We start from the raw sequence: 259175 nt of genomic DNA on the forward strand, positions 1-259175 counted from the left end.
TTTGGATGACACAGAAACAAGCCTCCTAAAAAAAAGATGTTACGGGATAAGTTTCATGTGTAAATATTACTTAACAATCGTGGTAATGTGTGTAAGTTGCTTTTATATATCTAATGAAAACATTATTTTTACAGATGGTCAAAAAGAAAGGATTTCAAAGCAGCTTACATGCGATGTAAAGCTGACAGAGCAAAGCTAAACGGCCAGGATTGCTGGGATGCAGAGAAGTAATGCATATTAACAGTATAGTTTATCTGAGATATATTAATTAAATAAAAAAATATAATAAATTAATATAAATAAATAAAAAAAAGAAATATTAATATTAATATTAATATAAGTATTTTCTCATAAAAAAGTAATTCATGATATTTGATTTTTAGTATTACAAGAGTTTGTCATTGTCAAAAGAAGAATTACAAAACGGAAGAATCAATGCTCGCGACATCGACACAAATATGAGCGACCAAATACACCCGAAGGTATAGTATTTTATTTCATTATCACTTTTTTATGTTTTATGTTTATGTATAATACATTTTTTTAAAGGTTTTTGGGATCCGGATGTTCCCGAGACATCAGGCACTTATTGACAAATACTTGTTGTACCGTATATTTTGCCATTATTTTGCCATTATTTTTATTTTGCCACCTTTTGTAAGTAAAACTTTTGTATAATTTTACCTCATACAATTAAAATAATATATATAAAGTACCTACGTATTAAAATATCTTTTTACTGTTTTATTGATTACTTCATCTACACTTTATGTTATTTTTTTACTAATTAAAGTATAGCGGATTATGTTTTTATATCAATTTTGCATGGTTTTTTATGATATTATTTCATCATCGTATATAACTGGAGATATAACTATATGTGTACGTGTTTATATATTTGTGTATAATATATATTTAAAATTATAATTACTATTGCCCTTTATTGTATTTATTTTTAAAAATTTTGTATTTCACAAATTCATAAATATTACATATTCAGATTAATGTGTTAACATTATGTTAAAATATTATAAGATAACGTATGTTACACTTGTGTTTTAGATTTACCACGCACTACAAACGCATTACAGTGCACTACTACGAATGCTGATGAATGGCAGGATTGGCAGGATAATGAAAATGTCCCCCCAAACAGATTGGTAAGGGCAAAGATTACAAATTATGAAGGAGGTAATGAAATGTCCCCCCCAACATTTGGCAAGGCAGGCAAGGTTCACAAATATAAAGGAGGTTAGTATGCAAGAGTTGATAATGTACAGTTATCTGTTATACATATATTATCTACACATGTAATAAATACATTCATATATTTTAATGTGTTATAGGATCTGATTTTGAACGCTATGTTGTTCAACATCCAGCATATAGAAATAAAATTAAGTACCTCAAAAAAGGACAGAAACATATTTTAGACAGGTGTCTAATACGGTACAGCCAGAAGAAGAACAGGAAAAGATTGACATTTTCAAGATGTACCTTTGAAAACGAAAATGATTTACAAGCCATGGAAAGAAAACTTGTGGTAATAATGCATCTTATCGGAATGATGGTAAATATATAACTACTTTAATATTAAAAGTTTATGTTTAAAAGAAGACAATAGTTTACGATTGCAGTTTAGAATTGCAGATTTTAAATTGATATTGTTTAATTAGAAAGCCTACAAAAATATATAAAAAATATATACACATATGTAAAAATAAATATATATATACATATGTTAATACATTTGTGTAAAATATTGAAAAAATTATAATAGAAATATTGCCCTCTATTTTGTTTCCGTAATACCTCGAAAAAAAACAGTTATTTAAACAGCTACACTTTTCATTACTCATGTTTGGAACATATAGGTATATAATAATAATAATTTGAAATTATTCTAGATCAAGCAATTAGCACGATTAACAGGTCAGATGTTAAACATTCGTGTTTATGTTTAATGAGACAATAGTCTCAAATGAAGTTGCGGTGCTGTTCAGTTGGCACGGTGCCAAAAAAAAGATTTTTCAAAACTGAACTTGTGCCAAGTATTCTAAGTAAGTAAAATATTAAAAAAATTGTTCCGTTCTTATTATGCTAAAATTTTGTGTAATATAGATATATTAATAGTTCTTAACTATTGGTCACATTTATATACGTGCATTAGAGAAATAAAATTAACTTTTATACTTACTAATTTCAATCGCATAATATTACAAACTTGTGATAAATATTTCTTTTATTAACTAATAAATAATGAATTAATATAAAATTTGTTGTTTTTACAGGTGTGATAAGAAACGCACATGCATCTGTGAAGGATGAACAAATTTCTAATCCTATAAAATATGGTTAGCACATGCCAAAGAACGCATGGATCGAGAGAAAGAAAAGAAAGAGGAGAAACCAAAGAGATCAGGTACACAATAACGAACCTGACGAACCTGACGAACCTGACGAACCTGATCGAAGAGCATGAAAATCTATTTTTAGTATTTTTTTCATATGCGTTTTTTCAATGCTTTTCATGTACAAGTAAATATTTCCGTTTTTTTAATACTCTGCAAAAATGTAAAAGGAAATCCCATTTAAACAATTGATTGACGGTATGCAACTTAACATCCTGCTGATTGCAAATGTAAATTTCTATGATTATATTTCGCTTTGTTCTTTAAAAGAGTTGGTTACTCTGAATGGCTTAATGTGAAGTAATGAATATAAAAATGTATGATTGCGTTGTACAAAGGAAAATATATTATTTATTTCCTCATTTATTTGAAGCGCTAATATTTTATAATAATAAATGATTGCTTCTTTTGCGCGAGAATAAATTTATTTTTATTTGCAATTTATAAATTCCAACAATTAATAGAGAGAATGTTTGTAGTTCAATAAATACACGCGTATATTATACATGTGAAGAAATCTTCATGATGACGTAATATTTACATTAAGCCATCTCGATATTTTATCTTAGAAGACTTCGTCTCGATTTCCCACAACGTAGCGGTTGTGAAAAGTTACCGCGTGCAATCTAATGCGAAATTGTACCGCGATTTTTAGTATTAAGTATCCTAGTTCAGCCGATGAATAGACGCTGCAAAAATAATTCAGTTATATCGACGCAATGAGATGTATTTTGACTTATTGAACTTTTTTATATAACGATTGAAATTAGACAACGTATATTTTAAGATATTGAAGTTTATTGAATATAGTTAAAGTAACTTGTGTCTGATTATAGCTTACATGATATACAATAGAGTTTTTACGAATGCATTGTGAATCTCATATATGCTGAAATCTGGAAAGAGTAAACGTAAACTTTGTAAATTGTGTCCTATACAGTTCAATCGTACAACTGCATGTAATTATTGACTTATAGCTGAATTATATATTGTATTGCACTGATATATATATATATATATATATATATATATATATTATATATATATTATATTATACGAGTCTTCTTCCGCGAGGCATAAGCAAAATTTTATCACGTATAAAGATGATCATTCGAGATATCATTCAATATTGTTATACGCTTACTATTTGTCCCATGTTACATTTTCTTTTTTTTTTACCGATAATATCGTACTCACATTTTTTTAACTGCTGTGTACTCGGACTTGCCGCTATCATCGGTTACGCTTCTTTATAAGATTTGTGTTTCATTATTATTTCGCTGAACTCGACCTGATGTACAATAAGGTTTTAGCTGATGTATCCCTGGGAGTGCTACGATTTATCACATTAGAAAAACCGTTCTCTTACGATGTACTGCTATGATGATGTAAGTCAATTTTGACCACTTTTCTTTTTAAATATATCTGCGCATGTGTAAACTGCATCTATGAACTCAATCAACTCAATAGGGGTATTCAAATAAGTTAGAGTTTAACGGTTTGACAGGTTATGTCGGGTTAAGTCGGTAAAAGTTAATTTTTAAACTTTTAACCCAAAGATTAATGTGATAGGTTAATGAGTCACTTATGTATTTGGCATAACCTTAAAGAGTAGCGCGCCCAAAGTTAATTAATTAACTTTTACTCGACTTTAACCCGACCTAAACCTGTCAAACCGTTAAACTTTAACTTATTTGAATACCCCTCATAGGTTAAGAAAAATGACTTACATAGTGTAAGTAGGCTGTAACCCCTCCATATATACTACACATATTAATTATATTACACATTAATTATATATTACACTATTAATTTATGTATTACACATATTATTAATTATTTACCACATATTATTAATGAAAACATTAATTTATATTATAATAAATACAGTAGGTAAACTATGTTAGTTCTAAATTACTCTGTGTGCGTGCATGCGCGCGTGTGTGTGGTGTGTGTGTGATAATCGACAGGATCTCGTTATCGTGAACCGTTTTCGGGGCGCCGCGGGGGTATCGGGTTACACACGGTATCGGATTTCGCGGGGGTACCGCGTTTTTGCCGCGCCGCGGGAGAGGGGGTCCGCGTTTTCGCCGCGCCGCGAGGTCCGCGTGCAACGACCGCGTTGGTCCGCGCGACGTCTTCTCGTTCGCGTTATCTCCCCTCGTAGATGTTCTTTCGCGCCCCCGTCCCCCATTCTCGCGCGTCTTCACGGTCGCGGTCTCTCTCTCTCCATCGCTCGCGGTCTCTCTCTCGTTCCCGTTCGCGCACGTCTTCTCGTTCGCGCGGTCTCTCTCTCTCCCTCGCTCGCGGTCTCTCTCTCGTTCCCGTTCGCGCGCGTCTTCTCGCTCGCGGCTCCCGTTCGCGTTCTCGCTCACGCTATTTAATCGTTTGGATCTTCGCGATATTTATTTTTAATATTACATTTAAGTAAGCGATAAACGAAGACAGCTTAATTCTAATGACAGGGAATGGGATGAATGGTAAATGAAAAAGAAAAATCGTTTAAACTTTTTACCATATTATAAACTTATTTATTTGTCATGTGGCATGAATTTTGTGTCGACAAGAATTCATACAAATAGGTTAGATTACTATGCACTTTATTCCTCTGATGGGGTTGAAAGACATTTTAGGGAAGCCAACCCTTTACAAAATCATCTTACAATTAAATTATTTCCGCGTATAAGAAGACATACGAGTGTCTTCCTCGTTTAAATTATAGACGGATTCGTCAAGAAGTCTCGCGATGATTTCATCGAACACGTGTAAAACTGCAAATTTTGCAGTTTTTTTTTCGAAAGGCGCATCCGTACGGATGCTGAGATGAAATTAGATATGATAAAAAAGCAAACGTTGCATTATTAGTAGGATATAATTGACGAATCTGGGGGATACGCTCAGTGGCCGAGGACTGGAAGTCGCGAGTGCAACAAATTGTGGTAGAAAGAGGAACATGGAGCAAGAGTGTTTGGAGCAAACCACCCTTTTAAATTCGAGGGAAGACTTTGCCGCGTGGGAGCAACGATGCGACGAGTTTATCGAATCGTTGGAAGAACAAAGTCGAATTAAACGGCCGCGATTATCGATCGGTCTTAAACAGTCGTTGGTCGCTTGTATCGCACGACTCGAAGGTCTGAAAGATTCGGTACGTCAACGTTTCGTGCATGTGGGTGCAGGATACAGTGCGAGTGAGACAGGACTTAGATGGCGTGAGATAGATACGGCTTTTGAAAGTCGTATACTGACCGGTGTGGTAATAAATTCCAAACACATCGACCCTCATCAATTTCTCAAAGATGCGAGAGACATTGTACTCATTCATGTGCGAATCGTCATGCACGACATGAAAATGTAAAAATAAACACAATGTTTAATGGTGAATTTGTTGCGGGCGACAAACGCGCGAATAAAAGTATCGCTACGAGAAACTATGAACTCTTCCGTGAGTCCGATTTGTGTGAGTGGTACAAGCGACACGTCATCGAGCCTACCCAAGCAAAGCTGGAGGAATTCCAGGAACGCGATAGCGGATGGGCGTTGTCGCGTATACTTACTTTGACTGTAAATGTGAACAAATATAATCCATTGCACGCGGGGTGTCTTGTGGAAATACCGCGAGAAATTAAATTGAAGAGAGCGGTGATAAACGTGCGATCAATGGACAATGCATGTTTCGCATGGTCAGTGATGGCGGCTCTGCATCCAGCCCAAATAAATGCAGATCTGCAATCGTCGTATCCTCATTACACGTCGGTACTAAATCTTACAAACATTAAATTTCCAATGACGTTGGATCAAATTAAACGGTTTGAAGATCACAACGAAATCTCCATCAATGTGTACGGTATCGAGAAAAAAAAACAAGGAACTTGCGATCTTGCCAATACGGGTTACTGGTCGAAAGATGGACAGGCATGTAAATATGCTGTACGTGCACGACGACAACGTGGGACATTTTGCGTGGATCAAGAACCTATCCCGCCCTCGTGAGCTCGCAATTGAGCAAGAATAGGAACAAAAAATACTTTTGCGATCGGTGAGTATACATTCTAATAAATAATAAAAATAATTTTACGTGAAAGATATATAAAAAAAATTTCATTATTTACAGATGTCTGCACTATTTCTACACGAGCGAGAAATTGGAAGCCCACACCGTCGACTGTCGGGAGATGACGACTGCGCGATCAAGTTACCGAGCGATAACGACAAGTGGTTGGCTTTCAAGAATCACGGCAGGAAGGAACGAGTTCCGTTTATAGTATACGCCGACCTTGAATGTACCCTGGAGAAGATGGAAGCGGATCCGGAAACGTCCAGGTACACGTATCAACATCATCGCGTATTTAGCATAGGATACTACGTGCGCTGCTCGTACGACGACTCGCTATCAATGTATCGGTTTCGTCGCGATAAGGAGTGCGTCGCGTGGTTCGCCGAGGAGCTAAGACGTTTAGCTCACGACGTAAAGACAATCTTGTCCACTAATGTACCCATGGCGGATTTCACGCGAGACGAGTGGGAAAAGTTTAACAGCGCAACGCACTGTCACGTGTGCGAAAAACCGTTCGAGCCAGACGACGTGCGAGTACGCGATCATTGTCATCTGACCGGTCAGTACAGAGGTCCCGCGCACTCAAACTGTAATCTAAACTATAAAGATTCGCATTGCATTCCCATAGTTTTTCATAATTTATCGGGCTATGACGCGCATTTTATTATAACGGAAATAGCAACAGCGTACGAAGGACATGTAGACTTGCTCCCAATTACAAAAGAGAAATATATTTCGTTACGAAAAACGTTAAAAGCACCGAAGATAAAGATAAGAAAACTTGCGTCAAATTGCGATTTATCGATTCGTACAAGTTTCTCACCGCTAGTCTCGACAAATTGGCATCATATCTCAGCAAGGATAAACTGCGAATATTGCAACGCGAATTTTGTAAAATATCCGCAGAAAATTTTGATTTGCTGACACGAAAAGGCGTATTTCCGTACGAGTACATTGACTGCGTCGAAAAGTTGGAGGACTCGTGTTTACCACCGCGCGACTCGTTTTATAGTTCATTGACAGGTGACACCGTATCCGAGAGCGATTACGCACACGCCGTCAACGTCTGGCAGCGGTTCACCATTCGAACGCTCGGTGACTACAGCGATTTATATCTCAAAACCGATGTCTTGCTGTTGGCCGATATCTTTGAAAATTTTCGCGATAGCTGCGTCGCGAGTTATGGACTCGATCCCGCGTATTATTATACTCTACCAGGTTTTACGTGGGATGCTATGTTGAAGCATACGCGTATCAATTTCGAATTGCTCACCGACATTGACATGGTCATGTTTATCGAACGCGGTATACGCGGCGGTTTGAGTCAATGTTCAAACAGATACGCGCTGGCCAACAACAAGTACATGCAGTCGTACGATCCATCGAAACCGTCGTCATATCTGATGTATTTCGACGTAAACAACTTATACGGCTGGGCAATGTGTCAACCATTGCCATACGCAGATTTCAATGGGTTGACGACGTGACCGATTTTAATGTTATGGATGTCGCGTTGGATTCCACGATAGGCTACATTCTCGAAGTCGACTTGGAATATCCGCAACATCTTCACGACGCGCACACTGACCTACCGTTCTGTCCGACGCGCGATAAACCACCCGGTAAGCGGCAGGACAAGCTCCTCGCAACATTATACGATAAGAAACGTTACGTCATACATTATCGCAACCTGCAGCAGTGCACTCGTCATGGTCTCCGTATATCAAAGATTCACCGCATATTGAAATTCGCGCAATCTCCATGGCTTCGCGATTATATAGAACTTAATACGAAATTTAGAACATTGGCCAAGAATGATTTCGAGAAAAATTTATACAAATTGATGAACAATGCTGTGTTTGGCAAAACCATGGAGAATGTGCGCAATCACGTTGACGTGCGACTCGTGACTCATTGGGAGGGTAGATACGGCGCGGAGGCAATGATCGCGAAACCAAATTTTCATAGCCGAAGCGTCTTTCGGAGAATTTAGTAGCAATAGAAATGCGAAAACTCGAGGTGAAGTTCGACAAACCAATCTACGTGGGTATGTGCATCCTCGATATATCCAAGACATGTTTGTACGAATTTCACCACGAGTACATGTTACCATTGTATCACGACAAGTGTAAAGTCACGTACACCGATACGGACAGTCTCATTTATCACATCGAGTGCGACGATGTGTATGACACCATGAAGCGCCACATTATTAGATTTGACACTAGCGATTACGCGATCGATAATGCGTACGGTATCCCACTCGCCAATAAAAAAGTACCGGGCTTAATGAAAGACGAAAATACGGTGCGATAATGACCGAATTCGTCGGGCTTAGAGCAAAGATGTACGCCTTGCGAGTCGACGGTAAGAAAGATACGAAAAAGGCTAAAGGTGTTAAGAGTAACGTCGTAGCCAGGTCGATAACGTTCGACGATTACACGCGATGTCTGCACGACGAAATTGAAATGACGCGACAGCAAGCCTGCATAAGATCCAAACAGCACGAGGTATACACCGTGTCCGAAACGAAAATAGCTCTAAGTCCGTACGATGATAAGCGATACATTATACCCGGTTCTACCGAGACGCTGCCATGGGGGCATTATAAAATACCTTTGTAAAATACAATTGTAAATACATTTAGATATGTATGAAAATAATGACTCATTTGTATGTATAATATGTTTTTATATTGTAATAAATTTTTACAATACATTATTCTTGTGTATCCATGAATTGTGTGAATTATCAAATCCTAACCACTTTACATAAACCTCATCCCCCCTTTTGCGCAAAACTTTTTCAACGAGATACACGTCGGGATTGGCAACGCAATGTAACTCGTATTCGTAGAAGCCGCCGGCGACGGGTTTTCCGCAGGAATCTTCCAATAGATACGTCACGGGATTAGTTTTCTGCACTTTGACGATTCTAAACACCTCCGTGGTCCAATTTGGCGTGTATCCTTTCTCGAAGATTGTCTTGAATTTACTCACGCGTACCGAGTCGCCCACTCTGAATCGCGCGGGACCAGCGATCTTTACGTGGCTGTACACCGTTGTTAGGAGCTTGTCGGTGATCGCGGGGGTAACATCGATGGGTCGCATGCCGATAGTTCGATGCTTTCGCGCGTTGTAATCCGATACGAGACCCGACAGCGAATCGATCCATTTGTAATTTCCGTTGAGCGTAAACATTTTCCACATATCGTTCTTGAGCGTGCGATTGAATCGTTCGACGACCGATGCCTTCATTACGGAATAGGTCGAATAGTGATTGATATTATGTTTCTTCAAGAGTTTCTGCACGTTTGCGTTGTAAAATTCTTTGCCCTTGTCAGTCTGCAGATTTTTCGGACATCTTCCGCCGTCTCGAATTATTTTCGCTATCGCCGTAGTAACCTCGGTTCCGCTCTTGGCCTTGAGCGGTACGGCCCATGCGTGCTTGCTCAGCACGTCGATAACGGTGAGTATGTAGTAGTAGCCTCTGTTGAATCGCGTGTATGGACGCATCTCGACCACATCCGCCTGCCACAGGTCATCGTATCCGCGCACTATGACGCGTCTTCGCGAAAAATTTCTTCTCGCAGGAGCGTGTAGTTCTTCCACCAGCCTCCGTTTCTCAGTTGATTGCTTCTTACTAGCCATGACGCTGACGCGCAACTGACGCAGAGATCAGATGTACGTTCTTATCTATTCGCGATGATTCGCAATTACATCTTGAATCATCTTTTGAAGTTCGTTTAGGGTAATTTGCGCGTTATTCTGGAATGTGGCCATCTTTCTCTCAATTTCATCCTGCTGATCCTTCAAAATTTGCACGCTCTGCTGCACGTAACGTTTATTGGCTGCATCGCCATCATCTACAGGCGGCGCTATCCGTCGAATCTTGCGCGATTTCGCGTCAAAGTCGGTGGCGACCATGCAAAGAGCGTTATCGCGCACGTAATTTCTGATTAATCCGCTCCATTGATAGTACGGTTCCGCACCGCCTCTTCCGAGCGATATACCAAACTTGTTGATCGGCATTTCGATGTTGATTGAACGACTCGCCGACGCGCGGTTTAATTTATAATAAGTCCAGCCTCGCGAAGTTCCTCGATAATCGACAGGATCTCGTTATCGTGACCGGTGTGACCCGCTAGGCGCGAAGCTTCGAGCAATCGGAGACGATCTACAAGCTCGTTGGGATCGTCCCAATGAACATAGTCGATCTTGTTGTCGTTTAATGTCATGGCACGCGGTATACCTTTTCCAGCTTTTTTACCCGAAATTGACGATGCAATTATATGGTCGATCTTGTTGCCGTTTAATGTCGTGGCACGCGGTATACCTTTTCCAGCTTTTTACCCGAAATCAACGGTGCGATTATTTGTGTGTACTTGTATCCCCTGTTGCCATTTATTCGAGCGTGAGCATCATAATTGCGCTTATGAGCACTCGTCGTCAACAGAATGCTCTTGTATGTTTGCATATCGTCCACCGTGTAGATATCGTCATTGGGAAATTTCTTAAAGATCAACTCGTAAAGACCGCGTGTGCCAGCGTATCGTATGCCGTCGATAATTATGTTGTCCGCGTTGTTCACGTCAAAACGTTTATTACCGAGCATCATTCCATCGTTGCTGAAATAAACGCCGTATACGGTGTCTATACCGCTTTCTTGATCGCCGCTCAGAACTGCTCCGACGTACTTTTGGCCCAATAGACCAAAGTGATCTCGCAACGTTTCTCGACCCTCAGATGTTTGCAACTGCTGTCGAACGGACGTCACGAGTGAGTCATCCGTGGTTTCGAAAACATCTTCGTTTGCGAGTGATTCGAGTATTGTGGGTTGCACGGAAGGCGCAGAGGTTATCGGTGGTTCATTCAATGGACCTGTCGATCGTTTCGATTTATGCGGTTGTAAAATTTTGGTTATTTCGCTCAAATTAGATGGCACATTTATCGATCGTTTCAACGTAACCGGAGTTGAAGCCATTACAGAGTCGTTAAACGAGGCGTTTGGTCGTTTTCGTTTGAACTTTGGCTCTTCGTCTTCCCACACCGTTTCATTCTCAATCTTTGACACGTCAGATTCTTTGCCAACGGTGTTTTCGGCAATCTGCCTTAGAGGCTCGATGATGGGCTTAAAGTGTCTCTCCAACGCGATATCTTCCTCCATTTTGCCAGTTTTTAAGGCGTGATACTTTTTGCGAATCGAATCGCTTGTTTTCGCAATTTGATTTGCTATTCTCTCGCGCTCTCTAATCTCCTCGCCGCAGTCCATGTTGCGATAACGTTGTTCAATCGGCGCGTCGACAACAACTAACCGCGTTTCGGTATCGCAAAGTCGTTAAATCCTTTTCTGTATCGACCATTCGAAATCGCGCTGTCCTTGTCTATCACCACGAATCCATACTTTTGTTGCCAACATGTATCACACAATTTGCTGAAATCATCGTATGACATATCTGTGTTTACGTGATCGTTGAATATGTGTTTCAGATTGGTACCATCCTGTTTAAACAGAATCAATAAATTCGCGTTGTCGCGTATAAGATGCTTCGGTATCTTTGCATACGTCTGACAAAGATAGAAGGAGTCAACGTCGGCGTGCCGGCCCATTGCAAAGTATTCTCTTATCGTATCCTGCTTGTCGCATGCCACGTCATCAAAGATAAAAATAGAATTCGGGAGCGCCTCGCTCGGTGGAATGACGTCACTGTTATTCGAGAACGTAAAGTAGCCAATTTCTTCTATCGGTGTTAGTATATTCTCCAAATATCGGTATTTCGACTGTTGCAGCGATTTCGAGTACACATACACGTTCTCGAAACGTACACCGTGCGGACTTTCCAGCAAGCTTATCAAGACGTTTGTCTTGCCGCAATTCGACGGACCGCAGATGATACCACGTATAGAAATCGGTAGCATGTCTCCATGTTTGCGTACCTCTTTCGTTAACTATCGTCAAAGTTTGTCACTTTGATCGTCCGCGATTGTCGTACAAACCGCATTTTACCTCCCCTCCACAACGAATGAAAAACAGTATCGAGAAAGCTGGCCTATTTATAGAGGCGCGTAGAGCTGAGATGCTCAGTCTTTAAAATGTTTTTGCTCGTGTCGGATAACAGCGATATTTACGATTTAACCGCCGAGCAGTTAAAGTATATACCAAAGGTCATTCTACTACGGCAGTTTTATAATCATATAGATTATTTGTGGGATAAGCTTCCCGAACATATCAAGGCAGATTCGGAGGTTCAGCAATACCGTCGCTGTTTAATACATTATAATTTGTCGTGTCAGCAAACGCACATCGACGGTCCGCCGCCGTTGATAAAAACTGTGGCGAATGCCGCCGAAGATAGGTCGAGGTCTGTTGAATCGCGCGATAAACGCGCTTCCGATCGAATTACACATTCCCGGCTATCAATTTTGCGGTCCGGGAACTCATTTAGAAACACGATTGGCAAGAGGTGATCAGGGTATTAATCCATTGGACGCAGCGTGTCGCGAGCACGACATAGCCTACTCGCGTAGCAGCGATCTCGCAGAACGACACGTGGCAGACAATATACTTGCCGCGAAAGCGCGAAAACGTGTCACCGCGAACGATTCGACTCTCGGAGAGAGAGCTGCAGCTACAGCCGTCTGGGCGGCCATGAAGGCTAAAACGAAACTCGGTATGGGTTTGAAAACGAAGAAAAAGAAGAAGAACAAGCGAATACTTCCGATAGCGAAACGCGGTGGTATTCTACCAATCCTGCCGTTATTAGGGGTTCTCGGTTCGTTGGTCGGCGGAGCGGCGGGAGTCGCAAAGGCCGTGAACGATAACAAAGCCGCGCGACGTCAGCTGGAAGAGATGCAACGTCACAATCGCGCCATGGAAGGTCACGGACTTTATCTCGCTCCGTACAAACGCGGACGGGGAGTCTCGAGAAAAAAAAAAACGTCGAAGAGACGCTAAAAATCCCCAAGGGTGTAACTACCAACGTACAACTGCAACAATTGGCAAAGCGTATGCGCATTCCATATTTTCGAGGTATTTTCATGCGCGACTCGTTACCGATCGGCGGTGTACGTCGAAACGAAAGCGGTATCGTGAATTTGGATAATACTGAGGGACCGGGTACTCACTGGGTGGCGTACGCGAAGAGGGGAGATCGTGCCATATATTTCGACAGTTTTGGCAATCTTCGACCACCGAGAGAATTGGCGCAGTATCTAAAGAACAATGTAATAGAGTACAATCGCACGCCATATCAGCGATACGATCAGAGCAATTGTGGACAACTGTGTCTGCGTTTTCTACAGTCGGCTGACAATCAATTTAAAGACCGGCGTTACGCTGTTTAATCTCAGTATTCATTCAAACATGTCACTGACATTTACGCTCACCGGCAAGAGCAGCATCCTCGCGGTAAGCTACTTTCCCGCCGTGGATTTGAGCGATGGCGATTACGAGCTCGGTCTGACAGATTTTGAAACCTATCACACGATACCGAATGTAAATTCGTCGAACAATAAATTCTACTATGACGACGACAAGGAGATTACCATTCCCGAAGGATCGTACGAACTGCGTGATATAGACATGTATCTGAAACGCGCTCTTTTATGGGATCAATCCAATGTCTCGATAAATGAAGATGAATCGCACCCATTGATTATTCGGGCTAATAACAATACGATGAAGAGCGAGATCAAGTGCGCTTATCGGATAAATTTCACCAAACCGAACAACATTGGATCGCTGCTGGGATTTTCAGCGAATCGCGTGCTGGAGTCGCGACAATGGCACGAATCGGATGTTCCGATAAATATCATCAACGTAAACATCATTCGCATAGAGTGTAACGTGACCGCGGGTGCGTACAGCAACGACAAGTACGTGCACACGATACACGAGTTTTCACCGAGTGTGCCTCCAGGATATAAGATATCGGAAACGCCGGCACAGATCATTTACCTTCCGATCATCGTACGGAGCATTTCGGATTTGACGCTTCGCGTCGTGGATCAGGACGGCCGATTGATTGATTTTCGTGGAGAGGAGATCACCGTTAGACTGCATGTACGAAGACGACAGCGATAACGTGAGATGCTCGTACTGAACGAAGCTGAGCAGGTGCAACAGACGAGAAACAAAATTAGAGAGACAATCCGATCGCCAAAGAAGAAACTCACTGCGTCGAACGTTGAATTTCTGAAATCATTGGGTTTCGTCGTACGAAATGGCTAATATCTTAAACATTGGAGGTGAACCGATCTTTGACGACAGCGTCGTCAAGATTGAGACACACACGTACAATCCGTATGCCAACACAACGTTTGGACATAACGATGAGATAAGAATACCCATACAACAACAGGATTTATACACGTTGCCGTGCGAGAGCTTTCTCTACGTTGAAGGAAGATTGACGATAAAGAAAAGGGATGACGAGTCTCAGGCAACGCTTGCGAATAATTGTGCAGCGTTCATGTTCGATGAGATTCGATACGAGCTCAACGGTGTGGAGATTGATCGCAACAGAAACGTTGGAATAACCAGTACCATCAAGAACTATGTATCGCTATCGTATAATGATTCTCAACTCATGCGGAATGCTGGATGGGACGTTTCATCGAGCATACCGGAAGGATACTTCAACTTTTGCGTACCGCTCAAGAGGTTGCTGGGCTTTTGCGAGGATTACAAACGCGTGGTTGTTAACGCTCGTCACGAATTAATTTTGATACGAGCGCGCAGCGATAACAATTGCATTGTGGGAAATCCGGCGACGGAGCCGGAAATTGAATTGTTTAAAGTACAGTGGCGAATGCCTCACGTCACATTAAACGAGATCAATAAGCTATCCATGCTACGGGCCTTGGAAAGCGGGCGATATCTTAGTGTTAGTTTCCGTTCGTGGGATCTGTACGAGTACCCCATGTTGCAGAGCACGACCAAGCATTCGTGGGCCGTCAAAACGGCGACTCAGCTGGAGAAGCCGCGATACGTTATCTTTGCGCTGCAGACCGGGCGCAAGAATATCATGTCTCAAAATGTTAGCGTATTCGATGACTGTAACTTGACCAACGTGAAACTTTATCTAAACTCTGAATTTTATCCGTACGACGACTTGAATCTGGATTTTGGCAAAAATCGATACGCCGTCCTTTTCGATATGTATGCGCGTTTTCGTAAAGCTTATTACGGATACGATTCCAGTGATACGCTTTGCAGCTTGTATACATTCCTGATGGAAGGACCTTTTGTGGTCATCGATTGCTCGCGACAAAACGAATCTGTCAAGAGCGCCACCGTGGATGTGCGAATAGAATTTGACTGCAAAGAGAATGTACCGGCAAATACTACCGCCTATTGCCTCATCTTGCATGATCGTGTAATCGAATACTGTCCATTGTCGAACGTAGTGCGCAAAATCATGTAAATTGCAATATCAGCGGGTATTGCGATATAAGAAGCACTGATGTACCGCGATAAGATACAGATTGCTCCGTCGTTTCGTCATGATCGTACCAACGTTTGTCGATCTGCAAGGCTTCACCGTCGGGATGAAATTTGTCGTAAAGGAGGTGGCGGTTCTGAGAAACGGGACCGTTTTGGCACATTACATTTTTACATGTCCCATGCCATGGAGTCTCCTCACGAAATCCGACAAATCATGCGCTTCTTGGTTGATTGCAAATCACCATGGACTACGATGGGAGGATGGAAACGTGCCATACAGCATGGCGAAACATTTAATTACATCGGCCGTGCTTGGAGAGGGTAACGAGACGTCGACTCTTGTGTACGTCAAGGGATGCCAGAAACGAGAATGGCTGGTGGATTTACTTGAGAATAAAGCTAGAAAAAATCTAAACATTGAGACTTTGGATGCCGATTACGAAGATATCGAATCTTTAAATAATCTAGATGTTACTAATACTATAAGATGTGAAAAACATGTTAAGAATTGCGCATTACAAAATGTATTAAAAATATGTAACTGGTGGTCGCGACACCAGAAAAAATTATGATTTTTTTTTAAAATAAACTATATATGTATATATAAAATGTTTTATTTCCTTTTCCCACATAGTTTGTAATATAATATAGATGTTTTAGTTGTTTAAAAGCTATTCAAAAGCTGTTTTAGCTGTTCAAAAGCTGTTTTTAGTTGTTTGATAGTTGTTTTTAGTTGTTTTTAAAGATGTTTTTTGTTGTTTTTAGTTGTTTTTAGTTGTTTCTAAAGATGTTTTTTGTTGTTTTTAGTTGTTTTTAGTTGTTTTTAAAGATGTTTTTTGTTGTTTTTAGTTGTTTTTAGTTGTTTTAGTTGTTTCTAAAGATGTTTTTAGTTGTTTTTAGTTGTTTTTAGCTGTTTTTAGTTGTTTGATAGTTGTTTTTAGTTGTTTTAAAGATGTTTTTTGTTGTTTTTAGTTGTTTTTAGTTGTTTCTAAAGATGTTTTTAGTTGTTTGATAGCTGTTTGATAGATGTTTTTAAAGCTGTTTTAGTTGTTTTTAGTTGTTTAATAGTTGTTTTTAGTTGTTTTTAAAGATGTTTTTTGTTGTTTTTAGTTGTTTCTAAAGATGTTTTTAGTTGTTTTTAGTTGTTTTTTAGCTGTTTTTAAAGTTGTTTGATAGCTGTTTTTAAAGTTGTTTTTAAAGATGTTTTAAAGAAGTTTGATAGCGGTTCAATAGCAGTTATACAGATTAAACCATTGAAAGTTAATGTTGCGATATCGTTTTCATGAACATACGTGTCTCGCGGTGACTTCATTGCACACGTGCAAAACTGTACATCGTAGATTTTTCGCAAGGCGCATCCGTACGGATGCTGAGATCATTGTGAAATTAGATATGTTAAACAAACGATGTGACAATAGTGAGATATAGAAGGATGAATTTGAGGGTACGCTCAGTAGTCGTGGACCGAAAGTCGCGAGTACAACACATAACATGAGCGACGAGTACATAAAATTGTGCAAACCGGTGCTCAATAGTAAATTCAAAATAGTGAAAATCAGCGAACCGCGGATGAGAAATTGTAGCAGATTGTACTTGTCGGACGTCGACGTAGCGCGATATTTGATCCGTCGCCAATTGGGAATCGCCGATCTCCGATCGAACCGGGAGTTTCTCAACACCGAATTTAATTGGAAAAGAACCTTCGGATATTTTCCAAAGTTTATATTTTAGCGCGTGAGTGGAACAGAGTGTATATAAAATGGATTTCGAAGAATTGCAGTTTGAAGGAGAAGAAAGAATGGAAGTTGAAGTGAATGAACAAGAAAAAGAAGAAATGGACGTTGAAGTGAATGAAGAGGAAGAAATGGATGATGATGATGCAATATTGTCAGACGATTCATGTTATGACAGCGAAAGGTCTGATACGGAAGAAATTTTCAGAGTTTTAAACCAAGCTGAAGTGAATACGTTGAATCCTTTGAAAAAGATGTGTTGCACATACTTTTATTTCACTTCCGGGCACGCAAAGTTTTGTGTATCATGTATGGTGAGAATAAGCGGACTGTTCTCAATGTTGTACGCTGAGCGAAAACATGACACCCGTCTTTATGTACTCATGGACGGTCTCTTCTGTTCATCATGTGGAGATCCATTATATCTAATTATGCCATGTAATCTGTGTCCTGTGTGCACATGTCATTTGTGAAAGACATAGCCTGCAGTATTTTTAACTATTTTAGTGAAGCTTGTTTTATTAACCTTGATAGCTGTCTTTTTTCTCGCGAGGATTATTTTTGCATAACATAATACGCCGCAGATAAATCACGCGCATCCTCGCTTCTCATCTTATTCGATAGCGGTTCAGAGTATCCACCTGCGACTGCATGATGCAAAGGTAAGTAGAAGATTATTTTTCATGATAGCTAGTTTTGATAATATAATATGTCACAGATAAATCACGTACAACCCTCTCTCTTCATTTTTCAATGCCCTATAAATTGAGCTCGGGCTAGAGCGCGGTCAGTATAACGAACATCTTTAGCGACGATCGACAGCTATCAGATTCCGCGTGAATTTTTGATTGAGTGCGTGTGTGACAATGGAGTACATTGAAATATTTTTTCCAAGGAACATCTTGGTACGAAGTGCGACAAAAGTGTAGTGACATACATTATAGAGTTTTTAATGTTTTTTCTTTTTTGTTTAGTGGATGTGGCCGCGATGGGTGCGGCGCATTTTAAGGATCGAGGTGCAGATGGAGGACTTGTGGGTGCGGATCCGCATCCCCCGAGATTGCGTGGGTATAATTTTTTCCTTTGTGCGTGCGTGCGCATGTTTTAAGAAAAAGTAATATTTTTAATGTTTATCTTAAAGCTGCGTATGGACTATCATATCCCAGGATTTATTAATATTGATTACTGGCGGTGGATGCGAGAGGAGAGACGTATAAACAGAGAACTGCAGGACTATCAATTCGATTCGTACTCGTTGCGAAGACTCTTCGGGGAGGATATAGAGGAGGAGGAGGAGGAATACTGGTAAGACAATCGCTTTTTTAATAAAAAATATTGAATCCTTATCTTAATCGTGTTATTGCATTTATGTGTTTCAGGTGAAGAAAATTTGCCGCAAAATATCTTCAGAAATTTGCATGATAAATGTACTTTATATGTAATCATGATAGTTGTAAAGTCATAATAGTAACGTTGACTTATTATTTGTTACAGCTAATGATTTTGCGTTCGATAAAACTATAATTTTTGCAAGTTTCTTTGATAGTTACTATAATGAAGAAAGACGTACATAAATGTTATAAAATTTTATTTTAGTGCTATTATTGTATGCTTTGATAGGAATACTTTGAGAAATAAATGTATATTAAAATGCATATCACTGTATCTAAAATTATCTTTCCTTCTGTCTACCGTTCCCTTGTCCACCGTCAGCGGTTTAGAATTACAGAGCGGTAACTCTCGATAAGAATGTGCGTGCCGCACTCGTCGCGCGATCATTAAACGTTTTCTCATCTGTCTCGTATAAATTATTAAATATTCTTCCTCTTATTTCCAATAAATAAATCACTTAAAATAATATAAAAATGATCTAACTATAATGGGTGACGGGAGCGAGAAGACGCGCGCGAACGGGAACGAGAGAGAGACCGCGAGCGATGGAGAGAGAGAGACCGCGACCGTGAAGACGCGCGAGAATGGGGGACGGGGGCGCGAAAGAACATCTACGAGGGGGAGATAACGCGAACGAGAAGACGTCGCGCGGACCAACGCGGTCGTTGCACGCGGACCTCGCGGCGCGGCGAAAACGCGGACCCCCTCTCCCGCGGCGCGGCAAAAACGCGGTACCCCCGCGAAATCCGATACCCGTGTGTAACCCGATACCCCCGCGGCGCCCCGAAAACGGTTCACGATAACGAGATCCTGTCGATTATCACACACACACACACACACACGCGCGCATGCACGCACACAGAGTAATTTAGAACTAACATAGTTTACCTACTAAATACTAATAAATAAAAACATCAATTTAATAAAGTAAAATTACAAAATTATTAACCTAAACCTAATCTATATGCGAGCGCGTGCGCCTGGCTGCGCATGTACTGAAACCTTCCCGTTTTCATCATTTCATGAAACTGTAGACATTCGCTGCGAAATTCTATGGGAACATTCGCTGCGAAATTCTATGGGAGAAGCTACCCCGGACATTCGAACGTTCGTAGAAAGTACTTCGTATATCGCAGTACGTATGCGATTGTTCTGAGATTATCGCAATATACTTTTGCGATAATCTCAGATCGTTCTCAGATTCTCCCTGTGCTGTGTGGGTTTAGATTACGGTCCGGTAGAAGATTTAATCGATCAACCCGATTCGAATGTAGCAGAGAAGGAACCTAATAATTCGGAACATCCGGAAGAACCATCTCAGGAGACTCTACAACACCCTCCGGATCGGCCACAGCCACAGCAAACAGAGATAGCTCCACAGGAGTCGGCTATTCAACAAAAGAATATAGGCCGAAAAGAAACTGTTCGGAAACCGCGAAAGCCAGTAACGAGTCCCGTGCGCAAATCAAACAGGATTGCAGCAAAGGCAAAACCATTATAAGCGAATCGACTCGTTTAAAGAAGGAAGGTGTTAGGGCCGCGTATATGTTGGTAACGCGCGGGCCTTGATTTTAGGGTATGTCTGCCGCGGCGCTGCTACCGAGCGCGTTCGATACCCGCGTAGGGAGAATGCTTCCTTCGCTCTCTCTTACGCCGACCACCGCCGTGTGGAGCTGAAAGCAGAGCCCACTTCCTACAAACCTAATAGCGTTTTTCATTGGGCAGAACTGAGTGCGCACTGCGAACTCATAGAGAGCGGGACGGTACTGCTCGAGTGTACCGCTAGTGCAAGTTTCTTGCATGCCCACGGAAACACTCGCGGCTTGGTGAGTGCGTAACATGAGTGCGCATTTTTTCGGCTCCTTAACCTGCTTAACCTGCCTCGACAAAACATAAAAGTTTACTTTCAAAATGAATACTTCAAGAGCTTTATATTCAATAAAATTAAAAATAAACACGAATAATTTAGAATTAACACTTGAAGATGGTGAAGAAGAATTATATGAAAAATTACAGAGTAAGTATACATTCTACCGATTCTGCCAATCTCATAACCTAACTATGGAAAAAATTTGTTATAAAGACTGCTTTTCTTTTATAAAGCACATACAACATACGTAAAACATATTTATATGTCTGTTCAAACACATCAGACATCAAAATAATACACTGTGTTCAAGTGTGTCAATTCGTATCAGTTTTTGCTTCGTAAAAGGAAAGCAGCTAAAAATAGTTCTTTATATTGTTATACCGTATGATAATTAATACATTATTGAACGATGTCTCTATTAACTTATTTCAGATGATGATTCATATACTATCCAGTACGTGAAACTGTTAATCCAAAATGGATTGTATACAATAACCGATGGCGGCGAAGAGAACTTACTAAGGGAAATATATCGGCTGCAAGGAGATAGGTAATGTTATTGAAAATAGATTTTCGCTCGTACTTGTTTATTTTATGCCAAGAATAACTTTAATTGAATGACTATAAAATGTCCATACTTTTTGTATATACCTTTACAATGATATGCATTTTTTTATTTAGAGAAATATTAATATACAACGTGAACATTAATGAGAGTCAGAATCGTCGAGATAAACAGTGCACCGACAAAGAAAATGAGTTTGACTTCAGTTCAGTACTATCCGAAGACAGTAATAGTCAGAAGTCAATAGGTAAATATATATTTCAATACACATATATATGTAGTATACATGGTGGTGTGTACTATAGTCATCACTTTCCTGGGTTAATACGAGAAAGAAATGAAAATCACAAATGTAGTATCCATCCGGTTACACTCAACACACAATTTTACAGATTTGCTTTTTCCGATTTTTTGCGACACTTGTTCCCATACGTCAATACAAACATAGGCTTTTTTACACTTTACATCATCTTATTCCTTTGACATTCATGTTTTGTATTTCTCAAATAATATGTGCAACTATTTTCAGATTCATGGACTGATTCAGCAACTGTATTTATCCTAGATAAATATAAAATATACCTTTCTCAAATAGGCCCAATGAAAAAATTTAAAACGAAGAAGACAATGTGGGCAGAGATTTCAAAAGAATTGCATGAAAATTTGAATATCTCGAAAACACCACTACAAGTCGAAAATCGTTATAAAACGGTTCTGAAACGAAAAAAAAAAGCGGTAGAAAATAACCGTAAATCAGGCAGTTCACGAGAAGAAGTACCGTTTGAAGAAGAGTTAAGAGAAATTAGTCAGGCTGATGATAGCATCGAGCCAGAAGTACTTCGAAGTGCAAAGTCTGTGAAATACCCAAAAAGGCCTCTACTCGAAATCATCTCAGACTCAAATCAGGACTCAAATATTATTGACGACAAGGAAAATGTCAAAGATTCTCCTCCACAAAGAAAGCATAAATTGAGCAATGAAGAAAGAAAATTGGAATTATTTAAACAAAAGGAAGAGGCAAAGGAAAGGAGACACCAGGAGAAACTACAACTTTTGAGGGAATTGTTCAACAAGAAAGAAAGCGATTAGTATATAGAATAACATTTAAAAGTTAAAGGCTTCTGTGGTTTTCTTATTTACTCTTTTCCAGGTTTCCAGGTTATCATCGTGCATAAAGTTGCTTAATCGTCGACGTTTCGCAAACATTGTACTTTGCTTTATCAGGGCAGGCTCTCTGATGCTAGTATAACAAAAACTATATAGTTTTTCAGTATTAGAGAGCCAACCCTGATAAAGCAAACAATGAGCAATGTTTGCAAGACGGCAATCAAGCAACTCTACGCGGCGAAAACTCGGAAACCTGGAAAAGTATTTAACATAGTAGTTGACTGTAAACAAATTTTTTCATTTATTAGTTATTATTTTATAACACAAAACGTGTTAAATTATAGAAAAAGTTAATTTTTAGTTTTCAGATTGTATTATTAATAGCCGCATTAAGGCACATTTTTTTCGAAAGATTATTTTTTAAGTATTTGTATTAAATAAAAGGCCTGTTTGTTTTCGCTGCACTTCTGAACTAATGCAATAAGTTAGAATAAAACAAATATATTTTCTTTTATTCTAATTTATTGCACTGGTTCAAAAGTGTAGCGAAAATGAACAGGCCTAAAGACAAAGTGGAAGCGCAATCCCAACCAACAGATAATATTTTTTAAGCAAATATTCAAATAAATATTCATTCAAAAAACGTTAAACTTTTACAAATCATTGTCTGTTGGTTGGGATAAGGAAGTTGGTGCGAAGGCTTGTTGCAATTTAGTCTGCGCTAGATAGTTTTATACTTTACCTACATTTGTAAGAAGTTCTGGTCAGTTTTTTTTCTATCGTAATGCAGTACTGCAAAAAATGTGTTCTTTATTTTTTTATAATTTTTATTTTATAAAGCTTTATTATTTTATTATATATGTATTCATTGTGATAAAAAGAGTCTGATTTGTTAAGATTATGAAAACGTGAGGCGTTTATGAAAATATATATTGTGTTTAAATATAATATTTTATTATAAAATACAACTATAGATATGTTTGTTTATTTCAAGGAAATAATCTCTCCAGAAGTTGGTTTCGCTTGATTTCTCCCAATCTACGTAGAAGAGCTTACTGCTCCCGTCTTTCTTCGTTATAAGGCTCATCCACATTATGTTCTAATTCGATTGGAAAATTAAAATCGTCGTTGTTGTCAATACATAAATTATGCAACACACAACAAGAAATGATAAATTTTGAAATTTTATCGACATTATGCATATCTACTTCAATGAGCTGTCGAAAACGGCCTTTTAGCAGACCGAATGCATTTTCAATTAATACCCGTGTAGCACAAAATTTTTTGTTGAACAACTTCTGCCTTTCGGAAAGATTTCCATAATCTTTATATGGAACGATTAGCCATTCTCGTATAGGATAGGCTCCATCTCCTAGTATATGATATTTATTGCCTTCGCATAGTCCTGGCAACGCCTCATGTACATCTGATAATTTCAAAACACGTGCGTCGTGAATCTTTGAGGGGATTCCTGTAAATGCATCGACAAATCTCTTCCGGGCATCGCATATACCCTGTAATGTGATTGAAGGGATGTCATGCCTGTTCACGTACGTTGATTTGATTTTATGTGCTGGTGTTCGCACTTTAATAAATGTGCCATCGATGCAGCCAAGCACTTTAGGAAAACCTGCAATCTTAGATGTTATACATACATTAATAAATAACTTACTATGTAATTCTTTTACATAATGTATAAACAATAATATATATTAAGCGCAATAAGATGTACAATCAGATGTACATACTTCAAAGAATTCATTTGCAGCATTTTCTTTGTCCGAAAATTTGATTATGTTCCCAGCTATATCGCATAAGAAATTCATGACTCTGTTATTTTGTCGGTAAGTTGTAGTAGGACACACTCCAAATCTCTGTGCGACGTCTCTCAGGCACACTTTATTTCCAGCAAACCTATACATATTTTCAAATCGTTTTTAACATTTGTTATGAGTTATTGAATAACATTGAACAACTGTATATACAAACATATACACATATAACTTACCACAAAAATGACAAAATGTGTACTTCAGCGGACGTAGGTTTAATTCCTCCGTGACTTTGCTCATTAGGACAGAATGCCGAATTTTCAAATATATCTATAATTCTGTACGCTGTTCTCCGACAAACTCGAAAATTGCATTTAAACTGGAACACCAATATAAACATTTGTTTCTAGTTACCGGTTTACAAGCAATGTATAATTTACAATAAAAACTTACCTCGTTCTCAGAAAAATTATGTACTACCCCTAAAAAGTTTTGTATTTTTGGGATAATACGTTTTTCGTGAAGTAAATAGTCGTCATCATCACTACTAGATGATGACGAGAGAAAATCGAGTAGTATTTGCATACTTTGCTCGTTCAAATCACCTACACCAATTCGCGCCGCCATATTTTGCACGCAACCGACACCGTCTCTCCGAGCTCGTGCCAGATTTCTGCATGAAAGTGCGGAAATTCGGCACTAGATTTACCAATGAAACAGAGCGCACGATCCTCGTGCGCACTAAAATCCCCAATGGAACACACAGTCCGCGGTTAGTGCGCACTCAGTGCGCACCAGTTCTGCCAATGAAAAACGCTATAACAGTATGTTACACGGCGCTATATCCGTACTACCTTGCGTTTCCCGCGCTTTCTTATCTCGTCGCCTGTCAATACGCCCGGGCCCGCCGCGCTACATGCGGACTCGGCCTTACTCGCTGCCGCTCACTTGTCGCCCTACTCTATGCCGTGCTCTATACTCTATGCCGTATGCCGTAGGTAAATCGCACGAAATCCCCAATTTATCCCTAGCCTTTCCCCTCGTCCCTCTATCCTAACCTCTCACCTAGTCGTATCTTTGATTAATTCTTCTACGTACCCTTTTGATTAATTCTCACCCTTCGTGTCTCCCTATTTCCCTCCACTTCTATCGCTTCCTCCGCCGTTCGCCTCCCCTCTCCCTCTATCCTACACTCAAAATCTATCAGTGGACGCAGTCGCTAGCAATATCCTACGTAACGCTCGCTCTCCGCACCCACTCACACATACATCCACTAACCAAGTCCCGGCGAAAAATGTAGTAATTATATATATAACAAAATATAATAAATTCTGCACACTACATCTTTTTGGGGGCTCAGCCGAGATCAAATAGAACAGATTTGGGAGACGTGTGTTGCGAGATATCGGAGAGAATGATGTTGCGAGGTTTTGAGACTGTCCTACGGGTGACGATTGCGACGACGACGGCGGCGATAGTGACGAGAGTGAACGACAAGGATTAATAAATATTTTGGCTTCTTTCACATTATGTAATAGTGATATATTAGAAACGCATATCTATCTCTAAAATGTACATTATACAGTTTTAGTCGGACGAAGATAAAAGCTGAGACGATAAGAGACAACTAAACCAAATAAATATACTTTAATTATCTAAAATATGGAGCGCCGTGAACATCTTAATGTTTATTTTATTTATATTTTTTGAACTGCAGACTCTCTAATATAAAGTATTAGTATAAGTTATTTAGATCCCGTTAATACACACTTGATAAAAAAAATGCAACTGCGATAGTTGGCGCACTTTGTACTGTTGTACGCTATACAGGGTGTTCTAAAAAAGGGGGGCCAAAATTTAGGGAGATATTCCTCACACCTAAAGGATGAAAAAATGTTATAAGAACATGGGTGCGGAAACGCTTTATTCAGGAGTTGTGTTGACAGGCAAATGGTGGACATTTTCAACATTTGTTGTAACCGTACTCAAGGTTACTTTAAAAACAAATGTAAATAAACCTACTGATTAAACGATTGTCGTCCACAATGATTAATCTTAAATTGTTTCTTGTGTAAGTAATTGTGTAAGTCAACAGTATTTTTAACACAACTCCTGAATAAAGCGTTTCCGCACCTATGTTCATATAACATTTTTTTATCCTTTAGGTGTGAGGAATATCTCCCTAAATTTTGGCCTCCTTTTTTTAGAACACCCTGTATATGCATTGGAACGATTATTTTCGAAATTCTTTTCTGATCTAAATATCAAGAGTGATAATCGTTGCATATTATCAGACAGACGACATAAATAATACGAAATTATAATTTCAATGCACTTATAAGTTTAATAAATTCTTTGACGTCAATAATTTCAATTGTTAAATAAAACATTTTTTTCTACATAAATTAGAAAACTTATAGTTACAATATACATATGAGTCTATGAAAAATGTTCCAGCAATATGCACATATCATTTTCATTCATTGCATAAAACATTATGCATATTTCTTTTATTATCTACAAAAATTGAATATGTCATAATCAAGCGACGCCAAGTACATAAAGAAAGAGCTAGCAGACGACGCTACCAAGTAGCTTATCCGGAGTTTTCGGGCCGATCGATTTTCCGAATCAAATATCTCAAGAAAGAAAACTGCGATCATCTGACGACAGTTTTCTAATATAACATTGATACGAGCTTTCGATTGCGACCAATCTGATTAAGATTGGTGCAGTCAATACTGAGATCTCGAAATCTCACATGTCAAAAATGTGAATTTTTTGGCGAGATCTCAGCAAGAAGTTCAGATTTCAGTCACACGGACACGCGTGACTTTATAATTTCGTGTGTATGTGTATGTGTACTTCATTAGTAAACATTTGATTTAATACGATTATAGTTTATCCTTTTATAATTATTTCAATTTACTTTATTTTATTATTTTTCTAGTACCTGCACCTATTTATTTAATTGATTCCGGAAAATTACTTGTTGTAGAATTCCATTCCAAGATTCTAAACAAAAATATGGCGATGGTACCAAAAAACTATGATAATTTTGAAAAAAATATTTTGATTTTTAAAGTGCCTTCTACTCATTTTATTGGTTTGAAAAAATTACTTGTTGTAGAATACCGTCTCATAAGTTCACAAAAAAATATGGGAATGGTACAAAGAGCATATCATAATTTAAAAAAATAAAAAACAATATTTTATTTTTTTAAACTTTTGCCTACCTATTTTATTGGTTCGAAAAAATTACTTGTTGTAGAATACTATCCCAAAAATACTAAATACATAAAATATATAGCGATCGTACCAAAAGCATATCATATTTTTAAAAAATGAAAAAGAATACTTTATTTTTTAAAAGTACCACCTACCCATTTTATTGCTTCCAAAAAATCATGTCCGATAGGAAACTACTCCAAGATTCTAGAAAAATTTTTTCGTAATTGTACAAGAAAGATATCGGGACTAAACAAAATCAAGAACACTTATTTATTTTTTTTATCAATGTTCCTGTCATCAGTAACCTTTCCCAAATTTTCCACAAATGTGTCTTAATAATATCTACAACATATTAAAATTTCATCAATATCGGTTAAGCCGATCAAAAGATATGAATTATTTTCGAAATGTTTATTTTTATTTTTTACAGCAAAACGGTTCAATATTAAGGGCTAATATTTGACTAAATTGTAAGGGACACTGATAGCAATCAAATCAAAGCAAAAAAAATGAGCATGATCCGTGTGGGGGGACATTGACCCTTCTTATCCGGCTACGGCCTTTGTTTCGCGTTTGACAGTGCGAGGTTACAGGAAGAGTTTCAAGAGAGAATTTTTCAACAGAGAGAGAGAGAGAGAGAGAGAGAGAGAGAGAGAGAGAGAGAGAGAGAGAGAGAGAGAGAGAGAGAGAGAGAGAGAGAGAAGGGACAAAGAAAGAGAGGTACCTATAGATGTATTTCAAAAATGTTTTAATATATTTTAGTATCATATGTAATACGCGGACCACTGTTCGTGGGCAGGTAGAGCGGGTAAAACTGGATCGAAAAGTCCTTTATCATATTGTAAGTTTCTTAATAATTAATAAGAAATTACTCAACACAGATACGCGAATCAGGATGCGTCTGTGCGATTCGACGAGAAGGAGCAGTCCAACTACGTTTTGTTAGATGCGTGGCGAGGCATTGGAAGGAGTGAGAATAACAACGGCTGTACATACATGAGCGACATTCGTGCGTAGCCGTTGCTATTTATAAAGCGCTCTTCCTAATATTTCTCCACACGACTAACAACGTGAACGTTGGGCTGCTCCTATTCGTCAAATCGCACGGACGCATCCTGATTTGCGTATCTGTACTAATTAATTTCTTATTAATTATTACTAATAACAATTTAAATTTACAATAATTGATTCTTATTATTCTACGTATAAGGGGCTGCGCACAATAAAAGGAATAAGGAACAGTGTATATATATATATATATATATATATATATATATATATATATATATATGTATATATATATATATATATATATATATATATATATATATATATACACAGGGTGTCTGAGACCACCCGTCCACCCCTTTTCTTTCAAAAACTAAGCATTTTAGAGAAAAACATAAGATGGTGTCATTAATTTGACCTTGGGTGGCATCGTTAAGGTCAGGTCAAGGACACCTTCAGTTTCTTAAATGGAACCCTCTTTTTTTTATTGCATATTCTTATATCTTATGTCGAGAGCTTTCCAAAACACTATAATTAAGTACCCATACAGCACAAAATATTTTTTAAATATTTTTTAGGAAGATTAAAATAATTCACAAAAATATTTTTAGAATGTTTCTATGTCCGCCAGATCATATCAGAAAAATATTTTTAAAAATATTTTTATAAGATTGCAAATAAATATATTCAATAATATTTGTCAAATCTTTTAGAAATATTACTTCAAAAAATAAAATATGTTTAACCGAATCAGCAATAATTGTGTGTTTCATGTTTGAAAGATTTTTGTAATATCTGTAAAATATAGGTACATCTTGATATTTGAAAAATATACATATCTTACGAATGTCATCATTTTGCTTTGCCAGAGACCTGCTTATATTAGTCCTCAACTGAAATTTACTTACGAGTTAGTCTTACCATTATGCGCCGTCTAGCGGCGTCGTTCCAAACTAGCACGGAAAGATGCGCTACCATGCATCTTTTAATTAAGAATATTTCATAATATTTCAAAAATATTTGAAAAAAGATTATAGAACCAATAATAAATTTATAATATTTTTAAATATTTTGGAACAAGATTATAAAACAATAAATATGTAGATTTAAATTAATATTTCAAAAATATATTTCAAATATTTAAGAAAATATTGTCTGGGTGATAAAGAAGAACGTTTTTATAAATATTTTTAAAAGATTCTTAAAATATTCTTAAAAATGTTATCACAAAAGGTTTTTTAACTTTTTTAAAATATTCCTAAAACCATTTTAAAATATTTCTTGCAATATTTTTATAGAAATATTCAGAAATATTTTTTGAAAACATTTTGTGCTGTATGGGTATTTTTTCATTAAGTACTTTTCGAGTTATAAGGCTTGAAAGTTACAGTATTGTGACATAATATTTTGTTAAGTATTTATAATTCAAATTCCTTACTTTTTATTTTTGCAAACAATACGAATCAATTAATGTAAAGAAAACACAATTTTCTTAAAGAAAAACAAAAGGTGATTGGGAGGGTGAATATACATTTATAGGTGCAAGGGGTAGCTCCGTAATAGATTATATGATTGTGTGCGAAGAAATATATGATAGAATTAGGGAATTTAAGGTGGATGCGAGAGTGGACTCGGATCACATGCCTTTAGTCGCGATGTTAGACGAAAGAGATAGAGCGCTAGGTACGAACCAAGAAGTGCATGAAGAAGAAGAGGAAGATAGGAATAAAGAATCAAGATGGAAAATATGCTGGGATAGGAAGGCTATTGAAAGATATAAAGAGAAAACTGAAGAGGCTATTTGGGAGGATGTTTATCAGGAGTTGTCAATTGAAAAGAAGTGGAACAAACTTAAGAAGATAATTCAAGAGGCTATGTTAAGGAAGGAAATAACAATTAAAAAGAGGAAGATTGGTTTTAAGGACTGGTGGGACAGAAACTGCACTAGGAAGAAAAGAGAAGTGAAGAGAATATACATGAAATGGAGAAAAGGAAAGGTAGGAAGAAGAAGGTATATGGAAGAAAGGAGTAACATGAAAGCGGTATTTGAACAGAAGAGGAAGAAGAAGAGAATCAAAGAAGAGGAGAAATTGAAGAACCTAAGGCACGGGACAGATGTCTGGAAATTCATTAATAGGAAGAGGAAGAAAAAGGTTTGGAAGAAAAATAAAATTGGCGGTGTAGAATGGATGAAGTATTTTAAAGAGCTTCTTGGAGTTACAGAAGATATGGCGGAAAGCAAGGAAGGAGAAAACAGTATAGGAACTGAAAAAGAAAGGCCTGTTCTAATGAGCTCACAGTTGGAGGAGGAAGAAATAGCTGAGGTGGTAAGAAGATTGAAGAAAAACAAGGCTGTAGGTGTGGATGGAATTCCGTTTGAAGCTTGGTTGTATGGAGGCAGTGCAGTTAGGAAAGGTCTAGTGGAGGTTTTAAATCAGGTTTGGAAGGAAGGAATTTTACCAAAGGACTGGAGAACCTCTATTATAGTCCCGCTACATAAAAGAGGTGATGAAAACATTGTTGGAAATTATAGAGGTATTTCTCTTCTGTGCTCAGCTTATAAAATATATGCTGAAATTATCAGAGGAAGGTTGGAGAAATCTGTTGAGCAGAAAGGATTGTTACCAGAGAGTCAAGCCGGTTTTAGACGAGGGAGGTTAACAATGGATAATATCTTTGTGTTGGAACATTTAACCCAGAAAGAAGAAAAGAAGAGAAAGAAAGGTGTATACGCTTTTTGTGGACCTAAAGGCAGCCTTTGACAACGTGGAGAGAGGGCAACTAGGGTGAATGCACCGATTGTGGCCACTTTAACCATTTTTGCAACTTTTAAAATCCTTTTCTTTTTTATAATATATTACAAGAAGAAACTATTCACTTAAATACATTATTTAATATCTTAATTTATAATTTTACAAATTAATTTTAGAAAAAAAGCGAATAAATAATGGAAAAGTTAAATAATTGCAAAAATTCCATTTTACACTATTTTTGGCTACCTGTATACCTGTTGTGGCCATGTAGGTTGCCTATTTTGGCCACCTGTGTACCTGTTGTGGCCATGTAGGATGCCAATTTTGGCCATCTGAAAAATGTAGCATGACAACAAGCTTTTGTTCAAAATAAAAGGGACAGTAAATAACAAAAATGTAAAATATCATATATTTTAATGTTTATTAAACAAAAAAGTTGCACTTTAATGTATTATTTTACATATATTTATATATTTCTTTAATCTTTGCAAATCACATTTGTGGATACTAATCACAAAATAACAAAATATTTAATAAGTCTTATTATTAGATAAACTAAACACATTAATTTTTTATGTTTTATCAATAAGTACATTAATAAATAAACTTTTATTTTAATAATTTGTACTTTTTAGTATTAAATATTAAATTAAGTTTAGCTTACTTTGGCTCAGTTCTCATCAGACTTTTTTATAATTAAACGTTGAAAATATATTAGTAATTAAAGAAAATAATTAGTAATATTGGTAATGAAAGAAAATAATTAGTAATATTAGTAAATCAGTTTTAACATGTCAACACTCTAATATAAATCATTTTCATTGCAGTAAACTTAATAAAGCTTTGAACAAACAATTCTTAGAATAATATTTTCTCTTTAGTTATTACACTTTGCTTTCTTTTTTTATTTTGCTTTATCTCTTTTTTCTAATTTTATTCTTTTTGCTGCTAATTTAATTTGTTTTGCTTTTTCTCTTTTCTGCAATCTTCTTTTCTTCTTCTTTCTTTTCTAATTGCCTTTGTTTCTCTTCTTCTTTAGCTTTCATGACTTCTAACCATTTTTCAGAGGTAAGCACAGAAGGTAAACGTTCTGTTTGTACTCGTTTCTTATTAGTATTTTTTTGTTGAGGCCATACGAGAATGTCTTTTAAAGCATTTTCCGGAGATTTATTAAGTACTATTCCACAGTCAGGATCTGTGTAGTTTACATCACTGCTACCATTACGTGGCTGACTACTAATTACTTGATGGTTACCAATATTGTCTGCTACACTTGTGTCATATGTAGTTATTGAAGAATTAGTTTCTTCATTAATTTCTACTTGATGGTTACTAGTATTGTCTGCTACACTTGTGTTATATGTAGTTATTGAAGAATTAGTTTCTTCACTGATTTCCAAAGCGACTGATACAAATTCTGTAACATACTTATTTTTATCTTGTTCGAGACTAGACTTACTAATTAAAAATAGTTACTTATCAATTAAAATATATAATAGTTGTTTTATACCACATTAGAATGTCATTTTTATATAGTCTGTATAAATTCGTTTAATAGTAGAGGAAAGTCCCCTATTATGAGATAGGATCCTAATATGAGATGGCGGAGTTTTTTCATGGTGGGATCAACAGATGGGGCCTATATAGGGCCTTTTAGCTTAACATATCTCATATTAGGATCCTGTCTCATAATAGGGGACTTTCCTCTACTATTAAAATCTATAAAGCCTCAATAAATATAATGAATAAAATAATAATAGACAATTGTGTGAATACTTGTATTTTCTGTCATAGATAATCTAGTTGTAGTTTCTGGTAAATCAGAATTCGTATTGATAATTTCAATAACAACTGGCTCAAGTTCTGTGACACATTGTTCTTGACCAAAAGTATATAGTTGTATCTAATAATATTATTTATTTATAATCATGCATAAGATATATATATATATATATAGTTATTTTTAAGTAAATTTAATAAATTCTTTAATATACTTACGATTCGAAATCTCTTCCGATTCTTCAATGTATATCTCCAAACTACTTACATCAATAGTTTGATTCAAAGTAATATTTTTATCGTAAACATCATCGTAAATTTTGCTCCAAGTATCGAATAAAGCTGAATATTCAGTTTCTCCATTCCAATTAAATTTGTTACTCTTCAATTCCTTGAAACGTTGCAAAATATTTACATTGATGTTTTTTTCCAGTTCTTGTAATAGTTCTGTGTTTGTTGAAGTTAAAACAGAATGTTGATTCGCACTCTCAACTACATCAGATGCAATTTGTGTTTGCGTTACACATTTATCGTACTTGACAGCGTTTGGATCAAAGGGATAAAGTCCGCAGCACTTGAAACCAGCTTGAATAGTTTTTGAAAAGTCTTTTTCTTTAATAATTTCTGATAATGCTGGGAATATCAAATTTTTGTACATCCATCCCATCATGATTTGAACGCCAAGTTTTCACAAACTTTTGCCAGTGCTTTTTTAATGGAGCGAACACGGCTACATCAAGAGGTTGCAAAATATGTGTGGCATTTGGATTGAGACAGCATAATATAATTTGTTGCTCTTTACAAAAAGCACTTAAGCAGTATGACATATGTAATATGTGTCCATCTAGGAAAACAATAACTGGTTTTTTTATGTTCTCATCTTGTAGATATATTTATTAAAAACATTTGCAAAATACTCGTAAAAGGCTGAAGAAAACATTGTTTTATTGGCGAGGAGTGTTAATTGTCAGAATTTTACAACACATTACATCATCAGATTATCAAAATAAACTTTAATATTAGTGTTTTTTAACACTTAGCTATAATTTGTTTAAAATAATTTTTATATAAACACTCGTTTAAACATTTTATGATTAACACTTAAAATAGTAGTATATTTTTCAATCGAAAAATGACTCGTATCATATCAAGTACCAATTCAACTAGTAATAGTATATGTCAACTGGCGAACTAGTGAAGAAAATCATATCTCATGTAAATTACATAATGAGATTAGAAGGCTTAACATAATAGTGATTCGTAATAGTAGTAGATTCCGTAATAGTTCCATGATTTATTTGCGATGGTTAATCGTGGAAAGAATGCACTCTTCGGAGGGTCGAGAGACACTCAAACAATTATTCTTGCATCTCTCTTTCATTGATTTTCACGTGCAAGCTCCTCTTTGTACCACATATGCGCATTACGAGCTGCATGTATCAAATCTTTCGTTATGACGAAATTTTCAAGTCCTCCCTTGGCATTGACTGTATCATAGATGGTTCTTTGAGCGATCAACGACTTTTCTTTTTGATTTTCGATGAAACATTGCTTATTTACGGAAAAACCTCGTTCTACGGCAGCGTTTCCGTGAGAAAGAATCATGACGCTTTTCATGAAACTTGACAAATTTTCGTAATCTTTCTTACTGCAACTCGTGATAAGATCGACCCAGAAATGATCCAAACGAATCTCGGATCGCTTGAAAGTTTTAAACTTCTCTTGAACGACGGGGATATTATACTAATGAGATGTCCGTACTCGCGGTCAATTTTATCAACCGTTATTTCCGATATCAAATTATTTTCCACATAAATCCGTAATGCGAAAGACAACCGCTTATAAGCGATTTCTCCTCGACTCGTTATGGCCGGATCCATGCAAGAAACGGCTTTTGTTAGAGGAAATTTGAGAGGAGAGCGAACCATAATCTTCTCTACAAATATTTGAAGACATTGGCGTACTTGGTTTTTAAATTGTAGTATTTCGAGATCCGAAATGCCTTTTTCGTGTTTGAGTGCAACTTCAGTCGCATATCCAACTTTTATGTATTTCGTTGTACCAAATTATCCTTCTTAGTAACGTCGATTTTGGAAAGATCCGTTTCCTTCAAGTTCAGGACATCATCCTTTACGAATCTCCTCATGATAGATCTCACAAGTGCATAAATTTCACCGTAAAGAAATAAAGTCAACGGATGATCGGATTGAAATTCGGACATGAATGGCTGTACATCGCTCGCGAGGGATTGAAAAAAGGTCAATTTAGGAACGAGTAATTTGTCATCTAACGCGGTCGAAACCGTTTCAAAGTAGCGCATTTCGGAATCTTTTTTTCTTTGATAACTTTTGCCACATATTTACATACATTCGGTAGAATGCCACGAGCTCGTTCAGCAACAGCGATATTTTCCAACCACCGAATTCCACATTTGCAAAATACTCGTAAAAGGCTGTATATGTCATCCATCCATTTTCACTTTTACCGATGCCCCAACCAGGTGGAACTTTGGCTAAACAAGCTTGAGGCAAGCGTTCGTACTTAAAAACGGTTAGAGGTGGCGTTATTTCTTCTGCAGCATTCACAGTAAAGAGCGTAGTAATATTTTCTTTATCACTGCTAGTAAAAACATCATACGTTGGTTTTCCCTTCTCTGCAATAAATAATCCTCCTTTAAGAGCTAAATACACTGCTGTCTCATCTATGTTGAATACTCTTTGCGGGTCTTCAAGAACTTCTAAATTATCCTTTAGTAAAATCTGTACTTCAGAAAACCAATTACGAATATATTGTTCAGTAACAGCTGCTCTTGTCTTACTTAAGTATTCAGCTTTCTTCATAGATAAAACAGGGTGTCGTTTCATAAAGTTCTCAAACCATTTACGTCCTGGCGTGTTATTTGTAAATGGAGTTTCTAAATGTTCGGTTTTAACAAATTTTTTGACTAAATTCAACAAAACATTTTTTGTGATAGGGATCCCATTCGACATGTTTCCAACAGCCAATCCACCAAAATAGCTTCTACACGAGAACCTAATACTGATTCACGACCTACATGTCCAGTGGTCACTGGTGCTTCACCTCGAATTTTATGTCGCAAAGTTGTTCTTGGTACTTGATAAATTTTACTTGCTGTCGAGACTGGTGTACCACTCTGAATAGCAACTAAAGCTTCTCGTACCTTTGTTGGTGAATACAAAAATAATTTTCTCTTTTGCTGTTGATTTTCCTTGGTTGTGGAAAACTTCTGTTTTTTCTTAACAGATTTATCACACTTTCTTTTTGGCATTTTAATCTAAAAATATAATAATAAAATAATAGTATTCAAAAAAACTTCATAAGGCTTAGTATCTCAAAGATTAGTCAGTATTTTTAAAGTTATCTTTCTTTTTATATTAAGTGGTCAAAATTAGTGCAGACGTTATCCTAGTTCTGGCCACCCTATGGCCACAAGTGGAAAATGCGAAAAAACATGCTCGATTTTTGGCCAGGTTGTTTATTTATAAAAAGCAAATTAATTTTACAAGATCGCATTAGCAGATTATATTTTAAAAGAAACTTAACCTATATGCGTCTCATTTCTAGTGTACACAAGTATATACTGTCACGTTTTCATTAAAAAAATACACTAAATTCTAATTACCGAGTTTCGGGGATTCTTATCGTTTGTTATAAGAAGATTGTGTCTTTGGTATACACTGTAACAAATAATTTTTTTGCAATGTAAAAGAGAAACGTGATGTTGATTGTCGCACTCACATGGCCGAGAAAAATAGTTGCAAAGTTGAATATGTCGCGATTGCTGCGCACTGCAGCCAACCTTAAACTAGAAAATCTTAATAAATGACGAAAGTGGCCAAAACGGGCGCAGTGGCCACAAACGGTGCATTCACCCTATGGAAGATCCTTAGGAAGATGGGAATAGAGGAAAATCTTATAGGAAAGATAGAAAGAGCTTACGAGATTACGAAGGTAGCTATTAGAACAAAGGAAGGCTTAACGAAAGAATTTTACATAACAAAAGGAGTTAGGCAGGGCTGTGTTCTGAGTCCGCTTTTACTTAACCTGTATATTGCGGAGATTAGGAAAGTATTAGAGGAAAGGAACATAGACGATGTACAATTAAGGGATGTAAGAATGTGGTTGGAGTATGCCGATGATATGGTATTTTTAGCAAAGAATAGGGATGCGATGTTAGATATGATGGATACAATTAGGAGATTTTTTAGGAAAAGAAAAATGACTCTATGTACTGATAAAACTAAGATGGTGGTGTTCAATAAGAGAGGAAGGGAAAAGGTAGAAAAATGGAAATAAGAGAATAAAGAAATCAAAAAGGTCAAGACGTTTAAATACTTAGGGTTTGTATTTAATAGGAGTGGTAAATAGACAGAACATATTAAAGAATTATGTAGAAAAGGAAGGATTGCGGCTAACAGGACTTGGGGACTAGGGAAAAGGATTTGTAGGAATGATTTTATTGGAAGAGGGATGCTATTTAGATATTTAGTTAGGAGCGTGATGTCATACGGTGTGGAATTATGGGGTTGAGAAGAAAGAAAAAATTTAGAAAAGATAATGTTGGATTACCCTAGATGGGTTTTTAAATTAAAGTTTTGCACTCCAAGATATATGATGTCTAGAGAACTAGGATTGAGCAAACTAAGGATAGAATGAGGAATTAGGGCTATGAAGTTTGAGGATAAGGTCAGGGAAGCAAGTGAGGAGAGGTGGATTAAAAAGTGTTGGTTAGATAAAGAAAGCAATAAATGGAACGATAGATATGAAAAAGAAAGGGAGAAATATTTAAAGGCTCCTGGATGGTCACCGCGGCCATATTGGATTCTTACTATCGAGGCGAGGAAAACACCCAATTTTGTTGTGCATGCCATTTTCAAATAAAAAGACATTTCAATAAAACATCACTATAGATCGTTTCAGAACACTTCCGAAATTGGCCGAAAACTACCCTTTTCCCTCGACAATAAACAAACAGCCATAAAACGAAGCCTAAACATACGGGAAAAACAGCCGTTTAACGACTATCGAAAGGAGGTGAAAACGTTCCTTTCGCATGCAAATCTTACTTTTCGGTCAATTTTACGACTTTCACGAATACGTTAAACGTTAGAGCACAAGCACAGAGCGAATAATAAAGAAATAGCATGCACAACAAAATAGGTTGTCAACATGTCACAAAGGACAGAATTCTCCATTGGAGAGGGTTCTGATTTCTGCCGCGACGGTACGTCGCCACCGTCAACGCAGAGTTCTCGGCTGACCATCCAGGAGCCTTAATAGAAATGGTTGGAGTGTTGTGGCAGTGGAAGCCTTGAGAAGGGAGGCGAGAAATTTAGGCAAAGAAATGAGGAAGAGGGATGAGGATGTACAGAGGCAGTTAGAGGAAAATAGGATTTTAGAATCAAGGTATAATAGGAAATATAAAGAGCTGAGTAAGGATTTGGAAGGTCCCAGCTATCTAAGCTTTTCGAAGAAAATATCAAAAAAAATTTTAATGGACAATATGACTGTTTTTTTTTTAGGATTTAAGTAAAAAATGTTTTTTTTCTCAATGCGACCGTTTTGATTTTTTTCAAAAAAATTTCACAAATTCTAGACTTAGTTTCGAAATTTTTAAGCCATTGATAAAGATGGGATTTCAATAACTTCGAATTTCTAAGGGACTTTTTCTTCATTCTTTTTCGAAAACAATTTTTTGCTTCCTCATAGAGGAAGCTTCGTTTTCATAAACTTCGTACATGGACCTTTGATCGCATATAAAACTAGATCTAATCAACCAAATGTTAATGAATTATACATGAAATATAGGTAAAAAAGACCGAAAAAAAATTGTTTTTTTAGTTTTTGATGCCAATGTGTTCCTTATGTTCTAAAACGTCGAAATATCGCATTAAAAAAAAATGTCCGTATGTATGTATGTATGTGTGTGTGTATGTGCCAAATTTACCGAAATTTCTATAACTCCAGAACTAATCAACCAAATCTTAACGAATTATATATGAAATAGGGGTAGAAAAAACTGAAGAATATAATACAATAGAATTAATAAAAATTGCTAATAATAAAGGGGTTACAGATTTCTGTTTTAAAAAACAGCCAAACTTACCAAAATTTATATAACTCAAGAACTGATTAACCAAATTTTAAAAAATTATATATGAAATAGGGGTAAAAAACTGAAGAATATAATAGAATTAATAAAAATTGCTAATAATAAAGGGGTTACCGATTTCTATCTAAAAGAATCTACATGATTGCCCTAATTTCCGCAAATTATGAGATATCGAGCTTAATTTTTTTTATGGATAGAGCATTATTAAAGGTAGGTTGGTGTTGAATTTGGCAATAATCGGTGAAGGGGTTACCGATTTTTGCCTAAAAAGTGTACAAGTTATACATGTAATCTTATATAGAACGTATCATTAAAGGAAGGTTGTTTTGAATTTCGCGAAGATTGGTGAAAGGGTTACCGATTTCTGCCTAAAAAATATATAGGGTAGACCGAGGCGAATCGGATTACTAATTAGCACGATAAAATAGCTCGTTTGAAAAAAAAAACACTAACAAAAACTGTCTTAAAACTTATATTGATCCGATTCGCCTCGGTCTACCCTAAGTTATTTAATGGATAGAGTATTATTAAAGGAAGATTGTTAGTGAATTTTTGGCGAGGATCGGTGAAGGGATTACCGATTTCTGCTTAAAAAAGTGTATAAAATGTACATGTAATTTTATATAGAGTATTATTAAAAAAAGGTTGTTTTGAATTTTGCGAGAATCGGTGAGAGGGTTACCGATTTCTGCTTAAAAAATGTGTAACGATTTCTGCTTTTTAATGATACTCTATATAAAATTACATGTATAACTAATACATATAACTTTTAAGCAAAAATCGGTAACTCCTTCACCGAACCTCGCCAAATTCAATACCTTTCTTAAATGATACTTTATCCATCAAATAACTTACACATTTTTTAAGCAGAAATCGGTAACCTTTTCACCTTGCAAAATTCAAAACAACCTTCTTTTAATAATACTCTATATAAAATTACATGTACATCTTATACACTTTTTAACCAGAAATCGGTAATCCCTTCACCGATCCTCGCCAAATTAAATAACAATCTTCCTTTAATGATACTCTATCCATCAAATAACTTAGGGTAGATTGAGGCAAATCGGATTAATATTTTAAGACAATTTTCGTTAGTGTTTTATTTTAAACGAGCTATTTTATCGTGCTAATTAGTAATCCGATTTGCCTCGGTCTACCCTATACATTTTTTAGGCAGAAATCGGTAACCCTTTCACTAATCTTCGCAAAATTCAAAACAACCTCCCTTTAATGATACCTTATATATAAGATTACATGTATGACTTGTACACTTTTTAGGCAAAAATTGGTAACCCCTTCACCGATCATTGCCAAATACAACACCAATCTATCTTTAATGATACTCTATCCATAAAAAAAAGTGTGCAAGTAGAAACTTGCACATTGCTTCCTCATAGTTTTTAAGTGTGCAAGTAGAAACTTGCACATTGCTTCCTCATACACAGTAAACAATTTGTCAGCAAATTGTAACCAATTTGACACCAAATACGCGCAAAACTTGTCGACAAATTCGGTGCGATCTGTGTCTGCAATACGCTTGTGTTTTGCTAGCAAAGCTTGTGTACATGACTTGACACCAAATTGACGCCAAATATCGAGCAAAACAGGACAGCAAAAGTTCAACGGCAAATTTGCGCCATATTGTGAACAAGGCTTGCCAACAAAAGCTCGACAGCAAATTTGTGCCAAATTGCGAGCAAACCTTGACAAAAGAACTTGACGCCAAATTGACACCAAATACCGAGCAAAGCTTGCCAGCAATCTAACAGCAAATTGTTGACAAATTGCTATCAAAGTTTGTTGACAAAACCCAACGCCAAATTGATATCAAATATCAAACAAGATTTGAGAACAATACTTAACAGCAAATTGGCACCAAATACAGAGCAAATTTTGATGACACAGCTTGACGCCAAATTGCAGCAAGCCTTGTTACGTAGCCATTAATAAATACTAAAATATATTTTTTTAGGGAAAATTAAAAGCATTAAATTATAAAAAGCATATAATTTTTTATTGATTTACAATAAATTATTTTATACATATGTTAAAAGAAATCTTTATATTTATAAAACATTATAAGACATTTATAAAATCTAACGGTGGCAATAAAATAATTAATTATATATTAATTACAGTAAATGTTATACAATGTGAATTTACTGACATATGCAAACATTTAACTTTGTCAACAGCACATACAATATTTGTAAACACTCGAGAATCTTATATAATGCCTGGAACACATACTCCGTGCGCAGATAATGCATTGGCCGGTATAAGAAGGATTTATAGAATCTTACTGAAAACACGAGTATAATTTCTATGAAAATGCATCTAAAACAATATTCTTATAAGCCTAATACTACTAACTTTCCTTTCTTTAATCATACAATAATAACTACCGTGCATATTTAAACAACTAGTTCAAACTTGAAACACGATTTATTATTTGCAAGAATGCAAAATTGAAATAAACAAATGTTCACAATGTGCATAGTTCGTCGATTACGATGGAATAATGCAGTACTGTTGTCAGAAAGAAATAACAAAAGAATAATATACATCATTTAGGTGCAAGCAACCGAAGTGAATTTTGTAGTGTTTGATGTAATAGAAATTAATATACAGCAGAAAAAAACTGTTTAAACAAAACTTTTAAACCGTTCAAACAAAACTTTTAAACTATTCAAACAAAACTTTAAACTTTTACAGATAAAAAAATACACGATATTTCATCAACAGTTCCAAGATTATTTTGAGAAATATTTTAATCAAAGAAAGAATATGTAAAATTTTTAATATTGCAAGAATATGATAGTTATAAAACTAAAGCATTTCCCTTGTATTTTAAATTGTTTTAAATTGTTTCTATTTCAAACTAATATTACAATTTTGCCTTAATCAGATTCAAACGGCAAGTAGAATGAAACATTTTATTACATAATATTACATATTTTTATACTCTTATAACGCTTCTTTAAGACTATAAGAGTATAACTCTTTATACTCTTATAACTCTTCTTTATAACTCTTGTTTTCACGAAACATTTCGAATATTTTTTATTCTCATCACTATTCTCGCAGTTTTTAGAATTATCATCGTTGTCATCTGAATGAGCCTCGTTATTGTTGCCGGTGTGTCTGTTAATGTTAAATATATCTCTATAATTATCGTTATTTTCGAAATCAAAGTGTTCAGAGTACTCAAAATGATCAGAATTATTAGAAAATTCAGAATGGTGAGGAAGTTCAGAATGATGAAAAAGTTAAGAATAATGAGAAAGTTCAGATTCTTTTTGATTATAAAGAAAATCTGGTATTACGGAACTTTGGCTTTTAACGGAAGCATGTGCTTGCTGAATATGCGACTGATCGAATTCAATTAAAGAATCTGTTGAATTGAGTTCTTCTACAACTTCAACATTCACTTTCTGCCTTTTAACTTTCTTAGAAAGCTTATGAAACGGTGTTTTTTGGCATGTTCTAAAATAAACTGCAAATAAATTTAAATGTTATGTTTACATAAAATACATAGATTTCAAAATATATACTATCTTTACTTTTTAAAAACATTTATTTTTTCAGATTTTCTACTGCACAATCACTATAACAAATAGAATGTTAATGGAAAAAAATATAACTAAATTAATTAAACTAACAGTACAAAATAAACTTATAGGATGGAAGGCTGGCTGATTTTCTCGAGTTATAAAAAGGTCATCAATTTAAATTTAAAAACAAAATCTCGTTTAATTAAACAAATTTTAAATACAATTAACGTTTTACGTTTCGACTTTATATACTTAGTCTTCTTCAGAAACCTGATACATAAGAGATAATACATAAAAAATAATTAAAAAATAAAAAGAAATAAAATTGCTACAGATAAAAAGGATAGAGAACAAAGCCGCATACTTTGGACTGACTTGCCAGAAATGTAGCTAAGATCTACACTATGACATAGTATAGACCTTAGCCACAATTAATGTATATACGAGTTGTCAAAAATAGAATGAAATAAGTCAAGTAATAAAATTGTTACTATTATCTATACTGTTGTTATTATTATCAAACGATATTATTTATTATTTGACAGTGTAAAATTGTAATGCATATATTAAAATTACATTAGGGCTAGAATATAAACCAGACCCACAAGAATGAGAGCAATTCCAAGATCTCAAGACGAGAATTAACAAGATCTTACAGGGCGGAATTAAGGAGTCTGGATTACTGATTGAAATCAAAGTAAGAAAAAAAAGAAAAAAAAGAAAAGAAAAGAGAGGGGGGCCTCTGCTTTTGTCTACGAGATCAATTCTAGGGCTAGAATATAAACCAGAGCCACAAGAATAAGAGCAATTCCAGATCTTAAGACGAGAATTAACCTTGCAGAGCCCCTTGTACTACCACGATCAATGTCGATCTTCCAATATGGCGTCCCAAATGAGAATATCGGAAGGGCCCTGCTCGCTGGACCGGACTCCTCGCCTCAATCCTCCATCAAGCTCTCCTTTTCCTGGCGGTGAGCTCTCCTTGGGAAGTCGAATCTCGCTCGGTTGGTCTCCAGAATACGTGCCGCTTAGCTCAATCAGTTACGAAAGAAGGAAAACGTACTCGTCTCGTCCGAAGAAACGCAGCAAGAGCGGCCATGACACTGAACAAGAGCGAGGAAGGAGGTGGGGGCGCGTTGAAAGTGGCGACTCACGTGTCGCGCCATCTGAATGAAACGCCCTAAACATCGCTTGGTATTTGGCGTCAATTTGTTCTTAAGTTTTGTTACCAAAATTTGCTCAATATTTGGCATCAATTTGGCGTTAGGTTTAGTCAACAAACTTTAACAGCAATTTGGTGCCAATTTGTTATCAGGTAGTTGCTAAGCTTTGCTCGGTATTTGGCGTCAATTTGTTCTCAAGCTTTGTCACCAAAATTTGCTCAATATTTGGCATTAATTTGGTGTTAGGTTTTGTCAACTCATTTTAGCGGCAATTTGATGCCAATTTGTTATCAGGTACTACTAAGCTTTGCTCGATATTTGGTATCAATTTGGCGTCAATTGTGTACGCATGTTTTGATACGTATTTGCTAGCAGTTTGTCGACAACATTTGATAAAACAAATTTTGATGCAAATTTGTACCATTTCTGAAACCAAAATTTGTAGCAAGTATTTGGCATTATTTGTTTGAACAGATTTGGCTATCTGGGGAGTTTTTAAATGTTTAAGTAGAAACTTGTACATTGCTTCCTCATAGTTTTTAAGTGTGCAAGTGGAAACTTGTACATTGCTTTCTCATAGTTTTTAAGTGTGCAAGTAGAAACTTGTTTAAGTGAGCAAGTAGAAACTTGCACATTGCTTCCTTATAGTTTTTAAGTGTGCAAGTAGAAACCTGTACATTGCTTCCTCTATGAGGAAGCCTGTTTTTTTATGCATAATTATTAGTAGATATTTATTAATTTGGCTTCCTAAGTCGTCTACAGACGATTCCGAGTCTCGACATCGAACTCGCGAAACTCATGTTCGACCGTTAGACGCCCGCGCCGTGCCGTCGTAAGCGGTGAGATCCCGACGACGGGCAGAGGCGCCGTACGGCAAACCGAGCTCGTGCGACGACCGGCCCGTGAGGACCGGCCGCCTAGTAGTGTGTCACATTGTTTTGAGCCTTTCGACTCACGAGACTTCTAGAGATATCATTGCCACCTTTGACTAGAGAGGATACGGCCTTAGAGGCGTTCAGGCATAATCCCACGGATGATAGCTTCGCACCACCGGCCGCTCGACCGAGTGCGTGAACCAAATCTCCGAACCTGCGGTTCCTCTCGTACTGAGCAGGATTACTATCGCAATGACTGGTCATCAGTAGGGTAAAACTAACATGTCTCACGACGGTCTACCCTATATATTTTTTAGGCAGAAATCGGTAACCCTTTCACCAATCTTCGCGAAATTCAAAACAACCTTCCTTTAATGATACGTTCTATATATAAGATTACATGTATAACTTGTACACTTTTTAGGCAAAAATCGGTAACCCCTTCACCGATCATTGCCAAATTCAACACCAACTTACCTTTAATGATGCTCTATCTATAAAAAAAAAATTAAGCTCGATATCTCCTAATTTGCGGAAATTAGGGCAATCATGTAGATTCTTTTAAATAGAAATCGGTAACCCCTTCATTATTAGGAATTTTTATTAATTCCATTATATTCTTCAGTTTTTTTTACCCCTATTTCATATATAATTCTTTAAAATTTGATTAATCAGTTCTTGAGTTATAGAAATTTTGGTAAATTTGGCTGTTTTTTAAAACAGAAATCGGTAACCCCTTTATTATTAGCAATTTTTATTAATTCTATTATATTCTACAGTTTTTTCTACCCCTATTTCATATATAATTCGTTAAGATTTGGTTGATTAGTTCTGGAGTTATAGAAATTTCGGTAAATTTGGCACATACACACACACATACATACATACATACATACGGACATTTTTTTTAATGCGATATTTCGACGTTTTAGAACATAAGGAACACATTGGCATCAAAAACTAAAAAAACAATTTTTTCTTCGGTCTTTTCTACCCCTATTTCATATATAATTTATTAACATTTGGTTGATTAGATCTAGTTTTATATGCGATCAAAGGTCCATATACGAAGTTTATGAAAACAAAGCTTCCTATATGAGGAAGCAATATAGTCTGGGAGCCAGCGACCGTTTAGAGTTAGTCATTTCACAAAAGCTGAATTTTTTCCTAACCTCTATTTGGTATCACTAGTAAGTGAATGGACCTCCAGTTTGCGCAGTTCCGGGGGGTGTAGCTGCGGCAGCCTCCCACACACGTAAAATAATAATAAAAAAAAACTAATACCGCAAAAGCTGAAACTTTGTTAACATGTTGATTATGTTATAAAGAAATGAAAAAACGTATCCAGCTGAATGTAGAGTGAGGGATTATGCCCCAGCTTTTCACGTAAAGAAGTGAAAAATATGCGCTGAGTAAACTGATACTGCAAAAGCTGAAATTTTGTAAACTAATAGTTAAGTTAATAACTTAAACGAAAAAAACATCCAGCTTTATATTTAGTGGGGGAAAAGTGCCCAGCTGATGCAGTGAATGACGCGGTGCATCGGTATGCGCTCGGGCGCGTTGTATCTTTGACTGCATCAGCTGGACACTTTTCCCTCACTAAATATAAAGCTGGATATTTTTTTTGTTTAACTTATTTAGTTAACTATTGTATTACCAAATTTCAGCTCTTGCGGTATCAGATATTTATACTTTTCTCATTAAACACAGCGCGTCCATGCAGTTATTGGATGATATATACGTATAACTTTTCTGCTCTAAAGAAAGATAATAAAAAATGTTTACTATTAATTATTAAAATTTTTTTTTAGTATTTATTTAAAAAAATATACTAAAAATAAAAATAAGCATACATAGTGTTAATACGCGTAAAGTAATATAATAATGTATCAACAAATTTTTTAGATTTCGCCTTCTTTGGATTCATCGCCATCGAACTCATTATCGCTTTCGTTATCGCTGCAATTGATGTCGATCTGTGAAATATCTTCATCATCTGTAAACATATATAATAGTAATATATTAAAAGACATAGATGATAATTATATAAAAACACGCGAGAGCAAAATTTTAACGCAAATCAGATTATTAACTATAAAAAAAGTTTACATGCTATACGAAATTGTTATAAATATTATTCAGTTTTATTTTAAAATTAAAATTATATAGATAAAATTAAAAAGAAAATAATCAAAAATTTACATTAAAATAATTAAAAAAAATAATGAAATGAGAGAAATATATCAGTATTATTCTAACCTGCACTACTGTTTTGGTCATCATCGATAGTTATATCTCCAAGGGAAGAGGGTAGCTGCTCACCCTCGAACCATTTGAAAAGATATTTTCCCTCCTTCTCTTCCCAGCCAAAATCAGTCGGATGTAATGCCGTTGGAACCTGAAGATGAGCGTGTGCCCAAATATTTGCTATATATGTTGTCCGCAGCAAATGTTGGTGCAGCTCAATTTTGCAGGGAGGCAGAGCTGATCCGTCGATATTATTCTTCGGTAAACGGAATATGTCATCGTTTCGTACAATATTGTATGTCTTCAAAAATGTTGTAACTCGTGCTTCGTTGACTTTGTTGATTTTTTTGAATCCATACATACGACAAACATATTCTTCTGTAATATCAAACGTACTCTGCAACTCGTCGTCAGGTGTGTTGCTTAGTTTGATAAAACTATCGATATATATTTTTGAGTTGTGTAAAATTTTATACGGACGACTTTTTCCTTTCTTGAAAAATGACGGGTTATAATCGCAACCCGTCAGGGCATGAAAAGCCGGCAGCGCTGCGCTCAATTTAGGGCCTAACGTTTCATACAGTTTGCTAATGTTAATAAAGCGCTGATTATTACCGACTCCGGCTTCCATTGAAACTTTAACATTAGCGTTACTTAAGGCACTCATGTTAGAAAGCATTATTACGGCCACGTCAGTATCGGAGCATCTTATCGTGACATGTGCGTCGTAATCTATTTGGCAGACGTGGAAAACGATATTCGTATCCGCTTCTTCATGCGCTGGACAGCTTAATAAAACATCGTGCGTCCTTTCTACGTGGCCATTATTGACTTCATATTTATAGCACTGATCATAATTTATAAAAACAGTTTTATTACCAATCAAAGGTGCTACGTGATCAAGTGTCCAGTGCTGTATAATAAAATTCACTAACGCCTCTTTAAAATTGGCGTTTTTCAAGTCGTTACTGAAATCAGAAGAACGTATTTGATCTGTTCCCTCGATGTGGAATTGTGTGACTTGCATTCCTCTCAAAGAATGTTCATTATCTTTGATGGAAGGAAAAATGTACCTATCAAAGGCGATTACTATAACTTCCGCATCATTCGAGCAAAACATAGTTAAAATTTTAATAGATATGTTTCCGTAAGTAGCTGGAACTTCCCTCATCAAATGAAGCATAAAAAATCCATCGAACACCTTGACGTTAGTATGCTCCGGAGTATGCGGCTCAATTTGCTGCTCGAGTACTTTTAATAGAGCTGCCTTATTAGTTTTACAAATAGATCCATCTATGTGACACATTGATAATGGCACCGGCGTTAGAGGATATGTTAAAACTTTATCTATATCTAAAGATTTTTTCAACAATATACATAACAATTGGCCAAACAAATCATGTTGCATACGCAGTTCAACAACTTTTCCTGACACTGACATTTTCCTTTTTTGCATATTATCTGTAAAATTAAGCAATTTATTTTTTTTTATGGGTTTCTCAAATCTTTTTTCATCTTCGGCACATTCTTTAATAAAATTTTCTCGTTGTTCATTACGACAACGCCTTTGTAAGGTTTCACAAGTTTTTTATTATTGTGCGACACGATGGTTATTTTTTTTTGAAAATGTAGCTAGAAGACGATTTTCTAGATGATACGGCTTCGTCGTATATGCATCTGTGTTTGCCTTGTGTCCTTCCAAATAATCTATAAATATTGTGTTCAGATACGACAGGAAAAACGACTGATTTTTGGCGATGATATTTTCTGACACAAATTTACATACTTCTTCATATGCTTGAGAATGAACATCACGAGCTGTATGCCACTCTGTCCTTGGCTTCTCTTTACTTTTCTTCGATACCGCTGTATTTTCGTATTTTTTTCGGCATATCGTATGATAAAATATTAATTTGTCTTCTAACGCCAAGTTATGCAATTTTTGAACGAACTGTATATCGTTCAAGTCCATTGCAATTTGCTGCATAGTTGATAATGCTTTTTCCTTCTTTAATAGATGTAATTGTTGCTCCCGGCCTTGATGTTTTTTCCTATTTTTATCACAAAATAAACAAATAGGATTATGTGATACCTCTTGAACAATGCCAGATACGTCAACATTGTCAACTACAGCCACATCGTCTGGATCAGTGGCATCCTCGCCCCCAGCGACATCGTCGCCTGCGTCGACATTTTCGCGTTTAGCTTTCTCGTTTTCAGCATCAACCTCGCCTTCTCCTTCAACTGCAGCCTCGCCTCTACCGCCATCCACGCCTTCAATAACACCCTCGTTTCCAGCGGCATGCTCGCCTTCCACAGCACTGTCGTAAATAAAAAATAATTTTATAATGAATCATGCATGCATGATATAGAAAAGAGTAATGTACTAGAGATAATGTACTAATGTATTAATGTAAACAAAAATTTTTACAGAATGTAAGATCAAAATTAATTTTATAATCTTTAAGGAAAAATATTTTAATTACACTTATTTATCTTGTAATAGAAGCACTTACTCTGTACTTGAAGATGAGGATGCCTGCTTTTTCGGATCATATCCTCCCTGTTTGGGCGGTAATGCTGTAAAACGGTTGTGGCACTGACTGTGATAAACTTGAAAACTGATCGGCTTTTCCGGCAACACAACGTTCGAGAAAGCCAAACCAGCGTCTTTCCGAATTTTTAATATGGCTATACACTTCTTTAACTTGTCCGCATGAAAAAGATTTAATTTTCCGCTTTTTTTGGAGCAAAATACGCAAAACGGATGTACGTTAGACATTGTCGCAGCTCCGATTGGTACAAGTTCAACGGTCGCACTAGATAGCTTGGCGTCACTCTGGCAAATTCGGAGCATAGAGACGCCAAATTTGAGTAGGAGAGGGGACAGAGCCGGTTCGCAGCTGTTTATCTGCACGTATTCGATGCCGTGTCTGAGGACGTTATTGTGGTAGGAGAAAAGGAGCCTTTCATACCGACCGCTGTGCGGCCCGTCTCTAGAAATTTCGATATAGGTACCGAAATAAAAATTCTAGAGACGAGCCGTGTGCCGGTCGGTTGGGCTATTCGGTATATCATAAAACTTCAGTATTAAATCTTGGCTCAGTATTATACAAAGTCGCTATCTAAATATTTACTATTTGCACTTATATGTGTAAATATTTACTTTTCGCATTTTAATGTCCACATTTACTGTTTATGTTAAGTATAAATATTTAAATGTGTAAATATTTACTAAAACTCTTTAAATTCAAAAACTTGTGAGATAGTATAATAACGTCTGCAGTATAATGGACGCTCTGTGTTTAATGAGAAAAGTATAAATATCTGATACCGCAAGAGCTGAAATTTGGTAATACAATAGTTAACTGAATAAGTTAAACGAAAAAAATATCCAGCTTTAGTGAGGGAAAAGTGTCCAGCTGATGCAGTCAAAGATACAACGCGCCCGAGCGCATACCGATGCACAGCGTCATTCACTGCATCAGCTGGGCACTTTTCCCCCACTAAATATAAAGCTGGATGTTTTTTTCGTTTAAGTTATTAACTTAACTATTAGTTTACAAAATTTCAGCTTTTGCGGTATCAGTTTACTCAGCGCATATTTTTCACTTCTTTACGTGAAAAGCGGGGCATAATCCCCCACTCTAAATTCGGCTGGATACGTTTTTTCATTTAATTGTAACATAATTAACATGTTAACAAAGTTTCAGCTTTTGCGGTATTAGTTTTTTTTTTATTATTATTTTACGTGTGTGGGAGGCTGCCGCAGCTACACCCCCCGGAAGTGCGCCAGCTGGAGGTCCATTCACTTACTAGTGATACCAAATAAAGCTTAGGAAAAATTTTCAGCTTTTGTGGTTTTGGTCATTAAAAAAGGTCGCTGGCTCCTGGACTAATATATATGGCTGATTTACATTACAATAGTCATTCGACAATTGGTTTATAAAGTGATCAGAATCATTTCTCCGCAGAACTAAAACAATATCATAGTGATACTACAAACATCAAGACCAGGTACAGTTGACAGTATAATAATTAAGTAAGAAAAAGAAGTATATATAAAATACACATATAGCACTTTTCTAGATTATCCGAGAAAATAATAGAAATCATGGATGACACAGAAGCATATAGATTGTGGAATATTCAGCCCGGCGAGGAGATCGTTATTTCTGGTATTGCTGGTAGATTTCCAGATTCAGACAATATGAATCAGTTGCGAGAAAATCTTTTCAATAAAAAAGACCTTGTTAGAGCAGATCATGGGCGATGGAAGACAGGTGATTATTTCATATGCACGATAGTTCTGCATTCATGCCTGATTGGTAGATAAATGATATGCTATCTCTTCTGCAATAATTATATTTGTGTACAATAAATAAGTGAAAATACGACCGTACATGATACACAATCTAAAATGATATAGTGAGAACTGCGTGTAACACTACATTTTCGAGTTGCGTGTTGTGAGTTGAATCGATTTCTCAATGTAATAAGTACCCTTATGAAAAAGTACACTCAACTTTGATGGTTAACACCCAAATTTGAGTGTTAACACTAAACTTACGCCCAAATTTGAGAGTTAACACTCAAATTTGGGCGTAAGTTTAGTGTTTGTCATCAAAGTTAAGTGTCAACACTTAAGTTTAGGTGTAGATTGAGTGTTGACCATTAAGGTTTAGGTAAGTTGTGGGTTTAATCCTCAATGATGAGTGTATATTGGGAGTTTATTCTCAATGATAAGTGTAGGTTGGGGATTAAGCCTCAATGTTTAGTGTAGGTTGGAGATTGATCCTCATCGTTGGATGTTGGGTTGGTGTTAACAGGGTGTTAAACTTTAATGTTCTATGTCGATTTAATCAGTGCCATGATCCCTTTATCGTTGGGTGTCGTTTAAATGTTATTGTGTTAATCTTTGTTAAGTGTCAATTGACGGCTTGGTTTATTGGAAAAGTGTTTCAGATAAAAGTTGAAAGGTTTGAAGGGGGCCAATAGACGATCTTATTGGATTTTGGATCCAGGGCCTGTATTGAGCCCAATAGGGCCTAAGTCAAATTTTTTAAATGAAAACTTCTATTTTTTATTGTACCATCTTTCTCTATTAATTAATTTAAACAACTTTTGTTTGAAAAATTCTTTTATTTGCTTAATACTTTTTGAGATATTCAAGGAAAACTTGGTAACTTTTTCAATATTTAGCTTGTGATATCTTGATGATTGTTTGCCAGAGAAAAAAGTGGTACAGAGGATTTTTTAACTTAATTTTATTTCAAAAATGTGCTGTTGCAATAGTATACTCCAATTTTTTTTAAATATTTGTGTGTGCATCTTCTTGGAGTGTTTACAAATATTTAAAAAAATTAGAGTGCTATTGCAACAGCATATTCTTAAGACAAAATCAAGTCAAAAAGTCCTCTATACCACTTTTTCCTCTGGCAAACAATTATCAAGATATCATAAGCTAAATATTGAAAAAGTTGCCAAGTTTTCCTTGAATATCTCAAAAAGTATTAGGCAAATAAAAGAATTTTTCAAACAAAAGTTGTTCAAATTAATTAATAGAGAAAGATGGTACAATAAAAAATAGGAGTTTTCATTTAAAAAATTTGACTTAGGCCCTTCCCAGCGAGAAATGACCCATCGAATCGACGTCTAATTGGCGTCGAAATCATCGATATTACATCATATCGAAATAATGCTCGAAATTTGAAGCTTATTTCGATGTTTGTGCTATATGACATTTTTTAAAAGAAGAGATTATTTGTGACATACATTTATCGCGCCAGACTGTAAACAGGCAAATTATGTATTTTCTGTTAAGACATCGATATTTCATCATTTCAATATCAATTCGAAGCTATTTTGATTTGCCTGTCAAATATATAATAACATTGCCATTATATAGAATGCAATATGAATAAAAAATTATATTGTATTGGCAGACATGAATAATGTAAATATTTTATGATTTGAGCATTATAATAATTGCGTTACAATATTAATTTTTTTAGGCTTCCATTTCCATTAAATAGTTACTTTATAACTGTAAAAGTCACAACAAAATTCCTGTTTGTAATTTGACAATTTTGAAAATTAAAATATTATATAATAGGTACATTTTCAGTACTGCATCCGCTCATTTATTAAACAAGAAGTTAAATTAAGCAACTAATTAAATTATTAATATTAAATATTAATACAATAAGATATTTGTATTTATAATTATCAAAATAAAAAATAAGTTCAATTATGAAAATAAATATTAATAATTGGACTTATTAAAAATTAAATAATTTGTTCAGATATTGCGCTCGAATTCTTTTCGCGTTTTACAACGCCCGATCGTTTCACATTAGATGGCGCGACGCGCGAGTCGCCACTCTCAAAGAGCCCCCACCTCCTTCCTCACTCGTTAGGTGTCATGGCCGCGCTTGCTTGCGTTTCTTCGAACGTGTCGAGTCCGTTACCTCTTTCTTGACGGATTGATCGTTGCGGCGCGTGTTCTGGAGACCAACCGAGCGAGAGTCGGATCACCAGGGAGAGCTCACCGCTAGGAAAGGGAGAGCTGCGGCAGCTAGCGTCCGAGAGGGAGGATCGAGGCGAGGAGTCCGGTCCAGCGAGTGGGGCCCTTAAGAGATTCTCATTGGGACGCCATATTTGAAGACAGACATTAATCAAAAAAGTACAAGGGCCTCTGCTAGAGTTTATATTCGTCTTGAGATCTGAGAATTACTTTCATTCTTATGGCTCTGGCTTGAAATTCTAGCCCAAGAACCGATCTTATAGATATTAATGCAGAGGACTTCCCTCTCTTTTATTTTCTTTCTTCTTTTTTTTCATAATCGGTATTTACGTTTCAGTAAACATTCGGACTCACATTTTCAATCAGTAATCCAGACATCTTAATTCCGTCCTGTAAGATCTGGTTTTTTATTTCAGTTCATTTATTTTCTATTCTATCTTCAAGACAGATTACTGATTTGGTTTGCTTTTATTTCAACTAATGTAAAAACTTTTTAGTTACTCTCAATTTCTTTCACGTCAACATATTTTCTTTTTTTGTAAAAATAACTACACATAATAAAGACAAAATTGACTTCAAAGGAACTCTCTTTCTGTCGCTCACCTATCTAAGAATTCTAGACAAACCTGCCGTGTTTGCCATTACTTTTTAAACATAATTAAATTAAATAAAAAAAGTAAATAATTAAAAATAAATATTAAAGACAGAAAGTAAAAAAGTTTTTATATATAGGCATCTATATACAGGCATTATACTAATTATAATTGTATTCAGCAGAAAGCTGCTTTGCAACTGCAGTTGTAAAATTCGTGAATTTGATTGGTGTATTACTCTTAGTTTCGGCCAAAATTAAAAGCATAACCAATCACATCCACAAATTTTACAACAATTGCAAAGTAGTTTTCTCTGCTGAACACAGCTTTTTATTACTTGCGTTATATGTATGAGCCGCCATTTGCTGCGCGTGCGCAAACAACCCGGCAACCGAGCAACGACTTGAATATTTCGTTGAGCACCGACGGCGCCAAACAGCAGTGCTGCAATTGGATATAAGTCCGTGATCGGAACTTCGGAAAGCTGTTAATAGACTAAAATGAGGTAGAGAATAACGTAAGTTGCGAAAGGCTATATATTTTACAGTCTTTTACGTCTTACGTTTTTCTATGTATAGTTTACTTTATGTCCACGTTACGACAGACGTCTCGTTCTTTGTCATCAGCCGAACGCTGCCCTTGCGGCAACTCAATGCAAAATATTAATCATGTAATATTTAATTGCGGATTGTACTGTAGTAAAGCCTCTTATTTAGTCAAATACATTGAGGAAACCTTTCCTCAATCTCCAAGAGATATTTTCCCTTTTTTAAATAATCCCCCTCATCAATTCATCCGTCTTCTCCTCGCAACTTGCAAGTCTATGGATCTCCCCTCCTTAGAAAGAGCCGAAAAGTTTAATTGGAGGATCATGTTAATCGGAGACGATGAATCGGCCCATATCTGCAGTGAGGAAATAATAATAATTAATCAATATCGAGTTGAAATCGGTTCATTCTGAGTCGAAAAGTCATTGAAAGTTGTGCCATAAATCAATCGAAATCGATGAATATTTCAATTACTTTTCGATATACGTTTTCGACGTCAATTAGACGTCGATTCGATGGGTCGTTTCTCGGGGGGATATTGGGCTTAATACAGGATTCAAAATCCAATAAGATCGTCTATTGGCCCCTTTCGAACCTTTCAACTTTTATCTGAAACACTTTTCCAATAAACTAATACTTTCTGAGATAATTGGTGAAAATAATTGGCACACAAAATAAAACCTTATTTTATATATATATATATATATATATATATATATATATATACTATATATATATAAACTTTGCATAGTGTGTGGTGATGTTCTCTTTTGCGGGTATGTATTATCGGCGGAAGCAAATTGAGAACATTTAAATATGGGGTTTATTCTCTTTGGGAGTTACTTTCATTTGAGGGTTCATATTTTTAGGGTTTATACCGTCATTTTTAAGGATTAACCATTAATTGAAGGTTAACCATCATCCAAAGAAAAACCCTTAAAGTTGGGTGTGATTTCGGACCGCCAATTGAAGATTAACCTTCAAATGATGGTTAACCTTCAATTGGCGGTCCAAAATCACACCCAACTTTAAGGGTTTTTCTATGGTGTTTTTTTAACGGTTAACACCAAAAGTTGAGTGTATTTTTCCATAAGGGTAGCGCGATCATATATTACGACTACGTAAAATGATTACCGTATAGGGATAATGTAAAAGGTTTAATGGTTATTTCATGATACATAACCCACTCGACATGTAATATTTCAGAAACATTTCTGCAAAATTTCATTTGAAATATTACACCTTTCATTAATATTTCAGAAATATTTCACGACCGTTTCTACATTATTTCGGCAATGTTTCAATGTCCGCAATTATTTCAAATGCAACCATGCTGAAAGATTTCGGCAATATTTTGGTAATATTATGAAATATTTCTTAAATATATCTACGAAATATTGCAGAAACACTTCAGAGATATTTCAAATCAAGAGACACGGTAGTGTCTCGTGCCAAGTACACGCGGAGCGAGACCGACCGTGACTCTTTTACGCGACGCGACGGGTTGCGAGTACCCAAGATGTTGAGATCTCGATAACGAGTGAACGGATCAAGTTCTAAGTAGGCTTGATCGATAGCTTGGGGTCGACTTTGGGGGGGTATCTCCTATAATATTTTCCGCTACGTGCCCTACGAGCGGAGATATTGTGACGCAAAGTCCAAATGTGAAAAATTTTAATTAAGATACGTAAGATACGTAAGATACGTAAGATACGTCAGATACGTCGACCGTCTCTCATCATCTCTCATGTCATTGGCTGGAATCGCGTCACTTTCACTTTTTCGACGCTGGCGGCGCAGGTATCGCCAGTTTCGATATCGCGCGCGTATTTCGATCGATCTAGTAGGTAAATTAAATAAGGTCGATAGACTTATCGGTCAGGAGGAAGATTTCTATTTAGGTAAATTAGTTATATATATAATACATATTGAGTCAATTGCTTCATGTTTATCTGGAGAGATTTCGTATCCTTACATCGTATTACCACCGCTGCCGGAAAAGAAGGAACCCTACGCTTGGCAGAAAGTGCCGCTAGGGAATTTTTAAGTCGATTCTTATGAATCAAGCTTGAATTCGATGTCTAGGTATCCTAGGTTGCCGATGACGAGGTCCAGATAGTGCGCTTCATAGTTTTCGGTGTCCAGGTGTAATAATACGTTGAATTCGATGTCTACGTGTCCCAGGTTGCCGATGACGAGGTCCACATAGTGCGCTTCGTAGTATTCGGTGTTTACGTGTATTAATACATTGAATTTGATGTCCACGTGTCCCAGGTTGCCGATTGCGGGATCCAGATAGTGCGTTTCATAGTTTTCGGTGTCCAGGTGTAATCGTACGTTGAATTCGATGTCTAGGTGTTCCAGGTTGCCGATGACGAGGTCCACATAGTGCGCTCCGTAGTTTTCGGTGTCTACGTGTATTAATACCTTGAATTCGATGTCCACGTGTCCCAGGTTGCCGATGACGGGATCCAGATAGTGCGCTTCATAGTTTTCGGTGTCCAGGTGTAATCGTACGTTGAATTCGATGTCTAGGTGTCCCAGGTTGCCGATGACGAGGTCCACATAGTGCGCTTCGTAGTTTTCGGTGTCCAGGTGTAATAATACGTTGAATGCGATGTCTAGGTGTCCCAGGTTGCCGATGACGATGTCTAGATAGTGAGCTCCGTAGTTTTCGGTGTCTACGTGTATTAATACCTTGAATTCGATGTCTAGGTGTCCCAGGTTGCCGATGACGAGGTCCACATAGTGCGCTCCGTAGTTTTCGGTGTCTACGTGTATTAATACCTTGAAATTGATGTCTAGGTGTCCCAGGTTGCTGATGACGAGGTCCAGATAGCGCGCTCCGTAGTTTTCGGTGTCTAGGTGTAATAATACCTCGAATTCGATGTCTACGTGTCCCAGGTTGCCGATGACGAGGTTCACATAGTGCGCTTTGTAGTTTTTGGTGTCTAGGTGTATTAATAACTTTAAATCTGAATGTAGGACACGTAGATATCGAATTCAAGGTATTAATACACGTAGACACCGAAAACTACGGAGCGCACTATGTGGACCTCGTCATCGGCAACGTGGGACACCTAGACATCGAATTCAACGTATTATTACACCAGGACACCGAAAACTATGGAGCGCACTATCTGGAATTCGTCATCGGCAACCTGGAACACGTGGACATCGAATTCAAGGTATTAATACACCTGGACACCGAAAACTACGGAGCGCACTATGTGGACCTCGTTATCGGCAACCTGGGACACCTAGACATCAAATTCAAGCTTGATTCATAAGAATCGACTTAAAAATTCCCTAGCGGCAGAATTAAAATTATGTCTAGACATAATAAAAATTGGACGAATAATAGTAACCTTTCGAAAGTAGAGGTTTTAAGCTTGAAATTTAAATTTTATTCATTTTTAACAAAGTTACCGCTGCTCGAGTTTTGCCTATTTTTAAAGATAAATTTAGTGTTCCTTCAATTTTTGTGAGAAATGTATAATTTACTTTTACTTAAATATTATTAATTTTTATGTATTTGTTGTTATTGCTAATTTTGTGAATAATTAAAAAATAAAAAATAAAAATGTTTTGCAGATCCTTGCTTAACACTACAAAATAGGTGATATCAGTACAAAATTACCTTTTTCAAAAAAGGTAAAAAAAAGTGCCAAGTACACGCAATGTATTTTGTAAATTCAATCGAAAAATTATCTCACAAAATTGTCTCACAAAAATTGTCTCACAAAATTATTAAATTACAAAATTGTTATTTTATTCAATCCAAGTGATATCTACCTCGAAAAAACCTAAATAACAAGTGGTATCTATTTAAAAAAAAAATACGTGAAATTATTTAATACTGCGCCAGTTACAAAGAGAGAATATATATATATACCTTAACAAAATTATTTTTATATCACGAAATTGCGTTACCAAACTCAATCCAAGTGATATATACCTTAACAAAATTATATCACAAAATTGTTTTACCTAACTCAACCTAAGTGATATGTTATTTCAAAAAAATATATGAAATCTTTAAATTACGCCAACTACAAAAAGAATATATATATTGCTTTGAAAAATAATTGTAGTGCAACTACTCTTAAAAAATAAAACAAAATTGTGTTACCTAACTCAACCCAAGTGGTATGTATCTTTGTATTCCTGAGGATCTTTCTATCAACCCAAGTGGTAGTAGTTTTAATTCTCCTTGATAAAATTATAATATTACAAAGAATCATTTAATCATTTTAATCACAAAGAATTAAAGAGGTAACATTATAAAATAAAAATATTTAATTAAAATAAAATAAATAAATTTTTCTTGTAAAAAACTTGGCGCTGCTTTTTTAAAGTCTATCCAGACAAATTTGCATCGCGCATAAACATAAGCGTAAGAAATTGATTGGTTCATATATATGTGCAAAAGGAAATAGACCAATCCATCTCTTTATGCATATGCTTATGCACCTATGCAAGTTTGTCTAGATTAATCTTAAAAAAGCAGCGCCAAGTTTTTTACAAGAAAAATTTATTTATTTTATTTTAATTAAATATTTTTATTTTATAATGTTACCTCTTTAATTCTTTGTGATTAAAATGATTAAATGATTCTTTGTAATATTATAATTTTATCAAGGAGAATTAAAACTACTACCACTTGGGTTGATAGAAAGATCCTCAGGAATACAAAGATACATACCACTTGGGTTGAGTTAGGTAACACAATTTTGTTTTATTTTTTAAGAGTAGTTGCACTACAATTATTTTTCAAAGCAATATATATATTCTTTTTGTAGTTGGCGTAATTTAAAGATTTCATATATTTTTTTGAAATAACATATCACTTAGGTTGAGTTAGGTAAAACAATTTTGTGATATAATTTTGTTAAGGTATATTTTACACTGAGAAAAATGTTTTGTATTAGCAAACAAAATTTTGTTACTGACGCAAAAACTATTTGTTGATATGTGAAAAATGAAATATTTTGTTACCGGAACAAAAAAAATATATTAAGCCATGTGCGTATAGCCGCCGCGCGTTTTATTTGTCCGAAGTCCGCTCTCTCAGCCGGTCACCCATCCAAGTAGTATACGGGCACCTTGTTGCTTGACATCGATGATGGAACAGGGTAGTGGTGATCCTCTGACTCTGACGCTTCTTTCTTTCTTATACTTGCTTATTTTGATGAGCATAAAGCTATCGCAAAACAATATTAACAATACAGATATACGAATAAATCTTTTTTGCCAGTCAACGTCAAATATTACTTTATATTAAATATTATTAAGTATTTTATATTTTATATTAAAAATGCCATATGACAAAATTTGGAATATCAGAAAATTCTTATTAAAAGAGAAAAAATGCAATAAAATGCAATAATTATATTATATAATAATAAATTTAATTTTTTATAAGTTCTAAAGTCTGTCAGCAACTTTTCGGAAATATTACAAATGCAATGTTGTATATGTAAAACATTCAAAAATATAACGCGTGCAATGTAAACATAATAATAGTTTTATCATGTATCAGAAATGTTTCTAAACTATTACATCTGCAATATTTCTTCTGCAATATTGTAGAAATTCACTGCCTGCAATTCAATTTTTCATTACCTACGCAATCTTTCAGAGATTTTTCAGAAATATTTTAAATGCAATGTTGCGTTTGATATGTTATAGAAATATTATTTGTGCAATGCAAACGTAATAGTAGTTTTATAATGTTTCAGAAATATTTCTGAAATATTGCATCTGCTACATTTTTTTGCAATATTACAGAAACTTACAAATATTGTAAACAACTTTCTGAAAGATTTCAGAAATATTGTTAATGCAATATTATAAAAAACATGATGCAGGTACATTTCTGAAATATTTTAGATGCATAGTTACAAATGAAATGTTAACGAAATATTTCTGCACCATTTCCGAATATTTCAATATTTCAGCAACATACTATAACATGCCGAGTGGGAAGTGTAGAGGGATAGTAAAGGATGGAATACAGCAAAATACAAGTACATAGCTCTTGTATTCTTTGTTTAGCTTGATATCTTGTATATCCCTCCTATTTAGGATATACGGTATTTTTAGCATGCGGGATTTATGCTATAGTACAGACACTCTGTAAAACTCGAAATCGTCTATGTGTTCTTTTTCTTCTTTTTTTTGGATCGTATAACAATAACCTTTAATGCATCTATCGCTCTTCTATTTTCTTTTTAAAATCTTTCAGTTTTATAATTTGTTTATCATTCTTACATCTTATTAATAAACTTTTTACACACATTTTATAACCTATTATGACATTTTATTGCCTTATTTATAAATATTATTTGTAATTTTTTATATGGCGTATATTCCACCCATAGAATGTCATACATCCCACCCCTATGGGATATATGGCAAAAATGTAAGGGTTTCTAAAAGTTTTTGTTGTTAAATACAAGGAATAAATATTTCAAATTTGTAATTTTTTTATAGTAGTAGACAATATAAAGTTTTTATTGATATAATTCATTTGCTTTAAACATACTAAAAATAGTACTCGATAAATTAAGTTTTCCTTAAGTGCGGCGTATATATCGAAGTTACCATATGGTTGAATTTCTACTTATTTATTGTTTATATACGTCGCTAGTAAAGACGTTTTTCCTTATTAACCATGGCGATAAATATCACCACATGACGCCTGCCACAAAATAAAAGAGGTCCAGGTTCGAATCCTGACTGGAGTGTTATTTTTCGTAACATTTCCTTTATACCCTACGTATTCTATCCTATATAATACAGGATGAGTCATTTTAATTGACGCAAATATCTCGAAAAATATGGAAGATATGGAAAAATGTTTCAGACAAAAGTTGTATGGTCTAAAGGGGGACACATTATTCCGATGTGAATCATGTCGTAGCTAGATGTCGTTTTCAAGAAATTTTAAAGGCGACTAATTCCTTAAATGGAACTTAATTTTTTTTTAGATAAAAATTGTAAATCTCGTTGAGACGTTTTCAAAACACTATAATAAAGCTTTTTTTCGTTAAAAATTTCCTGAGTTACTTAAAGTTATAATATTTTTAATATAAAATATTATAAAATATGAAATAGCTTGTAAAGTATTCACTTTTCAGTGACTGTACCTTCATACTTTTATACGTAGAATAATAAAAGAAAGCGAATAATAATATTAATTTTTACATTTGCAATTTGGTAAAATTGAATGTGTCTACAAAATACAATTGAATTTTTTAAAATAATTTTTTCTGTTTTTTTTTTACAACAATCGATTTCTTTCATTATTCTACGTATAAAAGTATGAAGATAAAGTCAACAAAAAATAAATATTCACGAGATGTTTCATATTTTATATTAAAAACATTGTGACAAAATTTTAAATATTTCAGGAAATTCTTAACGAAAAAGATCTTTATTATAGTGTTTTGAAAACGTCTTGATGAGATCTACAACTTTTATTTCAAAGAAAAATCAAGTTCCACGTAAGAAATTAGTCGCCTTTAAAATTTCTTGAAAACGACGTTTACATGACTTACATCGGAATCATGTATCCCCCTTTAGACCATACAACTTTTGTCTGAAACATTTTTCCGTATCTTCCATATTTTTCGAGATATTTGCCTGCGTCGATTAAAATGACTCACCCTGTATGTATACATATACAGGGTGTCCCAGAGCACCCTTGGCAACGTTTGTGAAGAGCTGTAGAAGGGATCGAAATAAACAAAAAAGTCTTCTACCATTTTGCGATATTCGCAATAGTTGATGAGTTATTAATTAATACGTCTGAACAAATCGGCGCGTGACGCGTGAGAAGCAGTAGCCCGGACTTGGCATTGGCAGGCGCACGCGTGGGCGCTCTAGCCCCTCTCCACTCGCCGCGCAACCTCTCGCCCCTCGCCCCTCGCCCCTCGCCCCAAGCCAACGCGCGCGCCTGCCGAGTCCGGCCTACCGCTTCTCATGCGCTCATTCACTCAAACGTTATTAATTAATAACTCATTAATTATTGCAAATATTCCAAAATAGTACAAGACATTTTTGTTTATCTCGATTCCTTCTACCTCATCACGAGCATTGGATACTGTGCGTTGAGACACCCTGTATATTAAGGAAATGTATTTTAAACTAAAGTTATATGAAAAAGTGAACGAGGAGCGTAACGCTTTGTGTGAAATTGTACGTTTCGTTAGATCATCCGGATGTACCAAGTCGTATAGGAATAGTTAACAATTTGAATAAGTTTGATGCGGATTTCTTCGGATTATCTTTCGAGGAAGCACACACACTTGGACTTGAGACGAGAATGTTACTGGAACATTCTTATGAGGCAATTATCGATGCCGGTATTAATCCAAAGCAGTTGCGAGGAAAAAATACTGCCGTGATCATAGCAGCATCCTTTTCTAAAACGCAAACAAAATTTTTGTTTGAAGATCTTGAGGTAGAGAAAATTATTAATTGACAAGTGTAATAGATGAGATTATTGAATTTATCATTCATGTGCAAGAATTAATTGTAATCGTGAACTTTCTGCAATTAGATGGGTGGTCTGAATCTTACTGGATGTCACAAATCTATAATGGCAAACATGATTTCGTACTATTTGGATCTGAAGGGACCATCATATGTAATTGATACAGCTTGCAGCTCTAGTTTTTATGCCATGGCCGCTGGTTATCATTGTATCATATCGGGCAAATGTGAAGACGCGATAATTGGGGCTGCACAATTATGTCTTAATACAACTACAACTCTGCAATTCGCTCGTCTTGGTACTTTTACTGAAACTAATTAATCTTATAATATAATGAGCATAAAAATTAAAGGATTACATTTTTGTCATTTGCACACAAGAAACAGAATGGTGTAAATTTAGTAAAAACATTTGTAATTCTCTGTATATACTATTATATATACAGGGTGTCTCTAAAGTCTGACCCAGCCTTCTAGACCTCGAAAACGGCTTTAGATGTGGAAAAACGTTCTAGACAAAAGTTGTAAGATATTAAGGGGGGAAGATGATGAAAATATGGACTTGATCTTTAGTGACCTTTTCAAGGCCAGATCAATGTGATCGATGTTTTCTTAAATGGAACCTTATTTTAAAATGGAACCATTTTTTATTGTATTTTCTTGTAAACCGGCCCGGGATAAAAGGTTTAGACCTGACCAGATCAAATTATATTTCAGCAGATCAAATTTTATTTGGTCAGATATGCTCAGATATGACTTCTCATGTCTGCGCAAATCTGGTCATATACGGGGTGGGAGAAAAGTATGGAAACCCTGAAAAATCTCGAAAACTATAAGTTTTACAGAAAAATGTTTCAGACAAAAGTTGTTTGGTTTCGAGGGGGCCATAAGATGGTATCATTGGTTTGACCTTGGATGGTCGTTTAAAGCTCACGTAAACGACACCTTTAATTTCTTAAATGGAAACCCCTATTTTTCAATGCATATTCTTGTAGCTAATCTCGAGAGCTTTTTAAAACACTATAATAAAGTATTTTTTCATTAAGAACTTTTGGAATTATGAGGCTTGAAAGTTCTAGTATTTTGACATAAAATACAAAATATCTTGTAAAACATTAAGTTTTCGGTAATGTTACCTTAATACTTTTATACACAGAATAATGAGACGAATCAATTGGTATGAAAAAAAGGCACAGTTCCTTTAAGAAAAAATATGTAATTTGCAACACGCATCTGCATACTTTTTCTTAAAAGCAACTGTCTTTTTCATACCAATTGATTCGTCTCATTATTCTGTGCATAAAAGTATTAAGGTAACATTACCGAAAACTTAATGTTTTACAAGATATTTTGTATTTTATGTCAAAATACTAGAACTTTCAAGCCTCATAATTCCAAAAGTTCTTAATGAAAAAATACTTTATTATAGTGTTTTGAAAAGCTCTCGAGATCAGCTACAAGAATATGCATTGAAAAATAGGGGTTTCCATTTAAGAAATTAAAGGTGTCGTTTACGTGAGCTTTAAACGACCATCCAAGGTCAAACCAATGGTACCATCTTATGGCCCCCTCGAAACCAAACAACTTTTGTCTGAAACATTTTTCTGTAAAACTTATAGTTTTCGAGATTTTTCAGGGTTTCCATACTTTTCTCCCACCCTGTATGTTCATATATAACTATATACAGGGTGTATCAGAATGTTTGGTACTTTTTTCATATTTAGATAGAGCGAGCCAAACTGAGTCGAAAAGTCATGTACCATTTTGCAATTTTCGCAATAGTTGATGAGTTATTAATGATTAAAAATCGCCGTATTGGCCCGGCCCACCGCCAAATCCAAGCGCGCGGCGAGATGCGGCCGCTTCGCGGTCGGCGCGCGGGCAGTTGTTTACTTCAAGCGGCACGAGCGGCGCGTAACGCCGGGCCCCCGTCCTGAGCGATGATAGTTTCTCGCCTTTTTTAAATAAAAATAAAATTTTCTAACAACATAGAAAAATTTTTTGTGCGTACTTATGTACATACGTGTGTACATGCATACACAGTAAAATATCAATTGTACTGCTTAAAAAAGCGATTACTCAATTTACTTTTTTTTCTGTTAGTAAGTAACGGTTGTCTTTAAGAAAGAATATTTTCTTGATAATAGTCTTAAAATGTACAAATTTTAGAAAGAGTCTTTATCATGTACTCGAAAGAAGAATTTATACTCCTTCAAAGAACATAATAAAATTTTATTAAAGAAAAGTCAAAATAATAAATAAAGTAATATGAGGACCCTCGAGATTAAAATAGGAGAAGTCAAGGCTATGACGGTCAGACGCAGATCACAGTGCGTAATATCAGAAATAACTGATTTATTCGTCGTTTTGATACATTACATCGATCCGTACGTTTCGGCTCAGCTTTGAGCCATCTTCAGCGGTAGTTACAGAAGTTAAGTTACACGTTCTCCGTACCGTATGGTGAGTTTACTGATTCAAAGTATCAGAAACATAGACCAATTGATCCATATCTGTAAATTTGTTTAATTAATGTTGAGATATTAAAAAGATCTCTTAGGAAACTCACCATTCGGTCTGAAAAACGTGGAATACAGAGCCATGTACATAATGAATACTCTCTGCGAGAAGACTTGACGATCTTGTCGACACGACACACAATGATATGAAAGGTCTTGCAAGAAGAGGCATCTAATTGTTTAATTCTTCAATTAAGAATATAAAATTAAAACAAAAATTCGATTTACTTATTATTTTGACTTTTCTTTGATAATATTTTATAATGTTCTTTGAAGGAGTATAAATTCTTTTTTCATACAAAGTACATGACAAAGTACATGACAAAGACTTTTTCTAAAATTTGTGATAAGTACATTTTAAGATTATTATCAAGAAAATATTCTTTGTTAAAGATAACCGTTACTTACTAAAAGAAAAAGAGTAATTCGAGAATTACAATTATGTACGTAATAAAAATTTAAGAATTAAAATTGTGTACATAAGTAAAATTCGTGAATTACAATTATGTACATAATTTTAATTCCCGAAAAATTTTTATGTCATAACGTAAAATAAATTCAGAATTAATATTTTGCCTAGACATAATTTTAATTCTGCATTTTCAATTATAGCTTAATAATAATTCGATGAATTATAAGTATCTAGACATAATAATAATTTCTTTTCTTTGAGTATCAATTTAATTTGGTAGAATTTTTATGATGATATTAAATAGCAAAACGGCGTGCCGTATACGCACACGCAAAAAAATATCATTCTAGTGCTAAAAAAACCAATTACTCAATTTTCTCTTCCTTTAAGTAACGATGATCTTTACAAAAAATGTTTTCTTGATAATATTACTTAAAATAAATAATATTCTAAATTCTAATTATTCAGTTCTTCAGTTAAGAATATAAAATTAAAACAAAAATTCGATTTGCTAATTATTTTGATAGGAGAAGTCAAGGCTATGAGGGTCAGACGCAGATCACAGTGCGTACGCTATATTACGTAATATCAGAAATAACTGATTTATTCGTCGTTTTGATACATTACATCGATCCGTACGTTTCGGCTCAGCTTTGAGCCATCTTCAGCGGTAGTTACACAAGTTATGTTACACGTTCTCCGTACCGTATGGTGAGTTTACTGATTCAAAGTATCAGAAACATAGATCAATTGATCCATATCTGTAAATTTGTTCAAATAATGTTGAGATATTAAAAAGATCCCTTAGGAAACTCACCATTCGGTCTGAAAACCGTGGAATACAGAGCCATGTACATAATGAATACTCTCTGCGAGAAGACTTGACGATCTTGTCGACACGACACACAATGATATGAAAGGTCTTGCAAGAAGAGGCATGTCGTAGGTCAACACATCGGCGAGGATTATAACAAAGCACGATTTGACACCGTCACAATATTGCATGTACCAATAGTAAAACCCCGATTTGCCAACGACCAAGTTCATGAGCATGGATTACAATTTGCTCAAAACCGTGACATATGCATGATGCAAAAAATCCGTGTCATTTTGAGACGGTGTCAAATCGTGCTATGTTATAATCCTCGCCGGTGTGTTGACCTACGACATGCCTCTTCTTGCAAGACCTTTCATATCATTATGTGTCGTGTCGACAAGATCGTCAAGTCTTCTCGCAGAGAGTATTCATTATGTACATGGCTCTGTATTCCACGTTTTTCAGACCGAATGGTGAGTTTTCTAAGAGATCTTTTTAATATCTCAACATTAATTGAACAAATTTACAGATATGGATCAATTGGTCTATGTTTCTGATACTTTGAATCAGTAAACTCACCATACGGTACGGAGAACGTGTAACTTAACTTCTGTAACTACCGCTGAAGATGGCTCAAAGCTGAGCCGAAACGTACGGATCGATGTAATGTATCAAAACGACGAATAAATCAGTTATTTCTGATATTACGCACTGTGATCTGCGTCTGACCGTCATAGCCTTGACTTCTCCTATTTTAATCTCGAGGGTCCTCATATTACTTTATTTATTATTTTGACTTTTCTTTAATAAAATTTTATTATGTTCTTTGAAGGAGTATAAATTCTTCTTTCGAGTACATGATAAAGACTCTTTCTAAAATTTGTACATTTTAAGACTATTATCAAGAAAATATTCTTTCTTAAAGACAACCGTTACTTACTAACAGAAAAAAAGTAAATTGAGTAATCGCTTTTTTAAGCAGTACAATTGATATTTTACTGTGTATGCATGTACACACGTATGTACATAAGTACGCACAAAAAATTTTTCTATGTTGTTAGAAAATTTTATTTCTATTTAAAAAAGGCGAGAAACTATCATCGCTCAGGACGAGGGCCCGGCGTTACGCGCCGCTCGTGCCGCTTGAAGTAAACAACTGCCCGCGCGCCGACCGCGGGGCGGCCGCATCTCGCCGCGCGCTTGGATTTGGCGGTGGGCCGGGCCAATACGGCGATTTTTAATCATTAATAACTCATCAACTATTGCGAAAATTGCAAAATGGTACATGACTTTTCGACTCAGTTTGGCTCGCTCTATCTAAATATAAAAAAAGTACCAAACATTCTGATACACCCTGTATAACTATATATAACTATATATAACTATATATAACTATATATAACTATATATGAGGTGTAATCTGGTCTTCGACGGCTCAGATCAGACCATATCTGCTTAAATCGGACTATATCTGCTCAGATTGAACCATATCTGTGATTGAATTTTATCGAAACAGTCCAGATCTGACTGTATTTGTTTAGATATAACCATATCTATACTCGAATGCGATCCAAAATACATTACATCTGACCATATCTGTCTAGATATAAGTTAAACTGAGGTTGTGTTTGATCGAAAACTGTTCAGGTCTGATGATATCTGGCCATGTTTAACTATAATAAATTAAATGTTCGATGATCGATATTCATGTGATATTTAAGTATATAAATATGAATTTATTTATACACAGCAAATTAAAAATATTTAATTAAATATAATATCCACAAAATAGCTACCAAGGATATCCATTAGATATCCACGTGCTATCCACATATCCATGTCCACCAAGTATCTACCACATGTCTACCACAGATAGTTACTAGTTTTTAACGACGCCGCTAAGTGGCGCATAATGGTAAGACCAACTCGTAAGTAAATTTCTGTTGGAAGCGAATATAAGCAGGTCCCCGGCAAAGCAAAATCGCGACATCCGCGGGTCTTCGAACCCGGCTCCTCTTTTAAATCTAGAAAAATAATATTTTTGAGATGTTTGTATATAATGGACATATATAAGAATAAAAAACATCGATCAAATATCTAATCAATATCCACTAGACGTGCAATAGTTATTTATATAAATATATACTAGATATTTAATGGATGTCCACTGGATATTCCCATGGATATTTGATGGATATGTATTAGATCTCGTATTGCGGATATTTGGATATCTATTAGATATCTAATGGATATCTCGTGGATATCATGGATATACATTGGGGATATTTAATAGATATCTATTAAATATTATGTTCTGTGTGGGTGCAGATGACTGTAGTAAAAAACAAAATGGATCATTGTAGACCGTATAACATTTTTTATGATAATCTCCAAAAAATACGGTAAAATAATGCAATAGAAGAAAGTTGCTTACAGAATTATAAAGCCAAATATACACACAAAATTATAGAATAATGAAAAAAATAATAAATATAACAACAAAAACATGAAAAATACGTAAAAGTTACGAAAAAAACTTAGTTTTGTCACCCAAAAATCACAAAATGTGGCTTCAAACGGCCGTCCTTCGCGCGATTTGCCGGCCGATTGGGGAGCCAAAGAAGGGTTCAAATGCGAGTTATTGCATGACAACAAGCACAATCTAGCAACATTACATTTATGAAATATTGCAATGGTTTATAGTGTACTACTGGTTCATTGATGGATTACCTACCCTACATCTTGCCAGATCTGATGAACCAGATCTGGTCATATTTCGGCAGATCTAATTCTTTTTTCCCCGGCCTCGTCGAGACGTTTTGAAAACACTATAATAAAGCTCTTTTTCATTAAGTATTTTCTGAGATATTATAAATTTTGTCAATACTTTTAATGTAAAATATAAAATATCTCGCACAGTATTCACTTTTTGATGACTTTACCTTGATACTTTAATACGTAGAATAATGAAACTAATCAATTTTTGTAAAAAGAAACAAAAAATTATTTTAAAAAATTTGATTGTATTTTATAAACGTATTTAATTTTGCAAAATTGCAAATGTAAAAATTAATATTATTATTTGAATATAATAGTAAAGGCTCACAAAATTAGAAATCAATCAAAGAAAAATGGAGCGTGGAGCCGTAACAAGGTGTTGGTGTTTATAAATTCTATACTTACGTAAAGAATTAACGAATTGTAATGTACATACTGTACATTTGTACATATACATATATTCCAATTTAATAAACTGCGCGCCGCAAATTTGTCGGACTTGAAACACAGCTATCTTGGAACATTAATATCCTTCCCTACCCCGGAATTAAATCTACACGATTTACAGAATGATAAATTTCTTTCGCCAGTACATAGAATAACAATTAAAGTAATTTAAATCGACTTGACTGGCAATATATATAACGTCTTTTTTCGATATAAACATTGAAAAAACTGTGAGCCAACTTGGTTTGTCGGATTCACACAGAACTTTTTTCGGATCAATCATCGAGACATTATTAATTTCGACCATGGGTTTTGGTCAGTTGATGTAATTTCTAAATTAAATAGTTTAAAATTTTTATTGCGAAAAAATATTACCCAGGGGACCCCTGGCTGGGGTAATATTTTTTCGCAATAAAAATTTTAAACTATTTAATTTAGAAATTACATCAACTGACTAAAACCCATGGTCGAAATTAATAATGTCTCGATGATTGATCCGAAAAAAGTTCTGTGTGAATCCGACAAACCAAGTTGGCTCACAGTTTTTTCAATGTTCATATCGAAAAAAGACATTATATATATTGCCAGTCAGGTCGATTTAAATTACTTTAATTGCTACACGATTTAATTGTTTGAAAAAACGTACAGAATTTTTTGCGAAAAATATTACCTCAGCCAGGATTCGAACCTGGAACCTCCCTCATTCCGTGAAGGGCGTCGTACCAATTCGACTACCGAGGCATGTGGTAATATTTATCGCAATAACCGGTTATTAATAATAAACTTGAAAAACGCATGTCTATGCCCGCGTGTATAAATATAATAGTAAAGACTCACAAGATTAGAAATCAATCAAAGAAAGATGGAGCGTGGACTTTCAAGTCCGACAAATTTGCGGCGCGCAGTTTATTAAATTGGAATATATGTATATGTACAGTATGTACATTACAATTCGTTAATTCTTTACGTAAGTATAGAATTTATGAACACCAACACCTTGTTACGGCTCCACGCTCCATCTTTCTTTGATTGATTATTATTTGATTCTTTTCATTATTCTACGTATAACAGAAATAAGGTAAAGTCATCGAAAAGTGAATACTTTACGAGATATTTTATATTTTATATTAAAAGTAGGAAAAAGAGTCAAATGGGAGTCACTCAAGAATAAAGTCAAAAGGAGACCGGAGCAAACTCGACACGATTTTTTCAAAGACAACTTTCAACAATTAATTAAAATTTTCAAGCAAATTCAATGGTACACATTTAATGAGTGTTCCTTCAGGTATAAAATTGCTTAAGGAAGTTTTGCTGTACGTCGCTTAGTTTTGCCTCCAGGAAAGGAAAAGTAACGCGAAGACAAATTTTCAAATTGAAAAATGCCGGGGCAAACTCGACACTTTGCCTGATCGATACAATTTAATCTGGAACTTATTTTTTATTGTCTAAAACTAAAAATACATTATTGTTTATCGTGTATATAAAAAGTACAAAAATTCGGAATTAAGTAAAACATTTATTGGAAATAATGAGAACAAAAATTGTTGAACTTTTAATTATTTTCATCTAAATTCATGTCTGAAAAACAATATATGCAAGTAAATTCGCAATCGGACGTGCACACACATTTGTCATGAGCCATATAACTGTATGACAAGCATCGTTATTGGAAGCCGATAAAACGGCGTGGTGTCGACTTGGCCCCGAACGTCGTTTTTCCCTTTTGTCACTCCAAAAACATAAAAATTTTGAAAATATGCAAAAACTATTACCGGATTCGTATAGAGCATCAAATTTCCCATCAAAATCACTTACATATAGGTTTGCAAGAGTAAAGCTCGATGAAAGAGTAGAAATTTTTGAGATATCAGAAAAATTACTTTTTACCATTAAAAACGCTTATGTCACGCTAAAAATTACACCATAATTCAGAATCTCACCAAATTCCATTGATAATACTAATTAGTTTCTTGATAGTATTCATAAAAACTGTAAAAAATCATCAAATATAAGTAGTTTTTTAATTTAAAAAAAAGTAGTTTTGACTCGTATTACCCAGGGTACGGAGTAATGAGAATCGGTATACGGGATAATTAAAACTATCACTAAATAAATCTGAAATACAGCAATATATTTTTTTTGCCATATTAGGGCACAAAACAACATACTTTTACCAATGAAAAGTTTCTATTAGAAACTATAATTATTATAAAAACACGCAAAATTAAAAAAAAATTGCCATTTTAATGCTGAACGCATCCAGAGCGTGAGTCCAATTGCCACAGGATCTGCATCGGTATCATAATTCGTTTGATTTTCCTGTATCAGTACAAAAGGTGCAGATATTTTCTTTATCATCGTTATTTTTATGAGAGCCATTTGACTATCATTACTTTAAACAAACTGTTTTTAATTTGAATCACAGTAAAAAATCGTGTGTACATAGCGATCCATATGTTAAAATTTTCTTGTATTACCAAGATTTGATTATTATTTCAATGTAAAATTAACATACAACAGCTATGTTATTATTTTCTTAACATTTTCATGTGTTACATTTATGTCAACGTGATAACTTAACACTTTATATATGTCATTTAGAAATTAAATATTATTTTGAGTTCTTTTAATACAATTACTTTAAAAAATCAACACGTCTTAAAGTTATTTCAACACATAAACAAAAGTTAAAGTAAATTTTCAAATAATCGTAAACTTTGACACACAAAATAATTAAATTTACTAAAATTAAATGTTTTTATTACACATAATTCAAGTAAAATCTGTAAAATAATTAATATAATGTGTTAATATAACTTGAAAAATAAAGTCAAAGAAACAAATATAAATGTAAAGTATAATGTCAATTAATTAACATTTCTAATTTGTCAACAAGTAACACACGATGAATGAGTCATTTTAACCTAAAATTTAAAGTAAATTTTCTGGGACATGTAAAAAATGTTAAAATTACGTATTATTTTTACTGTGTAGATTGATTAAAAAACGGGTAATCGTTTCAAGGCAAACAATTGTTTACATATATTACTAAAGTCTACTGTAATAATAAAATGTGATGAATTTATAGTAATATGTAATTTAATACTCATATTTCATGACCAAAGATCGACGAAAATTACAAGTACAGTGTGCAAAAACCACTTTAAGTCTTTTCAGACACAAAACGACAACTGAGCAGCGATTCAGTGCATTAGTCAACCCTTTTTCGAGTCTCCCTAATCCAGGACTAAACAAAACATGCTCAAACTCACTCGGATACACCTATCACTGCATGACTCTCATTACCCCGTAGCCACCATTACCCCGTGTTTCCCTATCATGACAAAATTTAAAATATCTCAGGAAATTCTTAATGAAAGAAAGCTGTTATTATAGTGTTTTAAAAACATTTCGACAAGGGCTACAAGAATATGCAATACAAAAATAGGGGGTTCCATTTAAGAAAACATCTATTACATTGACCTAGCTTTGAAAAGGTCACTCAAAGTCAAGTCCATGTTTTCATCATCTGTCCCCCTTAATATCCTACAACTTTTGTTTGAAACGTTTTTTCATATCTGAAGTTTTAATATATATTAAAATATACATTATAGATGCACATATACAGAATATTTTTAAAAAATGTCCCATATTTTGAGAGCAGGTAGTACTCATTAAAATAACGAGAAAATGTCCAGTAAGTGACTTTTATATTCAGTTTAATCCAATCTATCCCATTCTTTTGGCTGGGTACTTTTGTTTTGGACACTCTGTAGATACATGCAGTACCGTCCATAAGTCCCCGGACACCTCAAAATTTCGAAATAAAAGTCTAAAACTTGGTTGAACCATATTTATTCAGACTTTCTGTGATACATTGTTTTGATAAAACTAAAAACTAAATATACTCTTGGGATTAAAGTTGACTTTCATAAAAAAAAAACTAAAGTTCTGGTTCGTTGACGAGTCCACTTTTTGCCTTAATAACTGCTTTACAAATCAGAGGCATTCTCCTGATCAATTTTTCAAGAGATTCAGATTCAATAGACTTCCAGCTTATTTGAAAGCGCTGTCAAAGGGCGTTGATATTTGTGGAAGCCTCTGATTTGTAAAGCAGTTATTAAGGTGGATTCTTCAACAAATCAAAACTTTAGTTTTTTGAAATGAAAGTCAGCTATAACCCCAAGAGTTCATTCAGTTTTTCGTTTCATCAAAATAATGTATCATAGAAAGTCTGAATAAACATGGCTTAACCAAGTTTTGGATTATTATTTCGAAATTTTGAGATGTCCGGGAACTTATGGACGGTACTGCATGTATCTACAGAGTGTCCAAAACAAAAGTACCCAGCCAAAAGAATGGGATAGATTGGATTAAACTGAATATAAAAGTCATTTACTGGACATTTTCTCCTTATTTTAATGAGTACTACCTGCTCTCAAAATATGGGACATTTTTTAAAAATATTCTGTATATGTGCATTTATAATTTATATTTTAATATATATATTAAAAGATGTATATTATATATATTTTTTATCTTTCAGGTGTTTTGGCACCCGATGGTTATTGTAGACCTTTTGATGTCGCTGCAAATGGTTATTCACGTAGCGAAACAATGGGAGTGATATACCTCCAAAAAGCAAAGAATGCGAAAAGGATTTATGCTATATGTCCACATATTAAGACAAACAGCGATGGTTACAAAAAAGAAGGAATAACACATCCATCGATACGTATGCAAGGTACTTTGCTAATGGAATTTTACGAAGAGTGTGGAATACCATCTTGCTTGGATTACATTGAAACACATGGTACCGGTACCAAAGTCGGCGATCCTCAGGAAATCAATGCTATTCATAATGTCTTGTGTAAGAATAGAAAAACTCCATTAATGATTGGCTCCGTAAAATCCAATCTTGGTCATGCTGAAGTTGCAAGTGGTTTTACTCAGATTGCTAAGGTAAAACAAGTGGATTTTGCATTTATTAATTATTTTCAAATTTATTTTTTTTACACATCTTCCCTCACACACACACACACACACACACACACACACACACACACACGCACGCACGCACGCACGCACACGTAGATTTTTTGATTGATTGAACTTTATTAACCTTTCCGGCTATTTTTTACACCAAATGTCTTTACATTAATTTTTCTATATGAGGTACAATATATCCAGAGACACGGTAGTGTCTCGCGCCAAGTGCACGCGAAGCGAGACCGCACCGTGACTCTTACACGAATGCACGAGTTGCGAATACCCGAGATTTTGAGATCTCAATAACCGCTCAACCGATCAAGTTCTAAGTAGACCCAATCGATAGCTTGGGTTTGAATTACAGTAAAACCTCGTTTATCCGGCCTTCGATCAACCGAGGCTCCGCGTTATCCGAGCCACCGGACTTATCCGAGCACTCCGCGTTAAGCGAGCTGTGCGCTCGGGTAATACGGAAGAACTCGGATGAAACGGATGGCGCTTCGCTGCTATGCGATGCGCGCGAAGTATGTATGTAGTTGATGGCGAGATATTGCAGCTAAAAAACGAATGAGCAGGTTGAAGCAGTGCTCTATCACTGACTTTCTTAAACCACGTTTGTAATAAGTAATGCTTGTTACGCGAAAAATTAATCCACGTTCGTTAATTTTTCATTTTTATATGTTAATGTGGTTAAATTCCCTTGTACCATTTTAAATATACCAAAAATAAGGGAAGTTTTCGAGTTTTTTTTATTTATTCCGTGTTATCCGAGTTTTCGCTTATCCGAGGTACCCCTTCCCCACATTACCTCGGATAAACGAGGTTTTACTGTATATAATAAAAGTGTTTTTATTTTTCCGCTACGTGCCCTAAGAGCGGAGATATTACGATGCAAAGCCCGAAATGTTAAATTTTACAATTACGAAACGTTGTCGTCGCCGTACGTACGGTTGCTTTTGCATCGATAGATGGCATTTGAGACTATTGAAAATAGTCTGGCTACGCTAAAAATGATTTGAAGAAATAGGACAAAAGTAGGTATAGAAGGCCGCTTCCAACCCGGGGGCAATGAGGGGGGGGTATCGGGTTTCGCGGGGGGAAGGGGGGAGGGGGGGGTATCGGGTTACACAAGGGTATCGGATTTCGCGGGGGTGAGGGGGAGGGGGGTGGAGGGGTATCGGATTTCGCGGGGGTGAGGGGGAGGGGGGTATCGGGTTACACAAGGGTATCGGATTACGAGAGGGTGAGGGGGAGGGGGGTATCGGGTTACACAAGGGTATCGGATTACGAGGGAGTGAGGGGGAGGGGGGGTGACCTTGACATACCACCTGGATGACTCACCGGGATGACTCACCGGGATGACTCAACGGGGGGATGACTCACCGGGATGACTCACCGGGATGACTCACCCGCGTTCGAGTTCGAGTTCGCGGTCGCGCCGCGGGCCCGCGCGGGGGTTCGCGTCGCTCCGCGGGTCCGCGCGGGGGGGGGGGTCCGCGTCGCGCCGCGGGTCCGCGTGGGGGGGGTCCGCGGGGTCCGGTGCGCGTCGCGCCGCGCGTCCGCGCGGGGGGGTCGGCGTCGCGCCGCGGGTCCGCGCCGCGGGTCCCCGTGGGGGGGGGGGGGTCCGCGCCGCGCCGCGGGTCCGCGTGGAGTCCGCGTGACGGTCGCGTCAGCGATCTTACCTTTTAATTTTGGCGAGAAGGGTTCCCATGGCCGCGACCCTCCATTCGTCGCAACATAGCCAGTAAAGCCTCCCGCAGATTCTGAGCACCAGGGCGGCGGTTAGCGGGAGGAGGAGGAGGACCCGCGATATGCAGGACTCGATCCACGTCGAACAAAAGTTCGTCCGCTAATCTATTGTCCTCCTCCGTTGGAACATACGCGCGACCCTGCGCGAAGGCCGCGGCGTAAAACTGTGCCCGCCCGCGTCCGAGGGCCGCGCGGTGATCCACGTAAACTTGCACCCGCCCGCGTCCGATACCAAGTGGTCGGATAGGGTTCAGCAGCGCCCGCCCGCGTCCTATGGCGGGTGGCTGACGCGGGGGTTCGGGAGCAGGCGGAGCAGCGAGCCACTCACCCTGATCCTGATCACTGTCAGAGTCGTTTGATTCGTTATAATCACCCACTTTTACACGGCCTCGCACAATTTCTAGAGGAGGCATCTCACACACACACACACACACACACACACACACACACAAACAAACAAACAAACAAATACTTAATATAATTATAAAAAATGTATATAAACGAAACACGTTGCACGCTCACGTACGGCCACGACGAGACTGAATTCAATGACGCTTCAGACGGTTGCAGAACGGAGAAGTTGCCAGAGAAAAATATAATAGCGGTGTATAAAACTGATAGTCGCTTCCAGCGAAGTCTCGCGCTACAAAGGCGAGCGACGACGTCCGCTAGAATTTCGGCTGCTTGAATTTACAAACAAGTATCGCATATCATAATATAGAAGCGAGGCGCCGATGCTCCGGCCGACGTCGCATATACGACTCGAATATAAATGCGCGCGAAGAAATTATAGTATGATTTATACTTAAAAAACAATCTATATACGCAGTACGTAAAAAACAAAGGAAGAAATGACGTCATCGACGATGATCGACCGCATAGAAGCGATGATAAAATTTAGGTAGGGATGGACATGTACGCAAAGAAATTACATCGTTCATTTAGTTGTAAAAAAAAGCCTGTTTATTTAATTCTTCTTCTTTTACATAATATATCTTACGTAGGGTAGACCGGGGCACGTTGTCACACGGGGCACGTTGTCACATCGGCTTTATTTAAAAAACTAATAACCAGAGGGCAGCACCCGTCATTCCCAAAACGTGTTAGTGTATGCCCATCTTTGGTGTGTTTACAGTGTTGAGATTGCTCCAGCCGTGTTGACGTAAAATCAACTTGAAAGTTTTTTGCGACCGTAAGTAAAATTTTAATTGTCTAATATTCAACGTACTGGACATGAAGCTTATGTTTTTTCAGAATAGACCTTTATATTATCTTAAAGTATGTACTTTTACCTACCGCGTGCAATACCTAACCTTATGAATATCTCAAACGTGTCGGCCATGAGGCTGTTTAGAGTAAAAAATGCCCTCGGGGCACGTTGTCACGAATTTTAATGTCATAGGTGCAATTGGGATATGGTGCGCTCCTACAAACGGAAAACTGCGAGAGCCGCAGTAGTCGATCTAGAAGTAATTCGTCTTGCTGTTAACGATCAATAAGTTGCGCATTCGAGTGGAATTCTTGTATTTAGATTAAGACAAAAACTTCGTGCTTTTTGTACTTTTTTGAAATAAAATAAATGTTTCTGTGAAGGATTTTACTTTTTTACATTGCAGCGCACTATAATATATTAATATTTACGTTGAATACAGTTTGGATAACATTTTGTATGCAATTACATTTGATGTGACAACGTGCCCCGGTCACGGGGCACGTTGTCACAAGCGACCTGTCGTTATTTATTGTTATGTAACAACTGTAGAGTAACAATCACACAAAATTCGATACTGTCCAATTGAAGCTGAGGGTTCACTCAAAATTTTGGCATATCACAGTACTCTCAAATATTGAATGTAAAAAATACAAAAAATATTGAAAAAAATGTGTGACAACGTGCCCCGGTCTACCCTACTAAAAAACTAAAGTTGCGAGCTCACAATTGATGAGCTGATTCGTATTGAACGCATCGCTAGCGTATATTACATTCGACGCTTCCTTGGGATCCGTCACAATGGACGCGATACCGGAGAACTGCGCAAACTTTGCATCAACCGTTGCAAGTATTCTGACCAAACGATCGAATCTCGCATCGATGCACCGATCGAGATCGAACATACGACGCAACGTCGATTCGGTCATCATCAAGCGTACGTTTACAGATTCGAGACGTATGAGTTTGACGTTATTAACCGACGTACAAACTCTCACCGTTAGCGGTCCAACATTTATAAAACTATGGACATCTTTGTAGTCGTTGCGAAAGAAATTCTGAATGTTTCGCCGTTGCTCGTAGAGTGCCTTCCACGTTTCGAGAGACAACAGCAGTTCCTTTCCTCGATGATCTCCAACGGCGATCTCCACGTAGCTTGGTGGGCCCACGTTGATACCAATTTCGAGGAATTTATATCCCGTAGCTGTCAGCGCGTATCGTCTGCCGAGTATACGTACCGCGCGACGATCCCCCGAAATGCTGTATAAAAGAAATGAAATTAGTTTATTTTCATAAGTAATACAATTTGTAAAGATATAAAAACTGGGAGAGGCTCTATTTTTTTCTTAAAAGAAACTTACCTATTACATCTGGCCTCATACGTTTGAGTTTCAACGTCGTGAATCGGCACGTAATAATTCACGGCATTCGCGCGTTTTGCACCGTTGTTTTGCTGTTGCTGCTGCTGCTGCTGCATCCTTCAAAGGAGAACATTTTTCCTCTCGGCTCTCTGAGAAGTTGACCGTCAGTACAAGCGATCGTGACAAGACTGATCGTGTAAAATTAATCTAGTATACGCGACAATTCCAAAAGTAATGAGGTGGTGGGGGAAAGGGAGAGGGGGAAGTAAAGCCTACTCTAACGGTGATGATGGGGGAGGGGGAGTAAGAAATAAAAACATTATAAAAAGTTATATATAATTTATTTTTAAAAAAAGATCTTATGGCGTAGTGCGCGACCACCAGTTAAATAGTTTTATTACATTTTGTAACGCGCAATTCTTTTCATGTTTTCCGCATCGCATAGTATTGGTATCATCTAGTTTATTCAAAGATTCGATATCTTCGTAATGCGCATCCAGAGTCTCGACGATTAGGTTTTTTCGCGCATAATTCTCCAGCAGATCCACCAGCCATTCTCGTTTCTGACATCCCTTGACGTACACGAGAGTCGGCATCTCATCGTCATCGTCTTTTTTCTCATCATCGTCTTCTTCTTCTACACCAAGCACGGCCGATGTAATCAGGCGTTTCACCATGCTGTACGGCACGTTTCCGTCTTCCCATCGTAATCCATGGTGATTGCGAATCAACCAGGTAGCACACGATTTATCGGATTTTGTGAGGAGATTCCACGGCATGGGGTAATTAAAGATGTGATGCGACAGAACGCAGCCTTTTCTCAGCACAGCCACCTCCTTCACGACAAATTTCATCCCGACGAGGAATCCTTGCAGGTCCACGAACGTTGGTACGGACATGACGAGATTTCTTTATATATATCTCTCTCTCCCTCGTCGATGCGTCAATCGAGAGGAATGACGCGCAACTCTGCAAACCGTCTCGCGACACTCTGATTTATACTTCTCCCCTCCCTTACCCCTATCAATAATTGTATCGGAGACTGATGGAAAGAGAGAGAGAGAGAAAGAGAGAGAGAGAGAGAGAGAGAGAGAGAGAGAGAGAGAGAGAGAGAGAGAGAGAGAGAGAGAGAGAGAGAGAGAGAGAGAGAGAGAGAGAGAGAGAGAGAGAGAGAGAGAGAGAAAATATTCACGTCGACGTTGCCGCGAACGCTCAGACTATTCTGCGCACCACGTTCGTCAACGGGTTGTACTCAATCACGCGGTCGTGTATGATGAGACAGTAAGCGGAGGTATTCGGCGGTACGTTCTCCATGCAATCGAATTCTATTCTGACATCCACGGTGGCGTTTTTGACGGATTCGTTTTGGCGAGAGCAATCGATGATCACAAACGGGCCGTTACGTAGAAAAGTCGAAACGGTGAGACTCGGCTCGAGATATTCGTATCCGTAGTAGCCCTTGCAGAAACGCGCGTACATATCATACAGAATCGCCCATCTGTGTTTACCAAAATCCAAATTCAAGTCGTCGTACGGATAAACTTCTGAGTTTAGATAGAGTTTTACGTTGGTCAAGTTGCAATCGTCGAATCGACTTGTGTCGGCGGACATGACGTTCTTCCGACCCGTCTGCAGAGCGAAGACGACGTATCGCGGTTTCTCGAGCTGAGTCGCGGTCTTAATGGCCCACGAGTGCTTGGTCGTGTTCTGCAACAGGGAATACTCGTACAGATCCCACGAACGGAAACCCATACTTAGATATCGTCCGTTTTCCAAGGCGCGCAACATCGACAGCTTGTTGATCTCGTTCAATACCACGTGAGGCATTCGCCATTGTATCTTGAGTATTTTGATGGTGGGCTCCAACGCGAGACTTCCCACCAGGGAATTGTTGTCGTTGCGCGATCGTATCAAGATCAATTCGTGACGAGCATTGATCACCACGCGTTTGTAATCCTCGCAAAATCCCAGTAACGTGTTGAGCGGTACGCAGAAATTGAAATATCCATTCGGGTTATTCTGTGGCTCCCAGCCAGCGTTTCTCAGGATCACGCTTCTGTCGGACGATACCGTAACGTAGTTCTTGAGCGTGCTGGTTATTCCTACGTTTCTGCAGCGATCAATCTCCATACCGTCGAGCTCGTATCGAATCTCGTCGAACATGAACGCAACGCAATTAGTCCCCAGTACCACGTTATCGTCTTGGCCGGCTGCTCTGGTCACCGTCAATGTTCCTTCGACGTAGAGAAAACTTTCGCACGGCAACGTATACAGATCCTGCTGTTGTATGGGTATTCGTATCTCGTCGCTATAGTCAAACGTTGTGTTGGCGTACGGGTTGTACGTGTGAGTCTCGATCTTGACGATGCGATCGTCGAAGACCGGCTCGCCTCCGATGTTGAGAATTTCAGTCATCGTTCAGATGTTTCGTCCCGCGAATCCCAGAGATTGTAAAAATTTAACGTTCAACGCGTTGAGCTTATTTCTCGTCGCTTGTTTAACACCGCCGAATGTCGACTTGACGATATCGTCGATCGGCGCAGCCGTAAAGATATTATTGTTGTTATCTGTCGCGTGCTCCGAGTCGTTCAACACTAGCATCTCATATGTCGCGCGCACACTCACGCTCACGCATACACTGGCGCGTTATCGCTCTCGCCGTCGTACGTGCAATCTGACGGTGATCTCTTCTCCGCGAAAATCGAGCAATCGTCCGTCTTGATCAGCGACGCGTATCGTTAGATCAGTAACGCTCCGCGCAATGATCGGCAGGTAAATGATCTGCGCCGGCGTTTCCGATATTTTATATCCCGGTGGTACGCTCGGTGAAAACTCGTGTATCAAGAGACACGGTAGTGTCTCGCGCCAAGTACACGCGGAGCGAGACCAACCGTGACTCTTTTACGCGACGCGACGGGTTGCGAGTACTCGAGATGTTGAGATCTCGATAACGAGTGAACGGATCAAGTTCTAAGTAGGCTTGATCGATAGCTTGGGGTCGACTTGGGGGGGGGGTATCTCCTATAATATTTTCCGCTACGTGCCCTACGAGCGGAGATATTGCGACGCAAAGTCCAAATGTGAAAAATTTTATTTAAGATACTCCTCCTAACGCTGCGATTATAACATACATATAACAGAGTAATGTCACTTTCACTTTTTCGACACTGGCGGCGCTTTCGTCAGCGCGCTGTCACAGTCAGTTCAGTTAATACGTGTGTGTAAGTGTGTACTGCGCGGCTGCGCGCAGTGCAGATAGTGCGTTCAGTGCGCTGTCACTGACAGTTCAGTTAACCTATCGAGAGACACGGTAGTGTCGGAGCGAGACCGACCGTGACTCTTTACGCGACGCGACGATTAATTCAAGGTAATTGTTTTATATGTAATTATATATCTATTATTCTATATATATTACTGTTACTTACTATACTACGTTTACGCGATTACGCGAGTGTTTACACAGGTTAACCTAGATATATTGACGGCATGGAGCTGATGCCGAAGAGATCCCGTTTACGCGAAGGAATTATCGTAAGTTATCGTATCGTTTTCGTAAGTTACTATACAGAATTAAGTAACGCTCGCGTAAACGTAGTATAGGTTAGATTACCGGTTTGTCTTTGTTACTCATTGCCAAAAAAGAAAGATAGAACGACGTTTGTGTCGGCTTGTGTCACTTGCTGGAAAGCTCCCTATGTATGCAAGTTTAACGCCTATTGAGTTAATATGAAATAATTTTCCTAAATGTAATAAAAATAACACGATGTTATATATGCGGTTTGCCGTGATTATATATATATATATATATATATATACACATGTGATTTCTGCCCAGTGCTCTGAATGTTATGTGATTTTCGCCCAGTGCTCTGAATGTCATCTAGTCATACATATCATGCTTTGATACAAGGAACGTGAAAAAGAGCAGGAAAAGAAAAGAACAAACAGAAGAAACAGATTCAAGCTTTGTCTTTTAAGCTGGATGAAGACAATGCCGAAAAATCCCCGCAGTCAGAAAATGAGCAATCTGATGGCCTCGCGATTAAGAAGATTAAGAAAAATCCAGATGTAGATACAAGTTTCTTGCCAGATAGAGAAAGGAAGGAGGAGGAAAATAAACTTAAGGAAGAATTGAGGCAAGAATGGGCTAGAAAGCAGAACGCGTTGAAGGAAGAAGAAATTGAGATCACATTCAGTTATTGGGATGGATCTGGCTATCGTCGGAGTGTTATAATGAAGAAAGGTGAATGTCTCAGTGATTTAGAGAATTTTTAAGTTATTAAAATACTCCAGTGTCACTTTTGGAGTAACATTGGCGTGATCGTATGAACGCGTTTACCGTTGCTGTACGCACCCGCGGTCACGTTACACTCCACGCGGATAATGTTTACATTGATAATATTAATCGGTGCGTCCGATTCGTGCCACTGTCCCGGCTGCAATACACGCGTCGACGAGAATCCTAGCAGCGATCCGACGTTGTTCGGTTTGTTAAAGTTCACTCTGAAAGCGCACTTGATCTCGCTCTTCATCGTATTGTAATTTGCGCGGAGCACTATCGGGTACTCCGCGACCTCGTCTTCGTAGCCGTTCGCGCGAACGGTCTCCTCTCGCGCGATATTCGCGACCGACATACGATCGTCGTCGTCGTTGGAACGAACCACGTGTCGCGGACGTTTCCGTGAAATTTCCCGTTTCAAAAACTCGTGTATGGCTCGTATCTCGTACGATCCCTCGGGAATCGTAATTTCCGTGTCATCCTCGTCGAAATAAAATTTATTATTCAAAGAATTCACGTTCGGAATCGTATGATAAGTCTCAAAACACGTTAGACCTAGCTCGTAGTCACCGTCGCTCAGATCCACGGCGGGAAAATAGTGCTCCGCGAGGATGCTGCTCTTCCCGGTCAGTGTGAACGTTATAGACATGTCGACGGGAGCTGTTTGACGAACACTGAGTCTCCGCAAGGCGCGTCGTCAGGTTTTAAATTAGCGTCGATCGTCGTCGATCGTCCGGAGAAATTGCAAGCACAATTGTCCACAGATGCTCTGATCATATCGCTGATAAGACGTGTGATTGTACTCGATCTTCGTCACGCTCGGTCCGAAATATCGCACCAGTTCTTTCGGTGGTTGAAGATTGCCGAAACTGTCGAAATATACGACTCGATCTCCCCTCTTGGCGTACGCTACCCAATGGGTGCCGGGGCCCGCTGCATCGTCCAAATTCACAATACCGCTCTCGTTTCGACGTACGCTATCGACGATCGGTAACGAATCACGCATGAAAACACCTCTGAAGAACGGTACGCGCATTTGCCTTGCCAGTCGACTCAATTGTACGTTAGTCGTAATACCCGTGGGCATATTTAACGTCTTTTTGACGTTTTTTTTTCTTTCTAATCTTCAACGCTACTCCTCGCCCGCGTTTGTGCTGGCCGAGATACAGTCCTTGTCCATATTTGTATGGAGCGAGATAAAGTCCGCGACCTTCCATGGCGCGATTGTGACGTTGCGTCTCTTCCAGCTGACGCCGCGCGGCTTTGCTAGCGTTCATCGCCGTTGTAATTCCGGCCGCTTCGCCGGCCAGAGAACCGAGAACTCCCAACAACGGTAGAATCGGCAATACGCCACCTCGTTTCGCTGTCGGAAGTATCCGTTTCTTCGTCGACCTTTTCCTCATTCGTGTTTTTCGTGTTTTCAAACCCATTCCGAGCTTCGTCTTAGCCTTCATGGCCGCCCAGAAGGCTGTAGCGGCAGCCCTCTCTCCGAGAGTCGAATCTCTCGCGATGACGCGTCCCAGCGCTCTCTCGGCGAGTATCTTGTCAGCCGCGTGTCTCTCGGTGAGCTCTTTGCTACGCGAATAGTCTATGTCGTGCTCGCGACACGCCGCGTCCAATGGATTTACACCCGGATCACCTCTAGCCAATCGTTCTTGCAAACGAGTACCCGGACCGCAAAACTGGTAGCCGGGAATGTGCAATTCGAACGGAAGTGCACCAATCGCGCGATTAAACAGACCGCCACCTGTTTTTTTGTTTTCATTGACATTCGCCGCATTCGGCGCTAAAATCGCGAATGTTTGAAGGTCTCGACAGCAGGACGAACATCTGTGCGACTGAGCGATTCGCGGTACCGCGCATCTATAAATAGACGTTCAAACGAGAAAGTTCGATTCAGTCGTACAAAGTGTGAGGAAAAAAATGAGATTTGTGCAACAACCGTTGACGATTCGCGTGACGAATTGCGACGACAGATCACGACCGATGGAGGGCAACGCGGAGAAGCGCAGACACGGTACGATCCTGCCGACTACTATACGCGCAATCATTTGCGGTCCCTCGAATTGCGTTAAAACCAACGTTCTGATAAGTTTACTGGAAAGTCCGCACGGTGTACGTTTCGAGAATGTGTACGTGTACTCAAAATCGCTGCGACAACCGAAATACCGATATCTGGAGAATTTATTGACATCGATCGACGAAATCGGCTACTACACCTGCTCCAATAACAGTGACGTCATTCCACCGAGCGACGCGTGCCCAAACTCGATATTCGTCTTCGACGACGTGGCGTGCGATAAGCAAGACACTGTGAGAGAGTATTTCTCAATGGGCAGGCACTCGAGCGTCGACTGCTTTTATCTCTGTCAGACGTACGCGAGAATACCTAAACATCTGATACGCGACAACGCGAATCTGCTGATCCTATTCAAACAGGATGGTACTAATTTGAAACACGTGTACAACGATCACGTAAATACCGACATGTCGTACGATGAATTTTGCTCGTTGTGCCACGATTGTTGGCAATGCAAGTACGGATTCGTAGTGATAGATAAGGACAGCGCGCTTTCGAACGGCCGATACAGAAAAGGGTTTAACGTGTTCGCGATACCGCAAAAGCGGTCAGTCGTCACCGATACGTCGTCGAAGGTGAAACGTTAGCGTTACAGAGAGAGATCGACGCTCTGCTTTGTTTTTTTTCCCCCGCGATGGCTGCGATCGACGGGAGCGAGACGATTCGCGAACGCGAGAAGATCGTGAAAGATATTGCGAAAACGAGTAATTCGATTCGTAAGAAACTTCGCGCTTTGAAGACCGGTAAGATCGAGAAGGACATTGAGTTGGACACGCACTTTAAACCTCTCATCGGGCCGCTGAAAAAGATCGTCGACAACTCGAGCTTGACCGCGGTGAAGAAGGAGAAGCCGGAAAGCGTCGCTGGCGAGGAGGAGGAGGATGCTACACCGAAGATAAAGAGGGAACGATTAGACTCCTGGTCGGATCTCACATCGTCGACACCGCGTAAATCTAATCAATCGAAACGCTCGATAGTACTACCGATAACCTCTACACCGATAACCTCTACACCGACGCAAACCGTGCAACGTACAAGTCCCGAATTTCTCGAAAACGAGTATGTTTTTGAAACCACGGAAGACTCGATCGGGACGACCGTTCAAAAGCAGTTGCAAACGTCGGAGGGGCGAGAATTGTTTATAGAAACGTTGGAAGATCGCTTCGGTCCACTGAGCCGAGTGGATATCTCGTCTGTTTTGGGCGCCGATCCAACGACAGACGACGTGTACGGCGTTTATCTCGACAAGAATGAATTGATGCTCGGTAATAAACGTTTTTACGTGGGCAAAGCGGATAACATTCATATCGGCGACGTACGATACGCCGGTACACCCGGTATTTACGAGTTAATCTTCAAAAAAATACCCGATGATAAACTCTACACGGAGGCCGATAGGCAAAAGTACAGGAGCATACTGTTGGCGACGAGTGCTCATAAATACAAGCACGATCCTTGCGAGCGAGTAAAGGGTAACAGGGGATACAAGTATCTATGGGTAATCTCACCGTTGATATCGACCGAATCCAAGACGAAAAAATCCGGAAAGGGCGTATTCGCGCCTCGCGCGATGACGCTAACCGACAATAAGATCGACTACGTGCACTGGGACGACCCCAACGAGCTGGTGAATCGTCACAGATTGCTCGACGCTTCGCGCCACGCTGGCAACAATGCCCACGACAACGAGATCACGTCGATCATCGAGGAACTTCGCGAGGCTGGGCTTATTATAAATTAAACGGCGCGACAGCGATCCGTTCAATCGGTGTTGAAATGCCGATCAATAAATTTGGATTGTTCGAGCGGAGCGAAGACGCGACGAATGCCAATTCGTACCATCGGTGGAGCGGATTAGTGAGAAATTTCGTGCGCGACAACGCTCTGTGTCGCATCGCCACGGACTTTGACGCAAGGTCGTGCAAGATTCGTCGCGTAGCGCAACCTGAGACTGACGGTGACGCTGTTAACAAACTATACGTGGATCAGTGCGTTAAAAGTTTGCGAGATCAACGGAAAGAGTCAGACGAGAAGCTTACCGCGTTCGAGAAGGACGTGCGAGCGTTACAGACTGCGGTAAACGCGCTTCGGCGTGCGAATATCGTTAGATTGGAAACGACTCGCGAACGACGATGAGTGACAAGAAACGGTTCAGCAGAAACGACTATCGAACGGCGACGAGTGAAGAGAGGCAACGGTTAATTAATGACGGCGACGAACAGCAACGAACGACTCGAGAACGGTTGTCGGACGGCTGTCTTACGGTTCAAGAACGGTTGTCGGACGGTTCAAGAACGGTTCAAAAACAGCTCAGAAACGATTACGAGCGGTTCAGAAACAGGTGCGAACTACACGGTGACAGGAAAGGCTACAAACGGCTAAAGAACGTCGACGACGACGACGACGACGATGAATGATAAACAACGGTTAACTGACGACGACGAACGACAACGAACGATTCAGGAACGGTTGTCGGACGGCCGTCAAACGGTTCAGGAACGGCTCGAAATCGTTTCTGAGCGGTTCAGAAACAGCGACGAACGACGCAGAAACATAAACAAAAACGGCTACGTACAGTTAAAGAACGACGACGAACGACAACGAAACGCTAACCGAACATGAGACCGTTAAAATCGACCGATGTGGATAAAAATATCGAAAAGCGACGGCTGGTGGACGAATTGCACGCACCGGCGAGAAGAAATTTTCCCCGCAGACACGTCATAGTGCGAGGATACGACGATCTGTGGCAGGCTGATATCGTCGAGATGCGTCCGTACTCGCGTTTCAACGGAGGCCACCACTACATACTCACCGTCATCGATGTGTTGAGCAAGTACGCGTGGGCCGTGCCGCTCAAGGGTAAAGGCGGCAGCGAGACAGCTGACGCTATCGCTGAGATAATTCGAGATAGCGGGAGGTGTCCTAGTAATCTACAAACCGACATGGGGAAGGAATTTTACAACACCGACGTGCAACGTCTCGTGAGAAAACACGACATCAATCATTATTCCACGTATTCGGTGATGAAGGCATCGGTCGTCGAGCGATTCAATCGCACGTTAAAAAACAACTTGGCGCTGCTTTTTTACTCCTGTCGCATTCTTCCCTAAATTATGTTTATTGTTTTTTATTCGATCAAAAATCTAGTACTAATGTTTAAATTTTAATGTTTAAATTTCAAAGTCTAGCAGCGCCAAGTTTTTTTACAAGAAAAATTTATTTATTTTGTTATAATTAAATATTTTTATTTTGTACTGTTACTTCTTTAATTCTTTGTAATTAAAATAATTCTTTGTAATATTAAAAATTTGTTAAAGAGAATTAAGAAGCTATTACCACTTGGGTTGAAATAGGAAGACCCTTGAATAGGAACACAAAAATACCACTTGGGTTTTATTTTTTTTAAGTAGCTGCACAACAATTATCTTTCAAAGCAATATACATATTCTCTTTGCAATTGGCGTAATTTAATTTAAAGATTTCATATCTTTTTTTGAAATACATGTCACTTGAGTTGAATTAGGTAATATAATTTTGTGAAGAAGAAATTGCACAACAATTATCTTTCAAAGCAATATACATATTCTCTTTGCAATTGGCGTAATTTAATTTAAAGATTTTATATCTTTTTTTGAAATACATGTCACTTGAGTTAAGTTAGGTAATATAATTTTGTGAAGAAGAAATTAAAGATTTTATATCTTTTTTTGAAATACATGTCACTTGAGTTGAGTTAGGTAATATAATTTTGTGAAGAAGAAATTAAAGATTTTATATCTTTTTTTGAAATATATGTCACTTGAGTTAAGTTAAGTAATATAATTTTGTGAAAAAGAAATAAAGCTACCACTTAGGTTGGATTTTTGAATTTACAAAATACATTGCGTGTACTTGGCGCCTTTTTTTACCTTTTTTGAAAAAGGTAATTTTGTACTGATATCACCCATTTTGTAGTGTTAAGCAAAGATCTGCAAAAAATTTTTATTTTTTATTTTTTAATTATTTACGAAATTAGCAAGAACAACAAATTAAATTTTTATTAAATTAGCAAATTAATAATTAGTTACAAAAAATTACTATTTACATAAAAATTAATAATATTTAAGTAAAAGTAAATTATATATTTCTCACAAAAATTAAAGAAACACTAAAATCTTTAAAAATAGGCAAAATTCAAGCAGCTGTAACTTTGTTATAAATAAACAAAATTTAAATTTAAAGCTTAAAACCTGAATTTTTACATTATTTTCATCCATTTGTATCATATTTACATGTTATTTAAAAAAATTTGGCAATTATACCGTTCAATAGAACAAAGTTTCAGCTTTAAGAATCTATTTTTTGAATTGCGATACGATGATTTCTAAGGGAATTATGAGCAATCAAAGTCAAAATCCTTATTTCTTATTCAATCCGCGATAAATCAGTAACAAAAAATCGTAGAAACATTAAAAAAAAAGATTTTGCAAGGAAAACTTCAAGCTTTTACGTTAGAAAGTCGAAAATTTTCGCAGATTTTTTTTGTGCACTTGACAGGCCCACAAAGTGAGAAGAAAATTTTCTATTTTGTCTAGCTCGTAGTTTTCTACATGTAAAAATTACCAAACTCACAGAAACTAAAAAATAATAGTAACCTTTCGAAAGTAGAAATTTTGAGCTTTAAAATCCTTTTTTTAAATTTAAATTTTGTTTATTTTTAACAAAGTTACAGCTGCTTGAATTTTGCCTATTTTTAAAGATAAATTTATATAGTGTTCCTTTAATTTTTGTGAAAAGTGTAAATTACTTAAAAAATTGGTAATTTGTCAGAGAAAAATTTCTAGTTTGTAAAAATTAGTAATTAGGTGAAAATGAATTAATTTCTTTTGTAAACTGGTAATTAGTAAAAATAAATTCTTTATTATTAAAATAATTAATAAATGGTTTATCAAAAATAAATTACTATCTATTCGAAAATTAATAATTAGTGGAAAATAATTATTAATTTTTTCAATAATAAATAAATAGTCTCAGATAAATTACTTATATTTTAAAAATTATTAATTGGTTGAATATAAATAATTTAATTATTTATATTATTTATATTAATTATTTATATGTATGTAGATTTATTGTGTATCCCCGTAGGGTTTACAAGGCGTTTTTTTTTATGAGGAACGTACCCAAACCTCTTACAAATCACTCCCTTACACGCCCTGGCCATATGCGACCTTACAATTCATTCTATTTCCCTCTCCCTTCCCCCTCTTCCTTCATCCCTCTGTTTATCTTCTTCTGCTTCCTCCGGTTCCGCGTACCTTCGCCTTCCTCCTTCCTGTCTCAACTGTTCCCTGTCCTCGTCCGTTTCCCTCAGCCACCTCTCCGCTTCCCTCCTATCCACCACTGCTCTCCTTTCCCTCCGTCTCTCACCCTCCTCACGCTCACCACACCCCTCTATTTTATTCTATCTTCTCTCCTCCTTTCTTCCCCTGAACTTCGTCCTCGTCCGTTTCTCCTCCATCCTTCTCGTGATCTCCTTCTCCACACGACCTTACAATTTTTTCCCCTCCTTTGCGACCTTACATTTCATTTCACCTCCCTTCGTCTTCCATCCGTCTATCTCCTTCCGCCTCCCTTACTTCAACCACCTTTTTGCTACCCTTCTTTCTGCCAATGCTCTTCCCCTTTCCTTCCGTCTCTCTCCCTCCTCTCGCTCGCCGCCTTCACTCCTTATTCCACCTTCTCTCTGAAAATAAACTGTGTTATAACATCATCTTCCCTTGCGACCTTATATTTCATTTCCCCTCCCTTCGTCTTCCATCCGGCCGTCTCCTTCCGCCTCCCTTGCTTCAGCCACCTCTTTACTTCCTTCCTTTCTGCCACTGCTCTTCCCTTTTCCTTCCGTCTCTTTCCATCCTCTCGCTCGCCGCCTTCCCTCCTTATTCCACCTTCACTCTCTTTCACCTCCACCTTTACCTTTAACCCTTCCAAACAGACTCTCCTCCATCCTTTCCGTAATCTCATCCTCCTCCGTCCCCTTCTAACTCCTCCATTTCTCCTCTCTCCTCGCTTACCTCTTTCACCTCCGCCTTTACCTTTAACCCTTCCGAACAGACTCTCCTCCGTCCCCTTCAAACTCCTACATTTCTCCTCTCTCCTCTCCTTTCTCCTTTCCTTTTCCTCTCTCTCTCTTACCCTCCTCGTATCCACCAATTTATCCTCGTCCATCTTCACCCATAATCTACTCCCTTTCTCGTCGCTTTCTCTCCTTCTCCTTCTATTACCTGTCTATATGGCCGGCCCCTTCGATCGTTCGATCCATCGACCCGTCTCGATGACTCCCTGCTCCGTTTCGCACCTGCCGCGCCACCATCGACAATCCCTCTGTCTCGCGACAGGTCGATCGATCGCTCGATCGAAACTCCATGCTGCCAACTCGCTCAGCTTCCTCATCGTGTAACCTGGCCCCTTTATCTTTCTGCTTCTCATCCTAACCTCTCAAGCGTTCCCTTACTTTCTCTCATCACTACTCTTCAACCACGCTATCCTCGACTTCTCCTCCACTTTCACGGCTTCCTCCGAACCTCCTTAACAAGCTCCGCACCCTACTTCATCTTCCCTTACTCTTTACCTTCTCTCAAAACCCTTTTCTTACTCCTCTCCACTCCGGGCCAACTCGTCCACTACGTCTCCCCACTCCAATCTCAATTAATTATTTATATTATTTATATTATTTATATTTATAAGCAGTTAAATGTGGTTTAAAAAAGGTAATTATGAAGGAGAGGGGCTTCCTCACCAAATTGGCTAAAATTTTAATTTTGTGTATTTTGGTGCGTAAAACATGAATCTATAAGTTAAAATTGTCGCTCTCAATTAGGAAAAAAGTTATTTAGTACTAAAATTGATAGTTGCGTGGTTAGAACAGGTTTTATTAACCGTTCCTGTTTCTTATCGATTTCGCCATTAACTCGGCTAATTGTTCTTCCACGGATTTTGGAATTTCCGCCTCGACATAACGTATCGACATAACGTATCATCTACTATCTATAATATACGATGCTATATTTTTATTATCCATTTGTCAATTCAATTAGAAAAATAATTCAAATTCTTTTGTTTGAAGCACTTGTGAGTTTTACGAAAATGTCTCTCGTTATGTCTTGTATCTTTATCATTATGATATCGTTCAAAATTGCTACTCTTAGAAAATATATGGATAAGCTTGATAGGACTTGCTATTTTATCTACGAATATGCAATTAACAGATTCAAACAGTTAAGTAACAAGTATATCGACAAAGGTAAAGTCTTATTTGCTTGAATCAACATGCTACACGTATGTATATCACGTAAATATGACAACGGAATGGAGATTATTGGAAACGATCGGAAAAGGACATAAAAGATAAATCGTGGATTTATTTATGAATATTCTATATTAAACATAATTAAAATAAAGAAAACTGCACTTTGTAATTTTTAATAATATATTATAAAATCTAATATGTGTGTGTATATATGTATATATGTTTGAACTATCATAAAACAGTCATTTCATATAACTATTAGCAAGATTTTGAATTTATGTTTACCATTTATTGGTTCATCAAATATACTTACATATAGAAATATTGTTAAAAATAAGTACATTGTAAGCTTCTGTCGACCATTTATCTGCAAAGGAGTAACATCAAAATATAATTACATATCCAAAGATAAATAATTTTGAGTAGAGATGTATATATCTAAAATCTACTTACACGTAGGAGTTGATAATAATCTCGTTGATTGGAATGTGGCTTGGATCAGTCAACTCGCGAAACTGTAATATAATAATAAATCGATTAGAATTTTCGGAAACATCACTTCATACGATTCTTTCACACGATGACGGTTAATGTTAATTTCCGATTACCTTATTATTATGTTTCGCGTGTTCTATACTTGTCGTCATGACGAAACATCTGACCGAGACATTGCGCTTCTTGGCTACCTCAATGTATCTCTTTCTCGAAGCTGGATCGGGATTGGTATTGTCTATAACTATACTTTTTCCTTGATTCAAGTATTGTTGGACTGCGGCAATACACTTCTGCCAGCTCCCTAAAGTGTCTCTGTTGACGTATCCGTATTCCTTCAGATAATTCTTTGCAAAATGCGATTTTCCGGAGTCTGGACTGCCGACCATAAGTACCACCTGTTAATGGATATCTATAAGCACCAGGAAAGAGCGGGCCTCTGTTCACATTTGACGTTCACGATGATATTCGTGTTATGCACGATGCTTCTGTCGAAATCGAGGAATCACATGCGGAAAAGTTTTACTTAGGTATTTATCATTAAAAGAATACTTTGTATAATTCTCTTTTATGTTATTTTTTTATTTTTTCTCATTAGATCATGGTACAAGAGGAACAAACACATTTTTCCAGCGAGTAGATGGAAACCTTTTGATCCAACGAAAAATTACGACAAGTATACAGTGTCGGGTAAAAATAGGAAGAAAGATAAAATCTGATAAACTTAGATTCAACGAATTGTCCAATTTTGTTTAAAGGATTCAGATTCAAAGGACTGTAAATATTATAACCAGATAAATAACTTTGTTTCATCGTACAATTGATTCATTATGCAACAGATTGTAATATATATATATATATATATATATATGTATGTATATTTATTGCATATCCCCATGGGGTTTACAAGGCGTTTTGTTTTTACGAGGAACGTACCCAAACCTCTACAAGCAAAATCGAAAACTTAAACATAGTCAAATCAAAAATACTCAAATCGCAAAACTAAATCATTCTTTCTCATGTTCTTCTTTGTCTTCTTTCTCTTCCTCTCTTGCGTCGGTACCCCTCCCTGGCCTTCCTCCCGTTCGTCCCATCCTTATTCACTCCAATCCCTCTTCCCTCCCTCCCCCTTATCCTCGTCCGGCTCCATCAGCAATTTCCTTTCCAAATCCTTGGAAATTTCCTCTTCCTCTGATCTCCCCGATCTCTTCCTTAGCCAGCCTTCCATTTTCTCCTCTCTCTCCTCTCTCTCCCTGTCTCTCCTTTCCACCGACTTATCTTCGTCTATCTTCACTCCTAAGCTGTTTCCAGCCTTTCTCCTCGCCTCTATCACCCGCCATTTCTCCTCTTCGTCTTTCAGCTTCACCAGAAGCGTTATCCATGCTCCTCTTTGACCCACTATACACACCTCTCTCACCGTAACCTTATTCTTAGTCCTTCCGCAAACACCTCCTTCACCTTCTCCCAGTTCGAGCCCTTGTCCCCCCATACCTCCTTCTCCGCCCTTAATATTACATTTCTTTTCCTTTGCTCCTCCTCACTACTCTCACCCACCCCCGCCCACCATTTCTTCCTTACCCCTACTCCCTCCTCGTTGTCTTCCCTCTTCCTTTTACCTCCATTTTGCTCCATTCTCTCTATCTTCCTCTTCATTCTCCTCACTTTTTCCTCAAGCTCCTCTATCCTCTCCTCCTTCTTTCTCTCCTCCTCTTTCTTCTCCTTCACCATCTTCCTTACCTTCTCCTCTAGCTCCTCTATTCTCTCCTCTTTCCTTCCCTCCACTTCTTTCTTTTCCTTTTCCACCTTCTTTAGTTTCTTCTCCATAATCCTTTCCACCGCTTCAGCTATTATTCTTCCTTCTTCCTCCATCCTGATTAGTCCTAGGTAATCTGTAATAATTTAATTTAATCACCTCCTCTTTCTTCTTCTTTCCTCTTTCCTCCTCACTCTCTCCCCTACTCCCCCTCTCCCTCACCTCGTTCCTTCTTCTGTCTCCACCATCCCCCCTTTTCCTCTCCTTTTTTCCCCCTCTAGTTCCATCATCCATTCCTCCCCTCCTCCGTCCTCATCTAGCACCCATCCCACCGCTTCCTGCCAGCTACCTCTTCCTGATTCCCATCTCCTACATTCCTCCCACACATGCTCCCATGATTCCTCCCTGTGTTCACATAACCTACATTTCTTCTTCTCTTCCGTTTCCCAGTATTTGTTCTCTCTCATCTCATTTCCTAATCTAAATCTCGCCACCCTGTTCCATCTGCTCTCTCCCCATCCTTTCTTCAAATACCCCGGAATGCCCTCTCCTTTTACCACCTTGTACCATCTGTTATACTCCGCACCCTCGATCCTTTCCCATCTCTCTCTTCTTTGTACTTCCTTGTCCCCTCCGAACAGTTTGTGGAACCATTCTTCTTCGTATTGTCTCAGTTTTTCCAGTTCCTTCAATTCAACACCTCTGCCTTCAAAAAACTTTCCTCTTTCTCTCTCCCAGTTTGATCTTGTTTTCCCTTCTTTCTCCTTTCTCTTCACCTCCTCCCAGCAAAGCCTTGCCAATTCGCTTCCTCTACCCTCCTCTAGTTTTCTCTCGAATCTCTATGCTCTCATCCCTGCCCTCCCTCTCAGCTTATCCCTTTGCGTCTCCTCCCTAACTAGATACCATGGCGTTCTCCTATCCACTCCCAGTACCCATCTGATATACCTTTCTTCCAATCTTTCCATTCCTTCCCTTTCTATCCATTCCCATATTTCCGCTCCATATCCCATTACTGTCCACACCAGTCTATCAAATAACCACAATCTTTTTCCCCAGTCTCTCCCAAATCTCCTCTTCCCTATCCCCCACATCTTCCCCATCACTGCCGCCGCCTTCTTGATCCTTTCCCTTACCTGCGCTTCTTGTCCTCCATTCCTTTGGAACATGTACCCTAAATATCGAAATTCCTTCACCTCTCCTAATTCTTTTCCTTCCCACCTCCATCTTCTCTTACTGTCCCTCCCTCCTCCTTTCCTAAATCTCATTATCTTTGTTTTCCCCACGTTCAATTCCAATCTCTTCCTACTTAGATAACCTTCCAATCTTTCCAACATGCTCCTCATTTGGTCCTCGTCCTCCGCCAACAGCACTATATCATCCGCATACGCCAAAGTATATACCCTCCTACCTCCTAACACCACTCCTCCCCATTTAACCTTGCCCATTTCCTGTTCCATATCCGCCAATAACACGTTAAACAGCAATGGACTCAATGGGCACCCTTGCCTTACTCCTCTTCCCGTCCAGAACTCTTCTCCCATTCCGTCTCCTACCCTTACCCTACTTTTCGTCTCGCTTAACAACTCCTCCGTTCTCCTCACCAGCCCTTCTCTTACTCCCCTTTCTCTCATTGCTTTTATTAAGACTCCTCTATCTACCGAATCAAACGCCGCCTTAAGGTCCACGAAACATACTATCAATTTTCCCCCCTTCTTTTCTAACCTTCTGTTCACCAAGTAGTTCAACACATAGATGTTATCTATTGTTCCCATCCCCCTTCTGAAACCTGTCTGGTTCTGTGGTACTATTCTCTTCCCCTCTGTCTCCTCTCTTAACCTCTCCGCCAGAATAGCCGTGTACACCTTGTATAACGACGGCATTATTGTCACACCTCTATACTCCTCCGCTCTTTTTCCTTCTCCTTTCTTTACAATTGGCGCAATTATTCCCTCCTTCCAGTTTTCCGGCCATCCCCCTCCCTTCCATATCCTGTTAATATATTTCCATGCCCAACTCTCCAGCCCCTTCCCCCCTCGCTTCCAGACCTCTCCTGGTATCCCATCCCTACCCATAGCTTTTCCGTCCTTTAACCTCTTTACCGCTCTCCTCATTTCTTCTAGGCTAATCTCCTCTTCCTCTTCTCCCTCCTTTTCCTCCCTTTTTCCTTCTTTCCCCATCCTCACCCTCCCTTCCACTCCTCCCAGGAGCTTCATAAAATGCTCTTTCCATTCCTCCTCTTCTATTCCTTCCTCAATCCCCCTCCTTTTTTCCTCTCCTTATTTACTATCTCCCATACTTCCGTCTCCCTCCTTGCTCCCTCCGCCTTTCTCTCCCATCTCTGATTCTCTTCTTCCTTCTTCCTCTTACACATCTCTCTAAATTCCTTCCTCTTTTCTTTGTACGCTCCACCCTCTCCTCTTCCTTTCCTCCAATTCCTTAATTTTCTTCTTGCCTCTTTCTTCGCCTTTCTACATTCTTCATCCCACCATTCTACCTTCCCCCTCTTTCCTCCCATCTCCTCCTCCACCCCTTTTATTGCCTCCTTTATTCTTGCCTCCATTTCTTCCCATTCCTTGTTCAAATCTGCCGCCTTTTCCTCCATCGCTCCTATTTTTTCCATGAACCTCTTTGCTCCTTCCTCGTTCCATATCCCCCTGTTTCCCTTCTTCTCCCTCCTTCTTCCATCTCCCTCTTTCCCCCTCCTTAAGGCTATTTCCAGGGGGTGATAATCCGAGTCCACTCTATCCCCCACTGTCATACTCTCTACCTTCTCTCCTACTTCTCCTTCTCCTATCACATAGTCGATCACCGTGTCCCCTCTTCCCCCCGTAAAAGTAAACTCCCCCTCCTCGTCTCCTCTCACATTGCCATTGAAGATTTCCCATCCTCTCTCTTCTATGCTATTTATCAGCCGCCTCCCCTCTCTGTCTATCTTTTTATCCTTTGATCTTCTTCCCCCTCCGCGCTGTCCTGCCCCCTCCTCCTCTTCTATTCCTCCGCCTTCTTGGCCGGTCCTTGCATTGTAATCTCCCCCAATAATCGTAAACCTTCCTTCTTCTTTCTTCTCCATTATTAGTCTCAGCTCCTGTAGTATATCTTCCATCTCCTCTTTCTTTGCGTAAACCCCAACAATACTCCAGTTCTCGTTACCTATCCTAACCTTTCCTTCTATCAATTCTTCCCTGCCTATTACTATTTCCGTTCCCTTCTCTTTTAACTCCTTTCTTATACCCATTATCATCCCTCCAATCGCTCTCCCTTTTTTGTTCCTTTTCCTTGCCAATTGCACTCCCCATTCATACCTTTTTGGCAGCCTTCCTCTTATTTTTTCCCAACCCTTTTCCCCTATCCACGTCTCTACCATGACCAGGACGTCCTGTTTCTTCAGCCCTTCCCAGAACTCCTTATCTTTATTTTCCAAACCTGCTACATTCCAGAATACGATTCTACATTCTGCTTTACTTCCCCCCTCCCCTTCTCTTCCAACCTCCGCATTTCCCTTCCCGACTTTCACCCCTCCAGCTTCTCCTCCTCCTATTCCCCCGTCTCCATTCCTACTCCTCCCCCTCCTAGTTTGCCTCCCTCCTCCTCTTTTCCTCCTCCGCTCTCCCTTCTTACCCTTCCTCTTTCATCCTTTAATACCCCCTCTCCCACGTCCCATCTCCACCATACATTTTCCAATCTTATTCTACCTGCCTTAATCCAAGCCCTTCTTCCCTTCCACCCTCTCTTCTCACTATCTCTCTCAATATCCAATCCGTCCTTCTTTCCTCCCAAGACAAGTCCTCCGTGATTCTCTCCCTTCGTCCTGCCAAACTCCTCTTTTTTTCCATTATCTCCCATTTTTGCTCCTCATTTTCCAGCTTCAGCAGCACCATTTCCTTTCCTTTTTCCCTATCCCCCCCTATTTTCTTCACCTCTAACACCTTTACTTTGGCCTTCATTCCCTCCAATAGCTTTTCCACCTCTTGTCTTCTCCCTCCCTCCTTCACACTTCTAGCCCCCTTACCACTAAATTTCTTCTTCTCTCCTCCTTCTTATTCTTTTCCAACTTTCTCTCTATCTCTCTCATCCTCTCCACCACTTCCTCATTTTCGTTACCTGACTCCCCTTCTCTCTCCTCCTTCCTCTCTCCTATTTTCTCCTCCCATCTTTTCTCTCTTCCCTCCACCTTCTCCTCTAGCTTCTTTACTCTCTCTTCCAGCGCTTCTCTCTGCTTCTTCCATATTTCCTCCCTTCTCATCATCTCCTCCTTCAGTCCCTTGATTTCATTCTTTATTTCCTCTTTGTCTTTTTTCCTTTCTTTCTCTTGTTCTTCCATCTTCCTTAATATCTCCTTGAACATCTCTTCTGCCTCCATATTTCCTTCCCCTTCTTCTCCTTTTTTGATCTTCGCTGGCGGTGATCTGTAGACCCTCCTTGTTTCTTTGAACCTTCCTAGGATCTCTTCCTCTGCTCTCGCCTTTGCTTCCTCCTCTTCTCTTTTCCTTTTCTGAAAGTAATCTAAGACCGACCCTAGGCTATCCGTTCTCCCTCTCAGTTTTCCAAGCTCTTCAGCCTTTGTTGGTCTGCCCCTTGCCCTCCTCTCCCCCTTGCCCTCTCCCTTCTTTTCTTTGCCTTCTTGCTGTTCACTCTCTATTCTTACTTCCTTCTCTTGCTCCATCCGCCGCTCCTACCTTGATTTGACCCTCCTATTCGTTATCTTTCCTATTCTCTTCTCCCTTTACCTATCCTATACTATACTCTATGCTCTGCCGTGTCTTAGTTTTCCCGTCCAGTCGCCCCTCTACACCCACTTTCGTACGTTCGTGCCTTGCCGCGCGCGCTTACTGCCGCACGTGGCTCGGCTCCCCCACCGCGACGCCCCTCTACTCTCCCTATTGCTCGTGCCTAACCTGCCTCTGGCCTTGCCACTTTCCTACCCTTAGTTCTCCTTTACCTGTTACTCCACCACTCACCCCTTTCGTCTCCTTGCTCTCCTGCCTTCACACCTTCTCGCTCCGTCACACTTTCCCTCCTCTGCCTCCTTGTACTCTCAGTTCACTTCGCTTTCCTCACGCTCACTTTCGCACCTGTCACCTCAGTCGCTCCGGAAACGGAAGTCCTATATATATATATATATATATATATATATATATATAAGTCACGTCCGTCTGTCTGTCTGTCTGTATGTACGCGAACTACTCATTCGTTAGTGGACCAAATTTTTACCAAAAGTATATGAAATAGGGGTAGAATTTTCCGGGGATGAAAATGTCGTGGTTAATTTTTCGTTACCGATCTTTTTGGAAACCGGTTCCGAAATTTTTTCAAATTTTATATAATTTTTCTAATTTTTTGGGAAATAATTGACCGAATCTCATTCGTTAGTGGATCGAATTTTTACCAAAAATATATGAAGTAGGGGTAGAATTTCCCGGGGAGTGCCATAAAGTGTATAGTTTTTTGTTACCGATTTTTTGGAAACCGGTTTTTCGAGGATGGGTTTAATTGCCATCATTTAATTCCCATACAAATTTATATAAAATAGATATTAGATATCAAATAGGCATGATGTCTTTCACATACATGTTTTTCTCTCTTCTACGAACATTATATTTTTTATCATACTTTCTTTTTAAAATTCTCCAAAAATATCTACGACTTTTTTTTCTATTTTAAAACTTCTTTATATACCACATTAGTGGTTCTCCCCTCAGGCTCAATTTAATTTTTGAGATTGCTCGCTCGCATCTTTGTACAGCGACCGTTCAAGAAAAACAACTCGAAAAAGAGATTGAATTTTGAATGTGAGAAGCCGATTAGCTTGAAACTTGGTGACATTTATGAGTATATGTTCGGCTCAGAAGTTCGAGCCGATATTTTTCTTTTTTCTCTTAACTTTCTCTCTCTCTCTTTCTCTCTCTCTCTCTCTCTCTCTCTCTCTCTCTCTCTCTCTCTCTCTCTCTCTCTCTCTCTCTCTCTCTCTCTCTCTCTCTCTCTCTCTCTCTCTCTCTCTTTCTCTCTCTTTCTCTCTTTCTCTCTCTTTTTTAATATCATTTTCTATCTTTTATTCTGTCATTTCTCTTTCTCTTTCTCTCTCTTATGCTCTTTCTATAAAATTCAAATTTACTTACATTATGCTCCTGTGAAGTGCATGCATTTTCGCTATTTCCTTCGACCTCTGTAGGCATTTTAAACGATATTGTATACACTATTTACTATTATATTCGAAGAAATATGCAGGACAGCTCCAAAAACAATTGAAGATGTAGTACGCGTATAATATGAATATTGGTGATAAAAAGTTACCATGGTGATGGAATAAATGTATTTAAATATTTATTAAATGCACTGAGAGAAATGTTTTGTTGAAACTACCAAATTTTGTTACAGTAACAAAAATGTTTTGTTGAAACAACCAAAATTAACCAAAATTTTGTTACAGTAACAAAATTTTGGTTGTTTCAACAAAACTTTCTTCAACATTTCTCTCAGTGTGTAATAAATGTGTTTAAATATTTGTAATAGATATTTTTACATTAATAAATAAATTTTTATTACATTTTTTTATGTATAAAAAAATATTTTTTAGATATATGTTATATAAAAAATACATTATATAAAAAGGCTGCTGTGCGCTGATACAGAGCAGCTGTGCGCCTGTATGAAAAAGGGTGCTGTGCGCCTTTAAAAAACGGCTGCTGTGCGCCGACAAAGGGCTGCTGTGCGCCTGTAAAAAAACGGCTACTATCCGTCGATACAGAGTTGCTGTGCGCCTGTAAAAAAACGTCTATTATTCGCCGATACAGAGCTGCTGTGCGCCTGTAAAAAAGGCTGCTGTGCGCCTATATAAAAAATTAATAAAACAGAATAAGCAAGAGAAAGAAAAGATCTATTAAGAAAATCGATCTATTAATGTAAATAAGTAGTTCGCGGTCAGACAGACTAACAAACGGTACTTAGATATATAGATTATATCTATAGATAATTATTTATTCTGATGTATTTATTCTGATTGCTCTTTGAGCAATATTATTGTTTTAAAATAAAATAATTTCTTTTTTAAATATCTAATCTATATATAAAGAATAATTATTATATATTTGAAAACTATTATATTTGAAAAATAATTGTATTGTTATTTATTTACGTATTGTTATATAATATTTCGTATAAATACTTATGTATACGGTACGACGTAAATAATTATGCCTCAAAAGAAAAAATATCGAAATTTGACTAAAGTGAGTCGCGAAAGTAAGCGCTTACGACAAATGCGCAAAATTGAAAGTTCGGAGGAAAGGTCTCAACGACTTGAAGCTAATGCTCAAAGAAATTCTCAGCATAGGGGGAATAAAAATAACGACGCAAGGACTCAACGACTCGAAGCTGATGCTCAGAGACATGCTCAGCAGAGGGTCAATGAAAATGATGACGCAAGGACTCAACGACTCGAAGCTGATGCTCAGAGACATGCTCAGCAGAGGGTCAATGAAAATGATGACGCAAGGAATCAACGACTCGAAGCTGATGCTCAGAGACATGCTCAGCAGAGGGTCAATGAAAATGATGACGCAAGGACTCAACGACTCAAAGCTGATGTCCAGAGACATGCTCAGGGAAGGCACCAAGCTAGACAATTAAATCATCATATTGCGCTAATTTCCAAGGGACATGAAATAAATGTGCCAGTTTATACACTTGGTCAAATGAATGTAGAATGTCAATTTTGCAAATCGTTAAACTTTGCATGTGAAAAATCTAAAGATGGAAAATTTACATATTGTTGCCAAAAGGGCAAGCTTAAATTAAAACCAATAAATTGTCCTGATTTTATTACAGAATTATACATGGGAAATAATTATGCATCAAAAAATTTCCTTAGTAATATTCGTTCATATAACAGCGCTTTAGCTATGGCTTCCATGGGTGCCCCGGGAAATAGAAATCCATTGGATGTTGTGAACAATGCTCCTTATTGTTTGAAAATTCATGGGCAATATCATCATTTGACCTCGATGGCAATGCGCCCAGCGGATGGGCAAGCTCCGCGATTTGCACAACTTTACTTTTTAGATACAGAAGAAGCTGTAAATTATAGAATGAATAACAAAGCTAATCAAGAATGTGATCCAGAAATAATGAAAGATTTGTCATGTTTTATGGTTCAATGTAATGAATTTGCAAAAACTTTCAAGATGATGCGTCAAGTTGAAAAAGATCTGAATCCAATAGGCAATAAAACAATAAATTTAATGTTGTCATTTAGAAAAGATCCTCAACATGATCAAAGAAGATACAATGCTCCACAAGCTAATGAAATAGCTGTGGTCTTTCAGAATGTAGATGGTGAACCTCCATTTGAAAGAGACATTAGGATTTATAATAAAAATTCGAACGATGTACAACAAATATCAATTTTGGACAAAAGATGTGACCCAATGTGTTATCCATTGTTATATCCATATGGTAACGATGGATGGCATTCAGAACTTAAATCAGATAATCCTAAATATCCAGGATTTAAGATAAGTCAAATGGATTATTATGCTCATCTGCTGGCACCAAGAGTCGAATTTAGCCAATTTAAAAGGGCAGGAAAATTGAGATGTCAATTTATACTTGATGCATATAGCATCGCATTTTCCGGGGAGTGTTATAGAGTGTATAGTTTTTCGCTACCGATCTTTTTGGGAACCGGTATCCGAAATTTTTCCAATTTTTCGGGAAATAATTGACCGAATCTTAAAGAATTGTATATAAAACAGGGGTAGAATTTTCCGGGGAGTGCCATAAAGTGTATAATTTTTCGTTACCGATTTTTTGGAAAACCGGTATCAGAAATTTTTTCAATTTTTCGGGAAATAATTGATCGAATCTTAAAGAATTGTATATAAAACAGGGGTAGAATTTCCCGGGGAGTGCTATAAACTGTATAGTTTTTCGTTACCAATCTTTTTGGGAATCGGTATCCGAACTGATAAAGGAATTTTTTTCGATTATGGATATTGAAACACAAATAAAGTCGTTTGAAGAAAAACGACTCCCGGGCGAAGCCCGGGTAACCAGCTAGTATATATATATATATTAGGGAAATTCAAAAAAACCTTCTTTTTTTATTTTTCGCGATACACCCCAAAATATCAAAGCTTACCTAAAAAAAGAATTTTCCTCAAAAGGGGAGCAAAATCGAACAAGTTTTAGAGGTCGCTACCAGCGATTTTCAATATTTTCGATTAAAAAATCCGTTTTTTTTTTCAAATATTCAAAATTGCATAACTTTTCGAGTTTTAATGATAGAGGCATGAAATTTTCAGAGAATCTTCGTCAATTCATGTAGTTTATGAATATTGAGTTAAAAAATTTATTTTCGGAAACAATTTTTTTACGTTTCTTTTGTTTATAATAAAAAAATAATTGTCTATAACTAATAGGCGCCAGCGATCTGGGATTTGGTTTTGATTTTAAATTACATCTAGGTAATCCAAAAACACATTTCAATAATCAAATGCTTGAACATCGGTGAATTTGTTGCTAAAAATTTGTTTAAACAACAAATTCAAAAAACCACGTTACCCGTAATGTAGAAATAATGCATGTCATAATCTTTATTTAGGTGTCTGTATTGCATTCCAACTTTTGTTGTCAAATTTAAGTTGATAGAATAATAAATTATCCAAATGCTACATATTCAATAGGGTGATTCAAAAAAACCTTCTTTTTGTATTTTTCGCGATACACCCCAAAATATCAAAGCTTACCTAAAAAAAGAATTTTCCTCAAAAGGGGAGCAAAATCGAACAAGTTTTAGAGGTCGCTACCAGCGATTTTCAATATTTTCGATTAAAAAATCGGTTTTTTTTTCAAATATTCAAAATTGCATAACTTTTCGAGTTTTAATGATAGAGGCATGAAATTTTCAGGGAATCTTTGTCAATTCATGTAGTTTATGAATATTGAGTTAAAAAATTTATTTTCATTCAATGAATATGTAGCATTTGGATAATTTATTATTCTATCAACTTAAATTTAACAACAAAAGTTGGAATGCAATACAAACACCTAAATAAAGATTATAACATGCATTATTTCTACATTACGGGTAACGTGGTTTTTTGAATTTGTTGTTTAAACAAATTTTTAGCAACAAATTCACCGATGTTCAAGCATTTGATTATTGAAATGTGTTTTTGGATTACCCAGATGTAATTTAAAATCAAAACCAAATCCCAGATCGCTGGCGCCTATTAGTTATAGACAATTATTTTTTTATTATAAACAAAAGAAACGTAAAAAAATTGTTTCCGAAAATAAATTTTTTAACTCAATATTCATAAACTACATAAATTGACGAAGATTCTCTGAAAATTGCATGCCTCTATCATTAAAACTCGAAAAGTTATGCAATTTTGAATATTTGAAAAAAAACCGATTTTTTAATCGAAAATATTGAAAATCGCTGGTAGCGACCTCTAAAACTTGTTCGATTTTGCTCCCCTTTTGAGGAAAATTCTTTTTTTAGGTAAGCTTTGATATTTTGGGGTGTATCGCGAAAAATACAAAAAGAAGGTTTTTTTGAATCACCCTAATATATATATATATATATATTACAATATATATACAAATATATATATGTATATATATTGTAGCTACATTGTATTTTTAAGGACTGTGATTTTAATTCATTCAGTTTGTCACGACTTTTTCACTCCCGGAACGGCCCGGGGCGTGTGCCGGATCAAAAGAGGCAAGGAGAGCGGGATGATAGGCCTCTCCAGGGATCCTCTCGCACCTCCGACACTCCACGAAACGATTCTAATGTTGGGCGCCAGACGCGTAAATTCGCGTCCGCGAAATCGCGAGAAATCAAAAACGAGACGCAAAACGAAATGAGTCGGTGGGCGAGGGAATGGCTAGCTCGACCTAATAGCAGGGCGGGGTGGATGAAGGGCAGCGCAGTATTCGGCGGGGTGACGCCTAATAAAGAATGTCGTAACTCAAGCCATTAACAAATAAAGAATAACATTTATTCTGTAATGATCCCCGGATGAACAGTAAATGCCAATGGGGCTTTCAAAACAAAAGCAAATAGCAGGTGGTAGATAACGCGGGCGTCAAATTTCGAATACAAAATATGATCACGCGGACGCCAGAAATAAACGGAAAATTACGTTAACTCAGTAAACGCGCGGAAGGCGCAGCAAGAGAACGTGTGAGGAAAACTAAACTTACAAAATCATCGAGATCATATAATTTCACAGCTAACAATAGTAGAAAAGTTCGCGGGCAAATAACATAGAATATCGGTACAAATTACGACTGACTACGACATAACGGAAATAAACGCGAAATAATAGCGCGAAATACCGCGAAATGATAATGCGCCACGCTTGGAGCGCGTGAACGCAAGTTCCCAAACCCGTGCCGGGATTCTGTCGCCAAATAATCTTAACCTAACGCAAATCATAATCTTAATCTACCGCAAGTAATAATCTTAAACTAACGCAAAGAATAATCTTAAACTAACGCAACGAACGCGACGCGAGTAACGTCCCAACGCAAGAAGGAACGAACGCAACATGTGATATCGCCAGGGATATCCTCACGCGAAGAATAAAGGCGCCGGGGCGCTCGACGAAACGCGAAATACTAAACTAGCGCGAGAAAATATACGGAAGTACCGCGAGCAATATTATAACTAACGCGAAATGACCGATTTATCCTAACGCAAGAACTGAGATTACGCCAGTGATTCTGATCGAACACAACACACGCGATCGTCAGCGATCGTCCAACGCGAAAAATGATGCGCCGAGACACTCGGCATAACGCGAAATACTCGAATTAACGCGAGAAAGATACGGAATTACCGCGAGGGATAACGAGACGCAACATTAGGTCGACGCGAATGGTATCTTAAGGCGAACCACAACCTTCCGCGAATAATCTCTCAACGTAGCCGATATCGCGAAGATAGTCTAAATGTCCGAACGCGAATCGTGAGTAACGCGATTACACCAACGCGAATATCCCTCTGACGCCATTAATTACGCGTACAGAATCTAAGGTTCGACCGGGCGAAATACTACGCCTAACGAGACCCGCGGTCGTGGACGTGAAGGGCGCGAGAAATGGCGTATTCGCGATATCGAACGTCGTCATCGACGCGCCTACCGCGATCTCCAGAGGTTCGTATATTTCGATCGCGATCCCACGGCCACGAGACCATTCCGGTGCCCCTCGCTCTCGCTATCGATCGCTAAATACGCCTTGTCGGCGAATACGCTAATTATCGCGAATTTTCCCGAGCGAGAGCGCGACCCGGGGAGCGGTGTCGTGGCTTTACATAATATGTTACCGAGGCAACCTCACCGTAGGCAGATCCTCTCCCGAGGGTCCTCGCCGTCGTCCCAAGGGTCGCGACGATAGCAGCCGGACGTCGTACTCAGCTCCGGAATGCGACTTAGTGCGGAGACAATGCCGAGACTTGATTTTCGACGTGCGTCGATTACCGAGGACGATTTACGAATGCTCCCGAAATTTCGCTCGATGGCGGAATCGATAGCGCACCCCACCCCGGGCGTACGCGGCCCCGCGACGTTGGAGCGCGGACCAATGAGGGGTGAGCTCGCAGGCTCGCGGCGGATTCGTGCGTAGGGCCGTGAATTACGGCTTTCCGCAGGGCGCTAAACGGCCCTTCGCCCGCGTGGCAAATTTTCCGGGATTCTTCCCGGCGGCGGACGGGACGTGTCTGCCTCCGTGTTCCTCCTTTTCGGTTCGGGAATGGCGGCCGCCTATCCCGGAATCCGATCAGCAGTGTGAGGAGGGCAGATGAGCTGATTTTAGCCCCGGCGTCCCGGGGCCCTGCCATTAGGGGTCCGTCCGCCGCAGTGTCACGCGCCGTGCGCGTGTTTTCCTGCGCTCCGTCGCTCTCGGCGGCCCGCGAGTCGCTTCGATCCGCTTTCCGTCGTCCGGTCTCTCGCCGTTATCCTTCTCGTCGACTCCGCTTTCGCGTCCTCTGCATCCTCTCAGGAAACTCCGGTCTTCGGCTCGGTGAGGCGCCACGCAAATGATACAAAATAAAATAAAAGGGATCAGTAATTCGTAACGCAATTATAATATGCCCCTGGAGATCTCGCATCGATTCGTTGAACCGTCCTCGGGCGTGAAAAAGGTCGCGAAACCCGCGCCTTGTGACGGCGGCGGGGCGCTGCAACGATGCAGCGAAACTGCAACGTCACAACACCCCACCCCAAGAGAGAGCACACCGGGCTCGGTTGCCTCCACTTTAGCCACTCGCCTCCCCGGGGTTACCGTGAGAGCGCTCGTGCGATCGAGATCTCCCGCGAAGGGCTCCAGACCAACACAAGAGGTGACGATACAAAACACAAAGAAAATATCACACAAAAGAAACTACCCTTATTCTATTCCCCTTCCACGCGTCGCAAGAACCTCGGAATCGTAGTTCGGAACGCAAGTTTCGACCGTTTCCCTTCGTGTACCGACACGACGCAAGTCGGACTTTTACGATGGCCCACGACGATTAGTTGCCTCGCGCTTGGTGCCGACCGCCTAAAACGTTAAATGTCGACCGCCCTTTTATTCTTAGGACGCGTCGACGGTTCAACCACGCTAAGTGTCGACCGCCCTTCTATTCTTAGGACGCGTCGACGATTTTTCGTCAGAGTCGACCGCCCTTCTATTCTTAGGACGCGTCGACTACAACGGGGATGCACCCCTTAGTAGCCCGGTACGCCGGCTTGTACCGTGGCTAAGTTCGCTACGCCGCTTTCGGCGAGCACGCCAACACCAACGCGAAATGACGCGCCGACCCCAGAACGGGAGCGCAACTTTATTTCCATCGTAGCTCTTCGATGTATTATCGGGCTTACGCGGCAACGCTTACTCTCGGATACGACGACTACTATAACGGCGATGTTCGCAATTCGGAAACTAACAAATGAACGGAGGTCCCGGGGGTGGGTTCAAGGATTTCACTCTATTTACAATAAAATTAACCGTGATAAGGTTTTAAATCCTTAACGTGGATTTTTCCTACCGAGTTGCCTAACGAATCGGCGAGTTCATACACGACTGGCGACAGAATCCTGTAAACGGTAAAAGGGCCATGGAATTTCGTGGCCAATTTCGCAGAAACGTGTTGCGCGGCGGACGATAAAACGTGTTGTCTTTTTAACACCTGTTCGCCTACCGCAAACTGCCGATCCCGCTTACGCAAATTATAATACCGCGTTTGCTTTTGTCTCGCGGCCTCCAAGTTTTCCACGATCCATTCCCGCAGTAGTCGGATTCGCGCCATCCTTTCGCCCCACTTTTCCGGGTCCGCGAGTTCCACTTCGGCCGCCCCGTTTCGGCCGCGGAATACATTGACCGGCTGTGGTTCCCTCCCGAAATTTAAAAACGCCGGTGTCGCTTGTAGCGACGTGTGATACGCGGAATTATACGCGAAACGAAATTCATGAATATGTTGGTCCCATTCACGATGGTCTCGTCCCAAGAAGGCAGTAATCATCGTTTTGAGAACCCTGTTAACCCTCTCGACGGGGTTCGCCTGAGGGTGGTACGGCGGTACCGTCGAATGGTGAAACCCATATTGCTCAGCCAACGATTGTATTTCGCGATTTAGGAACTCGGTACCATTATCGGTCAGCAGCACGCGCGGCGCGCCCCAACGAAAAATGACGAGATCCTCGATCGCTTCCCGAATCTTTTTGCCGGTCGCCTTCCGGAGCGGGCAGCACTCAATCCATTTCGTGAATAGATCCTGAACCACGAGAAGATACGCGTGCCCCGATTTACTGGGCGGGAGCGGTCCCATAATATCCGCGGCGATAACCGTCCACGGAGCCTCGATTACTCGCTGACCCATTAATCCCGCGGGAACGTCTTGTTCCACTTTGGTTCGTTGGCAGGTATCGCACCGGCGCACGTACCGGGCGACATCCTTAAACATCTGCGGCCAATAATATCTTATCGCGATACGGCGGTACGTTTTTTCTACGCCCAAGTGTCCGGCCTGAGGCGGATCGTGACTCTCGCGTATTATCTCCTCGCGCGACTCCTTCGGCACGACGAGCTTCCATTGGTCTAAATCAACTACGGTCTCGTTTATGACAGGGCGAGGTCGGCGGAAATATAATTTTCCTTCGTCTATTTTCCATTCCGGGAATCGACGCGGGCGTTCGTTAACCTCGTTTAATCGTTTTACGTACCACTCGTCCTCGACGGCGGCGACCGCGCACAACTCAACGTCCTGTTCGTAAATTCGCGAGAGCGCGTCCGGCACGTGGTGCATCGCACCTTTCCTATGCTCGATACTGTAATCGTACTCTAAGAGTTCGAGAGCCCATCTCGCCAAACGTCCGGTCGGATTCTTTAAATTATGTAGCCACCGGAGGCTGCTATGGTCCGTTATGACAGTAAATCGGTAGCCTTCTAGGTACGGCCTAAACTTTTTAATCGCCCATATGACTGCGAGGCATTCTTGTTCGGTTGTCGAATATTTCTTTTCCGCGTCAGACAGGGCCCTACTCGCGAAAGCAATTACATGTTCGGCCCCGTTTATCTGTTGCGTTAACACCGCGCCTAAGCCGACGGAACTGGCGTCGGTCTGTAACTCAAACGGTATGCTGAAGTCCGGACACGACAATGTGGGTGGAGAAGTGAGACACTCCTTAATAGTCTCGAACGCGGCTTGCTGGTCCTCGCCCCACTCCCACGCCTGATTCTTTTTAAGTAGTCGCGTTAACGGCTCTAAGCGAGTAGCGCACTGCGGAATAAAACGGCGGTACCACGACGCCATACCAATAAATCGCCGCAATTGCCGAAGGTTACGCGGCGCGGGATATTCCCTAATCGTAACGGTCTTGTCAGGGTCGACCTTCAACCCCTCCCGTTGGACCAAAAATCCTAGATACTTCACCTGAGAGCGACAGAATTTGCTCTTCTCGGGGTTTATTGTCAAGCCCGCTTCGCGAATACGCTTGAAAACGCGGCTCAACCACTCGAGATGCTCCTCGAACGTTTCGGTAGCCACCACGATATCGTCTAAATACGCGAACGCGTACGGGTCCATCTCTGGTCCGATCAACCGATCTAATAATCTCTGAAAGGTTGCGGGGGCTCCCGTTAAGCCAAACGGCATCCGCTTGAAATGAAAAAGGCCTTTTCCCGGTACCGCGAAAGCCGTGATCTCCCGACTCCTTTTCGATAACGGAATCTGGAAGTAGGCCTAGCTCAGATCTATGGTCGAAATGTATCGGGCTTTTCGCAGTTTATCGAGAATTCCGTTCATGTACGGCAACGGGTACGCGTCCTTTTTCGAAACGTTATTTACTAGCCGGAAATCTAGGCAAAAACGGTACGTCCCGTTGGGCTTCTTGATCATCACGATCGGCGTCGACCACTCGCTCTGAGATGGCTCGATAATACCGGCTTTTAACAGCCGATCTACTTCGTCGTAGATAGCCTCCTTTATTTTCGGCGATACGGGATAGCAACGCTGTCTAATAGGAGGGTGGTCTCCGACCTCGATATTATGTTCGGTTAACGTGGTGGCCCCGAGCTCGTCCGAATTAATCGTAATTTGAGACGCTAAAAATTCTTGTAGACGCTTTTCTTGGTCCGGCGTCAATTCACTTAACCCACAACAAACGAGAGGTGACGCCTCAGGCTTTCGTGTCTTTTCCCCTTCACCCGATTGACCTGGCTCGAGATTTACGCTTTCATTCTCGGACAAGATCACCCGAACATTCGCGAGAGAACTCGACGAACCTTTTTCAAAAGAATACTGCCGCGAAGGATCGTCCGCGAAACTCCAAGTATCGCTCGCGAAATTCACATTTATCCCGAAATTTTTCAAAAAATCTACTCCCAACATACACGGTAACGCTAAAGTCGGTAGCGAATGAACCCTCAGATTCAGAGTTTTACCGTGTATGCTAACGGGAACCTTTACATCCCCCCTCACTCTCGCGGTTTGATTAGTCGCGGTCGTCACACGTTTCCCGCCAGTCGAAGTGAACGAAAAACCGAGTTGCCTAATTAACGCCGTAACTTCCGGACCGGCAAACGTACGACTTGAACCCGAATCTACTAACGCGCTTATTTCGTAGCCCGCGATTTGCACGCGGAGGAACTTGAGAGAGGCCGAGCCTCCTCGATCGCTATACGCGCTATACGCGGCATCCCGAGTTCCCATTGATAAATTTTCGGGGGCTGAGGGGGTAGGAGTCGGGTTGCCCCTTTTTCGCGACTCCTCTATTCGTTTCCCGAACACGTCGGGCATGTCCGGGTGGTAACCGCTACCTTTCCGCAACGGTAGCAATGCCTTCTCGACGGAGCCTGGCAATCGCGCGAAAAGTGTCCTGCTTGGCCGCAGTTCCAACACGTGGCGGCGGGATTCACGCTCGCGGAAGTCGGAGAAGCGACCGACGCGCCTGTCGCAGGGGCGGCGGTCGCGGCCGGGGCCGGGGCGCTCGCTTTCGGCCCGCCGGCCTTACCTTTTCTCGCCCCCGTCCCTGTGCCGCTCGCATTCGCGGGGGACACGCCGAGCGCGGCCACGGTGTCGCGTTGTTTCCCCCCCGGGTTGCGATTAGCGCCCTTGGGCGTTCGGTATGCTAAATCCGGGAAGAAAGAGCGTTCTGGCGGAGAAGGAGCGCGATAGTTTTGCGCGGCACGGTAACTCGCCTCTGCACGCGCGGCCCATAGTTCGAGCGCGTCCATATCTTGAACCGAGTCTCGATGTATCTGTGTCTGTAACCGGGGAAGCATATGTCGGTGTGCGTACCCGACCTTTTCCTCCTCGCGCCACGGCGGCGATAATCGATCGTAAAGCGTATTTAAGCACGTCAGGTAGTCCGTTACGGACTCCTGTTCCCCCTGCGTACGCCGCATTATCTCGTCGCGAAGGGCAAACTGAAAATCCGGGTTGCCGAAACGGGTACGCCACGCGGTTTTAAACGCGGTCCATGTCGTCAGGCGCTCCCGCTTTCCGCGAAACCAGTAAAGCGCAATACCCGATAGGAAGAACGGGAGGCATCGCAGAATATCCTCGTCCGCAACGGGGATCAATTCGCGGCCCTCCTCGACACGCAACAGAAACGTCTCGGCATCCTCGCCGCGCGCGCCCGAAAACTTTAAGTCCCATTTCCGCATGATATTATAGATGGTCGTCGCGGAATTGCCGTTCGTATCCCGAGAGGCCCTATGCGCGTTATCTCCGGGGACGCTTGAAGGGCTGTGCCCCGAGTGTGCACCTATTCCCGCGGACGGGCTATCCGGGCGGAGGTCGCCTACCGGAATATCGAGATACGCGACGTCGGCCGGGTGGTTCGACTCAGCGTCCGCCATGCGGTGCGAGTCAGCGTCGGCTACGCGGTTCGAATCGGATGCCCTTTCGGAGCCTCCACTGCGGCGCGCGGCCGTCAACAAACGTAATAACCGGAGCGCTAGCTCGGTGTCAGATCCGTCGATAGACAACCCGCGGCGATTCAGTTCGGCAGTTCGCTGTTCACGAGTAGCGTGGAGAATCCACTCGTCGCTCAGCTCAATTGGATCCATTTCGAAAAATCGCAAAATCTTCTTAAACGCTAAATCTACCGCTCGCAAGAAACCGACGGAATCCTACTGTGCTCCAAAAAAAAGTATCGCTAATCGTCCGACCGAATCATTCACTAAATTCGCGAAATTTCATTCATCACGATGTTCCATTCTCAAGTCGAATAACATAACACGCGAACAATACACGCGAACGGAATGTGAAGGTAACTCGATAGTAATAGTTTTTCTGAAGCGGCCTTCCGCCGACGTAAACAGAATTCCGATGGTATCGCGATCGCGCTTTCTCCAAATTCCAACGCGCTATTTGGCCGCAATGATTATCGCGAATCTAACGCTAACCCACCCAAACACATTTATTTAAATAATGCTCCCAAAATAAGATTTCATACAAAACTGAAAGAAAGTGGTTAAACAAATTATATCAGAACACAAGATAGCATAACACAAATAATATCGCATCAAAAACATAGCATATATAACATAAGGATGGGGTCAATTCTTTATTTCGACAGACACAATATTAAATCAAGAAGCAATCCGCGAAAACCTTGTCACTCGCACGTAGCGCTAATGCCCTGTACGTACTTGTCTTTCGACGATCTTCGGCTGCCCCACGTTGGGCGCCAAATTTTGTCACGACTTTTTCACTCCCGGAACGGCCCGGGGCGTGTGCCGGATCAAAAGAGGCAAGGAGAGCGGGATGATAGGCCTCTCCAGGGATCCTCTCGCACCTCCGACACTCCACGAAACGATTCTAATGTTGGGCGCCAGACGCGTAAATTCGCGTCCGCGAAATCGCGAGAAATCAAAAACGAGACGCAAAACGAAATGAGTCGGTGGGCGAGGGAATGGCTAGCTCGACCTAATAGCAGGGCGGGGTGGATGAAGGGCAGCGCAGTATTCGGCGGGGTGACGCCTAATAAAGAATGTCGTAACTCAAGCCATTAACAAATAAAGAATAACATTTATTCTGTAATGATCCCCGGATGAACAGTAAATGCCAATGGGGCTTTCAAAACAAAAGCAAATAGCAGGTGGTAGATAACGCGGGCGTCAAATTTCGAATACAAAATATGATCACGCGGACGCCAGAAATAAACGGAAAATTACGTTAACTCAGTAAACGCGCGGAAGGCGCAGCAAGAGAACGTGTGAGGAAAACTAAACTTACAAAATCATCGAGATCATATAATTTCACAGCTAACAATAGTAGAAAAGTTCGCGGGCAAATAACATAGAATATCGGTACAAATTACGACTGACTACGACATAACGGAAATAAACGCGAAATAATAGCGCGAAATACCGCGAAATGATAATGCGCCACGCTTGGAGCGCGTGAACGCAAGTTCCCAAACCCGTGCCGGGATTCTGTCGCCAAATAATCTTAACCTAACGCAAATCATAATCTTAATCTACCGCAAGTAATAATCTTAAACTAACGCAAAGAATAATCTTAAACTAACGCAACGAACGCGACGCGAGTAACGTCCCAACGCAAGAAGGAACGAACGCAACATGTGATATCGCCAGGGATATCCTCACGCGAAGAATAAAGGCGCCGGGGCGCTCGACGAAACGCGAAATACTAAACTAGCGCGAGAAAATATACGGAAGTACCGCGAGCAATATTATAACTAACGCGAAATGACCGATTTATCCTAACGCAAGAACTGAGATTACGCCAGTGATTCTGATCGAACGCAACATACGCGATCGTCAGCGATCGTCCAACGCGAAAAATGATGCGCCGAGACACTCGGCATAACGCGAAATACTCGAATTAACGCGAGAAAGATACGGAATTACCGCGAGGGATAACGAGACGCAACATTAGGTCGACGCGAATGGTATCTTAAGGCGAACCACAACCTTCCGCGAATAATCTCTCAACGTAGCCGATATCGCGAAGATAGTCTAAATGTCCGAACGCGAATCGTGAGTAACGCGATTACACCAACGCGAATATCCCTCTGACGCCATTAATTACGCGTACAGAATCTAAGGTTCGACCGGGCGAAATACTACGCCTAACGAGACCCGCGGTCGTGGACGTGAAGGGCGCGAGAAATGGCGTATTCGCGATATCGAACGTCGTCATCGACGCGCCTACCGCGATCTCCAGAGGTTCGTATATTTCGATCGCGATCCCACGGCCACGAGACCATTCCGGTGCCCCTCGCTCTCGCTATCGATCGCTAAATACGCCTTGTCGGCGAATACGCTAATTATCGCGAATTTTCCCGAGCGAGAGCGCGACCCGGGGAGCGGTGTCGTGGCTTTACATAATATGTTACCGAGGCAACCTCACCGTAGGCAGATCCTCTCCCGAGGGTCCTCGCCGTCGTCCCAAGGGTCGCGACGATAGCAGCCGGACGTCGTACTCAGCTCCGGAATGCGACTTAGTGCGGAGACAATGCCGAGACTTGATTTTCGACGTGCGTCGATTACCGAGGACGATTTACGAATGCTCCCGAAATTTCGCTCGATGGCGGAATCGATAGCGCACCCCACCCCGGGCGTACGCGGCCCCGCGACGTTGGAGCGCGGACCAATGAGGGGTGAGCTCGCAGGCTCGCGGCGGATTCGTGCGTAGGGCCGTGAATTACGGCTTTCCGCAGGGCGCTAAACGGCCCTTCGCCCGCGTGGCAAATTTTCCGGGATTCTTCCCGGCGGCGGACGGGACGTGTCTGCCTCCGTGTTCCTCCTTTTCGGTTCGGGAATGGCGGCCGCCTATCCCGGAATCCGATCAGCAGTGTGAGGAGGGCAGATGAGCTGATTTTAGCCCCGGCGTCCCGGGGCCCTGCCATTAGGGGTCCGTCCGCCGCAGTGTCACGCGCCGTGCGCGTGTTTTCCTGCGCTCCGTCGCTCTCGGCGGCCCGCGAGTCGCTTCGATCCGCTTTCCGTCGTCCGGTCTCTCGCCGTTATCCTTCTCGTCGACTCCGCTTTCGCGTCCTCTGCATCCTCTCAGGAAACTCCGGTCTTCGGCTCGGTGAGGCGCCACGCAAATGATACAAAATAAAATAAAAGGGATCAGTAATTCGTAACGCAATTATAATATGCCCCTGGAGATCTCGCATCGATTCGTTGAACCGTCCTCGGGCGTGAAAAAGGTCGCGAAACCCGCGCCTTGTGACGGCGGCGGGGCGCTGCAACGATGCAGCGAAACTGCAACGTCACAAGTTATATAATAATTAGTATTTAATTCATTTACTCGATTATGTAGCTCTACTAAATTAGTCTTTTGAATCTGAATCCTTTAAACGAAATTGGACAATTCGTTGAATCTAAGTTTACCAGATTTTATCTTTCTTCCTATTTTTATCCGACAGTGTATACTTGTCAACTTTTCGTTGGATCAAAAGGTTCCCATCTACTCGCTGGAAAAATGTGTTTGTTCCTCTCGTACCATGATCTAATGAGTAATAACATAAAAGAATTATACAAAGTATTCTTTTAATAATAAATACCTAAGTAAAATTTTTCCGGCATGTGATTCCTCGGTTTCGACAGAAGCATCGTGTATAACACGAATATCATCGTGAACGTCAAATGTGAACAGAGGTTCGCTTTTTCCTCGTGCCTAATCACAATATTACATACATTAAAATAATATGCCAACATTGTGATATTGCTTCATAAGTTTTATCATTTAGTATCTTTACCTTAGTTACAATAAAATCGTAAAACGTATAATGGTGCGGTAATATAAGAAAGATCCTCCTTGACATACATTAACTGATCTGCCATTACTGCTTTAAGCTCGCTGAATTCACGCTTCAGAACTTCTAAACATCTCTGAAGAAGCTGATAGATAGAATTACCTGTGAAAATTTAATTTATGCAGTAGAACATTTATGTCACGCCAATGTTACTCCAAAAGTGACACTGGAGTATTTTAATAACTTAAAAATTCTCTAAATCACTGAGACATTCACCTTTCTTCATTATAACACTCCGACGATAGCCAGAATTTAGGAAAATTATTTCATATTAACTCAATAGGCGTTAAACTTGCATACATAGGGAGCTTTCCAGCAAGTGACACAAGCTGACACAAACGTTGTTCTATCTTTCTTTTTTGGCAATGAGTAACGAAGACAAAACGATACCTGTGTCGACTTGTGTCGCTTGCTGGAAAGCTCCCATAAGTGAATCTCGCGTTTTATGTAAAATTGTGTAAGAAACTGGTAATCTAACCTACTTACGAAAACGATACGATAACTTACGATAATTCCTTCGCGTAAACGGGAAAATATCTCTTCGGGATCAGCTCCCTGCCGTCAATATATCTTGATATATATTTGGAGATACAGATCGCTTCAGATTGCGGCTGACAGCGTACCTCCAAAAGTCAGAAATGCACATTGAGAAAATAGGGGAGAGGCGGGAGATCGCAATATTATCCATGTTATGCACAATCTAGGTTAACCTGTGTAAACACTCGCGTAAACGTAGTAAGTATAAGTATATATAGTATAGTAAGTAACAGTAATATATAGAATAGAAAATAGATATAGGATAATTACATTATAAAATAAAACAATTACCATGAATTAATCGTCGCGTTGTGTAAAGAGTCACAGTCGGTCTCGCTCCGACACTACCGTGTGTCTCTCGATAGGTTAGGTTAATTGAACTGACTGATAGCGCGCTAAACGCACTATCTGCACTGCGTGCAGTACATACACGTATTAACTGATGAACCACGAACGCACTATCTGCACTGCGCGAAAGCGCCGCCAGCGTCGAAAAAGTGAAAGTGACATTTCTCTGATAATCATAATAATAATATAAATCAGCGTTAGTAGAAGAAAGAAGTATCTTAAATAAAATTTTTCACATTTGGACTTTGCGTCGCAATATCTCCGCTCGTAGGGCACGTAGCGGAAAATATTATAGGAGATACCCCCCCCCCCAATTCGACCCCAAGCTATCGATCAAGCCTACTTAGAACTTGATCCGTTCACTCGTTATCGAGATCTCAACATCTCGAGTACTCGCAACCTGTCGCGTCGCGTAAAAGAGTCACGGTCAGTCTCGCTCCGCGTGTACTTGGCGCGAGACACTACCGTGTCTCTTGATATGTCGTGTTATACTACTACATGCATTACATACATATATTCCTATGTACATACATACATTACATACATGAATCTTCACTGTTTCTTATCATATAAAGGTATGCGATAATGTCCCCACGGCAACGTATCTGTCGAATCCGGCACGATATATCGCTTATCGTCATACGGACTCAGAGCGATTTTTGTCTCGCTGATAGTGTACACTTCGTGCATTTTCGATCGTATGCACGACTGCGGTCGAGTCATTTCGATCTCATCGTTCAGACACCGCGTGTAGTCGTCGAACGTAATGGTGCGCGCGATAACGTTGTTTTTGACACCTTTCGCTTTTTTACAGTCTTTTTTGCCATCGACTCGCAAGGCGTACATTTTCGCCCTAAGTCCAACGAATTCGGTCATAATCGCGCCGTTGTTTTCGTCCTTCATCAGGCCCGGCACTTTTTTATTCACGAGAGGCATACCATAAGCGTTATCTACCGCGTAGTCACTCGTGTCGAACCTGACTATATCATGTTTCATCGTCTCATACGCGTCGTCGCACTTGATATGATAAATCAAACTGTCCGTGTCGGTATACATGATTCTACACGAGTCGCGGTACAGGGGAGACATGTACTCGTGGTGAAATTCGTATAGGCACACCTTCGACAGGTCGAGGATGCACATGCCGACGTAGATCGGTTTGTCGAATTTCACCTCGAGTTTGCGCAGTTCGACGGCTATCAGATTTTCCGAAAACACACTCCTGCTGTGGAAATTCGGTCGCGCGATCATTGCCTCCGCGCCGTATCGTCCATCCCACTTCGTCAGTAATTTTACATCGACGTGATTGCGTACATTCTCCATTGTTTTCCCGAAAACTGCGTTATTCATTAATTTATATAAATTTTTTTCGAACTCATTTTTGGCATGTGTTCTAAATTTTGTATTGAGTTCGATGTAAGCGCGGAGCCACGCAGATTGAACGAATTGTAATACGCGATGTATTTTTGTGACGCGAAGACCGTGGCGCGTGCACTGCTGTAGATTGCGATAATGAATAACGTAACGCTCCTTATCGTTTACCGTGGCGAGAAGTTTGTCCTGTCGTTTGCCGGGCGGTTTATCGCGCATCGGACAAAACGGTAGGTCAGTGTGCGCGTCGTGTTTATCCTGCGGATACTCTAGGTCGACCTCGAGAATATAGCCCGTAGGCGAATCCAAAGCGATCGCGTTAAAGTCGAAATTCGACACGTCTTCGACCCATCAAAACTCCGCGTAGGGCAATGGCCGACACATCGCCCAGCCGTACAGGTTATTTACATCGAAGTACATTAGGTAAGACGACGGTTTCGATGAATCGTACGACTGCATATATTTGTTGTTGGCCTGCGCGTATCTGCCGGAACATTGACTCAGGCCGCCGCGAATACCACGTTCGATAAACATGACCATGTTAATGTCGGTCAGCAGTTCGAAATTGATACAGGTATGTTTCAACATGGCGTCTCACGTAAAGCCTGGTAAAGTGTAGTAGTACGCGGGATCGAGTCCGTAACTCGCGACGCAGCTGTCGCGGAAATTTTCAAACACGTCGGCCAACAGCAATACGGATTGCGCATTTGTTTACCTCTCGGCAGTCCACAGTGTGAGACTGCAACTTGTCGCTCGAACTAAAATAGTGAAGACATCTACAAAAAAGAAATACAAATATTATAAATTTTTTTATATACAAAATATTCTATATATTATTTTAAAAAAGTATAGACACTTACCAATCACAAATGTACTTTGTGTGTCTATGTTTGTTAATTTGTGAGCTCACGAGGCGGGATAGATGCTTAATCCACGCAAAATGTCCAACATTGTTGTCTCGCGGATCCTGCACGTACAGCAGATTCACGTGTTTGTTACTCGTGTGGTCGGTAAGCCGTATTGGAAGAACGGTTGACGTCTTCTGTCCCTCGATGGTATAGACGTTGACGGATATATTGTTGAGCCGTTCGAACTTTTTAATTTGACTCAATGTCATTGGGAACTCAATGTCTCGTACATTCAATACCGTTGAATAATGCGGGTATGAAGATTCCCGTTCTGAATGTCTTTCGGCTTGATGCAAGGCGGCTACCACTGACCACGCAAAACACGCATTGTCCATAGACAGTACATTGATTACCGCGTTCTTCAATTTAATGTCTTGAGGCAATTTCAAGTGACACCCCGCGCGCAAAGGATTGTATCTGTTGACGTTCACCGTCAAATTGAGGATTCGCGTCAACGCCCATCCACTGTCGCGTTCCTGGAACTCCTCGAGTTTCGCTAATGTGGGCTCGATAACGTGCCGCTCGTACCACTCGCGCAAGTGCGATGTACTACAGAGTTCTTTGTTATTTGTATTAAAACTCTTATTGGCACGTTTATCGCCCGCCACAAACTCCCCGTTGAACAAGGTGTTCACTTTGACACAGTTATGTTTTTTTATAATGTCTCGCACTCGCTTGCACACTACGCTGCAGGCGTCTTCCAAAAACTGCCGCGGTTTTACATGGTCTGTATTAATTACCGCACCGGTCATTATCCGCGATTCAAACGCGGCATTGATTTCTCGCCATACGAGTTCTGCCGCGCGCGTGTCACCACTGTTACCGGCATTCGCATAATCACCACCGCTACGAATAAATTGTCTTTCCAATCGCGTCTTCGCACCCTCGAGTCGCGCGATTTTGGCAACCAACTTTTGTCTCCGCCCGATCGAGAGCCGCGGACGTTTGGCACGACAGCCTTTTTCGAGCTGCTCGACGAATTCCACGCATTGCAGCGCCCATGTGAAATATTCACTCAAGGTAGCGACTTGGTCGGACAGCTCCAACAGATCGCGTTCGGTTTGCTCGAATTGATCCATGTTTTTTATCTATTCAGATTCAGGTTGTTCATCAGATTCAGATTGTTCATCAGATTCAGGTTGTTTATCACCACGAAGTCGACGCACATTCCATATTGTAGAATTGTCGATTACGTCACACTCTTCGAAGGGGCACTTGCACACGTATCGATGACACGCTGGACAATATCGAAAGGCATATTGAACCTGATAGTGTTCCAACATATATTCATAAAGACTGAAGAAAGGGACATCACAGTGCCAATTATCAGAATCAATAAGTTCACGTTCAAGAGTTCTTTGAATCAATGCATTATTATGACCGTATATCTTATTATCGACGGAACGGTAATAGCGTTGCAGACACAGATTGTACCTCGCCACCACTTCGACGCACTTCCCAGTGCCTGTGTGAATTTGAATGAGCAGATCGTCAAAGCGTCTTCTTATCCCATGAATAACTGTAGTCGCCCAATAGCGATATTCCTCATACTCCGACTTAAAGTCAGGTTTAATGTTAAGAAAACCGTCACGAACTAGACGATCTTTATCTTCTTTTTCCTCGTTTTGCACCTGTATGTATATTTTCCGTCTTATGTTAGACTTCCAGTCATAAGGAGAATTGGTATCGATAACAACTCCTTGTCTAACGATGCGTTTATCGGTTCCGCGTATCCCGAGTTCTCGATCGCGAACAAACTGTACCAATGATATTTGTTGCACATCCGTCGATTTTCCTCCTCGATCTTCTTCACGCAAAGCATTGGCTATATCATCTATTAAATGGTCACAATAGTAAAAACGGCCGCAATAGTTTGAAAAGTCTTTGCTGTTATCGATTTCACTCTTATAGACCGGAAACCACGAGCGATTATTGTCAAGCGTCATTTCTTCTTGCTCACTGTTATGAGAAAAAATAGAAAAATGTTCACGTCGCGAAAGCTAATGTTTTTATTTTTGTTGACATTCGCCGCAATCCTTAATCATCGGAGCGGGACCGTCGATGTGCGTTTGCTGCCACGGTTGATTCCAGTGTTCGTCACAGCGACGATAGGTCTGAACCTCCAAATCCGCCTTTATATGCTCCGGAAGTTTGTCCCACACGTAGTGAATGTGATCACCGCACATTTGCAACAGAACGGCTTTCGGCACGAATTGCAGCTGTTCGGCGCTAAAATCGCAAATGTCCGACGGTCTCGACAGCAGGACGAACATCTTTGCGACTGAGCGATAAAAGAATCTCTTTTACAGAGCACTTGCACGCGATAATGTTCAACCATACAATAACGAAGAAACCGCGTTACTTTTCGATCGATGTATAGCTCTCAAATCTCACTACTGCGGCTCGACGCGCTTCATCCCTCGTTATATACCCTTTGCTATCTCTCTCGCTCCAACTGATTTTTTGAAAGATCTTTTCCTTTGTCTCGCGTACTGCGTAGATATATTGTTTAGTCTACGCGATAATACCCCCTTTTCCCATAAAAATGTTGTTTACGACGAACATGTTCCGACAGGTTCGACGCGTTATCGAGTCGATCATCGTCCCGATGACGTCATTTCTTCCTTTGTCTTTTACGTACTGCGTAGATAGATTGTTTTTTAAAGTATAAATCATACTATAATTTCTTCGCGCGCATTTCTATTCGAGTCGTATATGCGACGTCCGCCAAAACTCCGGCTGCTTGAATTTTACAATCAAATATCATAGCATATCATAATATAGAAGCGAGGCGTCGATGCTCCAGCGGAAGTCTACGCTCGCAGGTGTAATGCGAGACGTATTGCTATCAGTTTTATACACCGCCCATTATATTTTTTTCTCTGGCGACTTCTCCGTTCTGCAACCGTCATTGAATTCAGTCGCATCGAGTCAGCGCAAAGTGGTACACGTGTTTTTTACAAGTTTTTTTTGTGTACGAACGGATGTTCGGACGTGTTCTGTGATTTTGTGATGTCTCCGCGCGAACCTTTTATACCTAAAGACATAGAAGACAATGAAATTTTGGGGGGGCCCGATGCTCCCCAGTTTGAAGACGCTATAGAGACGTTTGAAGGCGCTCCTCCCGCGCCCCGGCTTCCGTTTTTCGGCACGATATCCGCGCCTGGCCACGCGCGGGAAGACCTCTTCCGCCTGACGGGGGACCGATCTCTCCTCGTGGACGAGGCGCTGATTGCCTACGCGAACCGCGTATCGAGTTTGTAGTTGGGTTGTTATAAAATCAATATGAGCGACGAGTACGTAGAATTGTGCAAACCGGTGGTCAATCCTAAAATCAGGAAACCGATCGTAAAAATCAGCGAACCACTCGTGAGGAATTGTTGCAGATCGGATTTGTGGAGAGTCGACGTAACGAGATATCTGATCCGTCGCGAAATCGGAATCCCCGATCGCCAATCGAACCGGAGGTTTTTCTATTGCCAAATATATTTGAAAAGAATAGAGGACGGTGAATTTACGTCTGATTGGCGAGCGAGCTTGGATAGAGACGACAATGGCATACTCCGTTTAGAGGACGGTGAATTTAGGTCTAATTGATTTAAACGCGTTAGTGTCTACATCAACAAAGTGTATTTAAATTAACATGGATATCGCTGCGTACACATCAGTGTAATTAAGTGCTACGCGGACCCCGTGGCGCAACCGCGAATTCCCGCGCGGACCCGCGGCGCGACGCGCACCGGACCCCGCGGACCCCCCACGCGGACCCGCGGCGCGACGCGGACCCCCACCCCCGCGCGGACCCGCGGCGCGACCGCGAACTCGAACTCGAACGCGGGTGAGTCATCCCGGTGAGTCATCCCGGTGAGTCATCCCCCGGTGAGTCATCCCGGTGAGTCATCTCCCCGTTGAGTCATCCCGGTGAGTCATCCAGGTGGTAGGTCAAGGTCACCCCCCTCCCCCTCACCCCCGCGAAACCCGATACCCTTGTGTAACCCGATACCCCCCTCCCCCTCACCCCCCGCGAAATCCGATACCCTTGTGTAACCCGATACCCCGCCCCCTCCCCCTCCCCTCACCCCCCGCGAAACCCGATACCCCCCCTCCCTCACCCCCCCTCATTGCCCCCGGGGTGGAAGCGGCCTTCTATACCTACTGACAAATCGTTCTCAGCGTAGCCAGAATATTTAAAGTGGTCCGGGGGTAGGTTTTTTTAGTATAAGGGTGTCTTCCGCAGGGTGTATCGGTCTCTTATGAGACAATTTCGACAATTAGACAATTTAGACAATTTTGTGGTGTAGAATTCATTAAATGGAAATGTAGTGTTTGTTAAACACAGCTCAAACACAGCTATTTTGATTATTTTTGACACACATTTTAAAGACATTCATTATCGCTTCTAAAATATTTCCCGCAGTTTCCTGCTAAAAATAATATTAATTATTTCTTTCTTTTTTCAACCTCTAAATAAGATAACAAAGCATGTTTTAGAGGTTCCCGTTGAGGGCAAAAAAAAGAAATGGGCACAGTAACAACTGTGCCGCAAGCAACACGTAGAACTACGTCAACTGTCATTATTTCATGTTAAAGTATTCGTGATCAAGAGAGGCCAAGTTCCACACAGGGCTGTAGCGCTGAATTCATCATTATTGATAGCAATGGCATCCATTCACCCATTCATCCATTCACCCATTCATCCATTCATCCATTCATCCATTCATTTATTCATTCATTCATTCATCCATTCATCCATTCATCCATTTATCCATTCATCCATTTATCCATTCATCCATTCATCCATTTACCCATTCATCCATTCATCCATTCATCCATTCATTTATTCATTCATTCATTCATCCATTCATCCATTCATCCATTTATCCATTCATCCATTCATCCATTCATTCATTTATTTATTAAATCCATTCATCCATTCACCCATTCATCCATTCACCCATTCATCCATTCATTCATTCATCCATTCATTTATTCATTCATTCATTCATTTATTTATTTATTTATTAAATCCATTCACCCATTCATCCATTCATCCATTCACCCATTTATTAATTCATTTATTTATTTATTTATTAAATCCATTCATCCATTTATTCATTCATTTATTTATTTATTAAATTGCGAAAACATTTAGCTTACATTGAGAGCTTTCAAAAACTATATAATAAAGTATATTTTCCTTTAATATTTTTCGAGAAAAATCTCTTATAATAATTCCATTTCAAGAAAATCGGTTATAAATAGAGAGTTCGGTCTTGTTTTATCATAAATGGGACTTCTTAAGCTTTAAAATGAGATGTCAATGATTACTCTACGATTATTAGTTTCGAAGATACAAACGTTCAAAGTGTGACATATTTTCGTTGCATTCGTTGCAGGCTGTGCCTAGATTTACCCCCCCTTATACCCCTCCTTACTGTCGACAAAGACGTAGTTCTACGTCAAAATGGCGATTTTTACACCCCCTCCTTTGGTTATCCCTCGAATTAACATAGTGAAATACATATGTATAATGTACGATAAGTGAAACTTAAATGTGACCGATATCTCTCAGAAGTAAATAAAGATGCTAATAAGAGTTAGGCGCGGTAAATAATGCGCTATATAATTTATTATAATCTGGACCAACTAAATAAGATTAGCGTACGTTTCGATCCTTTCTTTGGGTCAACCTCAGCGTGATTAGCGTCATTAGTGAATTAAAACTCAGCTTACATCGGAATGGTCGGAATTTAACGCAATAAAGCATTTAAAACAGTTTGTAGATAGTTACTAATTATAACTTATTTGTGAGAGACGATGATATAAGTTAGTGAACTATCTACAAACTCTGATTTAACTGATTGACTGTGTTAAATTCCGATCGATGTAAGCTAAGTTTCACTTCATTAATGTTATGCGCTGAGGATAACCCAATTGAAGAAAGGATTACGAGAATTAAAGAAACGTACGCTAATCTAATTTAATTGGTCAAGATTATAATAAATTATATATCGCACTAATTATGTACCACGCCTGGCTTTTACTGCCAAATTTGTTATTGTTATTTAATTTTATTTAAGAAAACCTTGATATATTTTTATTTATTGTTAAATAAAAATGTACCATCTTTGGTTGAGCTGGATTTTTGTAGCTTAATAATATTTTTGTGTGAATTTGTTCTAGGTAGGGTAAACTTGGGTAAGATGGCCATAGAGGAAAGATGACCAGCCCATGTTCATTCGATGTTTCATGGCGAACTACATTGAAAGAACATATAGGTTGGCCATCTTTCCTCTAGTTTACCCTACATTCTTTACAGTGATTTAAATGATGCTTATTAGCATCAACAAGTTAAATCGATTATCAATTTAAATATGTTGAATTTACTGTCCCAACAAAAACTTGTGTTTCAAGAACAATAAATAATCGGCACTCATTGTCAGTTAAAGTGGAAAAAGTATATAAATTCACATAAGTATAATATTAAGCTACAAAAATCTAGCTCTCGACCGAAGATGGCATATATCTCTACTTATTTATCTTATCTATATATATATATATATATATATATATATATATATGAGTCAATATACGAATTAATTAATTCATATTTACATTTCAAAGTTGTTATTAATTTTTAAAGGTAATAATAGCGTTCGAAACCGGTTTTGTTCCACCAAATATCAATTATACATCACCACGAACCGATATAGATGCCTTAATAAATGGAACTGTTCGTGTTGTCGAAGAATTAATGCCACTTAAAAACGGTTACATAGGTATCAATTCTTTCGGTCTCGGGGGATCTAATGCTCACACGTTATTAAAGTGGAACATGAAACAAAAAGTTAACAATAGAGTGCCGACTGATGATTTGCCAAGACTTGTAATATTATCTGGGAGCACTGAAGAATCAGTGAAATTGTTTTTAAACGACGTTAGTAGACATTTCAAAAGCAATCTCAACATCTTTTTGAGTTGACACATTATATACTTTTGCTTTAAAAAATTTTTGATCGTAGGTCGCAAATCATCCGATAAATATAGAATATATTCGTTTAATACACGACGTCCATGCGGACAGTATAGACGGCCACCGATGGAGAGGATTCACTATATTGAATACTTTGCAACCAGATTCAATAAAGGAAATTCAAAATTGTGAGAATGCGAAAAGACCAGTTTGGTTTATATTTTCTGCTTTAGGCTCGCAATGGCCAGAAATGGGTATGCAATATTCCGTCAAAATCTTGCTATTTTACGATTGAGCGTAATCGGAACCAATATAGATATATTAAAACATATTGGACAAAATGTGAATATTTCTATCGAATCTAATTCAAAACCATAGAAACTTATTTATACATACTATTGGCATAAGTTCCAGTTTAACAAAGTATGAGAGTAATTATGTTTTATTGGAAAATGCAGGTTTAAAAACCCAATTCAATCTTATTAGACCGAATAGGATTTTCTAATGGTTTTAATCGAGCGTTTTCAGCAGGGATACTTCATTTACTCTGGGAAAAATTTTTACCGATTTGGACCCACAGTTAAGGGGGCATATAAACCTAGGAGGCCAAAAAAATGGTCATTTTTCTGGAATTTTTTCTGAGAAACTATTGGAGTTGTCGAATTGTGGTTTTTTGTAGTTAAAAATATATATTTTGAAGAAAGTTAACAATTTTTTTTATTGAAAAATATTTTTGAAATCGGCTATGATACGCGAAAGATATTGTTATATATTTTAATATTCTATTTTATTTTTTTGTTTCTGTTGATTTTTGGCGAAGATACACCTGGTACCGTTTTTTTCCAGGCTGTCTTTTTACGACGCCATATCTCTGTCATTTTGCGAAATTTTTCAATAAAAAAAATTGTTAACTTTCTTTAAAATGTATATTTTTAACAACAAAAAACCACAATCCGATAACGCCAATAGTTTCTCAGAAAAAAATTCCAGAAAAATGACCATTTTTTGGCCTCCTAAGTGCGTATATGCCCCCTTAAGCACTTTAACATTTTGGTTAGTGCCCCTTAAGTGAAAATTATCTTTGCGATAACTGAATATCGACAGAACTAATTGAGAGAATTGACTAGTATAACTTAAAAATCTTTGAAATACGATAGAATAGCTAATTACGATTTTTAGTTACGCGGTGTTATTTCTAGTCCAAATACGTAAAATTAAGGTTACGATATCCAAATAATTTGATTACTGTTATACAGTATACAAATTTTTCCCAGAGTACAATAGCACTTAAATAATAATATACGTTTTAATTAAAATCAGGTCAAAACTTATTAAAATTTCACGTCTTTGCAAATGCGATAAGAATGTGCGACGTTACTTTAAAACCATATGGTATAAGTGTCACGGATATTTTGACAAAGAAAGATGAAAAAGTGTGCGAAGACGCGTTGTACGCGTTTGTTGGCATTGTCGCTATTCAGGTAAAATATTATACTTCGAAGTTATAGAATAGTGTTACATATTCTATATTTATTGATAAAGCAATTGATTTAAATTCTTTCTAAGTCGATTCATCGTATTAGAATTATCACCGTATATAAGTACATTTATCTCATCGCAATTCATTGGTTTATTAGAAATAAATTCTTCAAAGTAATTCAACTATAAAATTATTTGTATAAATTTGTAGATCGGCTTAGTAGATCTCCTAACATTATTAGGAATTATTCCGGATTACATGATTAGTCACTCTGCTGGTGAACTTGGTTGCGCGTATGCCGATGGATGTCTCACCACTGACCAAGCCATTTTGTCAGCATATTTTATTGGTTTGGCGTGTACTGAAGGAAAAATAATTCGTAGCTCTATGGCTATTGTCAGTTGTGATTACGAATGTCTCAAAAACATGTGTCCAATGGATATTGAAATAATATGCCGCAACAGCGAGAATTGCAGCGTTGTGAGCGGGCCCACAGAATCCGTGCAAAAATTTATGAAAAAACTACAGGTAGTATTGAATAGCTCTCATATCTTATAAGTGGATGGAAAACTTTGCTTAAGGTGATGCTGGAGCCGTCTGTATAACCGACAAAATTACCATTTTCTATGTTATTGACCTATATCTGTCCTTGTATAGACAAGGATATAGACAAGGATAGCATCTACATTGCACGCACACATACGCACGAATCGTCATGTACACTATACTCTTATATTAGACTTCTAATCTCGATTTGGAGGGTCCATCGATGTTTTTCTTGTTGTGCAATTCAGGGAAACTCGTTCTCGTTTTCACGTTCGTATCAATGGTATATCTTTTATATGAAGCACATCTTGTGATGAGCTGACAGCGATCGCTGTAACTCGATATGCCATATTAGGATAAAAGTAGGTAAGGAAATCTGTAATTCCGTAATTTTTTCTCGGTTTCTATATCAAATCGGAGTTTCCCTGAATCATTGATGTACGTACTGCAATTATGGAGAAGCATTTTTAATTCCGTCAAATTAATACGATTCTACATGAGTAGAAAGAAAATAGTAATTTTATCGATAAAACAGACGACTCCAGCATCACCTTAATGATCTTCAAATATCGAATTCTTAAATTCAAGCAATAATTTGCCACACCTGCATATATTAAATTTGTACTTTTGTATTATCAGATTAATAATATTCACGTGAGAGAGATACACTGCAACGTACCGTATCACAGTTCTTATCTCGAATCTGTGGAAAATCAACTTTTGCTTAATTTGAACAAAGTAATATCACATCCGAAGAAACGGAGTCCAAAGTGGGTCAGCACTTCCATACCTCGCACCGAATGGTTCACTTCAGCATCAAAATTGTCATCGGCGGACTATCATACACATAGTATATTAAGTACCGTTCTTTTTGAACAAACAACGCATCTAATACAAAGTAACGCAGTTACCCTCGAAATCGCGCCACACGCCGTTCTGCAGCACGTTCTGAAAGAATCCTTGCGTCCAGAAGTGATAAATGTGGTATTGAGTCGACGCACTGAACAAAATATCGATATAATTTTACAAGGAATTGGAAGGCTCTATAACTGTGGTTTACAGCCGAAAGTTGCTAATTTATACCCGCCAGTGGAATTTCCTGTTAGTCGAGGAACTCCTATGATTTCCCCATCGATAAGGTACAAGATATTATATGATATCGCAATTTAGATATTATATTACCTACATAAGAAAAAAAATATATATGCACTATCGTTTAAAAGTTTGGAAGCACGACTTTATTAAGAAAAACAATAGTGGTGTCAATACTTTTAAAGAAAATCGTCTTATATAAGAACTTTTACTGTGTGTTGTGTCTATTGAACACAGTATTATTTGTTTCTAATCATTTTCCAAGGAAAGATTTTATGTAAAGAATTTCATTGGTACCACTGTTATTTTTTTTAAAGATAATGCTTCCAAACTTTTGAACAGTATATATATAGTGTATATGTTTTTAATATACTAGCTTGAGCTGTCCGGCGTTGCCCGTCGAGGAATCCGTGAAAACACATTTTACCTCTTTTCATCCCGTTAGGGGTCAAATTTCTAAAAATTCTCTTCTTACCGGATGCTTACGTCATGGAAGGAATATACTCCCTGAATTTCATGTTTCTAGGTTTAGGGGTTTGGGCGAAGCGTTGATATATACATATATATGTATGTATGTATGTATGTATGTAAGCTTTATTGTATATCCCCGTAGGGTTCACAATCTATAAGGCGTTTTTGTGAGGAACGTACCCAAACCTCTTACAATACTTTCACCCCCTTAGCCTGGCCATTTTGCGACCTTACATTTCATCTAATACAGCAAACATTTTCCCCTCCCTCCCCGTTTCCTCCGTCCCCCCTTTGTGCTCCTCCGCTTCCTCCGACTCGACGTCCTTGGCCTCCCTCCTTCCTGTCTCGGCTCCTCTCTTTCGCCTACAGCTCCTTCCTTTTGTCCTCCTTCTCCTCGTCCGCGTCCATCAGGAGCTTCTCCTCCATCTCTCTCGTGATCTCCTCCTCCACAGACCTCCCTGCCATCCTGCTTGCCTCTATTCTCCTTTCTAATCTCCTTTCTTTCTCCCTTCTCTCTCTGTCCCTCACCTCCCACGACCTATCCTCATCTATTTTTACCCTTAACCTGTTCCCTACCTTTCTCCTTGCCTCCAGCACCCGCCACTTCTCATCCTCATCTCCCAGCTTTACTAATATCGTCAACCAGTCCCCTCTCTGTCCTACTACACTTACCTCTCTTACCTCTGCCTTCACCTTCAAACCTTCCGCAAACAGCTCCTTCACTTTCATCCAATTTGATTCCTTGCCTTCCCACCTCTCCTTCTCGATCCTTATTATTATGTTTCTCTTTCTTTTTCCGTCGTCGTTTCCTTCCTCCTCCTCTACCCACTACTTCCTCTTCCCCGACTTACCTTTACTCTCCTCGCTCTCCTCCCTCTTCCTTTTGCCACCGCTTTGCTCCATTCTTTCCACCCTTCTATTCAGTCTCTTTACCTCCTCCTTCAGCTCCTCTATCTCCTCATCCTTCCTCTTACCATCCTCTTTCACCTTCTTTAACATCTTCCAAACTTTCTCCTCAACAACCTCCTCCATCGCTTCCTTATTCTCTAATATAATTCTCCCTTTACATTCCATCCGGTCAATACTCTTCCTCTGCGTGATATTCTGCTTATTCTACTCTCCAGTATCCTCCATTCTCCTACACAGCCTTTCTTACTCTCCCTCCCTTACTTGCTTCCTTACTTCCCTTCTTTTTCCGTCTCTCCACTTCGTCTTCGCTCTACCGCTCTCTAACCCTTACTACCACCGCGACCGCGTGTTCGCCTTCCTCTATCGACTCTCCCCTCGATCTCGATCCTCGATCCTCCCACTATCGATTCTTCCTTTCGATCCTTCCATTCCTCGCTGTCATGCGGACCCGTCCCTTCCTTCTCTCTCTCACGCTCCATCTCCTTCCCCCGCCACGACTCTTGCACACGCGCCAGAATGAATCTCGGTGCTGCTCCTCTACGTCCCGCAGTGGTGCCAACCCGCTCTATTGCATATCCCCGTAGGGTTCGCAATCTAGAGGCCGACACCCCTGCCGTCCCTTCCCCTTCACCCTACCTTTATTCTGTCCTAACCTCTAAACACCTCTCTCCGTATTTCCGCTCTCCTGCACCATCCGCCTCCCTCTCGGGACCTCCTCCATTCTCCCGACCTCCTCCACGCCTCCTCCGTCCATTCCTCCACTCTGCTCCACTCCTCCTTCCTCACTTCCCTCGCAATATCTCTCCTTTCACGCTCCTCACCTCCCGTCCATCCGAGCACTCCCACTCCTCCCTATATATATATATAATTAATATATATAATTTTATAATGTAGATATAAACAAGCATTTTAATGTCACATTAGGTGGGATCATTCCAAAAATTGGTACGTACCGAGCTTTGAAACACAAACGTTCATAAAATCCGGAGAAAGATATGTCGAAATTTCACCCAACAGTGAGGACTACGATTATATGTGCGGTCATGTAGTCGATGGAAGAAATTTGTTACCCGCGACGGGTTATCTTGTACTCGTTTGGGAAACTATCGGTATGATGAAAGGAATAACATTCACAACAATACCGATAATATTCCGAGATGTAAACTTTATTCGCGCTACTCATTTAACGAAAAGTAATGCTGTAAAATTGATAATTGCGATACAGAAAGGTATTTATGAGATGACTTACTTTAAAGTAGCATGATCATAAAAATGCGTGTAAAATAATTGAATACATAAAAATATTACAGACGGGAAGTTTGAAATAACCGAAGAAGGTAACGTTGTGGTGACAGGTACAGTGCACGAGACATCGATTCCAGAACAGGAAATGTTTCGGACAGATCTATTACCGGAGAATAGCGACGAAGAAGAACACATGACTGCTCGAGATATCTATAAAGAATTGAGACTGCGCGGTTACCAGTACAGTGGCTGGTTTCGTGGATTACATAGCGCATCTATTTCAGGCAACAAAGGACATATCGTTTGGAAAGCAAATTGGGTAACGTTTATGGATACCATGTTACAGATGTATATTATTGGATACGATACCAGGGATTTGTATGTTCCGATAAGTATTCGGAAATTGGTGATCAATCCTAAGCTTCATGCGTCAAAGCTACGGAACAGCGCGGTTCGCATGGAAAATGCAACAAACAAGGATAAAAGTAAGCGCTCTTCAATCACTTGTTGAGTTATTTCGTTTTGATAAATATCGCGTAAGAAAATCTCTGTGATATAAAGCGTATATTATTTTGTCTTATTACAGAATTACCGATACAAATATACAAAGAACTAGACACGATTATAGCTGGCGGAATAGAGATTCGAGGCCTTAAAGCCACTCAGATCTTTCGGCGGAAATTGGCCCAAGATGTTGTTATCGAAGAACACGTATTTGTTGATCATCACGATTGCGCTAAGATTTCTTTGAACGAAGCGATTCGGATATCGGCACAACTCGCGCTGGAAGATCATCAAATCATCAAAGTAAAAATCATCGAGCTAGTGGAAGATGTCGATGATGTTGCATTAGAATACCTCTCTTCTTCATTGCTGGTTGATGCTTTTGGTGATGTGCCCTTGATACAAACAAACATCACTCTACTAACATCGCCGAATCGTTTTAATTCAGCAGATTTACCGCAGAACATTTCAATCGGAGATTTAAACAAACCATCTGTAGGTGACAAAGCCTTAATAGTTGCAGGATTTAACCTTTTGTCCAAACAACAAGCTTCGTTAGAACGACTTTTGCCATTTCTAAGAGAAGATGGTTATCTGTTGTCACGTGAGAAATGTGACATAATTAACTACACAAAATATTTACAGCAATACGAATTAAATGTTATTCTTGAAAAGTGCACCGACAAAGAAATAATTGTGCTTCTAAAGAAAAAAATCTTGATAGGAAAAAGAATTGTTGTCTACATTAATAACGATAAATTTAATTGGCTGGAAGAGCTAAAGCTACTTATGAGCGATGAAAACAAGCTCGAAAAGATCAATAGGATTATAATTGTTGGAGAGAGAGATTTCAAGTGCGGTTTGTTAGGTTTTGTTAACTGTTTGAGAAAAGAACCAGGCGGAGAGCTTGTTAGGGGTGTGCTTATTCAAGATGAGAAGGCCTCTATGTTTTCTCTACAAGATCCCTTCTATGTACAACAATTAGAAAAAGATATGTTTATTAATGTATTGCGACCTAATAAGACCTGGGGATCATACAGACATTTGCGATTATCACGACCGGAAACCGAACCTGTACCTACCGCTCATGTCTGCCAAACGGTATACCCATAGGAATCCTTTCAAAATATATCGACATTTTATCAATGTACATTAATATTAAATATTTTCAAATTGTTTTTTAAATACTTCTATAATATTTCTCTATTTAAAGTTTTGTTCTATGTATGTCATGTGTTATGAAATAGATGTTTTTCTATAGGTCTGTGGTGATCTAAGTACATTTTGTTGGATAGAGAACAGTTTATCTGACGAATCTCGTCGTGAGGATTTGGTACGTGTGGTTTACTCATCATTAAATTTCAGAGATGTAATGCTCGCGACTGGTAAATTAGCATCTAGTCAGGCGATCTCACGAGGACGGTTATTTCAATATATACCCCTTGGATTGGAATATGTAGGATTCGATACCAATGGGCAACGTGTAATGGGAATCCGTGATACCGAGTAAGCAAAATAGTCCAAAATATAATTAGGTACGTTGCGTAATGTTATAGAGTTGAAACTAAATTAAGATTATTCTTTTAGTTGTATCTCAAATGTTATTGAGAAAGATAAAGATTTTTGTTGGAAGATACCTGATGCGTGGACATTTGAAGCGGCTGCGACGGTCCCGTGCATTTACAGCACGGTTTACTTAGCCTTATACATATATGGGAAAATGAAAAAAGGCAATAAGATACTTATACACTCTGGTACTGGCGGAATTGGACAAGCAGCTATTCACCTCGCTCTCAAAGAAGGATGTGAGGTGTTTACTACTGTGGGCACGAACGACAAACGGAAATTTATTAAGAAGATGTTTCCGAGCATTCTGGATGAACATATTGGAAATTCGCGAGATACCAGCTTTGAACAAATGATAATGCGAGAAACAAACGGTCACGGAGTCGACATCGTGTTAAATTCATTGGCAGAAGAAAAGTTAATCGCGTCAGTTCGTTGCTTGGCGAAAAACGGTCGTTTTCTGGAGATCGGCAAATTTGATCTCATTTCTAACAATCCACTAGATATGTCCATGTTTCAGAAAGGTATTAGCTTTTATGGGATTCTACTCGATAATATGTGTACCGGCGATCACAAATATAAGTCGTTGCTGTCTAAAATGGTAGCCAATGGTCTTGAAGATGGAACCATTAAACCAATTCAAGTAACAGTTTTTTCAAAAACAGAAATCGAAGAAGCTTTCAGATACATGGCGAGTGGAAAACACATGGGAAAGGTACTCTAGTATTGATTAATAGTAGCATAAAGAATTATTCATAATAGGGGAGACTGGGGCAAAGTCGTCACTATTTTTTCGGTGCCGATTTTTAACAACAAAACAAATAATTTTAGTAAAATGTGGTATACCGTTGTAAAGAGTGAACCCTTGGCTAACAAAATTTATACGGACATTTTTGGTCTATGTCGCTTTGTTCAACTGGTATAGAGTGAAAACGACAAAGGTGCAAAAATTGAAATGTCAAAATTGCCGGGGCGGAGTCGTCACTCCATTCTCGGACTAAATTTTAAATGAAAATTCATAATTTCGATCATGAAAAATGATAGGATACATTTTATTAATTATTTTTTAATAGAAAAATGGAAACATTAATTAAAAACACGATGGCGGAAAATAATTACAAGAATAGCGCACACACTTATGTGCCCTACGCTTGCACGTTTCTCGTCAGCTCTATTCTGTCATCTCTGAGCACACGCAGCACATATTATCCAAGTCCTCGCCGGAATCCGACCACTGCTGCTTTCTTTGACTTTGATTTTCGCCGGAAGCCTCCATGATATGGCTTGGTGACGACTTCGTCCCGGACACAAGTTTCAAGTTTGGTCGCTCATAAAATATTAGAAATCAATGAAAATAAAAAAAACTTAACTGGATTCGTGTTCAGCATGCATTACTCTTTAGAATCACTTACTTTGAGATTCGGAGACACAATAATATTTAAGATATTACAAATTTTCGACGCGCAAAAAATTTTACTTTTGACCTCCGAAAACACGTTTGCCTCGATAAGAATCACAACATGGCACATAACTTCACTAAACTCCGTTGGTCACATGGGCACCATAAGCCGCGTTTACAGTATTAATAATAATATCGAGTTTACACAACATACAGATTTTGAATTGCAGTGACGACTCCGCCTCGGTGACAACTTCGCCCCGGTCTCCCCTAGTCTTAAGAACTTACCTATTTCACATAAAATGTGCATTTTTAACATATAAATATTTTTATAGATAATTATAAATATCCAGGAAAAGGATAAACCTTTAGACAAGTCGATTGTCGCATATCGTCGCTATTACTGTCTCAGAAATAAAAGTTATATTATACTAGGAGGTCTTGGTGGATTTGGTTTGGAGTTAACCGACTGGCTGATATTTCGGGGCGCCAGGAACGTCGTGTTGATATCGCGAACTGGAATGAAAAACGGGTACCAACGTATGAAAGTTCGACTATGGAAGTCGTACGGTGTAAATGTTCTGATCATCAAGAATATCGATGTCGCTGATTCTAAGGATTGCGAATACATCTTGAAAACTGCCGAAAAGGAAGCACCGGTAGACGCGATATTCAATCTCGGAGTGGTGCTGAGAGACAGCGTCCTGAAGAATCAAACTGCGCAGACTTTCGCGGAGTCCTTCCGATCAAAGGCTCGAGCAACGCAAATATTGGACAAGCTTTCTAGGAAGATTTGCCCTCAACTGCGGCACTTCGTAGTGTTCTCTTCCGTTTCCTGTGGCAGAGGAAACGCTGGACAGACTAATTATGGCATGGCCAACTCTATCATGGAGAGGGTGTGCGAGAAGAGAGCGGAGGAAGGATTACCCGGATTAGCGATTCAATGGGGGGCTGTGGGTGATGTGGGTCTTGTCGCTGACGTGCAGGAGGACGATAAGGAACTGATTATCGGTGGCACCTTGCAGCAAAAGATATCTTGCTGCCTCGACGAGCTCGATAAGTTTTTAATTCAAAGCCGACCGGTTGTAAGCAGCATGGTCGTAGCTGAAAAGAAAGCGGGATCTTCCGGGCTTGACAGTTTGGTTAACACTGTCGCTAATATTTTAGGTATGCTCCAACATAAACTTACTTTTTGCACGTACTTCATATATATTTTTTAAAATCAGTTTATGAGTAATCATTACAGTACAAATCATAATAATTTTTAATATTATACAGGCATAAAAGACATAAAGGTTGTAAGTCAAAATTCATGTCTGGCCGAACTTGGAATGGACTCCATGATGGTCGTGGAAATTAAGCAAATTTTGGAACGAGAATTCGACATTTTTTTTACTGCGCCAGAGATACGAAATCTCACTTTCGCGAAGCTCAATAGGATGTCCAATGCAAATGTGAGCGACGCTAGTATGCAAGACAAGAAGAAATTCGATACGGTTGAGCTAGACGTTATAAAATTTCTAGTTGGTGTTCTAAAAGACGAAGACTTTATTTCAGAAGCCTGTTTAGATTTCTCGACTAAAAAACCAAAAACTACGACCGAAGTATTCCTTATACCAGGTGTCGACGGATGTGGAACCGTATTCAGTCATTTGGTATCAAATATTAAATTTTCAGTAACGATATTGCATTATAATACAAACAACACTACCGATGCTATCGATGCTACAAACATTATATCGGAGACGTCTGATCATCTCACAAACGTATGCAATTAGTAATTTCATATTATATTAAAGAATAATTTTTTTGTTTAAGAGGCATAAAATTTATCGGATACACTCGCTCTTTTTTTCAGTACATATTACCAAAACTGAGAGGTGGGAAAGATTTCGTAATGGTAGGATACTCTTTTGGATCTACAATCGCAATTGAGTTAACCAGAAGGTTGGAGGCTATGAATTTTATAGGCCGACTAGTTCTCATCGACGGCGCTCCTGAACAAATACAAATGATGTACAAACATTTTACATCAAATCCTAATGAAACAGACCTTCAGATTGTTGTTCTAACCAATATCATGGAAGTTTATTCAGCAGGAAGCAGTAAAAAAGTATTATTTATTTTCTTAATTTTAAGTACCAAAATTAAATATTACAATTTTTTTCTTTCTTATAGGAGTAGTATCAGTATCAATCTTATAGTCTTTTGTTTCAAGTATTTCTTATTTTAAAGTAAAACTTATATTAAAAACAAAATATATAATTTGGTAGATTCTAATGGAATTGAAGAAATGTAAGACCTGGGAAGAAAGATATAATATTTTCGCCGAACAATTCTTAGCTACGAATACGTTACTCTCACCCGCAAATTTAAAGACGCTGAGTACAAGAGTTTATAAAAATGTATCCGCAATTCGGCAATATGATCCCTCTACGTTGCCGCCTATTAGATCTTCCATAATATTGCTAAAATCTGCGTACTCCTCGCATATACCACTTAAAGAAGATTATGGTTTGCAGAAGGTATTTCAAAAAGTTTGATTTAATCTGTATTTAATAAGTTTCAAATTTCAACGAAACTTTTTGTTAATGAAGTACATAATTATTTAAGGTAACTCAAAGTCTGGTGAAAGTACATTACATTAAGAGTACTCATGCGACGATCCTGAAAAGCGAGAAAGTGCTAACTGCAATTAATGGAGAACCTGCCATTTAAAGTATAATATCATAATATATACTAGACAACAATATTGTTTAGATTAATTCTGACAATGAGACATCTTACTCTATCTAGAACCCTCTCCTTTGAAAATTCTAGATAGAGTAAAAGATGAGTCTCTCATTGTCAGAATACTTGTGGTTACGGGGATAAATATTATTATAATATCAAAAGAAGTATTTATTTCAACAACCTGTGGCAAAAGTATTATTTTTAATTACTTTTGCCAAAGGTTGTCGAAATAAATACTTTTTCACGACGTTTTGACCCTCGGGGTTTGGGTCCTTCTCAAGTGATCTATAAACAATTTGGTACGCGGTCAATTTTTAGTCATCTCATAATTATACATGAAGAATGTTAAGTCATTAGCTAATATAAAACGGTCATCACATCACATTAGACATCTTTCGTTATGAAGATTCTTACAAAAAAAGGTCATTGTGTGAAATCGTGATAAACTGTAATAAGCAACCGTAAATGAGTGAAATGTAAAGTATATGTATCAAATAAAAAGTTATAGTTTTAAAAATATATTTACATGTGTAATATCCAGCGATGGTCGTTTGATTAATAAGTTTTTGGTTATTTCCACTCAATCGTCTACATGTCGTATAAAACATTGTGATTTTCGACACAGAGCATGTTCACACGAAGACAGTTAACGTTCGACTGACACAGTTACGCGATACTTTAAACTTTTAGCGAACACTGAAAGGTTATAATTGTCAACATTACTTATTCTTATATTATTGAGATGATATTATCATAAATGGGAAATAAATTGTCCGTGTCTTTTTGAAGATTGATCGTAAGTAGGGAGATAGTGAGACTTCTATATCAGGTGCTCCGAGGGGGGAGCGGGGCGGGAGGGGGGGAACTCCAGCGCCGCCGTCCGGCCGAGGGGTCTGCGGGGGGGGGGGGGGGGAACTGCGTTCCCAGCATAGGGTTCGCGGGGGGGAGGGCCTCGAGGGCGAGGGGGTCCTAGTGAAGGGGGGGAGGGGGATCAGGCGAGCGCGTCGGGACATGTTCGATAAACAAATGCCGCCTCGCGTCGATGTTCGGCCGATAGTATTTATAAACAGATGTCATTTCACACCTCAGATGCGAGCGAGCGCCTATGACAGGCGGCTATAATTTATGACCCTCAACTAGCGTGACGCCGTGGTCCTTTTCTCTCGAAAAGGGCTGAAAGTAATAAAATCAAGCCCGTCTTCTCGTTCGCGTTCTCTCTCTCTCGCTCGCAGTCTCTCTCTCGCTCCCATCACCCGTTCGCGTTATCTCTCCTTCGCGCGCGTCTTCTCGTTCGCGTTATCCCTTCCTCGCGGATGTTCTCTATCACCTGCGTTCTTACGTTCGCCTTCTCTTTCTTTTATCCACGTATTCTCTCTCGCTCTCATTCCACTTCGCGTTTCTTTCCTTTATAATAAATAATTGGGAGAAATGGAAGATAATAAACTTTTTATCATATAAACATTAATTTATTTATCATGTATCGCAATCAATAATCGAATTTTTATCAAAAACGTCGCGCAAGATTCTAGCTGCATCACATTTATCGGTTATACAATTTCTTCGTAAAATGGTTACAAATTGATTAAATTTCACATTTACCTCATTTGTATTTTGATACAGCTTGAAATATTCATGTTCGACGCAATGTTCTAGTTCGAATAAGAAAAGTACGGTCGATGATTTCATATACATGGAATTATTATATAATGTAAGTTTTACAACATTCGCATCACGTATTTTTACGAGTTCTATACGCAGATCTCGAATCAACATTGATGAAGGTGCGGTTGACTGCAGGAGTCGTTCGATATCCGCACGTCTTTCAATTAGCGCTGTCCACGTCGTATGAGCCAACACCATTTGATTTCCTCGGTTATCACCGAGAAGTAGTTCCACAAAGGACACAGGTCCCACGCTGATTCCAATATCCAGATATTTATAAGCTGTTGATGTCAATGCGTATCGTCTGCCTAGTATACGAACCGCGCGACGCTCCAACGAGATGCTGTAGAAAAAAATAATGAGATTACTTTCAAAATAATACAATTCGCAAAAAGATATAAAAATATATAGCTCTATAAATTAAACAAAACTTACTTGTTCTCACACGTTGGAGTTTCAACATCGGGAATCGGTACGTAATAATTCATACGTCTACTGCTACTGTTACCGCCGTTGCTTCCTTCAACGGAATACATTCTTTCTCTCGGTTATGAGAAGCGGACCGTTGACACAAGCAGCCGATACGAGACTAATCGTATAAAATTAATCGCGTATACGCGGCAACTTCTAAAACTATGATGAAGGAGGGGGAAATTAATGTTTCTGGAACGCGCAATCAGAGCTCTGAAATTTAGGAAAGGGGACTAAGGTAGGATTTTTTTCTGTATTAAGACGTATACCCCCTCTCCGCATGACATCAACCGCGAAACATGTTGAGAGCTCCCTCGAAGCTCTCGAGTTAGAATTCGTCACGTATACCTATTTATTCTTTAATTTTGTACACTATCAACTAAAGGGGAAAGGAAATTAAACATTGTAATTAATCATTTATATTTTTTTATTTAAAAAAATTACATCTCTCTCTGGCGTCGCGACCACCAGTTAAATATTTTTAATACATTTTGCAATGCGCAATTCTTAACATGTTTTCCACATCGCACAGTATTGGTAACATCTAGATTATTTAAAGATTCGACATCTTCGTAATCCGCATCCAAAGTCTCAATGTACAGGTTTTTTCTCGCTTTATTCTCGAGCAGATCCACCAGCCATTCTCGTTTCTGGCATCCCTTGACGTACACGAGAGTCGGCATCTCGTCGTCGTCGTCGTCCTCTTGCTCACCGAGCACGGCCGATGTAATTAAACGTTTCACCATGCTGTACGGCACGTTTCCGTCTTCCCATCGTAATCCATGGTGATTGCGAATCAACCAGGAAGCACATGACTTGTCGAATTTTGTAAGGAGACTCCACGGCATGGGGCATGTAAAGATGTGATGCGCCAGAACAACCCCGTTTCTCAGCACCGCTACCTCCTTTACGACAAATTTCATCCCGACGATGAATCCTTGCAGATCGACGAACGTTGGCGCGATCATGATGCAACGAAGGAACGATCCGTACTGTATCACATCGCGATACATCTGTCTCTCTTATATCGAAATTTTTACCGACATTACAATTTACGTGAGTTTGCGCACTACGTTTGACAACGGACAGTATTTGATTACGCGGTCATGCAAGATGAGACAATAGGCGGTAGTATTTGCAGGCACGTTCTCTTTACAGTCAAATTCTATTCGCACATCCACGGTGGCGCTCTTGACGGACTCGTTTTGTCGGGAGCAATCGATGATGACGAAAGGTCCAAGCGTCAGGAATGTACTCAAATTGAGAAACGTATCGTAGCGATCGTATCCGTAATAAGCTTTACGAAAACGCGCATACATATCATAAAGAAGGGCGTATCGATTTTTTTCAAAATCTAGATTTGAGTCATCGTATGGATAAGATTCAGAGTTTAGATAAAGCTTGATATTGGTCAAGTTACAGTGATTGAAATAGCCAATATTTTGAGCCATGATATTTTTGCGACCGGTCTGCAGCGCAAAGATAACGTATCGCGGTTTCTCTAACTGAGTCGCGGTCTTGACGGCCCACGAATGCTTGGTCGTGTTCTGCAGCAGGGGGTACTCGTACAGATCCCACGAACGAAAACTGACACTAAGATATCGTCCGCTTCTCAAGGCCCGTAACATGGACAGTTTATTGACCTCGTTTAACGTAACGTGAGGCATTCGCCATTGTACTTTGAACAATTCGATTTCCGGCTCAGTCGCCGGATTTCCTATAATGCAATTGTTGTCGTTACGCGCTCGTATCAAAATTAATTCGTGACGAGCGTTAACAATCACGCGTTTGTAATCCTCGCAAAAGCCTAACAATGTGTAGAGCGGAACGCAAAAATTGAAATATCCTTCCGAACGGGTAGATGAAATGTCCCATCCAGCATTCCGCAACATCTCCGCCTTGTCGTACGTTATCGATACATAGTTCTTGAGAGTACTGGTTATTCCAGCGTTTCTGCTGCGATCAATCTCCACGCCGTTGAGCTCGTATCGAATTTCATCGAACATGAACGCCACGGAATTAGTTACAAGCGTTGTCACAGACTCGTTATTCTTTTTCTTTACCACCAATCTTCCTTCGACGTAGAGAAAGCTTTCGCACGGCAACGTGTATAAATCTTGTTGTTGTATGGGTATTCTTATCTCGTCGTTGTGTCCAAACGTCGTATTGGCGTACGGATTGTACGTGTGTGTTTCAATCTTGACGACACTGTCGTCAAAGATCGGTTCACCTCCAATGTTAAGGATATCGGCCATGCTTCCTCAGATATTTCGCACCGCGAATCCCAAAGATCGTAGAAATTCAACGTTCGATGCGGTGAGCTTCTTTCTCGTCTCTTTTTTAGCTCCACCAAATGATCGGATGATATCGTCGACCGTTGCCGTAAAGATATTCTTATCTCTCGCGTGCTCCGAGTTCAGTACGAGCATCTCATATGTCGTCCGTACACTAGCGCGCGTTATCGCTGTCGCAGTCGTACGTGCAATCTGACGGTGATCTCTTCTCCTCGAAAATCAATCAATCGATCGTCTTGATCCACAACGCGAATCGTTAGGTCCGTAATGCTCCGTACGGTGATCGGCAGGTAAATGATCTGTGCCGGCGTTTCCGATATTTTATATCCTGGTAGCACGCTCGGTGAAAACTCGTGTATCGTGTGCACGTACTTGTCGTTGCTGTACGCGCCCGCGGTCACGTTACACTCTACGCGAATGATGTTTACGCTAATGATATTTATCGGTACGTCCGATTCGTACCATTGTCGCGGCTCCAGCACGCGATTCGTTGAAAATCCCAGCAGCGATCCAATGTTGTTCGGTTTGTTAAAGTTTACTCTGAAAGCGCACTTGATCTCGCTCTTCATCGTATTGTTGTTGGCACGAATAATCAACGGATAGTCTTCATCTTCGCCGACGTGTTGCTTTCTCGCGACATTATTGGATTGATCCCGTAAAATGACGCGTCTTAGATACGTGTTTATATCACGCAATTTGTACGATCCTTCGGGAATGGTAATTTCCTTGTCGTCAAAGTAGAATTTATTGTTCGAAGAATTCACGTTCGGTATCGTGTAATAGGTTTCAAAATTTGTCAGGCCGAGCTCGTAATCGCCATCGCTCAAGTCCACGGCGGGAAAGTAGCTTACCGCGAGGACGCTACTCTTGCCGGTGAGCGTGAATGTCAGCGACATGTTTGAATGAATACTGAGTTCAAACAGCGCGACGGTCGTCTTTAAATTGATCGTCAACCGTCTGTAGAAAGCGTAGACACAGTTGTCCGCAATTGCTCTGATCGTATCGTTGAAAAGGCATGTGATTGTACTCTATCTTCGTCACGTTGTTCTTTAGATATAGCACCAATTCCCTCGGCGGTCGAAGATTGCCAAAACTGTCGAAATATATGGCTCGATCTCCCCTCTTCGCGTACGCCACCCAGTGAGTACCCGGTCCCTCGGCGTTATCCAAATTCACGATACCACTCTCGTTTCGACACACTCCCTCTGTTGGTAAGGCAGTACGCATGAAAATACCTCTAAAATATGGAATGTGCATACGCTTTGCCAGTTTTTGTAGTTGTACGTTGGTTGTTACGCCCTTGGGAATTTTCAGTATCTCCGCGACTTTTTTTTTCTTCTTCGATGCCACTCCTTGCCCGCGTTTGTACGGAGCGAGATAAAGTCCATGACCTTTCATGGCGCGATTGTGACGTTTCAATTCTTCCAGCTGACGCTGCGCGGCTTTGTTATCGTTCACGGCCTTTACGACTCTCGCCGCTCCGCCGACCAACGAGCTGAGAACTCCCAACAACGGTAGAATCGGCAATACGCCGCCTCGTTTTGCCACCGAAAGTATTCGCCTGTTCGATACTCTCTTCTTCTTCTTCTTCGTCTTCTTTGTTTTCAAGCCCATTCCGAGCTTTGTCTTAGCCTTCATGGCCACCCAGACGGCTGTAGCGGCAGGTCTCTCTCCGAGAGTCGAATCTTTCGCGGTAATGCGTTTTCGCGCTTCCGCAGCGAGTATCTCGTCCGCCGCGTGTCTCTCGGCGAGATCGTTGCTACGCGAATAAGCTATGTCGTGCTCGCGACACGCCGCGTCTAATGGATTAATACCTTGATCGCCTCTCGCCAATCGTTCTTCTAAATGAGTGCCCGGGCCACAAAATTGATAGCCGGGAATATGCAATTCGATCGGAAGTGCGTTTATCGCGCGATTTAACAGGCCTCTACCAATTTTTTTCGTTGACATTCGCCGCAATCCTTTATCATTGGCGCGGGACCGTCGAGGTGCGTTCGCTGCCACGGTTGATTGTAATGTTCGTAACAGCGACGATAGGTCTGTACCTCTAAATCCGCCTTTATATGTTCCGGAAGCTTGTCCCACACGCAGTGGACGTGATCACCGCACGTTTGCAACAGAACGGCTTTCGGCACAAATTGCAGCTGTTCGGCGCTCAAGCCGCGAATATCGGAAGGTCTCGACAGTAGGACGAACATCTTTGCTACTGAGCGATTCGCGGTTCCGCTCGCCTATAAATAGGCGTTCGAGTCAGCCAGAGAGTCGGCAGTGTGGAAAAAAATGAGATTCGTGCGACAACCGTTGGCAATTCGCGTGACCATTTGCGACGACAGATTACGGTCGATGGGGGGCAACGCGGAGAAACGCAAGCATGGTACGATGTTACCGACTACTATACGCGCGATCATTTGCGGCCCCTCGAATTGCGGTAAAACCAACGTTTTGATAAGCATGTTGGAAAGTCCGCACGGCGTACGTTTCGAAAACGTGTACGTATACTCGAAATCGTTGCAACAGCCGAAATATCGATATTTGGAGAATTTGTTGACATCGATCGACGAAATCGGCTACTTTACGTTCTCCAATAACAGTGACGTCATTCCACCGAGCGACGCGCGTCCAAACTCGATCTTTGTCTTCGATGACGTGGCGTGCGATAAGCAAGACGCGGTGAGAGAGTATTTCTCAATGGGGAGGCACTCGAGCGTTGACTCCTTCTATCTCTGTCAGACGTACGCGAGAATACCTAAACATCTGATACGCGACAACGCGAACTTGCTGATCCTGTTCAAACAGGATGGTACCAATTTGAAACACGTGTACAACGATCACGTAAATACCGACATGCCGTACGACGAATTTTGCTCGTTGTGTCACGATTGTTGGCAATGCAACTACGGATTCGTAGTAATAGACAAGGACAGCGCGCTTTCGAACGGCCGATACAGAAAAGGATTTAACGTGTTCGCGATACCGCAAAAGCGATCAGTCGTTGCCGATACCTCGTCGAAGGTGAAACGTTAGCGTTATAGAGATCGACACTTTGGTTTGTTTTCCCCGCGATGGCCGCAATCAACGGGAGCGAGAATATTTGCGAACGCGAGAAGATTGGGAAAGAGATTGCGAAAACGAGTGATTCGATTCGCAAGAAACTTCGCGCTTTGAAGACCGGTAAGATCGAGAAGGACATTGAGTTAGACACGCACTTTAAGCCCCTCATCGGACCGCTGCAAAAGATCGTCGACAACTCGATCGCGGTGAAGAAGGAGGAGCCGGAAAGCGTCGCTGACGCGGGGATGGAAACGTTACCCGATCAATAGTGCGAAGAGGAGGAGGAGAAGGAGGATGCGATGTCGAGAAAGAGGAGACGAGATAGCTCCTGGTCGAATCGCTTCTGATCGACGCCGCTTAAATTTCTTAAATCGAAACGATCGAAAGTTGCTCCACTAAATGTACCTGCACTGATAACCTCTACACCGTCCGCGGCGACGCGTACCGTACAACGTACAAGTTCCGAATCACTCGCGAGCGATGATGATGATGATGATGATGATGTTTTCGAAAGCATGAACACAAGTAATCTTGAGACGTCCGTTCGAAAGCAGTTGCAGACAGCGGAGGGTCGAGAAATATTTGAAGAATCAAAGCGAGATCACTTAGGTCCGTTGGGCCAAAAGTACATCGAAACTGCTTTGAACGACAATCAAAAGGTTATAGACTACGTGTACGGCGTTTATTTCGACAACGATGGAATGATGCTCGGCAACAAACGTTTTGACGTGGACAAGGCGGATAACATAATTATCGGCGGCGTACGATATATCGGCACACCTGGTCTTTACGAGTTGATCTTCAAGAATCATCCCAATGACGACATCTACACGGAGGACGATAAGCAAACGTACAAGAGCATCCTGTTGGAGACGAGTGCTCATAAACGCAAACACAATGCGCACGCTCCATTACTGGGCAACAGGGGATACAAGTATAGATATGTAATCGCACCGTTGATATCTATCGAATCCAGAAAGAAAAAATCTGGAAAGGGATTATCCATGCCTCGCGCGATGACGCTAACCGACAATAAGATCGACTACGTGCACTGGGACGACCCCAACGAGCTGGTGGATCGTCACAGATTGCTCGACGCTTCGCGCCACGCTGGCAACAATGCTCACGACAACGAGATCATGTCGATCATCGAGGAACTTCGCGAAGCCGGGCTTATTATAAATTAAACCATGCGTCGGTGAACCATTCAATCAGCATTGAAATGCCGATCAACAAGTTTGGCATATCGCTCGGAAGAGACGGGGCGGAACCGTACCATCGATGGAGCGGATTAATGAAAAATTTCGTGCGCGATAACGCTCTGTGTCGCACCGTTATGGACTTTGACGCAAGGTCGCGGAAGATTCGTCGCGTGGCGCAACCAGAGGCTGACGATGACGCGGTTAATAAACTATACGTTGATCAATTCTTTAAAATGTTGAGCAATCAACGAAAAGAATCAGACGAGAAGCTGACTGCGTTCGAGAAGGATCTGCAAGCGTTACGGACTACGATAAACAAGCTTCGCCATTCGACTATCGTTGAATCAGACGCGACAACGAACAACAATGGACAAACGGTTCAGCAGAAACGACTATCAAAAGCCGGCGAGTGAAGAGAGGCAACGGTTAATTGACGACGGCGACGAACGAAAACGAACGATTCGAGAACGGTTGTCGGACGGCTGTCTAACGGTTCAAGAACGGTTGTCGGACGGTTGTCGAACGGTTCAAAAACAGCTTAAAAACGATTACGAGCGGTTTAGAAACAGCTGCGAAATACGCAGAGACAGGAAAGGCTACAAACGGTTAAAGAACGTCGACGACGACGACGACGAATGGAAATAAATGGTTAACAAACGGAAATAAACGACTCAGGAACGGCTAAAAAACGGCTAACGAGCAGTTATAAACGGCAACAAAAACATGACATCGCTAAAATCCGACGGACGTAAAAATATGGAGAAGCAACGACTCGTCGAGGAACTGCACCCTCCGGCGAGAAGAAATTTTCCCCGAAGACACGTCATAGTGCGAGGGTACGATGACCTGTGGCAGGCTGACATCGTCGAGATGCGTCCGTACTCACGTTTCAACGGAGGCTACCACTACATACTTACCGTCATCGATGTGTTGAGCAAGCACGCGTGGGCCGTGCCACTCAAGGGTAAAGGCGGAAGCGAAACAGCTAACGCTATCGCTGAGATCATTCGACGCAGCGGGAGGTGCCCTAGTAACCTACAAACCGATATAGGGAAGGAATTTTACAACACCGACGTGCAACGTCTCGTGAGAAAACACGGCATCAATCATTATTCCACATATTCGGTATTGAAGGCGTCGGTCGTCGAGCGATTCAATCGCACGCTCAAGAACGACATGTGGAAGATGTTTACGCTCAATGGAAGTTACAAATGGGTCGGCGCTTTGCCGCGATTCGTATCGGATTACAACGCGCGCAAGCATCGAACCATCGGCATGCGACCCGTCGACGTTACCCCCGCGATCGCTGAAAAACTCTTGGCTACCGTATACAGCGCGATAAAAATCGCAGATCTGGCAAAGTTCAAAGCGGGCGACTTGGTACGCGTTAGCAAATACAAGACGATTTTCGAAAAGGGTTACACGCCGAATTGGACCACCGAGGTGTTTAAGATCGTTAAAGTGCAGCGTACCAATCCCGTAACCTATCTACTCGAGGACTATCGTGGAAATTCCGTCGCTGGAGGGTTCTACGAACACGAGTTGCATCGCGCGACTTATCCGGACGTGTATCTCGTGGAGAAAGTACTGCGCAGGAGGGGCGACGAGGTTTACGTTAAATGGCTAGGATTCGATGGATCGCACAACTCATGGATACATAAGGAAAATGTTATTTAATTCGTGCAAACTTTTTTATTTTTTAACATAAAGAATATGCAATATGTAATACATATGTAAAGTGTTTGATATATGAAATACAAATAAAGTGTGTGAAATACACACATGTGCAATATATTTATTTATTAATATTCTTTCCAATACTGTAATATAATACTCACAATACGTTACGTTATACTACATACATTCATACATTCATATGTTATACGACATACATACGTACGACATACATACGTACGACATACATACGTTACATACGTTACATACGTTATACTATTACATACGTTATACTATTACATACATATACTACTACATACGTTATACTATTACATACGTTATACTATTACATACGTTATACTATTACATACGTTATACTACTACATACGTTATACTATTACATACGTTATACTACTACTACATACGTTATACTATTACATTAAATACATACAATACACTACGTTTTCGGAGGGGGTATTTGATAATGTCCCCACGGTAACGTATCGGTCGAATCGGGTATAATGTATCGCTTGTCGTCGTACGGACTCAGAGCGATTTTCGTTTCGGACACGGTGTACACCTTGTGTTGTTCGGACCTTATGCAAGCCTGCTGTCGCGTCATTTCAATTTCGTCGCGCAGACACCTCGTGTAGTCGTCGAACGTTATCGACCTGGCTACGACGTTGCTCTTAACACCTTTAGCCTTTTTCGTATCTTTCTTACCGTCCACTCGCAAGGCGTACATCTTTGCTCTAAGCCCGACGAATTCGGTCATGATCGCACCGTTGTTTTCGTCTTTCATCAAGCCCGGCACCTTCTTGTTCTCGAGCGGTATACCGTACGCGTTGTCGATCGCGTAATCGCTCGTGTCGAATTTAGCGATATCGCGTTTCATGTTTTTGTACACATCCTCGCACTTTACGTGATATATCAGACTGTCCGTATCGGTGTACATAATTCTACACATGTCGTCATACAGGGGAGACATGTACTCGTGATGAAATTCGTACAAACAGACTTTCGATATGTCGAGAATGCACATGCCGACGTAAATAGGTTTGTCAAATTTAACCTCGAGTTTTCGCAGTTCGACGGCTATCAGATTTTCCGAAAAAACGCTCCTACTGTGAAAATTTGGTTTCGAGATCAGTGCCTCCGCGCCGTATCTACCGCTCCATTTTGTTAATAATTTTACATTAACGTGATTTTGAACATTCTCCATAGTTTTCCCGAAAACCGCGTTGTTCATCAATTTATACAAATTTTTCTCGAAATCGTTTTTGGCCAGTGTTCTAAATTTTGTATTATGTTCGATGTATTCGCGGAGCCATGGAGATTGAGCGAATTGTAATACGCGATGAATTTTTGTGACGCGAAGGCCGTGGCGCGTGCACTGCTGTAGGTTGCGGTAGTGTATGACGTAACGCTTCTTATCGTAGAGCGTAGCTAGAAGTTTTTCCTGTCGTTTGCCGGGCGGTTTGTTGCGCGTCGGACAGAACGGTAGGTCGGCGTGCGCGTCGTGTTTATTCTGCGGATACTCTAGGTCGACTTCGAGAATGTAACCCGTGGGCGAATCGAAAGCGATCGTGCTAAACTCGAAATTCGAGACGTCTTCGACCCATCGAAAATCTGCATAGGGCAATGGTTGACACATCGCCCAGCCGTACAAGTTGTTTACATCGAAATACATCAGGTACGACGATGGAATCGACGGATCGTAAGATTGCATATACCTGTTATTGGCTTGTGCGTATCTGTTTGAACATTGACTCAAACCGCCGCGTATACCGCGGTCAATAAACATGACCATGTCAATGTCTGTGAGCAGTTCGAAATTGATACGCGTATGCTTCAACATAGCGTCCCACGTAAAACCCGGTAGAGTGTAATAATACGCCGGATCGAGTTTATAACTTGCGACGCAGCTATCGCGAAAATTTTCAAACACGTCGGCCAATAACAAGACATCGATCTTTAGATATAAATCGCTGTATTCGCCCATGGTTCGAACGGAGAACCACTGCCAGACGTTAACGGCGTGCTTGTAATCGCTCTCGGATACGGTGTCACCTGTCAATGAACTGTAAAACGAGTCGCGCGATGGTAAACACGTATCCTCCAACTTTTCGACGCAGTCAATGTACTCGTATGGAAATATACCTTTTTGCGTCAGCAAATCAAAATTTTCTGCGGATAATTCACAAAATTCGCGTTGTAATATTTGCAGTTTATCCTTGCTGAGATATGATGCTAATTTTTCGAGACTTGCGGTGAGAAACTTGTACGAGTCGATGAATCTTAATTTGATGCAATTTTTTTTGTCTTTATCCTTAGTGCTTTTAACGTTCTTCGTAAACGAAATGTATTTTTCTTTGGTAATTGAGAGTAAGTCTACACGTCCTTCGTACGCGGTAGCTATTGTCTTTATTATAAAATGAGAATTATAACCCGATAAATTATGAAATATTACTGGGATGAAGTGAGAATTTTTATAATTCAAGTTACAATTAGAATGCGCGGGACCTCGATAATTGCCGGTCAAGTGACAGTGATCGCGTACTCGCACGTCGTCTGGCTCGAACGGTTTTTCGCACACGTGACAGTGCGTTGCGCTGTTAAACTTTTCCCACTCGTCTCGCGTGAAATCCGCCATGGGTATATTAGCGGACAAGATGTTCTTTACGTCGTGTGCTAAACGTCTTAGTTCCTCGGCGAACCACGCGACGCAATCCTTATCGCGACGAAATCGATACGCGGATAACGAGTCGTCGTACGAGCACCGCACGTAGTATCCTATGCTAAATACCTGATGATGTTGAGAGTCTCACACTGTGAGGGGTGGAGTCTATTTTCCTAGGGGCAGTTATTTTGCCCTATTAAGCTCGCGTCTAAATCGTCGAATTGAAATTCGCGTTCGACTACGATGTTAGGATGTAATTCCGGTTCTGATTCGCTTTCACTTGAGTAGTACGCGTCTAAGTTTCTACGCACGGTTTTGCGATTGTCGCTTACGACTTCTTCGGTCGTTTGGACGGGACTTAACGGGCTATTTCTACGCGCTCGTCGTGACGTCTCGCTATGGAGCCACGATTGGTTTAGTTCCGCAGGTGGATTATCGCTTTCCGACATCTACGGTAATTGCGCTTTACATAAATTGCTTAATCGACTTACATTACGGTCGCTAGTCGCATGCTGCTGGTCGGTGCTCGTGCCGCTTTATCAGTCGGTGAGCCTTCGTTGAGGTAGGTCGGTGCCGTCTCGGGTTACGCTGAACGTTGGTCCCTTGTCGGCCGCTACCGTGTGTTCCGCTGTTGTCGAATCTGGCTGCCGTGTCTCCGTTGAGGATGTTGCACCGCCTTAACGATTCACTTTTTCTGTTTCAGCTGCCGTTCCCGTCTTCCTGCCAGTGGATCCCTCACGCTGCCATCAGTTGTTGTGCCCCCTTTTTGCGGAGGGACACTTGAGTTCTTTTTGGTCCACGGAGAATTCGGCATCGATGGAAATAAATGGCACTTTTTGAATAAAGGACAACTTTTAATTATCACTCTGCGTTACAATCGTTATTCGCGTATGAAACCCGTCACTGCTCTCTGCTTCCCGACTCACATTGCCCTCTCGTCTGCTTCTCTCCTTCCGTTTTGTTCGCTCGTCCGTCCTTCGGTTTCGCTGAGTTGCCCGATCGGATGTAGGCCGATCGCGCAACTCATTGTTTTGATTTCTCTTTGTCTCTCGGTCTTGATTTCTTTTCACGGCCTCGTTTATAATAAGATCTTTACAATACATATCTTTAAATAACAATGTTTCTTAATCCTATTTTGTAATATTAATTTGGGGCCGCAACAAAATAAGCAACTAAAAAACTGACGACAATCAGAAACCTAGAAAAATAGGCAAGAAAACTGTAAAAACTTCTAATTTAAAAATTAATTATTTAGTTAGACAATCAGAAACATAGAAAAATAGGCAAGAAAACTGTAAAAACCTCTAATTTAAAAAATAATTATTTAGACAATATATTACCAATTGTTTCGTGCTCGACTTGATGTGTCGGAGCGCGATGAATGCCGGAGCCACTCAGATAGAGTGCGAAACGAGGGGGAGGGCGGCGGATGAGAAATCGTCTATCGTTCTCGCGATTAATTGTCACTGGCAGGTTTTATTGCATGGACACTGTCGTGGCCGGAATCAATCGGATCTTGAGTCGGCCGCACACGCGACACGGAGATCTTTCTGAGCCTCGTCGGAATGCTCTTCCGACGGCAATCGGGCAGAAGGAACTCTTGGTCGCGAGACAGATTGCGACGGCGATCGCGACGACAGATGTCCAGAGCTAATTTCGTGTTGAGCTCGATTCTCACGCTCGGATTGTCTATCACGCACGCACTCAGCGATGGGTTTGACCGCGATGCCGCGCTCAACGGTGGAGAAACCACGCACAAAATTTGCGGATGTGTTGCGGAGAGAACTTGACGCTAACGTGTACGAATCGAGTCTAACTCCCATCATTCTCTTTCGCTCCGAGGGCATGCGCGCACCTCTCCAAAGGTCCACGTCAACGCGTGATCGACCACGCAGGACGGCGTGATCGATCAACCGCGTGCGGATCGAATCTGTGCCACGAGACTGACAGCAGGCGCGTAGCAGTCAGCTTCGCGGCACGGTTACAACGCTCCTTAACACCAATTAACATTTCACTTAATTTTAAATCACAAAACTTTTGTTTATGTTTCTTCCCCAGCCAGCTATATTTTTCTGCCAATTTATTACTTAAGATTTGGTTCAAATTTCGTTTCATAAATTCATACAAATGTTTTCCACCAATACGCGATGCTTGTGTAACCTGCCATACATTTGTTAATTAAATATTTGTATTTCATATAAATTTCATATAATACACATTACTATACTTTACAAACTTTAATTTATGTAAAAAATATTGAATAAAAAAAACAATTTCTAAATTTGATTATAGAGCTAAATTGTTTATAAAAATCATATTTTAAGTGGCATGGATAAAAATATAATAGTAAAATTATATGTTCAAATATTTCATAGAAATCTTTTATAAGGAGAAACTCAGAGACATTTTCAACGCCTTTTTGCTGAACGGGGAATTTCCAAACGACTGGCGTACGTCACTTGTCATTTTTATACCGAAATCAGGAGGCAGAGGTGTTAGGCCGATTTTCCTTCTTTCTTGCACGCTTAAGGTTTTAGAAAAATGCCTATATAACCGGCTCAGATGGCTACTTGAATCTAGCTGTATGTTATCGGACCAGCAACTTGGTTTTCGAAACGCGAAGTCCTGTATAGATAGTATGGTGACATTAACCAATCATATTAAAGCTGGATTCCTTCAGGGTGCGTATACAGTGGCAGCGTTTTTAGACATTGACGGTGCATTTGACAATGTGCTGCCGCACCTTTTGATACAAGACTTAGAAAAGTTAGGAATCTCAGCACACTTTCGCAAGTTCGTGAGCAATTTGTTAGAAAATCGCATAATTTATTATATTAAAAAAGGGAGTAAAACTGGACCCTATTGGGCGCGTAAAGGCACCCCCCAGGGATCAATTCTATAAGTCCAACTCTATTTAATTTATATATTAAGGATATCATTAAGTTAATTAATGCTGATTGCAAAATTTTACTTTACGCAGATGATGTAGTTATCTATTCGACCCTCAAAGATTTGGACGAGGCGGTGCGTTCTATCAATGAATCAATACGGAGAATAGTAAGGTTTCTTCTGAACAAGGGGCTTACTCTATCGCCATCCAAGTCTCAAGCGGTTATATTCTCACGAAAGAGAAAAATGCCTTTAGTTATTCCGCGAGTTGTCATATCGGGCAACCTTATCGATTACTGCGAGGTTGTAAGATTTTTGGGCATTTTGTTGGACTCAAAGCTTAATGGCAAAGCACATTTTGATAACGTTATTGGAAAATGCAAAAGGACATTAAGCTTCATAGCAGCTCTCGCCGGAGTATGGTGGGGTGCTCACCCCCCAACAACTTATGATAGCATACAAAGGTATTATACGCAGTTCCATGGATTATATTATGGATGCCAGGTTGCAGGGCAACTACACCATCTTTCAAAAGTTGGAACGTGTTCAATACAGGGCCATCAGAATTGCGCTGGGTTACCGCCCACTCGGCATGTAATATTTCAGAAACATTTCTGCAAAATTCCATTGGAAATATTACACCTTTCATCAATATTTCAGAAATATTTCACGACCGTTTCTACAGCATTTCTGCAATGTTTCAATGTTCCCAATTATTTCAAATGCAACCTTGCTGAAAGATTTTGGCAATATTACGGTAATATTACTGAAATATTTATGAAATATATCTACAAAATATTGCAGAAACACTTCAGAGATATTTCAAATACATTTTACACTGAGAAAAATGTTTTGTATTAGCAAACAAAATTTTGTTACTAACGCAAAAACTATTTGTTGATATGTGAAAAATGAAATATTTTGTTACCGGAACAAAAAAAATATATTAAGCCATGTGCGTATAGCCGCCGCGCGTTTTATTTGTCCGAAGTCCGCTCTCTCAGCCGGTCACCCATCCAAGTACTATACCGGCGTCTTGTTGCTTGACATCGATGATCGAACAGGGTAGTGGTGATCCTCTGACTCTGACGCTTCTTTCTTCCTTATACTTGCTTATTTTGGTGAGCATAAAGCTATCGCATAACAATATTAACAATACAGATATACGAATAAATCTTTTCTGCCAGTCAGGGTCGAATATTATTTTATATTAAATATTATTAAATATTTTATATTAAAAATGCCATATGACAAAATTTGGAATATCAGAAAATTCTTAATAAAAGAGAAAAAATGCAATAAAATGCAATAATTATATAATAATAAATTTAATTTTTTATAAGTTCTAAAGTCTGTCAGCAACTTTTCGGAAATATTACAAATGCAATGTTGTATATGTGAAACATTCAAAAATATAACGCATGCAATGTAAACATAATAATAGTTTTATCATGTATCAGAAATGTTTCTAAACCATTACATCTGCAATATTTCTTCTGCAATATTGTAGAAATTCACTGCCTGCAATTCAATTTTTCATTACCTACGCAATCTTTCAGAAATTTTTCAGAAATATTTTAAATGCAGTGTTGCGTTTGATATGTTACAGAAATATTATTCGTGCAATGCAAACGTAATATTACTTTTATAATGTTTCAGAAATATTTCTGAAATATTACATCTACTACATTCTTTTTGCAATATTACAGAAACTTACAAATATTGTAAACAACTTTCTGAAAGATTTCAAAAATATTGTTAATGCAATATTATAAAAAACATGATGCAGGTACATTTCTGAAATATTTCAGATGCATAGTTACAAATGAAATGTTAACGAAATATTTCTGCACCATTTCCGAATATTTCAATATTTCAGCAACATAATATGCCGAGTAAGCGCCAATCAACTCCTATTAATGTCCTTCTAGATGAGGCCAAAGAGCCGCCACTACAACTCAGGTTCAGGTACCTTACGCTTAAGCTAGTACTTAAAAATATTGCTCAAAAGTTCAGTCCGGTCACTGCCAGTCTTGATGAAGTGTGCGAGCAAACTAGACGTCGGCATAACCATGACATCACTGTCAACACAATCCCTTCTTATAAGTCATACTCAGCTGTCCTAGGTAAACTTCATAGAATATATAGTTCAGTAACTTTACTGGTCTTTAACCACAGTTACGAATCGCTCATTTATCATATTCAATATAAAACTTTTGATTTTCCCCCTGACATTGTTAACCTCAACGCGATTTTTATGGAATATACCGAAGACTTAAGGAAACATGCAACTACCTTTTATACTGACGGATCTAAAGGTAATCCGGGGAAACCTGTTGGAGCAGGCATCCACTCACCCGAACTCAAAATCAATATAATGCATAAATTGCCCCCAGAAACAACCGTTTTCTCGGCGGAAGCTTGGGCCATCTTCCAGTCTTTAACGTGGATCTTACAATTTAAATATAATAAAGTAGTAATTTTTTCTGACGCCAAGAGCGTATTAGAAAACATTTTCTCATACAGACCGAATCAACAAAACTATATTATTCCCCGGATCAGAGAAAAAGTCTGTCAGATATTAAATAAAGGTATTGCGTTACATTTTGCTTGGATCCCCTCACATAAGGGGATAATTGGGAATGAAATGGCGAACAAGGCAGCAAAAAGGGCGATGAAAGCCGGCTTCCGGCCTGAGTTTAGGGTTCCCCACTGCGATTTTTATACGGTATCTAAAGCTTTTCTAAGAAAGCGTTTTGAATCATACTTATTTAATCAGGGAAAACAAGAAGGAATACGCTACTACAGCCTATATCATTCTGATAGCAGTTGCCCTTGGTTCCATAAAAAACCATTAAACAGCCAAGAAATTGTGCTATTGAACCGGTTGCGCAGCGGGCATTACAACTTAAATGATAGTCTATTTAAAAAAAATATTGTAAATTCCAGTGCCTGCCCTTGCGGCGACCCCACACAGGACATTAATCATATAATTTACAATTGTCAACTATATTCGAATAAGGCATCTGGACTAATTGACTATATTAATTATTCTTTCCCTCATGCTCCGCAAGATATATATTCTCTTATACGCTCTCCTACTCCAAAACTTATCCGCATTTTTCTAGCCACCTGTAAATCCATGGACATTCAACTGTAATCCTCCACCCGCGGGGGGGATCTACGCGACAACAATCACTTCATGAACGTGCATGGACCCATTTATGATTAAAAAAACATTCGTATTAACGCCGCATGGCGGTTTCAAATAATGTGTGCGCCATCCGTGATTTAGGAACTTGTGAGCGCCATCCGTGGCCCAGAGACTATTGGTTAGTGTTTGAGAATGAGCTTGGCTGATAGAATGCTAACACACGGATGAGTAGATCATACAACGGGGTAATTGAAATGAACAGATCGGCACTGAGTTTCAGGATTTATTTCTTTCACAGAGTTGTAAATCACTATATACACTATATACACTGCGTTAAGTACTAATTAACTGAGCGTGAGCGGTTTATACAATAACGATGAGTACCGTGCTAAACTGATTTACTTGCGTAGAGTACAACGTGAGGCCGTTGAATCGTTCCGATTACAATCAGCAGCCACGTGGCTTTAGAAAATGAGACGTTTCACCAGATTAACCAACGAGACACTGGACCTCAGTTTAATTAATCCGCGTAACAATCTTAATGAGGTCCATTGGCCTCAAAGATGAGGTTTATCCTTACTGAGTGCCCGACAGAATAAATGATTACGCGAGCGTTAGAATTTAGACTGCCATTTGTTCACGAAAGCAAGAGAGTAACTGCCGGAATGCCGGCGATATCGGCAAGGCGAAGGCCGGAGCATGCTAGCATCACGTGCCATCGCTATTCGAAACGATCCGCACGATCGTCCAGGAGGTGCTGCCACCTCACTGGGCTTGACTACCGCACTCCTGAACATTTCTGCCCGCCATCAGCAACCGAGTTGATGATGTCCCTTGAGTGATCTTTAATAAGTTACTCAGGATGATACACTGGCAGCACAGCAAGCTTGGTGATGGGCCTGGTGAGTGTAGTGGTAGCGGTTTTCAGCTGTACCACCCTAGTGAGGCCATCCTTGCCCGGCATTAATGTTAGGACACGGGCAAGAGGCCACTTGCAGGGAGGAAATCTCTCATCGGTGAGCAAGACTAATGAGCCTGGCTTAATGAGATTTGAAGGATGATGCCATTTTGAGATTGCCTGCTGTCGTTGTAGGTAGTGAGCTGACCATTGAGACCAAAATTGCTGAACCTTCTGTTGAATGAATTGCCATCTTGACAACCTAGAAGTAGAGAGATCAATAAGTGAAGGTTCTGGTATGGCAGTGAGGGCTGTTCCAATGAGAAAATGTCCTGGTGTGAGGGCTGAGATATCTTCCGGGTCGTCGCTGAGAGGCTCCAGAGGTCTTGAGTTGAGTATAGCCTCGATTTGCGTGAGCAGCGTCATTGACTCCTCAAAGGTGAGCCGCGTTTCACCCACAGTGCGCCTTATATGGAATTTAATGGATTTCACTGCAGCTTCCCACTTTCCTCCCATATGCGGGGCAGCAGGTGGGTTGAAACTCCACTGAGTTCTATTTTCTGTGAGCATTGCCGTGATGAGTTGATTTTCTTGAGTATATTGAGTGAATAACTTCCGAAGCTCCCTGTCGGCTCCAATAAAGTTTGTTCCGCAGTCTGAGGTCAAGGAGGCAGGCACTCCCCTTCTCGAAGTGAATCGTCTATACGTTGAGATGAACCCTTCCGTTGAGTAATCGGAGACGACCTCTAGATGTACGGCTGATGTAGTGAGACACACAAAGACACAAATCCATGCTTTGTAGGTTTTTGCTCCTCTTCCCTTGGTAGTCTTAAGGATGATTGGCCCTGCATAATCAAGTCCAGTGTGAGCGAATGCACGTGAGGGTGTGACTCGGGTCAGAGGTAGTTGGCCCATCAATTGATGAGCACGGATCCCCCTTTGCCGAGCACACACCACACACCGCAAGATGTGGGATTTGACAGGAGCTCGTCCACCAACTATCCAGTAAAGTTGTCTGATATGAGCCAACGTGAGCTGAGTGCCTCCATGCATGGTAGATCTGTGCGCTTGATCTATAATGAGTTCAGATAACTTTGAATCACGAGGCAAAATTGCTTGGTGTTTACCTTCGTACGTGAGTGCAGCGTTATTGAGACGACCACCCACTCTAATAGTGCCCTGATTGTCGATGAACGCTGTGAGGCGACTAAATGGGTGAGATGTTGGCAACAGAGAGTTGGAATGTAACACCTTGAGTTCGTGAGTGAAAAAGGCAGCTTGAGTGGCATTGATCCAGAAAGTTCGTGCCCTTTCCATGTCAGCCAGGGTAATGAGACTAGCTGGTGATGAGTTGAGCTTGCGTTGTAACCGTGAGCAAAATCTGAAACAAAGAGCTGTGATTCTGAGTAATTTATTGAGGGTTGAGTACCTATAGATGAGATCCCAATGATATTCTTGAGCTGATTGAGTCGTGAAAAGCGAGGTTCCTGGACGAGACTCGAATGTGCATTGCCCGTCGAATTGAGTAGGTTGGGTGGGCCATGAGGTTTCAGAGGCTAAGATCCAAGGTGGTCCCGTCCACCAAAGTGCATGGGTTTCAAGTTGAGCCATTGTGACGCCTCTTGAAGCACAGTCAGCTGGATTGGCTGCGCTTGGCACGTATTTCCAATGAGCTCCTTCAGTGAGTTCCTGAATTTGAGACACCCTGTTGCGTACGTAGTCTTTCCAGCGAGACGCATGAGTTTTGATCCACGCGAGCGTTGCTTGAGAATCTGTCCACAGGTATTTGTCCCTGATGTCCATTGTGAGTGTGGCTAGGACATGCTTCATGAGTTTTGCCAATAGGAGAGCTGCCGTGAGCTCTAACCTCGGGATGGTTAGTCGCTTCAGCGGCGCGACCTTTGTTTTTGAGCAGATAAATGTCGATTGAGTACCTGTGGATGGTGTATATGCCGTCAAGTAAATCACGGCAGCCATGGCGAATTGAGATGCATCAGAAAAGCCATGAAGGTCCACTATTGAGCTGCTGGTTGTGTTGAACCAACGAGGAATTGAGAGCCTGGCCAGGCTGGTGAGATCCTTTCTGATGTTGAGCCAACGTGAGACGACCTGGAATGGTAGTGGATCATCCCAGTTGAGTTTGTGAAGCCAAAGTTCTTGAAGAAGCATCTTTGCTTTGATCACTACTGGTGAGAGAAAACCTAGTGGATCAAATATCTGGGCCACTTCAGACAATATGAGGCGTTTTGTGAATTGACCCTGGTGAGCTGGTAACATGGTTGAGACAGAAAATGTATCTTCCTGAGGCGACCATTTGAGACCGAGTAGTTTTGTGTTGCAATCGTCAAGTGAGACTGAAGAGTGAGCGACTGTTTTCGATGAGATTGCCTTTAGGAGTTCAGGATGATTGGAGTGCCACTTTGCTAGAGGAAATCCGCCCGCATTACACAGATCTCTGAGTTGATGAGCTATTTTGATGAGATGTTTGATTGTGTCTGATCCACCGAACATGTCGTCCACACATCTCCCACGCTCGATTGGCGGCAATGCGAGGGGAAACCTGTGGCCTTCATCCTTAGCCAGTTGGAGAAGAGTTCTCACTGCAAGGAATGGGGCAGCTTTCGTTCCATAGGTGACAGTGGTGAGGTAGTACAGTACTTCGTTGTATAGCTCGTCTATCCAGATGATGCGTTGCAAATCCCAATCGGATGGATGCACTTTGATTTGACGGTACATCTTGGTGATGTCAGTAGAAAATAGGTATCGGTGCTGTCGGATCCAGATGAGTACATCAAAGATGTTGAGCAACAGGTTTGCTCCGGTGTACATGGTGTCATTTAGCGAGAAGCCCGTAGAAGTGGCACAAGACCCGTTGAACACTACTCTCAGCTTCGTAGTTTCACTGTCAGGTTTGAGTACTCCATGATGAGGCAAATAATAATGAGTTGAACTTCTTGATGTATTTGATGGGATTTTAGCCATGTGATCGAGTTGTTCATACTCTTGCATAAACTGGGTGTAAAGTTTCTGAAGTTCACTATCTCGTTTGAACCTTTTGAGAGTTCCCTGTAGACTTCTACGTGCTGCCTCATATGAGTTTCCTAAGATACTAGTTGACAACTTGAATGGAATGCGGACGATGTATCGACCAGTAGAGTCCCGTGAATGAATAGTCCTGAAGTGAGTCTCGCACTCCTGTTCGTCTGTGGTGAGTGAAGCTGTGGTTGTCGTTGGAGGCTCCTCCTGAATCCAGAATTTCGTTAACAGTTCTTCTAGGTTGGTGTCCTGCTGGAGTACCTTGGTATGATGTGCCGTCCTTGTGTGAGTAGGGATTGTGGACCGAACTGGACCAAGAACGAGCCAACCAAATATGGATAATTGAGCAACTGGTGAGTCTGACGTGCATTTCTTAAGGTTAGGTTTGATGACTTGTCCATACGAGTCAGCTCCAATGATAAGATCAATTTCTCTTGGTTTGAGAAATTCCGGATCCGCCAGTTTTAGATGTTGAAGATGAGGCCAATCTTGTTGAGGGGATTCAAATGTTGGCAGAATCGTTGTCAGTGTCTTGAGTATGTGAGCACGGACGGTGACAGCTGCGTGAGAGTGAGTTGAATGCAGACTGAGGTCAACCACTCCCTTGGTTTGAGTTGTTTGGTTGCCACCAATTCCAGTGATCGAAACTGACGAATGTTGTCGCTTGAGTGAGAGCTGAGTGACGAGCCTTGAGCACTGAGTTGCCTGGTTGACGATTGCAACATCGCCTCAGCATGTTGTTGAGGGTGATGAGGTTGAAGTAGCCGCTACTTGCTGAGAGGGTGAGGTGGTCGGCTGTGTCGGTGTCGATGAAGTTGAGTGAAGCATGGTGTGATGTCGAGCAGAACATGTTTTGCACCCTTGAGTTGATCTGCATGCACGAGCGTTGTGTCTGCCAAGACAATTATAGCAGAGGCGTTTTGTTTCTGCAATTCCCTTTCGTTGTGCAGGCGTGAGTTGCCGGAACTTTTCACAGGTCACTATGAAGTGATTGGCGTTGCACATGTCACAAGCATAGGGTGCCGGCTTGGACTGATTGGCTGATGAGGACGGCGTGGTTGGTTTTGAGGACGCGTGGTGAGCAGTTGCCTTTCGTTGAGTTGGCTTTGACTGAGCATTAGCGGCCTCCACTCTTTCCAGTGCCCTTGCCTTGGCAGTGAGAAACTCCATGAGTAGCTCAAACTTGGGAAATTCTTGAGAAGCACCGAGTGAGGTTTCCCATGCTTCTCTTGTGTCACTGTCCAGGAATCTTGATACGTGATGCACTAACATACAATTTCCCAGCTGTTCTGAGATGCCTAACGACTGTAAGGCGTTGGTTGCTTCGGTCACCGTACTGATGAGCTTCGTCAGGGATGACGCGTTTTTGTGAGCGGGCGTTCTGATGCTGGACAGCTGATCGAGATGTGCTTGTATTATAAGGCGTTTATTTTCATAGCGCCCGATAAGTAGTTCCCAAGATGGCATTAATGAATCTCCTGTCATCGAAAGATTTTGTATGAGCTGGGCCGGTGAGCCCTTCAAGGACGATCTCAAATAATGTAACTTCTCGACATTAGTTAATCGTGAACTGTCCATGATTACGGACGAAAAGAGCTCCTTGAATTGTGGCCACGCTGTGTAGCTGCCATCAAAACTTGGTAGTGAGATTTCTGGCAGCCTCGGATGAGCAGGGCGATTCAATTGAGTAGTCAAATTTTGCGTGAGGAGTGGTTCAGTGAGTTCATGCTTGAATTGCGTCAGCGTCTCTCTGCCTGAACAAACCAGAAGTGTCTCGTTAAAGTGCACATTGTTGCTGAAGTATTCATGGTCCAAGAATGATTCCGGCCATGCTACTTCAAAGTAGGTATGTTCCTTGAGGAACGCTTTGTGCAGCTCCTCCAGTTGAGTAATTTGAGCCGTCACTCTTCCAAGAGAAGTCTCCGTTGCTGAATCAGGGATAGATTCCACAAGCTTCCGAATTGATTCCACTCGACACATCTGGGTTCTGCATTTTAAGTAGAGCTCTGCTGAAAGGCGAGCTGGGGATTTTGTACGTTGAGACGTCCTTGACGGTTCTGTTTGCTCACTAGTCTTAGTTTGTGATGGTACCTTGAGTGTTTGTGTCGGAGTGCTACGTCCGGAATCCATGGGTTTGTTGACATCTTTTTCTGACATGTTGAGCGTGAAGGATCGTTCGAGAACCGTGAAATGGCGGCGCGCACCGACACTGCGTACCGCGATTAACCGAGAGTCACTGAATTTTCACTCCTTTCAATCCCCGTTGTATCCGGCTCGAAGGACCAAATGTTTGAGAATGAGCTTGGCTGATAGAATGCTAACACACGGATGAGTAGATCATACAACGGGGTAATTGAAATGAACAGATCGGCACTGAGTTTCAGGATTTATTTCTTTCACAGAGTTGTAAATCACTATATACACTATATACACTGCGTTAAGTACTAATTAACTGAGCGTGAGCGGTTTATACAATAACGATGAGTACCGTGCTAAACTGATTTACTTGCGTAGAGTACAACGTGAGGCCGTTGAATCGTTCCGATTACAATCAGCAGCCACGTGGCTTTAGAAAATGAGACGTTTCACCAGATTAACCAACGAGACACTGGACCTCAGTTTAATTAATCCGCGTAACAATCTTAATGAGGTCCATTGGCCTCAAAGATGAGGTTTATCCTTACTGAGTGCCCGACAGAATAAATGATTACGCGAGCGTTAGAATTTAGACTGCCATTTGTTCACGAAAGCAAGAGAGTAACTGCCGGAATGCCGGCGATATCGGCAAGGCGAAGGCCGGAGCATGCTAGCATCACGTGCCATCGCTATTCGAAACGATCCGCACGATCGTCCAGGAGGTGCTGCCACCTCACTGGGCTTGACTACCGCACTCCTGAACAGTTAGACCTGGCCGTATTTAAGCTGCTATGCTTGAGAGCCACAATTTATTTTAAAAAAAACCGTCATCGATGTGCTGAGCAAGCACGCGTGGGCCGTGCCGCTCAAGGGTAAAGGCGGCAGCGAGACAGCTGACGCTATCGCTGAGATAATTCGAGATAGCGGGAGGTGCCCTAGTAACCTACAAACCGATATGGGGAAGGAATTTTACAATACCGACGTGCAACGTCTCGTGAGAAAACACGGCATTAATCATTATTCCACGTATTCGGTGATGAAGGCATCGGTCGAAATTACAAGTGGGTCGACGCGTTATCGCGACTCGTGTCGGATTACAACGTGCGCAAGCATCAAACGATCGGCATGCGACCCATCGACGTTACCCCCGCGATCGCCGAAAGACTCTTGGCTACGGTGTACAGCGCGATAAAGATCGCGGGTCCGGCAAAGTTTAAAGCGGGCGACTCGGTACGCGTCAGCAAATACAAGACAATTTTCGAGAAGGGTTACACGCCGAATTGGACCACCGGGGTGTTTAAGATCGTTAAAGTGCAGTGTACCAATCCCGTAACCTATCTACTCGAGGACTATCGTGGAAAATCCGTCGCTGGAGCGTTCTACGAGCAAGAGTTGCATCGCGCGACTTATCCGGATGTGTATCTCGTGGAGAAAGTACTGCGCAGGAGGGGCGACGAGGTTTACATGAAATGGCTGGGATTCGATGGATCGCACAACTCTTGGATACACAAGGACAATGTTATTTAATTCGTGCAAACTGTATTTTATTCTTAACATAAAAAAAATATACATGTAAAGTGTTTGAAATATGAAATACATGTACGATATCTTTATTAATATCCTTTCTAATACAATACGTTATCCACTCGAGGACTATTGTGGGTTTCGTGTTTATCAAGGCGCCATAAACAAATTTTTTTTCTTGGAGAAGGGGGCGGTTATTGCGTAGACGTATCTATTTTGCACTATTTTTTTACAACGCAGTACGCAAGACAAAGGAAGAAATGCAAAACAAAGAAAGAAATTACCTTTCAAGATTTAGTTGGAGCGAGAGAGAAAGCAAAGGGTATATAACGAGGTATGAAGCGCGTCAAGCCGCAGTAGTATGATTTGAAAGCATATGTGCAGCGATACATCGGTCGAAAAGTATTGCGGTTTCTTCATTATTTTATGGTTGAACATTATCACGTGCAAGTGCTCTGTAAAAGAGACTCTGTGAAGTGATTCATTTGTGTGCAGCGATCGAGACTCTGGTAAATGTTAAAATTAATATTAAAAATAATGGAGTGTGATGTGACATAATTTTGTGACACCATAATTTTTTTATACCAAAGGTTTCCGCAGTATGGAGGCGGTGGAAGGTTTCGGTCTGAGGCTCACGGGGAAGGATCTCTTCACGCTGGCCGACTTAAATTGGCTGAACGATGAAGTAATAAACTTCTACATGAATCTGTTGATCGCTAGAGGCACATCTTCCGACACGTATCTAAAAGTACATGCAATGAACACGTTCTTTTATCCGAAACTTCTGTCGAGCGGTCACTCGTCTCTGAAGCGATGGACCAGGAAAGTTGACATATTCGCACAGGATCTTATAATTATCCTTATACATCTGAACGGTCACTGGTGTATAGCGATAGTAGATTTCCGCGATAAATCGATTGTATATTATGATAATATGGGTGGCGATAATCCGAAATGTCTAGCGGCGCTAAAACAATATGTACAGGAGGAGAGTCTGGACAAGAAAAAACACCCTTACGATATGAGTGATTGGAAATTTCAGTCCGCCAAGAACATTCCACAACAGATGAACGGTAGCGATTGTGGCGTGTTCTCTTGTATGTTTGCCGAGTATGTCTGCGCAAATAAAAAAAATTACATTTACTCAGGACGACCTGCCGCGTTTTAGAAAGAAAATATTTAAGGAAATAGTAAATAGAAAACTTTTGTAAAAATTATATAATAAAAAATATTTGAAATATAAAATACAAAAAATGTGTGATTAATTACATACATACATACGTACATACATACATACATACATACGTATATTATATTACATATGTTGCATACATTGCATACATTGCATACATTAATCTTCACTGTTCCTTTTCATCGATATCAAACTCGCTATCACTCATTTCACGCAGGCACTTGGCAGTTTTATCCCATATGGCGTAATCACCATCACTGTTCCTAGATACTGTGAAGTTAATCCTATCCCACCGTTCCTTGAGTTTATCGCAAAACGCGTCTACGTCATCAGCGCTCATGTTACGACATCTCTTTGAAATTTTATATGGAACTCCACTCATATACCGTTTCGATCTGCTACCGAAAGCTATCATTGTTCGTATCCACAGTTCTTCCCGCACACATGGATTTCCGATCCCTCTTCGCAGAGGGTACGTCGTCAGATTCCAGCTACCGTCCTCCTTCAACGCCTGATTCCAGCGATTCTGCTCCCCCGCTCTATCACTATATAAGTTCGGCGATGGAGTCGCTCTGTTTTGCAGCGAGTCATCATCATCGGAATCGGACGCCCACATTAAATTTTTGTCTTCCATTGTCCCGTTTAATAGTGCGAAATTGATCAAACATGGAACAATCCGAGCAAACCGAACGCGATCTATTGAAGCTGTCCTCGGAATCGGACCCCCACATTATATTTTTTCTTTCATTGTCCCGTTTTTAATGTGAAGCGAAGAAAAATAAAAAGTTTCACGTATATATAGTTTTGTCACAATCTTAAAGATTCTTTTGCAGCAGTTAGATCACATTACATTACGTTATACTACATACATACATACATACGTATATACATTATGTTATAAAGGTATTCGATAATGTCCCCACGGTAACGTATCGGTCGAATCCGGTACGATATATCGCTTATCGTCGTACGGACTCAGAGCGATTTTCGTCTTACGGATAGTGTACACTTTGTGCAATTTCGATCTTATGCATAACTGCGGTCAAGTCATTTCGATCTCATCGTTCAGACACCGCGTGTAGTCGTCGAACGTAATGGTACCCGCGATGACGTTGTTTTTAACACCTTTCGCTTTTTTAGTGCCTTTTTTACCATCAACTCGCAAGGCGTACATTTTCGCCCTAAGTCCAACGAATTCGGTCATAATGGCACCGTTGTTTTCGTCCTTCATCAGGCCCGGCACTTTTTTATTGACGAGAGACATACCATACGCGTAATCACTCGTGTCGAACCTGGCTATATCACGTTTCATGTTCTCGTACGCATCGTCGCACTCGATATGATAAATCAGACTGTCGGTGTACATAATTCTACACATGTCGCGGTACAGGGGAGACATGTACTCGTGGTGAAATTCGTATAGGCACACCTTCGACATGTCGGGGATGCACATGCCGACGTAGATCGGTTTGTCGAATTTCACCTCGAGTTTGCGCAGTTCAACGGCTACCAGATTTTCCGAAAACACGCTCCTGCTGTGGAAATTTGGTCGCGCGATCATTGCCTCCGCACCATATCGTCCGTTCCACTTTGTCAGTAATTTTACGTCGACGTAATTGCGTACATTTTCCATTGTTTTCCCGAAAACCGCGTTATTTATCAATTTATATAAATTTTTTTCAAACTCATTTTTGGCCAGTGTTCTAAATTTTGTATTGAGTTCGATGTAAGCGCGGAGCCACGCAGATTGAGCGAATTGCAATACGCGATGTATTTTTGTGACGCGAAGGCCGTGGTGCGTGCACTGCTGCAGGTTGCGATAATGGATGACATAACGCTTCTTATCGTACAGCGTGGCGAGAAGTTTGTCCTGCCGTTTGCCGGGCGGTTTATCGCGCGTCGGACAGAACGGTAGGTCAGCGTGCGCGTCATGTTTATTCTGCGGATACTCTAGATCGACCTCGAGAATATAACCCGTGGGCGAATCCGAAGCGATCGCGCTAAAGTCGAAATTCGAAACGTCTTCGACCTATCGAAAATCTGCGTAGGGCAGTGGCTGACACATCGCCCAGCCGTACAAGTTGTTTACATCGAAATACATCAGGTACGACAACGGTTTCGATGGATCGTACGACTGCATGTACTTGTTGTTGGCCCGCGCGTATCTGTTTGAACATTGACTCAAGCCACCGCGAATACCGCGTTCGATAAACATGACCATATCAATGTCGGTGAGCAGTTCGAAATTAACACGCGTATGTTTCAACATGGCGTCCCACGTAAAACCCGGTAAAGTGTAGTAGTACGCGGGATTAAGTCCATAACTCGCGATACAACTGTCGCGGAAATCTTCAAAAACGTCGGCCAAAAGCAAAACATCGGTTTTGAGGTATAGATCGCTGTATTCGCCTAGGGTTCGAACGGAGAATCGCTGCCAAACGTTCGCGGCGTGCGCGTAATCCCTCTCGGATACGGTGTCACCGGTCAAGGAACTATAAAATGAATCGCGCGGCGGTAAACACAAGTCCTCCAACTTTTCGATGCAACCCACGTATTCGTATGGAAAGACACCTTTTCGCGTCAATAATTCGAAATCATGGTCGAATAACGCGGAAAATTTGGAACGTATAATTTTTAACTTATCCTTATCGAGGAAGGATGCCAATTTTGCGAGACTCGTGCTAAGAAATTTGTACGAATCGATGAATCTTAACTTTATGTCGCTTCGCGAATCTGATCTTTCGGCGGTATCTTTAACGTGTTTCGTAAATGAGATGTACTTTTCTTTTGTTATCGGTAGTACATCGATCGAGCCTTCGAACGCGGCAGCTATCTCCGTGATAATAAAATGCGCGTCGTAGCCCGATAAATTGTGGAAAATTACGGGAATGTAGTGAGAATCTTTATAATTTAGGTTGCAGTTCGAATGTGCGGGACTTCTATAACGACCGTCAGGTGGATAGCGTACGCGATTATCATCCGGCGCGAACGGTTTTTCGCAAATGTGACATTGCGCCGCGCTGTGAAATGTCTCCCACTCGTCTCGCGTTAAATCTGCCATGCGAACATTATCGGACAAGATAGTCTTTACGCGATGCGCCAATCTTTTGAATTCCTCGGCGAACCACGCGACGTAATCATTATCGCGACGAAATCGATACGCGGATAACGAGTCGTCGTACGAGCACTGTACGTAGTATCCTATACTACATACCCGATGATGTTGATAGGCGTATGACGCGTGTTCCGTCTCCGGTTGTGTCTTCTTCAGCACGCACTCCAAGTCGGCGTATACGACATATGGAAGCCGCTCTTTCCTGCTGTGGTTCTTGAAGCTAAGCCACTTGTCGTCCTTGCTCGGTAGACGGATGGCACAGTTGTTTACCTCTCGGCAGTCTGCCGTGTGAGACTGCAACTTGTCGCTCGAACTAAAATAATGTAGACATCTGCAAAAAAAACACAAATATTATAAATTTTTATACAAAAAATATAAAATGATATATATATTATTAAAAGAAGTATAGGTACTTACCGATCGCAAATGTATTTCCGACCATGGTGCTTGCTCAATTGTGAGCTCACGAGGCGGGATAGATGCTTGATCCACGCAAAATGTCCCACATTGTCGTCTCGTGGGTCCTGCACGTACAGCAGATTCACGTGTTTATCACTCTTCCGGTTGGTAAGCCGTATTGGAAGAACGTTTGGCGTCTTCTGTCCCTCGATGGTATACACATTGATCGACACGTCGTTGAGTCGTTCGAACTTTTTAATTTGACTCAACGTCATTGTAAATTCAATGTCTCGTAAATTCAATACTGTTGTATAATGAGGGTACAAGGATTCCCGTTCTGAATTTCTTTCGGCTGGATGTAAGGCGGCGACCACTGACCACGCAAAACACGCATTGTCCATAGATTGCACGTTGATCACCGCTCTCGTCGTTTTAATGTCTTGAGGCAATTTCAAGTGACACTCCGCGCGCAAAGGATTGTACCTGTTGACGTTCACCGTCAAATTGAGGATTCGCGACAATGCCCACCCACTGTCGCGTTCCTGGAACTCCTCGAGGGACGCTAATGTAGGTTCGATAACATGCCGCTCGTACCACTCGCGCAAGTTCGATGTACGACAGAGTTCTTTGTTTTTTGTGTTCAGTCTCTTATTGTCACGTTTATGGCCCGCCACAAACTCCCCGTTGAACGCGATGTTCACTTTGACACAGTTATGCGTTTTTATAATGTCTCGCACTCGCTCGAGCACTACGCTGCCGGCGTCTTCCAAAAAACTGTCGCGGTTCTATGTAGTCTGCATTAATTACCGCGCCGGTTATTATACGCGTTTTGAACGCGGCATCGATCTCTCGCCAAACAAGTTTTGCCGCGCGCGTGTCGCCACTGCTACCGGTGTCCGCATAATCACCACCGCTATGGATAAAATGTCTTTCCAATCGTATCTTCGCACCCTCGAGTCGCGCGATTCTGGCAACCAACGAGCCTATGCCCGATCGAGAGCCGCAAACGTTTGGCACTACTGCGTGCCTCAAGCTGCTCGACGAATTCCGCGCATTTCAGCGCCTATGTGAAAAATTCACCCAAGGTAGTGACTTGGTGGGACAGCTCCAATAGATTGCGTTCGGTTTGCTCGGATTGTTCCATGTTTGATCAATTTCGCACTATTTTTTTTATTAAATCGCTTCAGGCCTCTACCTGTTTTTTCGTTGGCATTCACCGCAATTCTTAATCAACGGGGCGGGACCGTCGATGTGCGTTTGCTGCCACGGTTGATTGTAATGTTCGTCACAGCGACGATAGGTCTGAACCTCCAAATCCGCCTTTATATGCTCCGGAAGCTTGTCCTACTCGTAGTGGACATGATCGCCGCACATTTGCAACAGAACGGCTTTCGGCACGAATTGCAGCTGTTCGACGCTAAAATCGCGAATATCCGAAGGTCTCGAGAGCGACGAACATCTTTGCGACTGAGCGATTCGCGGTGCCGCGCACCTATTGCGTCCCACGTAAAACCCGGTAAAGTGTAGTAGTACGCGGGATCAAGTCTATAACTCGCGATACAACTGTCGCGGAAATTTTCAAAAACGTCGGCCAATAACAAGACATCGGTTTTGAGGTATAGATCGCTGTATTCTCCTAGGGTTTGAACGGAGAATCGCTGCACATATGCTTTCAAATCATACTACTGCGGCTTGACGCGCTTCATCCCTCGTTATATACCCTTTGCTCTCTCTCTCTCGCTCCATCTGAATCTTGAAAGATCATTTCTTCCTTTGTTTTACGTACTGCGTCGTAAAAAATAGTGTAAAATAGTTTAGTCTACGCGATAACACCCCCTTTTCCTAGAAAAAATTTGTTTACGGCGTCCGCAAAACATGTCCCGACAGGTTCGATGCGTCATCGGGTCGATCATCGTCGAAGACGTCATTTCTTCCTTTGTTATGCGTACTGCATCGTAAAAAATAATGTGAAATTGTTTAGTCTACGCGATAATACCCCCTTTTCCTAGAAAAAATTTGTTTACGGCGCCCGCGAAACATGTCCCGACAGGTTCAATGTGTCAAAAAAATATGTAAAAGAAGAAGAAGAATAAAAAAGTAATTTTTAAGTATAAATCATACTATAATTTCTTCGCACGCATTTCCATTTGAGCCGTATATGCGACGTCCGCCAGAACTCCGGCTGCTTGAGTTTACAAACAAATATCGCATACCGTAACATAGGAACGAAGCGCCGATGTTCTAGCGGACGTCGGCGCTCGCCTTTGTAGTGCGAGACGTATATTGCGACTATCATTATATTTTTATACACCGTCATTATATTTTTTTCTGGCGACTTCTCCGTTCTGCAACCGTCATTGAATTCAGTCTCATCGAGTCCGCGCAAAGTGGTAGACGTGTGTTTTTTTTGTGATGTCTCCGCGCCTTCCCCTGCAAGACGCTGAGAACATTGAGGAGAGCGAAATTCAGGGGCTGGATCTCGATGCTCCCGCGCCCCCGCTCTAGACAGCTCAGGTGGACACGCCACCTGCGCCCCCGCTCCCGGCAGCTCAGGTGAGCACGCCACCTGGCATCGGACGCGCGCGGGAGCAGCTGTTCCGCCTGGCGGAGGACCGGGAATTTCGTCATATCGCTAACGAGGCGCTGGTTGCCTAAGCGAACCGCGTAGCGAGGGCTCAGGTAGGTTTTCCTATCCGCCGCCCTGGTCCCCAAGATCCGCAAGAGTCATTGCTGGCTGCGCTAAGACGAAGGGAGGGCCGTGGCCATATGGGGCCCCCCCTCGTCGAAACTAAGGTAGGATTTCCCACGCGGCTGCGGCGCGAACGCGGACCCCGCGGCGCTAACGCGCACCCCCACGCGGACGCCGCGGCGCAACCGCGAACGCGGACCCCCCACGCGGCCCTACTTGCGCACGTGAGTCATACACGTGGTATGTCAAGGTCATCCCCCCTCCTCCTTCCCCGCGTAATCCGATACCCCCCCTGTAATCCGATACCCCACCCGTAATCCAATACCCTTGTGTAATCCGATACCCCCCTCCCTCTCTCCCCGCGTTATCCGATACCTCCACCCTCCGCCCCGCTTACCCCCCCCCGCGCAATCTGATACCTCCCCTCCCTCACCCCCCCCCCCCTCGGAGCTCCCGAGTTCGAACTCCCCTATTATAACTACTAGTATATAACAATAAAGTTTGAATCAATAAATATAATAGATATATGTTTTTTGTTAATTAAAAACGTTGAATAACAAGTGTTCATCTATACTAATATATAAAATTCTTATAGGTGGTGTGTGTTTGAACATTATTAACTTAAAAACTATTGGACCGATTTTGAAAAAATTTATACCAACATGTTCCTTGAAATCTCAGGAGTGCTATAGGGCAATTTAATTTGGCGGTTTTTTTTAAAGTGATATTTTTTAATTTATAGCATTTTTGTGGATTGGTGTGTATGTATGTTTGCTTTTATATCTCGAAAAGTTTAAAAAAAAAGAGTACTTAATTATAGTGTTTTTTAAACTTCTTAATGTAAGCTAAATGCACTTGCAATTTATTTTGGTTGATCTTTTTTTATTTTTAAAACTGATCGTTTCCAAATTAAATACCACTCATCTGTATATATAAGTGTCGAATGTCTGTCTGTCTGTCTGATTGTGAACTACTCATTTATTAATGGGCCGATTCTCTTGCAAAAGGTATCAAAATTTCTCTAATTTCTCGGGGATGGCGGCGATGGGCTTCGATTTTTGTTTTACCGATTTTCTTGACACCGGGAGCAAAATTTTTCTAATTTTTAGGGGATTTTGACGATGGGTTTAATTTTTTTAAGAGAAAGCTTTGTTTTCGTGAAAAATTTTAGCACCGGTCTCAAGAAAATCGGTTTGCAAATTACTCATTTATTAATGGACCGATTTTCAATGTTCTAAAACGTCGAAAAATCATAATTTTTAAAAAATGTCTGTATGTGTGTACCTATGTATTCCACCCGCTGAGGATGATCCAAGAGGAAGCATTAAAGGACCGATTTTCTTGAAACCGGTGCCAAAATTTTTCACGAAAACAAAGCTTTCTCTTTAAAAAAATTAAACCCACCGTCGCAATCCCCGAAAAATTAGAAAAATTTTGGCACCGGTTTAAAAAAAAATCGGTCCTTTAATGCTTCCTTTTGGATTATCCTCAACGGGTGGAATATATAGGTACACACATACAAACATATTCGGGGATGGCAACGATGGGTTAAATTTTTTTCTAAACCGATTTTCTTGAAACCGGGGCCTAAATATTTCACTTACCGATTACCGATTTTATTCCTTGGTTTTCCAGGGCGTTTTTTAAGTGAAAAATCGAGGTTCTGTGTACATTGCGAGCGAACAATCCCGAAATTCTTGAAAAAACGCCCGGGAAAACCAAAGGATGATGTCGCTGATCGGTAAGTGGAATATCGGAAAAGCGGAAATGACTCAATAGTGTGAAACTCGAGTTGAAAAAGACCGGTTACGACATGTTCAATCAAGGAAAACATTTATGCGGTCCGATTTGAAATTAGAGGCATTTAGTTATGATTTAAATTACGAATATCAATTTCATCCGAGAGTAATAATTGGGAAAATGGATGCAATATGTGATCATTGTCAAGCAAAAAAGTTTAAAACTTAAGCACCTGGAATGTGTTGTTTAAGCGGAAAAGTTAAACTACCGCCTTTAAATCAACCACCCGACACACTCCTTATGTTTGTCCACAATAAGGATATTGAAACACAAATGAAGTCGTTTGAAGAAAAACGAAGCCCGGGTAACCAGCTAGTTTTTACATACAAATAGTTCGGACGCTGACTAACATTATAATTGCATTATAAAATAGATTTAATTCCAAAAATTTATTTCTAGATAAAAAGCAAAAAATGGTGTGTTATATGTTTACCATAAGTGCTATTTCGAAAAATAGTCACTTCATATGAAGGCCAATGTGTATTTGGCTCTTCATTTTTTTTAATAGCTGTTATCAGCTTATCACGCTGAAAAGGTGGCCAGTAACAACATTTATTAAAAATCCACGAAGTTGGTACGGCTTCAACTAAATTTTCGTCCGTAAATTGCACCACTGTCCGCGATGATCCCGGCATTTTTATCTAAATAATAAAAGATCAAAAGCATTATTCAAATCTATTGACAACGAAGGAGAAAAGCTGCGACAGAAAGAAACAGTCGCGTCATACAAAAATTAAAAACTTTACTTTTCATTTTTAAATTATAAGGTTTGCATTTTTATGTTTGTTAATTAAAAATTGGCCTCCGTCGAAAATCATATAACAAGTATCACAAATTTTGTATAGATAATGAAGAAACAGTAAACACCACAAATAACTTGACTACTGTATGCGATTAATCGTAAATAAACTATTTTGAGTGTAAAAGGGGAAATACAACATACTGGTTTTTATATTTTAATTTCAAACATTTATATGCAATTTGTTCTAAATTCTACATTTGTAAGTTTCCGAGATCATTAACTAAATAAATTCCCAATTTAGACGACTTGCAAGGTTCAGAATAAAAATCAGTGAGTGACTTATATTTATGTCCAATTACAAAAGTACCTTCATTATTTGAAGCAAAATTTCTAATAACTACAATAGTTCCATCAATTAAAGAACAACAATTATCAGGTTCTTCTTTTTTTAATGTATAATTTTTAAACGTAACTTTACTGATTATAAATGTGGAAATTTGAATGTGAAATTATATCATTAATGAGTGGACCATTAAAATGCAAATTGTGAAGTTTACCATTAACTACATTTAATTGTTCATTACTATTAACACAAGAATTTTGTTCACTTATTCGACAAACAATTTGTTCCAATACTTTATCATTTTTAATCATTTTTAATATTGATTGCAGATAATTTTCAAATGGAAAAGCAGTAAACTCTAAAGTTCCAAATTTTACTGCATCATCATGAAGGTGTAATAAGTAATGAATGTTGATGGACGCATTTTCTTTGCCATATAGAATGATAAAGATATTAACAAAATATTTTAATAATGATTTTGCATAATTTGAGTAACAGTCCATGTGCTCTGAATTTGACAAAATTGTAATGGCTACATGCAAAGTTAAGAAATTAATGTATTTATCATAATTAAGAAATGATTTTAAAGCAACAGGTCCTGTATACAACAAAAATGTCCTAAATTCAGTTGCTTTCCATCTTTTACATTCAAATACAGATCGTGGTTTCCGCATGGTATATTATCTTTTTGAAGTTCTAATAATTTCGATAACTCAGACATTTCATTAAATGATAATTTAGATCGGAGTGTTCCAAAGCACCATAATTTAACAAGCAATTTCTTAACAATTCCCAGGAAAAGCATATGCATCGGATCTGATGGAAAATCTTTTACCATATTTATATTAGGAATTAATTCCAGAATAGATGTACTTGTATGATGACTTGGTTGTAATTTTAGTCTAAAACTTTCGTTTGTTCTTAAAGGAAAATTATTTGATTATGGATAGCTCACTCGATCGCGAATATATTCTCCTTTTGCTGTACATTTGGTGCAAGAATAATAACCCAAATGACCCTTTGTAAATGTAATAAAAGATCTAGCAGGTATGTCGCATATGAAAGCATTAATTTTAAATGGATAGATGTGACCATTAATTGTTATGCCATGAGTAGTCAAAGCTATTACTTCTTCCGTGAAATCTCTCAAATATACGTTTGCATCCGCAGGCTTTTCCTTCTCGTAATAAATTCCAACAATATTTACTTCATTGCAATTTTCAACTAAATTGCACAAAATAGGATACACTTGACCACTTGAACTCTTAAATAAAGGGAGACCATCAATATTAATATTAACTTGTATATGTTGCAAATGTTGAACAGAATATCGCGACATAAAGTTGCTTGACACAGTTACTTAAACCGAAATGATAATACTGTCCTGGTCTTACGTCTTGTACATTAATTTTTCTGGGAGTTTTTAATAAGCTACGACTATCTGAAGGCAATTCCGGATATTTAGGTTTTATACCTGTTATCAATTCATTTAATGCAACATGAGATATGCAATTTTTAATAGCCCATTTTTGAAGCCATGATACAAAACTAGAATCATCGACGAGATTATCAGATGCAGGAGCATTAAAACAATATTATTCATTGCTTCGTTAATATCAGAATTGCTGCGATTTATTGACTCATTTTCTAAAACATCGCGTTCTTTAAAATTATTATTACTATTATTACTATTATTATTTACTTGTTTAGCATTACCCAAATCGTTATTTAATTCACCATTATTGCTATGGATATTCTGCGTTAATAGGAAATGATTGGAGACTTGTTTACAATCGGCATTTTTATATAATGAAATATTATTACCTGAAATTGAGGATGTGTTTTCTAATAAAGCTGAATTACAAGTACTCTGTATAACGTTAATTGCTGAATCTGACATTTTTTTAGCTCGTCGATAATAATCTCTTTTTATTTTCGGCATTTTCAAAAATTATTAATATATTAATGTATGTTCTTACTTGTTAATTTGTAATCTTTGCGGCCTGTCGATGTCTTTGTCAAAATTGCTGGAAAATAATTGGAAAATGTAGGCACAGATTTTTAAGGTAATATGTGTCATCGTAATATGACAATATAAACGGAATGTGTAACGTAATAACCCATTCGGCATGTAATATTTCAGAAACATTTCTGCAAAATTCCATTTGAAATATTACACATTTCATCAATATTTCAGAAATATTTCACGACCCTTTCTACAGCATTTCTGCAATGTTTTAATGTTCCCAATTATTTCAAATGCAACCTTGCTGAAAGATTTCGGCAATATTTCGGTAATATTACTGAAATATTTCTGAAACATATGTACGAAATATTGCAGAAACACTTCAGAGATATTTCAAATACATTTTACACTTAGAAAAATGTTTTGTATTAGCAAACAAAATTTTGTTACTGACGCAAAAACTATTTGTTAATATGTGAAAAATGCGCGCGTTTGTCCGAAGAAATCCGCCTTCTCAGCCGGTCACCCATCCAAGTAGTATACCGGCGCCTTGTTGCTTGACATCGATGATCGAACAGGGTAGTGGTGATCCTCTGACTCTGACGCTTCTTTCTTTCTTATACTTGCTTATTTTGGTGACAAAGCTATCGCATAACAATATTAACAATACAGATATACGAATAAATCTTTTTTGCCAGTCAGTGTCGAATATTAATGTTCCTTGTTATTCTTTATTCACTGGCGAATACTTCTGGTACAGGTAAAGTCATCGAAAAGTGAATACTTTACGAGATATTTCATATTTTATATTAAAAATGCCAAAATGACAAAATTTAAAATATTAGAAAATTCTTAATAAAATAGAAAAAATGCAATAAAATGCATTAATTATATAATAATAAATTCAATTTTTTATAAGTTCTAAAGTCTGTCAGCAACTTTTCAGAAATATTACAAATGCAATGTTGTATGTGAAACATTCAAAGATATAACGCGTGCAATGTAAACGTAATAATAGTTTTATCATGTATCAGAAATGTTTCTAAACCATTACGTCTGCAATATTTCTTCTGCAATATTGTAGAAATTCACTGCCTGCAATTCAATTTTTCATTACCTACGCAATCTTTCTGAAATTTTTCAGAAATATTTTAAATGCAGTGTTGCGTTTGATATGTTACAGAAATATTATTCGTGCAATGCAAACGTAATATTACTTTTATAATGTTTCAGAAATATTTCTGAAATATTGCATCTGCTACACTTTTTTGCAATATTACAGAAACTTACAAATATTGTAAACAACTTTCTGAAAAATTTCAGAAATATTGTTAATGCAATATTATAAAAAACATGATGCAGATACATTTCTGAAATATTTCAGATGCATAGTTACAAATGAAATGTTAATGAAATATTTTTGTATTATTTCCGAATATTTCAATATTTCAGCAACATAACATGCCGAGTGGGAAAGGCCGTAGCCGGATAAGAAGGGTCAATGTCCCCCCACACGGATCATGCTCATTTTTTTTTGCTTTGATTGCTATCAGTGTCCCTTACAATTTAGTCAAATATTAGCCCTTAATATTGAACCGTTTTGCTGTAAAAAATAAAAATAGACATTTCGAAAATAATTCATATCTTTTGATCGGCTTAACCGATATTGATGAAATTTTAATACGTTGTAGATATCATTAAGACACATTTGTGGAAAATTTGGGAAAGGTTACTGATGACAGGAACATTGATAAAATAAATAAATAAGTGTTCTTGATTTTGTTTAGTCCCGATATCTTTCTTGTACAATTACGAAAAAATTTTTCTAGAATCTTGGAGTAGTTTTCTATCGGACATAATTTTTTGGAAGCAATAAAATGGGTAGGTGGTACTTTTAAAAAATAAAGTATTCTTTTTCATTTTTTAAAAATATGATAGGCTTTTGGTACGATCGCCATATATTTTATGTAGAATTTTGGGATAGTATTCTACAACAAGTAATTTTTTCGAACCAGTAAAATAGGTAGGCGAAAGTTTAAAAAAATAAAATATTGTTTTTTATTTTTTTTAAATTATGATATGCTCTTTGTACCATTCCCATATTTTTTTGTGAACTTATGAGACGGTATTCTACAACAAGTAATTTTTTCAAACTAATAAAATGAGTAGAAGGCACTTTAAAAAACAAAATATTTTTTTCAAAATTATCATAGTTTTTTGGTACCATCGCCATATTTTTGTTTAGAATCTTGGAATGGAATTCTACAACAAGTAATTTTCCGGAATCAATTAAATAAATAGGTGCAGGTACTAGAAAAATAATAAAATAAAGTAAATTGAAATAATTATAAACTATAATCGTATTAAATCAAATGTTTATTAATGAAGTACACATACACATACACGTACACATACACACGAAATTATAAAGTCACGCGTGTCCGTGTGACTGAAATCTGAACTTCTTGCTGAGATCTCGCCAAAAAAATTCACATTTTTGACATGTGAGATTTCGAGATCTCAGTATTGACTGCACCAATCTTAATCAGATTGGTCGCAATCGAAAGCTCGTATCAATGTTATATTAGAAAACTGTCGTCAGATGATCGCAGTTTTCTTTCTTGAGATATTTGATTCGGAAAATCGATCGGCCCGAAAACTCCGGATAAGCTACTTGGTAGCGTCGTCTGCTAGCTCTTTCTTTATGTACTTGGCGTCGCTTGATTATGACATATTCAATTTTTGTAGATAATAAAAGAAATATGCATAATGTTTTATGCAATGAATGAAAATGATATGTGCATATTGCTGGAACATTTTTCATAGACTCATATGTATATTGTAACTATAAGTTTTCTAATTTATGTAGAAAAAAATGTTTTATTTAACAATTGAAATTATTGACGTCAAAGAATTTATTAAACTTATAAGTGCATTGAAATTATAATTTCCTATTATTTATGTCGTCTGTCTGATAATATGCAACGATTATCACTCTTGATATTTAGATCAGAAAAGAATTTTGAAAATATTCGTTCCAATGCATATGTCGCAGGCTTTTTGCAAAATCAGCCTTTTTGCAAAAAGGCTAGCCTGTTTGCAAAAAGCCGCCTTTTTGCGAAAGCATTCATTAGTTCTCAATAAGACTGACACACTTTAGACTTTTTGCAAAAAGCCTAACTAGCACCAGCCTCATTGGTTAATGATGCACGTTCTGCAATGTGGCTAACAAGACGTCTAGCCTTTTTGCATACAGCCTAAAATCCCTAGTCTGATTGACGAAGGCACTGCTACGTTTGCTATACTAGTTTGACAAAGCCCTCCCGCTCACGTGCGCTCACGCATGTAAGCCCCCCTGCACCCCTCCATGCATGTGCTTTATAATTTCGCTTTACAATTTAGCATGTATTTTAAGTTATAAAGCGAGGTCCACGCTGCCTACCGGCGGAAGTGGGTGCGGGAGGGGGGCCGGAGGCCCCCCCTTGCACCCCCCCGTGTGTGTGTGTGTGTGTGTGTGTGTGTGTGTGTGTGTGTGTGTGTGTGTGTGTGTGTGCATAACATCTACAATTTAATATAGTCAGGATAGTCAGGATAAATTAATAGATTTTATTAGTTTATCCTGACTATTCTGACTATATTAAATTGTAGATGTTATGCATATGTTACGCCCAAACACTGAAATTGCTCAGTGAGCGAAGAAAACATCCACAACGCGTTGCGGACGGTGCTGATCATCCAAATACCGAAATGAGATATTTTTTCGGTGTGTGGACGTTTTTATTATCCACAACGCGATGTGTGCATTTGAGAAACGTCCACGACGCGTTCTGCATAACTTGATATGCTCACAAAGCGAATTTACTTGAGAATTTATAGGAATAATATAAAATTAGAAAACACAGAGATGAATTACTCAAATAAAACGTATTTATTACTAATAAATCAAACTATATTAATTATTAGACTTCAGGAACATAATTATTACGGCAATCTGATAACATTACTGTTTAGGAACATTGTTGTCTACGAATATAAAATAAAACAAAATGATATAAAATTAAACAAAAAAACTTAGAAAATAGTACAAAAATTAAGAGGAATCATTGAATAGAATTATTTGTTCTTGCACTCGCTGTTGGTAAACAAACTGACAAGTTTAAATGACTGACAAGTTTAGATGACTAATCGCTTTGTGAAGGTCCACGCTGCCTACCGGCGGTTTTTGCAAAAAGGCTGATTTCGCAAAAGGTCTGCGACACATATATAGCGAACAACAGTACAAAGTGTGCTAACTATCGCAGTTGCATTTTTTTTATCAAGTGTGTATCAACGGGATCTAAATAACTTATACTAGTACTTTATATTAGAGAGTCTGCAGTTCGAAAAATATAAATAAAATAAACATTAAGTTGTTCACGGCGCTCCATATTTTAGATAATTAAAGTATATTTATTTGGTTTAGTTGTCTCTTATCTTCTCAGCTTTTCTCTTCGTCCGACTAAAACTATATAATGTACATTTTAGAGATGGATATGCGTTTCTAATATATCACTATTACATAATGTGAAAGAAGCCAAGATATTTATTAATCCTCGTCGTTCACTCTCCTCACTATCGCCGCCGTCGTCGTCGCAATCGTCACCCGTAGGACAGTCTCAAAACCTCGCAACATCATTATCTCCGATATCTCGCAACACATGTCTCCCAAATCTGTTCTATTTAATCTCGGCTGAGCCCCCAAAAAGATGTAGTGTGCAGCATTTATTATATTTTGTTATATATATAATTACTAGATTCTCTATTCCCCTTTCCCCAAACTCACCCATTAATTAGGAGCATCAATAGAACCCCATAAAACCTCCAATTTTTAACCTCATAGTAGCTATCCATAGAATTAGTAATCTTTTGGTACCAGTTTCATCAAAATCATCAACAACAAATTAGAAAAATTTTGGCACCGGTTTCAAGAAAATCGATCCATTAATAAAAAATTATCCATTAATGAAAAATTAAACTTATCCTCCAAAAATTAAATTATATTATATTCTTTAGTTCTTTCTACCCCTATTTCATATATAATTCTTTAAGAAGCGCGGGCAAAAACCGGTTTCGAAAAAATCGGTTATGAAAAATTATACACATCATCGCCATCCCCGAAAAACTTGAAAAATTTTGAAACAGGTTCCACCAGTACATCCGCGCAACGCCATAAAGTGTATAATTTTTCTAATTCTATTACATTCTTTAGTTCTTTTTCTACCCCTATTTCATATACAATTCTTTAAGATTCGGTCAATTATTTCCCGAGAAGTTTGACAAATTTCGTAACCGGTTTCCAAAAAGATCAATAACGAAAAATTATACACTTTACGGCAATCCCCGAGAAATTCTACCCCTAAATCGGTCCATTAATAAATAAGTAGTTCACGGTCGGACATCAGATACTTATTATTTCCCAAAAAATTACGTAAAAATTAGACAAATTTCGGTACCGGTTTCCAAAAAATCGGAAACGAAAAATTGTACACATTATGGCACTCCCCGGAAAATTAAAAAAATTTTGGCACCGGTTTGAAGAAAATCGGTCGACTAACGAATGAGTAGTTCGCGGTCATACAGATAGACAGACGACGGTACTTCAATTCAATTCAATTCAATAGGATTCGCGCGTGGACTGTTCGAGTGAGCGGACGTGTTTTCATCTCTGCGTATTCGAGCGTTTTACGTGCTTGCGACCTGTTTGAACTAGTTTTCGGTTAAGTTGCGCGAATCATTTTATCTATCGTTAGATCGCGTAATAATATACGGGCTATAAGCCTGCCTTGGTAGCTCTGCGATACAATTTATTAGCGCGAAGCGCAGTTATCTCAGTTCGGTCAGGCAATTTCATTCTCTGGCTACTGGTGTCGCGAAACGATAATGCGAGGGGATTCGGCCTCTTGCGCTGGTGTAGAGGGGGGGCATCCTGGAATTCCTCCCCATCCTGATAGTAATCGTGCAGCATCCGTTCACATCTCAGCCCCAATAGGACAATATGAAAGTTTCGTGTCTCAGCATGCGAGCGAGGATTCAAACTCGCACAGAATAATCCCGCACTCTCGCGTGTCTGCGTCGGACATTCTTAAAATCTGCGATAAGTATCTAAATAGCAAAGAAGATAGTCCGCGAGACAACCCCCTTCCAATGGACGAGGACGAGACCCACTCGGCATGTTATGTTGCTGAAATATTGAAATATTCGGAAATGGTGCAGAAATATTTCGTTAACATTTCATTTGTAACTATGCATCTGAAATATTTCAGAAATGTACCTGCATCATGTTTTTTATAATATTGCATTAACAATATTTCTGAAATTTTTCAGAAAGTTGTTTACAATATTTGTAAGTTTCTGTAATATTGCAAAAAAATGTAGCAGATGCAATATTTCAGAAATATTTCTGAAACATTATAAAAGTAATATTACGTTTGCATTGCACGAGTAATATTTCTGTAACATATCAAACGCAACATTGCATTTAAAATATTTCTGAAAAATTTCTGAAAGATTGCGTAGATAATGAAAAATTGAATTGCAGGCAGTGAATTTCTACAATATTGCAGAAGAAATATTGCAGACGTAATGGTTTAGAAACATTTCTGATACATGATAAAACTATTATTACGTTTACATTGCACGCGTTATATCTTTGAATGTTTCACATACAACATTGCATTTGTAATATTTCCGAAAAATTGCTGACAGACTTTAGAACTTATAAAAAATTAAATTTATTATTATATAATATTGCATTTTATTGCATTTTTTCTCTTTTATTAAGAATTTTTTAATATTCCAAATTTTGTCATATGGCATTTTTAATATAAAATATAATATTTAATAATATTTAATATAAAATAATATTAGACGCTGACTGGCAAAAAAGATTTATTCGTATATCTGTATTGTTTATTTTTATGCGATAGCTTTATGCTCACCAAAATAAGCAAGTATAAGAAAGAAAGAAGCGCCAGAGTCAGAGGATCACCACTACCCTGTTCGATCATCGATGTCAAGCAACAAGGCGCCGGTATACTACTTGGATGGGTGACCGGCTGAGAGAGTGGATTTCTTCGGATAAATGCGCGGCGGCTATACGCACATGGCTTAATATATTTTTTTTTGTTACGGTAACAAAATATTTCATTTTTCACATATCAACAAATAGTTTTTGCGTCAGTAACAAAATTTTGTTTGCTAATACAAAACATTTTTCTCAGTGTAAAATGTATTTGAAATATCTCTGAAGTGTTTCTGCAATATTTCGTAGATATATTTCAGAAATATTTCAGAAATATTGCCGAAATCTTTCAGCAAAGTTGCATTTGAAATAATTGTGCCGATTGAAACATTGCAGAAATGTTGCAGAAACGGTCGTGAAATATTTCTGAAATATTGATGAAAGGTGTAATATTTCAAATGGAATTTTGCAGAAATGTTTCTGAAATATTACATGCCGAGTGGGAAATGACGAATATATGGTCACGACGTCGGCGGACGGCAAGGATGTGCCCTTGACGCCTACCGTAAATAATTCTAACAATTCCACTCTCCCCCTCACAACAGGCAACGATCGTAAGAGGACTTCACCATCCTCGGATTTGGATGTGCCCAACGACTCAGGTAACACTCCCAAAATGAGCAAAAAAGGATCGGACAATCGCGCGCCGCCGGAAGGCGCACGTGCTCAACTGCCCGGTGATGTCGACATTTAAATATTCTCACACGGATAAGTCGCCATTTTCGGTGTTTGTCCAATCCGCCAAGGAAGGAGGCGACCCCTCCCTGCACCCCCTTAATGTTAGCAGGCTAATTTCACAATTCGCGTACAAAGACGTAATTGAAGTCCGCAAAACCGGCCGAGGTAGAGTCACGGTGGACTTCCGTAGTCGCGAAGCTGCAAAGAATTTAGTTGACAATCCTATACTAATGGCAGCTAACGTTAAAGCCTACATCCCGTCGTTCCAGGTACAAAGAATAGGCATAATTAAAGATGTGCCCAAGGAATTCGCAACGGATTCGCTAGCAGAATACATCGAATCACCCGTTAAGATACAAAGCATCGATCGGTTAAATCGTCGCGTCAAAGTAGGCGAAGAATTTCAGTTTCTTCCGTCTCGCACGTTAAGGGTACATTCTCATCAGTAAGGCCGAAAAATAGGCTATTTTCATGATTTTTTTTTTAGGAAAGTAATAAATCTAGACATTCGCGATTTTTCAGGTATATTTGTAGTACTTTTAAGTATATTTAAAAAAATTTTCAATTAATTTTATGATAACCCCGAGGTAGGGTACGTTGCGCCGTAGACCGCTGCGAAAAAAAGGACCTCGCTGGCGACCGTCCTACAGGTCATAAGATTCATCTGAAACAAAAAATGGAAAAAGATTCTTGTTTAGTATGAGTGTGGTTATGGCATGAACCACGAAAAATGAAATCTATCCAAAAATAACAAAATGGCGGCGTTTTGAAATTTATATGCGTTTTTAATGAATTTTTTCGTTACTTTCTTGTTTATAAAAAAATCAATTTACAACGTATCGGCATAATTGTGGTTCATGCGATAGAGAGTTTAATTACGCGTATTTAAAAAAAAAATACATTAAGATTCGTTGAAAATTGACTGAGTTATCACGGTCGCCAGCTCGAAAAACGTTGTTTTCCAGAAAACGCGTAAAGTTTTAAGTATAGTTTTTTCGACATAAATGTTTATATTTTGATATTTACCGCTAGTCAGCTATTCCAGGGCCATATAATAATCCTTCGGTTTCTTCAAAATTGACTTGCTCCTGCAATCTTTTATTTTGTCTGGCCATTCTCGCCTCGATTGAATGAATCGACGATAACCGCTCGGCGTCTTTTATGCGGTTAGCGTCGCGAGCGCAAGCATACTCGTATGCATTTGGGCCGATGGTGACTCCCATAATCGACATAATTTTCAAAATCGGTTTTAAACCTTCATTGAAAATACAGGTGGCCAAATATGTCGCAATATTTATAATATTGGAGGAGCAAAAAGAGTGTTTTGGAGCGAACTGCCACACAGTTTTGTTGAAACACTCGTTGTTGTTTTGTGTGAATCCTCCACAGCAGCGGTTCAACAAATCTTGCGATGAAAGGTCTTCATAAATGGGCCGAATTAATTCCTGCACGTTCGAGTCGAGAGAAGGAGGATGGTTATATGACTGTAAAGTTCCAGCTGCTTCCGCTTGTCGCCATTTACACCAAGAGTTTGGTCCACTTGGGCAATTCTCGTGCTGAGGCTCTTCGTCTGTCGATATTTTGTGGAAAAATGTTGCCCACACGTCGTTTCTCATTGCATCAACGTCACACGAATTCCGTCTGATTGCGAGTCCATAATAAATTGTTAATTCATTTATTAACTTGTCCGTGAGCTTTCCAGGCCCACGTCCTCCGACTTTTTTGTTGGTTTTTTTAACTTTCCGCAATCTTGAGCCCATCCTTTTCTGCACGTGGTTGATGCATTCTTTTTTACTAACTTCTTGGTCTTGTTGTAACAAAGCTTTAAAAGTTTTCGTATCTCCATCTCCAATATAGTTTGAATATTTCGCGTCGTGTAGATTTTCTGCTCTGGCAAACATTTCCAGCATTCCTTGCACTTCCATAGCTCCGGCACTTCCCTTGTGGTTGGCTTGACAATCATCCTCGTGTTCGCTGAACCACGTGTCAAATTCGGTGTCCGTCATTTTATTTTTATTTATGACGCATAGTTTACAAAAGGATGACTTTACCAACGTATCTAGCACTTTACTAGTATAATGTCCAATTACTGTGACAATACCAAACAGAGAAGAAAATCCTCGTCTGCTCCATGATCCATCTCCTGATACTGTCAAGTTTTTCTCCTCGTTTCCATTGGCAGCATTTTTTTCTTTTTCCTCTCGACCTGCTTTTCCGATGACTTCATTATACACAGCACTTACAGCAACGAATATATTGTCGACGGCAGCGTAATACATATTATTGCTAATTTTTTTTCCAAGATCCATCAATCCAAGAAAGGTATTAATGCCAGCTATTCCAACGCCCAAAAGTCTCATGACAAATACTAACCGCCGATTTATTTCGTAGGATTTGTTATTAATTTTTTCACACAAATAAATAAACTTCTCGTCACACTTACATAAAACAGAAAGTTGAAATCCCAAGCCATGTTCGTCTTTTTTTCCAAATTTGACATCTCCGTTACACTTTTTGCATTTTAAAATATTGGAAAGAACAGTAAAAACTAACGTGAAATTCACGACTGCATATACGTTACTCGGCGAAACAGTTGTTTCGAAGTCATCCGAACCGGCTATTTTCTTCGCTGACGTGCTGGCAAATTCTTGCTCATTTTCGTTTGTATGTTGATTCCCAGAGAATCTTCTCTTTGTTCCTTTTTTACCGGGACGTTTCGAACTGTATTTGTCGCTTTTTCTGTCTTGAGGCATTTTAAAAAATACACGCACTGAGACGTCAAAAACGCGGGAGACACAAAATCGCACACGTGTTTCTCGTACGTTATAAACCTGATTTCACCAGTGTAATCCCTAATAGTTCAGTGTAAAAAGGCTCCATCTAACGCCAAAAATAGAAAACCTTACGTAAAATCATAAACCCAAAGAAAGGTCGATAAATGTACGAGGAATATTCGGCGCTACGTACCTGAGCCGCGCGACGCTCGCTACCTGCTTTGACTCGGTCGGCTCGGAGGCTTATAACTTTTGAACCGTTACGAATTTCGATTTTTCCTTTTAACATGATATTCTAGACAGTTATAGCTATCGAATTCCGCAAAAAACAATTTTTGCCAAAATTTGACCCAACTGACGAGAATGTACCCTTAAGAATCAAGCTCGCGGGACAAGTTCTCCCGAACTCGGTTAGCTTGTTTAAGGTTAAGTATAAAGTTTATCCATTTGTACCTAAAATTCGCATATGTTACTCATGCTTTAGACCTGGTCACATCGGCAGTCAATTCAAAGGACGTCCCCGATGCTTATTCTGTGGCAAAGATAAGCACGACAAGGATGAAGAGTGCCCCCACAAGGATAACCCTCCCAAATGCATAAACTGTGACGGGCAACCTCCGAGCCACATCAGCGGACTGCCCGATAATTTTACAACATAAGCAAATCAACGCTCTGGCCGCTGCGGAAAATATGTCGTATATTGAGGCTAGAAGAAAGGTTAAAGGCAATAAACTCCCCGGCGATCCAAGGCTTGACTTTGTCAACTTTCCGAGTATGAGTACTTCAAACACAACGTTCAAGTTTCTCTATCGGTAGTAATCGTACACCGCCGCTTCAGAATAGGTTTAGTCCTTTTTTCTATAGACGGAGCTACATATTCAGACCATGATTACACAGAAAACCCCCAAACTTATGCTAATATAGCAGCTAGACCCTCTCATCCGCGCACACCTCCTCCGAGAGGTGCCGTCACTAAATTAATTAGCGCACGTAACGATATCAATTCTTTTCGTAGGCCACAATTCTCAGCTCAGCATTACGAAGCGTTGTTCTATCTAACGACAGAATGTCGAATGGCGTTATTGACTCAACTCCCTCCCTCATCCTGACTCCCACCCCGAAATCAGCAGACATGGCTGCTGATGACAGAACTCCTTTTACATCTACGTCTAATAGAGACTATGCACCCAACTTTTCATTTATAATACACCCGCTTCTACAAGAAGTCGAAGCATTTCTTAAGAATTAACTAGCTAACCTTTTCCACTCTTTCAGCCTTCAAGAATCTGTCAGCCATCAACCGACTCAGCATACCTCTCCGAATCTTAGCAGTGACATCTGTCACTGTTCCCGTTGCAAGGGCATAACTCCTCACTGGCGGAAATTAAAATCCTGCAATGGAATTCCAGAGGAATACAAAGTAAACTGCCAGACCTGCAACTATTGGCAGAGAAATACGATATCTTCTGTATACAAGAGACTCTCCTTTCGGAGGTGAGTAGAATAAGCGTTAAAGGTTTCTACGCTCTAAGGTATGATATTGTGAACCCGGGATTATGCGGCATTTGCTTCCTTCTAAGATCAAATCTTAAAGCTTCCTCTGTTCAGCTACCCTTCATACTACATCATTCTATTGAGGCGGCCGCCATCACCTTACCTTTCCAAGACAGTGAGTTACTCGTGCTCAATGTTTACAGACACCCCAATAACGACACCCCAGCACACGCGCTTAATGATCTATTTAACTTTGCATCTGGCTACAAATATGCACTCATAGTGGGAGATCTAAACGCGCATCACCGCCTTTGGGGCTGTGCACGCAATGATAACATTGGCATCCGGCTGGCATCTCGTATCGAGTCGTACAACTATCTTATACTCAACGACTCTACAAGTACGCGCTTTAATCCGAATACCAACAGTGGTTCCATCATTGACCTCGCCTTCGCGTCCTCGGACCTTGCTGGCGTCTGCTGTTCGCGCACTCTGGACGATCCCATGGCCAGCGATCACTATCCAATCGAAACTATCATCAACGGTACAGCGACCAAAGTTAAGCGTTTCGCATATAAGTTAAAACTAACCGACACTCAACTCTGCGAACTCAGCATCAGATTGGAGAAAAGTCAGGAATCTACGATCATAACTTCCGACAACGAACTTGAGGACTATGAGAATCTGGTAGACTGCATCAAAAAAGCGGCCACAGAAATACTTCGTGAGGAGGGCAGAGACGGCAAAGTTGGTCCCAGAAATGTTATTTATAAGGGTACTCCTGCCCCATGATGGAACGCGAAGTGCACCGAGGCAGTCAAAGAACGCAAAACAGCCTTGGAGGTTTTTAAGCGGGACCCTTCCAAAGATACCTATCAAGCGCTTAAACGTCAAAATAGAGAATGCAGGCGTCTTTTTTTTAAGCAGAAAAGGATTGGATGGCGCTTCTTCTGCACGAACTTCAGTTCTAAAACTCCTACCTCAGAAATATGGCGACTGGTTAGAGCCTTCAAGAATAAAGACAATAACGCTTTCACGGACTACAAAATCCTCGAGTCCTCGCAATAGGCAGCGATCGACAAATTGTGCCCACCTTCCTGCTCTCCACCACCAGCTCCCCTACTGCGTGACATGCAAAGGGAGGACGAACCTTCTCCAAACATACAGTTCTGGATGGATCAACCTTTTTCCATGAACGAGCTCAAATCGGCCCTGACATCTACTAAGGCGCCTTCAGCCCCGGGTTTAGATCAGGTGAATTACGCGATTATAAAGGCTCTCCCTGAAAGCTTCAAAGCTCACTTAGTGGACATTTTCAACAAATTCATCGCTAAGGGCACTTTCCCGGACAGTTGGAGGGAATTACTGTTTGTTTTAATTTCCAAACCAAACTCGAATGGCGTTCGCCCAATCTCACTGTTGTCCTGTTTACTTAAAACACTGGAAAAATGTGTTTACAATAGATTACGTTGGCATCTCGAAGCCAATGATATATTCTCAGAATCTCAATTTGGCTTCCGCAGTTTTAGATCGTGCAGCGACAGCCTAGCAATACTTTCAAACGCCATCCATCTCGGATTCATTAACGGCAAGTTCACCGTCTGTGTGTTCCTGGACATCGCGGGGGCATTCGACAACGTTAGGCCAGAAATACTGGAAGAGGACCTCAAGGAAGCTGGCGTTCCGGCGGGCATACGTTGCTTTATAGGCAACTTGCTGCGTAACAGGAAAATCTTCTTCTCTCGTGAAGGCAATATACAGGGCCCTTATAACACCCACAAAGGTGCTCCGCAGGGATCCATACTCAGTCCTCCGCTTTTTAATCTCTATGTCAAGGACTCTAGACGACAGTTAAGACCAGGAGTGTACTCCCTGGAATATGCAGATGACATAGTTGTCTATACCACCCACAAATCTATTGAGGAAGCGTATCGGCTGATGGAGGTCTCCTTAGGGGCATTGAATCGCTATCTGCGCGCTAGGAGCCTTGATCTGGCCCCCGCTAAGTCCCGCTGTATGGTGTTTACGCGAAAAAGAGTATATCGTCTTCCTAAACCCAACATAATGATAGACAGTATCGCCGTACCAATGGCAAGCGAATACAGGTTCCTAAGTGTTATCATAGACAATAAGATGAGCGGTAAGGCTCACATGAAATATCTACTCAACAAGGGCAGAAGAATTACTGGTATATTAATGGTTTTAGCGGGCACCAAGTGGGGCGCCCACCCGCAACTATTACTCTCGCTGTATCGCGCAGTCTTTAGAGGTGCCATAGAGTATGGCTGCGTCGTCTTTAAATATAAAGGCAATAAACAGCTCTTCTTTGCCATCCAACGCCTACAATGGAAGCTGTTAAGGTGTGCTATGAGCTACCGTATGTCTACGCCTATAAATGTGATCCTAGATGAGGCTAAAGAGCCTCCACTGTGTTATCGTTTTGCATACCTTATTCATTATTATTCGGTCAAAAGCTTCTCTTGCAGCTTTAACCCAGTTATAGAAAGCCTGGAAAGCGTACAGTTCAGCACATTTGGCGCTGTTAAGAGAGCCAAAGCATGCCGCATGATCCCACTTTTTCGGTCTTTCCTTGCAGTCAAAAACATACAAGGAGTTATGCATCGTTCAGTTGCACTTCCCTATTTCACTTACCCTTTCTTTTCACTCATTAATCAACCTGAATTATTACAGTTCTCTTACCCGAGCATTGACTCTATCTCCGCGCATGAAGCAAACTTGCATTTTAGGGAATTATTTGCGGAATACACGCTTGGAACAATCACTTTCTACACTGACGGTTCTAAGATTGATTCTTCAAGAGCGGTGGGTGCCAGTGTTTACTCACCGGACTTACCCATTGAAATTTGTTGCAGGCTCCCTCCCGATGCTTCCACCTTCTCGGCGGAAGCCTGGGCAATTTATGAAGCTCTCTTTGTCATTCATCAACTCCAAATTCCTTCAGCTATCATATTTTCTGATTGTAAAAGCGTTCTACAGACAATCACTTCGCATAACATCACACACAATAATTACATTATTACACTCATTCGTAATATGTATGTACAGCAGAGCAGTCACCGCGGGCTCTAGGATTGTGGTAGCGTGGATCCCGTCACACAAGGGAATTATAGGTAATGAGAGAGCGGACTCTCTGGCCAAGGAGGCCATCACAGCAGGCAGAAAATCTAACTTCAAGGTACCGTACACGGATCTCTATCACAGGTTTAAAACCATTCTAGATAATAAGTACAAAGCTTATTTAGAAAACGCGGCCTACACTAAAGGACACTTCCACTACACCCATTATCATACTGATAATGTCAAGCCTTGGCACTACCGGCTAATGCTCAGCAGAGCACAAATAGTCACTATTAATCGCCTTCGCAGCGGTCACTATAATCTGAACCTAAGTCTATTTCGCAAAAATATTGTCGATTCACCAGGGTGTCCTTGTGGGGACCCCTACCAAGATACAAATCATGCAATCTTTAGATGTGAATTAACCCGGGCCAACCCCCTCCCCCCTTTTCAGGTATCTCCGGGAAAAGTTCCCAACTCGTCCTATGGACATATTCCCCCTTATCAAGAACCCGGCTCCTAAGTTATGTCGTTTGCTTCTCTCTTATTTTAACTCCTGTGAACTCTACATTTAAATTTTCCGCCTTGCTCACCCCCTCCCCTCAATGCGTAACCATGGCTTACGCCAGACCTCGGCACCCCCACTATACCGCCAAGTCTCGGCAGCCCCCACCATACCCACTCAACTCGGCACTCAGGAACGTAGGTAGAAGAAGCGCTCCCTCACTAGCGGTACACGCACGGTTGGAGTAATAAATACATCTGTACTTGAGTGTGTCGCGCCACGTTGCGTCGATTAGATATTTCTGAATCGTTATAATAGTTATATAAAGGAAATAGGTGAGGCAATCGGAGCCAAGCGCGGTAGTCAATGCGCAGACAAATTGCAATAATAAATATATATATTAAAAACGAACGTTTCGACACTTTTTTTGTGTCATCCTCAGCGTAAAGAAGTTACATAAATTAAAATTTACATGAAAAATCGAGACAAAGTAGTGTATAAGAAGGCGCAGTCAATAAGTAAAATACAATAAATTAGACAATTAATAGTTATATAGTTATGATTCAACGTACGATCGCATTTTTTAAATTAACTAGATTAACTAGATTAATTAATTAACTGAAAATAGATGTAAATTGTATTTAGTCCATTTAATAATATTAACACATTTTTTATTTTTATTGATTATTATTTTTTTCGTCGACAAGTTCTTCTAAATTTACTTGAATTAAACTTGTAGCAATGCGCATTAAACTAGTTAATGTGCTTTCTTGTAATGACGATCGCTCTTTACTTTTTATTTGCTTCATTGAAGAGAAGGCACTTTCGCATAAATATGAAGAACCAAAAATAGAGTACATTTTAAGCCCGAAATCTCGCAATTTAGGATATTTTTCTTCTTCTAATAATTTGAAAAATTGAACTCCACTTTCATTTCGATCTATTAAAAACGGATCGGCTTGCAGATCGCACAATTCTAATCTATATTCTATTTCTTGGTCTTCAACTGAAACAAGAAGAGGATTGTTAAATAAAGAAAGATTAGATTAAAAATAAGAAATGTCTTGAAAACGAGCATTAAATTGATTGGTAATTTCTTCAATGTATTTAGTGAAATAAGCAAAATTTTCAGTAGGAAATTCTTGTTTTACTTGTGCGCAACAAGGAAAATGCACGAATTCTTCTTTAGAAATTTCGATTTTAAATAGGTTCAATCTATTTTTAAATCCATTTATGCAGTGAATTAAATCAGAAATTGTTTTGTTTTTGCCCTGCAATTTCAAATTGAGTTCGTTGATGTGCTTAGTTAAATCAGTAATGAAGGCTATTTCACTAATTATTTTAGGATTGGATAATAATTTTTCAAATTTAGACGTATCTGTTTTTATTTCTAATTTTAAAAATTCGAGTATCTCCTTTCTAATGTTGAAAAATGTATGCAGGCATTTCCCTGCACTTTGCAACCGCATGCTTCCCAGTCGCAACCCCTCCATAAGGGGTACCCCGAGGGTTCCTCCGAAGGGGAGAAGTCGGCGGCAGCAACGACGGGACGACCAGTCGGAGGACTTCCAGAGTCCATCATCCGCGGAGGACGCCCAATGCGACGAGGGGAAGGCCCTCCTTTAGATTATAAGTTGCGTGAAGCGTTCCGAGGACGGAAACCCATTATAAAAAATAAAGTTTCTTTTAGTTTACCATGATCCGTCCGGCGCAATAAGATAGAGGTTAGACGTAAGTTGCGCGACAATGATCGCTGAGCTGCGGTTCATTTAGTCCGTAAGGTATATTCAGTTTCATGACGATCCACAGAAAGTTTATTTTCGTTTGGCAAGAAAGTGCTCGGCTCGGACGTAAAACATTGTTTTATTTATGGCGCGTGGATCGCAAGGCAGCGCAGGATAGAAGGCACCGAGCCGCACACAATCTTCGATCCGGAAAAATACGGATGTGACCTCGCGACATAACGCGAAGCCGAACGAGTCCCAAAAGACGAGATTCGGGCCCGCGGTCAGCGGCCGCCCCATTGGGCGATCTAAGGGGCAAGGTAACCACCGGTGCCACGTCAGGGCATCGCGAGAGGCGGGCACAGCCAAACCGCGTCGCGATCCGATCACCGGGAGGCGAAATACGGAACCGCGGTCAATAGCCGTCCGATCGAGCGGACTAAGGGGCTAAGTAACCAACGGTGCCACGTCAGGGCATCGCGAGAGGCAGGCACAGCCGAACCGCGTCGCGATCCGATCACCGGGAGGCGAAATAGCGGGACAGGCGTCTTCTCCGAGGAAAAGCCGGCGGTGCCGCATCAGGGAGACCTGGTACACCCGAGGGACCAGGCGCCGTCGTGATCCGAACACCCGGACGCGAGTTACGGGGACACGGTCCGCGAAAACGATACCCAGACACCGGCTACGGGAACCGAGGCCGGAATACGGTCAGGGAGGGTCGTGGAAGCGAACACCGAGGGTCGCCGTCAACGGCGGACACCGCGTAGTGCACCTGGACATCTTCGTCGAGAAGTCGGTCCGGGTGCCCGTATAGAGACGTCATAGGGGTCGTGCGCATAGGTCGGCGCCAATGAAATGTGAATATTGTAAGTAGTGGAAAACCACTACCCGGGAGGCGATAAAGTATGTTATCCTTAAGGGCATGTAAGTGGAATTTTCCACCGCGAACATCTGGCGCGCCCGGAACTGGTAAACACCACATGTTACTGCGTAGTAACGCGCATTCCTCAAAGAGAAAGCGGCCGTGGCGCGATGGAAGGGGAAAATCCCTTAGGTGGGGAGCCGGAGAGCGGAATATTCCTCGAGGCAGTCTCTCGTGGGCGCTCGTAAAGGTAACATCTCTCTCGCGCGTATATCTCGGTGTGTCGTGGAAAGTTCGCGATCGTCCACCGGATTACGATAATTAGTTTACCACAGCGTCCGAAACCAACGGGAACGCCCGCGAAACGCGTTAATTGTCGCCGATACAAAAGGCGAACGGTCCGAGTGAACCGAAAAGTGAAACTTCGCACTTTGCGAGACGTGTGACCGCCATCTTGCGCGGATATTGTAACAGCAAAAACCTGTTTGTGTAAAACGAAGATTATGAATAAATGGAAACTACATTTGTGAAAATAAAAGAGTTAACGATTACTTAACTTACGTCAGCCATCTTCTATAATCGTTGACCCGGGTCGGAGTTTATCATCGGTGCTACATCAGTGGACATCGGGGATGAGGCACCAGCGGCGAAATCCCGAAAAATTATAGTAACAATTAAGTTGATTTACCACGGTACTTATACTTACCTCGGGGGAGTGGCGGTCAGCCATCTTGTGTACGCGGGGATCCTGGTCGGCAGTCAACAGCGGTGATCGATGGGCCGGCGACACAGATGAGGCACCCATTCCAAAAACCTGAAAATAATAACGATTAATTAAGTTAATTTACCACGGTACTTATACTTACCTCGGGGGAGTGGTGGTCAGCCATCTTGTGTATGCGGGGGTCCTGACGGGCGTTCAACAGCGATGATCCATGGGCCGGCGACACGGATGAGGCACCCGTTCTGAAAACCTGAAAATAATAAATATTAATTAACTTAATTTACCACGGTGTCGGGACTTAGCCTGGTGGCAGGCCATCTCGATACCACGTATACCGAGGCTGGTGATGAGCGTCGATGATCCGAGAGGAGACGATGGAGAATGGGCACCCCGGTCGAGAATCTGAAAAGGGGATTGTTTAAACAAATTAGTTGACCATACACTCATGATACAAAGACAAGGGTATGCTCACTTGGTGGTAACCCATTGCGCAGAAATACGGAATAGTGGGGATGTCACCATACGTACGTCATACTCGACTGTTTCCGGAACGGTTCGAGCAGGTTCGGCTCGAAATATGGCTGCTGTTTATCGCTGTCAGCAGTCCACAGCAGTCTACAGCTGTATTTATTAAAATAAATTGTGCGGTTAAAGTCTACAGCTGTATTTATTGAAATGAATTGTGCGGTAAAAGGGTGTAAAAACTATTATCGCAAAACAAAAAAATTGGGGAAAAAAGTGCAATATTTTTCATTCCCAAAAGAAAATGATATGGCACTAAAGTGGCTCGAAGTGTGTAAAACACAAGATACCAAAGGTAAAGTACCGTAAAAATAATTTGTGACATTACTGTAATAAATGATACAAACAATTCATTACATTCTATTTTCTTTCTGCTTTATTTGTGCATGTAATGCACTCTCCTTTGTTCCGTATTGCATAATTTGGACTGCCAACTTTACCAAAACGTCACACTAACGACTCGGCTGTGACAGTGTCCTGACACTGGAATATATAATGCAATATGTTGTAAATGAAACGTTCATTTCGTGGAACATTCGGGATTTTATCGTTACCTAGTCAATTGACGTCAAAAGTCTGTCATTTTGACGTCTTTTGACGTCAATTGACGTCAAAATGACGAGTGCTTGTTACCTGGGTAATATACTATTTGTATGTACATTTTGTTGTTTAGGAAGGATATGTTCAGTTCATTTTGAACCTTCGTGTTTTACAAAGTCATTGCAGCAGCAATTGCTAGGGTACTCCCCGAGAAAAGGTCGCAAACTAAGAAACGATGCAATGCCTACGTTGCATTTGTTTCACAAATTGCAAGTGGAAAAAACTCCATTGCTTGATAACTCTGAGAAAACAACTGTTGCTTTATTGCATGTTGACGATGTCCCTAATCCAATGACAAATACGTCGATGTCCACCGTCAATAAATCTGAAGAACCGATAAATGCATCGACACACATCAATGATTCCACCGATGTCATCGATGCTGTCGTGTCTACAGACGTGGTGGATGTATCATCGACGAGTATAGAAGATACGTCCAAAAATACTACGGTTGCCGTAATTAGTTCACCTGCTGCAACGAATCTTTGTAGCCCCAATAATGACATAGACTACATGTAAGTTCTGTGGTAGTGAAGAATATAATGTTGTATCTTGTTTTTGAAGAAAAAATGTAATATTAAATTGTTATTGATATTACAGAACACGAATCAGTATTGTAGAATAGTATATGTCGTTTCTGAGTTAATTTTAATCGTGCATTAATTTTATTGTATTTATTTTTGGACTGTTTGACAAAATGTATCTATTAATTTTCTCCGCATGGTATTAGTCTTATGTACGTTAGTCTTATATACGATATATAGATACGATATAATAGATTGTTCGCATTTTATTTATTGCTTTTAGAAAAAAACTGCAATGGGAATTGGCAGTCTTGAAAAAGAAATTCAATATTTATAAGAAGAAAAAAGAAGTTGATCTCGTTGCAATGAAGAAGAAAGTGCAGCAGTTCAAGCGAAATCAGTCATTTGAAGCTGACAAGAAATATGAAACGAAGATGTACGATGTTTTGAAAAAGGTATTCACGCCAGGACAAATTCGTATGCTTTTGAATCCTTCTCAGAAATATGTAAATTGGTCTTCGGAAGATATAGCCAGTGCTATGTCATTGAGATGCGTCAGTCCAAAAGCATACCGGTACCTCAAAAACGTTATGAAAATACCGCTACCATCGCTACAAACGCTTCGAAGGTGGGCAACCGACATTAATGTAGAGCCAGGTGTTTTAAATGCTATACTCGATTGCATGCGGTTCAAGAGTAAAAGCATGCCAGATTTTGAAACATTGGTTATATTGACATTTGATGAGGTGTACTTATCCAATAAAGTAGCTATTGATAGAAAAAAACAGCAAGTTGTAGGTCCACATAAAACATGCCAGTGCGTCATGGTCCGCAGTTTGTTTGGAAATTGGAAACAACCTGTATACTATAATTATGACACACCTATGACTAAAGATAACATTTTGCACATTATTTCGCGATTGTACAATGTAGGTTATACGGTTGTTGCAATGACATGCGACATGGGCCCGACAAACATGGCACTGTGGTTGGACCTTGGCATAGGAATAGCACCAAAGAAATATTATTTTCAGCATCCTATAAACGAAAATTATAAGATTTATGTATTTGCAGATATGCCACATCTGTTGAAATTGGCGCGAAATCATTTCCTTGATAATGGATTTAGTGTGGGGAAACATCGGGTGGATAAAAAATGTATTGAGCGAATTTTGTCCATTAATTCGAGAGATATGAAGATATCTCATAACATTAGTCAATATCACCTCGATGTTCAGGGATCCGAGCGACAAAAAGTGCGTCCTGCCGCACAATTATTATCTGAAACAACAGCTTCTTCCACCGAGTGGTACGGACAAAAAGGATATCTAAATAATTTTGACTGGGCGGAAACGGCGCGAGTAATTCGTTTATTTAACGATTGGTTCGACATTTTTAACGCGAGTTCAAAATTCGGAAAACACGAGGGTAAAAACGCATATGGTGTGATTCTACAGAAACAAAATAATATTTTATCCGAAATGAATAAACTTATGCATGAAATTAAAATTGGAAAGCATAAAACCTTGATTTCCTTCCAGAAAGGAATCATTGTTACTAATAATTCTTTGCAGGAGTTGTTACCTTATGTCACCAAATTATGCTCCGATTTTAAGTTCAATGTTGAATACATATTAACCAGGCGATTAAACCAAGATGTATTAGAGAACTTTTTTTCATTTATAAGGGCCACTGGCGGCGCTTATGACCAGCCAACTGCTTTAGATTTTAAATATCGATTAAGAAAATACATCTTAGGGAAGCAGTCGAAAAATCTATTTTGCAACATAGGTTCTTCTAATGTTATGTCAGATTCTGATTCTCCGCTTGTAAGTAGCGAATCATGCCATATGCTGAGCGAAATGCTGACACCCTATGTGCTGCCAGGTGAATCCCACAACGAAGAAGAAGAACTGTGTGAATATAACATTAATAATAATAATGTAATGCGTGACATATCTAATGATAATAGTAATAATAATGTACTGCGTGACATATCTAACGTTAATAATAATATTATACTGCGCGACAAATATAATTTTAATAATAATCATGTACTGCGTGACGAATATTACTCTAGTAATAATGATATAGCCATATGCGATTTATCTACGTACCATGCAACTGTCGAAGAAGAACAACTTCTTGCGTCTCTAGATGACATGAATATCACGGACATTATTGAAGACGAGGGCTTAAAATATGTGGCTGGGTATGTAGCCTACAGATTTAAGTCTAAATACCCTCAGTTAGGAGTCGAAACTCGAGAAATGCCGACTATAAACAACGGAGATTGGATACAATTTATTTCTCGCGGTAAATGTATGTACCCCTCAGAAGATATGATAGCAACTGCGCGAATAATGAATATCGAATTCGAAAAATATCACGGATCAAATCTTCGAAAAGATCAATTAATATTTAATAAATTGGCTGATATTATACATGACAAAATACAACCAATTCAACTACCACGCGATGTTATTTTGTGCCTCGTTCGAACACGAACATATATCCGAGTTCGTGTAATTAATCGACAGATATGTGAAAGCAATAGAAAAAAAAATAGAAGAAGGAAATTAGTAAAATTTACTAACAATAAAATATTTTAATACACATCTTTGTTGTTTTTTTTTCCTGGAATACATTTCTTTCATTATTATTTTAAAATTTATTAATTTAATATTAAATTATTTAATTTACTGTTTTATTTCTTAATCCCTTAATTTCGCTTTTTATACATTTTTATTTAAATAATAATTTATCAAATTAATTTATTGCCCATTTCATTTACATATTTATTATTCATCTAATTAACACTGTTAACAATTTTAATACTTTATTGATAAAGTATACTTTATTAATAAAATATTATTATATATATATATATATATATATATATATACATACAATTTAGCCGTCAAAGAACCTCAAATATATACTTTGTATCTCACATCTTAGTAAAGTATTTCGTATTAACGTATGTACTACATTATAGAAATTTTACAATAATGTATAACTTTTGTATAATGTATAACTTTTATGCAATGACGTCTAAACAATGGCAAAATAGTAACTTTCTATAATATGTATTGTAAAGAAATGATAGTAACTTCGAATTTACCGCATAATGATGACGTATGAATGGTGACAATTCTGATTGGCCGTTGACCGTCACGTGATTTATATATGCGCGTAAGCATACCCTTGTCTTTGTATCATGCATACACTCATAAATACTTACCTTCTCGGTGGATTGAGGACAAACCGAGTGGCGACCGATGACTTAGAGGGCATAAAAGAGCGTTCCGTGACCCAATGTTATACCGTTCGGTTACAACTTAACCACCGAACATCGCTGTGTAGTGGCAAATCGTGAAATTCGGCATGGACTTCTTTTAAATACGCTTCAAATTTTCGGTGCGTGAGAGATTTATTTCTTCCTCGAATAAAATTAGTTATTTTCGTCACAATTTTGAGACCTTCAGAATTTTTTATGATTTTGCCACACAAAGCATCCTGGTGGATTAGACAGTGTATTGTCGGACACATGATTTCATGTTTTCTTAAAAAACCGCAAAAACCTATATTTTTTCCAACCATAGCATTTGCTCCATCTGTGACTATAGCTGTGCATTTGGAAAAATCTACGTTAAATTCCTTAGCTGTTTCGTAAAATGCATTAAAAATGTCACTACCTTTGGCAGTTCCATGCAAGGGAACCAAAGATGACATTTCTTCGTTTACGGTAAAATCGTTTTGAACAATCCTTATAAAAATGATTAACTGGCTGACATCTCTAATATCCGTACTTTCGTCCAAACAAAAAGAATAGTACTGACTATTTTCTATTAAAAATTTTAATTTTTTAACTAAATATTTATTAATGTTGGTTATTCTTCTTGATATCGTTCTGCAGGATAATGAAACGTTTTGAAAATTTGTTTCAGCGTCGGTATTACCGAAACATTTTGCCATTTTAATGGCACATTTTTTAATCAACTCCCCGTCAGTAAATGCATTTTTATGTTTTGCAATTTCAAGTGCCACGGAATATGAAGCAATTAAACTTTGCCTCTGCACGTTTATTTCACAACGACGAGGTTCTGACGTTGTTGTTTGACACATATTTTCTTTTAAGTTTTTGATCAATTTTCGGCGATCTTCATTTTTAATTTTCGCCAAATCTTCGTGTTTTGTTACATAATGCCTTCTAATATTAAACGTTCTTAAATTTGATAATTCAAATCCGCAAACAAGACATTTTACAGAATTGCCTGCTAAAACAAAAAGGTAATCGAATTCCCATTTATCTTTTAATTGAAATTTTGACCTTTCATTCGATCGACGCATTTTAAAAATGCTAAAAAAATTATCAACAATATAAACGGCGAATATGAGTCAGGCGCGCGGAACGTGGTGCGCAATAAAAATTGAGACGTGTCTTCAAATGTAACGAACGTTTCGGCTCTTCTTTAGAGCCATCTTCAGCATTTATTAATAAAAAGGCTTCTATTTCTGCAGAGCTCGAGGTAGAAAGCTCCCTCCTTGAGGAGCAGTCGTGACAAGCAAGCTGGTAAGCACAATTATAATGGACATTTCCACTGTGAAACAGAAGGAAAAATATATTTAATTGATCGTTAAAGGAAACCGAAAAAGAAAGGAGAGAGCTCACCTCAAGATCTACAGCAGTCAAAAAAGTACAAAAATTAACAAGTCGTAGCAGTCAGGCGTGAATTCGAAGAGTCGCACATTTTGGAAATTAGATGCGAGAATAAATTTCAGTCACACGCGTGTCGGTTGGAACCGAAGTGAGACAGCGGGTCGCAAGTATGTAGGTCAGAAACGTTATTATAAACAGAGTAACGTCGCCGGGGAAGGGCGAGACCAAAAGTTAAATATTATTTATGATGGACAAGTATGCGTGGTGTAGACTGCGATGTTCTAAAATTCTGGTTTTTAGTTGTCTACCAGTCTGCCCCACGTATGATGCGTCGAAATCTCGGCAAAAGATCTTATAGACCACATTACTCGTTGCGGAAGTCGGAAGAGCATCCTTCTAAACTTTGATAAATTTGTTTAATTTATTAACGCTGTAGTATGATAAATAAGTGTCTGATTCCCTGAAAATATCTTTTGAATTTGACTGAAATTGAAGGAAAAAATGGAACGGTAAACCATTTTTTAAAGACATCGTCGTCAGAAGTATCAGATTTTGTTTTTTTGTTTGTTTAAATAATAGACTTTTTATTAATAAATGCTGAAGATGGCTCAAAGGAAGAGCCGAAACGTTCGTTACATTTGAAGACACGTCTTAATTTTTATTGCGCACCACGTTCCGCGCCTGACTCGCATTCGCCGTTTATATTGTTGACATTTTCACGAGTCTAATTATTTGATTAAAAAAATTATTGTAGAAAATAAACGTAATTAGAATTATAATCAAATAAATTATTTACATAAAATAAAAATACAATTATAACGTTAATAAAAACGAAATAAAATAAGGAAAATATAACTCAATAATTTGACAAAACAATATCTATAAATCGTGTCTGCAGTGCGTGAGAGAACGATAACGAGACAAATGCGTAATGCGCTCGACGAACTTGAGGTGGTCGAGGGCCCGTAGAGTGTAGAGTTGTAGAGTGTAGAGTGGAAACAGCGCGAGGAGTGGGGACGGATTCCCCACTCCTCGCGCCTTCAAGGCTGCTCGCGAGTAAGCTTTTGCCGAGGCCTGGCTTACGCCACCTGCTGAGCATATATTTCGTCGAATTGAATAATGGCCGATGCTATCCGTGAAGGAACTTTTGTGCCATAAACCAGAAGAAGAAGAAGAAGAATTCAATTCAATAGTGTACTTTATTTGCCCCACGGGGCCTTAAGTGGCGTTTTTTAGGGACGTACCCAACCTTGTACAATCAAGCCTCTTATCCCGACCTGGCCATAGCGACCTTACATTTCATTTCCCCTCCCTTCGTCATCCATCCGGCCATCTCTTTCCGCCTCCCTTGCTTCAGCCACCTCTCTGCTTCCTTCCTGTCTGCCACTGCTCTCAGACGACGGTACTTATATATATATAGATAACATCTTCCTTTATATATATAGATATAACAAATGCGTCTCAAGCTTGAACAAGACTTGCAACTAATTCGCACGACGGCCTCAGAACTTTTTTCCGCGCGAGGACGACTGTTCTTTTCGCGATTGTTATGTTTTAACAATAAATACAGAAGGACACATATAAGATATCGCTCTGACTTGACATTATTGGCCTTGATCTAAAGTAAAATATCCTACTAATTTATTTAAATTCTACATATAATTTGCAAAATCTGATATATGCATGGATAAACCAAATTTAATCTTGATTCCTACTATAATTTTATTTTCTATAATTATTTAATAATTTCACAAGCAAAATATCTCAAAAGTTGAATTAATATGAATGGATCATTTAGTACTTACAAATTCATCATCAAGAGACACAGTAGTGTCTCGCGCCAAGTACACGCGGAGCGAGACCAACCGTGACTCTTTTACGCGACGCGACGAGTTGCGAGTACTCGAGATGTTGAGATCTTAATAACGAGTAAACGGATCAAGTTCTAAGTAGACTTGATCGATAGCTTGGGGTCGATTTGGGGGGGGGGGGTGGTACGTGTTTTTATTTTTCCGCTACGTGTCCTACGAGCGGAGATATTGCGACGCAAAGTCCAAATGTGAAAATTTTTTATTAAGATACGTCTACGTCGTCGTCTCTTATCTCTCTAGTGTCACTTTCGTGGCGCTGGAGTCGCGTCCTTTTCACTTTTTCGACACTGGCGGTGCTAGTATCGCCAGTTTCGATAACGTGTCCTGTCCGTACTGCACGCAGTACAGACGGTGCGTTCAGCGCGCTGTCACAGTCAGTTACCTTAATATCACAGACTCCACTGTAAGCCGTCGCACTATGGGACGTTTTGCCTATTTTCTGGCCAAAAGTGGCAAAAATCAAAGTCGAAGTTCGTAATGTTTAACGATTGGAAAAGTTTCTATAAACATTAGTGAGACACGGGAAAAAATTTAAGATCATTTGTTCCACGCAAAGTATTTCTTCTGTCGCATTTTGTGTTCGAAAGTGTGTAAAAATGTACCTTGAAATCACGAAAGATTATTGTTACTTTGATCTTTTTTTTCTCCTCCAATGTTGAAGACGTACAAATCACTGCTTGAAATACTTTTTTAGCATAAGTTAATGCTTGAAAATAATAAGAATAAATTAAGCTTTGGCCATTCTGGAGGAGAGAACTTTGAACTTGAATTAGAAAAAAGTAATGATTTTATCAGTTTCTGAAGTTTAAAAGACTAGAACTTCCGAATAACAAACAATAACAAGGCGATCTTTGGCTTGAATATTAGGTGGGACTCTACTCTTCCTAAAACCGTTTCGTAAATCACCGCCTAGAACCGCCTCCGGGAGATATAATTTTTTAAAGTAAAGACAATCGACTATTTTTTTCTAAACAAGTTCGTGATTATGCTAAGCGATATCACAGTGGGACGTTATATAAGGGTTTTTGAGGTTGCTGATTTTGAATATGACATTAAAAATTAGAAATACAAAATGGCGGATTTAATATGGCGCCCAAAAATATGAAAAACTGCTTCTTTGCATAAAAATGAAACCTAGGGGGTTTCTAAGGGGTTTTCAAGGTCGCTGATTTTGAATATGACTTTAAAAATTATAAATACAAAATGGCGGATCCAATATGGCGCCGGAAAATATAAAAAATTGCTTGTTTTGCATAAAAATGAAACCTAGGGGGTTTCTAAGGGGTTTTCGAGGTCGCTGATTTCGAATATGACTTTAAAAATTATAAATACAAAATGGCGGATTTAATATGGCGCCCGACAAAATTATAAAATTGTCGATCAAAACTTGAAATTGAAAATGACTGTTAAAGCTTATTAATTAATAACGACTTATTCAATATTTTTGTCTTCCATTTCTATATCAACATCGTCTAAATGAAATACTATATTTTCAAGCTCGAAGTTGCACTCGTCTTCGTCTTCAGTTTCGCTAGTAACATCTAAAATATCATCATTTTTTAAATTAATGTCAAAGTCTGTATCATTAATAACTAATAAATTTATAACTTCTGGTGGAAAATGTTTACGCTTTCTTGTATTAATTCTTTTTTGTAAGCTAATACTTGAAATTATAATATCGGAACTTGCTAAGGCACGTTTAAACATATCTGTCAAATTATCAACTCTACTTGTTTTTCGTGCGTGATATAATCTATCATTTCTATAATATTTGTTCCGACTTTCTGCTGCGTCTTCTCCGAAGACGCCTACAGGAAGCAGAGAGTTTAATATAATCTGTGCTCCATGAGCAAGTGTTTTATGAACAGCTGATGGCATTTTGTACCATCCATACTTCTCGTTAAAAATCTTCGCTGTGTTAAAACAAAACTTTTGAAATTTAATAGGATCAACTGGAAGTTGACTGTTCAAAACAAGTAAAATTGTTCTGAAATTTTTAACTAACGTTACGTCAAGGTCTAATACCTCAGGTAACAGTTCCGGCTTTTCAAACGCTCTTCTGGAAACGTTTCCAGTAGTACTAGTTCCAACACCTCCTGATCTTGGTTGATCTACTGACATTGAAAATTTTTCTCGAAATCGCTCCTGAACTTGTCTTTTTCTTTCTTTTATAATATTTTTTGCTTTATCTCCTGTAACTTTCCAAACCTTTAATTCAATACGATATGATATATGTAACAAACATTCGAAAAAACGAATCCACATATGTAGTGTAGACAATCCATATTGTAAAGTATCTGGCTTCGGTTCGAATGCAGGAGTACCAAAATTTGTAATTTTATTCATCTGATTTGGCTTGGCGTGGCATATTGGGCAATTAGCAAATCCAGAAGATCCAGTCAAAATACTTAAAACTTTTCCATCTATAAGAGTACAAAAGAAGGAACAGGAGACTATAATTTTTCTATTGCCACTGGAAAATTCGTATGTAATTGGACGCAAATTTTTAATCTGTTCTTTCATTTTCTCATTTGTCGCTCTAATATTTTCTGGAGTTTCTTTTTTATACTCTAACATTATTGGCGAACAAAATCTTATCGATTGTGGAGTTCTATTGCACCAATATATTGCACCATGTTTAGCAACTAAACGTAATGGAATGGTAGTTGTAGCTATCAAGTTAGTATCCGTTGTTCCAACTGATTCACCTGAACTATTAAAGTGTTGATTATAAGTAGAGTGATCACTAGATCCATCAAAACCCCATGATGATATCAATGTAGCTTCAACACATTGCAAAGATTTTTGTTGCATGTCAGCTTCAATAACCTCTATTTGCATTTCTATTAGGCGCTTCACTCTATGTTCGAGGAAATTTTGAAGTGGAACTGTAGCTGTTATATCTGTGACGATTATACCTTTCGGATAACACTGTTCTTTTTCCATTCGTACCAATTCATATCTTGGCCATATATCAGCATTTCGTCGTTTAGATTCCATGTGCATATGGTGATATTGGCTTTTTGATAAATTGTTATCAATTAAATAAGCCATAGCTTCAGCAGGAGTAGCTTTTATAACTACATTATTTTCAGTTAAGCTTGTTCTAATTTTCTTAACAATTGTAGGGGTTTTCAACACTTCACTAATAACGGATGCTAAATCATTATCTTTATTTTTCTTTGCTGATACTTTTGCAGCCATCAAAAGCTGTAAGGTGTTGTTACTTACTTCAGTAGACAACTTGCTGGCATCTCTTCTCTGAGATCTCAGTGATTTTTTGCTGAATTCTTTTTCAGGACGCCCTGATTTCGAAGATAAAAGCACCTCAGATTTTTCTGACATCAACATTTTTTTGGGCTTTTGTAAAACATTCTCTGGATAAATGAAATCACTGTCCAACCATTTTTTATACTTAGTTATAAACTTTCTTCTATGTTGGCCTACATTATTAAAATAATTTTTATATCTAGTAAATAAAGAACGAACAGTTTGTAAAAGAATCTTTTCTTGTTCCTCATCTATTTCTTGCCCAAGATGTTCTAAGACATACCGGTAATAACCTTGTACGTCTTTATTAAAGAAAAATGTTTCAATTAAATATCTTTTCGAAACATTCTGAATGTGTCGTTTCCGCCCAACGGAGATTTCTGGTACTACTGCAATATTGCCCGGCGGATCCAACACGGAATTTTCCATCGTGTCCATTCCTATGGTAAAGTCAATATTGCAGCGACCTTTGTTTCCAGAAGGGATAGTGTCACCAGTCCAGGAACACGAACTTGAGCCTACTGGCAATCCATCAGCTTCCAGAACAATCTCTGGAAGGGTGACCTGATGGCCGGTTCTACCCAAGTCGTGGGAGCTACCCGCTCCAGGGTCCAAGTTGTCATCAGTATTTCTGTCCTTGTGTGAATATTCATCCATTCTCCTCAGTGCTGCCCGTTCATCCTAAATTTCATCGGGTAAGGGTTTATTTACAGCACCGGGGCTTTTCCTTACCCTCCATTTAGGAATCATCACGAGTAGGCTGTAAAGCCCTTTACCGGAGATCTTAAAAGTTAGGAATGGATGACATACCCACATGGCACGAAATACACATTTACAACATAACGATTGCATTTCTTCTATATACTTTGCATTTCTTCTATATACTTTCTATATACATTTATTTTGATTTCAAATTAGAATTTAGCGAACTCAAATACCCCTCGGACACCGCTTACGTTTCATAGATAGATAGATAGATAGACTAAAAACAAGTAGAGTTGATAATTTGACAGATATGTTTAAACGTGCCTTAGCAAGTTCCGATATTGTAATTTCAAGTATTAGCTTACAAAAAAGAATTAATACAAGAAAGCGTAAACATTTTCCACCAGAGGTTATAGATTTATTAGTTATTAATGATACAGACATTGACATTAATTTAAAAGATGATGATATTTTAGATGTTACTAGCGAAACTGAAGACGAAGACGAGTGCAACTTCGAGCTTGAAAATATAGTATTTCATTTAGACGATCTTGATATAGAAATGGAAGACAAAAATATTGAATAAGTCGTTATTAATAAATAAGTTTAACAGTCATTTTCAATTTCAAGTTTTGATCGACAATTTTATAATTTTGTCGGGCGCCATATTGGATCCGCCATTTTGTATTTATAATTTTTACAGTCATATTCAAAATCAGCGACCTCGAAAACCCCTTAGAAACCCCCTAGGTTTCATTTTTATGCAAAGAAGCAGTTTTTCATATTTTTGGGCGCCATATTAGATCCGCCATTTTGTATTTATAATTTTTAAAGTCATATTCAAAATCAGCGACCTCGAAAACCCCTTAGAAACCCCCTAGGTTTCATTCTTATGCAAAACAAACAATTTTTTATATTTTCCGGCGCCATATTGGATCCGCCATTTTATATTTATAATTTTTAAAGTTATATTCAAAATCAGCGACCTCGAAAACCCTTTAGAAACCCCCCAGGTTTCATTTTTATGCAAAACAAGCAATTTTTAATATTTTTGGGCGCCATATTGGATCCGCCATTTTGTATTTCTAATTTTTAATGTCATATTTGAAATCAGCGACCCCAAAAACCCCAATATACAGACGTTCATCTCATAAAAACGAATCTTTGATATTTTGGCCAAAAAATAGGCGAAACGTCCCATAGTGCGTCGTAGCGTGATGACGTTCGGCGGGAGAGTTTTCTCTCAGTGATAAAGTTATATTGGCGAAGTATAATATATTACTCAATGGAATTTTTGGCCTGGATCGACACCTGAAATATCTGAAATCTCATGTAGTCAATATCTATACGGGTGGTGAGTCCCCTCATGGGGTTTGCTAGCTTTTTCTGATTTAATGAAATCACTGATTTAATGAAATCATCGGTTTTATAAGTTATTATTGAATTTAATTATATTTATTATAATAAATGTTCCTTCTCTTCTGTATTATATATGTATACTTTTGAATATTATAGTTTTCTTTTCATTACTATTTATCTCGACTCTGAATCGTGGCGTTCACGTGTTCCTGATCACGTGCCCTTGGAGATGTTTTCACGTGAACCTATTTATTGACTGAGTATTACAAAACCTGATATCGTTAGATATATAAGTGAGTTTTGCGTGCGTTTCGTGGTTCACGGTTTTTGCGTTGTTCGGGTACATAATTTTTTGTGAGTATTGTGTTTTATCGAATTTTAATAATGTGCGTTTTGTATGCAAGCACACTTAAGTATATTTATCTTTTCGTTTTGCGCTCTACACTTCATTCAAATTTCTAAGTTGTTAAGTATTGCAATAGACAATTAGTTTATTATTTTGATACGAGATTTGAATCTCGTTTATATGTACGTCTTTTGGAATATATATGTATACTTTTGAATATTAATTTTCTTTTCATCACTACCTATTTCGACTCTGAGTTGTAGTGTTCACGTGTTGATCACGTGCCCTTCGAGCTGTTTTCGCGTGAACGGATCGATTGATTACACAGGACCACAAAAAATTTTTTTTGAAAAGCAACTGGGATCAGAGTAGGTGTTTCTTATAGATTTTGGGTCACTGAATCCGAATTCGTAAACCGTTTTGCTCCATCACGTCTAGATTTTTAGATATTCGAGAAAAATAGCGGAAAATCTGTGAAAATTGAAATAAACATTTAAAGAAAGAGCAAAAGTATAACATCAAAGAAAGAGAAAAAGTATAACATCAAAATGCGGTCGCAGAACTGATTTAAATATATTTTGGTAAGTTAAATAAAGTGCAAAAAAGGAGGATGTTACTAGGCGCGCAACTAAGTTTCCGGGTTTTACATATAGATGGCACCAATAACACATGTACTCGACTTACATGTCTGAAGTTGTCTGAAGTTATAGCTTGGACATCTGTTAACAATAACCAGTCGTTATATAAACACATATCGCAACGCAAAAATATTTTTTCTAACAACGGAGATGTCGAGTTTTGTGCCAAATAAACAGCATTTGCGGGAAGCTTTGCTTTTCTGCTTTAACTTGAAAAAAAATGCAGCTGAAGCACGTCGTTTGCTTGAGGAGGCCTACGGCGAACATGCACCATCGAAAACTACCTGTGAAGATTGGTTTAAACGCTTCAGAAGTGGCGATTTCGACACTGAGGACAAGGAGCGCTCCGGAAGACCAAAAACAATTGAGGACGCCGATCTGCAAGCGTTATTGGATGAAGATGATACGCAAACACAAGATCAACTTGCGGAGGCATTAAACATGACTCACCAAGGTATTTCCAAACGTTTACATGCCATGGGAAAAATTCAAAAGGAAGGAAAATGGGTGCCGCATGAGTTGACTGAGAGACAGATGGAAAATCGAAATTTTGCTTTTGCGGCATAAAAGAAAGAGTTTTTCTTCATCGAATTGTTACTGGCGATGAGAAGTGGATATATTTAGAGAATCCCAAACGCAAAAAATCGTGGCTTTCACCTGGTGAAGAATCAACATCGACGGCACGGCCAAATCGTTTTGGAAAGAAGACAATGCTCTGCGTTTGGTGAGACCAGAAAGGAATCGTGTACTATGAGCTGCTGAAACCTGGCGAAACTGTCAATGGGCATCGCTACCGACAACAACTGATCAATTTAAACCATACATTGCTCGAAAAACGGCCAGAATGGGACACGAGACACGAACGAGTGATATTGCAGCACGACAACGCTCCGTGCCATCGCAGTTCCATCGTCCAGGACACCATCAAAACGCTGAAATGGGATCTGCTAACGCACCCGCCGTATTCGCCAGACCTGGCGCCTTCCGATTATCACTTGTTCCGGTCGATGGCGCATGGCTTGGCTGGGCTACACTTGACCAATTTCGAAGAAGTGCAAAATTGGTTGGATGAATGGTTTCGGTCCAAAAAGACGCGTCGTTTTATTGTCGCGGTATTCATGTATTGCCAGAGAGATGGCGAAAATGTATAGCTAGCGAGGGACGATACTTTGAATAAACCATTTTTTGTATTTCTCTTGAAATTTTCCATTTTTTATTGATCAAAAAAACCCGGAAACTTAGTTGCGCACCTAGTAAAAAAGGGACGAATTTCGCCCAAAAAGGTGTAAGTAAAAGAAATAGTGTTTTTTGTAGATCTTGATCTCCTGAATACGATAAAGCTAATAAAAAGTTCGTGGTGCTTGGGGAACACCTTGAAAATTGAGCATAAACGTGGTGTATTTACAGAAATTCGGATGATATATGCTATATCATCAAAATGTACTGGTGAAAGATTTGTTGGGGAGAGAAAAGGGGGAAGAAAGAGTGTTGTGTGTGTGTGTGTGTGCGCGTGCGTGCGCGCGCGCGCGGGTGCGGGTGTGCGCGCGCGGGTGCGGGTGTGCGCGCGTGTGCGCGAGTGCGTGTGTGTGTGTGTGTGTGCGTGTGTGCGTGCGCGGGTGCGGGTGCGTGTACGTGTGTGTGTGTGTGTGTGTGTATGTGCGCGGGTGCGAGTGCGGGTGTGCGCGTGTGTGCGCGGGTGCGGGTGCGTGTGCGTGTGTGTGTGTATGTGCGCGGGTGCGGGTGCGGGTGTGCGCGTGTGTGCGCGGGTGCGGGTGTATGTGTGCGCGTGTGTGCGCGGGTGCGGGTGTATGTGTGCGCGTGTGTGTGCGTGTGTGCGTGCGCGGGTGCGGGTGCGTGTGCGTGTGTGTGTGTATGTGCGCGGGTGCGGGTGCGGGTGCGGGTGTGCGCGTGTGTGCGCGGGTGCGGGTGTATGTGTGCGCGTGTGTGTGCGCGGGTGCGTGTGTGTGTGCGTTTGTGTGCGTGCGTGCGTGTGTGTGTGCGTGTGTGCGTGCGCGGGTGCGGGAGCGGGTGCGGGTGCGGGTGCGGGTGCGGGTGCGGGTGCGGGTGCGGGTGCGGGTGCGGGTGCGGGTGCGGGTGCGGGTGCGGGTGAGGGTGCGTGTGCGGGTACGGGTGTGTGCGCGCGTGCGCGTGTGTGCGAGTGCAATTTTCACAGATTTTCCGCTATTTTTCTCGATTATCTAAAAATCTAGACGTGATGGAGCAAAACGGTTTACGAATTCGGATTCAGTGACCCAAAATCTATAAGAAACACCTACTCTGATCCCAGTTGCTTTTCAAAAAAAAATTTTTGTGTTCCTGTGTTATTAAACTGATATTGTTAGATGTATAAGTACATTTTGCGTGCGTTCCGTGGTTCACGGTTTTTGCGTTTTTTGGGAACATACTTTCTGTGCGTATTATGTTTTGTCGAATTTTAATTGTGTGCGTTTTGTATTGCATACACACTGAAGTATATTTCTCCTTTCGTTTTGCGCTCTTCACTTCACTCAAATTCGTAAGTTGTTAAGTATTGCAATAATTATTTAGTTAAGTATTTTGATACGAGATTTGAATCTCGTTTCTATGTATGTTTACGAAATGCGATATCTGTGATTAATTATAGTGTGCAATCCTTGAATGAGATTTTTTTTATTATTAACTAGCTGGTTACCCGGGCTTCGCCCGGGAGTCGTTTTTCTTCAAACGACTTTATTTGTGTTTCAATATCCTTAATCGAAGAAAATTCCTTTATCAGTTCGGATACCGATTCCCCAAAAAATCGGTAACAAAAAATTATACACTTTATAGCACTCCCCGGGAAATTCTACCCCTGTTTCATATACAATTCTTTGAGATTCGGTAAATTATTTCCCGAAAAATTGGAAAATTTTCGGATACCGGTTTTAAAAAAGATCGGTAACGAAAAATTATACACTTTATGACACTCCCCGGAAAATTCTACCCCTGTTTTATATACAATTCTTTAAGATTCGGTCAATTATTTCCCGAAAAATTGGAAAATTTTCGGATACCGGTTTCCAAAAAGATCGGTAACGAAAAATTATACACTTTATGACACTCCCCGGAAAATTCTACCCCTGTTTTATATACAATTCTTTAAGATTCGGTCAATTATTTCCCGAAAAATTGGAAAAATTTCGGATACCGGTTTCCAAAAAGATCGGTAACGAAAAACTATACACTCTATAACACTTCCCGGAAAATTCTACCCCTATTTCATATACTTTTGGTAAAAATTCGGTCGAATAGTTTAAGAGTGTATAAAAAACATACATACATACATACATACATACATACATACAGACATTCTATTTTATATATATAGATTATTTGATTTTGAATGCCCGTTGGCAGATTTGAACGTTGGTCTCATATAAATAATATTGTTACCTTGGTGCTTAACTTGTTTTCACAATATTCATCTGGTATTTATTTACACTAGCACCACAGACGCGCGCTTCGCGCGCGCTATTTAGCTTTAACATTATGCTATTACTATTACACTATTAATTTCTTGATACACACAACTGTCAAAATATACGATGACAGCTGCAAATGACAGCTGCAAATGAAGTAAGCGCAGCGAGAAAACCAATCAGCATCGCGGAAAAGCGGCAACAATAAATTCGACTATCGACTTAACATGCCTTTTTTTAGACAGGATTATTTCTGAAGCTATTTACTTTTCTAAATACTCATACTTTGGTCTCTAGACAAATATCGTAGTGTTCCTTAAGTAATTTTCCTCATAATATACTTTTCTGGTTTAATTTAAATATAATAGGTTTATTGTTTTATTTATGTCCTTATATATAGTGATAATTTATTACGATACTTAATTGGTTTATTTGTTTCTCCATTATGCCTAAGAACGATAAAAAGAATAATTCTTTTGAGGATAAACCCCCGAATTCTAAGAGGAAGGGGGTGAAAAAGCCTCGATATGATAAGAATTCGCGGAATATTTCCTTGGGAAATAGTAGTAAGGGTATTGAATCGAATATTAACGTTATGGAGGTTGATATGTTAAATACATCCGCTTCTCCTATAGAGGAAACTATTCGTCCGACTGAGGACTCTCCTTCTTCGCCGATTCAGAAAAGAACTCAGTTTATTGCTTCACAAAGGGGTAATAGATATAATAATTATAGCGTAGCTCCTTTTTCGGTACATATCGAATCTATTGCCTCGGATTCAGCGTCGACTTCTAATATTGGTAACATTGGCAATTTACACCCTATGAGTATTGGGAAAGCTATATGTGAAAAGTTTCATAATATTGCTGTCATTAGGAAATTGGGGAGAAATATAATTTGTATAGAATTTAATAACTTCCTGGATGCCAATAGAATGGTTATATCAAGAGGTATATTACCTCCTCTTTGGGTGGCATATATTCCCAATTATAAAATCTTTAGATCCGGTGTGGTTCGAGGTATTAGTCCTTCTTTTTCAGAGAAAGAAATATTAGAGAATCTTTCCTCTTTTGGGAATCTATCTATAAAAATTCATTCTGTTGAGAGATTGAAATTCCGAGATAAAAAAGATAATAATGATCTTAAGGACTCTTTCTCCGTTAAAATCATTTTTGTGGCCAACTTACTTCCGGATTCGATCCTCTGTTATAAAGTTAAATGTAAGGTATACCCTTTTATTAATAGAGTTCGTAGATGTGCTAATTGCTCCAAGTGGGGGCATTCTTCGGCCTTTTGTAGAGGTGAAATAACTTGTGGTTCCTGCGGAGAAAATCATTCCTCGGATTTATGTGATAAGTCGAACTTGAATCAATCGTGTATTAATTGTAAGGGGGATCATTTTTCGTTTGACGTTCAATGCCCTATTTATATGAAGTTCAAGTTGATAAATACAGTAATGGCATTAGCTAATGTCTCTCAATTTAGGACAAAGAATTTAATTCTTTCAAAAAGGATTACCTCTTGCAGGCAGGCTGAAAAACTGTTTAGATCTGCAGCATTTGGTGCCTGGAGCTTTGGGTGTCGGGACTGGTTCGAAGGGGGAATCGGGGCGTACCCCGTTCCGTCTCTCCCGGGATGGATTCCCTCCTCTTAAGCGAGTTAGAAATCCTACAAGGACAAGTGTGTCCGATACGGACTCTTCGACCAATCATGATGAAACATTGAAGACCTCTAATCTTAGTCCTGAAGTTTTGGAGGTCCATAATCTATCTAAAGATGTTGATCGACTTTCTAAAAAGTTTCCACGTTTAGGTGTCATTTTACATGACCTTAAGAATTTCTACTGTTCTAATTTAAATAATAAGGACAAAGCTTTGGCTGTTATGGATTATTTGAGATTGCTATTTGAGGACGAGCCTATTGATACTAATTAATTATTAATATATATCATTAGACTCGTGAAAATGTCAACAAATTGATAGACGGCGATACGAGTCAGGCGCGGTACGTGGTGCGCAAGTAAAGAAATTAATAGTTACAGAAGTAACGAATTACAATGTGTATATATATATATATATACACATATATTCCAACTTAATAAACTGCGCGCCGATTATTTGTCGGACTTGAAACACAGCTATCGTTGGAAAATTAATACCCTTCTTTCCCCGGAATTAAATCTACACGATTTAATTATTTAAAAAACTGTAAAGAAATTATTGCAAAAAATATTACCTCAGCCAGGATTCGAACCTGGAACCTCCCTCATTCCGTGAAGGGCGTCGTACCAATTCGACTACCGAGGCATGTGGTAATATTTATCGCAATAACCGATTAATAAGTTTAACAAACGCATGTTTCAGCCTGCGTAAATTCAAATATATCATTAGACTCGTGAAAATGTCAACAAATTGATAGACGGCGATACGAGTCAGGCGCGGTACGTGGTGCGCAAGTAAAGAAATTAATAGTTACAGAAGTAACGAATTACAATGTATATATATATATATATATATATATATATATATATATATACATATATATATACATATATTCTAACTTAATAAACTGCGCGCCGATTATTTGTCGGTCTTGAAACACAGCTATCGTTGAAAAATTAATACCCTTCCCTCCCCGGAATTAAATCTACACGATTTAATTATTTTAAAAACTGTAAAGAAATTATTGCGAAAAAATATTACCTCAGCCAGGATTCGAACCTGGAACCTCCCTCATTCCGTGAAGGGCGTCGTACCAATTCGACTACCGAGGCATGTGGTAATATTTATCGCAATAACCGGTTAATAAGTTTAACAAACGCATGTTTCAGCCTGCGTAAATTCAAATATATCATTAGACTCGTGAAAATGTCAACAAATTGATAGACGGCGATACGAGTCAGGCGCGGTACGTGGTGCGCAAGTAAAGAAATTAATAGTTACAGAAGTAACGAATTACAATATAGTTGAATATATGTATATATATATATATATATATATATATATATATACATTGTAATTCGTTACTTCTGTAACTATTAATTTCTTTACTTGCGCACCACGTACCGCGCCTGACTCGTATCGCCGTCTATCAATTTGTTAATTATTAATAATTTGAAAATTCTGTCATTTCACACACTTCTTTATTAATAAAGATAATAATTAAAACCCAATACAATTAATGTTAATATTAATATAATATAATTTAATATAATTTTATTTTACTTCCACTTATTAGTACTTCGAATTGGATTATTTTAACATTCGTTAATTCTCTGAAGATTCTGCAATGGAATGTTAGAAGTGTGGGTAATAAACAATCTGAATTTTCAAATTTAATTAGGGAGTATGATATCGTTTGTTTACAGGAAACTTGGCTTCAGGGTCAGAGTTATTCTTTCTTTTTATTACATTCAGAAATGACAGGGATCATATAGGTGGAGGTACAGCTATTCTTTGTAGGAAGAAGTTGGATCCTGTTTCTGCTAATATAGATCTCACTGGGTTTTTGGGTATTGAATGTTCCATAATTTCTATTAAATGTAATAGGTTATCTCCAGATAGGATATTTATTATTTCGCTGTACAGACCTCCTCATCTTCATATAAATGAAGCTGGTTGGTCCTCTTTTTTCCACTCAATAGATTCGTCTCTGAATACGAAGGGGGTCATAATCTGTGGCGATTTTAAAGCTCAACATACCTCATGGGGTTCGTCCCGATCAAACCAGGATGGAAAAACCTTAGCGGAGGCTTTGGTTTATAATCGTTTTTTGTATCTGAATGATGGCTGTTCTACGAGAGTCTCTGATGATAGTGAACAGATCAGCGTTCCGGATCTCACCTTGGTGTCAGAAGATATTTGTCGGAACTATTCTTGGCATACGCTTGAAGAACCTATGGGTAGTGATCACTACCCGATTATTATTATCCAGTTCTATTTTAATCACTTTGAAGATCCTGCTACTGATCCGGGTAAGAAGAGACTTAATATCTCTAACCTTGACAAAACTCTGTTTTGTAGCCTATTAGTGGATGCTGGTGTGAGCGGAATTTCGGCAACTTTGGGTTCTGCTGGTAGACTTTATGAACTCTGGAACGAAAATATAATCGACTGTGCCCTGCGCGCTGGTGCTAAAATTGTGGATTCTAAGAAGATCATAATATTCGATCACTCTTCGGGGATTTGTAAAAGCTACCCGGTGAAATCCTCAAGGAAAAGAGTTAACCTGCCTTGGTGGGACGAGGAATGCCAAGAGGCTAAAGATAACAGGAAGGAGGCTTTTAAGAGATATTTGTCGAATTTCTCTACAGAGAATTGTGCGAGGTATAAAGCTGCGTCTAATGAATGCAGAAAGATCACCAGTCGTAGAAAAAGAGTAAACTTCCATAATTTTATTAATGATATTAATATAAATTGGAATGTAAAAACATTCTGGGATACTATTGGTGCATTTAAGAGAAGTGTTTATTTTAATAGACCAAATCCTCCTTCTGAGAGTAGATCCCTGGCTATCGACAGATCGATTGATAGGTTGTCCCCTCCTTGGGTTTCGGATTCCTTTGAGGAGACTATCGACTCTCCTTCGTCGTCCATTTTTGAGGATAAATTTTCGATAGACGAGCTTAAATCTATCATTTCATCCCTAAAAACTAAAAGCACTCCTGGACCGGACCTTATTAACAATCAATTAAAATCATAGAATGACCCTCGGGAATTACAATAATAGAAAAAAAGGAGCTATTAGGGTCGAACGCGGTTCTTCGTGCGTGGAATCAGTTTATTCGTCTTCTTGGAGTACATTGAAAATAAACGTTTCGGCTCATTTTTGAGCCATCCTCAGCATTAACAAGCGATTTGTCTTACGTTCCCCTTGTCAACTGGCGAGCTTACAGACTCGAATTAACGTGGACCAAATGAACCTTATCTGTAATTTTTATAAAAAAGTTAGATGCAATAAGAGCGAAAAATCTTTATAGACTCACCAAAAGGCATGAAGCCGTATACAATAAAAGTAGCGAAAGGACTTATCCGTCCCGTCCACACGTTACGCAGCAATGAAATGACAAAAATTTGAAAAGAAGGAGCGTGTCACAAGTCACGCCATCGATAACGTTTAGCATAGATAGTTGTGTCAATAAGATAATGGATTGTTATGATATCTGGTCTAAGTACCAATGACAACGCCAGAACTCGACACGTCACCGAGTTCAGTTAGCCAGTGAGAAGCGTTCATGGGCATAGTTTCCAATTTATTTAAAACGGCTATATATGCATGGTGTAAAAATTCGGTGTCATCCTGCAAATTAATACTATTTCTCTGTAATTTTATATGAGTCATTTCAGAGACTAATCTTCTGGATAAATATCTTTCTTTATCAAGGATTTCCACGTTCTCCCAATCAAATTCGTGATCCAAATTTAATCTGTGTTCCGTGATGACAGATTGTGTCGTGGTATTTCTGTGAATGTGGTTACGATGCTCTGAAATTCGCGTTTTTAATTGCCTCTTCGTCTGGCCTACATATGAAGCGTCACAATTTTTGCAGGATATTTTATAAACCACATTTTTATTAGATTGAGTTGGGAGAACGTCTTTTTGTACCTTGATAAATTTGTTAAGTTTATTTAAGCTGAAGAAAGATAGGTTAACATTATGCTCTTTAACAGTTCTTTTAAAATCTTCCGAAATGCCCTGAACATATGGGACAGTGAACCACGTACGCCGTTCCTCTTCGCTTAGAGGTTCGTCCTGTCTGCAAGTGCGTTTGTTGAGTAAAGATTTAATTCTCGTGTTGATAGTGTTAAAGATAAATGTCAATGGGTAATCGTTCTTCAAGAGAGTGTCTATTATGAACTTGATATTCTTACAATGGAATTTCGGATGAGAAAGTAAAAATGCCCTATCTACCATGCCCATAATCGTACCTCTTTTTTGCGAGACAGGGTGCTGCGACAAAAAATTGAGATATCTCCCTGAAAACGTAGGTTTGTGGAACCAGTCAAATTCTAAAGTGTTCTCATTATTAATAATTGTCAAATCTAAGAAGTTAAGTTTATCACCCCCGACTTCCATAGTGAATTGAAGTCTAGGGTGGTAATTATTAAATAATTGCAAAATAATGTCAAGAGAGTCAGACGGTACCGCCATCGCTATGTCATCTACATATCTAAAGTAAAAAGGTATAATGAAAGTAAGTTGTCGCAGCACACTGTCTTCCAGGTCCTGCATGACAATATCGGCCGCTATGGGAGAAAACGGCGAGCCCATTGGAGAACCAAATTTCTGCTTATAAATTTTCGAATCAACAAGTAGGTTGAATCCAGAATTAATTCGACAGCTTTTATAAAATCATTCTTAGGGATGTTGCAGTTTTTCGAAATGTGTGACCATCTCTTGGTAATGCTTTCTAACACTAAGTTAGTCGGGATGTTCGTGAAAAGAGAGATGACATCCAGAGAAATTAATAAGTAATCTCTATCCAAATGTGTTCCATTTAATTTTTTGGCTAATTCAAAGCTATTATCTATGTGACTATCGGGTATAGGAACACTATCCGAAATAATCTTGTGTAAGAAGAGAGCTAAAGCGTAGGTAGGACTGTCGATAGATGAAATTATGATTCTAAAAGGATGACCTGTTTTGTGAATCTTTGGTAATCCATAGGTAATCCATAGGTGGGAGAATACCATCCGTACATAGTAATTGTTTATATTGCAATTCAGAAATATATTTTTGATTTTTCCACCTCAGGATCGTATCTCTTATTTTCCTAGTGAGAATTAAAGTTGGATCCTTACTAATATTTATGTAAGTAGTTGTGTCAGATAACATCTCGGTGATTCTTTGTTTATACGATTCTTTTTCCAATGCTACCGTGCTATTGCCTTTGTCAGCTCTTGTAAAAATAATATCAGGATTATCGTTCATAAACACTTTTGTGGCTTTAACCAGACTCGAAATTTCGGAGTAAAACGGAAATCTCGGAGCGAAGGAAAGAAGATTGTTAATAATCGGAATGGAACGGTTCCTGATGGCCAGAATCTTATTTATGTGTAAGCCCCAAGTGTTGCCTTCCGTACTTTTAATAAATTCAATGACCGTCTTTTTCTTGTTGTTTGTAGGTAAAGAAAAATTATCCCCCAATTGTAACAAACATTAAACTTTATCCGGTATTGAATACGGGGTTAAATTAATGAACCATTTCTCCCTAATGTGCGTAAGGGAAGATTCAGGAGTGATCGAAAACTCCGAAGGGTCAATGTGAACGTTGAAAGAGCTCAATCTATCTAATCGATCTATCAAATCAATTGTTACGTATGGTGCCTGAAACGGCCTTAAATAAATTACTTGAGATTTTCAACCTGATTATGGAGGATGGTTCATTTCCTGATTGTTGGAGGTTCTTTGATGTCTCGTTGATTCCGAAGCCCGGTAGGAGCGAATTCAGACCAATTTCGTTGGCTTCTGTACCCTTAAGATTATGGAAAGGTTGGTTAAGGTAAGATTGGAGAAATATCTTGAATTGGATAATTCCTAATTGTCAATTTGGATTTAGAAGAGGTAAATCATGCGAGGATTGCCTTGCCTTCATTAACCTGGAAATTTATAAATCCTTTGTCCAACATCAAATGATTGGGGCAATTTTTCTGGATATTAAGGGAGCTTATGATAATGTCAATCCTCAGATCCTGTTCAAGATGATTAATGGACTTAATATTCCTATGGGTTATAAGAGGTTTCTTAGGAATCTGATTGGTCCAAGAAATGTAAACTTTTATGAGTCGGGTAGATTTTGTAGGAGCCATCTTCTTCAGAATGGTCTTCCTCAGGGCTCAATTCTTAGCCCCGATCTTTTCAAGCTCTATTTGAAGGACATTCTTCAGATTATCCCGCATAATGTTAAAGTAATACAATTTGCCGATGATGTGGCCTTTTTGTGTTCTGACTCGAATCTTGACATAATTTTGTCAACTTTGAGAAGTACTTTCGATATAGTTGAGAGTTGGTTGTGGGACTTGGGTCTTAATATCTCATTTCCTAAGACTCAATTTACTATTTTTTATAGGAAAAGATCGATTGTTATCCCGGCTAATTTGGAGGTTGCTAATGGACTCCTTCCTTTTCTTAATACAATTAAATATTTGGGTATGAATATGGACGTGGGCCTCAGGTGGCGAGATCATATTAGGTTTTTACGTACTAGAACCATGTGCTTTTCTAACATATTGAAATGGCTGACGGGTCGTGCATGGGATATTGATCCTCGTAAGGCTATTAATTTTGTCAACGCCACCATCGGAGCACAACTTGAATGGAGTGCAATATGGTACCTTAGTGCAGCTAATATATACGTGTCTATTGTTGAGAGTCTTTTGTGTTCAGCCTTTAAGATAGTGTTGGGATTACCTAAATCGTCCCCTAATAGGGTATGCTGGTTTTTCGGTGAGCAGAAATCATTTAGAAGAAGAGTTGCATACAAGTGTGATAAATTTTTATTGAAGGCAATTCAGCTGAAGAATAATAGGCTTATAAATAGGATTGATAATCTCTATAATTTGTCTACTAATGCGGCTCCTAGCAATATTCCGTTTATAATTAAAAGATGGCCGATGGTTAGATATATAGTTTGTACCCAGATAGCAATGCCTGATGATCAGATTTTATCACGTCATGATCTTCTGATATTGACCGAAATGTGATGTATGTCTTGTGATCATATTGTGATGATACACATCATGAGTACAAGTTAACATGTATATGAGGAAATATATGAGCTCAGATATTGACGTTACTTAGCCAACTCATGATAATCACATGCTGACCCTGGTGGAAATAATTTTACAACAATTACCGCGAGCGCTAGTACCGCACGCTGCCGCGACGCGGCTATACCACGCGTCACTTTCTCGTAATCAAAAATCATCACGCGCTAGTATAAGAGGCGAGCTTGTGAGAAGCCTAATTACAATGTTCTTTGCTGCAGATCAGCTTAAGTGATACCTCTGGTATCACATAGTGCAGAGGTCTGCGAAGCAATTTTTGATAAATTGTTGGATATGTCTTACTTATTTATTTACTTGTTTTTAAATAATTTTTTTATGAAATATTTAAAATTGTTGTCATTTCTTGAGCTTTATATGCACACAATATGCAGTATTTCATTGAACATTTATGTGTTTATTTTGTCACTATTTTGTAAACTTTTATAGATTTCATCACATGTCTGCATTCTGAGCAACATATGAACCCGCATCTGTGTCTATTCTTGCCATCATGTTTTTAATAAACGTGAGTACAATTGTACTCAGAACGAACACATTTTGCTATCTGGGTACATCTGGAATTTTCATCCTACTTTTTCTTATCCCTTCAGGTTTGATCTATTATCTACTTCGTTTGATATAACATCCGGTGTGTTAGCAAAGAATAACGACTCTCCTAATCAGGCATTTAGTAATGTTATTTCTTTTAATAGGACATCTCCTCAGGAGGTCGTCGTGTATACAGATGGCTCTAGGTCGGAATCAGCTGACGGAAGTCTTGTCGGTTGTTCTGTTTGGGTCCCTCAGTTCGATCTTTTATTTAAATATAAATTGAGCGATCTGTCGAGCTCTTTTACGGCGGAAGGTGTTGCGATTACCAAGGCTATTGACCTTGTATGGACTCAGTCATGGAATTTCGTTAACATATGTACGGACTCTCTCAGTATTATTCAGGCATTAAAGAACTCGAAACATAATTATAAACTTTCTCCACTTATCCCAGATTTGAAAATGAAGCTTACTTTGGCGGCTTGTGAAAACAAGGTTATTAGATTTACCTGGTGCCCATCCCATAAAGGGATTCAGGGTAATGAGATAGCGGATAGGGCAGCTAAGGAGGCTTCAGTCGAAGGGTCCTTTATTGGTAATAAGATCTCGTTCAAGGATGCACTTTCTTGTAACTTACGTGTTTACGAGAATATAGATACCCAATTTCTCAATGACATTAATGTGGGATCTGGAATGTATTATATGAATAATTTTACATCTATTAGATTGAGTTTTTTTATCAAAATATAGCTGATGTTTTCGTTCCGATTTTTGTTCTTTGATACGCCTAATTACAGGATACCCACTAGTCGGTACTACGAAATATAAATTTGGTTGAGTTGACTCCCCGGAGTGTATATGCGGATACGAAATTCAGGATATTAATCATATTTTTTGGTCTTGTTCTTTATATGATGAGGAAAGATCAGTATTAATCAAAGGATTGTTAAAGGAACATTTATTTGCACCATTCTCTGTGGAATACTTGAAAGGAAACTTGAATGTGAAAGTGATTAAATTAATCGTATCGTTTATTAAGGTCATTGCACGTAACAAAGTTTTAGTCATAATCGTAAAGGCTGTAAGAAAATAGACCAATCACAGTCGATTATTCTTCGAGCTCAAGGAGAATAATCGACTGTGATTGGTGTATTTTCTTACGGCCTTACGATTGTGACTAAAACTTTGTTACGTGCAATGGCCTTTAATAGCACAGGACCACAAAAATTTTTTTTTGAAATGCAACTGGGATCAGAGTAGGTGTTTCTTATAGATTTTGGGTCACTGAATCCGAATTCGTAAACCGTTTTGCTCCATCACGTCTAGATTTTTAGATAATTGAGAAAAATAGCGGAAAATCTGTGAAAATTGAAATAAACATTTAAAGAAAGAGCAAAAGTATAACATCAAAGAAAGAGAAAAAGTATAACATCAAAATGCGGTCGCAGAACTGATTTAAATATATTTTGGTAAGTTAAATAAAGTGCAAAACAGGAGGATGTTAAAAAAGGGACGAATTTCGCCCAAAAAGGTGTAAGTAAAAGAAATAGTGTTTTTTGTAGATCTTGATCTCCTGAATACGATAAAGCTAATAAAAAGTTTGTGGTGCTTGGGGAACACCTTGAAAATTGAGCATAAACGTGGTGTATTTACAGAAATTCGGATGAGATATATGCTATATCATAAAATGTACTGGTGAAAGATTTGTTGGGGAGAGGGAAAAGGTGGAAGAAAGAGTGTTTTGTGTGCGTGTGTGTGTGCATGTGTGCGTGCGCAAGTGCGGGTGCGTGTGCGGGTACGGGTGTGTGCGGGTGTGCGCGTGTGTGTGCGCGTGTGTGCGGGTGTGTGCACACTCGCACACACGCACCCGCACCAGCACCCGCACCCGCACCCGCACCCGCACCCGCACCCGCACCCGCACCCGCACCCGCACCCGCACACACACGCACGCACGCACGCGCACACACACACACACACACACACACACACACACACACACACACGCCCGCGCACACACCCGCGCACACACACGCGCACACATACACCCGCACCCGTGCACACACGCGCACACCCGCACCCGCACCCGCGCACACGCACCCGCACCCGCGCACGCACACACGCGCACACATACACCCGCACCCGCTCACACACGCGCACACCCGCACCCGCGCACATACACACACACGTACACGCACCCGCGCACGCACACACGCACACACCCGCACCCGCACCCGCACCCGCGCACGCACACACGCACACACACGCACGCACGCACACACACACACACACACGCACCCGCGCACACACACGCGCACACATACACCCGCACCCGCGCACACACGCGCACACCCGCACCCGCGCACATACACACACACACGCACACGCACCCGCACCCGCGCACGCACACGCGCACACACACGCGCACACCCGCACACACCCGTACCCGCACACGCACCCGCACTCGCGCACGCACACATGCACACACACACGCACACAAAACACTCTTTCTTCCCCCTTTTCCCTCTCCCCAACAAATCTTTCACCAGTACATTTTATGATATAGCATATATCTCATCCGAATTTCTGTAAATACACCACGTTTATGCTCAATTTTCAAGGTGTTCCCCAAGCACCACGAACTTTTTATTAGCTTTATCGTATTCAGGAGATCAAGATCTACAAAAAACACTATTTCTTTTACTTACACCTTTTTGGGCGAAATTCGTCCCTTTTTTAACATCCTCCTTTTTTGCACTTTATTTAACTTACCAAAATATATTTAAATCAGTTCTGCGACCGCATTTTGATGTTATACTTTTTCTCTTTCTTTGATGTTATACTTTTGCTCTTTTTTTAAATGTTTATTTCAATTTTCACAGATTTTCCGCTATTTTTCTCAATTATCTAAAAATCTAGACGTGATGGAGCAAAACGGTTTACGAATTCGGATTCAGTGACCCAAAATCTATAAGAAACACCTACTCTGATCCCAGTTGCTTTTCAAAAAAAATTTTTTGTGGTCCTGTGTAGTTTAAGGGTCGGCAGGAGCGACGGCCGAACTCTGGTGCACTCAGGTGCACTTTATGCACTAAGTGTACGTTAAACTGCACTTTAACTCCGTATTTTATTTATTATAAATTTTTAAGAGCAAAAATGCAAAATCGGGCTTTGTAGCGGACTGCATTATTATATAAAGAGTATATAAAAAAAATTCACGAATCTATGTAACTTATTTTATGAGAAATCTGGATATTACGAATCCGTAATTCGACATGTCGGCCGGCCGGAATTACAAATTCGTAATATCCAGATTTCTCATAAAATAAGTTACATAGATACGTGAATTTTTTTTTATATACTTTTTATATAATAATGCAGTCCGCTAAAGAGCCCGATTTTGCATTTTTGCTCTTAAAAATTTATAATAAATAAAATACGGACTCGCAGCTAACCCAACCCGACAGAGGTCTCCACCGTGACTCCTGCCAACCATTAAACGTTAAAATATAATTTTGCTAGCAAACCTTAAGCCTTGTGTCCACGATGCTAGAACTGCGTCCGAGTTTCGGTTTAAGCCAATGAAACTGCTGCTTTTCTGTAAGAGCTGCAAGTTGATTGGCTTAAACCGAAACTCGGACGCAGTTCTAGCATCGTGGACACAAGACTTTAGAGTACTCATAGGGTAATTTGAGAATAAATTACATTTGGATATTGAATTACCGAGAGGGCGCCTCCGACCCAACTAGAGGCTCCTCTAGGGACTTAAGTATCGTGGTACTTTGACTCAACAGTGAGTCGGAAATCTATTGGGTCTTTAGAAGAAGATATATCAAGAGACAAGGTAGTGTCTCGCGTCAAGTACGCGAATTGTGCCTGTTCATTCCTGTATCGGCCATTTTTTCTCGTGCCGCGCGGGTTTTAAGATAAAGTGTTCGGTGTTTTATTGTTCGTTCGGACATAATCCACCCGTATTCCGGGTTTTCTTTACGGTTTTACTTATTTTAGTGCTGTTTTTGCGGGACTTTCATATCGTCACGGAATCCAGCAAGGAGATGCAGGCGGCTTCGGCCACGTGCATCCCTAATTGCAGCGAGGCCCCCCTTAGTCAGCAGAGACTTACCACGGCACTAAGTGAGTTTAATGAGTTTACAAACAGCCTCGCAAACGAGGCCAGTACGCATAACTTGCCCGTGAGCCCCATCAATTCGCCTATAATTAGATCTCGCTCTCCGTCTAGAGAACGTGAATCCTCGTCAGATTTAGAATACGATTCCACCGATTCCCTGCAGGAATCAGATAATATCATGGGGGGCAAAAATAAAAACAAAAAACGTAATTTCGTAAATGCTAAGGGCGCGAGTGATAAGATTCCCTCCCCCCCTCGTCCCCACGTCGGTTTTACGGCCCCATACAGGTCTAATATGACCGTCCTCGATAACATCAACCGCGCGGTAACCGATTCGGCGCGTGCGGTATCCGATTTCATTCCCCACGTAAACAATGACTCGAATCAAAACAACTTGCATGAAATCCAAAACAAGGACGCCACGGTTGCTTCCAATAACAAGACGGTTGAAATTGACGCAGAAAAATCCCCCCTCGTAGACTTGACGATGGAAATCGACCGCGTTGACGATACCAGAAGGGGGGTTAAACGCTTGACCGATGACAACCTCCCCCCGAGCGGAGGCGGGGCGCCAGATTCACCCGCTTCTAGCAAAAAATACCGCAGCTAACCGGTACTCTTCTACGGATCTTCCGCCGTATTTAGTACACTTCCAGTACGCGGAAACTAATGTAGCTTCCGACTCCCTTCTTATTTCCAAAATTATCAACAAATCCCTAGGAGAAAATGTAATGGAAATTCGCGCTATCGGAAACAATAAAGTTAGAGCCCAGTTTAATTCCTTTCAGGCGGCCAATCGGGTCATAGGTCATCCTTCTCTTAAGAAGCATAACCTCGTTGCGTTAATTCCGTCCTTCAAAATCATGCGAATAGCTCTCGTGAAGGGCATCCCTTTAATTTTTTCTGACAATGAGCTTCTACAAGAAATCGAATCCACGACTAAAATTATCTCGGTCTAGCGATTAAATCGTCGGATCAAAAAAGACGGAGAATCTAAATTTGAGCCCTCCAAAACAGTCATGATAAAATTTGAGGGACAAATCCTCCCCGCTGAAATTACTATTTTTAAAACCAAATTAGAGGTTGAGCCATACATTCCGCAAGTTCAGATATGTTTTTCGTGTTATCGCTTCGGACATATTAGTTCGCGATGTCGAAGCAAAGCGCGTTGCAATAGATGCTTATTGGAGAATCACTCAAAAAAAGAAGACTGTCCCAGATTTAATCTACCCCCTCTTTGTATCAATTGTAAAGGCGAACATCTACCCACGGCTGCGTCCTGTCCTGTTTTTATCAAACAGAGACAGATTGTCTCTATCACCGCCAAAGAAAACATTCCCTATTTAGAGGCTCGAAATCGAGTCGAGAATTGTTCATCCCCGCTTCCTGATTTCAGCTCCTCAAACTCCTTCCCCTCGCTCTCTAGTACACCTAGCTCGGGGCGCTCTCAAAAGAGTCTCCGTTTCAACCTTGAACTCTCCCCCCCTTCTCATAGTACCCCCTCATCCTCCCCGATTTCATATGCGAGTATTCTTCGTAATCAAATCCAGAACAGCCAAAAAGGTCGTAGCCCCCCTCCGGTCAGCCCAAACTCCCCGAGCAAGGCTACCCTTGACCAACTTGCTAGAAATCGACAACAAACAATCAAGGAGGCGCACGATGCCTGCCTCAACTTTCCTAACGGTAGAGAGGGAGCAAATGATAGCAACCCCTCGGTATTCACTTTCGGCAAATCTCCTGGCAACGAAGCCCCCCGCTCTTCCTACCCCAGCCCAAATTACACTTTTGAATCCCTCTCTTCTATTATTAAAGTCCTCATTGATTTTGTCCACAAATTACCAGAACTTTTCCCTGTTATCCAAGACTCTCAACTATATAAAATGGTACTACAACTGTGTACTATCATTGGAGGCATTTATGGTCTTTAAATGCCCTCCAACTCTTTCAGTCATGGTCCCCAACCCAGCTTCCGGATTTTATACTGGAATTGCAGGGGAGCAATGCACAAGAAGCCGGATATCGAGAATCTGTGTGAGTCCTACGACATTATTTTCCTGTCTGAGACCTTCCTAAAACCTCAACACTCCTTCTCCATCTTTGGATTTAAAGTGGTGCGCAATGATAGTGACGTCGGCCGCCAAGGCATAGCGGTACTTATCCGTAGTAATATTACTTTTTCCCTTGTTAATCTCGACAATATTCTGAATTGTGACAGTTCGATTGAAGCTATTGGTCTCAAGATCTTTGTGTGCGGCACCAGTGCGGCGCTCTTTGGTGTTTATAGACACCCGGGAGGCCTCTGTCCCCAGAGTACATGGCAGAAAGTGTTCAACTTTGCCAATACGTTCCCACATTCCCTTCTTCTCAGTGACCTCAACGCCCACCACCCTTATTGGGGAGCACCCTCTCCCAATTCGGCGGGAAAAGTCATTATGGATTTATTAGACAGATTCCCCTTTATCCTCCTCAACCCTAACACGCCTACTTTTATTCCCCCCCCCTGGTATCACCCCATCACTGATTGACTTGGCTATAGCGTCCTGCGGTTTTGCTACCCTCCTTAGTGTAAAAATCTTAAGTGACACGCGTAGTAGTGATCATCGATCCGTCGAGGTCACGGTAAATGCAAAAATCAAAACCAACAACATCTTTTCGCACAAACACAAATTTACTCGTGAGCAATTCAAGGGATTCACTCGCACGTTAGAAGCTCGCGCCAATCTCATTGAATCAAGCGTTCTCAATAAAGCTGATAATGAGCTTAATATGACATCTTCTTAGACCTTCTACAGAAATGTATCGATGAATTTACACCTTCGACAAAAAACCCAACCGCCGATAAATACAGCAACCTCAACGACCCCACCAATAGACCTCCTCCCTTTCCTTGGTGGAACGCGGACTGCGAGGAGGCGATCAAATCTAGAAAAAGCATCTGCAGGACATACCAGAAAAATCCATCAATAGCTAACTATCAAGCCTATCGCAAACAAATAGCAGAAACTCGAAAAATTCTAAGAACTGCCAAGCGAGAGGGTTGGAAAAAATATTGTTCCTCCCTTGATTTCATGACCCCCACCCCCTCCATCTGGAAGATGATTAAGAGGTTTCGTAACCGAAAACTGGCCCCCGCGGGTGACTCGTCTCTCATCAGTGACTCCTCAGCTGAGGAATCAATGGCAAACATCACCCCCCCCCCTGCTTGCTCGGAAGAAAGGAAAAATCTTCTTGAAGATCATTGCGCGCGTGATGGCCCACTTAAATGGCTCGATAACCCATTTCAATACTCTGAGTTCCACCACGCTCTAAATACATCCAAAGGCAGCTCTAGTCCGGGCTTTGATCGCATCGATTACAAGATCCTCAAAGCTCTCCCTCTCCCGCTTAAAAAATTGCTCCTCAGGATTATTAACAACATTTTCACGGAGGGTACCTTTCCTGAATCCTGGTCCCATTCTTTATTTGATCCCCAAACCCCACGGCAAAGGGGTACGCCCTATCGCTTTAATTTCATGTGTTCTCAAACTTTTAGAGAAAATGATCCTTAATCGTATACACTGGTGCTCAGAATCTGGTACCTCTAACCTAATCCCGGAACACCAATATGGATTTCGAAAATTTCGGTCTTGCGCGGATAATCTTACCATCCTCACGTGGGAAATCCACAACAATAATTTTCAGGGCAAAGCCACTGCAGCCCTCTTCATAGATATTAAATGAGCTTTTGATAACGTCATTCCCAGCATCTTAATCGATGATCTAATTAAAGCAGACTTTCCTGGTAAAACGTGTCAATTTGTGCAAAACCTCATCTCCGAGAGACTGGTTCAATTTGTTATCCAAGGCCGACTCACCCCCCATCGTGTCTCGCGCAGAGACTCTCCACAAGGTTCGGTGCTCAGCCCGTTCCTATTCAATTTTTATCTCAGAAAAATAGCTTCCATATTACACTACAAGGTTAAAATCTTACAATTTTCGGATGACATCGTGATATTCGCCTCAGCCAAGCGCATTAAGAAAGCTGTCAAGTGGCTTGAAACGTCGGTTGCCAACATCAAAAGTTATCTCTATGGTAGAGGTTTGGAAATATCCCCTAGTAAGACGCAACTTATGATCTTTGCTAAGCAAAAAATCCCGAATCTTGAGGAATTTAAAGTACAGATCGGCTCCGACGTTGTTGTCCCCTCCGATTCCGTTCGTTTCCTAGGGGTTATCTTAGACCCTAAGCTCACTGGTAATTTGCACATGGAATCTGTAGTCAATAAGGCCAGAAAGGTGGCAGACGTCATCTCTGCTCTGCGAGGAGTCTGGTGGGGGTCTCATCCTCAGCTTCTCCTCAATATTTATCGTGCTGTGCTACGATGTTACTTTGAATACGCTTCATACATTTTCTCTCTTAAATCTAGTCCAAAATTTCATCGTCTCGAAATAATTCAGAACAAAGCTATTAGAGCCTGTTTGGGCTACCGAATTTCAACCCCTATCAACACCATGTTCGCTGAAGCCAAGGAACCGCCGCTTAGACTTCGCCTCAAATTTCTTGCGGCGAAGTATCTCATTAAAACGTCAATCACCGATCATCAGGTAGCGGAATCTGTGTTCCAGCTCGCGCTTACGACTCAAGAGCGTCCTGCAGACTTGGAATATTGTCGAGAAAAATTCCCCCTTCTAAATTTATTCCTACAAGTCAAGTCTCTCCAGCCTTCGTTACACATAGCAGTAGCCCCCTCTCCTTTTCAACACTCCTACCAAACTATCCTCTTTGCTCCCTTACTTTATCGTCCAGATAAAGATTTTATCGACCTAATTAACAGGGTCCCCAGATCCACTGTTCAAAACCTGTTTCTCCAAGCGTTTGGTCCTATCATGCGAGACTCTATCGTTTTTTACACGGACGGTTCCAAAACAGATTCGGTAAGCTGGGTGGGAGCCGCAGCTGCAACGCAGTTTAATGTTTAAACTTCCGGCCCGGGCTTCAATTTTCACAGCTGAAGCATGGGCTATATATAACGCCGTTTTACTCACCTTAGATTTAGATGCCCCCAAATTTACTATTGTCTCAGACTCCAAAAGTGTCCTAGAAGCACTTTCAAATCCTGTCACGTGCCGCTCAAACTATTTAATCCCGTTAATAAAAACCAAAATTATTTACGTCCAAGAGCGTGGAAAAACTATTCAATTTGTGTAGATTCCCTCTTATAAAGGTATTACGGGAAATGAGATCGCAGATGTATTTGCAAAGAAAGCTATCCGATTAGGTATAGAAACTCCGACATTTAAATTACCTCACTCTGATTTGTTTATAGAGCAAAGAGAAAAGCTTGCTACAGATTTCCATAACTATTTATTCAGTAGAGCCAAACATAAGGGAAATTATTTCTTCCAAAATATTTATATTAACTCCCCCAAGCCCTGGTATTACAAGCTAGGATTAAAACGCGACGCTATAGTCACGATCTACCGACTGACAGCGAATCATTACAACTTCAAAATTACAGTCTCTATAGAAAAATGCGCTTGTGGCGACCAAATCCAGGATATCAATCATTTAATTTTTTACTGCCTTCTAACATTTAGATGGGCTGCGAGCCTCCGGCTCGCAGCAAGATCACTCAAGGGTCCTCGCTGCAATGACATCTTTCCTATTTTGAAAAAACCCACCAATAAAATCAGCTGATTAATTATGTCCTTCTGCAAAGCAGTAGGCATCAATTTGTAAAAGCACGCGTCTCGCGCGTGCACGAATGGCCTCTGTTTCTCCCTATATCCCCACTCTCTCCCCTCTCAGAGCATAGCCTTTTCAATCATGATCGACAACCTAACTCTAGTATCTAATATACTGACCAGTAGCACCCATATCTGTGTCAGCTAAACAAGCAGTGGACAAAGCTGGCCTTATTGTCCTCGGAAAAGAGGCAGGGGATTCTGGCTCGAGCCACGGTAGCGTACGGACGGTCGTTCCTTCTCCCGTGTTCCTGCGCTATAGTGTATTCCTGTGCCGGTCGGGTCTTCCCGTGTCGCGCGGGTGTTATATACGGCGTATTTTACGCGCCTTCGTGCTCTATTTACCGGTAATCCGGTTTTTTAGACTTTTCGCTTTTTATAGTGCTAATTTCGCGAGCCTTTTCATTCGTTACGAGGCCCAGCAAGGTAATGCAGGAGGCTTCGGCCGCTCGCATTCTCGCTCTCGGTGAGGACTTCTCCACACAGCGAAGACCCTCAGCATCGCTAAGTGAGTTCAACGACTTCACTAAGAATATTAATTGTGAATTTAAAACGCATAGCTTGCCCGTGAGCCCCGTCAATTCACCTATTATTCGCTCTCGCTCTCCGTCGAGAGAACGCGGTTTCTCTTCGGATCTAGATCACGATTCGCTGGACTCAACGACAGATTTGCGGGTAATTATGGGAGGTAAAAATAAGAACAAGCCTAATAAAAAGCGCAATATCAAAGAATCCCGAGAAAGGGATAGTGTGTGTTCCTCCCCTCCTTGTCGTAGCATTAATTCAACGGCCCCGGACAGGCCAGATATGTGTATTCTCGATAACATCAGTCGCGCGCTTTCCTCCTCGCCGCGTGAGGTATCAAATTACACCGCATGCTCAAATAACGAGCACGTGCAAAACAATTCGACGGAAAATCAAAACAATAACGCTACATTATCGTCTAACATTATTCCGGCCGATTTCAACAAAGAAATAAGCACTCCCGCGAATTCCGTTATGGAAACCGATTGCGTTGATCCCTCTGACGAAACAAGGAGGGGCGTGAAGCGCCCGACAGAGAATAATTTGTCCGCGATTGTGGGAAGCTTACCATTTTCCCCGGCTTCTTCTAAAAAACATCGTAGAGAAGCTAATCGTTATTCCGCCACCGACTTACCGCCATTCCTTGTTCACTTCCAATACGCGGAAGCTAATGTGACGCCCGATTCCTTATTAATCTCCAAAATCGTTAGTGAATCCCTCAAAGAGGATATTACTGAAATCCGTACTATTGGAAACAATAAGGTTAGGGCTCAGTTTGACACATATCAAGCGGCCAATCGAGTCATCAGTCACCCTGTCCTAAAAAAACACAACTTAATAGCATTTATTCCGTCCTTTAAAATAATGCGTATCGCTATTGTCAAAGGCGTCCCCCTTTGCTTTACGGATAATGAACTATCCCAGGAAATCGAGTCCTCTACAAAAATTATTTCCGTCCAGCGTCTCAACCGACGTACTAGAAAGGATGGGGAGACCAAATTCGAGCCATCCAAAACCATAATGGTCAAATTCGAGGATTAGTTCCTCCCCTCCGAAATTTCGATATTCAAAACAAAGCTGAAAGTAGAACCATACATCCCTCAGGTGCAAATCTGCTATTCCTGCTACCGATTTGAACACATTAGCTCGAACTGCCGAAGTAAGGCACGCTGCAATAAGTGTACATTAGAAGCGCACACCGCGAAAAAGAAGACGGCCCCAGAATTAACTTACCCCCCCTCTGCATAAACTGTAAAGGTGATCACATCCCCACGTCTTCCTCTTGCCCCATATTTATGAAGCAAAAGCAAATTGTAGACATCGCAGCCAGGGAAAATATCCCCTATTTAGAAGCCCGCAGCAAAGTTGAGAATTGCCAAACCCCTTCTCTAGAATTCAGTTTCTCAAACTCAAATTAATTTCCCTCCCTCCCGAGCACACCTAGCTCGGTACGCCCCCCTAAATCTCTCCGTTTCAACCTTAATTCAACACCTTCTCTTTTTAGCTCCCCCTCTGTATCCCCATCTACATATGCGCGAATCCTCCGCAACAGCTCTCCACAAAACCGTAATAATCGAGGTTCTCCAACTCAGAGCCCCTCGAGCAATTCCAACTCAGATCAGAGTTCCAAGCTTAGAGAATCACACAACTCCTGTCTTATCGCTCCCAACGGCAGAGATAGAAATACCGGTGACAATCTCTTTACCTTTGCCTTTGCCAAACCCTCAGAAAATTCCGATACAAACCCCTCTCCTGAGTCGCTTTCCATACTTATCAAAGCAATTATCGGCTTTGTTTGCAGCCTCCCAGATTTTATCCCTGCAGTTCGAAAAACGCAGTTTTATAACATGGTACTTCAACTATGTACCATCCTTCAAGGAATCTACGGTCTGTCGATGCCTTCCCTCACTGCTAGATCGGCCTCACTCTCTAGTTTTGGTGTCTTATATTGGAACTGCAGGGGGGCTATTCAAAACAAAGCCAGACATTGAAAAATTATGTGAATCCTACGATATCATCTTCCTCTCTGCAACTCTACTTAAACCGCATCACACTTTCTCCATCTTTGGTTTCAATACTTTACGACACGATAATGACGTAGGCAAACAAGGCATAGCACTGCTCATACGACAGAACATCAATTTTTCTCCCATCAGCTTTAATAATATCCTCCACTCTGATAAATCCGTGGAAGCCATTGGTGTGAAAATTTCTGTTAATGGTACCAGCACAGCACTTTTCGGTCTTTATAGGCACCCGGGAGGCCTTTGCCCTCAGAACACCTGGCAGAGGATCTTCAATCTAGCCAACTCTTACCCCCAATCTCTCCTCCTAGGAGACCTCAACGCCCATCATCCTTATTGGGGAGCTCCGTCTCCCAACTCAGCGGGTCGAGTCATTGTGGATCTCCTAGATCGGTTTCCTTTTACTCTACTAAATCCAAATACCCCTACCTTTATCCCCCCTCCGGGAATTTCACCTTCGCTAATTGACCTTGCCATTGCCTCCTGCAACTTCGCTACTCTCCTTAATGTAAAAATACTCAACGACACGCGTAGCAGCGATTATCGACCAATCGAAGTAACAGTTAATGCCAAAATTAAGACCAATTGTATCTTCTCCCACAAGCATTTACCAAAGAACAGTTCAAAGCTCTCACCCATACATTGCAACTCCGCGCGCATGACATAGAATCTCGTGTCCTTGACAAAGCTGATAACGAACCTTTAGCTCAATATGAGATCTTTATCCATTTATTACAGGAATCCATCGACGGCTTCTCTTTTCCCCCTGCTTCAGCTACAAACCCCCCCTCGAACAAACACACAAACCTAAACGATCCTAAGAATCGTCCTCCCCCTTCTCCTTGGTGGAACGCTGATTGCGAACAGGCAATCCGGGCTAGAAACAAAGCTTGCAAAATCTATCGGAAAAATCCCACTGTCAACAACTTTCTAACTTATCGCAAACAAATTGCGGAGACCCGTAAAGTTTTGAGAGCCGCCAAGAGGGAAGGCTGGAAGAGGTATTGCTCCTCCCTGGACTTTATGACCCCCACTCCCAAAATCTGGAGGATGATTAAGAGTTTCCGCAACCGAAAATTGGCTCCCTCCAGTGACTCGGCTTCCATTAGCGACTCCCTTGCAGAAAAAACAATGGCCACCATTACCCTTCCGGCTTGCTCTACCAAACGCTCTAACCTTCTGGAAAACCGCAGCACCCATGAGACCCCTCTCAGTTGGCTTGATAACCCCTTTCAGTTTAGTGAATTCCATCACGCCCTAAATACGTCCAAGGGCAATTTCAGTCCCGGAATCGATCGCATCGATTACAAAATACTAAAAGCCCTCCCCCCACTGCTCAAAAAACTTCTCTTAAGGATCCTGAACAACCTCTTCGCGGAGGGTACTTTTCCCGATTCCTGGTCCCACTCCTTGGTATACCTCATACCCAAACCTCATGGCAAGGGTGCCCTTCCGATCGCTCTCACCTCTTGTATTCTCAAACTGCTCGAGATGATCCTAAATCGTATCCATTGGTGCACTGAATCCGGCACGATTAGCATAATTCCGGACCACCAATATGGTTTTCGAAAATTTCGATCCTGCTCTGATAACCTCACTATCCTCACTACCGAAATCCACAACAACAATCTTCTAGGAAAGGCTACCGCTGCCCTCTTCATTGATATCAAGGCGGCCTTTGACAATGTCGTCCCCAATATCTTGGTCAACGATCTCGTTGAAGCCGGCTTTCCTGTCAAAACCTGTCAGTTTGTGCAGAATCTCATATCTGAGAGACTGGGTCAATTTGTAATTCAGGGCCAACTCTCCTCTCCTCGTATCTCACGCAAGGGCACCCCCCAGGGATCTGTTCTCAGCCCTTTTCTTTTCAATTTCTACCTCAAAGATATTGCCTTTAAATTACACCCCAGAGTAAAAATCTTACAATTTGCAGATGACATCGTCATATTTGCGTCTGCCAGACGCATTAAAAAAGCCATTCGGTGGCTCGAAACCTCTCTTTCCAGCATCAAAAGTTACCTATATTCCAGGGGGCTCGATATATCCCCTAGTAAGTCGCAACTGATGGTCTTTTCCAAACAAAAAATCCCCAATCTGGAGGAACTCAAAGTTCAAATAGGTGCCGACATAGTCTCTCCCTCGAAAACAGTACGCTTCTTGGGAGTCATTCTAGATCCAAAACTTTCCGGTGAACCGCACCTAGAAGCAGTCATCAATAAAGCTAGAAAAATTGTAGACGTCATTTCGGCATTAAGGGGAGTCTGGTGGGAATCCCACCCACAATTTCTCCTCAATATATATCGAGCAGTTCTGCGTGGATATATTGAATATGCCTCCCACATTTTCTGTTTAAAATCCAGCCCAAAGTTTCACCGTCTTGAGATCATACAAAACAAAGCCATCAGAGCCTGTCTCGGTTATCGCATATCCACCCCTATCAATACTATGTTTGCCGAAGCCAAAGAGCCGCCCCTTAGGCTACGACTCAAATTTTTAGCAGCCAAATATCTTATCAAAAACTTTTCAATCACCAACCACCCTGTAATTGAATCCCTTTTCTAACTGGCAATCGCTGCTCGAGATGAAACAGCCGACGCATCTTATCGACGGGATAAAATTCCCCTCCTAGATCTTTTCCTCCAAATCAAATCATTGCAACCCTCACTACATATCGCAGTAGCTCCCCCCCTTTCCAACACACTTATTTATCTATTCTTTTCTCACCCCCCCCCCCTCTACCGTCCGGACCTTGATTTCCTTAATCTGATTGATAGGATCCCCAGAACAGCTGTTCAAAATGTCTTCTTTCAAGCCTTCGGTCCCATCATGCAAGACACAGTGACCTTCTACACGGATGGCTCCAAGATAGACTCCGGCAACTGGGTGGGAGCCTTGTGCTTCTCTCCCCAGCTTCAGCGCAGCCTCATGTTTAAGCTCCCCGCTCGCGCCTCAGTCTTCACGGCTGAAGCCTGGGCAATATACAACGCTGTTCTGCTCACCTACGACCTAAATGAGACAAAATTTACTATTATTTCCGACTCCAAAAGCGTTCTCGACGCTCTTTCAAATCCTATCACATGTCGCTCCAACTATCTCATCCCGCTAATAAAAAGCAAAATCATAGGAGCACACGAGCGTGGTAAAGAAATCCAGTTCATTTGGATCCCTTCTCACAAAGGTATTACGGGCAACGAAATAGCCGATGACCTAGCTAAAAAAGCGATCCGATTAGGTAATGTCACTCCTTCTTTTAAATTGCCCCACTCTGATCTGTTCATCCAGCAGAAAGAAAAGCTAGCCATCAAATTTCACAATTACTTGTTTAACAGAGCCCACTTTAAAGGTAATCATTTTTTCCGAACAATCTATATCAACACCCCCAAACCCTGGTATAAATTAGGTTTAAAACGCGACGCCGTGGTCACTGTCTCCCGACTGAGAGCAAATCATTACAATTTAAACCATAGTTTATTCCGTAAAAATCTTGTTGACGACGGCTCATGCGCTTGCGGCGATCCGACTCAGGATATCGATCACATTATTTTTCATTGCCCTCTTACAAATACACAGGCCGCAAGCCTTCGGCTTGCGATCCAAACCAGCGTAGGTCCTCGCTGCGAGGATGTCTTCGCTATTTTAAAAAATCCTTCAAACAAGACTTGCCGACTAATCATGTCTTTCTGTAAAGCAGCGGACATCAACTTGTAACTCGCGCGCTCCGCGCGCGCACGAGCAAGCAGGCTACCGGCTCGCCCCTCTTCCTTGCTCTCCCACCTTAGCCCCTCTCGCAATCCCTCACCTTTCTTCCCCAATATGACCGACAGCTCACGAGCATATATACTCTGCGGCCAACAGTACCACCCCATCCAAGAGTCTCGAGAGCAAAGCAAGCAGCAATCCTATCTTGGACGGATTCGCGCGGCAACTGTTAGAGTGAGCGGACGTATTTCCGAGCGCTTCGTGCATCGTGTCTCGCGTCTTTTCGCACTTTTCAGTGTTTTCTCGCATATATCGCTGTCTAACCGCGTAATTCACTTTGACTCTTAACCGATTATTGAATCCTCAGTTCATGCCTCGTGGCCACATTTAACGCGTCGATTTCACTCGTTTTCGACACGCGTCGACCCCTCACTTTATTTTGCTGGCCGGATATACACCTCGCTCATTTCTGAAGATAACGATCTACAATGCAGGAAGCTTTGGCCTCTTGCGCGGACAACAAGGGGGGACCGCTCGGATTCCCCCCCCCCATCCCAACCCTAATCAATTCCCGATCAATTAGCTTCTTTCCCCTTAGAGCAGTTCGAAAATTTCCTCTCTCAACATTCAAACGAGGACACCACTACGCACGTCACCATTCCTCATTCTCGTATATCCACGTCCGATACCGCCGGAATCTGTGAAAAATATAAGAACGGCATAATCTATAAACCCATGCAACGATCCCCTACCAATGGATGAAGACCCTGAAGAGGCAATCGACAATCCGCTTACTCGTGGGGAAGCACCTATCCCTCCACTGGCAACGGTCGTTACAAAGCCCACGACTACGCTTCCCCCATCCCTAGCACCAGGAAAGGATCGCAAAAGAACGCTATCTGCCGAAACAGGTAAAACCCCCAAAATGTCAAAAAAGGGAACAGACAACAATGAGGCATTGGATGATACACATACCGTACCGCCCGGTGAGTTCAAATACTCTCAGTTAGATAAAGCGCCATTTGCGGTCTTCGTACAATCCTCCAAAGAAGATGGCGATCCTACCCTACATCCTCTCATCGTCAGCAAGCTAATCTCACAATTCGCATACAAGGACGTCATAGAGGTCCGCAAGTCCGGCCGCGGCAGGGTAATAGTAGATTTCCGCAATCGTGAAGCAGCAAATAACCTAGTCAACAACCCAAAACTTTCCGCTGCTAACCTCAAAGCATACATTCCCTCATTCAAAGTGCAACGCGTCGGCATAATCAAAGACGTGCCTAAGGAATTTGCTATAGAATCTCTCATGGATTTTGTTGAATCTCCGGTCAAAATCCTAAACATTGATAGACTGAACCGCAGAGTTAAAGTCGGTGAGGAATTTCAATTTCTTCCCTCACGGTCACTCAGAATTAAATTCGCTGGACAAACCTTGCCGAGCTCAGTCAGTCTTTTCAAGGTTAAATACAAAGTTTACCCATTTGTTCTTAAAATACGCATCTGTTACTCTTGCTTCAGACCAGGTCATATTAGTAGTCAATGCAAAGGGCACCCGCGCTGTCTGCTTTGCGGAAAGGACAAACACGCCAATGACAATGAAGAATGCACAAGCAGAGGAAAATCCTCGAACTGTATCAACTGTAGTGGTGATCATCTAGCCACTTCACCCGACTGCCCCCTAATTATTCAGCACAAGCAAGTAAATGCTCTTGCCGCTGCGGAAAATCTGTCATACATAGAAGCAAGAAGAAAAGTCAAAAACAACCAATCGATCGCTGATCCGAGACTCGATTTCGTTAACTTTCCCAGTCTCCGATCCCCTCTCTCCTCTAGCTCCCACAACGGATCATCCAATATCAATACCAACTCAACCCTCTCCCAGAACAGATTCAGCCTCCTCACTAAGGACATTTCAGCTTTTCTTCCTCAAGATCTCCCAAACAGATCTCCTTCTTTCGCAAATGTGACGGCCAAGCCCGCACGCTCTCTCTCTTTCTTGTCGCCGCCTTCAAGCAGCTCACCCCCTCTCTTACAGCACACATCTCAAGGGCGTAAGCCCAAGCTTAACACCTCTTCTCACAATTCCCAGCTCTCCCCCCAACATTATAACATACTAATCTCTCCTAACGGTCGAACACCAGCCAGCAATCCTTCCGACCCCTTCGCTCTCTCCTCCCTTTCTCCCCCCCGTCGATCATAAACCCTACACGCGGAAATGAAGAAGATGGGGCCTCGTCCACGCTTCTGCCTCCTATGAATTTTTCTCTCAACCTCGCGCACGCCTTATCCCCGCTAATCCAAGAAATCAAAGCTTATTTTATAAACCACATAGCTAATATTTTTCAATCTTCCAGCTTGACGGGCGCGTCTATCCAAAATGCGTATTTGCATCCCCCTCTACAAAACAGGAGTGATACTCAGCACAGTCACTCCATCGAGGCATGATTCTTCGACTGCAATCAAAATTTTGCAATGGAATTGCAGAGGTATACATAACAAGCTGCTAGAATTGCAACACTTAGCTGACAAATATGATATCTTTTGTTTACAAGAAACACTTCTTACCGAGGTGAGTAAAGTCAATGTTAACGGTTTCTCTTTCTTAAGAATGGACATCAAAAATCCGGGAATGAGCGGCATATGTTTTCTGGTTAAAAATAACCTCAGAATTTTTCAGATACAACTCCCTTTTATCTCACACCACTCTATAGAAATCGCGGCTATTTCTATCCCCTTTCAGAGCGAAGAAGTGCTCATCCTTAACATTTACAGACATCCTAACAAAGACACTCCGAAAAATGCGCTTGACAACATATTTAATCTAGCGTCCAGCTATAAATATGCACTCATTGTCGGTGATCTTAATGCGCATCATCGCCTCTGGGGAAGTAACCGGAATAATGGCATTGGAATCCGTCTGGCCTCACGTATTGAATCTTATAACAATTGGATATTGAATGACTCATCTAATACACGCTGCGAATAACAATAATAGCCCTATTATCGACCTGGCACTGGCGTCTCCGGATCTTGCTTGTATGTCTGGTTCGACTACACTTGATGATACACTGGCTAGTGACCACTATCCCATAGAAACTATCATCAATGGCAACTCCACCAAAGTTATGCGCTTTGTTTATAAATTAAAACTCAGCGACATACAACTCAGCGAACTTAGCATCAGACTGGAAAAGATTTGTCGTGAATCCCCTCCGACATCCACAGGAGATGAACTTGCCGATTATGATCAACTAATCAAGTGCATCAAGGAAACCGCCATAAATATTCTAAGCGAAGACGGCAAGAAAGGCAAAACGGGCCCCCAAAAAATCACCCTCAAGAAATTCTCCGCCCCATGGTGGAACGAAAAATGCACCAGTGCTGTTAACAACCGCAAAGAAGCGCTAGATATATTCAAACGAGATCCATCAAGAGATAACTATTTGGTTCTCAAGCAACAAAACAGAGAATGTAAGCGGATACTTTTTAAGCAAAAAAGGCTGGGATGGCGCTCGTTCTGCACGAGCTTCAATTCTAAGACCCCCACTGCCAAGATGTGGCGCCTAATTAAAGCGTTCAAAAAGAAGGACAGCAACCATTTCGAGGATTACAAAATTCTTGAGTCATCGCAACAAGCCGTTATCGACAAACTGTGCCCACCCTCATGTTCTCCGCCTCCAATCGCTTCGCTGCTTTCCATGCAGCGCGAGGATATTAATACTTCCAACGTTCAATCATGGATGGACAGGGCATTCTCAATGGAAGAGCTCAAGATAGCATTGGCCTTAGTCAAAACATTATCCTCTCCGGGCTTGGATCAAATAGGCTATGCACTCATCAGGGCTCTCCCTGACAGTCTTTTGTCACATTTGCTGGACATCTATAACAAAATCTACGCTCGAGGCACCTTCCCGAGCAGCTGGACGGAATCACTCGTGGCCCTGATCCCCAAACCGAGCTCAAACGGTGTCCGACCCATTTCGCTTCTGTCCTGTTTTCTAAAAATGTTAGAAAAATGCATTTACAACAGGCTGCGATGGCATTTCGAAGCCAATGATATTCTCTCAGACACCCAATTTGGTTTCCGCAATTTTAGATCTTGCAATGACAACCTAGTTATTCTTACCAACGCTATAAAGCTCGGCTTTATCAACGGCGAATTTACAGTTTGCGTCTTCTTGGATATAGCAGGAGCCTTCGATAATGTGGACCCCCAAATTCTTTTGGACGACCTTCAAAAAGCAGGAATTCCGGCACAAATGCACCGTTTATAGCCAATCTCTTACATCACAGGATATATTTTACCCGCAATGGCAACATTCAGGGCCCATACGATTCTTACAAAGGAGCACCACAAGAATCCATCCTTAGCCCTCCGCTCTTCAATCTCTATGTCAAAGACACAAAAAGACAGCTACTACCAGGAGTATACTCTTTAGAATATGCGGATGACACTGTTGTGTACACGACTCATAAACCCATCAAAGTAGCCTTCCGTCTAATAGAGAATTCCCTGAAGCGGCTAAACCAGTTCTTTCGTTCTAGAGGCTTAGAGCTAGTCCCGACCAAGTCGTGCTGCATCGTCTTCACCCGCAAGAGAACCTACTCATTGTCGAAGCCCAATATACAAATTAACGGTGAATCAATTCCAATGGCTTCCGAGCACAGATTCCTCGGCATCATCATCGATAACAAGCTCAGTGGCAAACCTCAGTTGCAATACCTCATAAACAAAGGTAGAAGAATCTCTAGTATCATCATGATGCTTGCGGGAACTAAATGGGGCTCACACCCATATCAACTACTAACTATTTATAGAGCAGTCTTCAGAGGGGCAATCGAATACGGAGCTACTGTTTTCCAATTCAAAGGCAACAAGCAGTTCTTCCTAACTCTTCAACGTCTCCAATGGAAATTAATCCGCAACGCCATGGAATATCGTACCTCTACTCCCATCAACGTAATGTTGGATGAAGCGAAAGAAGCTCCTCTCAGCCAACGATTTGCTTATCTCATCCATAATTACCTTGTTAAGTGCTTCTCCTGCAGATTTAACCCAGTCATCGAAAGCCTTGAAAATGTCCAGCTTAACACCATAGGAGACTTTAAACGTTTAAAAGCTCGCCGCTTTATCCCGATTTTTGGTTCATTTCTGGCGGTTAAAAACATTCGAGGTGTCATGCATCGGTCAGTGGCACTTCCATTCTTTTCATTCCCCTTCTTCTCGCTCACCACTCAGCCCGAGTTGTTGCAATTCTTCTTGCCTAACCGACATTCCGCATCCGCGGAAGAAGCGAACCAGCACTTTATCAACCACTTTAGAACAATCGTGGCTGATTCAATTTCTTTTTACACTGATGGTTCCAAACTTGACTCGGGCGCGGTGGGTGCAAGCGTGTTCTCACCCGACTTGCCCATCGAAATAGGTTGCAAATTACCCCCTGATGTCACCACCTTTTCAGCGGAAGCTTGGGCGATCTACAAGGCCCTGTTTATTATTCACCAATTACAGATTCCCTCCGCTATAATCTTCTCCGATTGCAAAAGTGTGCTGCAGGCGATTACTTCACACAATATCACACACAATAATTATATCACCTCACTCATTCGTAACATGTTCTACCGAGCAACCACCGTAGGTGCAAATATCAGAATGGCATGGATCCCTTCACACAAGGGAATTGTCGGTAACGAGCGTGAGGACTCCCTGGCCAAGGAAGCCGCCGTCAGCGGCAGGAAATCCAACTGTAGTGTTCCTTACTCTGATCTATATCACAGATCCAAATCCATCCTGAAAAACAGTTATGAGTCATATTTGGAAAATGCAGCCTTTACTAAAGGAAACTTCTATTACAATCGCTATCACTCTGATAGTAAAGGCCATTGCATGTAACAAAGTTTTAGTCATAATCGTAAGGCCGTAAGAAAATAGACCAATCGCACTCGATTATTTTTCGAGCTCAAGGAGAATAATCGACTGTGATTGTTCTATTTTTTTACGGCCTTACGATTATGACTAAAACTTTGTTACGTGCAATGGCCTTAACAGGCCTTGGTTCTTTCGCCTTCCTCTCAATAGAGCACAGATCGTCACCATCAGCCGCCTCCGTAGTAACCACTACAACCTAAACCTAAGTCTTTTCCGCAAGAACATTATCGATTCCCCCAGTTATCCGTGTGGCGATCCTCGCCAAGATGCCAATCACGTTATCTTTAGATGCAACCTAACTTGAAGTAAAACGCCTCCACTCTACAATTATTTGCGTGAAAAATTTCCGCTCCATCCCATGGACATCTTTCCTCTACTTAAGAACCCGCCGTCCAAATTATGTCGCTTGATCCTCGCTTACTTTAACTCTTGCAAACTATACATTTGAAATTTCCCGCGACCGTTCATCATATGCAATCACGGCTGGCGCCCCCTGCTACGCACACTACCAGCAGAATCGAATAATGGCCGTTGCTGACCGGAAAGGAAACAGCTGCGCCAATAACTAGAAGAAGAAGAAGAAGAAGCAATCCTATCTTAACAAGCTATACAAACAGTGGAAAAAGCTGGCCGTATTGTCCTCTGAAAAAAGGCAGGAGCCAATGAATTAAAGAAGAAGAAGAAGGAAAAGAGGCAGGAGCCAACATAAATTAAAGAAGAAGAAGAAGCGTCAAGTACGCGCGGAGCGATACCGACCGTGACTCTTTACGCGACGCGACGATTAATATTTTTTCTGATTCAAGGTAATTGTTTTATTTACATGTAATTATCCTATTATTATCAAGAGACACGGTAGTGTCTCGCGCCAAGTACACGCGAGACCGCACCGTGACTCTTTTACGCGACTAACAATAAGTGCATGTGACAGGAATTATAGTAGTTTACATTTACGTGAGTATTACTTCTGTAGTAACTTATACGAACGATATCATCGTAGTTACTATAAAATCCCCCGTTTATGCGGAGGAATTATTGTATCGTAAGTTACTACAGAATTAAGTAACGCTCGCGTAAACGTAGTATAGGTTAGATTACCGGTTTCTTACAAAATTTGGTAAATCTGAAAAATAGTGGCCTCCTCACCGATTTCGTTGAACTTAGGCTCAATCGACGCGTTTTTGCACAAAACGAAAGAATCTGGCAGAAAAAAGTGTCGCTCTGCCCCGCGACGCGAGATATTAAACGTTAAAGTTGACAGGAATCAGGTTATGATTCCCGTCATACCGACGAAATGTAGCAACACTGAACATGCCCTGCGGCCACATACGCATGCTCAGTGGCCGCACGCGCATGCAAAACTGCGCCAAATTTAAATATACACAGCTGAGAGGAAGCGCAATATTGAGTATAGATATCGATATTTAAATCATGAGGTAATTCTTTCAATATTTATTGATAACTATAGCAAACAAGTATATTGTTTTTTATTCTTTGTAGCATATGGGACAAATGCGACGCAGCCGTGTGTACAGTTACAGCGTTTTCCATAGAGAAATGTTAGATCAATATAAATCCAATAAATAATTAAAATTGAATATATTATTTTGAAGTTGTGATTTTCATTAAAGCAGATATTTTGTATTTAACTATTTAAAGCGCGTCACTAACCTACATAGGTTAGTGACGCGCTTTAAATAGTTAAATACAAAATATCTGCTTTAGGGCGGCAGTGTGGTCTAGTGGTAGAGCGCCAGACTCGTAATCTGAGGAACCAGGTTCGAGTCCACTAGAGCCATGTAAACATGGAATGTTTTTCCGGCAGCTGGGCCCCTCCGTGCAAGATAGGCTCTTGTGCGGAGCAAACTGGGCTCCGTCTTTCGGAAGAGACGTTAAGCTGTTGGTCCAAAGGGTTAAAGTGAGCGGAGAAGGGTAGTAGTGTAAAGGTTTGGGTAACGTTCCTTATAAAAACGCCTTGCAAACCCTGCGGGGATAAGCAATAAAGATAGTTTATTAAAAATAAATTATTAAAAATGAAATTTTTTTTTTACAAAATATCTGCTTTAATGAAAATTACAACTTTAAAATAATACATTCAATTTTAATTATTTATTGGATTCATATTAAGATCTAACATTTCTCTATCGAAAAGGCTGTAACTGTACACACGGCTGCGTCGCATTTGTCCCAATTGCTACAAAGAATAAAAAACAATTACTTGTTTGCTATAGTTATCAATTAATATTGAAAGAATTACCTCATGATTTAAATATCGATATCTATACTCAATATTGCGCTTCCTCTCAGCTGTGTATGCATTTTTTAGCGTGAAAGCTAATACCTCATGCAAAAATTCTTCCGATACCTCATTTATATATGCAAAATTGACAATAATCATTCGGTTATGATCCGTAAAATTTTTATCCCAGAACATTTGCCGTATAAATTTCGGCCACGTATTTGCATTGCCAATGATGTCCTGAATCGTAAGCCACGGATTATTGTTTAATTGCTGGACTGAGTATGCCATTGTAAGATTAATAGCGTTTTCGATTGAAGCGAATTTGATCGACCCGAGATCGATTAATGACGTCACACGTTCTGCCTCGGATTACTAGGGATTCATCGAAATATCAACCCATGTTCGACCCATAAACAATCCGCTATAATCGAAAATAAATATTACAATATCCAGGAAAATAATATTATATTATCCAGGAAGTGTCATGTAAGTTCAATATTTAATATTCTGTACGATAAAAATATTTTAAAGAATATTTGAAGAAGTATTTATGTTATTGTATTGGGAAAAGAAAATTAGGTTAGATTAGATATGCTTTTCTGATGTAAATATTGTATGTAAATATATATTAATAATAAAATGTTTTTTTTACAGATATTGAACTATGTTAGTAAAAAGGATTATCTATGATAATAATAAAACAATTCAAAATAATGAAGGCATTTTATGTGAAATTAGAAATGATAAAGGTTAGAGTAAGATAATTGCAAATGTAATATATATAACAACATTATATCTCGCAATAATTAAAAATCGTAGTATTATAAACTAAACATCTTTTTTTGTTTTAGGTGAAACTGAAATGAAATTTATATCCACAACCTATTTGGAATCAATAGGTCTTATGTTTAATGTATTTGATGACTCGGCATCAACATCATCATCAGGTAAATTTATTAATTAATATTTTATTAATTAATCTTTGTATTAGTCAATTTGCTTATTATAAGTATATAAATTTTTTAGTTAATTTTTATTAAATTTTATTATAATAAAATAGTTATATGATATTTTTTTCTTAGGTACAAAGAATAGAGAAACCTGTAATATTCAATGCGACAAAGAAAATGAAAATAGTTACATCATTATCAATCAGACACATAAATGGAATGAAAAAGAAACAAAGTATTTACTCGATCAATACTGTCTATATTTTCCACAAATTGGTTCATTTCGAGCTTTTAAAAATAAAGCCGCTATATTTGAACAAATAAGTAAAGACTTGTATCAACAATTTAACATAAGAGTTACTGGACCACAATGTTCTAACAGATATAAAAATGTTAGTAGGCAGCATAAAAATGCATTATCTGGTAATAAAGTTTCCGGACATGCTCCTACCGAAGTACCTTATGGCAGTGAGTTTGAAGAAATTAAAAATATAGATGATAGTTTGAAACCTGAAGTTTTAGTTGGCGTCAATCAAACAAAAATAAATAAAGAAAAATAGAGTTTAGCAATAAGAATATTGAGACATATGATATAAGTAATGATAGTGATGAAAAATTTGAATCTGATAAACCAAAAAAGAAAGTGAAATCTAATCAATCGCTGGAGAATGTTCTGCGAGAAATAGCAACCACTGCCGAAGAAAACAGAGAACGACGTCATAAAGAAAAATGTGATTTATTAATATCTTTATTGGGAAAATCAGCAAAAGATTCAAGTTCTGAATAAGGTTAAAGATTTAAGATATTGGAATAATAAATAAGATAGAATAATGAATAGGATATTAGAATAACTTCATATATATTATTTCTAAAAAAAAGACTGAGTTACAAAGCAATATTAAGTTACAAAGTGATTTTGTTGCGTTAATTACATACTACTACATTATTATGTTGAGTACTAATTATGTTATGTATTACTACATTTCGTTTATTTTATCAACTCAATAAAATATGTACACAAAGTTTATAAATTAAAAAACTGTTTTGAAATAAAATCAACTTTTGAAAAAAAAAACGTAATTAATATTATCTTAATGTAATTTTAATTAAATTAATATTACGTGTCCCTATGTACCCTATGTAAAGTAATGTCTTCCATAAGTTTTGTAGCTAATCGATCTCTTTTTTGTTTACCAGCCTCTCTTTGTTGTAATGGATATAATATATATTTATTTGGTTCAGTATCATGTATTTCCACATATTCTACAAATTCTAAATTATCATTATTAACAATACAAAAATTGTGTAAAACACAACATGCCATTATAAATTTAGACATTTTTAAAACGGACCACATTTCTAAGTGAATTAATTGTCTAAATCTACCTTTTAAAATACCAAACGTATTCTCAATTTTAACCCTAGCTTTGCAAAATGAATAATTAAATGTTCTCTCCGTTTCATTTAGAGTACCATAATCTTTATATGGTGTTATTAAATTTGTGGACAGTGGGTATGCAGCATCACCAATTATGTGATAATTTTCTCCCATTTGACACACTTTCTCTCGAATAAATGACATGCTATAAACGCGAGCATCATGTATTTTACTGGAAATTCCAGTAAAAACATCTATAAACCTATTTTGAGCATCACATATTCCTTGCAATGTTATAGCTGTTTCATCATGTCGATTAACACATGTAGATCTAATTTTATGACTAGGTGTTCGGATAGATATATATGATCCATCAATGCACCCCCAACAATACCAGGGATGTGACATATCTAGAAATATAATTGATAAAAATTGTAAATACTTATAATTCTAATTAATTAAATCTATAATTTTATATATTAATTTATAATATTATTGAAATAATTCTCAATATTAAAATCAAAATTATTTATTTTGTATGTTTTGTTCATGTATTTTATATTTAAATTGATTTATTATCATGAGATATATAATTTTTATTAAAGTATATTAAGAAATATTTTATTATACCTCTTTAAATTGTATGGCATTTGTCTCTCTTTCTTCAGCCGTTTGAGGAAACTTAATTATTGATGGTGCAATATCACATAAAAAATTTATTATTCTAATAATTACACAGGCACACAAAAAAAAAAAGTGTTTTGGCCGAGACACTACACTAGTGTATTCCCATGTACTTTTTCCCGCTGAATCCGAATCCGAAGTCAGAATTGTCAGATTGGCTAAAATTTATGAGATAACCACAAAAAAATGCTCAAAAACACGAATTAAAGAGAAAAAAAATTGTTTTTTTTTGTGGTTATCTCATAAATTTTAGCCAATCTGACAGTTCTGACTTCGGATTCGGATTCAGCGGAAAAAAGTACATGGGAATACACTAGTGTAGTGTCTCGGCCAAGACACTTTTTTTTTGTGTGTGCCTGGTGGCACCAGGCACACAAAAAAAAAAAGTGTCTTGGCCGAGACACTACACTAGTGTATTCCCATGTACTTTTTCCCGCTGAATCCGAATCCGAAGTCAGATTGGCTAAAATTTATGAGATAACCACAAAAAAAATGCTCAAAAACACGAATTAAAGGCAAAAAAAAATTGTTTTATTGTGGTTATCTCATAAATTTTAGCCAATCTGACAATTCTGACTTCGGATTCGGATTCAGCGGGAAAAAGTACATGGGAATACACTAGTGTAGTGTCTCGGCCAAGACACTTTTTTTTTTGTGTGCCTGTGTTATTAGATGTGTAGTAGATAAACTCATATCAAATAGATCTGCAACATTACGTATAACACACTTGTTACCTGCAAACCTAAAAATAAATAAAAATTAATGTAAGCAATTATACAAATATAAAACTTATTTCTCATTAATTCATGGTATGAATAAATAATACAATATATATTTGAATGTACCATAAAAAACACAAAATATGTTCTAAAGCTGTTTTTGATTTATAACCTCCTTTTCTTTCTCCCTCTAAAGAATAATATTCACTTTGTTCGAATAAATCAACAAGACAATCACACGTTTCACGTGAAATACGAAAACGAGATTTAAACTGTAATCAAAACATATTTTTGTATAAAATTTTCTACATACTTTTTATTTTCAATAAGTATGTCTAAGGTTATGTTCATACTAACTTTTTTATTATTATATAGTTCAATTACTTGTAAAAATGTTAGGGCGGCAGTGTGGTCTAGTGGTAGAGCGCCAGACTCGTAATCTGAGGAACCAGGTTCGAGTCCACTAGAGCCATGTAAACATGGAATGTTTTTCCGAAGCTGCGCCCCTCCGTGCAAGATAGGCTCTTGTGCGGAGCAAACTGGGCTCAGTAATGAAAGTTCTGGCTACGAGCACCCACGGTGCTCTTGGAGTGGGGGAACGCCACTACAAGCGCGCGCCGTGTCCGTGTGACGCTCCGCGCTCGGCTCTGCTCGGGTCTTAGAGACGAGCAGACATATCTCCTTTCCACCAAGGCAGCCATGAGGCGACGCGCGACGCATTCCGCGTTTCTGTTACGTTGCTTCCGTAATGCTGTTTTAAATGCTAGATTTTACAGATGTATTTTCCAATAACTCTCGTCAGAGTCGCTAAATGTATCTCAGATATATTAAAATAATACTTTCTAACTTCTTCATATCTATACTAATATATAAAATCCTTACGGGTGGTGTATGTTTGAACGTTAATAACTTAAAAACTATTGCACCGAATTTTTACCACAAGTATATGAAATAGGGGTAGAATTTTCCGGGGAGTGCTATAGGGTGTGTAGTTTTTCGTTATCTATTTTCTGGAAACCGATTTCTTTAATTTTTTTAATATTTAAAAAATAAAGAATTAAAAAAATCGGTTTCCAGAAAATAGATAACGAAAAACTACACACTCTATAGCACTCTCCGGAAAATTCTACCCCTATTTCATATACTTGTGGCAAAAATTCGGTGCAATAGTTTTTAAGTCAAAAACGTTCCAACATACATCACCCGAAATGTGATGGACCGAATTGGACCGAATTTTTACCACAAGTATATGAAATAGGGGTAGAATTTTCCGGGGAGTGCTATAGGGTGTATAGTTTTTCGTTATCTATTTTCTGGAAACCAATTTTTTTAATTCTTTATTTTTTAAATATTAAAAAAATTAAAGAAATCGGTTTCCAGAAAATAGATAACGAAAAACTACACACCCTATAGCACTCCCCGGAAAATTCTACCCCTATTTCATATACTTGTGGTAAAAATTCGGTGCAATAGTTTTTAAGTTAAAAACGTTCCAACATACATCACCCGAAATGTATGTTTGAACGTTTTTAACTTAAAAACTATTGGATCGAATTTTTGCCACAAGTATATGAAATAGGGGTAGAATTTTCCGGAGAGTGGGAGCAAGCAGAAAATGTTAAACGGAAGACTAGGGAAAAGAGCCCTGAAAAGCGTTTACGGTAAAAAATTTTAAAGATGTATATTTGTTGTCTTTTAAAAAATATTGTTAAAAAAAATTTTTCGTTGTATAGGAAGCGAAAGTGTAACGAAAAAGACGAGGAAAAAGATAAGAATGTATAAAATTTACTGCAGAAGAAAGAATAAAAAAATAACTTGAATGTTAAAATGCTTTATATATAAAAAAATATTTATTAATTTAAAATTGAATAAATAAAATTTTATTTTAAAAATATCTCTTTTTTTAAATGATTTGGTATTCAAGATCTCGAATATATCGTATTCATGTATTCACTTATTATAAATGGTGATTGGTATATCGTTCGCCTGTCTTATGTGTGGCATGCTTCATATGTATGTGTCAACTTGCGAGGTTCGTTTCGCAAATGACTAAAAACTTACATAATTATTAAAAGTAAGGTATTGCAGTCTTCTTGCAATAACCTGCAGTTAAAACGAGAGAAAAAGACAGAGAGAGAGAGAGAGAGAGAGAGAGAGAGAGAGAGAGAGAGAGAGAGAGAGAGAGAGAGAGAGAAGAAAGAAAGCAGAAGTGTGATAAAGGAAAAAGGTAAGGATGTGTTTTAAATATTAAATTTTTTATGATAATCTTATCTATATTATCTATATAGATTGCAAAATCTTGAATGTGCAAATTTTCATTTCTATTTATCAAAATTTTTAATGATAATCTTACCTATATTAGATAATATTAGAGAGAGACACAGAGAGACAGAGAGAGAGAGAAATAAAAAGAAAGAGAGAGAGAGAGAGAGAGAGAGAGAGAGAGAGAGAGAGAGAGAGAGAGAGAGAGAGAGAGAGAGAGAGAGAGAGAGAGAGAGGAGAGAGAGAGAGAGAGAGAGAAAGAGAAAGCAGAAGTGTGGCAAAGGAAAAAGGTAAGAATGTTAGGAAAAGGTAAGGATGTATTTTAAATATCAGTCTCTGTTTACCGCTTATATTATAAGCATCTAAAATTACATCAATTTAAAATGACCAAGAATGCTTGTGGAAACGCGGTGACGATTCGTCACGACAATTATAATTAAAATGTATTTTAAATATGAGTCTCTGTTGACCGCTTATATTATAAGCATCTAAAATTACATCAATTTAAAATGACCAAGAATGCTTGGTTGAAACGCGGTGACGCACAGTGGATCGACACATAGGAAAGAGCGGACATCGCACTTGTGGAGACGAAATACAGCAGCTAAAGCGAAATACTTATGCATACATGATCATGAAGCATTACTTTACCAATTTAAATAATTGTTGTATGCAATATTGTTTAAATAACAATTGTTAATAACAATTTTTTAATGTACTGCTACCGCCGACATTAGTATTAACCAATATGCACCACGAGGAGGTTGCACGGTCGGATTTTGCATATCTTGCGTGTGTGTGTGTGTGTGTGTGTGTGTGTGTGTGTGTGTGTGTGTGTGTGTGTGTGGTGTGTGTGGTGTGTGGTGTGTGTGTGGCGTGTGTGGCGTGTGTGGTGTGTGTGTGTTGTGGTGTGTGTGTGTGTGTGTGTGTGTGTGTTGTGTGTGTGTGTGTGTGTGTCACAGCAGAGATAAGGACCTCACGATTCGTCAATCCCGTAATATTTAACGACTCCAAACCCTCTCTGCTGTGCGTGCGTGCGTGCGTACGTGTATGTGTGTGTCATACAGCACACACAGGTATATATATACATATACATAAAAGTAACATAAAAATCGCACAGGAATGAGACCCCGCGACTCGTCACTTTCGCAGTAGTTATTGACTCCAAACTCATCCTGGTGTATCTTAATAAAATAGAGGGTAAAAATAAAAGGATAATAAAAAAAGAGAAAAAAGGCAGAGTAAAAGAATTATTTTAGAAGTGCTCGAGTTTCAGAGAACAAATCTTGTTTTTTTCCATCACTAAGTTTTGGTCGTAAACTTGAGATAAACGGATCAGACGTGATTAACAGATGGTTAAGAAGATCTTCATTCGTAGCAGTCCTGTTAATTTTGCGCGTGTGATCTCTCCTATATTGCCTAAATTCTTTATTTCGCGCTTCGCTTGCTTCTTCTGATAAATGTCCGATAGGAACTGAAAAATGCGAAATAATTGCCTCTCCATGGACTAACAACTTGTGAACAGAAGGGGACATATAATACCATCCATAATTTTTTATGAATAGTTTTGCTGTTTCCATAGCAAAATGACCAAATTTCTTGGCATCTACCATTTCTCCGCAAGAAATGGTTTGTAAAATGATAGCAAAATTTTTAATGAGTGTTTCATCTAATCCGGTGATTCTTGAAGTTGTTTTTATATCCGAAAAAAACCTCCTTGCAGTGTTACCATCATTTGTCGATCCGGAACCTTGTTTGACAACATCAACAAGCAAACCCATATCTTTTTTGAACTGTTGCTGGATTTTCCTTTTTGTTTCAACTTTTTGTTTTTTCAGATTCGGATCGCGTACACTCCACTTTTTAAACGATAAATTGTAAGATACATGAAGTAGGAGCTCCATGCATCGAATTTTTGCATGAAGGCTTGATATGCCAAAATTATAGGTCTTTTCATCAATATCCTTAAGTACAACTTGTCAATATTATTCATCTCACTCGGTTTCGCACCGCAAAGATAACATGATGAAGAAGATGATGTTACATCTGACAAAGTTGTACATACTTTGCCGTCTATCATCGTAAAAAGCATTTCATAATTGACGGTCACATTTCGGCATTTAGTAGATACTAAATTGTTTATTTCATGTCCCATCCTTTCGTACTCTTTCTTACTAATTTCTTGCGTTTTCATGGGTGAACTCAAACCTAATAGGACGACAATATCTGGTGGAAGATGGATATTTATTTACCCATATAACGTTAGAGCCACTCGTTAATTTTATAGGCACAAAACTAGTCATGAAAACGGAGCTATCCGATGCATTTTCGTTTACGAAGTGTTGTTTATATGTGCTTTGGCTGGACGCGCCATCAAAGCCCCATTTACATATCAATGTTAAATTGGTATATAAATTTGCATTCTCTTCGCAAACTTTTAGCAGTCTCGTAATCGTTAGATCAAGAAGAGCCTGCAGATCGATCGACGCCAAACTTTCAGTGATCGTTATTTTATTTTTCGGCGGATAACATTCTGATTTTGCATGTTGTATTGAATAATAAGACTGCCATTGATTTGTACCGCTCTCAATAAAAGTTTTTCGTAATTCAATATACTGTTGCTTCGACAAATCCAAACTGAGAAATAGCGCTAAGCATTTTTCATTCGAAAAAAGAGGCAATGTAGATTTATTTTCACAAAAATCTCTAACTCGCCCAATTTCTTTCGGATTTTTTATCAAATAATCTAATACTTTTGCAAAATCAGAAGATCCATCACTACCTAATTTTTGTTTCGCAGCGTAAAGGAGTACTTCTGCCGAATTAAACTCTCGTAAATCAGCTGTTCGTCTCCGTTTATGCCTATCAGTAATATCATCGAATGATTTATTGTGAGACAATGAACTAGTGGAAGCAGATTCGTGCGAAGAAATAGAATAAAATCATGGGGAAGTTCGAAAACTTTTTGGAGCCATGATTTATACTTTTTTGTGAAAGTTTCTAATGTCCTATTAGACTTTTGCCATCTCGAATAAAGATTATTACAAAATAATCGTAACGAAGAGCTTAGGTTTTTTTCGGACTGCTCTGTTAAGTTGAGTTCGTATTCTTTCGAGACAAAATTAATTAAACTTGTATTTACCGTGAAACCATAACCGGAGTTTCGGAGGAACAAGAAAAGATCATTGTAAGTCAAATTTTTCATGATGACTTAATATGCTGTTACTTGAACAGATAAAAGGCAGACGAAAAAATGTGGATTTTATAATTTTTTGACTGTACTTCTATAAATTTGTACCGTTCAACTTTCAGGATTTCGACAATATAAACGCGCGCAACAATTGTCACTAATACGCCGAATTCATAAATGTGAATCGAGTAAGACGATTATCGTGACAGTTGTGATTCGTGCTCGAGAGTTTCCAAAAAAAACAATGGAGCGTCAACTACAATCGATGTTCAGCCGCAGCAAGCGTTTCATGAGCGAGCGGTGCCTGAAGCAAGGATGTTAACGTGGAGGCGGACAGAGCGTCCATGTGACGACGTATGCTCGGCTAAGTTCGGCGCGCTGGGAGAGAGGGAGAATGTCATCATTCTCCTACTCGCTCCGACTCAGCCGCGCGCGCGCGCGCGATGCGATCAAGGTGGCAATGAAGATTATTAATAAATATAAAATTATAGTAAAAAAAATAATTTACAGCAGAGAGGGTTTGGAGTCATTAAATATTACGGGAGTGACGAATCGTGAGGTCCTTATCTCTGCCGTGACACACACACACACCCACACACCCACCCACACACACACACACACACACACACACACACACACACACACACACACACACACACACAACACACACACACACACACACACACACACACACACACACACACACACACACACACACACACACACACACACAACACACACACACACACACACACACACACACACACACACACACAACACACACACACACCACACAACACAACACACACACACACACACACACACACAACACACACAACACACACACACACAC

General features: G+C 39.7%; 10 protein-coding genes, 4 long non-coding RNA genes and 1 pseudogene across 21 annotated transcripts; 9 read left to right on the forward strand and 6 right to left on the reverse strand.

Annotated features, from left to right (window-relative positions):
- The first annotated feature begins 12819 nt into the window (after window positions 1-12819).
- On the forward strand, window positions 12820-20009 carry LOC139780228 (uncharacterized). 3 transcript variants are annotated; one of them, XM_071718763.1, is made up of 3 exons: window positions 12820-18706; window positions 18784-18947; window positions 19022-20009. In XM_071718763.1, exons 1-3 carry the CDS (start codon window positions 18620-18622, stop codon window positions 19023-19025), a joined length of 255 nt encoding a protein of 84 aa, XP_071574864.1. In that variant the 5' UTR covers window positions 12820-18619; the 3' UTR covers window positions 19026-20009. The 3 variants fall into 3 exon arrangements, with proteins under 3 accessions (XP_071574864.1, XP_071574862.1, XP_071574863.1); XM_071718761.1 differs by having other exon boundaries at window positions 12820-18947; window positions 19022-19997; XM_071718762.1 differs by having other exon boundaries at window positions 18784-19997.
- A 717-nt stretch (window positions 20010-20726) lies between these two features.
- On the forward strand, window positions 20727-23544 carry LOC139780224 (uncharacterized). The gene is made up of 4 exons (XM_071718756.1): window positions 20727-21051; window positions 21337-21454; window positions 21586-21716; window positions 21999-23544. The coding sequence occupies exons 1-4, from the start codon at window positions 20946-20948 to the stop codon at window positions 22556-22558; spliced, it is 915 nt and encodes a 304-aa protein (XP_071574857.1). The 5' UTR covers window positions 20727-20945; the 3' UTR covers window positions 22559-23544.
- LOC139780223 (putative nuclease HARBI1) lies at window positions 23509-25755 on the reverse strand. The gene is made up of 4 exons (XM_071718754.1): window positions 24802-25755; window positions 24585-24727; window positions 24325-24490; window positions 23509-24213 (listed from the first exon to the last, which is right to left on the reverse strand). The coding sequence occupies exons 1-4, from the start codon at window positions 24973-24975 to the stop codon at window positions 23629-23631; spliced, it is 1068 nt and encodes a 355-aa protein (XP_071574855.1). The 5' UTR covers window positions 24976-25755; the 3' UTR covers window positions 23509-23628.
- A 1207-nt stretch (window positions 25756-26962) lies between these two features.
- On the forward strand, window positions 26963-140229 carry LOC139780231 (fatty acid synthase-like). 4 transcript variants are annotated; one of them, XM_071718766.1, is made up of 22 exons: window positions 26963-27203; window positions 28010-28299; window positions 51072-51114; window positions 51187-51380; window positions 62981-63231; window positions 63331-63562; window positions 74783-75198; window positions 127534-127827; window positions 127913-128117; window positions 129184-129344; window positions 129554-129871; window positions 130529-131028; window positions 133286-133590; window positions 133672-134091; window positions 134193-135211; window positions 135372-135616; window positions 135698-136391; window positions 137411-138242; window positions 138354-138841; window positions 138934-139188; window positions 139349-139600; window positions 139689-140229. In XM_071718766.1, exons 4-22 carry the CDS (start codon window positions 51212-51214, stop codon window positions 139791-139793), a joined length of 7161 nt encoding a protein of 2386 aa, XP_071574867.1. In that variant the 5' UTR covers window positions 26963-27203; window positions 28010-28299; window positions 51072-51114; window positions 51187-51211; the 3' UTR covers window positions 139794-140229. The 4 variants fall into 4 exon arrangements, with proteins under 4 accessions (XP_071574867.1, XP_071574869.1, XP_071574868.1 ...); XM_071718768.1 differs by lacking the exon at window positions 28010-28299; XM_071718767.1 differs by lacking the exon at window positions 28010-28299 and having other exon boundaries at window positions 26963-27197.
- LOC139780233 (uncharacterized) lies at window positions 77932-78566 on the forward strand. The gene is made up of 2 exons (XR_011720185.1): window positions 77932-78166; window positions 78377-78566. It is a non-coding gene; the product is annotated as an uncharacterized lncRNA (long non-coding RNA).
- On the forward strand, window positions 82390-83644 carry LOC139780234 (uncharacterized). Its single transcript, XR_011720186.1, has 2 exons — window positions 82390-82912; window positions 83381-83644. It is a non-coding gene; the product is annotated as an uncharacterized lncRNA (long non-coding RNA).
- On the reverse strand, window positions 93533-94160 carry LOC139780232 (uncharacterized protein F21D5.5-like). Its single transcript, XM_071718770.1, has 3 exons — window positions 93804-94160; window positions 93649-93710; window positions 93533-93562 (listed from the first exon to the last, which is right to left on the reverse strand). The coding sequence occupies exons 1-3, from the start codon at window positions 94074-94076 to the stop codon at window positions 93559-93561; spliced, it is 339 nt and encodes a 112-aa protein (XP_071574871.1). The 5' UTR covers window positions 94077-94160; the 3' UTR covers window positions 93533-93558.
- An 18926-nt stretch (window positions 140230-159155) lies between the features above and the next one.
- Window positions 159156-164976, reverse strand: LOC139780219 (uncharacterized). Its single transcript, XM_071718752.1, has 3 exons — window positions 163794-164976; window positions 160911-163547; window positions 159156-160856 (listed from the first exon to the last, which is right to left on the reverse strand). Exons 1-3 carry the CDS (start codon window positions 164974-164976, stop codon window positions 159739-159741), a joined length of 4938 nt encoding a protein of 1645 aa, XP_071574853.1. The 3' UTR covers window positions 159156-159738.
- Window positions 164977-167080: 2104 nt separating this feature from the next.
- LOC139780220 (sentrin-specific protease 1 pseudogene) lies at window positions 167081-167647 on the forward strand (annotated as a pseudogene).
- A 19734-nt stretch (window positions 167648-187381) lies between these two features.
- On the reverse strand, window positions 187382-189216 carry LOC139780229 (uncharacterized). Its single transcript, XM_071718765.1, has one exon. The coding sequence runs from the start codon at window positions 189214-189216 to the stop codon at window positions 187492-187494; it is 1725 nt and encodes a 574-aa protein (XP_071574866.1). The 3' UTR covers window positions 187382-187491.
- An 8966-nt stretch (window positions 189217-198182) lies between these two features.
- Window positions 198183-201888, forward strand: LOC139780225 (uncharacterized). 3 transcript variants are annotated; one of them, XM_071718759.1, is made up of 4 exons: window positions 198183-198441; window positions 198820-199261; window positions 199554-199898; window positions 200345-200531. In XM_071718759.1, the coding sequence occupies exons 1-4, from the start codon at window positions 198300-198302 to the stop codon at window positions 200385-200387; spliced, it is 972 nt and encodes a 323-aa protein (XP_071574860.1). In that variant the 5' UTR covers window positions 198183-198299; the 3' UTR covers window positions 200388-200531. The 3 variants fall into 3 exon arrangements, with proteins under 3 accessions (XP_071574860.1, XP_071574858.1, XP_071574859.1); XM_071718757.1 differs by having other exon boundaries at window positions 198184-198441; window positions 199554-201888; XM_071718758.1 differs by having other exon boundaries at window positions 198184-198441; window positions 199078-199261; window positions 199554-201888.
- Window positions 201889-245281: 43393 nt separating this feature from the next.
- Window positions 245282-246864, forward strand: LOC139780222 (uncharacterized). The gene is made up of 2 exons (XM_071718753.1): window positions 245282-245397; window positions 245517-246864. Exons 1-2 carry the CDS (start codon window positions 245282-245284, stop codon window positions 246862-246864), a joined length of 1464 nt encoding a protein of 487 aa, XP_071574854.1.
- Window positions 246865-249275: 2411 nt separating this feature from the next.
- Window positions 249276-250945, forward strand: LOC139780227 (uncharacterized). Its single transcript, XR_011720183.1, has 4 exons — window positions 249276-249625; window positions 249794-249888; window positions 249991-250086; window positions 250222-250945. It is a non-coding gene; the product is annotated as an uncharacterized lncRNA (long non-coding RNA).
- Window positions 250946-251198: 253 nt separating this feature from the next.
- Window positions 251199-252393, reverse strand: LOC139780226 (putative nuclease HARBI1). Its single transcript, XM_071718760.1, has 2 exons — window positions 252098-252393; window positions 251199-251877 (listed from the first exon to the last, which is right to left on the reverse strand). The coding sequence occupies exon 2, from the start codon at window positions 251873-251875 to the stop codon at window positions 251207-251209; it is 669 nt and encodes a 222-aa protein (XP_071574861.1). The 5' UTR covers window positions 251876-251877; window positions 252098-252393; the 3' UTR covers window positions 251199-251206.
- A 268-nt stretch (window positions 252394-252661) lies between these two features.
- LOC139780230 (uncharacterized) lies at window positions 252662-253411 on the reverse strand. Its single transcript, XR_011720184.1, has 3 exons — window positions 253228-253411; window positions 252997-253142; window positions 252662-252893 (listed from the first exon to the last, which is right to left on the reverse strand). It is a non-coding gene; the product is annotated as an uncharacterized lncRNA (long non-coding RNA).
- Between the last annotated feature and the right edge of the window lie 5764 nt (window positions 253412-259175).

The sequence above is a fragment of the Temnothorax nylanderi genome, unplaced genomic scaffold (assembly GCF_030848795.1).
Source record: "Temnothorax nylanderi isolate EJ_2023f unplaced genomic scaffold, tnyl_v1.0 TNYL_tig0268_pilon, whole genome shotgun sequence".
Lineage (NCBI taxonomy): Eukaryota > Metazoa > Arthropoda > Insecta > Hymenoptera > Formicidae > Temnothorax > Temnothorax nylanderi.

Coding starts and splice junctions, on each gene's coding strand:
- LOC139780228 (XM_071718761.1), top strand. CDS start 14,687: ATGGCTAATATCTTAAACATTGGAGGTGAACCGATCTTTGACGACAGC.
- LOC139780224 (XM_071718756.1), top strand. CDS start 20,946: ATGAATACTTCAAGAGCTTTATATTCAATAAAATTAAAAATAAACACG. Junction 21,052..21,336: donor ATTATATGAAAAATTACAGA/GTAAGTATACAT, acceptor AACTTATTTCAG/ATGATGATTCATATACTATC. Junction 21,455..21,585: donor TATCGGCTGCAAGGAGATAG/GTAATGTTATTG, acceptor TTTTTTATTTAG/AGAAATATTAATATACAACG.
- LOC139780223 (XM_071718754.1), bottom strand. CDS start 24,975: ATGGCGGCGCGAATTGGTGTAGGTGATTTGAACGAGCAAAGTATGCAA. Junction 24,728..24,801: donor ATAATTTTTCTGAGAACGAG/GTAAGTTTTTAT, acceptor TTGGTGTTCCAG/TTTAAATGCAATTTTCGAGT. Junction 24,214..24,324: donor CTGCAAATGAATTCTTTGAA/GTATGTACATCT, acceptor ATAACATCTAAG/ATTGCAGGTTTTCCTAAAGT.
- LOC139780231 (XM_071718766.1), top strand. CDS start 51,212: ATGGATGACACAGAAGCATATAGATTGTGGAATATTCAGCCCGGCGAG. Junction 63,232..63,330: donor TTTTGTTTGAAGATCTTGAG/GTAGAGAAAATT, acceptor TTCTGCAATTAG/ATGGGTGGTCTGAATCTTAC. Junction 129,872..130,528: donor AATTTATGAAAAAACTACAG/GTAGTATTGAAT, acceptor TTGTATTATCAG/ATTAATAATATTCACGTGAG.
- LOC139780232 (XM_071718770.1), bottom strand. CDS start 94,076: ATGGTCGGCAGTCCAGACTCCGGAAAATCGCATTTTGCAAAGAATTAT. Junction 93,711..93,803: donor ACGCGAAACATAATAATAAG/GTAATCGGAAAT, acceptor ATTATATTACAG/TTTCGCGAGTTGACTGATCC.
- LOC139780219 (XM_071718752.1), bottom strand. CDS start 164,976: ATGTCAGAAAAAGATGTCAACAAACCCATGGATTCCGGACGTAGCACT. Junction 163,548..163,793: donor CAATCACTTCATAGTGACCT/GTGAAAAGTTCC, acceptor CAACATGCTGAG/GCGATGTTGCAATCGTCAAC. Junction 160,857..160,910: donor CGCTGCACTCACGTACGAAG/GTAAACACCAAG, acceptor AACTCATTATAG/ATCAAGCGCACAGATCTACC.
- LOC139780229 (XM_071718765.1), bottom strand. CDS start 189,216: ATGCCTCAAGACAGAAAAAGCGACAAATACAGTTCGAAACGTCCCGGT.
- LOC139780225 (XM_071718757.1), top strand. CDS start 198,300: ATGAATTGTGCGGTAAAAGGGTGTAAAAACTATTATCGCAAAACAAAA. Junction 198,442..198,819: donor TAAAACACAAGATACCAAAG/GTAAAGTACCGT, acceptor TTTGTTGTTTAG/GAAGGATATGTTCAGTTCAT. Junction 199,262..199,553: donor AATAATGACATAGACTACAT/GTAAGTTCTGTG, acceptor TATTGCTTTTAG/AAAAAAACTGCAATGGGAAT.
- LOC139780222 (XM_071718753.1), top strand. CDS start 245,282: ATGGCAACATTCAGGGCCCATACGATTCTTACAAAGGAGCACCACAAG. Junction 245,398..245,516: donor AAAGACAGCTACTACCAGGA/GTATACTCTTTA, acceptor CTTTCGTTCTAG/AGGCTTAGAGCTAGTCCCGA.
- LOC139780226 (XM_071718760.1), bottom strand. CDS start 251,875: ATGTCACATCCCTGGTATTGTTGGGGGTGCATTGATGGATCATATATA.